At 42.1% G+C, this 288358-nt stretch overlaps 3 protein-coding genes, 1 long non-coding RNA gene and 1 pseudogene across 8 annotated transcripts; 1 reads left to right on the forward strand and 4 right to left on the reverse strand.

The window, feature by feature from the left end:
• Positions 1-23198: 23198 nt before the first annotated feature.
• Positions 23199-64358, reverse strand: LOC135514431 (MAP kinase-activated protein kinase 5). Of its 4 annotated transcripts, XM_064937931.1 has the most exons (15): positions 63575-64358; positions 63342-63386; positions 56629-56702; positions 52655-52730; positions 52057-52154; positions 51695-51803; positions 51324-51413; positions 51071-51166; positions 50892-50972; positions 50485-50672; positions 50149-50269; positions 49811-49941; positions 49487-49602; positions 49220-49324; positions 44092-45940 (listed from the first exon to the last, which is right to left on the reverse strand). In XM_064937931.1, the coding sequence occupies exons 1-15, from the start codon at positions 63689-63691 to the stop codon at positions 45846-45848; spliced, it is 1542 nt and encodes a 513-aa protein (XP_064794003.1). In that variant the 5' UTR covers positions 63692-64358; the 3' UTR covers positions 44092-45845. The 4 variants fall into 4 exon arrangements, with proteins under 4 accessions (XP_064794002.1, XP_064794003.1, XP_064794001.1 ...); XM_064937930.1 differs by lacking the exons at positions 44092-45940; positions 63575-64358 and adding an exon at positions 23199-26333 and having other exon boundaries at positions 63342-63532; XM_064937929.1 differs by lacking the exon at positions 63575-64358 and having other exon boundaries at positions 49487-49599; positions 63342-63532.
• Positions 64359-91842: 27484 nt separating this feature from the next.
• LOC135514432 (mothers against decapentaplegic homolog 4-like) lies at positions 91843-101744 on the forward strand (annotated as a pseudogene).
• Positions 101745-103607: 1863 nt separating this feature from the next.
• On the reverse strand, positions 103608-187220 carry LOC135513667 (HERV-H LTR-associating protein 1). Its single transcript, XM_064936522.1, has 16 exons — positions 187124-187220; positions 183205-183261; positions 182515-182595; positions 181157-181240; positions 177789-177872; positions 165261-165344; positions 160093-160149; positions 159733-159813; positions 153581-153603; positions 151632-151790; positions 143825-144060; positions 143502-143782; positions 143177-143359; positions 120959-121133; positions 119939-120021; positions 103608-103858 (listed from the first exon to the last, which is right to left on the reverse strand). The coding sequence occupies exons 1-16, from the start codon at positions 187218-187220 to the stop codon at positions 103776-103778; spliced, it is 1848 nt and encodes a 615-aa protein (XP_064792594.1). The 3' UTR covers positions 103608-103775.
• A 39745-nt stretch (positions 187221-226965) lies between these two features.
• On the reverse strand, positions 226966-228334 carry LOC135513584 (uncharacterized). Its single transcript, XR_010451565.1, has 3 exons — positions 227801-228334; positions 227458-227583; positions 226966-227283 (listed from the first exon to the last, which is right to left on the reverse strand). It is a non-coding gene; the product is annotated as an uncharacterized LOC135513584 (long non-coding RNA).
• Positions 228335-263186: 34852 nt separating this feature from the next.
• Positions 263187-268537, reverse strand: ppic (peptidylprolyl isomerase C). Of its 2 annotated transcripts, XM_064937933.1 has the most exons (6): positions 268211-268537; positions 268044-268093; positions 267147-267260; positions 266693-266786; positions 266202-266386; positions 263187-266006 (listed from the first exon to the last, which is right to left on the reverse strand). In XM_064937933.1, exons 1-6 carry the CDS (start codon positions 268215-268217, stop codon positions 265878-265880), a joined length of 579 nt encoding a protein of 192 aa, XP_064794005.1. In that variant the 5' UTR covers positions 268218-268537; the 3' UTR covers positions 263187-265877. The 2 variants fall into 2 exon arrangements, with proteins under 2 accessions (XP_064794005.1, XP_064794004.1); XM_064937932.1 differs by having other exon boundaries at positions 268044-268535.
• Positions 268538-288358: the final 19821 nt, after the last annotated feature.

The raw sequence follows: 288358 nt of genomic DNA on the forward strand, positions 1-288358 counted from the left end.
ATGCTTGCAAGCCAAAGAACACCATCCCATCCATGAAGCACAGGGGTAGCAGCAGCATGTTGTGGGGGTGCTTTGCTGCAGGAGGGACTAGTGCACTTCACAAAATATATTGCATCAAGACGGAAAGAAAATGTATGTGGATATATTGAAGCAACATCTCAAAACATTAGTCAGGAAGTTAAAGCTTGGTCGCAAATGGGTCTTCCAAATGGACAATGACCCCAAGCATACTTCCAAAGTTGTGGCAAAATGGCTTAAGGACAACAAAGTAAAGGTATTGGAGAGACCATCACAAAGCCCTGACCTCAATCCCTTAGAAAATTTGTGAGCAGAACTGAAAAAGCATGTGCAAGCAAGGAGATGTACAAACCTGACTCAGTTTCACCCAACCTTATTTTTTATTTTACCTTTATTTTACTAGGCAAGTCAGTTAAGAACAAATTCTTATTTTCAATGACGGCCTAGGAACAGTGGGTTAGCTGCCTGTTCAGGGGCAGAACGACAGACTTGTACCTTGTCAGCTCGGGGGTTTGAACTTGCAACCTTTAACCACTAGGCTACCCTGCCGCCCCGGACACCTGTCCACACCTGTCCACAACCTCAAACAGTCACACTCCAAACTCCACTATGGGCAAGACCAAAGAGCTGTGAAAGGACACCAGAAACAAAATTGTAGAACTGCACCAGGCTGGGAAGACTGAATCTGCAATAGGTAAGCAGCTTGGTTTGAAGAAATCAACTGTGGGAGCAATTATTAGGAAATGGAAGACATAGGTGACCACTGATAATCTCCCTCAATCTGGGGCTCCACGCAAGATCTCACCCCGTGGTGTCAAAATGATCACAAGAACAGTGAGCAAAAATCCCAGAACCACACTGGGGGACCTAGTGAATGACCTGCAGAGAGCTGGGACCAATGTAACAAAGCCTACCATCAGTAACACACTACGCCACTCGGGACTCAAATCCTGCAGTGTCAGACGTGTCCCCATGCTTAAGCCAGTACATGTCCAGGCCCATCTGAAGTTTGCTAGAGAGCATTTGGATGATCCAGAAGAAGATTGGGAGAATGTCATATGGTCAGATGAAACCAAAATATAACTTTTTGGTAAAAAACTCAAACTCGTCGTTTTTGGAGGACAAAGAATGCTGAGTTGCATCCAAAGAACACCATACCTACTGTGAAGCATGGGGGTGGAGACGACATGCTTTTGGGGCTGTTTTCCTGCAAAGGGACCAGGACAACTGATCCGTGTAAAGGAAAGAATGAATGGGGCCATGTATTGTGAGATTTTGAATGAAAACCTCCTTCCATCAGCAAGGGCATTGAATGTGAAACGTGGCTGGGTCTTTCAGCATGACAATGATCCCAAACACACCGCCCGGGCAACGAAGGAGTGGCTTCGTAAGAAGCATTTCAAGGTCCTGGAGTGGTCTAGCCAGTCTCCAGATCTCAACCCCGTAGAAAATATTTGGAGGGAGTTAAAAGTCCGTGTTGCCCAGCAACAGCCCCAAAACATCACTGCTCTAGAGGAGATCTGCATGGAGGAATGGGCCAAAATACCAGCAACAGTGTGTGAAAACCTTGTGAAGACTTACAGAAAACATTTGACTTCTGTCATTGCCAACAAAGGGTATATAACAAAGTATTGAGATAAACTTTTGTTATTAAGGAAATACTTATTTTCCACCATAATTTGCAAATACATTCATTAAAAATCCTACAATGTGATTTTCTGGATTTTTTTTCTCATTTTGTCTGTCAAAGTTGAAGTGTACCTATGATGAAAATTACAGGTCTCTCATCTTTTTAAGTGGGAGAACTTGCACAATTGCACAAAAACTTCAAACCTCAGATTTCCCACTTCCTGGTTGGAATTTTTTCTCAGGTTTTTGCATGCCATATGAGTTCTGTTATACTCACAGACATCATTCAAACAGTTTTAGAAACTTCAGAGTGTTTTCTATCCAATACTACTAATACTATGCATATATTAGCATCTGGGATTGAGTAGGAGGCAGTTTATTCTGGGCACGCTTTTCATCCAAACGTGAAAATGCTGCCCTCTATCCATAAGAAGTTAACACAATCACTTGAAGCTGGAAAGAAAGCAAACTAGCTACAGTTTGTTTTGTTTTACATGATTCTATTGATTGTTCTTTGGAAATGTCCAATAAAAATATGCTGATTCATGATTTCGACTGGCTGAGAAAAGCTACCTGCCTGTCGGTCTCGTCCCGACAAGTTAATTACTATGTTATAGCTGGAGCTCAATTTTGAATATTGAAACATTGTTGCAAATGTTGGAGAGAGACAAACGTTTATACAAATCTCTGCTTTTGAAAACTAAAAGGTAGTCGAAAGTAACTGTCAGATAATGTGTAGATGCTTTTTATAGTGGAGATCAAGTTTATAGATGTCGCGCCCTGACCTTAGAGATCCTTTTTAGGTCTCTATTTTGGTTTGGTCAGGGCGTGAGTTGGGGTGGGCATTCTATGTTTCTATTTCTGTGTGTTTGGCCGGGTGTGGTTCTCAATCAGAGGCAGCTGTCTATCGTTGTCTCTGATTGAGATCCATACTTAGGTAGCCTTTTCCCACCTGTGTTTTGTGGATAGTGATTTTCTGTTTTGTGTATCTACACCAGACAGAACTGTTTCGTTTGTTCCGCTTTGCTATTTTTTGTTCTAGTGTTCAGTTTTATTAAAAATCATGAACACGTACCACGCTGCACCTTGGTCTTCTTCTTCAAACAGCCGTTACAATAGATTGGCTGGTCTGATGAGACAGTGGATTGAGCAGTCAGATGGAACAGAGTAAATAGGCATTTTAACGTCATAGATTTAGCTGGTGGTAACTTGTGTAATAGACACCAGCTGGAATGAGGTTTTAACAGGTCAGCATTCAGGATTAGAACCACCTGTTGTATAATGTACTATATGTAGTAGAGTGGCAGTACCAGTAATATAGTGGGAGTATCTGTAGTTTAGTGATATTGTTGACTGTACTACAATGGCAGTATCTGTAGTATAGTGACAGTATAACTCTAGTTATAAACTGGGTGGCGGGCTTGAGCCCTGAATGCTGATTGGATGACAGCCGTGGTATATCAGACCATATACCACGGGTATGACAAAACATTTATTTTTACTGCTCTAATTACGTTGGTAATCAGTTTATAATAGTGGTTATAATCTTCTCGCAGGCTCCATTTCCCTACATGGGAGCATTGTGAACCGTATGTCGGTAGTTTTGACCTGGTTACTATACATTGAACCACACAGCAGCTTTTTGGCATGTTTTGTTATTTCTGTATAACATAAAATATACTATTTTTTTATTTTTTTACTAGGCAAGTCAGTTAAGAACAAATTCTTATTTTCAATGACGGCCTAGGAACAGTGGGTTAACTGCCTGTTCAGGGGCAGAACGACAGATTTTGTACCTTGTCAGCTCGGGGATTTGAACTTGCAACCTTTCGGTTACTAGTCCAATGCTCTAACCACTAGGCTACACTGCCTACAAAGTTGGCTCTTTTGCAATGGGGGTCAATAGCAAAGAATGTTTGTTTTCCCCAATTTTTGGGAATGGTTAAGGGGAATGCCTTATTATTACGTGAATATCAACTCAGAGTATTATCTGTAGTATAGTGGCAGCATCTATAGTATAGTGGCAGTGACAGTAGTACTATAGTGTCTATGGTGAGTTCTACAGTAATAAATAAAAGCTGTAACTGTGCATCTCTAATCATCCCAGAGTGGCAGAAACAAGGCCGTGACTCATCACTGAAAGAAGAGATAATTGCTGCCTCCTCCTTGTCTTTTCCCCCGCTTTTATTCCTCTTGCTCTCCAGCCGAGTGATTACCCCTCGTTAAAATCAGAATAAAAAGTGTTAGGGCCGATTGTTAGTGCTCTCCTGCTTCTAACACGCTCAGTCATTTGCACTCAGCCTTTCACTAAATGAATGGCCTTTGAGGAATGTTATTCTAATTCCAATTAGCTCTCAAAGCTTGGAGGGGAGCCAAGGTAGGAAAACACACACACAGACGCCTGCGCACACACACACTCATACTGAATTGCACACGTACACACACACAGCCAAGGCACAGACTCAGAACAGCAGCTAATGGCTCTGGCAAGTCTCTCAGGGAACTCGAGAGCAATTACGCTTTAAACTACACATTGCAAATCCCTCTCCGATTGGTGAATTCACACACTGCTCAATAACCAGTGTTTATCTGCCACCAATTACCCCTCATGATCACCAGAGACCTTCACTATACAAATTAGCTACACACGCATGCACACACGCACCCACACAAAAAGAGGTAGTCTTAACAGCAGATTGCTGGATGTCTTCTATGTCCATGTTTGTATGACGAGAGGATTTAGTCACATGAAGCAGTCAGGTGCCAAAACTAATTTCCACCTTCAGAGTCTTATCTCTTCGCAGACAGCACACCTTCTGTGTGTGCATGTGAGTGACAGTGTGCATGAGAGAAAGTAAGTTGAGATTTGATTCGGGTGCTGTTTATGTATATACTTCTGTTGAAAAGTCGTCAGTATATTTTTGTTCTGAGAAATGAAGGCTATTCCATGCGAGAAATTGCCAAGAAACTGAAGATCTGGTACAACGCTGTGTACTATTCCCTTCACAGAACAGTGCAAACAGTCTCTAACCATAATAGAAAGAGGAGTGTGAGGCCTCGGTGCACTACTGCGCAAGAGGACAAGTACATTAGAGTGTCTAGTTTGAGAAACAGACTCCTCACAAGTCCTCAACTGGCAGCTTCATTAAATAGCTCCCGCAAAACACCAGTCTCAACGTCAACAGTGAAGAGGTGACTCCGGGATGTTGGCAGAGTTCCTCTGTCCAGTGTCTGTGTTTTTTTGCCCATCCAAATATTTTCTTTTTATTGGCCAGTCTGAGATGTCTTTTTCTTTGCCACTCTGCCTAGAAGGCCAGCATCCCAGAGTCGCCTCTTCACAGTTGACGTTGAGAATGGTGTTTTGCGGGTACTATTGAAGCTGCCAGTTGAGGACTTGTGAGGCGTCTGTTTCTCAAACAGCACAACAGTTTGTACCCTCTCTCTCACTTTCACACACACAAGCCAAGGTCCCAGGATGTGCTGTCTCCCGCCACTTGGCTATGGTTGTCCGGGTGATGTATAATGGCTCCTACTGTCTGGTCATCTAGCTCAGCACCATCACCATAGCGACTCCAACCGCATTCGTCCCAGCCAATCAAACGGTTGTGCTGACCTATGTAGAGCAGTGGGCCAGCTTGTGTCCTGGCCTTTAACGCTACACTAATCAGAAACGTATTAGGATAATCCTACAGAGCTCAGCTATAGCATCACACTGACCAGACGGTAATAAACAGCATTATTGATAATAAAAACAGACACGCATAAGCAGCTTTATGATGTATGACAACATCCTATAGCTGAGCTCTGATTTAGTCATATTTTTTTTGCCAGCATATTGTTACAACAATCTTTGTCTGTGATGGGAGGTAGATCATCTACCTACCTTGCCCTGCTGTGTGTGTGTTTATGCGTGGGTTTATCTTGTGTGTGTGTGTGTGTGTCAGAGACAGAGCGTTAAGGTGACAGAGATGGCTTCAGTGTTTTGATCCAGCATGCCACAGAGCAGTAGGAAGTAGGAGGGGATTGTAAATGCTCTGGCATGTCTGTTAGCGAGGGCTGACCAAGCTCTCCATGTGAAAATGTAAGTTATGCTAATGGATATTAAATTAGGGCATTATGTGGTGAAGTTGATCACTTTAGGGATTACAGTCATTAATGGAGCATGGAGGCCTAATCCTGGAATAGTGTGCCATCAGTTGACTAAATTACTCCAGAGGATTTAGATCATTCAGTGTGGTTGTTTGATCTGTGGCGAGAATAGGATGCCACTTCATTTATAGATAAATACAGCTCTCTGGTGGACAGTGTTTCATTGTCTTGAGCCAAGCACAAATACACACAAAGCAATCTTGTTTTTCCATTTCACTTCATTAACCTGAATGAATGAATATGCTGATTAAAAACAAAAAAAGTACATTATTATTGAGTTTCCCAAAGCAGTTGGTTATTTTAGAAATTGCTTGATAACAATTTGTATGTTCTATTCTATATATCCCTGCTCCAGGTTCACATGTATTTCAATGGCTCCTCCAGAATGTTCCATTTTCTCGCAATAGTCAACAGAAAAAATAAGAAAAGGGGCAACAGTGCCCTCCAGTGGTTGACAGAGCACATTTGTATATATCACATGCCAGTTGTGCAGTACAATAAATCTCAATTTAACTTTATATGGAAAGATATGAAACATGTGATAGATAGGGTGTGATAGGGTTTAAAACACTTAATCTTACAATATGATTTCTTTCACTATTCAGCTTCCGCTAACCATCCTAAAATCTCATGAGAAATAGGTGTTTTTGGTGTAATGTTATAGACCTGCTATGCTATTCGGTTCTGTTATAACAATTAATTTGTATTTTATATGTGATCTTGCAAGACATTGATTCAGCTTTGATCTAAATTGACTAAATGAGCACCATTGAACAGTGTTTAATGACTTCAACTCTGAGTAATGGCACTCAAGCTGCTCAATTTGGATTATAGTAGCATTCCCAAAATCGGTCCTCTGGACCCCACGTTTTGGTTTTTGCCATAACACTACACAGCTGATCTCAAACCTAAACCTCCTGCACCCCTGCCTGTACTCATTTGGGCTGCTCAGTAATTGAAGTTGGATTACTGTCATCTACTGGATCATAAAAATACTGCTACTGTAATTAATTTCATTACCACTCTTACATTCGGTTTGTGTGAGCATTTGTTTATTTGCTTTCTGGAGCCGCACTCACCCATCCACACCCTTTCTCCCCCTCACCTGAGAGATCAGTATCTCCTCCAGCTCATGGCTTCAGCCAATCAGACAATAGCCATGCTTTCTATCCAGATCCTGATTGGCTAGCCAGCCTGACCCACGTTTTAGGGAGTAAATATTGCCTGCAACTCAACAGTGTTATTCCAGTCTGTAAATGTGGGTGGACATATGTGCATGGGATGTGTGACTACAAAGTAAGTTGTTGTGGCTGTTGTTATCTTTGCAGTATGTAGAGTAGCAGTATTCTATGTAATTCCCATTCCTGTTATTATGTTACTACTGATAGTAATGCCTTGAGGATTCCATTTAAAAATAGCTTAATACTCTTCTAGAGTCAGATTGTCTTAGCATGGTAGGGTACAGCAGGGATATGCAAACTTACCATGATGGAGTCCAGGCTTTTTGCATCTAATCAGCTTGTTGTAGCAGGAAGTAGTGTAGGACCTTGAGAGCTTCTGGATAGGGTTGAGTGACTGGACTGTGTAAATGGTCCTGTGAATGAGAGAGTGTGTGTGGGGGGAAATCAGTAATCAAGTAATATCAGACTTTCTCCGTATCATTGATCATCAGCTCCCCTGAAAGATGGTAGGTATACATTCAGAAAAGTAGGCTGGCCAATTGTCTTGTAGTATCCTCACCATTATGCCTTTTCTACATCTGCCTTTCAGTAAGCAGGAAAGGATGTTTGTGAATTATACCCACACCAATAAAAAGGCTGATTTTAACTTACTGTAAGTAACTGGATGAAGTTCATGATGATCTGCTCAGATGCCGTACTATGCCCTTCTCCTGCGGGCACATTCTGAACACACACACTATCAGCATTGACTGTAGCTTAACTAGATATTGTTGTATTGAATGTAACAAATAACTACGCAAAGGGCCAAACAGTTAACCATTTACAGTAACTGCAGTTCATTATTAGCCTACTTTGTCAATAAGCAACAGTCTCCTTTCTGCAGCAGGTACCTCTGGCTGGGCCACTGTATCTTGTAGCAGGTTGAGCCAGGTAGGGCCTGCTAGCTAGTCAGCAGGAACGTTAGCCAGCTAATGCTAGGTAGCCAGGTAGTTCAAGCCAACTTCAGTTGTGGTTGAGTTTGTTCTATTGGCATGCTAACTTCAAGATACATTAAGCATCCCGAGTGGCACAGCAGTCTAAGGCACTGCATCTCAGTGCAAGAGGCTTCACCTGGTTCAAATCCAGTCTGTATCACATCCGGCCGTGATTGCGAGTCCCATAGGGTGGCACACAATTGGCCCGGCGTCGTCCGGGGTAGGCTATCATTGTAAATAAGAATTAGTTCTAAACTGATTTGCCTAGTTAAATATATATATTGTTTTATTATCTAAATTCACTAAAGGCTAATATGTGATTGTGCATTAGCTTGCTAGCTATTTCAATTGAGTGTGTGTTGATCAATCAAAACCCTACCTAACTAGGTCATCTGATATGAAAATAGGTTTGCGAAAGAATTTGGAACCCCCCCTCACCAAAAAGGCCTACAAATATATACAGTTGAAGTCAGAAGTTTACATACACTTAGGTTGGAGTCATTAAAACTTGTTTTTCAACCACTCCACACATTTCAAAACTATAGTTTTGGCATGTCGGTTAGGACCTCTACTGTGTGCATGACACAAGTAATCTTTCCAACAATTGTTTTTACGGACAGATTATTTCACTGCATCACAATTCCAGTGGGTCAGAAGTTTATATACACTAAGTTGACTGGGCCTTTAAACAGCTTAGAAAATTCCAGAAAATGATGTCATGGCTTTAGAAGCTTCTGATGGGCCAATTAAAATAATTTGAGTCAATTTAAGGTGTACCTGTGGCTGTATTTCAAGGCCTACCTTCAAACTCAGTGCCTCTTTGCTTGACATCATGGGAAAATCAAAAGAAATCAGCCAAGACCTCAGAAGAAAAATTGTAGACCTTCACAAGTCTGGTTCATCCTTGGGAGCAATTTCCAAATGCATGAAGGTACCACGTTCATCTGTAAAAACAATGGTACGCAAGTATAAACACCATGGGACCACGCAGCCGTCATACCGCTCAGGAAGGAGACGCGTTCTGTCTCCTAGAGAGGAATGTACTTTGGAGCAAATAGTGAAAATCAATCCTAGATCAACAGCAAAGGACCTTGTGAAGATGCTGGAGGAAACGGGTACAAAAGTATTTATATCCACAGTAAAACGAGTCCTTTATCGACATAAAGGAAGAAGCCACTGCTCCAAAACCACCATAAAAAAGCCAGACTACGGTTTGCAAATGCACATGGGCACAAAGATCTTACTTTTTTGGAGAAATGTCCTCTGGTCTGATGAAACAAAAATAGAACTGTTTGGCAATAATGACCATTGCTATGTTTGGAGGAAAAGGGGGGAGGCTTGCAAGCCGAAGAACACCATCCCAACCATGACGCAGGAGGGACTGGTGCACTTCACAAAATAGTTGGCATCATGAGAAAGTCAAATTATGTGGATATATTTAAGCAACATCTCAAGACATCAGTCAGGAAGTTAAAACCTCTTGGTGTTAGACATTTACATTTACATTTAAGTCATTTAGCAGACGCTCTTATCCAGAGCGACTTACAAATTGGTGAATTCACCTTCTGACATCAGTGGAACAGCCACTTTACAATAGTGAATCTAAATCATTTAAGGGGGGGTGAGAAGGATTACTTTATCCTATCCTAGGTATTCCTTGAAGAGGTGGGGTTTCAGGTGTCTCCGGAAGGTGGTGATTGACTCCGCTGTCCTGGCGTCGTGAGGGAGTTTGTTCCACCATTGGGGGGCCAGAGCAGCGAACAGTTTTGACTGGGCTGAGCGGGAACTGTACTTCCTCAGTGGTAGGGAGGCGAGCAGGCCAGAAGTGGATGAACGCAGTGCCCTTGTTTGGGTGTAGGGCCTGATCAGAGCCTGGAGGTACAGCGGTGCCGTTCCCCTCACAGCTCCGTAGGCAAGCACCATGGTCTTGTAGCGGATGCGAGCTTCAACTGGAAGCCAGTGGAGAGAGCGGAGGAGCGGGGTGACGTGAGAGAACTTGGGAAGGTTGAACACCAGACGGGCTGCGGCGTTCTGGATGAGTTGTAGGGGTTTAATGGCACAGGCAGGGAGCCCAGCCAACAGCGAGTTGCAGTAATCCAGACGGGAGATGACAAGTGCCTGGATTAGGACCTGCGCCGCTTCCTGTGTGAGGCAGGGTCGTACTCTGCGGATGTTGTAGAGCATGAACCTACAGGAACGGGCCACCGCCTTGATGTTAGTTGAGAACGACAGGGTGTTGTCCAGGATCACGCCAAGGTTCTTAGCGCTCTGGGAGGAGGACACAATGGAGTTGTCAACCGTGATGGCGAGATCATGGAACGGGCAGTCCTTCCCCGGGAGGAAGAGCAGCTCCGTCTTGCCGAGGTTCAGCTTGAGGTGGTGATCCGTCATCCACACTGATATGTCTGCCAGACATGCAGAGATGTGATTCGCCACCTGGTCATCAGAAGGGGGAAAGGAGAAGATTAATTGTGTGTCGTCTGCATAGCAATGATAGGAGAGACCATGTGAGGTTATGACAGAGCCAAGTGACTTGGTGTATAGCGAGAATAGGAGAGGGCCTAGAACAGAGCCCTGGGGGACACCAGTGGTGAGAGCGCGTGGCGAGGAGACAGATTCTCGCCACGCCACTTGGTAGGAGCGACCTGTCAGGTAGGACGCAATCCAAGCGTGGGCCGCGCCGGAGATGCCCAACTCGGAGAGGGTGGAGAGGAGGATCTGATGGTTCACAGTATCGAAGGCAGCCGATAGGTCTAGAAGGATGAGAGCAGAGGAGAGAGAGTTAGCTTTAGCAGTGCGGAGCGCCTCCATGATACAGAGAAGAGCAGTCTCAGTTGAATGACTAGTCTTGAAACCTGACTGATTTGGATCAAGAAGGTCATTCTGAGAGAGATAGCGGGAGAGCTGGCCAAGGACGGCACGTTCAAGAGTGTTGGAGAGAAAAGAAAGAAGGGATACTGGTCTGTAGTTGTTGACATCGGAGGGATAGAGTGTAGGTTTTTTCAGAAGGGGTGCAACTCTCGCTCTCTTGAAGACGGAAGGGACGTAGCCAGCGGTCAGGGATGAGTTGATGAGCGAGGTGAGGTAAGGGAGAAGGTCTCCGGAAATGGTCTGGAGAAGAGAGGAGGATAGGGTCAAGCGGGCAGGTTGTTGGGCGGCCGGCCGTCACAAGAAGTGAGATTTCATCTGGAGAGAGAGGGAGAAAGAGGTCAGAGCACAGGGTAGGGCAGTGTGAGCAGAACCAGCGGTGTCGTTTGACTTAGCAAACGAGGATCGGATGTCGTCGACCTTCTTTTCAAAATGGTTGACGAAGTCATCTGCAGAGAGGGAGGAGGGGGGGGAGGGGGAGGAGGATTCAGGAGGGAGGAGAAGGTGGCAAAGAGCTTCCTAGGGTTAGAGGCAGATGCTTGGAATTTAGAGTGGAAGAAAGTGGCTTTAGCAGCAGAGACAGAGGAGGAAAATGTAGAGAGGAGGGAGTGAAAGGATGCCAGGTCCGCAGGGAGGCGAGTTTTCCTCCATTTCCGCTCGGCTGCCCGGAGCACTGTTCTGTGAGCTTGCAATGAGTCGTCGAGCCACGGAGCGGGAGGGGAGGACCGAGCCGGCCTGGAGGATAGGGGACATAGAGAGTCAAAGGATGCAGAAAGGGAAGAGAGGAGGGTTGAGGAGGCAGAATCAGGAGATAGGATGGAGAAGGTATGAGCAGAGGGAAGAGATGATAGGATGGAAGAGGAGAGAATAGCGGGGAGAGAGAGCGAAGGTTGGGACGGCGCGATACCATCCGAGTAGGGGCAGTGTGGGAAGTGTTGGATGAGAGCGAGAGGGAAAAGGATACAAGGTAGTGGTCGGAGACTTGGAGGGGAGTTGCAATGAGGTTAGTGGAAGAACAGCATCTAGTAAAGATGAGGTCGAGCGTATTGCCTGCCTTGTGAGTAGGGGGGAAGGTGAGAGGGTGAGGTCAAAAGAGGAGAGGAGTGGAAAGAAGGAGGCAGAGAGGAATGAGTCAAAGGTAGACGTGGGGAGGTTAAAGTCGCCCAGGACTGTGAGAGGTGAGCCGTCCTCAGGAAAGGAGCTTATCAAGGCATCAAGCTCATTGATGAACTCTCCGAGGGAACCTGGAGGGCGATAAATGATAAGGATGTTAAGCTTGAAAGGGCTGGTAACTGTGACAGCATGGAATTCAAAGGAGGCGATAGACAGATGGGTAAGGGGAGAAAGAGAGAATGACCACTTGGGAGAGATGAGGATCCCGGTGCCACCACCCCGCTCACCAGAAGCTCTCGGGGTGTGCGAGAACACGTGGGCGGACGAAGAGAGAGCAGTAGGAGTAGCAGTGTTGTCTGTGGTGATCCATGTTTCCGTCAGTGCCAAGAAGTCGAGGGACTGGAGGGAGGCATAGGCTGAGATGAACTCTGCCTTGTTGGCCGCAGAACGGCAGTTCCAGAGGCTACCGGAGACCTGGAACTCCACGTGGGTCGTGCGCGCTGGGACCACCAGATTAGGGTGGCCGCGGCCACGCGGTGTGGAGCGTTTGTATGGTCTGTGCAGAGAGGAGAGAACAGGGATAGATGGACACATAGTTGACAGGCTACAGAAGAGGCTACGCTAATGCAAAGGAGATTGGAATGACAAGTGGACTACACTTATCGAATGTTCAGAAAGTTAAGCTTACGTAGCAAGAATCTTATTGACTAAAATGATTGAAATGATACAGTACTGCTGGAGTAGGCTAGCTGGCAGTGGCTACGTTGTTGACTTTGTAGGCTAGCTGGCAGTGGCTGCGTTGTTGACACTACACTAATCAAGTCGTTCCGTCGAGTGTAATAGTTTCTACAGTGCTGCTATTCGGGGGCTAGCTGGCTAGCTAGCAGTGTTGATTACGTAACGTTACGTTAAAAGAACGACAATAGCTGGCTAGTTAACCTAGAAAATCGCTCCAGACTACACAATTGTCTTAGATACAAAGACGGCTATGTAGCTAGCTAGCTACGATCAAACAAATCAAACCGTTGTACTGTAATGAAGTGAAATGAAAATGTGATACTACCTGTGGAGCGAGGCGGAATGTTGACCGGGTTGTTGAAGTTCAATTCGGAAGACGTTGGCTAGCTGTTGGCTAGCTAGCAGTATCTCCTACGTTAAGGACGACAAATAGCTGGCTAGCTAACCTCGGTAAATTAAGATAATCACTTTAAGTCTACACACTCTAAACTACACAATTACCTTGGATACGAAGACAGCAAAGACAACTATGTAGCTAGCTAACACTACACTAATCGAGTCGTTGAGTGTAATAGTTTCTACAGTGCTAGTGGACGTTAGCTAGCTGCTGTGCTAGTGGACGTTAGCTAGCTGCTGGGCAGATAGCAGTGTAGACTACGTTAGGACGACGAAATACGATAATTACGCAATTAGCTTTGATACAAAGACGGCTATGTAGCTAGCTAAGAAGAAATTGCTAAGATTAGACAAATCAAACCGTTGTACTATAATGAAATGTAATGAAAAGTTATACTACCTGCGGACCGAAGTGTAGATGCGACCGCTCGCTCCAACCCGGAACCGGAAAATGAGGGGGCAGTATTTTCATTTTTTTTTTTTAAACGTTCCCGTTTTAAACGGGATATTTTGTCTGGAAAAGATTCTTGAATATGCATATAATTGACAGCTTTGGATAGAAAACACTAACGTTTCCAAAACTGTAAAGATATTGTCTGTGAGTATAACAGAACTGATGTTGCAGGCGAAAAGCCTGAGAAAAATCCAATCCGGAAGTGCCCCAGGTTTTGAAAGTGCTGCGTTCCAATGACTCCCTATTCAGCTGTGAATGTACCATCAACGAGCTTACACTTTCTACGTATTCCCCAAGGTGTCTACAGCATTGTCACGTAGTTTTACGCATTTCTGTTGAAGAATAGCCGTAGGCGGCCACATTGCATAAGTGGTCACATGGTGGCTCCGAGAGAGATTCTCGTGTAAAATACAGAGGTAGCCATTACTCCAATCGGTCCAAGTGAAAAACGAATTGTCCCGACGGATATATTATCGAATAGATATTAGAAAAACACCTTGAGGATGGATTCTAAACAACGTTTGCCATGTTTCTGTCGATATTATGGAGCTAATTTGGAAAATTTTTCGGCGTTGTGGTGATCGCAATTTCCAGGCAATTTCTCAGCCAAACGTGAAGAACAAACGGAGCTATTTCGCCTAAAAATTATATTTTGGGAAAAAATGAACTTTTGCTGTCGACCTGGGAGTCTCGTGAGTGAAAACATCCGAAGTTCATCAAAGGTAAACGATTTAATTTGATTGCTTTCCTGATTTCCGTGACAAGGTTGCCTGCTGCTAGCAAGGCATAATGCTATGCTAGGCTATGATAAACTTACACAAATGCTTGTCGAGCGTTGGCTGTAAAGCATATTTTGAAAATCTGAGATGACAGGGTGATTAACAAAAGGCTAAGCTGTGTTCCAATATATTTCACTTGTGATTTTCATGAATAGGAATATTTTCTAGGAAGATTAATGTCCGTTGCACTATGCTAATTAGTGTCAGATGATGACAACGGTCCCATTCATGGGAAGGGGTGTCACTACAGGTTAAAGCTTGGTCGCAAATGGCTCTTCCAAGTGGACAATGACTCCAAGCATACTTCCAAAGTTGTGGCAAAATGGCTTAAGGACAACAAAGTCAAGGTATTAGAGTGGCCATCACAAAGCCCTGACCTCAATCCTATAGAAATTTTGTGAGCAGAACTGAAAAAGAGTGTGTGAGCAAGGAGGCCTACAAACCTGACTCAGTTACACCAGCTCTGTCAGGAGGAATGGGCCAAAATTCACCCAACTTATTGTTGGAAGCTTGTGGAAAGCTACCCAAAATATTTGACAATTTAAAGGCAATGCTACCAAATACTAATTGAGTGTATGTAAACTTCTGACCCACTGGGAATGTGATAAAATAAATAAAAGTTTAAATAAATCATTCACTATTATTCTGACATTCACATTCTTAAAATAAAGTGGTGATCCTAACTGACCTAAGACAGGGAATTTATACTAGAATTAAATGTCAGGAATTGTGAAAAACTGAGTTTAAATGTATTTGGCTAAGGTGTATGTAAACTTCCGACTTCAACTCTATATGAAACTAATTATTACAGGTCTGATCAATTCATGCAAATGTCATCTTAGATCTCTACATGATCTCAAAGAGGTGCTAAAGTGTAAAATAATCACAAAAGTGGAACAGATTTATTTCCATTAATTCATCATTCAATATACATTCATAATGTTCCAACACAAGTAATTTTTTGAGTAAACCTAGTCCTTCTCAAGTGTGTTTGGGAAATGAGTTGCAAACACAATACCGGACATATCTGTCAAGGAAAACAACTTTGCCCAAAACATGCTCAAGTGCAATTACAACTGTGTTGACGGGGGTTTCCAATAGGGTCACAACAAGAAAGCAGGTACCATGTGTTACAGTATCTTGCAGCAAAGAAAAACATGCACTTTCAAATTCGCTAATAAGTGCCCATTTGTCACCTGAGTCCTCAGAGGTAAAGAATAATTAAAATCTGTCCATACTTTAGTTGTGCTACTGTACATTAGAAGAATAAAACAAAAATTGTTAGTTATTTTTCCTTTCCCATAATGCCTTGATGTGAGACGAGTTCTCTTAACTTGTGCCCTGTGAAATGCCTTCACTGAAGTGAATTAATGTGGCGACCAGCATGTTTTTTATTGCAGAGAGGTGCCTTGCCTCCAGTTGAAGTTCACTTGATGCTCCAATTATGTTTGTTCTCGACTTATGTGACTTTGTCACAAAAAACTATGGTCATTGGTCATCCGTGCGTAAAAGTCAGCTATGGCATTTTCTGGCTTTATGATTTGCGAAATAGCAGGGATAGACAGCACTAGTTTGACTGCATGGACCATTTGCATAGGTATGTTTTGAATACCATGTATGAGCCTTAACAAATATTCATGTTTCCATTTTGAAGACAAAAATGGCTGAGTCCATAATGGGCCAAGGGCTTTGACGCTGTCTGCTAGTTGCACACGAAGGTGAATATTTGCAGTTTGGTGACGCTCACCATAGAGATTACTAATTTGAGAGAAAAAGTTCCATAGCAGTTTCTCTGCATGATCAATCTGTTGTATTGATATGAAGTCCATCAGAAGAATGAAAATAGCTTCACTTAAAAGGAGGGAGTGATTGTAGTAAAGAGTTCCAAGAACACCACGGAAAACAACAAATGTCCAAAAAAGATTAAAAGAGCCCGATAATTCTGATGCCTTAAAAAACATCCTGTGAGATGCTACTGATCGAGGATATTGTGCCAAGGATGGTGGTCGGATATCTTGCAATCACTTGTCTATTTGTTTTGTTTCCTTTGACCTGCTGAATGGCTGATGAGAAACCTCAGTGGAAAACCATAGAAGGATCAGAAGGTGCATCACTCCAAACAAAGCTGAGTGCATGTAGTCTATTCCAGTGCTACGGATTAGGTCATAACTTTTAAATTGGCTAAGCCAACAGGGACCCTTCACACCTTTCACAGTGGTTTTTGTCTCATAGGCCATTTTAGCATCATCAGCAAACGTGTGATGCGTGTGAGATGGCCCTTTTGGATCCATTTCTTGGAATGGTGAGACTTCTGCATCATACATATCTTCTATGTCAGGATCTTTCTTCTTCCTACAAAATCTAAAGTTAAGCTTTTCCTGAAAACCAGGCTTGAGAAACAATGATCTCATTTGAGCATCAATTTGAACATCCATGGAGAATGATGCTGATCCTTCTTCTGTCATGCTGGTACCACAGGTCCGACATCACACAACTACTGACTCAAAACATTTGCTGCAATACTTATGCATCCTGAAAGGGGAAGATGCAGATTTGGGGGAAAAAGTCTCTGAACTTCTGTACACTGCTCAAGCAGTCTGTGTTGAGACTATCTGGACAAAGCAATGTTGTTAATTTAAGCTAATCACTAAGGGCATTGCCAGTTACTTTATGACAGTTTGCGTAAGCCATGATTACCAAAAGGCACTCTCCAACGGTTATGGATGTGTCGTTGGATGTTGACTCTGTTGACTGTGCACCCTACTCACTAGACACCTTTTCAAATCCCTTTCAAATCCCTCACTGAAGATAAATCATCATAGGGACAATTCATGAAATCAGGAATCACTTCCTCAAAAGATTCAGATAGATCATACTGATCAGTATTGTCACATACAGTTGTTAGGACATCAGGAGTATCTCGGCTGGCTGATCTGAGGTTCGCTCTTCGTTTTCAATGGTAAAGTCAATCGCTGAAACATGAAATAATAAAACAACAGTTTAATAGTATGTTTAGACAACATGTATTAATGGTAAACCATTGTGTTGCACCATCACCTTGAGTGTACACATGGGTCTCAAATAAACTTGGCAAGATAACATACACAAAGCAAATTAGATGTTTATGCAAATATGTTTCTAGTACAAGAGGGTACTACTATAAAACATAGGAAGTGGAATAAGAATGTATAATTTACCTAAATATTGTTAATCCTACATGCTGTCCTGACCGGGCGGGTGTGTTCTGTCCTGATCAAATCAAATCAAATTTTATTTGTCACATACACATGGTTAGCAGATGTTAATGTGAGTGTAGCGAAATGCTTGTGCTTCTAGTTCCGACAATGCAGTAATAACCAACAAGTAATCTAACTAACAATTCCTAAACTACTGTCTTATACACAGTGTAAGGGGATAAAGAATATGTACATAAGGATATATGAATGAGTGATGGTACAGAGCAGCATAGGCAAGATACAGTAGATGGTATCGAGTACAGTATATACATATGAGATGAGTATGTAAACAAAGTGGCATGGTTAAAGTGGCTAGTGATACATGTATTACATAAGGATGCAGTTGATGATATAGAGTACAGTATATACGTATGCATATGAGAAGAATAATGTAGGGTAAGTAACATTATATAAGGTAGCATTGTTTAAAGTGGCTAGTGATATATTTACATAATTTCCCATCAATTCCCATTATTAAAGTGGCTGGAGTTGAGTCAGTGTCAGTGTGTTGGCAGCAGCCACTCAATGTTAGTGGTGGCTGTTTAACAGTCTGATGGCCTTGAGATAGCTGTTTTTCAGTCTCTCGGTCCCAGCTTTGATGCACCTATTCTGACCTCGCCTTCTGGATGATAGCGGGGTGAACAGGCAGTGGCTCGGGTGGTTGATGTCCTTGATGATCTTTATGGCCTTCCTGTAACATCGGGTGGTAAAGGTGTCCTGGAGGGCAGGTAGTTTGCCCCCGGTGATGCGTTGTGCAGACCTCACTACCCTCTGGAGAGCCTTACGGTTGAGGGCGGAGCAGTTGCCGTACCAGGCGGTGATACAGCCCGCCAGGATGCTCTCGATTGTGCATCTGTAGAAGTTTGTGAGTGCTTTTGGTGACAAGCCGAATTTCTTCAGCCTCCTGAGGTTGAAGAGGCGCTGCTGCGCCTTCTTCACGATGCTGTCTGTGTGAGTGGACCAATTCAGTTTGTCTGTGATGTGTATGCCGAGGAACTTAAAACTTGCTACTCTCTCCACTACTGTTCCATCGATGTGGATAGGGGGGTGTTCCCTCTGCTGTTTCCTGAAGTCCACAATCATCTCCTTAGTTTTGTTGACGTTGAGTGTGAAGTTATTTTCCTGACACCACACTCCGAGGGCCCTCACCTCCTCCCTGTAGGCCGTCTCGTCGCTGTTGGTAATCAAGCCTACCACTGTTGTGTCACCCGCAAACTTGATGATTGAGTTGGAGGCGTGCGTGGCCACGCAGTCGTGGGTGAACAGGGAGTACAGGAGAGGGCTCAGAACGCACCCTTGTGGGGCCCCAGTGTTGAGGATCAGCGGGGAGGAGATGTTGTTACCTACCCTCACCACCTGGGGCCGGCCCATCAGGAAGTCCAGTACCCAGTTGCACAGGGCGGGGTCGAGACCCAGGGTCTCGAGCTTGATGACGAGCTTGGAGGGTACTATGGTGTTGAATGCCGAGCTGTAGTCGATGAACAGCATTCTCACATAGGTATTCCTCTTGTCCAGATGGGTTAGGGCAGTGTGCAGTGTGGTTGAGATTGCATCGTCTGTGGACCTATTTGGGCGGTAAGCAAATTGGAGTGGGTCTAGGGTGTCAGGTAGGGTGGAGGTGATATGGTCCTTGACTAGTCTCTCAAAGCACTTCATGATGACGGAAGTGAGTGCTACTGGGCGGTAGTCGTTTAGCTCAGTTACCTTAGCTTTCTTGGGAACAGGAACAATGGTGGCCCTCTTGAAGCATGTGGGAACAGCAGACTGGTATAGGGATTGATTGAATATGTCCGTAAACACACCAGCCAGCTGGTCTGCGCATGCTCTGAGGGCGCGGCTGGGGATGCCGTCTGGGCCTGCAGCCTTGCGAGGGTTAACACGTTTAAATGTTTTACTCACCTCGGCTGCAGTGAAGGAGAGACCGCATGTTTCCGTTGCAGGCCATGTCAGTGGCACTGTATTGTCCTCAAAGCGGGCAAAAAAGTTATTTAGTCTGCCTGGGAGCAAGACATCCTGGTCAGTGACTGGGCTGGATTTCTTCCTGTAGTCCGTGATTGACTGTAGACCCTGCCACATGCCTCTTGTGTCTGAGCCGTTGAATTGAGATTCTACTTTGTCTCTGTACTGACGCTTAGTTTGTTTGCACTGTTTGTATTCAGTCATGTTACCAGACACCTTGCCCTGATTGAAAGCAGTGGTTCGCGCTTTCAGTTTCACGCGAATGCTGCCATCAATCCACGGTTTCTGGTTAGGGAACGTTTTAATCGTTGCTATGGGAACGACATCTTCAACGCACGTTCTAATGAACTCGCACACCGAATCAGCGTATTCGTCAATGTTGTTATCTGACGCAATACGAAACATGTCCCAGTCCACGTGATGGAAGCAGTCTTGGAGTGTGGAGTCAGCTTGGTCGGACCAGCGTTGGACAGACCTCAGCGTGGGAGCTTCTTTTTTTAGTTTTTGTGTGTAGGCAGGTATCAGCAAAATGGAGTCGTGGTCAGCTTTTCCGAAAGGGGGGCGGGGCAGGGCCTTATATGCGTCGCGGAAGTTAGAGTAACAGTGATCCAAGGTTTTTCCACCCCTGGTTGCGCTATCGATATGCTGATAAAATTTAGGGAGTCTTGTTTTCAGATTAGCCTTGTTAAAATCCCCAGCAACAATGAATGCAGCCTCCGGATAAATGGTTTCCAGCTGTGATTATAATCGAAGAGAATTCTCTTGGTAGATAATGCGGTCTACATTTGATTGTGAGGAATTCTAAATCAGGTGAACAGAAGGATTTGAGTTCCTGTATGTTTCTTTCATCGCACCATGCCTCTTTAGCCATAAGGCATACACCCCCACCCCTCTTCTTACCAGAAAGGTGTTTGTTTCTGTCGACGCGATGCGTGGAGAAACCCGTTGGCTGCACCGCTTCGGATAACGTCTCTCCAGTGAGCCATGTTTCCGTGAAGCACAGAACGTTACAGTCTCTGATGTCCCTCTGGAGAATGCTACCCTTGCTCGGATTTCATCAACCTTGTTGTCAAGAGACTGGACATTGGCAAGAAGAATGCTAGGAAGTGGGGCACGATGTGCCCGTCTCCGTAGTCTGACCAGAAGACCGCCTCGTTTCCCTCTTTTTCGGAGTCGTTTTTTTGGGTCGCTGCATGCGATCCATTCCGTTGTCCTGTTTGTAAGGCAGAACACAGGATCCGCGTCGCGAAAAACATATTCTTGGTCGTACTGATGGTGAGTTGACGCTGATCTTATATACAGTAGTTCTTCTCGACTGTATGTAATGAAACCTAAGATGACCTGGGGTACTAATGTAAGAAATAACACGTAAAAAAAACAAAAAACTGCATAGTTTCCTAGGAACGCGAAGCGAGGCGGCCATCTCTGTCGGCGCCGGAAGTTAATGGGACGGGTGCGTCAATCCTTCCTGATGGGGTGGTTGGGTCCCATTGATTCGGGCAGGCTGCAGGGGGTAAAATATATATATATTTTTAATGGTGTCTGCTATGTTAAAATATGACAGAGCAATACCATGCCACTCACCAAATGTGCAGTCCTTCTTGGTCGTAAAATGGCCTTTATTCATTGTTCTTCTCCATCGGCTTCCAGGCTCTGGTCTTGTCATTTTCAGTCTCCAATATTATTCAATACAGATCGCTCACTCAATTATCATCAGGATAAAACATTTTTAATTTTATTTCACCTTTATTTAACCAGGTAGGCCAGTAGAGAACAAGTTCTCATTTACAACTGTGACCTGTCCAAGATAAAGCAAAGCAGTGCGACACAATCAACAAAACAAAGTTACACATGGAATAAACAAACGTGCAGTCAATAACACAATAGAAAAAAATCTATATACAGTGTGCGCAAATGAGGTAAGATAGGGAGGTAAGGCAATGAATAGGCCGTAGTGGTGAAGTAATTACAATTTAGCAAATTAAACACTGGAGTGATAGATGTGCAGAAGAAGAATGCGCAAGTAGACATACTGGGGTGCAAAGGAGAAAAAATAAATAAAATAACAATATGGGAAAAAGGTAGTTGGATGGGCTATTTACAGATGGGCTATGTACAGGTGTAATCATCTGTGAGCTGCTCTGACAGCTGATGCTTAAAGTTAGTGAGAGAGATATGAGTGTCCAGCTTCAGTGATTTTTGCAATTAGTTCCAGTCATTGGCAGCAGAGAACTGGAAGGAAAGGCAGCCAAAGGGGGAATAGGCTTCGGGGTGAACATGAAATATACCTGCTGAAGCACGTGCTATTGGTGGGTGCTGCTATGGTAACCAGTGTGCTGAGATAAGGCGGGGCTTTATCTAGCAAAGACTTATAGATGACCTGGAGCCAGTGGGTTTGGTGATGAATATGAAGCAAGGGCCAGCCAACGAGAGCATACAGCTTGCAGTGGTGGGTAGTATATGGAGCTTTGGTGACAAAACTGATGGCACTGTGATAGACTGCATCCAATTTGCTGAGTAGAGTGTTGGAGACTATTTGGTAAATGACATTGCCAAAGTCAAGGATAGGTAGGATAGTCAGTTTTATGCGGGTATGATTGGCAGCATGAGTGAAGGATGCTTGGTGCGAAATATGGAAGCCAATTCTAGATTTAAATTTGGATTGGGGATGTGATTAATGTGAGTCTGGAAGGAGAGTTTACAGTCTAGCCAGACACCTAGGTATTTGTAATTGTCCACATATTCTAAGTCAGAACCGCCCAGAGTAGTGATCAAGGAGGGACGGGCAGGTGCGGGATGCGACCGGTTGAAGAGTATTAATTTAGTTCTGGATTTGGGTGAAGGAGAAATGGGGGAGGTTTGGGCAAGTTGCTGTGGGGGGTGCCGGGCAGTTGACTGGGGTAGGGGTAGCCAGGTGGAAAGCATGGCCAGCTGTAGAAAAATGCTTATTGAAATTATCGTGGATTTATCGATGGTGACAGTGTGTCCTAACGTCAGTGCAGTGGGCAGCTGGGAGGAGATGCTCTTATTCTCCATGGACTTTACAGTGTCCCAGAGGTTTTGGAGTTTGTGCTACAGGATGCAAATTTCTCTGTGTATATTGGTTCCTAACTTCCCTGAAAAGTTGCATATTGCGAGGGCTATTCGATGCTAAAGCAGTACGCCATGGGATGTTTTTGTGCTGGTCAAGGGCAGCCAAGTCTGGAGTGAAACGAGGGCTATATCTGTTCCTTGTTCTAAATGTTTTGAATGAGGCTTGCTTATTTAAGATGGTGAGAAAAGCACTTTTAAAGAATAACCAGGCATCCTCTACTGACGGAATGAGGTCAATATCCTTCCAGGATACCCGGGACAGGTTGATTAAAAAGGACTGCTCGCTGAAGTGTTTTAGGGAGCGTTTGACAGTGATGAGGGGTGAGCGTTTGACCACATACCTATTACGGACGCAGGCAATGAGGCAGTGATTGCTGAGATCCTGGTTGATGACCTGGTCGGTCAGGATGATATCTATGAGGGTGCCCGTGTTTACGGATTTGTGGTTGTACCTAGTAGGTTCATTGATAATTTGTTTGAGATTGAGGGTATATAACTTAGATTGTAGGAAGGCCGGAGTGTTAAGCATGTCCCATGTTTAGGTCACCTAACAGTACGAGCTCTGAAGAAACATGGGGGGCAATCAATTTACATATAGTGTCCAGGGTACAGAAGGTTTAGTTTAGTTTATTAATTTGACCATTTTAAAAAACAAGCACACATAAAACTTAAAAGCCATACATGCACAAAAATAAAATCATTGAGGATAACACACAATAAAGTCTGGGACTTAATTTCCATTGTGGTCCTCGACACAAGATGGCTAGACAAGATCGAACACAGTATGGCAGTGAAATAATAAAACAAAAACATAGAAGAAGAACATTATCTCATCATTCCAGTTACATCATAGGGGTTATTCATATGGGCACAGAAGACATCAAACGTATTTTTACTTTGTTTTGGTCTATAACATGCGGCAACGGTGAGAGACTTGTTTCTGGAAAGGTGGATTTTTAGAAGTAAAAGCTTGAACTGTTTGGGCACATACCTGGAGAGTATGACAGAACTCTGCAGGCGCTCTCTGCAGTAGATTGCAACTATCTTGTCGGAAAATGTTATAGTTAGGGATGGACATTTCTGGATTTTTGGTGCCTTCCTAAGCCAGGATTCAGACACGGCTAGGACATCCGGGTTAGGCCTAACACATCTTATAAAGATTCAAGATTCAATACTAATATGCATTATCAAATAAGATTGTGAAGAATTTTTCCCTTATAAACAGTACACACATATGCTGAAATACTACTGGTGTTGTTGTGCATAAACACATTACTTTGTTTTTGATATGCATAAGGCTACCATCTAGGCGAATGTTATATTGGAATGGAATATGCATGGGGCTTCGACTGAAGTATATTATGTGATAAACTTGCATTACAAATACAAACAGATAAAGCTATATTACTTCGTTAGCTCATGCAAACACTGATGCAACTTTTACCCATGAGTTTGTAAGAAGAGCTCCCTGGCAAAACCATATAAAGTATATTTGCTCCATGGCAACTAACTAATCAACCCGGGCATATACTGTTTTGCGTTTATTTCAAAGAACATATAATTAATTTCCTAATGTAATTGGACGCCAGTCAAAGACAGGCGGGAATGAAAGTTGGAGATTGGATTGAGATCACTGCTTTGCTGATGCTGATGAGTGATCCACATGGGCCCACACCGGCAGATAGTTTGAATTTGATAAGTAAAGAAGGTAAGAATCATAATCAACTGAATACACTGAATGATCAAATTACCGTACCCAAGGTGAAATAATAATATATATCAGTTTCAGGGCTATATTTTCCAACATTAGCTACAGCTAGCTAGCTAGTAGGGGCCGGATTCAACAAAACCTTAAGAAATGTCTTCTTAACTGCCATTTTTTTCCTTAACTATAGACATATGAAGAAAGTTAAAAACAAAGTTGCCATTCTCAATAAAGTTATTGAAAATGTTCTTAATATTTTTCATATGTTTCTTCCTAATAAAAATGTTAACAAGAAATGGGATTCTTGAAGATAATGTTAGGATTTCTTCTTGGAAATATACTTAACTTTAGGACTATGGAACGCCGTTTGGGTCTTTGTGTGCCAAAAAAAGATACACATCAAATAACACTATTTGACACGTCAAATAAGCATTTATAGAATGTTTTGTGTTCTGAATTTGCACGTGCAAGCCAAGTGCCACCATTACGATCACTGTCAAAGCTTTTTGGTCTAAACTCCACTCGCAGTGTTTGGAGGAAGAAGAAGGAGTAGTAGAACCCCAAGAACACCATCCCAACCGTGAAGCATGGAGGTGGAAACATCATTCTTTCGGGATGCTTTTCTGCAAAGGGGACAGGACGACTGCACTGTATTTAGGGGAGGATGGATGGGGCCATGTATCGCGAGATCTTGGCCAACAACCTCCTTCCCTCTGTAAGAGCATTGAAGATGGGTCGTGGCTGGGTCTTCCAGCATGACAACGAACAGAAACACACAGCCAGGGCAACTAAGGAGTGGCTCCGTAAGAAGCATCTCAAGGTCCTGGAGTGGCCTAGCCAGTCTCCAGACCTGATCCCAATAGAAAGTCTTTGGAGGGAGCTGAAAGTCCATATTGCCCAGCGACAGCCCCGAAACCTGAAGGATCTGGAGAAGGTCTGTATGGAGGAGTGGGCCAAAATCCCTGCTGCAGTGTGTGCAAACCTAGTCAAGAACTACAGGAAACGTATGATCTCTGTCTTGCAAACACAGGTTTCTGTACCAAATATTAAGTTTTGCTTTTCTGATGTATCAAATACTTATGTCTTGCAATAAAATGCAAATTAATTACTTAAAAATCATACAATGTGATTTTCTGGATTTTTGTTTCAGATTCCGTCTCTCACAGTTGAAGTGTACCTATGATAAAAATTACAGACCTCTACATGCTTTGTATGTAGGAAAACCTGCAAAATCGGCAGTGTATCAAATACTTGTCCTCTCCACTGTATATCTCCAGAATTCAGCCGCTTCAGAGTGCAACTGGTCCTTGTTTGGGGACACACACACCAAAGCACGCAACAGGCTGACTAATACAAGGGTTGAAAAATGACCTTCTATGCTCCAAGGTCATTGATGACTGCCTACAGCTCATCTACAATGTAGAGACCGGTGTGTCTGTTGTTCCTTGTGACTGTGCGCTTGTAAAATACTGGTTGAGGGGTAGAGATTATGTAGTTAATTATTCCTTGCCCACGAACATTCGACCACCCATCAGAGATGATTGCAATACAGTCTGCTTTCTCTATGATTTGCTTGAACTCTGTTGAACTCTGCATCCAGCAATTGAGTAGATAAAGCATGTCTGGTTGGAGGGGTATATGCTGGGCAAAGAACATTCAGAAATCTCTTCCAATACACATTGCCTGTGAGCATCAGAGGTGAACCAGTTGCATACACAGCTCGAGGAAGACATTCATCAGCATTTCTCTGACCTCCATTGAGTCAAAAAAACTTCTGATTCCAGGAGGACCATGAGCTGTTGCTATCTATAATGTATCTGATTCATCATTTTCACCTCGATTAGAGGTAGAGGGACTTTTGTCAGAGGTTGCTTGTTGTGAGCGCTGAGGGAACTTTATGCACTTGGCTAGATGATTCTGCATCCTTGTTGCATTCTTTACATATGATTTGGCACAGTATTTGCAAATGTATACATCTTTTCCTTCTACATTAGCTGCAGTGAAATGTCTCCACACATCAGATAGTGCCATTGGCATTTTCCTGTAAAGATTAGAAAAAATATGTGTCAAGAAACAACAAATACAATTCCATATAGAGATAAATATTTAAGAAGTTAGATTAAACAACTAATTTGTAAGATACATGTTTTAAAATTAAACATGTACAGAAACAGGTCAATTAACACTCCCCAAGCAAGCTAAAACCAACATGGTAGCAAAAACTAACTAGCAGAAATTGTTAACAAGTTAGAAATTATTTAAACACACTTTGATGAAGGCTACTATTTACCAGTAAACAAAAAATCATGTGTGTCATATAAAATATATTCACCCCACCCACAGTACTGTAATCAAAACATCAGAAGGCATGTAGTCCTTGGCTCAGACAATGTAGTAGTGTGGGGCTCAATAGCATCTCATTAGTGTGCAAGATCTTGAGAATCAGCTGTACATGTGATGGAAGAGTGCACTACACATGTGATTGAAGAATTCACTGTGCAATCAGAGGGTTAGAATTCCATTGAATTGGGGATAGTTTAACCTAACTAACTAACTCTTTTTGATGAATTTAAATAAATAATAATAATGATTTGTGCCCTGGTCCTATAAGACCTCTTTGTCACTTCCCACTAGCCGGGTTGAGATGACAACTCACACTCATTCTTATGTTTAATAAATGTATAGTATGTTTCGTATAGTGTGCATTGTATAGTGTGTGTGTGGCAGGCTTACAATGATGGCAAAAAGCATTTGAGAGTGTGCTGACCCTGGTGCTAGACTGGGTACGCAGCTGGAGGTTGAATGTTTTAAGGGGTACGGGAATAGGGTGGCAAAGGGACGGAAACTTTCTGGTACATTTCTGGAAATTTTCCAGAAATTTTCCATGGGAAGTTAAGCCCAGGAATTTGGGGAATTTTGCTTAACTTTTTATGGCTGCAGGGGCAGTATTGAATAGCTTGGATGAAAGGTGCCCATGTCAAACAGCCTGCTTCTCAGTCATTGTTGCTAATATTTCCATATTAGTATTATTAGTATTGGATAGAAAACACTCTGATGTTTCTAAAACTGTTTGAATGATGTCTGTGAGTATAACAGAACTCATATTGGCAGGCTCATATTGGAAATAAAAACAGGGAGTCAGAAATGTGAGCTTGTATGTATTCACCAGAGTCCCCAATGAAATCGCCTTGAGAAATGAATGATGTTGCACTGCCTAGGGGTTCCACTAGATGTCAACCATCAATAGAAATTATAATGAGGCTTCTATGTTGTTGTGGGAGTGAATGAGAGCAGAATATATCAGATGTCCATCAGGAAGCCATTTTGTGATCTCGCTTTTTCCTCATGGTAGTCACTTGCGTTCCATTGCTCACGTAAACAAGAAGGAATACTCCGGTTGGAACTTTATTGAAACTGTATGTTAAAAACATCTTAATGATTGATTCTGTACTTAGTTTGAAATGTTTCTTCGACCGGTAATATCACTTTTTGAAGTTTTTGTCCGATATAACGCTGACCAGAATTAGCGTTTGGATATGTATACCAAACGTGCTAACAAAAGAAGGTATTTGGACATAAATAACGGATATTTTCGAACAAAACAAACATTTATTGTGGACCTGGGATTCCTGGAGTGCTTTCTGATGTAGATCATTAAAGGTAAGGGAATATTTATCATGTAATGACTTGTTTATATTGACGCCATCTTTGCGGCTGTGGTGTTTTTACTTTTGAGCGCCATCTCAGATTATTGCATGCATTTCTTTTTCCGTAAACTTTTTTTTTTTTTTAATCTGACACAGCGGTTGCATTAAGGAGAGGTATATCTATAATTCCATGTGTATAACTTGTATTATCATCAGCATTTATGATGAGTATTTCTGTTGAATCGATGTGGCTATGCAAAATCACTTGATGTTTTTGGAACTAGTGAATCTAACGCGCCAATGTAAACTCAGATTTTTTTCTATGAACTTTATCAAACAAAACATGCATGTATTGTGTATCATGAAGTCCTATGGGTGTCATCTGATGAAGATAATTCAAGGTTAATGATTAATTTTATCTTTATTTCTGGTTTTTGTGAATGCTACATTTTGCTGGAAAATGGCTGTGCTTATTGTGGTTTGGTGAAGACCTAACAATCGTTTGTAGTGCTTTCGCTGTTTGTAGTGCTTTCGCTGTTAATCCCACTTTGGTGGGATTAACAACGAGAATAGCTTTAAAATTATATAAGACACATGTTTTAGGAATTGTAATTATGAGATTTCTGTGGTTTGAATTTGGCGCCCTCTATTTTCACTGGTAGTTGTCATATCGATCCCGGCATCGGGATTGCAGCCAAAACAGGTTAACCATCTTAAACATAAAACCTTATTTGTTCATCGAAAATTGTGAATAACGCACCACAGGTTAATGAAAAGGGTGTGTTTTAAATGATGCTCATAAACATTGCAATGTTGGGTTGTATTGGAGAGTCTCAGTCTTAAATAATTTTCCACAGTCTGTGCCTGTATTTAGTTTTCATGCTAGTGAGGGCCAGAATCAACTCTCACATAGGTACATGGTTGCAAAGGGCATCAGTGTCTTAACAGTGCAATTTGCCCCAGCAGGCTACTCTGAGCACAGCCCAATCCAGAGTCTGGCAGTGGCTTCTGATTTAAATTCAATTTTCAGAGAACCGCTTGTTGCAATTTCGATGAGTAGTGTCCAAAACGTCTTTCAAGCGGTCAGGCATTCCTTCAGCAGCAAGAGCTTCTTGGGGATACTGCAGTGTACCCGCACATGCAAGCAGTTGCTGCAGTGTTACCACTCCACTATGTCTCCCTGTCATGGCTTTTGCGCCATCAGTACAGATACCAACACATCTTGACCACCAAAGTCCATTTTATGTCTCAAAGCTATCCAGTAGTTTAAAAATATCCTCTGCTGTTGTCCTGGTTTGCAGAAGAGGATGTCTTCCTTAATTGACCCCTCATAAACATTACGGACATATACCAGGAGCTGTGCCAGGCCCTCCACGTCTGTTGACTCATCCAGGTGGAACGCATAGAATTCACTGGTTGTATGCGAAGCAGTAATTGTTTTAAAACATCTCCTGCCATGTCACTGATGAGTCGTGAAACAATGTTGTTTGATGAAGTAATTGTCTGTATAGTCTTTTTGGGCCTTTCCCCTAGCCATATCTGCAGCAGCAGGAAGAATTAAGTCCTCCACAATAGTATGGGGCCTGCCTGTCCTAGCCACTCGGTCGCTCATCATATAAGACACTTCTAGCCCCTTCTTATTAATGGTATCTGTTGCTTTTATACATGTATTACTACTCAAAATTCATTTCAATTCTTGCTCAAAAAAACACCTGGGGCAAATTTTTCAAATTGGCATGTTTTGTTTCTCAATGTCTGTGCAAGAGTGAAGATTTCATCGAGTTGTGAGATAGTACCTTTGCATATAGAACACACTGTAACTGAGGAAAGGCACTACTCCCAATCTAAGTGCACGCACCAACCCTCACTGGATGGAACACACCAGTCACAGTTGGACAGCACGCACCAGCCCTCACTGGATGGAACGCACCAGCTCCAGTATGACGGCACGCTCCAGCCGCATGGCAGCCATGTGATGGTTGTAGGGACGAGGTCGAAAAAATCCTCCGTGACAAGGGAAGGATGGAGGAAGTAATTTTGAGAATAGGTAAGTAATTAATATCATGTCACCTATCAAACTTAAATTTTGTGAAGTTGAATTGTAAATTATTTTTAAAAACTTCTCCAACCCCATTTCTGTTTTGTTTACCTTTGGAAGAGTGATTGGGCCTTGAACACATAATAATGAATGTACTGTATGTGCTATTGTCTCCTCTCAGACCCAGTCCAGATCCGAGTGCTGCACGCTCTCATTGACATCATTGGAGAAACACTGTAAACTACAGGAGAGAAGGCCATCCGGCGAGCATGAGTTGTTTCCTGACAGTGGCATGTTCCTCTCATCGTTCTGCCATCCATCAGGCATCTAAGCAAGATTGCTTGCGTCTGTTCATTTTCTTTTTGACCATTTTGTCTCAGTGGAAGATTGTGTCAATTCAGTTGCCTTTGGACGCCATGGCAAGATCCCCGAAGGGAAGCTAGTCCTCGAACCGGAAAAAGGTCAGCGGAATTCTAAGTAAGTATTTTCTCAAAGCTAGGTTACTTAACTGCTTACAGCAAAATAGGTTTGATTCTCGATGAAAAGGATGTACGTATATTATTTGCTAATTCATCACTGCAATCAAGTCAAATCAAATGTATTTATATAGCCCTTTGTACATCAGCTGATATCTCAAAGTGCTGTACAGAAACCCAGCCTAAAACCCCAAACAGCAAGCAATGCAGGTGTTGAAAAACTCCCTAGAAAGGCCAAAACCTAGGAAGAAACCTAGAGAGGAACCAGGCTATGAGGGGTGGCCAGTCTTCTTCTGGTTGTGCCGTGTAGAGATAACAGAACAAATCAAGTTAAATACACCTAAAACAAACCAAATTCCCCAATGTCCTTTTAAGATGTGTCTGTTTTGCATACTGAGTCCTTCAGTAGAATTGTCACGTGTTATTTGTCAAAATATTTATGAAATGTTTTACATACTTTATTCCAGCCTACATTTTGCGTTGTGCTACCTTGGATGGTTGGACCGGAATCGATGAAGCAAAACTGAAGGCATTCATCAACAAGTGAAGGTCCAGAGCAGGACATACAGAGTAGTGACTACTAAAATATTTTTGTTTGTGTACAATGTGCAATGTTCATATTTGCAATAAGGTTAATTTAAGAACATACTGTTATGGGCTTACTGGTGTCACATGGAGGTTTGACTTTTTGTTCACTACATCTGGTGGGTGACAACTGGCTATTTTCATCTCTACAATATTATTTTTGGGTTTACCTAATGTTTTAAATCAGGTACAAGAGCATATGCTGTATATTAATTTTATTTACGTTCTTACAGTCAATGGTACCCAGTCTGTGTTGGGAATAAAAATTGAGATGCATTGTTTATATAATAAGCACTGTTGAATACAGTTCAACAAATGTATCAGTTTATTCTTATTTTTTAACAGGTAATCATAATTAATAATATGGCAAATTAATGCTAACAAATGAAATTCTCAATTGTGTCTCGTATCTCATTAATCAAGCTCATGTATAGCTACTGTAGTAATTATAAGAGAAATACATGAGACACGGAGGAGACGTTGCACATACAATGTAGAGCACTCCTTTATGGCTCATACCTAGATATTTCTGAAATGATCACCTCAGATTAAGATCATTAGTCTAATAAGTCTCAAACTTGTGTCAGGAGTTTATCATTATTTGTCCTTTAAAATAAGAGGCAAGAATGAGCTCAACGGTATACAATGATAAGATCTCCTCTGCTGATCATACTTCTCGAATACTGCTAAAACCATAATCTCAACTCAGCTTCATGTGTCCTATATACACTACCGTTCAAAAGTTTGGGGTCACTTAGAAATGTTTTTGAAAGCAGATGTTTTTTGTCCAAATGCAGTGTAGACATTGTTAATGTTGTAAATTACTATTGTAGCTGGAAACGGCTGATGTTTAATGGAATATCTACATAGGCGTACAGAGGCCCATTATCAGCAACCATCACTCCTGTGTTCCAATGGCACGTTGTGTTAGCTAATCCAAGTTTATCATTTTAAAAGGCTAATTGATCATTAGAAAACCCTTTTGCAATTATATTAGCACAGCTGAAAACTATTGTGCTCATTAAAGAAGCAATAAAACTAGCCTTCTTTAGACTAGTTGAGTATCTGGAGCATCAGCATTTATGGGTTCAATTACACGCTCAAAATGGCCAGAAACAAAGACCTTTCTTCCGGAACTCGTCAGTCTATTCTTGTTCTGAAAAATTAAGGCTATTCCATGTGAGAAATTGTCAAGAAACTGAAGATCTCATACAACGCTGTGTACTACTCCCTTCACAGAACAGCACAAACTGTCTCTAACCAGAATAGAAAGAGGAGTGGGAGGCCCCGGTGCACAACTGAGCAAGAGGACAAGTACATTAGTGTCTAGTTTGAGAAACAGACGCCTCACAAGTCCTCAACTGGCAGCTTCATTAAATAGGACCAGAAAAACACCCGTCTCAAAGTCAACAGTGAAGAGGCAACTCCGGGATGCTGGCCTTTTAGGCAGAGTTGCAAAGAAAAAGCCATATCGCAGACTGGCCAATAAAAATAAGATGGGCAAAATAACACTGACACTGGACAGAGGAACTCTGCCTCAAAGGCCAGCATACCGGAGTCGCCTCTTCACTGTTGACATTGAGACTGGTGTTTTGCGGGTACTATTTAATGAAGCTGCCAGTTGAGGAGTTGAAAGTGGCTAATATTGTGTTGATTCAATCACAATTCCCACAGTAAAGTGTTAACTAACGTGGAAATTAAATTTAAATCTCGTGCTTCTCTGCATGTGCTGATATTTCTTCGCGCCCACGCACTACCGCAGCTTAGCCTAGTGGTTTGAGCGTTGGACCAGTAACCGAAAGGTTGCTAGATTGAATCCCCAAGCTGACAAGGTAAAACAATCAGTCGTTCTGCCCCTGAACAAGGTAGTTAACCCACTGTTCCTAGGCCGTCGCTGTAAATAAGAATTTGTTCTTAACTGACTTGCCTAATTAAATAAGTTAAATAAAAATTAGAGGGAACATTGGTTGAGGTGTTTGGTGGATGTCCTTGTTACCTACAGGAAGTCCCCAGAGTGCTGTGCATTGAGGAGAGCCAATGTAACCTACTTGATACAGAATGGATTCCTGAGGGTCTTCCCTGTCTGTTCTCACCCTGCATTTCCCCCCTCTTCTGTCACACTGTCATGCTGGTCTTTCAAGTCATCCTCCACTACTAAACCCCTCCTCGACTTAAGTACAAAGCTCTTAATTAAACCAAAGACCGTATAGAAAACGAAACCACTTTGGCTTTGGTTAAACCAAATGGTTAAACATTTGCTAAATGTTAGTTAGTTAGCTAGCAAGCTGACATTAACCTAGCCTGCTTTAATAACAGAAGAAACAAATAACTACTTACTTCAATATTGACATATTTGATTAGCTTGCTAGTTGGTTAGTTTCTCTACTGAAAAACTATCGAACTTAACTTTTTATTATTATTCAGACATCGTTCACCATCTCCTTTCATCTCGCTGTTAAAAAAGAATCAGGTTAGAGAGCAGTCAAGCCGTGATTGGTCCAAAAATCTGACCAATTGCATTTCAGTAGACTGCTATAGGCTATGTTCATTGGCTAGAATGTCCCCGTTATACAATTATGGTAAGCGATTGCGAGAACAAAATTGATTTTGGAGAGCAAACTGGAAAATTGGTGTGAGAGAGAGAAAAGACTGTGTAGAGTCGGGATGCGTGCAGTCATTTGAGTCTTGACAGACGGTCGTCTGCTCGCTCGACCACATTTCTTCTCTCTCGACTCAAGTGTTGGCTCACTCTAGCCCGTTCAACTTTTGAATCGGAGTTGACACCATAGTATTCCCCATCGTTTATCAGTGCAATTTTGATAGCCAACTCGCTGAAAAGGTTTGAGAGGATTTATTTCATATTCCCTCGTTAGATTTTAGCTCATCTCGCTCTGGCTAGCATTAGTTGTTGATCTTGTTGATGTGCATAACTGAGCGAGAGACAGCTTACCTTTTCATGTTTGTTGAATACGTAAGCTTATTAAATATCAGTGATACTACCAAGAGCAGTGTGCGGTTTCCTTTTTCATGTTTGTTTGATCAATAGGTCTATAAAGTTCCCAAATGTAATAGAACTCAGATGGTATTGACACATTTCCAGAAATCAGGTATATTTTGTGGCTTTTGGAGAAATGCGTTCTAATGTTAAAAAAATTGTACTATTGCAAATGCCTGTAAACACAGTCCAGTTCAACGTGAATGATGGCAGGCCCCTGTGGCAAATGGCTTATTTGCATAAAGGCCTACTGTAGCCCTGATTGGCGATGGCACACCCATCTGTGTAGATGCCCTTACTTGATGAGATGATTTTTTTTAGGTTTTATTTACTGCAGTGTCTTAATTGTCAAAACGCACGGCCGCTTTCCCACTCTACTTTGCTATAGAATTTTCATAAATGCCTTGGGCTACTCTACATAATTCCCAAACATTCTACGAGTTTATGAAAATTACCATATACTTGTATAAGTGAGTCTTTCTGGGTAAGGCGCTAAGAGCTTTCCACACCTGGATTGTGCAACTTTTCCCATTATTCTTACCCAAAATAAATCTAATGAGCTATTGATCATTGCTAGACAACCATCTTCAGGCCATAGATTGTCAAGTAGATTTAAGTCAAAACTGTAACTTGGCCACTCAGGAACATTCATTGTCTTCTTGGTAAGCAACCCCTGGGTAGATATGGGTTTGTGTTTTGGGTTATTGTCCAGCTGAAAGGTGAATTAATCTCCCAGTTTTTGGTGGAAAGCAGACTGAACCACATTTTCCTCCTAGGATATTGGCTGTGCTTCGCTCCATTCCATTTTTTTAATCCTTAACGATTACAAGAATACCCATAACATGATGCTGCCACCATTATGCTTGAAAATATGGAGAGTGATACTCAGTAATGTGTTGTATTGGATTTGCCCCAAACAACTTTTTTCTCCTGAATACAAAGTGTTAATTGCTTTGCCACATTCTTTGCAGTATTACTTTAGTGCCTTGTTGGAAACATGATGCATGTTTTGTAATATTTGTAAATGCTATTATTGCATACGGAGTGAGTCCATGCTTAATTAATTAGTAAACATTTATAAACATAATTCCACTTTGACATTGAGTATTGTGTAGAGGCCAGTGAGGACAAATCTGAATATATATTTTTAAAAATTCAGGCTGTAACACATCTAAATGTGGAAAAAGTCAAGGGGTGTGAATATCTTTCTGAAGGCACTGTATATATGCACACTGAGACCTGAATATCACACACATATCTTATCGTTGCAAAGAATTAATTTAATACAAGTAGTCAGTCAGCATGTTCATGACATGCCCAAGAGGGCAGAGGACAAAGAAAGGAAAAGAAGAATACGAATTGATACAGGTCTTCCATAATGGATTCATGTAAGTGCCAAATAGTAGAAAACCAAAAAAATAAAACATGGTGTCAGGATTAATTATAAATAATACAGGCAAGGTATTGTTTTGGTAGAGCCATATCCCTTCTCTGCTGAATTCATTAGGGGAGAGATACTGTATATACAGTGTTTCTCACATAGCACCCTATTCCCTATCAAATGCACCATTTTTTTATAGGGCCATCGGCCTCTGGGGTCTCATTTATAACCGTTGCGTGAAATTTTACCCGAGATATCTGCGTGCGCTATTTCTGAAAGTACAAAAACATTGAGATTAATAGCATGATTAATAGCATGATGCTGCCCCCCCCGTGCTTCGCGGTTGCGACGGTGTTCTTCGCCTTGCAAACCTCCCCTTTTTCCTCCAAACATAATTGTCATTATGGCCAAACGTTTCTATTTTTGTTTCATCAGACCAGAGGACATTTCTCCAAAAAGTACAATCTTTGTCCCCATGTGCAGTTGCAAACCGTAGTCTAGCTTTTTTATGGCGGTTTCTTCCTTGCTGAGTGGCCATTCAGGTTATGTTGATATAGGACTCGTTTTACTGTGGATACATATACTTTTGTACTTGTTTCCTCCAGCATCTTCACAAGGTCCTTTGCTGTTGTTCTGGAATTGATTTGCACTTTTTGCACTAAAGTACATTCCTCTCTAGGAGACAGAACACGTCTCCTTCATGAGTGGTATGATGGCTGCGTGGTCCCATGGTGTTTATACTTGCGTACTATTGTTTGTACAGATAAACGTGGTACCTTCAGGCATTTGGAAATTGCCCCCAAGGATGAACCAGACTTGTGGAGGTCTACGCTGATTTCTTTTGATTTTCCCATGATGTCAAGCAAAGAGGCAATGAGTTTGAAGGTAGGCCTTGACATACATACACAGGTACATCTCCAATTGACTCAAATTATTTCAATTAGCCAATCAGAAGCTTCTAAAGCCATGACATCTTCTGGAATTTTCTAAGCTGTTTGAGGCATAGTCAACTTAGTGTATGTAAACTTCTGACCCACTGGAATTGTCAGAGTGAATTATAAATGAAATAATCTGTCTGTAAACAATTGCTGGAAAAAGTACTCGTGTCATGCACAAAATAGATGTCCTAACCGACCTGCCAAAACAATAGATTTTTTGTTGACAATGTGTGGAGTGGTTGAAAAACGAGTTTTAGTGATTCCAACCTAAGTGTATGTAAACTTCTGACTTCAACTGTAGGGAATAGGGTGCCATTTGAGACACAGATACAGCTAGGAGGTCAACATGTAGGCCTATAGGGGCTGCCTGCATCTGTGGATCTACAGCAGATATGTACAGTTGCAGACAAATATATTGGCACCCTTGCACTTTTAAATAATTCCCCATTTCTTCTCAAATAAGTTGAAAATGAAAAAAAAAAACGGTCTCCACACTATTGGATTTTCAGCATTGCAGAACCAAATATATTTTTGTGAACTTAAGTTTACAATTTTAACTGAGAAAATAAAGACATGGCATGGACAAAATTGGCACCCCGGAGCTTGTACTTGGTTGCACAGCCTTCGGCCAAGATAACTGCCAACAAATACTTATTGTAGCCATCAATGATCTTGCTGCATCTTTCTAATGACAATTTGGCCCACTCTGCTGCAGCAAACTCCTAATTCTTCAATGTTTGAAGGGTGCCCACCGCCAACTGCTGTTTTCAGCTTTCACCATAGGTTATGGATGTGATTTAGATCTGGACTCGTCACTGGCCACTCAAGAAAAGTCCAGTCTGCTGTTTGTGTGTGTTTGCGGTCGTTGTCCTGTTGGAAGACCCACAATCTTCAACCGTTTTTTTGGCACTGGGTTGAAGATTTACTGTCTTGCACACATTCAAGGCACCCAGTACCAGGGGCAGCAAAGCAACCCCACAGTATTATCTAACCTCACCCATAATTGATTGGAGGGTGTTGTTTTTTTCGTTGAATGCTTCATTTGGTTGTTGGTAGACATAGGAAGAACCCACTGATGAAGGAGACAAGAAAACGTGATTTTAACTCTTTTTTTTTTTAACCACCTAAACAAGCCAGAAATCCTGGGGAAAATGTTCTGTGGACAATACAGATCAGTGTGAACTGACACCTCTACAATCAAACATGGGGAGGTCTGGTAATTATTTTGTGTTGCATCTGGTACTGCTGGCCTTGAAAGTGCACAAGGCATCATGAAATCAGCCTGATTGTTAGGTGTTTTGTAGTCCAATGTTCAACCCAGTGTCCAAGAACTGGGTCTCCATTGAAGGTTGTGCATCTTCCAGCAGCACAACTCCAAAGATAGAAAAAAAAAGCACCCAGGAATTGTGAACTGGCCAGATCTGATTCACATCCAAAACCTATGGCAAGATTTGACAGCAGCATTTCACGCTGTGAGAAATTTTACAACGTGTCACAATCAGAATGATTGAGAATTAGTCACCTAATTTTCAAATACTTTTAAAACGAAGAAGCAAAAATATGGAAACTACGGATATAACTAACTCCGTGCTCACGCAATATCATGATTCATATGCGCGCCACTAGAAATCCCTGCTTCAGCATGTTTCTGTTCGCAGATACATCCGGAAAAAATACACCTTAATGGCCTGCTAATGTGCCTGGAGCTTGTAGGCTATACTGCAGAGAAAAAACCCATAACTGATCCAAATGGTTGCCCAGTTATGGGGCTGGATGCAGTTATTTTGAAATGAATATGCATTCAAAACACTAGGCTTTTGAGAGGTTATTCAAATGACAGGCTAGTCACTGCATTTAAAAATATATATACAGTGCCTTGAACTTTGCGACCTTTTGCCACATTTCAGGTTTCAAACATAAAGATATAAAACTGTATTTTTTTGTGAAGAATCAACAACAAGTGGGACACAATCATGAAATGGAACGACATTTATTGGATATTTCCAACTTTTTTAACAAATCAAAAACTGAAAAATTGGGCGTGCAAAATTATTCAGCCCCTTTACTTTCAGTGCAGCAAACGCTCTCCAGAAGTTCAGTGAGGATCTCTGAATGATCCAATGTTGACCTAAATGACTAATGATGATAAATCCACCTGTGTGTAATCAAGTCTCCGTATAAATGCACCTGCACTGTGATAGTCTCAGAGGTCCGTTAAAAGCGCAGAGAGCATCATGAAGAACAAGGAACACACCAGGCAGGTCCTAGATACTGTTGTGAAGAAGTTTAAAGCCGGATTTGGATACAAAAAGATTTCCCAAGCTTTAAACATCCCAAGGATCACTGTGCAAGCAATAATATTGAAATGGAAGGAGTATCAGACCACTGCAAATCTACCAAGACCTGGCCGTCCCTCTAAACTGTCAGCTCATACAAGGAGAAGACTGATCAGAGATGCAGCCAAGAGGCCCATGATCACTCTGGATGAACTGCAGAGATCTACAGCTGAGGTGGGAGACTCTGTCCATAGGACAACAATCAGTCGTATATTGCACAAATCTGGCCTTTATGGAAGAGTGGCAAGAAAGCCATTTCTTAAAGATATCCATAAAAAGTGTTGTTTAAAGTTTGCCACAAGCCACCTGGGAGACACACCAAACATGTGGAAGAAGGTGCTCTGGTCAGATGAAACCAAAATTGAACTTTTTGGCAACAATGCAAAACGTTATGTTTGGCGTAAAAGCAACACAGCTCATCACCCTGACCACACCATCCCCACTGTCAAACATGGTGGTGGCAGCATCATGGTTTGGGCCTGCTTTTTTTCAGCAGGGACAGGGAAGATGGTTAAAATTGATGGGAAGATGGATGGAGCCAAATACAGGACCATTCTGGAAGAAAACCTGATGGAGTCTGCAAAAGACCTGAGACTGGGACGGAGATTTGTCTTCCAACAAGACAATGATCCAAAACATAAAGCAAAATCTACAATGGAATGGTTCAAAAATAAACATATCCAGGTGTTAGAATGGCCAAGTCAAAGTCCAGACCTGAATCCAATCGAGAATCTGTGGAAAGAACTGAAAACTGCTGTTCACAAATGCTCTCCATCCAACCTCACTGAGCTCGAGCTGTTTTGCAAGGAGGAATGGGAAAAAATGTCAGTCTCTCGATGTGCAAAACTGATAGACATACCCCAAGCGACTTACAGCTGTAATCGCAGCAAAAGGTGGCGCTACAAAGTATTAACTTAAGGGGGCTGAATAATTTTGCATGCCCAATTTTTCAGTTTTTGATTTGTTAATTTAAAAAAAAAATCCTATAAATGTCATTCCACTTCATGATTGTGTCCCACTTGTTGTGAATTCTTCACAAAAAAAATACAGTTTTACATCTTTATGTTTGAAGCCTGAAATGTGGCAAAAGGTCGCAAAGTTCAAGGGGGCCGAATACTTTCGCAAGGCACACACACACACATATATATATATATATTACATATTACACACATATAGGCAAATCAGTTAAGAACAAATTCTTATTTACAATGACAGCCTACACTGGGCCAATTGTGTGCCGCCCTATGGGACTCCCAATCACGGCCGGTTGTTATACAGCCTGGACTCGAACCAGGGTGTCTGTAGTGACGCCTCTAGCACTGAGATGGTGCCTTAGACCTCTGCGCCACTCGGGAGCCCTCGACTAGAGATTTGTACCCACTTAACAATAATAACATTCTTCATTACATTGTGTTGTTGCAGCCTAGGTAGGATACGTTTCTTGTCCCTAAAAAACTAAAATAGGGTAGATTTTCGAGCTGGTACCTGTGGACTGGAAGGGAGCGTACATAGTGTAAGGCTACCTATGACTTCGTTATCTAATAAACTTTTTCTGCTGTGTAAATTGACTGGATATATCCACTGCAGTATTAAGCCTAACAATGAGCTTATGAATTATGGGCTAATATGCTTCTAACTTGAATAGGCTATCTAAAGCCGGTCTGTCTTTGTTCTGTTTCACAAGTACACACCTGGCCTCTCTGCTGCCACCGCTATTCCTCTTAAAATCTTTTGGAAAATTCTGGAGTTCCAGGAAAACCCAGACTACATAAGCTTGCTGGACACTTAATTCAACTGATTTTCTTTAGCTTTCTAATAACCTATTGAACAAGAAATGCACGCTTGCTCTTACTTGCTGAATGTAAAATAGGCTACAGCATTAAGAACGAGCGGGGAGTTGGGGAGAAGCCCATATTTTCCTCTCTAGGCTGATATTAACACTGGGCTACATGCATCCTGACAAAATACATACATTATGAGTGGCCTGCTAATGTACCTTTCTGGACCTTCTAACCTTTTGAGATTAGACCCAAACAGTTGCCTAGGCTGTAAGCCTAAGCAGTTATTTCGGCCTGAAACAAAAACTGGACGTTTGAGAGGTTTTTCAAATTAGCCTACATCACTACAGTTTACAGCCTATGGACAATTGTGTACTCACTTGATTTTCACTGTTGTAGCCCAGGTATAATAATTGTCTTGTCTAAAAACGTAGGCCTAATCAATAGCGGAGCTTTGCATGCCCGGCGACCACAGAGCACATGATGGATCTGCCATTTCATAATCTGTTAACTTTTTTTCTTGCACTTTGAATGGTAACTATTTAGCCTGAATGGCCTAATATCTAGCTTCTTACTTCGGCTAAACATCACTAGCCTCTCTCTTCCAGCTGTTCCCATGCACAACATGTTATTGCAGGGGTAGGCTGCAGTTTGGGGTACAACATCAGCATTGATTCATATGCCTCAAACACACAAATACACACACTTGCAGTCATTGCTTTGATCAAATATGAATTGAGGAAAACAGTCTGACAATATACATTTACATTGCAACCAACCCTTGCTCAATACACTTGAATGTAAGAGGACGTATTTACATGGCCAAACAGGGAGTCAACACATTCAGCACATCAATTAAGGAGAAAATCTAAATTATTTATTTCCTAATGTTATTCACCTCAGTGTAAGTTCCTGCAAGGGGCACAATGCGCAAATAAGGCTAAGACTTAAGTCCATAGGAAGGTTCAAATGTACTGTTGAAGTCGGGAAGTTTACGTACACTCAGGTTGGAGTCATTAAAACTCCTTTTTAAACCACTCCACAAATTTCTTCTTAAACTATAGTTTTGGCAATTCTGTTACGACATCTACTTTGTGCATGACAAGTCATTTTTCCAACAATAATTGTTTACAGACAGATTATTTCACTGTATCACAATTCCAGTGGGTCAGAAGTTTACATACACGAAGTTGATTGTACCTTTAAACAGCTTGGAAAATTACAGAAAAGGATGTCATGACTTTAGAAGCTAATTGACATCATTTGAGTCAATTGGAGGTGTACCTGTGGATGTATTTTAAGGCCTACCTTCAAACTCAGTGCCTCTTTGCTTGACATTAATGGGAAAACCTAAATAAATCAGCCAAGACAGAAAAATAATTGTAAACCTCCACAAGTCTGGTTCATCCTTGGGGGCAAATTCCAAACGCCTTTAGGTACAACGTTCATCTGTACAAACAATAGTACTCAAGTATAAACACCATGGGACCACGCAGCCGTCATACTGCTCAGGATGAAGACGCGTTCTGTCTCCGAGAGATGAACATACTTTGATGCAAAAAGTGAAAATCAATCCCAGAACAGCAGCAAAGGACTGTGTGAAGATGCTGGAGGAAATGGGTACAAAAGTATCTATATCCACAGTAAAACGAGTCCTATACCGACATAACGGGAAAGGCTGCCCGGCCAGGAAGAAGCCACTGCTCCAAAACCACCATAAAAAAGCCAGACTACGGTTTGCAACCGCACATGGGGACAAAGATCATACTTTTTGGAGAAATGTCCTCTGGTCTGATGAAACAAAAATAGAACTGTTTGACCATCTATATGTTATGAGGAAAAAGGGGGAGGCTTGCAAGTACACCATTCCAACAGTGAAGCACAGGGGTGGCAGCATCATGTTGTGGGGGTTATTTGCTGCAGGAGGGACTGGTGCATTTCACAAAATAGATGGCATCATGAGGTAGGAAAATTACGTGGATATATTGAAGCAACATCTCAAGACGTCAGCCAGGAAGTTAATAAAGCTTCGTCGCAAACGGTTCTTCCAAATGGACAATGACCCCAAGCATACTTCCAAAGTTGTCCTTAAGCCATTTTGCCACAACAAAGTCCAGGTATTGGAGTGGCCATCAGAAGGCCCTGACCTCAATCCTATAGAACATTTGTAGGCAGAACTGAAAAAGTGTGTGCGAGCAAGGAGGCCTACAAACCTGACTCAATTACACCAGCTCTGTCATGAGGAATGGGCCAAAATTCACCCAACTTATTGTGTGAAGTTTGTGGAAGGCTACCCAAAACGTTTGGCCCTAGTTAAACAATTTAAAGGTAATGCTACCAAATACTAATTTAGTGCATGTAATCTTCTGACCCAACGGGAATGTGATGAAGGAAATAAAAGCTGAAATAAATCTACTATTATTCTGACATTTCACATCCTTAAAATAAAGTGGTGATCCTAACTGAACTAAGACAGGGAATTTTTGCTAGGATTAAATACCAGGAATTGTGAAAAACTGAGTTTAAATGTATTTGGCTAAGTTGTATGTAAACTTCTGACTTCAACTGTATACAGTACCAGTCAAAAGTTTGGACACACTCATTCAAGGGTTTATCTTCATTTTTACCATTTTCTACATTGTAGAATCACAATGAAGACATCAAAACTATGAAATAACACATATAGTCATGTAGTAACCCCCCCCAAAAATGTGTTAAACAAATCAAAATATATTTTATATTTGAGATTCTTCAAAGTAGCCACCATTATCCTTGAGGACAGCTTTGCACAATCTTGGCATGCTCTCAACCAGCTTCATAGTAATCTGGAATGCATTTTAATTCACTAGTGTGCCTTGTTCAAAGTTAATTTGTGGTATTTCTTTCCATCTTAATGTGTTTGAGCCTATCAGCTGTGTTGTGACAAGGTAGGGGTGGTATACAGAAGCTAACCCTATTTGGTAAAAGATCCAAGTCCATATTATTGGCAAGAACAGCTCAAATAAGCAAAGAGAAATGACAGTCCATCAGTACTTTAAAACATGAAGATCAGTCATTCAGGAACATTTCAAGCACTTTGAAAGTTTCTTCAAGTGCAGTCGCAAAAACCATCAAGCGCTATGATGAAACTGGCTCTCATGAGGACAACCACAGGAAAGGAAGACCCAGAGTTAACTCTGCTGCAGAGGATAAGTTCATTGGAGTTACCAGCCTTAGAAATTGCAGCCCAAATAAATGCATCAGAGTTCAAGTAACAGACACATCAACTGTTCAGAGGAGACTGCGTGAAGCAGGCCTTCATGGTCAAATTGCTGCAAAGAAACCACTACTAAAAGGCTTGCTTGGGCCAAGAAACACTAGCAATGTACATTTAGACCGGTGGAATTCTGCAGTCTGAGCATTCTGCAACGATACGCCATCCCATCTGTTGTGCGCTTAGTGGGACTATCATTTGTTTTTCAAAAGGACAAAACTATCATTTGTTTTTTAAACACTTTTTTGGTTACTACATGATTCCATGTGTTATTTAATAGTTTTGAGGTCTTCACTATTATTCTATAATGTTGAAAATAGTAAAAAAGAAAAGAAAAACCCTTGAATGAGTAGGAGTCCAAACTTTTGATGGTACTGTACATTTGAAAATGTTTAAACATCTTAAGATATATACCATATATACAAGTAACAAATAATCAAGTACTGTAGTAAACCTACATTGCATCTTTTTACCAGTCTTGTTTAGTGTTCTCTAAGCTCTTGACCACAGCAGGGAGTCCATGTTAGCCATAAATAAGACTTTACATACAGAAATATACACTACTAGATCAAAAGTATGTGAACCTGCTTGTCAAACATCTCATTCCAAAATCATCAGCATTAAAATGGAGTTGGTCCCCCCTTTGCTGCTATAACAGCATCCACTCCTCTAGGAAGGCTTTCCACTAGATGTTGGAACATTGCTGTAGAGATTTGCTTCCCATTAAGCTACAAGAGCATTAGTGAGGTCCGGAACTGATGTCTGGCTCGCAGTCAGTGTTCCAATTCATCCCAGAAAGTGTTTGATGGGGTTGAGGTCAGGGCTCTGTGCAAGCCATTCAAGTTCTTTCACACTGATTTCGACAAACCATTTTGAAGCAAAGAATCCTCCAGAACGTCATTGCATGCTGTAGACTTCCCTTCACTGGAACTAAGGGGCCTAACCCGAACCGTGAAAAACAGCTCCAGACCATTATTCCGCCTCCAACAAACTTTACAGTTGGCACTATGCATTCTGGAAGTTACTGCTTTCCTGGCATCCGCCAAACCCAGATTCATCCATCAGATGGTGAAGCATGATTCATCACTCCAGAGAACACATCTCCACTGTCCAATGGTGGCGAGCTTTAGACCACTCCAGCCAATCGCTTGGCATCGCACATGGCGATCTTAGGCTTGTGTGCGGCTGCACGGCCATGGAAACCCATTTCATGAAGCTCCTGACAAACAGTTCTTGTGCTGACTTTGCTTCCAGGGGTAGTTTGGAACTCAGTATTGAGTGTTGCAACTGAGGACAGGCTATTTGGACCAACTCCATATTAATGCCCATGATTTTCTAATGAGATGTTCAACGAGCAGGCGTGCACATACTTTTGAGGATTTAGTGTATTTTACAACATGTATGTATATTGAACCTATGTACAAATTATGCACATGCTTTAAATTACCATTGCACATTACGTAATAAAGTTGACTGTTGCTGATATCTAGATTGAAGCAGAGTAGCTTCAAGGTACAACAGCAGTAATCTCAGCGAACTAATGGAGCTAAACAGGAAACCCTCACACTTCCACCGAGGTCCCTCTCCCTACCCCCTGGACCACTTACCACCCAATGGGTGAACAATCCAAGTTTAAGCCTAGTTCCTCCGTCTGCTTTAAAGACCCATATTGTTCAACTGACAGAATGATCAAACATCAGGCTTCATGGTCAAAAATAAGGGTTTCTTTGTGAAATAAATACAATTTGTAGCATTGTTAAAAAGGTAAAGGAATAAGAATCCAATTAAATAAAAACGAGTGAGATTAAAACATCACCGTGGACATCCAGGACAAGCAGCGTGTAAAAATTCCCTCCAGTGGGTTACAGAAAATAATATTTTTGTGATTTTCCTCTTTTTTACGAAAATATAAGGATTTGTTTATTCTTTGCAGTCGTTCATAAAAAAATATATATAGTGCCAACAAGGCCTCTTTTCAATATATCTACAGTACAATAGTCTTGCAAGTGAATTCTTTAAAAAAAATCCTATAGTTTTAGCTTGTTAATTTACATAATGCCTCTACAGTCATTGGCTTAAAAAAATGTTAGAATAAACGATACAAAAGGAGATAAATAAATCACTTGCTACTGAGAGTCTTGTAAATGTGTCTTTTCCTCTATGGCCTGTTTCACTATTTCAGCCAACTTCAAGCGGTCCACTTTGTCAGAGAAGGCCCGTCCTACAATGGAGACCAAAGAAAAATGTTGACTGGAACCAGATTAGGGAAATTCCACTCTTTTTCAACATAATTTTCATCTCCAGCACCATCCAACATCAACACATTTCAAAACTTTGTTTTTCTATATTTTGTTATCAAACAGATTGAAGATAAGTGTTTACCGATGACATCATCCGGAGACACTGATGCCATCATCTGCTGTACATCATGTGATTTTCATGTGAGCAGGTAAAGGTTACTAACTGAGGAATTAGAATTTTATGCTGAAAAAAGGTAGAACTTCCCTTTAATTATGGGATTTCCTCCACAGAAATTAGTGCACTGCCTTTGGAAAGGATTCAGGCCCCTAGACATTTTCCACTTTGTTACATTACAGGCCTATTCAAAAACTGTTTTTTTTAAAGAATTTTTTTAAATGTTTGCCCAGAAATACTTTATTTACTTAAGTATCAGACCCTTTGCTATGTGACTTGAAATTTAGCTCAGGTGCATCTTGTTTCCATTGCTCATCCTTAAGATGTTTCAACAACTTCATTGGAGTCCACCTGTGGTAAATTCAATTGATTGGACATGTTTTGGAAAGGCACACACCGGTCTATATAAAGGTCCCACAGTCCGTAGAGCTCCAAGACAGGATTGTGTCGAGGCACAGATCTGGGGACGGGTGCCAAAAAATATCTGCACCATTGAAGGTCCCCAAGAAAAGTGGCCTCCGTCATTCTTAAAAATGGAAGAAGTTTGGAACCACCAAGACTCTTCATAGAGCTGGCCACCCGGCCAAACTGAGCAATCGAGGGCGAAGGGCCTTGGTCAGGGAGGTGACCAAGAACCTGATGGTCACTGACAGAGCTCTAGAGTTCCTCTGTGGAGATTGGAGAACCTTGCAGAAGGACAACCATCTCTGCAGCAATCCACCAATCAGGCCTTTATGGTAGAGGGGCCAGACGGAAGCTACTCCTCAGTAAAAGGCACATGAGAGCCTGCTTGGAGTTTCCCAAAAGGAACTAAAGACCCTCAGACCATGATAAACAACAAAGATTGAACTCTTTGGCATGAATGCCAAGCGTCATGTCTGGAGGAAACCTGGCTCCATCCCTATGGTGAAGCATGGTGGTGGCAGCATCATCCTGTGGGGATGTTTTTCAACGGTAGTGACTAAGAGACTAGTCAGGATCGAGAGAAAGAAGAAATGGAGCAAAGTACAGAGACGTCCTTGATGAAAACCTGCTACAGAGCACCTCAGACTGGGGTAAAGGTTCACCTTCCAACAGGACAACGACCCTAAGCACACAGCCAAGACAACGCAGGAGTGCCTTCGGGACAAGTCTCTGAATGTCCTTGAGTGGCCCAGCCAGAGCCCAGATATGAACCCGATTGAACATCTCTGGAGAGACCTGAAAATAGCTGTGCAGCAACGTTCCCCATCCAACCGGACAGAGCTTGAGAGGATCGGCAGAGAAAAATGGGAGAAACTCCCGGAGTGCCAAGCTTGTAGCATCATACCCAAGAAGACTCAAGGCTGCAAACGCTGCCAAAGGTGCGTCAACAAAGTACTGAGTAAAGGGTCTGAATACTTAGGTAAACGTGATTTAAGTTTGTTGTATACATTTGCAAACATGGTGTATTGTGTGTAGATTAATGAGGCGGGAAAAAACTATTGAATCAATTTTAGAATAAGGCTGTAACAAACTGTGGAAAGTCAAGGGGTCTGAATACTGTATACACTTGAAGTTGGAAGTTTACATACACCTTAGCCAGATACATTTAAACTCTGTTTCTCACAATTCCTGATATTTAATACTAGCAAGAATGTCTTGTCTTAGGTCAATTAAGATCACCACTTTATTTTAAGAATGTGAAATGTCAGATTAATAGTAGAGAATTTAAAATCTGCTTTTATTTAATTCGTAACATTCCCAGTGGGTCAGAAGTTCACATACCAAATACTAATTGAGTGTAGCATTATCTATAAATTGTTTAACTTGGGTCAAACATTTCAGGTAGCCTTTCACAAGCTTCCCACAATAAATTGGGTGAATTTTGGCCCATTCCTCCTGACAGAGCTGGAGTCAGGTTTGTAGGCCTCCTTGCTTGCACACGCTTTTTCAGTTCTGCCCACAAATATTCTATAGGATTGAGGTCAGGGCTTTGTGATGGCCACTCCAATACCTTGACTTTGTTGTCCTTAAGCCATTTTGCCACAACTTTGGAAGTATGCTTGGGGTCATTGTCCAGTTGGAAGACCCATTTGCAACCAAGCTTTAACTTCCTGACTGATGTCTTGAGATGTTGCTTCAATATATACACATCATTTTCCTGCTTCATGATGCCATCTATTTTGTGAAGTGCACCAGTCCCTCCTGCAGCAAAGCACCCCCACATGATGCTGCCAACACCGTGCTTCACGGTTGGGATGGTGTTCTTCGGGCTTGCAAGTCTCCCCCTTTTTTCCTCCAAACATAGCGATGGTCATTATGGCCAAACAGTTCTATTTTTGTTTCATCAGACCAGTGGACATTCATCCAAAAAAAGTGTGATCTTTGTCCATGTGCAGTTGCAAACCGTAATCTGGCTTTTTTTATGGCGGTTTTAGAGCAGTGGCTTCTTCCTTGCTGTACAGCCTTTCGGGTTATGTCGATATATGACTCGTTTTACTGTGGATATAGATACGTTGTACCTGTTTCCTCCAGCATCTTCACAAGGTCCTTTGCTGTTGTTCTGGGATTGATTTGCACTTTTCGCACCAAAGTACGTTTATCTCTAGGAGACAGAATGCGTCTCCTTCCTGAGCGGTATGGTCTCATGGTCCCATGGTGTTTATACTTGCATACTATTGTTTGTACAGATGCACGTGGTACTTCAGGCATTTGGAAATTGCTCACAAGGATGAATGAGACTTCTGGAGGTCGACAATTGTTTTTTCTGAGGTCTTGCCTGATTTAGTTTGATTTTGCGAAGAGGCACTGAGTTTGAAGATAGGCCTTGAAATACATCCACAGGTACACCTCCAATTGACTCAAATAATGTAAAAAAGCTTCTAAAGCCATGACATCATTTTCTTGAATTTTCCAAGCTGTTTAAGGCACAGTCAACTTAGTGCATGTAAACTTCTGACCCACTGGAATTGTGATATAGTCTGTAAACAAATGTTTGAAAATTTGTAGAGTGGTTGAAAAACAAGTTAATGACTCCAGTCTAAGTGTATGTAAACTTCTGACTTCAACTGTATAAGCTGACATTGCACACTGTATGTCATATATAGTGCCGTGTTGTGCCTACCATCCCAGCTGAGGCCCTGCAGCCCGTCTCGCAGTAGTTTGCAGTCTCGGTTGAAACGCCACGCATCATGCATCACCTCATTCAGTTTCTCGTCCTCATTCTCCCCTGCCACATACACACAGTTAAGTGTCAATTGTCTGTGCTGTATACCAAGTAAATGTGTAAGTGCATACATGTTTGTTTGTCTGTGCTTGTCAATAGGAGATGCACACCTGTATTGGTTGACGTGAAGTGTTTGTGTGTGTGTGTTTGTGTGGCGAGACTGACCAGCCTGTGGGAGGATACACTGAGCGATGACGTCTCTGAGTTTCTCCAGGGCCACATTGGCGTCCTCGCCGCCGTTCTCTGGATCGTGGATGAAGAAGCCATCCCTCTGCTTGCTGCTGTACCACAAAACACACAAAAAAACACACAAAACACACACCAGACACCAACCACACACACACACATATTTGGTTTAGCAGTGCTGTTGAAAGTCACTCCTCACTATGGGCTCTACAGTCAGACAATGTGAAGCAGATCCTAACCAACTACAAAAGAGGCATAGAGGCATGTAACAAGACAGGCAGGCAGACAGAGAGACCAACGTACCCTAGGAGTTTCCTTTTCCTCAGGATGGGGTTATTGACGGAGTTGAGTGGCTTGAGGCTGATGTTGAGGTCCTGTATTCTCATGTTAGCCAGCTGTTCAGCATGGGCCTGCTGGATCCCTGCTACCATTGCCTGGCAGAGGGAGAGAGAGTTGGCGGGAGACAGGAAGGGTCACAAGGCAAAGTGTTACACCATGAACATTGAAGTTTTTAAGGCAGTCAGCAAACTTTTGGACCCCAGAGTCTCACAGCCCTGTATGAAGTATGACTGGGCCTAAGTAATGCTTTGAGACAGAGAGCATTTATATAGCTCTATCTCTGTCCATCCATCCAGGCCCACCTTGTCCATCATCATCTGTGCGGAGGGCAGCACGTTGTCCAGGGCCTCTGTGCAGTTGAGCCAGGGGTGTTCCAGTACACCCTCAATGGTCAGCCTCTCCTCAGGCTTCACCTTCAGCAGCCTACAGAGGGAGAGTAATATTAGTGAACTAGACTGTTCCTACTCAATCCAAACAATACAGCACTAAAACACTGGTTGCGGTCCAAATTGGTTTTGCCTAAAATATCACTGATGAACCATGCCATCTGTTTTGAGACACCCACAATCCATGTTGGGGAGGTATTTGAGGACAATATCCTTGGCGCACACACAGTAAGACCTGCTGTAGGGACGTACTTGCGGACAATGTCCTTAGCCATTTCAGAGATCTGGCTCCACTCGTCCTCGGGGAAGTCAAAGCTGGCCGTCATGATCTTTTTGCGCATATCCTTGGGGATGGTGCGGCTGTGGTGCTTGGAGTAGAAGGGAGGGTAGCCACACAGCATCACGTAGATGATCACCCCCATGGACCACAGGTCACAGCTCTGTACGCACAGCAAGGGAAAGTGAATGAGCCAGGCCATAGGGATAGAGAAAGAGAGCTCGACACAACCCTGCAAACAACACTGATGTCATATAGTGGAAATATGTTGCAGCATGCAAAGATGCTTGCGAGATGATGTTTTTGTAAATCCTTAAAAAAAACAGATGCTGCCATTTGTGGGATAATGGTTTGTCGTGGCTGAGGTAGGGTAGTTGCTCACCTTGTTATAGGTGTAAGGGGTGGGTGAGGTAGGTATTATTCCAGACTTTTCCTTCTGGTGTCGCCTTTGAGCCTCAAGTACCTAGGGTGAGAGGAGAAGACGACACTCATTGAAGCAGGACTTTTTTTTTAAATGCTCCCCAACCTGGTGTCAGAACTGAGCAGAGCACCCATCCTTACCTGAGGTGCAACGTAGTAAGGAGTGAACTGTGGGGTCATCAAGTCCCCCTGGTCAATCTTTGCAAATCCAAAATCGCACAACTTCACCGGTGCATCCTAGAACATGAAAGGGAGAACGTCAGAACATATTTCCTAAAAAGGTGAAAGGACTCTTGCAACGTGCTTGTTGTAGCCTATTACTAGACAGCTGTAGTAAGAGTTGTGTGTGTGTGTGTGCATGCACATTTCCCCGTAAGCCCATCTATCCCCTCACCAGGGAGTTATCCTTGAAGAGCAGGTTCTCTGGTTTCAGGTCTCGATGTGCAATATTCAGTGAGTGACAGTGTTCAAGGGCCTGGCCGATCTGATGGGGGACAGAGGAAACTCAGACATCGGCTCAGCTACACAACGTTCACAGGAAGTTATGTTATTAATACACGGGTGCATTAGAAGCCTGAGAGGAGGAATTTGTCACATTTGAATGTGCATAAATCTAATACACACCATTTAGCAAACGCTTTTATCCAAAGTGAGTTAGTCATGCGATCATACATTTTCCATATGGGTGGCCCCAATAGGAATCGACCCTTGGTGTTGCAAGCACTTTGGTCTACCAACTATACCGCAAAGGAATTTTAGGGTTACCTGTTTGGTGACCTGGCTAGCCATCTTCTCTGTAAAGTGTCTGTGCTGACTGATCCTGTGGAACAGCTCGCCTCCCTCCATCATCTCCATGACGATCAGTAACCTCGCTCTGCAGCCACATGGAAGTGGAAAATTAAGGCATTTTCCTTTACTCAAATCTGGGGTAAAGTTTTTGTTTTGTTGTTACATCTGAATGTCATGGTTACCTATTGTTACATTTAAACAGATACACAAACACTAGGTGCAGGAGCATAACACGTAAATACACTATGTAGCAATTCGATAAAAACATTCACGTGTTTCAAATGAGCCCGTCAATAACATGCTGTATGTACTGGTACATTGGACTTGCTCCTCCTCACCTTGGAATGGATTCGTGAGGAAACTGCACACTATTGGCGTACACCTCCATAATCTGCACAATGTTGGGGTGTGTAGCACACATCATGTGGAGCCGCACCTGAATCATGGACAGAACAGGGAGTTAAAGGTAGACTCAGTAAGATGCCTGACGCACAAAGTAAACAGTAGTAGTGGGTCAATTTGGGAGGGGGGGGGGGGGTGACATGTGACTGCATTGCTCATTTCGACTTCACCTCACACAGCTGATGAACTGGAGGTGCTTTATCAGGGAAGTATGTCATGGGCTGGTGATGACATTGGGTGGGTGAGTGACAGACACAGCCACCCTGAGTATTAGTTGAAGAGTGGAGATAAGACAAGAAGATACACAATGACGAAAGACAATACAAGGTGCATGCCCCCGAATGGAACACTATTCCCTATATAGTGCACTATTTTTAGCCCTAGAGCCCTGGTTAAAAGTAATGCACTACATAGGGAATAGGATGTCCTTTGGAACGTAGACACAGGAGACTCAACGCTGACCAAACAGACACAGACGACAAACAGACAAGGACGTACAAAAGACAATCAGAAAAGCAAAACAATGGTTCAAACCTCATTTCGGGCCTTGGGGCGATCAATTAGGATTTTCAGGGCCAATCGTTCCTGAGTCGACTTCTTCACACAAACTCTTTGGAGGGGAAAATAAACATTTCAAGGAAAACATTTGACAATATAAAAATACTGAGGCATTTTTTCATGGTGCACGGTAGTCCACTCTATTATTAAGTTAAATGTGCAATATGTACTTATGTAAATGTCATCGTTGATTTATTTTTTTATACATTTGCAAAAATGTCTAAACCCGTTTTTGCTTTGTCATTTATTTATTTATTTATTTAACCAGGAAGGGCTCATTGAGAATAAAATCTATTTTTCAAGAGGACCCTGGCCAAGATAGGCAGCACCAAGTCATTTCAAAAAAATTACAGACAGACAAACTACAAGTAATCTAGTAAAAACCATTGAATTCACAAAAGTATAAATCAGCAAATTAAAAACATTGACAGGTCAGGGAATCAGCCTCAAAATCCTTCATCAGTGATTTATAAACACCAATCGGGACAAGTTCTTCCAGTATAAAAGTATTTTGTAAGGTGTTCCAAGACAATGGCGCAGAGTACATAAAAGCCCTTTTTACCAAATTCAGTTCGGACATTTGGAACAGTTAGCAGGATAAAGTACAGCGAACGAAGAGAGTACCCACCACATTTCTGAACAATAAAAATGCACAAATAAAAAGGTAGTAAACCCAAAATGGCTACAAGTGACGAGAGAAGGCCAGCCAACCCTGGTATACAAAGTGCAGTGGTGCGTAAGGATTTTGCAGTTTAAAATACATCTCAAAGTGCCATGGTAAAGAGTGTCAATTGATCTCAAACACTGAGCGGAAGCATTCATATATAAAATATCCCCATAGTCTAGTAAAGGCATAAATGTAGCTGATTCTAGCCTCTTTCTGGCTTCAAACGAAAAACAGGCCTTATTCCTAAAATAAAATCCAAATTTCAGCTTCAAATTTTTTGTAAGTTGTTGAATATGCAATTTAAGAGTCCGTCATCAATTAAAATTCAAAATATATATATATATATATTTTTTTTTTTTTACTAGGCAAGTCAGTTAAGAACAAATTCTTATTTTCAATGACGGCCTAGGAACAGTGGGTTAACTGCCTGTTCAGGGGCAGAACGACAGATTTGTACCTTGTCAGCTCGGGGATTTGAACTTGCAACCTTCCGGTTACTAGTCCAACGCTCTAACCACTTGGCTACCCTGCCGCCCCAGGGTAGCCCAGGCTTACAACCTCAATCTCCTTGCCCTGACAGGTAGTAATAGGTGAAAGGTTCAGAGGTCTATTTCTTGCATTAGAAAACACCATTAGTTTTTAGGATAACTTCAATTGACACAAGGTATGTTTGAACAGTATAAAAAGCAGTTTGCATATTCTGGAAAGCTTTTGTAAGAGACGAGGTACAACAGTATCATCAGCATAAAAATGAAGTTGTGCATTTTGGACATTTTTGTCTAAATCATTTATATAAATAGTGAATAAGAGAGGACCAAGTACAGCGCCTTGGGGCACACCATTCAAGACTGACAATTTAACAGACAAAAGCCCATCAAATTGAGTGCATTGAGTTCTATCAGACAGATAGTTCTATCAGACAGTTTGCAAACTACGGCATGCCCCGAAAGACCTACACTCGACAATCTCTGCCTTAGTATAGCATGATCAACTGTATCAAAAGCCTTAGAGATCAATAAAAAGTGAGACACAGTGCTGTTTTTTGTCAAGGGCTTCAGTGATATCATTTAAAACCTTCATGGCTGCTGTAATTGTGATATGCTTCTTCCTGAAGCCCGATTGGTACATTGGTAAAATAGAGTTAGTAAATAAAAACTATTTTATTAACATTCATTCAACATTAACATTCATTCAACATTAACATTACTGTTACCAGACAGACTTAATATTATGTGGTATTTGTGCGTAGATTGATGAGGGGGAAAAAACAATTTAATCAATTTTAGAATAAGGCTGTAACGTAACAAAATGTAGAAAAAGTCAAGGGGTAAGAATACTTTCCGAATGCACTGTACATAATGCCGACATTTGATGTACTGTACAAGCTGCCAAAAGCACGCAAAAGCAGGCGCACCTGCGGGGTGGGGGGGGACTCCTGATTGACCATGAGCCTATTGCGGATGACAAACTTATCATCATCTGTGGAGAAACAGATGAGGCAATCCGAGACCATGATGCAAAAGTGATAGAAAGTCAGAGAGGTCCGCTTCCATTGCCACATCCTGTCTGCAGAGTGTCTCTTGGTCTGGTCTGAGGCCATCAGGGCAATCCAGGACATGCCCCACCCCAAAGACACCAAGGCAGTGCAGAGGTTCATAGGTGTTGTGAACTATCTCTCCAAGTTCATGCCGCGCCTCTCTGAAGTGTGTGAGCCACTGCGGAGACTTCTGAATAAGGAGGTGATGTGGCACTGGCTACCCAAGCATGATGCAGCTGTCGAAGTTTCTTGACAATTTCTCGCATGGAATAGCCTTCATTTCTCAGAACAAGAATAGACTGATGAGTTCTTTGTTTCTGGCCATTTTGAGCCTGTAATAGAACCCACAAATGATGATGCTCCAGATACTCAACTAGTCTAAAGAAGGCCAGTTTAATTGCTTCTTTAAATCAGCACAACGGTTTATCTGTGCCAACATAATTGCAAAAGGGATTTCTAATGATGAATTGGCCTTTTAAAATGATAAACTTGGATTAGGGGCGGCAGGGTAGCCTAGTGGTTAGAGCGTTGGACTAGTAACTGGAAGGTTGCAAGTTCAAATCCCCGAGCTGACAAGGTACAAATATGGTGTTCTGCTCCTGAACAGGCAGTTAACTCACTGTTCCTAGGCTGTCATTGAAAATAAGAATTTGTTCTTAACTGACTTGCCTAGTTAAATAAAGGTTAAAAAAATAATAGCTAACACAACGTGCCATTGGATGATTGCCGATAATGGGCCTCGGTACACCTCTAGATATTTCAAAAAAATTAAATAAATGTTTAAAAAAATTATAAAATCAGCCGTTTCCAGCTACAATAGTCATTAACAATGTCTACACTGTATTTCTGATCAATTTGATGTTATTTTAATGGACAAAAAAAAATCTGCTCATCTTCAAAAAAACAAGGACATTTCTAAGTGACCCCAAACTTTTGAACAGTAGTGTATATACATACACTTATTTCAGCTCATGAAAATGGTACCAAATTTACCTGTTGCATTTATAATTTTGTTCAGTATCCACATTAAGTGCGTATGTCAACATTGTAAAAATGACCAGTGTTATATCTCTTCATACATGGGGCAGCAGTCTAAGTTGCCAGGCAGAGTACCATGCGGTGGCTGGCTAGTAATGGCTGTTCAACAGACTGATGGCCTGGAGATCAAAGCTGTTTTCTAGTTTCTCGGTCACGGCGTTGATACACCTGTACTGTCTCTGTCTGCTAAATAGTAGCATGGTGAACAGGCCATGGCTCAGGTCCTTGATGATCTTCTTGGCCTTCCTATGACACCAGGTGCTGTAGATGTCCTGGAGGGCAGGCAGTTTACCCCCGGTGATCCATTGGGCAGACCGGAACACCCTCTGTAGAGTCATGCGCTTGTGGGCGGTGTAGTTTGCGTACCAGGTGGCAGCCCTACAGAATGCTATTGATGGTGCATCTGTAGAAGTTTGCAATATCGAATCGGAGTATATAGAATCGTGAGAATCACAATACATATCGTATTGGCACAATATTGTATCGTGAGGTCCCTAGCAATTCCCAGCCCTCGCACTGTAAACACACTGAGTGACACCACCTTTAACACCAGTCCCCATCCAGTCTAAGAGCACTGGACTCCTCTGGAGGACCACTCTTCAACCTCATCTACAGGCCTAATATGCAATAATTTATGCATCTCCTACAAATTAGTTAGTATCCCTGGGCAAACTAGGCAAAATAGGGCAAATTCAGAAGAATGCTCACCTAACAGGTCCACTGATCCCTGCTCCGAGCTTCTGTGTCCAATTAATGTTGTACTCTTCCAAGATGGAGGTTTCCTAAGAGAGGGAGAAGGACAAACACAAGAGATAGATATTGGAAAAATGTCACACACTAAACAAGTGTAGGCAGCAGCATCCCTGTTCAGTTAATATTGGCTAATCTCTCTTTTGCTAGGTCAAGCTCCTGTTGTGTTGACACTTGGAACGAATTGTAACGCATAACAATTACTCAAGGCTTTTCTTGGACCAGAGATGACCTATCCCTTACCTCTGGGCTCTGTTTCTACCATTTCTATCCTATGGCTAGCTAGGGCATATTTGACAAACAGCAAGGGAAGAGTTGTTTTTAAAAGCCTAAATGCTTAGGATAAACTCAATTGCCACTTGAAGCATTTCCTTTTCAGTCTAGTGGACCATTCTGGCCCTTGAAGCTTTTGGTGTGCAGTCTGGCTCAAGCTGTGTTCCAATTCTCGGTGAAAGGCTATTTCAAAAACCCACCCTCTCTCCCATCCTTAGCACATTCTAACCCAGCTGTGTGAGCAGGGGCCACTTGGATAAGATATTATGGCTGATATGGATGCCCAATGACACACTAAGTGTAGTGGAGAAGAGCAGGGGAGACTAGGCCAGGCAGCTGAGGGGTTGTCTGCAGATTATTAGAGGTCCACACTGGAAGGCTGGCTGGGTAACATTTAAGACAAACCTGGTGAGAGGAAAGGGGGGTTCACACTTCACAGGGCGGTACATAGCCTTAATACATTAAAGTCTTTCCAGCTAAAAGCATCTGGTAGGCTAATTAGTCTATAATACCCTAGCCCAAATTTAGGAACCTTTTTAAATTATTTAGAAAATGGATTCCAAGTAGAGGAAACATGTCTGTGCAAAGCCAGACCAAAACATAGCATCTAAAATCTGGATTTCATATTTTCTTGTTCACAGCTCGGCAATGCAAACCGCACCTCTCCAATCAGAACCTTCTTCCTTGTCAGCTAGGGGATTTTAACTTGCAACCTTTCGGTTACTAGTCCAACGCTCTAACCACTAGCCTACCCTGCCGCCCCGAGCTACACCAAACCCTGCCCCCAACAACACCAAACCCTGCCCCCAACACTCAAGGAGAGAGCAGTTGCTCGATCACTCTGCATGGTCAGATGGATGCATAATTGTTGGTGACATGCTGCTTTCCACAAGCATTCTATAATTACACTATTTCTTTGTGTATCTTACTGTCTGCAAACTACTGTTTGCTAGTTAGCTGCTAATGCTAATCGCTAGTTAGCTAGCTTGCTAAGTGTACTAAGAGTCAGAGCAAACTTAGTTTAATAATACCGCCTAGTACCAGTGCTGACGTAGGCCTAGATAAGCATGTTTGTGTAACAGTATCGAATCAGATAGGAATAAGGATGAATATCTTGGATAGCAGGCTACATGAAGTATGCAAACATGTAACGTAACACCTAATTAGGGTCACCTGGAAACACTGACGAAAACTTTGGTTCCTATTCTGTCATTTTTATCCAAGATGGCGTAGCAGTCAGACGCCTTTGTCCTCGTCTTGTCCCGTGTATATCTTTTTATATTTTTCTTAACCTCAACTTCAACATACTCTCCTGCAATTCGCCTCACCCAATGTGGTATGGATCTGCTATTTTCTTTACTTTTGAACCGGAACCCCCAACAGAAGCTAGCCAGCTAACTAGCTACTAGCTAGTAGTCAGCTAGCGGTCATCAGCTAACCTTTAGCCCAGACAACTCTTGCCAGTCTGCACAGCGCGACTCAAACCAGAGCAAATCGGACTTGTTTTTCTCCATATCACCGGATTCCTACCGCAAGCTCTGAACCTTTTCACCTGGATCATCGCAGCTAGCTAGATGCTATCCGAGTGGCCACTCCTGGCTAACGTCTCTGTCCCGAAGCAAGAACCAATTAGCCTGGAGCTAGCCTTTGCTAAGCCCATCTCCCGGAAAGCCGAAGAGGTCCATCAGCCACTCCTTGGGCTACAATACCTATTTTGCCAATTGGCCTGGACCCCCTTCACTGCCGACACTGAGCCCCGCCGATGCATCACGTCTGGACTACAGACGTAATCTGCCCGAGGGGGGTTTTCAACTGGCCCCTCCATCATGACGTCCCCTGAATGCCCATCTGCTAGCCGCGGCCCGCTAGCTGTCGAGAGCATATCGGACTGTTAGCTGAAGAGGCCCATCGGACAAATTCTTTGGCCACTATACCTATTTTATCAATTAGCCTGGACCATTTTATCACACAGAGCCCTACTGATCCGTCACGACTACTCTGCCGACGTAACAGCACGAGGGGGCTACAACAGACTTCTTCCGTCGCGACGTCCCTCTAAGGACCTTCTGCTAGCTTGCTAGCCCCGTCCCGCTAGCTGTCTGAATCGTCGTGTCACCAGCCCGCCGAGCTACTCACTGGACCCCTATGATCACTCGGCTACGCATGCCTCTCCCTAATGTCAATATGCCTTGACCATTACTGTTTTGGTTAGTGATTATTGCCTTATTTCACTGTAGAGCCTCTAGCCCTGCACAATACGCCTTAGCTAACCCTTTAGTTCCAAACGTGGTGACCTCACCTGGATTAAATTATGTTTCTAGAGACAATATCTCTCTCATCGTCACTCAATGCACAGGTTTACCTCCACTATATTCACCTCCTACCAAACCTTTGTCTGTACATTATGCCTTGAATATTCTACCACGCACAGAAACCTGCTCTGTTTACTCTCTGTTCCGAATGTACTAGACGACCAGTTCTTATATCCTTTAGCTGTACCCTTATCCTACTTCTCCTCTGGTGGTGTAGAGGTTAATCCAGGCCCTTCAGTGGCTAGCTCCACTCCCATTCCCCAGGAGCTCTCATTTGTTGACTTTTGTAACCATAAAAGCCTTGGTTTCATGCATGTTAACATTAGAAGCCTCCTCCCTAAGTTTGTTTCATTCACTGCGTTAGCACGCTCTGCCAACCCGGATGTCCTAGCCGCGTCTGAATCCTGGCTTAGGAAGACCAAAAACCCTGAAATTTCCATCCCTAACTATAACATTTTCCGACAAGATAGAACTGCCAAAGGGGGCGGAGTTGCAATCTACTGCAGAGATAACCTGCAGAGTTCTGTCTTACTATCCAGGTCTGTGCCCAAACAATTTGAGCTTCTTTAAAAATCCACCTTTCCAGAAACAAGTCTCTCACTGCTGCTGCTTGCTATAGGCCACCTTCTGCCCCCAGCTGTGCCCTAAACACCATATGTGAATTGATTGCCCCCCCCCCATCTATCTTCAGAGCTCGTGCTGTTATGTGACCTAAACTGGGACATGCTTAGCACCCCGGCCATCCTACAATCTAAGCTTGATGCCCTCAATCTTACAGAAATTATCAATGAACCTACCAGGTACAACCCCAAATCTATAAACACGGGCACCCTTATAGATATCATCCTAATCAACCTGCCCTCTAAATAGACCTCTGCTGTCTTCAACCAGGATCTCAGCGATCACTGCCTAATTGCCTGCGTCCGTAATGGTTATGCGGTCAAAAGACCACCCCTCATCACTGTCAAACGCTCCCTAAAACAATTCAGCGAGCAGGCCTTTCTAATCGACCTGGCCCGGGTATCCTGGAAGGATATTGACCTCATTCAATCAGTAGAGGTTGCCTGGTAATTCTTTAAAAGTGCTTTCCTTACCATCTTGAATAAGCATGCCCAGATCCAAAAATGTAGAACCAGGAATAGATATAGCCCTTAAAATAATAAAATAAACCGCTTTTACAGTTGACCTGGGCAACTCTAGCATGGTGGCAGAAATTTGACGAATTGACTTATTGGAAAGGTAGTCATCCTATGATAGTGAAGTGGGAATGTCTAGGAGCAACAACGGCTCAGCCGTGAAGTGATAGGCATCACAAGCTCACAAGCTCACAAGCATACCGTCCCAACAGATCCACAGATGACGCAATCTCAATCGCACTCCACGCTGCCTTTTCCCACATGGACAAAAGGAATATCTATGTGAGAATGCTGTTCAATGACTACAGCCCAACACCATATTGGCCACAAAGCTCATCACTAAGCTAAGGACACTGGGACTAAACACCTCACTCTGCAACTGAATCATGGACTTCCTGACGGGCCACTCTCAGATGGTAAGGGTAGGCAACAACATCTGCCACGCTCATTCTCAACACTGGAACCCCTCAGGGGTGCGTGCTTAGTCCCCTCCTGTACTCCCTGTTAACCCATGACTGTGTGGCCAAGCACGACTCCAACACCATCATTAAGAATCATTAACAATCATTTGCTGACAACACAACAGTAGTAGGCCTTATCACCAACAAGACAGCCTATAGGGAGGTGGTCAGAGACCTGGCAGCGTAGTTCCAGGACAACAACCTCTCCCTCAATGTTAGCAAGACAAAGGAGCCATCATGGACGACAAGAAAAGGAGGGCAGAACAGGGCCCCATTAACATCAACGGGTCTGTAGTGAAGCGGGTCAAGAGTTTTAAGTTCCTTGGTGTCCACATCACCAACAAACTATCATGGTCCAAACACACCAGTATAGTTGTGAACCGCGCACAAAACACCTTTTCCCCCTCAGGAGAATGAAAAGATTTGTCATGGGTTACCAGATCCTCAAAAATTCTACAGCTGCACCCTCAAGAGCATCCTGACCGGTTGCATCACCGCCTGGTATGGCAACTGCTCGGCATCTAACCGTAAGGTAGTGCGTACAGCCCAGTACATCACTGGAGCCAAGCTTCCTGCCATCCAGGACCGATATACCAAGTAGTGTCAGAGTTAGGCCCCAAAAAAATGGTCAGACGGCAAGCGGGACCGGAGCGCCATGTCTAGGTCCAAAAGGCTCCTTATCAGCTTCTACCCCCAAGCCATAAGACTGCTGATCAATTAATAAAATGGCCACCTGGACTATTTACATTGCCTGACACCTCCCCCTTGTTTTTACACTGCTGCTACTCGCGGTTTATTATCTATGCATAGTAACTTTACCCCAACCTTTATGTGCAAATTACCTTGACAAACCTGTACATTGACCAGGTACAGGTACCCCATGTATATAGCCTCGTTATTGTTATTTTATTGTGTAACTTATTTTTTACTTTAGCTTATTTAGTAAATATTTTCCTAACTCTATTTCTTGAACTGCAATGTTGGTGTAGGGCTTGTAAGTAAGCATTTCACTATAAGGTCTACACCTGTTGTATTAGGCGCATGTGACAAATACAATTTGATTTGATGATTTTGGAATGAGATGTTCAACGAGCAGGTTGATACATACACTACATTGATACATACACTACATGACCAAAAGTAACTTTCAAAATACAGAAATCATACCCTTATGATCAAATCAAATGTATTCATATATATTATTCATATTCATATATGTATTCATATTCTTACATCAGCTGATATCTCAAAGTGCTGTACAGAAACCCAGCCTAAAACCCCAAACAGCAAGCAATGCAGGCTTGGAAAAACTCCCTAGAAAGGCTATGAGGGGTGGCCAGTCCTCTTCTGGCTGTGCCGGGTGGAGATTATAACAGAACATGGCCAAGATGTTCAAATGTTCATAAATGACCAGCATGGTCAAATAATAATAATCACAGTAGTTGTCGAGGGTGCAACAGGTCAGAACCTCAGGAGTAAATGTCAGTTGGCTTTTCATAGCTGATCATTGAGAGTATCTCTACCGCTCCTGCTGTCTCTAGGGAGTTGAAAACAGCAGGTCTGGGACAAATAGCATGTCCGGTGAACAGGTCAGGGTTCCATTGCCGCAGAAAGAACAGTTGAAAATGGAGCAGCAGCACGGCCAGGTGGACTGGGGACAGCAAGAGTCATGACGCATTTTGCAGCATCTTACAAGGATGATCTCTGTATTTTTAAGTTACATATCTTCAAAACTTGATTGCAGATTTGATCCAAATATTTTGGGACTATGTCAACTATGGACTAATAAAATAAATACCAAAATATACTTTTGGGTGGAGTGTTCCTTTAAGTGGAAAACTAAACCAGGAAAGTTTCATGTGAGATGAAAGAAAAAATAAAACTTTCCAAAACATGTCAGATGTGTAATTTGAAAAGAGTATGTTATGCATGAAATATTTCTTCTAAACAACAATATCATACCATGAGGAACGAAATGTGTCTGCAATATAAATAAACAACTGACATTAGTCTTTGAAGTACAATCTGACTCTTATCAAGTGACATTCCAATGCATATTATGTAGTGACAGGAGGAATTGATAAGTTACATATCCGGATATTATTTCTGACGATAAATTGTATCATATCATTTTGACAATATCCTATTATTTTTGCGCGAGCTACCTGCACCAAAACTTCTGTATTTTTCATTAATAGCTGCTTCTAAATGTTCCTTTTAAATATGGAGCCAATTTGTTTTCAACACTTATTTCCATGTCTGATAAACTCGTTCTCTCATGCCTCTCGTGTCCTTCTGCAGCAATATGTTTGGAACCTCGAATCGCAATACATATAGCTATAATCGTGAGAATCGCAATACATATCTTATCGGCACCTAAATATCCTGAGGTCCCTGGCAATTCCCAGCCCTAGCCTTATGACAACATTAGCAGCACATCTAACATGCAAACAATTGTTCTGTATTCAAATTAATCAACATTACAGTACCTTGATGAATTTGTCTGCATTGTTATCCTCCGACATGATGTTCCACTGTGGTACAATAACTTTAAATGATTTCTTTCACAGTTTACAATCAGAACAAAGGGGGTGTCCTTTAACAGTATTGTTAATGTTAAACAGCTAATGTTTTCCCTGCCGGGAACAAGCTACTGGTGACAGGCCACCGCCATGGATTACGCTTGATGTTCGGTCAAAAAAAGCCAGTTGAATGCGTTTACTTTGGTAACCCGACTTGAAGACACCCAGTCGGAGAGAGATGCCTCATGCCAGTTCGTCTCACAAACTACAGTGCCTCCAACCTCTTCCGATCGTCCTGACTTGGCTGTATCGACCATGTAGAGCGACAAAGTCCCAACTGGTTGTATGTAAAGTCGTAAGGTGGACGGGCTCTAATAGGCGAGCTCACCACTTTTGGTGGGGTGCTGAATGGGGGACAAAGAGTTGGTTATTTTTAGCCAGCATCGAGTGCTATGCTTGAGCACTTAGCTACTGTACTTGCCTAGCTACAGCAGCAGCAAGATAGCCACAGGACACGCACCGGTCTAATGAGCTGCTAACGTTAATTAGCGTGACCCTTCGTCTCGGGGTTCGTTACTGTTAAATGCAAGCACACTGGCGAAGTGAAATGCGTTGTTGAGAGACCTCATGTGAACATGAAGCGGGGGGAGGTTCGCCGAGTACCAAAACTCGTCGACGCTAACTTAATTAGCTCGCTAAAAGAGCCTGACTTTCTAGCAAACCGTCCCAAACATTATTTGCCAGCGAGTGTAAAAGTGAATAGTCATCCAGGTTATATATCACTTAGCTAAACGATAATAAAGATGAATCGTATAGTGACTTAAACCCTAGCAAACTAGCTACGGTTCTTGTCAAAGGAAAAATTGTGTCTAACTAAACAAGAACGGCCTATAACGAAAGCCTGATGAAAATTATACATATTTGAAGACATTACAATTCAAAATATTTGAGGATTGACATCACGAAACCTTTCAATATCATAGTAAAATATATTAGCAGCATTGAGCCCGGTTCACTTATCACATTTGCGCCGTTTTTATGAAAACAGGCAGGAAAAAGACAGAAAAAGATTTGTTGGGCCTTGGGGTCCATCCTGTTCAATTCGAGAACAAAGAGGCCGTGCTCTATCTCTGGCGGTGTTTGAAAGGATCAGAACCGTAATGGATCAAGGGTAAATTGTGACTGTACCTGACCTACAAATAATAACGAGTAGTTATGATGCAGTGTTCTTTGTAGGTCAGTCAGTTGGCAGTCGCCTGTACTGTCGGCAGCAATGACGTCAAACAAGACCAGATGTTGGGTACATTCGTTGCCCAGGCGTTTCTGACGCATACCAGATCCTACAACGCCTGAATAGGTATTTTAGGCATCAAGAAGTTTAAGGAAAACATAAACTCAAATAGTTTATTTTGTGATGACCACCCAGAAACAGTGTTGCATCTTTTTTTGGCATTGTATTTATGTAAGAAAACTGTGGCAAGACATCAGTAGATTTATAATTGAACACATTTATGAAGATCTTACACTATTGTGGAGATATGTACTTCTTGGATTCTTTACCTACGATAGAAATAAGCTGAAACATTTTTATTTAATTATTTTGGACAAATTTCATATTCACAAATGTAAATGTACAAATACCTTACAAAAATAAATTGAACTGTATTTTAAGACAATTAAATACTCTACTAACAAAAAAAAGCTGTTGAAATAGTAAGTATGTATGTAACCCCTAGCCCTGTATATTATTAATATATACTTCTGTTCCCACATGTACTTCCTGTATTGATTTGTTGTTAATAAAAAAAGGTAAGGTTTTTTACGCATCAGCTAACCACATCACATTGTAATGAAACAGTCTCGAACCCTAGACCTTCTAGCCCGAAGTCCAGTGCGCTATCGACTGTGCCTCAAAAGCATGCTCAAGTGGCAGAGTCGATATCCGCGCTTATAAATCCAGGGTCAATAAAATATGTTACAGAATTCTGTCAGTAAATTACCCAGTTGATAATGTGCTATGCAACCTATGGGCGCATTCCTCTGCCCAGGCGTTGCTGATGCATGCAAGATCGTACGACGACTGGATAGGTATTTTACTTATCAGCTTATGTTACAGCAATCTGTCAGTCGATGACGTGGCACTCAACCATTGGTTGATACATGCAATGTCTTTATTTTATTTAACCTTTATTTAACTAGGCAAGTCAGTTAAGAACAAATATATTATTTACAATGACAGCCTACCAAATGGCAAAAGGCCTCCTGCGGGGATGGCCTCGGATTTAAAAAATAAATGCAATATAAATATAGGACAAAACACACATCACAACAAGAGAGACACAACACTACATAAAGAGGGACCTAAAGACATCAACATAAGGCAGCAACACAACATGACAACAACATGGCAGCAACACAACATGGTAGCAGCACCAAAACATTGCACAAACAAAGGTTAAGAAGGTAGAGACAACAATACATCATACAAAGCAGCCACAACTAAAGTAGAGTGTACATGATTGAGTCTTTGACCTAAGGCTGGGCAATATGGCCAAAATATCATATCAAATTTTTGACGGTTTGACAGTATTTTATGTTTTTGAATAATAAAAGTTCTAAATTACCCTCGGGTGGCAACAAATACATTATAAGTGATTTCAGTGGGGATTTATACATTCTGATTGAACAGAATAAAACAATATAACTTCAACTAAAAGTAATTTGCTGCATTTTCATCCATTTCTGCATTTACTACACTTTTGTTATCATCTAAACATTGTGCCATGTAGAGCTGACTGGTAAATATGGGCAAACAATCTAGGCCTAGTTTATTGGTGAACTGTTTGAATCATGGAAATAGAAAGATTATTATAATTCAATAGTTGGAATATAGTGGGCAGCACTTTGAATATATTGTTTGAAATTACAAATTAATAAGCCAGGGAGGAATTATGGGTTCAGTGGTTCAGCCTAATAGTTCGGTTCTAGGCAGTCTTGTATGTATTCCAATTCAAGCCAACCCATGGTAATTTCTAATAGCTACCTGCTGAGCATGGCATGTTCTTTAAAGAGACTGTCTGATCTGAAATCCCACAGCTGCAGCTTTGGGAAAAATCATTTGTATTGTATCTTTCTTCTGTACCAACATGGACATTCTGGTTATAACTGAATCTTGGTTAAAGGAGTCTATGCCGGACTCTGGTGTGTCTCTGACTGATTATAATGTTTTTAGTATGACAAAGTTGGCATAAAGAGCCATTTAAATGTTTCTGTACCCATTACCATCTCTGAGCTAAATCTAACTCAACTCGCTCCAACTTTAAACACTCTAACAAATCTACTCTTTTAGATATTATTCTAACAAATGCTCCTCATAATTGTACAGCCAATGGGATATTTGCTAATGAGTTCAGTGACCATTGTCCCATTTCCTGCATAAGAGGTGTTTAGATACCTAAATCTCACTCATGCAGTGTTACAAATATATATTTGTTTATTTTAATGAGCAATATTTTGTGTCTGAGCTGGGGTTAAGTGTCTGGTGGATTATGCCAACCATCACTGACTCTGATCAGGCCCTTAATTGTTTCCCAATTTAATTTGTTGCAGATAAACATGTTCTGTACAAAAAAAAACGATATAATCCTTGGTTTACGCATGAATTGTCTTAAATTAAAGGAAATAAATGTAGCGTGGGTTAAGACTGATTGATTCTACGTCTGATTGGCAGTCTTTCAGACAATGAGAAATAGATTTCTATCTCTGGTTAGAAAAGCAAAATCAACATATTTCTTGAATTGTGTATCTGAGAGTGGTGGTAATCCAGCTAACTTCTGCAAAGTGGTCAAATCTTTTAAACAAAACTCCACCCCCTCGTTGCTGCTTTTAATAACCATTTGGCTTCAGCTGGCCAAAAATGTGTGGTGCTTTTAATAACCAAATCCAATATCCAAACAATTGTTCTGTATTCAAATGAATCACCCTTAACTTGATTAATTTGTCTGTGTTGTTATGTTCTACTATGGTCAAAATTTGTGGTGCTTTTAATTACCATTTTGCTTCAGCTGGCCACAAATGTGTGGTGATTTACGATCAAAACCGCAATATATCATGGGTATATTGTGACTGACTGATCTACAAATAAAAATGATTAGTTATTTATGATGCAAGGTGATTTGTAGATCAGTCAGTCGGCAGTCATCTGCAGTCATTTTGATGGTATTGAACACGGCCACTCTTTTAACCTGCAATGTCAAGTCTCCTAACCTGCTGCTTAAGTTCTCCTAACCGCCCACAAAAAAGTAATTTCTGTATCGACGTAATTTCTGCATGAAAAGGGTTTCCCCCGTCTACCATAGTGCCCTTCGAATAGCTGCGGGAAGTAAGGCTGATGAGGGTGCTGTAGGAAATGCAACAACACATGTATTTTTTTCCTTCTTCACAAAAGTAGTGCAGAGAAATCCTTGTTGAATGCCTGCTCCAGCGTGCTCAGGACCTCAGACTGGGGCGAAGGTTGACGTTCTAACAGGACAACGACCCTAGCACACAGCCAAGACAACGCAAAAGTGGCTTCCGGACAAGTCTGAAATTCCTTGAGTGGCCCAGCCAGAGCCCGGACTTGAACCCGATCTAACATCTCCGGAGAGACCTGAAGAGCTGTGCAGCGACACTTCCCATCCAACCTGACACCTGAGAGGATCTGCAGAGGAGAATGGGAGAAACTCTCCAAATGTGACCCATTTCAGGAAACTAGGCATATGTTGCAAGTCACGACTTCACAGGAGAGCCATTTGAGCGTAAACAATTTTCTTAAAATCAAAATGCATTTTTTGGCAAAAATGCCTTCTCGAACATGTGAAGTTTCATGTGCCTTAATAACAAACTTTTATGCCGTCTGTAAATAAAGTTGTTAAATTACGAGCCTAGTTGGCATAGCATAAGAAAAAGGCTGAGATAATGAGTGGGGTGGACCTGCCGAGAGACTCTGACTCTGAAAATGTATCAGACGATGAGGAAACCCCTGATTTAGGTAAAAACATATTTGGTGAACTTTAGCTAATGTTAATGTGACGTGTTAGCAGTTGATGTTATTATTCAATAACACAGACCCCAAAGCAAATCGGGGAGGAAAATAGGTTTATTCAAAGAGGACAAATCATGCAGGGTGGTAGATGGTAGATGTTCATGCTCCCCTGTCCTTGGTGATTATCTCCTCAGTGATTCTCTCCACAGAACAAAGGGATAGGATGTAGTTTTATAACTCAGCCCTAGCCTGTGGTTGACAATTACAATTCCTTGCCTCTGACCCATTGATATTACAGAAAAACAACTATTTCCATTGACTTCTTGTCCTCTTGACCTCTCATACTCTGCTTTGTGTATTTATCTTGGAAATAGTCTTACACTCCCCCTAGACCATTTAAAATATATGTATACTTAAAATGTATTTTTTTAGAAAACAATAAAAAACATGAAAAAATAGACAGTATAAAAAACACTAGCAGTAAGCATAAAATCATTCACATTAAACACCTTGCATTTCTATAAAAAACTTGATGTTACATAAGAAATAGATTTCCAACAAAGTTAAAGAAAACAAGTATTAACAGGTGTACTGATGATGTCCCTTACGATTCCTACCACATTCTGTATTTGGTAGGAAACTCACACAAAAAAAATAATTGTCTACAAGACAATAATATTCAATAATCCTATTGGCAAGGTAATCATTCACCAAGTCCTTTAAAAGTGGCCAGCTCTTACAGACTGGTATCCGTCCCACATAGATAACTATTAGAAATTATGTTATGACAGTCTGCCGCTAGTGAGGAATTCTTCTTTCGTTCCAGTGATTGATAAGGACTTCGACTGAACACTTCATCGGTGATCTTGTATCATTTCAAGAACAGTCCTTGGATCAAGGGATATTGCTTCAGACAGTAGATTCTCATAACCTGTGATTAAGGAAACAAAAAAGTAAAAGTAACATGTCCTGCTTTCAAGAGAAATTGATATTTCACATATATTTCCCTAATTACACATGTCCCGATATTTCGGGAAAACGTTGGACATTTCACCGAGATATCCCTAATATGATGACAGTAGTGTACCACATAGAAGCTTATCAGGTTCTGATCATCTTACTATGCTTCTGCACCCGAGATTGATTATCAATCAGGGGCCAATCAGTTCTTTCCAACGTATGACTCTTAATAAACCCATCAGAGACCTCCAGCCTACACTTCTCTACTTTAAAAGGGTTCTTAATATCACTAGACAGGGAATTAAAATATTTTTCATGCTCACATCCGAAGGAGCTGTCCTGCCCTTTTCCAGAGTGGTTTTCTCACTTAACAATGGCATTATATTAACTTCACTATCTCTGTTTCTATATTTATTTAACCCCAATATATATATATATATATATATATATAAAATATATTAACTTAAGGGGGCTGAATAATTTTGCACGCCCAATTTTTCAGTTTTTGATTTGTTAAAAAAGTTTGAAATATCCAATAAATGTCGTTCCACTTCATGATTGTGGCCCACTTGTTGTTGATTCTTCACAAAAAAATACAGTTTTATATCTTTATGTTTGAAGCCTGAAATGTGGCAAAAGGTCGCAAAGTTCAAGGGGGCTGAATACTTTCACAAGGCACTCTACATAAGTACTCAGACCCTTTGCTCAGTAATTTGTTGAAGCATCTTTGGCAGCAATTACAGCCTTGAGTCTTCTTGGGTATGACGCTACAAGCTTGGCACACCGGTATTAGGGGAGTTTCTCTCCTTCTCTGCAGATCCTCTCAAGCGTTGTCAGGTTGGAAGGTGAGCGTTGCTGCACAGCTATTTTCAGGTCTCTCCAGAGATGTTCGATTCGGTTCATGTCCGGGCTCTGGCTGGGCCACTCAAGGACATTCAGAGACTTGTCCCGAAGCCACTCCTGCTTTGTCTTGGCTGTGTGCTTAGGGTCGTTGTCCTGTTGGAAGGTGAACCTTCGACCCAGTCTGAGGTCCTGAGCGCTCTGTAGCAGGTTTTTATTAAGGATCTTTCTGTACTTCGCTCAGTTCATGTTTGCCTCGATTCTGACTAGTCTCCCAAAATTCTTCCATTTAAGAATGTTGGAGACTGTGGGACCTTATATAGACAGGTGTGTGCCTTTCCAAATCATGTCCAATCAATTGAATTTACCACAGGTGGACTCTAATCAAGTTGTAGAAACATCTCAGGGATGATCAATGGAAACAGGATGCACCTGAGCTCAATTTCGAGTCTCATAGCAAAGAGTCTGAATACTTATGTAAATAAGTTTGTATTTTTTATTAATTTTCAAACATTTCTGAAAATCTGTTTTTGCTTTGTTATTATGGGGTATTGTGTGTAGATTGCTGAGGATTTGTATTTATATAATCAATTTTAGAGTAACGTACCAAAATGAGGAAAATGTCAAGGGGTCTGAATACTTTCCGAAGGCACTGTATATTAGTTAACACTCACCTCAGTCACTGTGAAGACAGCTGCTTGTTTCTTTTCCCCTGATTTGTTTGCGTGTCTTGAAAGTCCTGTAAATGACAATGTGTAAAAAAAAATCATAATAAACATTATACATATATTTATGAACATCATATCAACATTGCACAGCACTATAACAACTGTGTCAGTCCTATCAAAAGATGAGTACTCACATTTTGTGGCACAGTAAAGCCGATGTTTTATAATTAATTTACTGCATCCGAGGTCTGTCAAGGTTCTGGAAATTCTTCTAAAGAATAAATACATTTGGCAGATTAGGATTGGGAGCATGTCTGTTCCAGAGAAAGCCACAATTGGCGATCTGTGTTCTGGGCTAACTGGGAGACAGAAGCTAGCTAAGATTATCTACTAGATAGCTAAATCCTCAAGCCAGCTCGCCAGAAAATTAATTTGACTTAAACTAACGTTACCTCTAAATTACAAGATAATGTATATGGCTTGGGTGGTTGGGGTCTTTGCCGATTTCCTGGGCCTTCTTTTCACACCGCCTGATATAAAGGTCCTGGTTGGCAGGGAGCTCTGCCCCAGTGATGTACTGGGCTTTCTACACAACCCTCTGTAGCGCCATGCGATCAAGGGCAGTGCTGTTGCCATACCAAGCAGTGATGCAGCCAGTCAATATGCTCTCAATGGTACAGCTCTAGAACCTTTTCAGGATTTGAGGGCCCATGGCAAACTTTTTCAATCTCCTGATGGGGAAGAGGCATTGTCGCGCCTTCTTCACAACTGTGCGTGTGTGTTAGGACTATTTTAAGTCTTGATTTGGACACCAAGGAATTTGAAGCTGTCTACTTGCTCCACTGCCACCCCAACGATGTGGATGGGGGTGTGCTCACCCTCCTGTAGTCCATGATCAGCTCCTTGCTGACATTGAGGGAGAGGTTGTTGCTCCAACATCACACTGCCAGGTCACTGACCTCCTCCATGTAGGCTGAGTCATTGTCGCCCGTGGTCAGGCCTACCACCATGGTGTAGTCAGCAAACTTGATAATGGTCTTGGTCGTGCATGGCCACACAGTCGTGGGTGAACAGGGAGTACAGGAGGAGACTAAGCACACACCCCTAAGGGGCCCCTGTGTTAAGGGTCAGCTTGGTGGTGGTGATGTTGCCCACCCTAGAACCCCGAAATGGGTCTAGGGTGGCTGGAAAGGTGGAGATAATGTGTGTCATAACCAGCATCTCAAAGCACTTCATGATTACAAAAGTTAGTGCTACAGGATGGGAGTCATTGTAGCATGAAGCCTTAGAGTTCTTATAAACAGGAATGATTGTGGTTATCTTAAAACATGTGGGGATTACAGAATGGGACAAGGAGAGGTGAAAATTACAGTGAATATGTTGTTCTGCGCATGCTCCGAGAATGTGCCCTGGAATACCGTCGTGGCCCGCGGCCTTGCGGGTATTGACTTCATTAAAGACCCTTCTCACATCGGTCTCGGAGATCGAGATCACCCAAGTCCTCTGGGTCGGTGACAGCCCTCACGCCCGGCTCAATGTTGTTGTAGCCAAAGTGTGCATAAAATCCATTGAGTTCCTCTTGTAGAGAGGCATTGTTGGGCAGATCACAGTTGGGCCCTAATCTATGGATTTCGCATAGGCCCACCCACTTGGGAGTCAGGCCCAGCCAATCAGAATTAGTTTTTCCACACAAAATGGCATTATTACAGACATAAATACTCCTCTGCACCCCGCCCCGCCTCCCTTCAGACAATCCCGCAGGTGAAGAGGCCGTCTGTGGAGGTCCTGGGCAGGAGTGGTTCCAAGTGGGCTACGGTTGTGAGGCCGGTTGGATGTACTGCCAAATTCTCTAAAACGACGTTGGAGGTGGTTTATGGTAGAGAAATCCACATTGAATTCTCTGGCAATAGCTCTGGTGGACATTCCTGCAGTCATGACAATTGCACGATCCCTTCAAACTTGAGACATCTGTGGCATTGTGTTATGTGACAAAACTGAACATTTTAGAGTTGCATTTATATTGTTGGTTAGTGTAGTTGGCTAAAGTAATGAGACAGGATAAAAAAAGTCCACATGAACAGGAGATGTGTCAAATTGTTAGGTGTAAGATTGAACTTTTTCAAGTGTAGAATATTCAAATGGTAACAGGTTAGGTAATAGCATGCTGTGAACCACCCATACCCACATTTTATTTGGTATAGCACAAAAATAGGAGTTCCATTGCATGGATTTTGCATGGAGTTTTATTGGAATTTTTAAAACTGTTGTCAATAGAAGGGGCGGAAAGTAGCCTGGCAGGGTCAGAGTGTTGGGCCAGTAACCAAAAGATTGCTGGATCAAACCCCCGAGAGGTTGGGTTAAATGTGGAAGATACATTTCAGTTGAATGAATTCAGTTGTACAACTGACTAGTTATCCCTTATGGTCATCAATCCTACACACTACAGTTATGCCAGGTTAAATGCCATTTAGGCTTAAACCAATCTCTTTCCCAATCTAACTCTAGTAATGTCTTCTACCTTGTATTTGTTTCAGGCAACCGATTCCACCCAACAAGCAAGATTAAATCACTCGCCAGTGATAACGATGTCCAACCCCAGGCTCCCAAGCAGGGCAAGAGGGCGTCTGTTCCACCCCCCAAAATGAGAAAAGTCAGACTCCTCAACGGACATAGATAACCTAACCCCCTTGCATCCAAAAGTAAGGCTCATTTAGGTTTTATTACTGCTACAAAAATTGCCCCTCTTGTGTTCAATGAACAGTGATTGTCGGAATTTATTATTCACATGATATCCAGAAGTCAAAGGTGACAAAGAACACAGCTGAAGATTTCCTAAAACAGTACCGGTCATCAGACAGCATAAAGCTCACGAACAAGTGGATGAATTGGAGCAGGAGATCTCCAAATTTACACAGGATAATGTGAGCGGACCAAGTAATTGGACGTCACTCTAAAGCGGGAAGGTGGAATAAACGAGTCAGGAGTAGGTTCTCTTGATTGAACACAGTTCTCTATTGAGGGCATTTGGTAAACAAAAACATTCCAACATAATCAATGAAAAACATACATCTTCTCCAGATGAAACAGGAACACAATAGGATTATCTTTAAACTACAGCAAAAAGTCTCTCTCTCTCTCTCTCTCTCTCTCTCTCTCTCTCTCTCTCTCTCTCTCTCTCTCTCTCAGGAGAGGCAAGGGTCAGGACAGGCAAGGGTCAGAACCAGGAGGACAGGAAAAACAGAGACTGGGGAAAACTAGGCGCAAAAACCGCTGGTTCACTTGCCAAACAAGATGAACTGGCACAGACAGAAAGCACAGCTATAAATACACAGGGGATAATGGGGAAGATGGGCAATGTCCACATACTTTTGGTCATGTAGTGTACCTAATTACCATTTTGGGGGGGTAACTAAAACTATTTTGCTCATATTATAAATCTGGAAACACTGGGCAGTTACTTTAAACATGGCATCCATATAGTAGGCCTATTTCTCAATCTAACTGTGTTTTTGAAGGCACTACTATTCTACATTTGTGGAAATATTTCAGGTAAATATTTTACCAAGGGCCTATCATCCTTGTTTGGTATAGATTTGTTTTTGGAGATAAACTGTGTAGACACTGTATGAGCGACTGTTTGGCAACATCATCAGGGAATCATCAACTGTTCATAAAGATGTTATACTTAACAGGTTGCCTGACTCTTCATCAACTTTTCGTTTAAAGTTTTATTTGATTCTTACATTATGTCATGCAGAATTGAAATATGGATAAATTAACAGTCTTGTAAACTTTTTATCAAAATGTTTTCTAACCATGGAATATCATACACGAAAAAGAATGTTATACAAATCTGTATATCTTTTTGTATATAACGCTAGGTTCTAAATATCAGAGTAAGAACTCGACAGACACTATGAAATCTTAACCCAAGTTTATTCACCCCAAAGGATCAAACAGCTGAACAGACAAAAAACATATTTCCACCAGTGGTGTATATACCCCAATTTGGGTAGAGTCTCCTCCTCTCTAAACATGACATCTTTATTGGTAGGCAGGAAGTGAAGTGATACGGGCAATAAACTGTTCCTTCTTCGTTAATGTGACCTGACCTGACCTCAACCCCCTTCATCAATAATCTACAGCTCTCCACCCTTATCAGTGCCTGCCAACATGATCGTCTTCCCTGCACTCAGGACATTCCAAGCTTAATTGCATACACCATATACAGTCCTCCTACAGATAACCATTAACTTCTGGTGTATACCCTAGACTTGTGACATTCTGACCTTTATTTCCTTTGTTTTGTCATTATTTAGTATGGTCAGGGCGTGAGTTGGGGTGGGCAGTCTATGTTTGTTATCCTATGATTTTGGGATTTCTATGTTTCGGCCTAGTATGATTCTCAATCAGAGGCAGGTGTCATTAGTTGTCTCTGATTGAGAATCATACTTAGGTAGCCTGGGTTTCACTGCTTGTTTGTGGGTGATTGTCTATGTTTGTTGCTTGTGTCAGCACAGTTCTCATTATAGCTTCACGGTCGTGATTCGTTTATTGTTTTGTATAGTTTGTATTCAGTGTTCAGTGCTTTCTTTTATTTAAAAAATATCATAATGAACACATACCACGCTGCATTTTGGTCCACTTCATACGACGATCGTGACAGAATCACCCACCAACCAAGGACCAAGCGGCGTGGTAAATGGAAGCAGCAGCAAAAGCAGCAGCAGGAGAAGCAACAGGTGCAGCAGGAGAAGCAGCCAGCATCACAAGACTCATGGACATGGGAGGACGAGTTGGACGGAAAAGGACCCTGGGCAGAGCCAGGGGAATATCGCCACCCCAAAGCAGAGCTGGAGGCAGTGAAAGCAGAGAGGTGGCATTACGAGGAGCAGGAGAGGCAGCGATGTCAGGATTTTGGGACATGGGAGCAGAATCTGGACTATACAACTTGGGAAGAGATAGACAGGTGGGCGGTTGACCCAGGGAGAGTGCCGGAGCCCGCCTGGGATTCCATGGAGCAGTGCGAGGAAGGTTACAGGAGAATGAGGTTGACGAAACGAGCACGGCGGCGCGGTAGGAAGTCCGAGAGACAACCCCAAAAATGTATTCGGGGGGGCACAGGGAGAGTGAGGCAGAGTCAGGAGCCAGACCTGAGCCAACTCCCCCTGTTTACCGTAAGCAGCCATGGCTGTTATCGGAGCTGTCGGCGAAGCTGAGGGCTGAGTCTGGGAGGGTCGAGGAGTTATTGGACAGAATGGAGGAGAGTGAAAGGATGAGGAGACACCCGAGGAGGTGTTAATAGAATTGGGGGAGTGTGAAGAGCGAGAGCAGTTGATTTGGCGTAGTATGCAAGGTATTCGCCCTGAGGTGTGTGTCCCCAGCCTGGTACCACCACTGCCGGCACCCCGCACCAGGCTGTCTCTCCGTCCCATCAATACAGGTGCTCCCGCCTGTCCGGCGCTGCCAGAGCTTCCGCCCCTCAGTCCAGAGGCGCCAGAGCCCCTCAGTCCAGAGGTGCCAGAGCTTCTCTGTCCAGCGCTGCCAGAGCCTTCCTCCTCTCCAGCGCAGCCGGAGTCTCCCGCCTGTCCGGCGCTGCCAGAACTTCGCCCCTCAGTCCAGAGGCGCCAGAGCCCCTCAGGCCAGCGCTGCCGGAGCATTCCTCCTCTCCAGCGTTGCCGGAGTCTCCAGTCTGCCCAGCGCCGCCTGAGCTGGCCGTCTGCCCAGCGCCGCCTGAGCTGGCCGTCTGCCCTTCAGTCCAGTGGGGCCATTTAGCAGGGTCGCCGTGTTTAGGAGGCCACGGAGGCGGACAATGAGGCGGAGAAAGACTGTGTTGAAGTGGGGTCCACGTCCCGCACCAGAGCCGCCACTGCGGACAGACGCCCACCCAGACACTCCCCTTTGGGTTAAGGTTTTGCGGCCGGAGTCCGCAACTTTGGGGGGGTACTGTCATGTTCTGACCTTTATTTCCTTTGTTTTGTCATAATTTAGTATGGTCAGGGCGTGAGTTTGGGTGGGCAGTCTGTTTGTTTTTCTATGATTTGGGGATTTCTATGTTTCGGCCTAGTATGGTCCTCAATCAGAGGCAGGTGTCAGTAGTTGTCTCTGATTGAGAATCATACTTAGGTAGCCTGGGTTTCACTGTTTGTTTGTGGGTGATTGTCTATGTTAGTTGCTTGTGTCAGCACAGTTCTTATTATAGCTTCACGGTCATTATTAGTTTATTGTTTTGTATAGTTTGTGTTCAGTGCTTTCTTTTATTAAAAAATATCATCATGAACACATACCACGCTGCATTTTGGTCCACTTCATACGACGATCGTGACAAGACTATAGCACTCCTCATTTCACTAGCATAACTAATGACTAATAATAGTCAAGTTTATAATTGATACTATTTTTACTAAGTTCTACAATGTAGAATTATAGTGAAGACATCAAAACTATGAAATACACACATATGGCATCATGTAGTAACCAAAAAAGTGTTCAACAAATCAAAATACAGTATATTTTATATTTGAGATTCTTCAAATAGCCACCCTTTGCCTTGATGACAGCTTTGCACACTCTTGGCATTTTCTCAACCAGTTTCACCTGGAATGCTTTTCCAAATGTCTTGAAGGAGTTCCCACATACGTTGAGCACTTGATGGCTGCTTTTCCTTCGCTCTGCGGTCTGACTCATCCAAACCATCTCAATTTGGTTGAGGTCAGGGGGATTGTGGAGGCCAGGTCATCTAATGCAGCACTCCATCACTCTCCTTCTTGGTAAAATATCCCTTACACAGTCTGGAGGTGTCATTGTCCTGTTGAAAAAAAAATTATAGTCCCACGAAGCCAAAACCAGATGGGGATGGCGTATCGCTGCAGAATGTTGTGGTAGCCATGCTGGTTAAGTGTTGATGGTTTTTGCGAATGCACTTGAAAAAACTTTAAAAGTTCTTACAATTTTACGGAATAACTGACCTTCATGTCTTAAAGTAATGTCATTTCTTTTTGCATATTTGAGCTGTTCTTGCCATAATATGGACTTGGTCTTTTACCAAATAGGGCAATCTTCTGTATACCCCCCCCCCCCCTTGTCACAACACAACTGATTTGATCAAACGCATTAAGAAAGAAAGAAATTCCACAAATTAACTTTTAAGAAGGCACACTTGTTAATTGAAATGCATTCCATGTTATTACCTTATGAAGCTGGTTGAGAGAATGCCAAGAGTGTGCAAAGCTGTCATCAAGGCAGAGGGTGGTTATTTGTGGAATCTTAAATGTAAAATATATTTTGATTTGTTTAAAAGTTTTTTGGTTACTACGTGATTCCATATGTGCTATTTTATAGTTTTGATGTCTTCACTATTATTCTAAAATGTAGAAAATAGTACAAATAAAGAAAAACCCTTGAACGAGTAAGTGCTCTTTATGACGCACAGCTGTCACCATTGTTACACGCACCTGCGCGTCATCAGACTCACCTGGACTCCATCGCTTCCCTGATTACCTTCCTCATATATATCACTCCCTTTGAAAAAGGAAAATATATGTTGATAATGGGTGACAGTTACACCAAATAGATTGTGATATGCATATTGCTGTTATTCTTGTTTTTTTTGTCTTTGTTTCAAATCAAATGTCACCAGATTGGGTCTGCTGTATAAAAGGGATTTCTCCCGAAGGGTTAGCGTTTTAACTCCCGTACCTGATAACTCTGCAGTGAGGTCGCCAGTATGATAAGGGAGTATAAGCTAATTTTGACAATGGTTTCAACAGTGTGTTGTTATTTATGACATTGTCGCAGTGATTTCTTTAACAATTCCCAGCTGATTAAATGCATAGTAAGAAATTCAAGAACTTCTTTGAGGAAAAGATCATGATCATTAGAAAGCAAATTGCGTACTTCAAATATGCATATTCCTCCAAAGCTCAGATGTCCTGAGTCTGCACAACTCTACCAGGACCTACAATCAAGGGAGACACGCAAGTGTTTTAGTACTATATCTCTTGACACAATGATGAAAATAATCATGGCCTCTAAACCTTCAAGCTGCATACTGGACCCTATTCCAAATCAAATCAAATGTATTTATATAGCCCTTCTTACATCAGCTGATATCTCAAAGTGCTGTACAGAAACCCAGCCTAAAACCCCAAACAGCAAGCAATGCAGGTGTAGAAGCACGGTGGCTGGGAAAAACTCCCTAGCAAGACCAAAACCTAGGAAGAAACCTAGAGAGGAACCAGGCTATGAGGGATGGCCAGTCCTCTTCTGGCTGTGCCAGGTGGAGATTATAACAGAACATGGCCAAGATGTTCAAATGTTCATAAATGACCAGCATGGTCAAATAATAATAATCACAGTAGTTGTCGAGGGTGCAGCAAGTCAGCACCTCAGGAGTAAATGTCAGTTGGCTTTTCATAGCCAATCATTAAGAGTATCTCTACCGCTCCTGCTGTCTCTAGAGAGTTGAAAACAGCAGGTCTGGGACAGGTAGCACATCCGTTGAACAGGTCAGGGTTCCATTGCCGCAGGCAGAACAGTTGAAACTGGAGCAGCAGCACGGCCAGGTGGACTGGGAACAGCAAGGAGTCATCATGCCAGGTAGTCCTGAGCCCTTTGTATTGGACCAGACGGGACTCATTCCCCCCCAAACCAAAAGGAAAAATCTATATTTTCTCTGGTAGGCACAACCTACCCCTACAAACAATAACCTCAAGTCAAAACCGTTACCGTACTGCAAGTATAAACACCATGGGACCACGCAGCTGTCATACCGCTCAGGAAGGAGACGTGTTCTGTCTCCTAGAGATGAACATACTTGCAAAAAGCATTTGCAAAAAGTGCAAATCAATCCCAGAACAACAGCAAAGGACCTTGTGAAGATGCTGAAGGAAACAGATACAAAAGTATCTATATCTACAGTAAAACGAGTCCTATATCGACATAACCTGAAAAGCAGCTCTGCAATGAAGAAGCCACTGCTCCAAAACCACCATAAAAAAGCCAGACTATGATTTGCAACTGCACATGGGGACAAAGATTGTACTTTTCTGGTCTGGTGAAACAAAAATATAACTGTTTGGCCATAATGACCATCGTTGTGTTTGTAGGAAAAAGGGGGAGACTTGCAAGCCAAAGAACACCATCCCAACCGTGAAGCACGGCAGCATCATGTTGTGGGGGTGCTTTGCTGCTTGAGGGACTTGTGCACTTCACAAAATAGATGGCATCATGAGGTAGGAAAATTATGTGGATATATTGAAGCAGCATCTCAAGGCATCAGTCAGGAAGTTAAAGCTTGGTCACAAATGGGTCATCCAAATGGACAATGACCCCAAGCATACTTCCAAAGTTGTGGCAAAATGGCTTAAGGACAACAAAGTCAAGGTATTGGAGTGGACATTACAAAGCCCTGAACTCAATCCTATAGAAAATGTGGGCAGAACTGAAAAAACTTGTGTGAGAAAGGAGGCATACAAACCTGACTCAGTTACACCAGCTCTGTCAGGAGGAATGGGACAAAATTTACCCAACTTATTGTGTGAAGCTTGTGGAAGACTAGCCAAAATGTTTGACCCAAGTTAGAGGCAATGCTATCAAATACTAATTGAGTGTATGTAAACTTCTAACACACTGGGAATGTGCTGAAATAAATAAAAGTGGAAATAAATAATTATCTCTACTTTTATTCTGACATGTTCACATTCTTAAAATAAAGTGGTGATCCTAACTGACCTAAGACAGGAAATTTTCACTACGATTAAATGTCAGGAATTGTGAAAAACTGAGTTTAAATGTATGTAAACTTCCGACCTCAACTGTAGATGGTATATAACTCTTTATATTAAAGCAGATTACTTAACAGTTCTCAAATCATCTCAGCCCAAATAAAGTACAATCTGAGCCATTGTAGAAAGCATTCCATGTCAAATGAATGTTGCCAGTATCCCAGTGCATTGCTGGATAATCCTCATTGCTATAACCATCACCATAATTATATTAAAAAGACTGTTGAAAACATGGAAAGAAAACATAAGCCTGCCCTATCCCACTCTTGGTGATTTTGTTCTTAATGTGAGCAATGGGTCTGGTCACCTCTCTTGGAAAGGGCATCAATGTCTGTTGTCATTTCTGAAGTAGAGATCCTCAGAACAGCTGACAAGTGGTTTGTTAAATTTAACCTGTGATGGGATTTGTTGTCGTTCATGACTGAGAAAGTTTGTTCGCACACATATGCAGACCCGAATAAAACCAGCATCCTCTGGGCATGCTTTTTCATGTTTGGAAACTGTGTTTCATACAGTGAGCCATAAAACTGGTATTTTGTGGCTGTGTTGTACTTCTCCTTCAAAGCAATGTCACACTTGATGTCGATGAGCACCAGTTGTGTGTCTGGTGGTGCTTGCTGTCAAGACGGGGCATGATACAACCTCCAACTCAGTCTCAATCTTGACAAAGTCTACTGTATGTCTCAGTGCAGCACTGCGATGTGGGCGCATTCAGTGCAGCAGGTGTCAAAAAATGAGCGAGAGACCGGCTGCTCATTTGTCTGGAGAACAACCTAAGTTTGGCCTTGAATGCTTTCACATTGGAAAACCGTTCATAAATAAAAACCTAATATCCCTGCAGTTTCACATTTAGATTGTTCAGTATGTCCACAGCAAAAACAAAGTCACCCAGCCAGTATGTCTTTCAACTCAGAGAAGTCGTCAGCTTTACCAACCATATCAAGGAACATACCTATCTCCTCTCTCAGTTCCCACACACAGCAAAATACTTTTCCCGGAAATGTGCCAGCACACATTTGAATAGTTCAACAAGTCCTGGTGCTCTGCCTCTGTGTCATTGCGCAGCTGAGTGAACTTATGATGGTTAATAATACCCCTTACCCAATATAAAGTTGACACGGTTTTACAACCACTTTGACAACATTTTCCAGCTTTAACACAGGGGTTACTGATGAATAATACAGTGAAGAAATATCAATTACTCCAAGTTAGGTTGTTCTTCTTTTACTTTGTCTTGTAATCTTTTCAGTAGGCCAATGTTTTTTACCGGTTAGATTTGGTGATCTATCTTTTGTGAGGTTTGCTCCACTGTATGATTTTTTTTCCAAACAGACAGACACCCTGTTAGCAATCTTGCTTGAAAAATTACAATCAAGATTATAGCTCGAAATGGTAGGCCACACAAGGTCACAGAATGGGACCGCCGAGTGCAGAAGCGCGTAGTGCGTAAAAATGGTCTTTCCTTGGTTGCAAACCTCTCTACCGAGTTCCAAACTGCCTCTGGAAGCAACATCTGCATGAGAACTGTTCCTCGGGACTTTCATGAAATGGTTTTCTATGCCCGAGCAGTCGCACGCAAACCAAAGATCACCATGCGCAATGCCAAGCATCGGCTGCCACTGGACTCTGGAGCAGTGGAAACTGTTCTCTGGACGGATTAATCAAGCTTTATCTTCTGGTGCCAGGAGGATGCTACCTGCCCCAATGCATAGTGCCAAATGTAAGGTTTGGTGGAGGAGGAATAATGGTCTGAGCTCGTTTTTCGTGTTTGGGCTAGGCCCCTTAGTTCCGATGAAGGGAAATCTTAACACTACAGCATACAATAACATTCTAGACAATTCTGTGCTTCCAACATTGTGGCAACAGTTTTGGGAAGGCCCTTTCCTGTTTCAGAATGACAATGCCCCTGTGCACAAAGCGTGGTCCATACATAAATGGTTTGTTGAGATCGGTGTGGAAGAACTTTGCTGGCCTAACCAGAGCCCTGACCTCAACCCCATCGAATACTTTTGGGATGAATTGGAATGCCGACTGCGAGTCAGGCCTAATCACCCAACATCAGTGCCCGACCTCTCTAATGCTCTTGTGGCTATATACAAGCAAGTCAATGCAGCAATGATCCAACATCTAGTGGAAATCCTTCTTGGAAGAGTGGAGGCTGTTTATAGCAGCAGAGGGCGGAACTATTCCATATTAATGCCCATGATCTTGGAATGACATGTTTGACGAGCATGTAGGGTATATCCCAGCTCTACATGTAGTAGAGGGGAACAAAATGTTGGTACACAGAATCATAGCTCATACAATTATATTTTGTTCTAGTCAATAACAATACATGTTACAAAGTAAATACCTGCATCAAATATACTGTATCTCATTGCATTGCATGCTAGCAGTACCAGTGCATTGGTAAAAGTCACTGGGGAAACCAAGCTGTCCCCGTGCCTCCGCCTTGCAAATGTGATATATAGGCCAAAAGGCAGAGACAATAAGAAGACATAGTGGCAGAATAAATTCAACCACACCTTTGTTAAATAACAAAACCGGATAGCAACCTCTGTCCATTGAAGTCCATAAAGCATATTGCAAAGTAACAGACAGTTACATAACCTACAGCGTGGTCAAGCAAGTTCATGTTTCAGAAATTTTAGGACCTCTAAACATCTATCAATTTAGAACCACAGAGAGTTACTGCTAGTAGCAAAGAAAACAGGAACTGCCTCCACTATTCCAGCATAAGTGAAGAAAATAGAGTCGACAGCTTCTAGCTCCTAGGCAACTTTACACTATTTTATTACATACAGCCAGGAAAAACATTTGGATATCAGAGCGGCATTAACTCACCAGCATTACCAGCATTACAACCAGGAATATTACTTTCCAGAATTTGATTCTTCGTTCGTACCCCCCAGGGCAATTGAACTGATTTCAGAAGTTGATCCAAAACACAGCCAGTGGAGAAAAGTGTTCTCAGTTCATCGCACAGACAGAGGAATAAATATCTCTCTGGGAAGAAAAAAGGTGGGGGTGTATGTTTCGTGATTAACTACTCATGGTGGGATTGTGATAACATACAGGAACTCAAGTCATTTTATTCACCTGACCTAGAATACCTCACAATCAAATGCAGGCTGTATTACCTCCCAAGAGAATTCTCTTCGGTTATAGTCACAGCCGTGTAAATTCCCCCTCAAGCCGATACCACGACGGCCCCCGAAGACCTTCACTGGACTTTATGCAAACTGGAAACAACAATCCTGAGGCCGCATTTATTGTAGCTGAGCATTTTAACAAACCAAATTTGAGGAAAAAGCTACCGAAGTTCTATCAACACATTGACTGTACTACTCGCGCTGCTAAAACACTCGGCCACTGCTACTCCAACTTTCGGATGCCTACAAGGCCCTCCCCCGCCCTCCCTTCGGCAAATCTGATCGAGCCTCCATTTGGCTCCTCCCTTGCAGAAACTAGGCAGAAACTTAATTCAACACTGGTCTGACCACTCTGAATCCACGCTTCAAGATTGTTTTGATCACACAGACTGGGAAATGTTCCGGGTAGCCTCTATGAGTAACATTGACGAATACACTGATACGGTGATTGAGTTAATCAGGAAATGTATAGGAGATGTTGTACCCACTGTGACTATTAAAACCTACCCTAACCAGAAACCGTGGCAGCATTTGTGCAAAACTGAAAGCGCAAACCACCGCATTTAACCATGGCAAGGTGATTGGGAATATGGCCTAATACAAACAGTGTAGATATTCCCTCCGTAAGGCAATCAAACAGTCAAAACGTCAGTATAGAAACAAAGTGTAGTGGCAATTTAACGACTCAGACACGAGACGTATGTGGCAGGGCCTACACACAATCACAGACTACAAAGGGAAAACCAGCCACGTCACGGACACCACCGTCTTGCTTCCAGACAAGCTAAACGCCTTCTTTGCCCGCTTTGAGGATAACACAGTGCCACCGATGCGGCCCGCTACCAAACACTATGGGTTCTCCTTCTCCGTGGCTGACGTGAGTAAGACATTTTACGCGTGTTAACCCTCGTAAGGCTGCCGGCCCAGACGTCATCCCTAGCCGCGTCCACAGAGCATGCGCAGACCAGCTGGCTGGAGTGTTTACGGACATATTCAATCTCTCCCTATCCCAGTCTCCTGTCCCCACGTGCTTCAAGATGTCCACCATTGTTATTGTACCCAAGAAAGCAAAAGTAACTGAACTAAATGACTATCGCTCAAAGCACTCACTTCTGTCATCATGAAGTGCTTTGAGAGGCTAGTCAAGGATCATATCATCTCTACCTTACCTGACACCCTAGACCCACTTCAATTTGCTTACCGCCCCAATAGATCCATAGATGATGCAATCGCCATGGCATTGCACATTACCCTATCCCATCTGGACAAGAGGAATACCTATGTAAGAATGCTGTTCATTGAGTATAGCTCAGCATTCAACATCATAGTACCCTCCAAGCTCATGAATAAGCTCGGGGCCCTGGGTCTGAACCCCACCCTGTGCAACTAGGTACTGGACTTCCTGATGGGCCATTCCCAGGTGGTGATGGTAGGAAACTACACCTAGACTTTGCCGATTCTTTAACACAGGGGCCCCACAAGGGTGCCTGCTCAGCCCCCTCCTGTACTCCCTGTTCACCCACGACTGCGTGGCCATGCATGTCTCCAACTCAATCATCAAGTTTGCAGACGACACAACAGTATTAGGCCTGATTACCAACAATGACGAGACAGCCTACAGGGAGGAGGTGAGGGCCCTGGGACTGTGGTGCCAGGAAAATATCCTCTCACTCAATGGAAACAAAACAAAGGAGCTGATCATGGACTTCAGGAAACAGCAGAGGGAGCACCCCCCTATCTACCTCAACGGGACCCAAGTGGTAAAGGTGGAAAGCTTCAAGTTCCTCAGTGTACACATCACTGACAAACTGAAATGGTCCACCCACACAGTGTGGTGAAGAAGGCGCAACAGCTTCTCCAACCACAGGATGCTGAATAAATTTGCATTGGCACCTAAACCCCTCACAAACTTTTACAGATGCACAATTGAGAGCATCCTGTCGGGCTGTATCACCGCCTGGTACGGCAGCTGCACCGCCCGCAACCGCAGGGCTCTCCAGAGGGTGGTGCGGGTTGCCCAACAAATCAACGGGGACAAACTACCTGCCCTCCGTAACACCTACAACACCCGATGTCACAGGAAGGCCAAAAACATCATCAATGACAACAACCACCAGAGCCACTGTCTGTTCACCCCGCTATCATCCAGAAGGCGAGGTCAGTGCACGTGCGTCAAAGCTGAGACCGAGAGACAGCTTATATCTCAAGGCCATCAGACTGTTAAACAGCCATCAGTAGCACCTCAGAGGCTGCGCAGCGGTCTAAGGCACTGCATCACAGTGCAAGAGGTGTCACTACAGATCTTGGTTTGATCCTGGGCTGTATCACAACCGGCCGTGATCATGACTCCCATAGTGTGGCGCACAATTAGCCTAGCTTTGTCCGGGTTAGGGGAGGGTTTTGCCGGGGTAGGCCGTCAACGTAAGTAAGAATGTGGTCTTAACTGACTCGCCTAGTTAAATAAAGTTTAAACATTTAAAAAAAAGTTTAATAAAAAAAGTACACTTGAAATCAATAGCCACTTTTAATAATGTAACACGAATCACTTTAAAAATGTTTACATATTTTGCATTACTCATTTCATATGTACAGTATATACTATATTCTATTGTACTTGTATCTTATTCTATGCCACTCCAACATTGCTCGTCCAAATATTTATATATTCTTAATTCCATTCCTTTACTTTAGGTTTGTGTGTATTGTTGTGAAATTGTTAATTATTTGTTAGATATTAGTGCACTGTTGGAGCTAGAAACACAAGCATTTCAGTACACCCGCATTAACATCTGCTAAACACATTTATGTGACCAATAAAATTAGATTTTTATTTGATTTCAACTTCAACATTTTAACATAATCAAATCACCTCTGCTTAGTCTAATACAGTGACATGTAAAATATACCAAAAACAATATGATGTGGCTGTCAATGGTTCTGATTTCTGTGTGCGTGTGTGTGCGTGTTCGTGCAAGTAGAAAAACATATTGACTCACCCTACTTATAGAGAATCACTAATACCATCTTCCTTTCTTTCATGTTGACGAAATGGTCAATCACTCTATCATACAGTATGCATTTTTATTTTTTTGTTGTCCGAGGCTAATCGGCTTAAATGCTTGCTCGCTAGCCTAACTTACATTCATGGGCAATGTTAGATAGTTAACATTAGCCTTCTACATCTAGCTACATATTGAACTTCCCTCCTCTCAGGTCAGAGGCACAACCATGTATGAACTAATGGTTGGATCATTAATGCTGTTAAAATCATTGGCCAGTAGGGAGAATTAAGTAAAAAAGTCCCAATTCTTATCTTCATCCATGGCTAATTTAAGAAAGGGACAATTTTAGCTAGCTAGCTAGCCACCAGAGGATCACAACACAATGAGATGCAACAATTCAATTTTTTCTGTCAATGACGTATGGTCTCAATGGGATTTGATAGGAGTGACACTAAATCCAAACTGGCTTCTGTTGACACTTTTCTTTTGGTCCGCCAGGACCATTCACAGTAGAGCTCACTCAGTTTAGCTCCACGCTGATTGGCCCGACGCTCGCTGGCTTCACTTGCCTTCAATGCTGCGAGTGGCAACAATGTCATACTCGTTTGGACCAGACAGTATGAGATAGGTTGTCTACACTTAGAGAGGCAGAGGGGCGCTGTTTTGCTTGCTTGAATGCTTTACAGTGAGATACATTAAGCCTCTTGTGAATTGAAGGACAATTATGAAACACAGAGAGACAAAATAATTGTATTTATTTTGTATTTATTTTTATTATTGGTCAATTTATTGGGGAAGCCTGGCTTCCCTTGGCATCCATGAATACATTCCACTGCATGCTCGTGCATGAAATCTCTAGTTGTGTTTTTTTACATAGGAAAGGGAACTCACCCAACATCAAGGTTGTGAAGGGGGATTCACATGTATGATAGCTAGTGACCAAGGATGATAAACCCGGTGACCACTAGATTTACTCGTATACCCTTATTTAGATCGAATGCACTTGATTTTTTATTTGTCTTCATTATTGGTTTCATGTGAGATTGATTACATCCCCATCTTAAAGCATAAGATGGCATTTGATATCACAAAGTATGCTGTATTTCCATTTCTCCTGGATTGCCATTTCTCATTTAGTTAGCCCCAACCCACGCCACGCACCCCAGAAATGCAAGTCAGTTGTCAAATCAGTTTACAGAGAAAATGCATTAAATCAAATTAAATTGTATTAGTCACATGCGCCGATGACAACAGATGTAGGTAGACCTTACAGTGAAATGCTTACTTACGAGCCCGAACCAGCAATGCAGTAAAAAAAATAAAAAAGAATAGGAATAAGAAATAAAAGTAACAAGTAATTAAAGAGCAGCAGTAAAATAACAATAGCGAGACGATATACAGGGGGGTACCGGTACAGAGTCAATGTGCGAGGGCACCGGTTAGTCGAGGTCATTTTATTTTTTATTTCACCTTTATTTAACCAGGTAGGCAAGTTGAGAACAAGTTCTCATTTACAATTGCGACCTGGCCAAGATAAAGCAAAGCAGTTCGACACATACAACAACACAGAGTTACACATGGAGTAAAACAAACATATTCAATAATACAGTAGAAAAATAAGCCTATGTACAATGTGAGCAAATGAGGTGAGATAAGGGAGGTAAAGGCAAAAAAAAAAGGCCATGGTGACGAAGTAAATACAATATAGCAAGTAAAACACTGGAATAGCAGATTTGCAGTGGAAGAAAGTGCAAAGTGTAATCTTTTTGTTGACTTGGCTTTCGGCTGATTTGTAGGGGTCCAGATTTTGCAGCTCTTTCAGAACATCAACTGACTGGATTTGGGAGAAGGAGAAATGGGGAAGGCTTGGGCGAGTTGCTGTTGGGGGTGCAGTGCTATTGACCGGGGTAGGGGTAGCCAGGTGGAAAGCCAGCCGTAGAAAAATGCATGTTGAAATTCTCAATTATAGTGGATTTATCTGTGGTGACAGTGTTTCCTATCCTCAGTGCAGTGGGCAGCTGGGAGGTGGTGTTCTTATTCTCCATGGACTTTACAGTGTCTTTTTTTAGGTAATAAGTACAGTTTAAGTCGGGAAGCTTACATATAACATAAGCCAACTACATTTAAAGTCAGTTTTCACAATTCCTGACATTTAATCCTAGTAACAATTCCCTGTCTTAGGTCAGTTAGGATCACCACTTTATTTTAAGAAGGTGAAATGTTAGAATAATAGTAGAGAGAATGATTTATTTCAGCTTTTATTTCTTTCATCACATTCCCAGTGGGTCAGACGTTTACAGACACTCAATTAGTATTTGGTAGCATTGCCTTTATATTCTTTAACTTGGGTAAAAATGTTTGGGTAGCCTTCCACAATAAGTTGGGTGAATTTTGGCCCATTCCTCCTGACAGAGCTGGTGTAACTGAGTCAGGTTTTGTAGGCCTTCTTGCTTGCACACACCTTTTCACACATTTTCTATAGGATTGAGGTCAGGGCTTTGTGATGGCCACTCCAATACCTTGACTTTGTTGTCCTTAAGCCATTTTGCCACAACTTCGGAAGTATGCTTGGGGTCATTGTCCATTTGGAAGACCCATTTGCGACCAAGCTTTAACCTCTTGAAACTCCCCATCCCGGATCCGGGATTGTGACTAAGCCTCAGGCTCATTAGCATAACGCAACGTTAACGATTTCTGAAAATCGCAAATAAAATTAAAATAATGCGTTTGCTCTCAAGCTTAGCCTTTTCTTAACAACACTGTCATCTCAGATTTTCAAAATATGCTTTTGAACCATAGAAATTGACTAATTTGTGTAAGAGTATGCAAAGCTAGCATAGCATTTTGTGTAGCATGTAGCACGCAACATTTTCACAAAAGCCAGATAACCAAATAAATAAAATCATTTACCTTTGAAGAGCTTCTGATGTTTTCAATGAGGAGACTCCCAGCCACATACCAAATGCGCAGTGTTTCCTGAAAGCGTCTGTGTGTAGGAGAAATCGTTCCGTTTTTTACATTGCGCCTGGCTACCGAAACGAACCGAAAATGCAGTCACCTACAACGTGAAACTTTTTCCGGATTAACTACATAATTTCGACCGAAACATGGCAAACGTTGTTTGGAATCAATCCTCAAGGTGTTTTTTCACATATCTCTTCATTGACATGCAGTTCGTGGAAGCTTGCTTCTCTCTCTGTGCCCCATGGAAAAATACTGGCAGGTGACTTTTGCGCACCAATTTCGGCGCAGGACACCGGCGGACACGTGGTAAATGTGGTCTCTTATGGTCAATCTTCCAACGATCTGCCTACAAATACGTCACAATGCTGCAGACACCTTGGGGAAACGACAGAAAGGGCAGACTCATTCCTCTTGCGTTCACAGCCATATAAGGAGATCATGAAAGACAGAGCCTCAAAAATCCTTGTCATTTCCTGGATGCCAAGTCATCTTGGTTTTGCCTGAAGCTCACGTTAAAGGGCACGCACAGAGAAGATATTTGTATTTCTGGACACGTCAGAGTGTTTTCTTTCGAACAGTAGCAATTATATGCATAGTCGAGCATCTTTTTGTGACAAAATATCTTGTTTAAAACGGGAACGTTTTTCTTCCAAAAATGAAATAGCGCCACCATAAGTGTAAGAGGTTAACTTCCTGACTGATGTCTTGAGATGTTGCTTCAATATATCCACATAATTTTCCTACCTCATGATGCCATCTATTTTGTGAAGTTCACCAGTCCCTCCTGCAGCAAAGCAATCCCACAACATGATAATGACACTCCCGTGCTTCACGACTGGAATGGTGTTCTTTGGCTTGCAAGCCTCCCCTTTTTCCTCCAAACATTACGATGGTGATTATGGCCAAACAGTTATATTTTTGTTTCATCAGACCAGAGGACATTTCTCCAAAAAGTATGATCTTGTGTACAGTTGCAAACCGTAGTCTGGCTTTTTTTATGGCGGTTTTGGAACAATGGCTTCTTCCTTGCTGAGCTGCTTTTCAGGTTATGTCGATATAGGACTCGTTTTACTGTGGCTATAGATACTTTTGTACCTGTTTCCTCCAGCATCTTCACAAGGTTCTTTGCTGTTGTTCTGGGATTGATTTGCACTTTTCGCACCAAAGTATGTTCATCTCTCGGAGACAGAACACGTCTCCTTCCTGAGCAGTATGACGTCTGCGTGGTCCAATGGTGTTTATACTTGTGTACTATTGTTTGTACAGATGAAGGTGGTACCTTCAGGCGTTTGGAAATTGCTACCAAGGATGAACCAGACCAATTTTTTTTCTGAGGTCTTGGCGGATTTCTTTTGATTTTCCCTGATGTCAAGCAAAGAGGCAATGAGTTTGAAGGTAGGTCTTGAAATACATCCACAGGTACACCTCCAATTGATTCAAATTATGTCAATTAATCAGAAGCTTCCAAAGCCATGACATAATTTTCTGGAATTTTCCAAGCTGTAAAAGCACAGTCAACTTAGTATATGTGAACTTCTGACCCACTGCAATTGTGATACAGTGAATTAATTATAAGTGAAATAATCTGTCTGTAAACAATTATTGCAACATTGCTTGTGTCTTGCACAAAGTAGATATCCTAACCAACTTTCCAAAACTACATTTTGTCAATAAGACATTTGTGGAGTGGTTGAAAAACGAGTTTTAATGTATTTCAAGTGTATGAAAACGTATCACTTCAACTGTAGATGTAGGTAGAGTTATAAAATTGACTATGCATAGATGATAACAACAGAGAGTAGCAGCGGTGTAAAAGAGGAGAGGGGGGGCATAGATGTATGTATGTGTCTAAAAGATCCAAAATGTCCCAGATAATATACAAATCATGTTAAATAGTTATATTTTCCATCAGTGCAGCAAACTATCAAGTACTGTTGAAAGTCTATTTGATCTGTGGGTATATGACGACACCTAGTGTTCGTAAGGTTGATTTCTCCCTAACCATCATTTTTATCTTCCCCTGGCTGTTCACTGTTTGTTGTGAGTGCTATATTACATAATGTTGCTCATGCGCAAAAGCGCCATGTTGGAGGAAATTGCTGGGAACGAGAAGCGCTGATACAAATCCGTGTTTTGTTATCCAATTTATCTTATGTTTATTTTGAAATTCAAATGATTTCCTTATGTTATTTTAAATGATCGAACAAAGAAGCACGGACGATCAGCACAATTCGAGCGCAAATGCAAGAGCAGAAATACCGCGTTTGCAGGGTATGTGGGTGAGGCCGAGACGGGTGGCTAGCGTAGTTTTGGGAAGCTGGTGCAGTCTGCCTGCCAGCTAGCCAGCGAAATAGCTTAATCGACGGGCTTGAACTGCTTTTGATTAATATCAGGCAAAATAACAGTGGATAGTTAGCTATGTTATCAAGACCATGTGAACTTTTGGACTGAGAATAACAGCTAATTTCTGTTGACTTCTTCGTTTTGAGAAGCCAAAGCCAGCACGTTAGCTAACTGGTTGTAGCAACAATATCATCTTGTGACCGACTACCAGATAATGTTTTATTATTGTGCATTGGGTTACTTTAGTTACCGTAACTAGCTACTGTTGAAATAGCTGACTAAACTCCACTCCGTGGCAGTTGATCAGAAGCATCCTTCACCGTGGAGTTTAGTCCGCTAATTTAGCTGTAATGTTAGACGTGATTTGACCCAAGTCGGCCACAATAGTAGTTTTGACCTATGTGATGCTAGACACAATAAGGATTTGTCACTGGAATTTGTGGTTGCCTTCAAAATACGTTCCCTCCATTTGAAGGTGATGCAAGTGGATACAAATAGTGGAATCGTTACACATTTGATCTAGATAATGTTAAATAAGTTTGGAATGTTGCCATATAAATTGAACAAAAGATAATTACATAATTTGACTTAGAAAAACGAATGTTGAAATCACACTGTGGCTATATTAGACATTAGAATTCCATAACAAAAAAGATTACACTTAGAGTATGAGTATACTCTGAGTATGTTGCAAATACTGCATCATAAATATTTTAAAAATAATTCTGCAGTAATTTTGATGTGTAACTGCAGTTACAGTTCAGTATAACTGCAATTACTGTGTCCAAAATACCACTGTCGACTGCTGTTACTGCACTTTTACTGCAGTTTCAAAACTGCCATTTTTTTGTAAGGGTTGAATTGGGGGCATACTTATAATTCACTGTACAGTACATTTTAATGACCAAAGACATGGCATTTCTACCTTTTTAGATTTTGTGGCATAGAGAAAGTAGACATATCAGACAAGAGGAGGTGATATAAATAATAATCTGAGCAAAGGATAATGTTTTGGGATTTGCACCCTCCAAACATCATTTCCTAAAGATCTTAGTGATGAAATGCCTATGTGTGTTAAGTTGTAAATGTGAACATGAATTAATGCCCCCATTTCTGATTACTCTGATGTGTTTCTTGAGATGTCCTCATTGTGGTTTTACAGACGTGTTTAATACGTTTTATGTACACACCTTTTATTAGAATATTTATGAAATTCACATTGTTATATTTGGTAGCACTTTTTTCCCCCTCGACTCAAACCTCATTCGATGCATTGGAACAGATGTGTGTGGAGCTATGTCTACATAAGGGTGCACATTTTAACAAAAGCTCTGAGGAACAAAAGCTCTGAGGAAGGCCCTCGAGTCCAATAGTATCACTGCTCTTTAATAAGCTTTATCTATCGAGAGCGGTGTGTGGGGTTCTTCTTTTTTCTTATGCGATATTGGTCAAATACACTGAACAAAAATCTAAATGCAACATGCAAGAATTTAAAAGATGTTACTGAGTTACAGTTCATATAAGGAAATCAGTCAATTGAAATAAATTCATTAGGCCCTGGGAATACAGATCTGTTGGTCACAAATACCTTTAAAAAAAATTTTACGGTAGGGAATACACTTTTTTTTAAAGTCAGTATCTGGTGTGACCACTCCTCTTTAATGGCAGCTCGAAGTTGCTGGATATTGGCGGGAACTGGAACACGCTGTTGTACACGTCAGTCCAGACCATCCCAAACATGCTCAATGAGTTATATGTCTGGTGAGTATGCAGGCAACGGAAGAACTGGGACATTTTCAGCTTCTAGGAATTGTGTACAGATCCTTGTGACATGGGGCCATGCATTATCATGCCGAAACATGAGGTGATGGCCGCGGATGAATGGCATGACAATGGGCCTCAGGATCTCGTCACTATCTCTGTGCATTCAAATTGCAATCAATTAATATGCAATTGTATTTGTTGTCCTTAGCTTATGCCTGACAATACCATAACCCCACCACCATGGGCCACTCTTATTCACAATGTTGGCATCAGCAAACCGCTCGCCCACATGACTCGATACATGCTGCCTGCCATTTGCTCGGTACAGTTGAAGCCGGGATTAATCTGTCAAGAACACACTTCACCAGGGTGCCAGTGGCCATCTAAAGTGTTTGCCCACTGAAGTAAGTTACGACGCCAAACTGCAGTTAGGTCAAGCCCCTGGTGAGGACACTGAGCACACAGATGAGCTTCCCTGAGATGGTTTCTGACAGTTTGTGCAGAAATTCTTCAGTTGTGCAAACCCACAGTTTCATCAGCTGTCCGGGTGGCTGGTCTCAGACAATCCCGCATGTGAAGAAGCCGGACTTGGGGGTCATGGGCTGGCGAGGTTACACGTGGTCTGCGGTTGTGAGGCATATTGGATGTACTGCCAAATTCTCTAAAAAGATGTTGTAGGTGGCATATGGTAGAGAAATTAACATAAAATTCTCTGGCAACAGCTCTGGTGGACATTCCTGAATTCAGTATGCCAATTGCACACTCCCTCAATTGGAGAGATCTGTGGCATTGTGTTGTCACAAAACTCCACATTTTAGACTGGCCTTTTATTGTCCCCAGCACTTGATATGCCACACCTGTTAGGTGGCTGGATTATCTTGGCAAAGGAGAAAAGCTCACTAACAGGGATGTAACCAAATTTGTGTTAAAAATTTGAGAGAAATAAGCTTTTTGTGCATATGGAACATTTCTGGGATCTTTTATTTCAGCTCATGTAAAGGGTTGGTTTCATGTTGCGTTTATATTTTTTGTTCAGTGTATGTACAGTGCCATAATAACCCACTCTTGTCCTCTTTTTCCCTTAATCCTAGCCCTTGAAGCGGTGGGTTTTGGGGGCACAGCAAGTGTGAATATCCATTTAATTTTGTTCTGGGATGACTTGGACAACTAGACAACCAGAGTGACAGTGACTGGAGAGGAAACAAACACCCTCTCATATCGAAATCTTTCTTATGCTTTGCTCCACACTATAAACAAGACAAAACAGCAACATTTATAGTTTGGACAAATTTATTTATTGCCTATACGGAGTAGTATACTCTAGTGGTCCTCAGGATGTCTATCACCAACATGCCTACGAGTAACGATGCTTGCCTGAGCATTGTACACAGCTTGATGTGTCATAGGCAAGGGGCAGAGAGTGAGACCTTTGCCAAGCGAGCAATAGAAAGTCTAGTGAAAAAGCTGAAGGAGAAGAAGGATGAACTGGACTCCCTTATCACAGCCATCACCACCAATGGAGCTCACCCCAGCAAGTGTGTCACCATCCAGCGGACTCTGGATGGCCGCCTGCAGGTAGGGAGTACACCACTATCTGGGGATCAAGGGTGTATTTACTAGGGCACACCGAAGCAAAACATGTAGTAACAGAAAATGTTTTGCAACCAAAACAATCCTTTGTCATTGTTCAAGTTAGTCCCGTTTGCTTCTTTGGTTCTTAGTGAACCTAGTGAATATACCCCTGGGATAAGCGGCAAAGGTTAAAATGGCGAGATGAGATGGCATTATGAGTGGGAATCTTGTAAAAGTGGAAAGTATAGGGTATGAGACCTGTTAGCACTTTTGGGTGAAGAAGAAAGTATTTATTTAGTTAAATCAATGGGTTTAATCTTATGTTCTCAGGTAGCAGGGCGTAAAGGGTTCCCCCACGTGATCTACACTCGGTTGTGGAGATGGCCCGATCTGCATAAAAATGAACTGAAGCATGTCAAATACTGCCAGTTTGCGTTTGACCTGAAGTGTGACAACGTCTGCGTGAACCCCTACCACTATGACCGGGTGGTGTCTCCGGGTATTGGTGAGTGCACTGATGCCTCTGGGGTTAGTTTATTTTTTTACTGTTTAACTCTTTTGAGTGATCTTTTTCATTTTATTTCACAGACCTATCAAGCTTGACTCTTACCAGCACAGGTAAGTTACCTCTGTTTTGATAATTCCGTTAAAAAAGTATACAACTATCTTCTGTTAATGTATGTTTTGTTTGTTGTTGACTTGTATCATGACTGCTGCTCTCTATGTGCTCTCAGCTACCAGCCTGGGACTGATGGTTAAAGATGAGTATGACTTTGATGGCCAGCCCCAGCTGCCCCCCATGGACGGGGGTCACTCCCTCCAAACCATCCAGCATCCTCCCTCCAGCCGAGTTGGGCCCCCCTCGGAGCCCTTCAGCACCGCTGGCCTGCTGCCCCTCGCTGATGCCCGCACCACCTCCGCCTTCCCCAGCATCTCTGTTGGATCTGGAAGTGAGGGCCTACTCCACCACCCTATCCACTTTATCTCCCCTAATTTTATGGCTCTTTGTATCCTCCTCACCCAAATCATTAGAGGTCATAGGCAAGGTTTGGGTGGTATATTTGGCTACAGCTTATCTACTTGTGGCTTGTTGACAGAAGAGGACAACACCCCTAAATTAGTCATCTCACAGTAATGTCAAACTCATTCTGCAATGTAATGGCTTAGGAAAAGGAACCTATTATGTTGCCCACCTGTGGTCACGTTCTCTTTTCCCGCTCATTGGCTATTATTTACACCCAACTTTCCCAGACCCTCTTTGAAATGTATCGCAGCTCATTTACTAGCTGTATGGACAGTGTCGAAGTGTGGCTCTCCCTACAATTCTCATCTGGAAGAATCCACCTGTGCCCTTACAGATGCCACCTCCACCTGGACGAGAAACAGCAGCTTCATGCCCAACATGCCTCAACATCAGAATGGGCACCTGCAACACCACCCACCCATGCCTCATCCAGGGCACTACTGTGAGTCCATGCCACCATCAAGATTACTCTCTGTAGTAGTAGAACATGCATTTCACTTTTAGAACATATAATGCCCGCAACTCAGAACTGGGTTGAAGGAGTTACGTTCCAAGATTTAACATTGCTGCTTTCATGTCACCTTCGTAGGGCCTGTGCACAACGAGCATGGCTTCCAGCCCCCCATATCCAACCATCCAGGTAAGTGAAGCACAACACCTATATTCACCCGACAAGATGTTCAGAGTGCCATAAGTGGGTCTGGAGAGGACTGAGTTTGGGGTGTTGTTGCTGCGGTCTGTTGCAGCGCCCGATTACTGGTGCTCCACCGCTTACTTTGAGATGGACGTGCAGGTGGGCGAGACCTTCAAGGTGCCCTCCACTTGCCCTGTCGTGACCGTGGACGGCTACGTGGACCCTTCAGGTGGAGACCGCTTCTGTCTGGGCCAGCTGAGCAACGTCCACCGGACAGAGGCCATTGAAAGAGCCAGGTACTGCGTCCCAGCCTCCTACCCCCCCTTACCGTTTAACTATGATGAGCTTCTAGCTCTGAATGGAGGTGAATTCATGACATTGCCAGAAGAGTATGGTCACCCCACTGATAATAACTGCTTTTTTTTTCACTTCAAGGCTCCACATCGGGAAGGGGATCCAGCTGGAGTGCAAAGGTGAAGGGGACGTGTGGGTTCGTTGCCATAGCGACCATGCAGTGTTTGTGCAGAGCTACTACCTGGACAGGGAAGCTGGCCGTGCCCCCGGCGACGCCGTGCACAAGATCTACCCCAGCGCCTACATCAAGGGAGGTTCCAACTCCTCTGTTTGCTTAGCTTTACCAATGTGTTCATTGTGTTGTTATCCACCCCCTGGTGTCCAAGCTATGAATTGCATGTAGCTGGTAGTAAATGTACACTACATGACCAAAAGTATGTGGACACCTACTCGATTATCTCATTCCAAAATCATTGGTATTAATATGGAGTTGGTCCCCCTTTGCTGCTATAACAGCCTCCACTTTTCTGGGAAGGCTTTCCACTAATGTTGGAACATTGCTGCGCTTCCTTCAATTCAGTCACAAGAGCATTAGTGAGGTCAGGCACTGATGTTGGGTGATTATGCCTGGCTTGCAGTCGGCGTTCCAATTCATCCCAAAGGTGTTAGATGGGGTTGAGGTCAGGGCTCTGCAGGCCAGTCAAGTTCTTCTACATCGATCTCAACAAACCATTTCTGTATGGACCTCGCTTTGTGCAAGGGGGCATTGTCATGCTGAAACAGGAAAGGCCTTCCCCAAACTTGAAGCACAGAATATTCTAGAATGCTATTGCTGTAGCGTTAAGATTTCCCTTCACTGGAACTAAGGGGCCTAGGTCGAATCATGAAAACCAGCCCCATACCATTATTCATCCTCCACCAAACTTTACAGTTGGCACTATGCATTGGGGCAGGTAGCGTTCTCCTGGCATCCACCAAACCCATATTCATCCGTCGGACTTTCAGGTGGTGAAGCATGATTCATCACTCCAGAGAAAGCGTTTTCACTGCTGCTGAGTCCAATGCCAGCGAGCTTTACACCACTGCATCGCGCATGGTGATCCTAGGCTTGTGTGCAACTTCTCAGCCATGGAAACTAATTTCATGAAGCTCCCGACTAACAGTTATTGTGCTGATATTGCTTCCAGAGGCAGTTTGAAACTCGGGCCGTGAGTGTTGCAACCGAGGACAGACGATTTTTACACGCTATGCGCTTCAGCACTCAGCGGCCACATTCATTGAGCTTGTGTGGCCTACCACTTCTACGGCTGAGCAGTTGTGGTTCCGAGATGTTTCCACTTCACAATAACAGTGCTCCCAGTTAATGGGGCAGCTCTACCATGGCAGAAATTTGACGTACTGACTTGTTGGATAGGTGGCAATGTTTGTCTATGGAGATTGTATGGCTGTGTTCTCGATTTTATACACCTGTCAGCAACGGGTGTGGCTGAAGTAGTCTAATTCACTAATTTGAAGGGGTGTCCACATACACTATATATATGTTGGTTTTTGTTTGTTCCCCTTCCCAGGTGTTTGACCTGCATCAGTGCCACAGGCAAATGCAGCAGCAGGCTGCGACGGCGCAGGCGGCAGCCGCAGCTCAGGCTGCCTCTATTGCTGGGAACATCTCTGGGCCAGGCTCCGTGGGAGGCATCGCTCCCGCCATCAGTAAGCAGCACAACACTTCCCTCCCTTGAGCAACACGCACATACTCCCACAGACAGAACACTTGGCTGCTATTGACTCGCACACAACTTCAAACCTGTTACATCACTCATTCCACTTTTCTAATAGATATATACAATGCTCACATAGCCCATTCTAAAGTAATTTACGAATTATCACATCAAAATGCAACATCGGTCAGTCATTGACGATCCGTAGGAATCCATACCAGTTCTGTAGTTCAGATACCTCATCAGTGTGGATGTATACTGTTGAGACGGAGGGAGGAGGGGAGGTATATCAATGTAATGGAACCCAACTCGGGCTCACTCTCTCCTCACCCAGGCCTTTCGGCAGCAGCCGGCATCGGTGTGGACGACCTGAGGAGACTGTGCATCCTGCGCATGAGCTTTGTCAAGGGCTGGGGTCCCGATTACCCCCGGACGAGTATCAAGGAGACCCCCTGCTGGATTGAGATCCACCTACACCGCGCCCTCCAGCTACTGGACGAGGTGCTGCACACCATGCCCATCGCTGACCCCCAACCCTTGGACTGAACCACCAGACTGACCCCTCCCCTGTGACACTTCAGTATGAGAGAACTTGGAATAAGGCGGGGTAGGGGACAGGAGAGACGCCCTGTTTAGCTATACAAGTAAACAAAGACTTGTTTCTCTCTATAGGTCGTTCCTCTTCTTTTGCCTTCATATTGTCAAGTACGTCCAGGTCAGGACAGAGTCTCTGATGAAGAAAGGGGGCTACTCTTCTCAATCGCCCTGGTGCCCTTCACCAGTGATCCCATCTGGGTAACCTATGCAGTGTTTTCCACAAGCACATGGAGTATTCAGCCAAATAGAAAAAGTAGCCAGCCAGGCTCCCCTGGATTTGTTTTCTGCAGAACAAGCTCTATTTTGGTGGTCTCTGATACATTCTAATGCCTTGATTTCATACAAAATACACAGCAAAATGATTGCATACTTTGAGGTTACCTCCCAGATTGGAAGAGTGTTTATAATTTAAATGACTGAATTTAAGTATTGTTAGCTGTTTAGGATATCGATCATATGATCAGGACTATTTTCTAAGTAAGAACATAAAACCTCTCAACATTTAACCTGCCTTCTCTTGAGCTTAAAGTATTTTACTGCAAGATATGAATTGCCACAATTGTTTGTTCTTCAGATTATATTTTATTAAAACAGAAAAATGAAGTAAATAGCCCATTTTTTAAATAAATTTAAGGTTAAATGCCAAATTAAACATGTGTTGAGCACTTTTGTCAAATTACAAAATAGGTCTCTAAAATGAACAATAGGCTCAATTAAGTTCTGGGTCCATAGGTGTTAAGAGAAGAGAGAGACAAGATAAGTTACTGAAAGAATTTCAACAAGTGTTCAACTATCTTTCTGAATTGCAGTATGTAATTTATAGTAAAACTCATAGTTAACCTAATGTCAGTTTGTGACAAGATAAGCTAGTATAGTTTAGACAATTATTGTACCATCTAAACCGCTGTGAAATCTAATTTCCATGACCATAAATATTATTTCAGCTGTTCGAAAACTAATCTTAATGGGAACCATCTTCCACTTCTGAGACCTTTTTTAAATGTATTTTTTTATAACCCCCCCCCTCCCCGGAGACGACATCTTTTTTTGTTTTTACAGGTTTTCTTCTACATTTATACAGTGCTTTCATAAAGTATTCAGACCCCTTGACTTTTCCCACATTTTGTTACATTACAGCCTTATTCTAAAATGGATCAAATAAAAAAAATCAGCAATCTGCACACAACACCCCAATATGACAAAGCAAAAACAGGTTTAGACATTATACTATACTATTGTATCAAAAAAACAAAATACATTCACATAAGTATTCAGACCCTTTGCTATGAGACTAGAAATTGAGCTCAGATGCATCTTATTTCCATTGATCATCCTTGAAGTTTGAAAGGCACACACCTGTCTATATAAGGTCCCACAGTTGACAGTGCATGTCAGTGCAAAAACCAAGCCATGAGGTCAAAGGAATTGTAGAGCTCAGAGAGGATTGTGTAGGGCGGCAAGCTGAGATCTACTGCTCAGATTTTCTTTTCACATTAACCTCACACAAACAGTTTTGTAGGAATGAGGTTTGGGCAGTAAGCCTAATATATTATCACAGCATACTGGCTATATGATTGGCCTGCCAATATTGTTAATCAGACCATACTATATTTCAAAACTCGAGCTTTGTTAACAAAATAGATCAGTTGGTTTAGCACTTGTGAGGCACCGTGGAGCATGAATTGAAATAATTCGCTTTTTTATTTTACTGGACTGATGGAACCTGCATCTGATGGTCGAGGTCAAATCACAATGTCAGTGATCTTCAGGTCGAAAAGTCGGAGCTCTAGAAAGATGCCCAAGTTTCCGACTTGGAATTCGGAGTTGGATGACCGTACTGAACGATTTTTCCCAACTGCCTCTCGCTCCCTCCCTTTCCTCTGGTGAGACTGACCAGAGAGGGGACACAGTCTTCCACCTGATGGCGAAACTCGAGTCGCATTGCATCTGCCTCATTCACAAATTCATGTTGTTCCTATAACCAGAGAAAGTAAAATTCCTTCAAATTAAAATCGACACAAGCTGCAGGGCTATCGATGCTTGGCTACTCATTCATTGCAGATGCAGCACGAGCGAAATACGGAGAAGTGCATTTTGTAGGTGTTGAATAAAAACAGTGACAGTGATGAATATAAACTTAAACATGAACTCACTCATAAAAACAGCAGCTCTTTGCTGTATTCGTTGACAGTCTCTCTGTGTTCATGGTTTTAAAAGTGATTAAATCTTACGTAGGCTAGTAGCCTATTAAACTTGGCTGTGGCCAGGGTCATGGAAGCTCTGTAGCCACCGTGATTTGAGCTAACTGAATGGGCAGTGCAGTAGGTGCACTCGATTTAGTCACAGATTCGTCAGTCTGCAGAGTAGGCAGTGTTTGTCTCATGGGAACACTTTGCTTACCTGGTGCGCAGGACTTTTGAATCAAGTGCACCTATCTGTGAGCTGCTCTGACAGCTGGTGCTTAAAGTTAGAGAGGGAGACATGAGTCACCAGCTTCAGTGATTTTTGCAATTCGTTCCAATCATTGGCAGCAGAGAACTGGAAGGAAAGGCGGCCAAAAGAGGAATTGGCTTTGGGTGTGACCAGTGAAATATACCTGCTGGAGTGGGTGCTACGGTTGGGTGCTGCTCTAGTGACCAGTGAGCTGAGATAACGCTGGGCTTTATAGATGACATGGAGCCAGTGGGTTTGGCGATGAATATGAAGCAAGGGCCAGCAAACAGGTCGCAGTGGTGGGTAGTATATGGGGCTTTGGTGATCTTTTTTAAAATGTTTATCCCTTTTTCTCCCCAATTTCGCGGTATCCAATTGTTGTAGTAGCTACTATCGTGTCTCATCGCTACAACTCCCGTACGGGCTCGGGAGAGACGAAGGTTGAAAGTCATGCGTCCTCCGATACACAACCCAACCAGCCGCACTGCTTCTTAACACAGCGCACAACCACGTTGTTGGTTAGGGCTTGTAAGTAAGAATTTCACTGTAAGGCATACACCTGTTGATTTCGACGCACGTGACAAATAAACTTTGATTTGAACCACCTATGAAGAAATTGCCTGTAATATCCAAGGGTTACCGTTAGACTGAAAAGTGGTCCTCTGTAGCTCAGTTGGTAGAACATTGCACTTGCAATGCCAGAATATTGGGTTTGATCTCCAGGACCACCCATATGTAAAATTTATGCATGCATTACTGTAAGTTGCTTTGGAAAAAAAGTGTCTGCTACATGGCACTTATTATTATTATATGCAGTCAAGACATTTGAGAGCATCTCAACATGTCTATTATCTGCCAAGTTTCCATGCCAAATGTTCTTTGTCATCAAACTGATTTATCTGATTATTAGTTGAAAGGTTGCCCAATAGCCCAAATGTTTTTCAAAATGTTTTGTTAAGTAATGGGCCATAGAGCCAAGATGTGCCACACCTATTGAAACTGAGGGCGCTCGTTCCCCTACAATTTGATCAATATTTATTATAAAACTATACAATACAAATACAGAATTGATACCATTAGTGACCTCTTAAAACAATTGGTGCATAATGCCACTGCCGTAGATGGGAAAGAGTAGAACGTCTTGAAATGCCTGCAGTATCTATGGTGTTGTTATTAATTATACCCAGCGGGCAAAACTGGTTGCAACAACATCATTATGACGTCTTTTATGAAATCATGGTCAAGTTGAATACTAGTTGTATTAGAAAGTTTTTGTATCGCTTTTAGCAACCAGAAACATGTATCTTTACCTTGTTGTAACCTGGTTATCTGACCAAATGAAAATATGATGGAATCCCCACAAAGTCTTGATCTCATCATGAGAAAGACATCTTTACCTGCTTGTAACAGTGATCAGTTGGTTGTAAAGTGTGCCCACTGGGTATTTTGCTTCAGGTGGGATGTACAAGTGACAACAGGAAGAACTGACAAATCCACTGACTCCCAAACAGATGTGGTTCGAAAGAAAATATTTTCAATTTATTGGATTCAGGAAAAAACACTGTGCTCTTAAAGTTACATCAGAATGTGCATACTTCAATGGTTCTTCCTGTGTAATCTCCTCTCCAACTTCAGTATATCCCGCTCTCTCTGTCTCTTTTCCACTCTGGCCAGAGTTTGTTGCACATTCTTGCAAGGCACCTCTGTTTTAGATCTATGCAAAAGGGAGAGAGAAACAAAAGACAGCTGTACATGGTATGAACATGTTGCTAACTAATAGCTCATTTTGAAAGAAGAAAAAAAGAAAATCAACTCAGAATAGTTTGCTCTAAAATATGAACACTTGTACTGTAAATCAGTTCTGGCACCTTTTTTATTCCTCTTCAAGCATTACTGAACGTGTCAGAATTAGAGGCTTAGAAATAAATTCAATTTCAGTATTGGGTCAGTATTTCAGTCACATTGATGTTCGGGCCTTTCTTTTATTGAAATGGTATAAAATGTTATATTCAGAAAATACACTGCTCAAAAAAAAAAGGGAACACTAAAATAACACATCCTAGATCTGAATGAATGAAATATTCTTATTAAATACTTTTTTAATTACATAGTTGAATGTGCTGACAAAATCACATAAAAATTATCAATGGAAATCAAATGTATCAACCCATGGAGGTCTGGATTTGGAGCCACACTCAAATTAAAGTGGAAAACCACACTACAGGATGATTCAACTTTGATGTAATGTCCTTAAAACAAGTCAAAATGAGGCTCAGTAGTGTGTGTGGCCTCCACGTGCCTGTATGACCTCCCTACAATGCCTGGGCATGCTCATGACTCCGTCTCATGCTACCACTAGAGTGAAAGCACGGCCAGCATTCAAAAGTGACCAAAACATCAGCCAGGAAGCATAGGAACTGAGAAGTGGTCTTTGGTCACCACCTGCAGAATCACTCCTTTTTTGGGGGTGTCTTGCTATAATTGCCTATAATTTCCACCTGTTGTCTATTCCATTTGCACAACAGCATGTGGAATTTATTGTCACAGTGTTGCTTCCTAAGTGGACAGTTTGATTTCACAGAAGTGTGATTGACTTGGAGTTACATTGTGTTGTTTAAGTGTTCCCTTTATTTTTTTGAGCAGTGTATATTGATCATGAAGGAAGGGGTTTTAATCCTCTTAAGGATCCGCCCCTTTTTTACATTTTTGCCTAAAATGACATTCCCAAATCTAACTGCCTGTAGCTCGGCAAGGATATGCATAGTCTTAATACCATTTGAAAGGAAACACTTTGAAGTTTGTGGAAATGTGAAAGGAATGTAGGAGAATATAACACAAGACATCTGGAAAAAGATAATACAATTTTTGTATTTTTTTGTACCCTCATCTTTGAAATGCAAGAGAAAGGCCATAATGTATTAGTCCAACCCAGGTGCAATTTAGATTTTGGTGACAAATGGCAGCAGTGTATAACATTTTAGACTGATCCAATGAAACATTGTATTTATGTTCAAGATATTGTACCAAGACTGCCCAAATGTGCCTAATTTGTTTATTAATAACTTTTCATGTTCAAAATTGTGCACTCTCCTCAAACAATCGCATGGTATTCTTTCACTGTACTAGCTACTGTAAATTGGACAGTGCAGTTAGCTTAAATTCTTGTTAATCTTTCTGCCAATATCAGATATATCTATGTCCTGGCCAAGCATGACTCCAATATTAAGTTTGCTGGCGACACAGTAGTGGTAGGCCTGATCACTGACAATGATGAGACAGCCAATTGCAGGCCTGGGCAAATATTTTCCATGGAGAGCCACATTAGAATATATTTTTGCCTTCGCGGGCCAGAATCATATTACAGGATTATACCACATGTGTATGATTGTGTTGACAGATATATCTACTGTAAATCACATATAGATATGCTAATTATTTTACTTTAACATGCACAGAAAGAAACCACATCCATGTTCTCTATTTGGTAGGTATTTTCATTATTAAACATGCAATGTATTACACATAGAGAAAAGTACACTGTGAATTCAGCACCACAGACAGAACTCTTGTTAATGGGTATGAACAAAAACACAAGAAAGAGAGAGCTCAACATTACAATTAAACTACACAATCAGTGTGAGGAGTGAAGTCTCTGATGGGCATTGACTAGAGCAGTGAAGTCAGGTATATTATCTGACGTCACTATGCGCAGAATTGCTGAGAGGTGAGAGTCAGTAAGAGATGATCTGTGCCTTGACTTGTTATATTTCTTTACTGAAAATGTCTGTTCACATACCTAGGTTGACCCAAACAGAACAAACATCTTATGAGCATGACTCCTAATCTTTGGAAAGTTTTGTTCATCGAGAGATGCATAGAACCTTGTCAGTGACGTTGTTTTGAATAGTTCTCCAATCACTGCGTCAGACTGAAGAACGATAAGCTCAAGTTGCGGGTCAGTGGGAGCATTATCCACATTGAAGGTGAAAGGAGAGGAAACCAACAGTATGTCATTTTCCAACACTTTGAAATCCTCAAAACGACGAGAAAACTCACCGTTCAAAGCACGCAGCAGCGATGTATACTTCTCCCACTGGTCATCTGATAGGGAACAGACTAGTAGCGTCGGAAGGTGGGTGAGATTGTTGGCTTCTACTTGACAGGTCAGGAGGAGTAATTTTCAATTGAAGGCTTTGACATGGCTGTACATTTGATGTGCAAAAAGGCCCTTCCCTTGAAGTTTGGAATTTAGGGCCATGATGTCCACGGTGAAGCCAAAATCAGTCATCCATTCTTTATCTTGCAGTTGAGGGAATTCCACATTTTCCTTTCATTTGCAAAAACTCAGCAATTTCCAACTTCAAGTCTCACTCCATTTTAAGCACCTTACCCAAACTCAGCCATCTCACGTTTGTGTGGTAGGGGAGATCTGCATGACCCGACTCTCTTCCAACAGTGAGACAAACTGCCTGTAGTTTAAAAATTTTGCTCTTATGAAGTGTACGACTTTGACTGTATCCACAACATGGCTTATTTTCAGAACACATTTACAGAGCACCTCCTGATGAATAATGCAATGCAGGAAAATTATTTTCTGATCTGAGTTCAGCTCAGCTACTTGGTCTTGTAGCCTTTTCAAAAGGACAATGTTCTCTCCTGACAAGTTTGGGCACCTATCAGTGGTCACACTGGATAACAGGCCCACATTAACATCGACGGGGCTGTAGTGGAGCGGGTCGAGAGTTTCAAGTTCCTTGGTGTCCACATCACCAACAAACTATCATGGTCCAAACACACCAAGACAGTCGTGAAAAGTGCACGACAACACCTTTTCCCCCTTAGGAGACTGAAAAGATTTGGCATGGGTCGCCAGATCCTCAAAAAGTTATACGGCTGCACCATCAAGAACATCTTGACCTGTTGCATCACCTTCTGGTATGGCAACTGCTCGGCATCTGACAGTAAGGGTAGTGCGCACAGCCTAGTACATCACTGGGACCAAGCTTACTGCTGTGATGGAAATTTTATGCATGTGCTTTTTCTTATAACTCATTTCTGTCTTCCATTCATGTGATGTTCTATAAACCAATTTCTGTGTTCACGGAAGTGACTGATTGAACGAATCCTCACTTATCAGTAGCTGCAATTTGGCAGTACGCCCAAACCTTGTTTTGAACGAAAGATCTGTTTCAAGGTCTATAGAGAGAAGAAGCGTCGTGAGGTATTGGTCTGTCACATCTTATGAACCAGTATTGGTCGGTGACATGAATGAAAAAAAAACCGGTAAGGATTCATTAATTATGCTAAATCATGCAAATATCTGTGTATAGCTGTATTTAAGCAAGCAGAGCTTCTGACAGACAGAAGTTCACATATGGTGCATTAAGTTTGTTGGAACCTCTCCAGTGAGCTGACAAATAAACAATGATTCATTTAAGATAGTATTTGAGTGTCCCTGTGTAAGAATTTCCACAACACTGCCATCCAGGAATTATAAACTAGACGGTGTCAGGGGAAGGCTCCAAAAATGGTCAAAGACTCCAGTTATAGACCGTTCTCTCTGCTACCGCACAGCAAGCGGTACCGTAGCACCAAGTCTAGGTCCAAAAGGCCCCTTAACAGCTTCTACCCCCAAGCTATAAGACTGATGAAGAATTAACCAAATGAACTATTTACATTGACCCCCCCTTTCCTTTTTTTTTTACACTGCTGCTACTCGCTGTTCATTATCTATGCATAGTCACTTTTGAAACATAGGCGTCTATGATTGGTTCAGATTTGGTCTGGTACACTAATTATTAAAAAGTGTGACAACCAACCCGTCTCCCCTATGCATCTACAAATGGTATTAAAATATGTGTCTTATCCTTCTACTGTGTCCACATTATGGCTAGATCTCCCACATGACACCTTGACTTTGAAAAAAATCTATTTTGGTTGCTGAACTACAGTAATTGAAGTGGATTTACAATCGGTTACAGTTACGGCAAAATAATTTGTTCATGTGTCCCTGATTTGTACTACATAGAAATGCATAATTATGGATACATATGTAATTATTTTCATGGTGATGTATACTAAATTAGGTACACACAAAACTATGAAATAATAATATGGAAATGTAGTAACCAAAAAAAGTGTTTAAACAATTCAAAATATATTTTCACACTCATAAGCTATTTTATATAATTAGCTTGTAAATAATTGTCTAGTTGTAAGTTTATTTTCCTGTAATAATGAATGCTATTTCCCCCCCCCTTTATTTAACTAGGCAAGTCAGATAAGAACAAATTCTTATTTTCAATGACGGCCTAGGAACAGGGGCAGAACGATAGATTTGTACTTTATCAGTTTGGGGATTTGAACTTGCAACCTTTTGGTTACTAGTCCAACGCTCTAACCACTAGGCTACCCTGCCACCCCAGGATAGCCTATTGACTTATTGATGTGCAACATGGCAGGATGTTTACGTGAACACAGTTTCCAGATAAGTCTTTGTGTGCATCCTTTGCTCATGTGTCCAGGGGTCTGACAAGCAAAGCAGACTCCTTTGGTCTTCAAAAAGGCCAACTTCTCTTGGTGTGGCATCTTGTTCAGTTCTGTGCATATGCCTAGACTGTGATCTCTTTGACAGAAAGGACACTGCCTGAGGGGCACACAAGACGGATTGCCAACGCAGCTCTTCACTGTTTTCACAGCTGGTGTGATGCTGGTGGTAAAACCAAAACCACTTTTCCTCTCTTTCAGAACACTTGGCCATTGCTGAGGTGGGGTTTCCAAACACAGGGTGTGATGCTATCCTGGCTTGGTTATCAACAAAGATAACCAGATCAGCAAAACTGGCTGTTCTTCCATTTCTTTCTTCTAGGTCATAAGCCTACCCTCTCCATTTTTCTTTTATCCTTATATACAGCAACTGTGACACCATGGCTCTCAAATTTTATGGGCTGTCCATTTTCCTCCATATATATTGAACATTATCCATAGTGTTACAGCATCCATTGAGAAAAACTGCAAAAGCTTGTAGGGATTTGGAATCTTCAACCCTGATTGGCGGCCAGCTTAGAGCCTTCTCAATGTAAGCTGTGGCGATTCTATACTCTCTAAAGTGTTTTTTCTTCAATAGCATGTTGGCAACTGCTGACTAGATCTCTGGGTTGCCCCATGGTGAATTGCTCCAAAAAGTACAGCCTGTCTTTACTGTTCTTGGTACTGTCTTCAATAGCATGTTCAAAGGCACATACAAAGTACCTGTAGTCTAGTGGGTCACCATTAAACACTGGAAGGTGGTAATGAGCACAACCTTTGCTGCTTTACCAGCATTTCAGTGATAGCATTTTGGTGTAGTGTAATGTTGATCTGGGTTGATAGGCCTTCCTCCCCTAGTTGGAAGTTGCAGCTGTCTATCTTTTGGTCTTACAGCAGGATCTGCCTGTGTGTTGGTTGACCTACGATGAACAGAGCGGTATGTGGAGGTAGCACTTGGTTGCAGCATACTACTTTGACCCGGGCCCTGTGAAGTATGCACAGATGTGGTGAACAATGGGGAATCCCACATCAGCCATGGTGTATGATTGTTTGCTATGGAGACCTGTGACAACCTGAGTGGTGGGCACCTCTTTTCATAGAGAAACCTTCCATGAGGTGTCCTCAGGCATTCCCATTGCATTCAGGTAATCGTTCATTCCATCATCTGATTTGTTTCCCATTCCTTGGGTAGCTTCATACTCATGGAATACATCCAACTTAGTACTGTTAGACAATATTTCAGCTTCAAACCTTAATTATTCCTTTTGTGCTTTGGGTTGAGCCTCTTGTTCTTCCAATGCTTGTTTCCTTTTCAGTGCTTCAACTTGAACAAGTAAGGCTGCCTTTTCAGCTTTCAAATTGAGCCTGATAGAAGATGTGGTGGATTGTCCTGAGCGCCTGTTGTGTTGTGATCCATTTCCATATTTTGATGAAATATTTGAGATGCTGACCCTTGGCTGGACCTCCTCATCAGTTTTGTTAGCCGCTGAGCATTGATGTGCTTCTTCCATGTGTCTACTGTGGCTGCAAAATTATCCAGTGTTGCTGCATTTCAGCCATACCATTGATCCTTTTCTGCCTATGTCGGCAGATAACAAAGCCTTTATGAACCATTGAGAAACCAATTTCAGAAATCAGTTTACATTTTTGTGTCAACTAATTCAACATTTCCATTATCCCCCATAAACTGTGTGATATCATTTCTCGTTTTAGTAAGTGCACCGAACTTCGCACTTCTAGATCTTTTTTTATTTTTGTTTCCATTGTATCCACTGTAAAGGCACTTACAGTTGAAGTCAGAAGTTTACATTTAAAAGTCATTAAAACTTGTTTTTCAACCACTCCACACATTTTTTGTTAACAAACTATAGGTTAAGACATCTACTTTGTACATGACACAAGGAATTCTTCCAACAATTGTTTGCAGACAGATTATTTCACTTAATCACAATTCCAGTGGGACAGAAGTTTACATATACTAAGTTGGCTGTGCTTTTAAACAGCTTGGAAAATTCCAGAAAATTATGCCATGGTTTTGCTTGACATCATTTCAGTCAATTGGATTGTACTTTTTGGAGAAATGTACTCTGGTCTGTCCTCTGGTCTGATGAAACAAAAATAGAACTGTTTGGCCATAATGACCATCGTTATGTTTGGAGATAAAAGGGGGAGGCTTGCAAGCCGAAGAATTACCATCCCAACCGTGAAGCACGGGGATGGCAGCATCATGTTGTGGGGGTGGTTTGCTGCAGGAGGGACTGGTGCACTACACAAAATTGATGGCATCATGAGAATGAAACGTTTGTGGATATATTGAAGCAACATCTCAAGACCTCAGTCACAACTTATTGTGGGAAGCTTGTGGAAGGCTACCGGAAACGTTTGACCCAAGTTAAACAATTTAAAGTTAGTGCTACCAAATACTAATTGAGTGTATGTAAACTTCTGACCCACTGGGAATGGGATAAATAAAAGCTGACATAAATTATTCTCTCAACTATTATTCTGACATTTCACATTCTTAAAATAAAGTTGTGATCTAACTGACAGGGAATTTTGTCAGGAATTGTGAAAAACAGAGTTTAAATGTATTTGGCTAAGGTGTATGTAAACTTGTGACTTCAAATGTAACCCTAAACATCAAATCCCATTCAATTCCATTGATTTGCAACACCAGCACAGTACGAACACATTTTAGCACGGCACAGCTTAATGAATGAGCATTATCCAACAGACACAACAGCCAATGTGCAAAGCGTTCACTTTTATATCCGGAGCTCTTAACACAGACTTCAAATCCAACAAGACACACACAATTCAAACTCCACAATTCATCCAACACCTCAAGCAGATTGAACAATTGAAAGAGAAACCGCACTTCATTCCACTCTCTCTACAGTGAGTAGCGCAAAGAGCAAATCAAACAGTCAGAGCTACAATAGCGTCAGTCGCTTTGTCACTTGGAATATACAGGGGCTCCCAATAGGCGCAGTGGTCTAAGTCACTGCATCTCAGCGCTAGAGGCGTCACCTCAGACCCTGGTTTGATTCCAGGCTGTATCACAACCGGCTGTGATTGGGAGTCCCATAGGGTGCCACACAATTGGCCCAGTGTCGTTAGGGTTTGGCCCAGGGTAGGCCGTCATTGTAAATAAGAATTTGTTCTTGACTGACTTGCCTAGTTAAATACAGATTAAATAAAATAAAAAAAGTAGAGTAGCAGCGCTTGTTTATCCTTGTTTGGATGAAGTCTTTACTTTTGATGTTTGATCTCGCTGAAACCATTCATCGGCGTTCCATCCAGCTGAAGTTTTTTTTACAAATAAAGGCAATTCGTAATCCAATTCCAAACTAGCCTTGAGGCCACAGATATGTGATGCCTCCATCAGACATGCTTCCAAAACAACCACAAAACAGGGAATCCAAAGCACCAATCGTGCAAAAACAAACATACTTTTATTTTCCAAACAAAGGTCTTTTGGATGCTATAATCCGTCAATGATGATCAAAGTCAAAGCGATCAGATTTAAACGGTAAACAAAAAGTGTAGACTAATAGCAGCTTTCTTAATTCCAAGTATTTTTTATTTTAGGGGTGGATCAGCTTAATATTGTGGAAAGATTGTTGCTTCCATCAATGTAATTGTCTGCATCATTTCCAATTCCCCATATATTTTTGGGGTAAATATATATCCATAAACATACACGCATGCATACATATACGCATATATACATACATACCTATATAGATATATACTTTTTTAAGAATATACCTTTATTATTCCCACAAACCCTACCCCCAATTGGAGTAAACTAATAAACACTTAGGCTTCTACCTTCAGTTTATACATCTTATATACATTTTACAGACAATCTATTTTACAATAGTTATATTTTGTTTATCTTTAGTCCTTCCTATTTCTGATGTCCATCCAGTTTGATTTCTGTTTGTAACTGTGCTATTTCACAACATTTCTGAACCTATATACATTTTACAGACCCCGTATGTTTTACATTGGTTCTCTTGTTATTAGTCCCACCCTTCAGCTCCATTCAACCCCTCCCATCTATCTCTCAACATCATCCATTTTGGATTTCTATTTGCCATATATTTTTCAACTGTGCTGTGATGCTTCACAAAAGTACTGAACCTTTCTATTCTCACACAGCTTCTACAGATTGTAACATTTTTGCTAAAATAATTATTATATTATTCATTGATTGACTATGGCTTTTCAAATCACCCAGTATTGCTATCTGCAGCGTTAGTTCTAGGCTAATGTTGCAATTCTTCAGCCATTCCTGGACCTGTGACCAAAAACGAGCCACATATGGACAATACCAAAATAAATTATCTAATGACTGCCTCCTCACAGCAGAATCTGCAGAGCTGGGAAGATTGTATCCCCCATATATATATATATATAACATTCTATTGGTTGCAAGAATTTTGTACAGTAATTTAAATTGAAAAATTTGATGTTTTGAATCCGGCGTCGTTTTGCGTAACAATTCATAAACCATGTGCCATGGAATGGGTACATCGAAAATCTCTTCCCAACTATTTAGCAATTTATACGGCACAGCTGTCAGTTTTTTGGTCCTTATATATATGATTTTATTTATCACACCTTTAACCATTTAAGTTCTTTAATACAGGGCCAACATACAAGTTCCTTCCCCTTCTACTTGTCTCTTCCATTTTTGTGTAATACTGCAATTAATTAGTTGTAATTTTGGGTAGAGCAGACATTTCCATATGTCTGTGTTAGCTGCATGTGTCACAACTCCACCAGTCCTATTTATGATATCATTCACAAAAATTATACCTTTTTTAAACATTTCTTCAAAAAATACATTTTCTTTCTATTATTTTTTTATTTTACCTTTATTTAACCAGGTAGGCAAGTTGAGAATAAGTTCTCATTTACAATTGCGACCTGGCCAGGATAAAGCAAAGCAGTTCGACACATACAACGACAGAGTTACACATGGAGTAAAACAAACATACAGTCAATAATACAGTATAAACAAGTCTATATACGATGTGAGCAAATGAGGTGAAATAAGGGAGGTAAAGGCAAAAAAAAGGCAATGGTGGCAAAGTAAATACAATATAGCAAGTAAAACACTGGAATGGTAGATTTGCAATGGAAGAATGTGCAAAGTAGAAATAAAAATAATGGGGTGCAAAGGAGCAAAATAAATTAATTAATTAAATACAGTAGGGAAAGAGGTAGTTGTTTGGGCTAAATTATAGGTGGGCTATGTACAGGTGCAGTAATCTGTGAGCTGCTCTGACAGTTGGTGCTTAAAGCTAGTGAGGGAGATAAGTGTTTCCAGTTTCAGAGATTTTTGTAGTTCGTTCCAGTCATTGGCAGCAGAGAACTGGAAGGAGAGGCGTCCAAAGAAAGAATTGGTTTTGGGGGTGACTATAGAGATATACCTGCTGGAGCGTGTGCTACAGGTGGGAGATGCTATGGTGACCAGCGAGCTGAGATAAGGGGGGACTTTACCTAGCAGGGTCTTGTAGATCACCTGGAGCCAGTGGGTTTGGCGACGAGTATGAAGCGAGGGCCAGCCAACGAGAGCGTACAGGTCGCAATGGTGGGTAGTATATGGGGCTTTGGTGACAAAACGGATTGCACTGTGATAGACTGCATCCAATTTGTTGAGTAGGGTATTGGAGGCTATTTTGTAAATGACATCGCCAAAGTCAAGGATTGGTAGGATGGTCAGTTTTACAAGGGTATGTTTGGCAGCATGAGTGAAGGATGCTTTGTTGCGAAATAGGAAGCCAATTCTAGATTTAACTTTGGATTGGAGATATTTTATATGGGTCTGGAAGGAGAGTTTACAGTCTAACCAGACACCTAAGTATTTGTAGTTGTCCACGTGTTCTAAGTCAGAGCCGTCCAGAGTAGTGATGTTGGACAGGCGGGCAGGTGCGGGTAGCGATCGGTTGAAGAGCATGCATTTAGTTTTACTTGTATTTAAGAGCAATTGGAGGCCACGGAAGGAGAGTTGTATGGCATTGAAGCTTGCCTGGAGGGTTGTTAACACAGTGTCCAAAGAAGGGCCAGAAGTATACAGAATGGTGTCGTCTGTGTAGAGGTGGATCAGAGACTCACCAGCAGCAAGAGCGAGCTCATTGATGTACACAGAGAAGAGAGTCGGTCCAAGAATTGAACCCTGTGGTACCCCCATAGAGACTGCCAGAGGTCCGGACAGCAGACCCTCCGATTTGACACACTGAACTCTATCAGAGAAGTAGTTGGTGAACCAGGCAAGGCAATCATTTGAGAAACCAAGGCTGTCGAGTCTGCCGATGAGGATGTGGTGATTGACAGAGTCGAAAGCCTTGGCCAGATCAATGAACACGGCTGCACAGTAATGTTTCTGATCGATGGCGGTTAAGATATCATTTAGGACCTTGAGCATGGCTGAGGTGCACCCATGACCAGCTCTGAAACCAGATTGCATAGCAGAGAAGGTATGGTGAGATTCGAAATGGTCAGTAATCTGTTTGTTGACTTGGCTTTCGAAGACCTTAGAAAGGCATGGTAGGATAGATATAGGTCTGTAGCAGTTTGGGTCAAGAGTGTCCCCCCCTTTGAAGAGGGGGATGACCGCAGCTGCTTTCCATTCTTTGGGAATCTCAGACGACACGAAAGAGAGGTTGAACAGGCTAGTAATAGGGGTGGCAACAATTTCGGCAGATCATTTTAGAAAGAAAGGGTCCAGATTGTCTATCCCGGCTGATTTGTAGGGGTCCAGATTTTGCAGCTCTTTCAGAACATCAGCTGAACGGATTTGGGAGAAGGAGAAATGGGGAAGGCTTGGGCGAGTTGCTGTGGGGGGTGCAGTGCTGTTGACCGGGGTAGGAGTAGCCAGGTGGAAAGCATGGCCAGCCGTAGAAAACTGCTTATTGAAATTCTCAATTATGGTGGATTTATCAGTGGTGACAGTGTTTCCTATCTTCAGTGCAGTGGGCAGCTGGGAGGAGGTGTTCTTATTCTCCATGGACTTTACAGTGTCCCAGAACTTTTTTGAGTTAGTGTTGCAGGAAGCAAATTTCTGCTTGAAAAAGCTAGCCTTGGCTTTTCTAACTGCCTGTGTATAATGGTTTCTAGCTTCCCTGAACAGCTGCATATCACGGGGGCTGTTCGATGCTAATGCAGAACGCCATAGGATGTTTTTGTGTTGGTTAAGGGCAGTCAGGTCTGGGGAGAACCATGAGAACCATGGGTTCCTGGTTCTAAATTTCTTGAATGGGGCATGTTTATTTAAGATGGTTAGGAAGGCATTTTTAAAAGAATATCCAGGCATCCTCTACTGATGGGATGAGATCAATATCCTTCCAGGATACCCTGGCCAGGTCGATAAGAAAGGCCTGCTCGCTGAAGTGTTTCAGGGAGCGTTTTACAGTGATAAGTGGAGGTCGTTTGACCGCTGACCCATTACGGATGCAGGCAATGAGGCAGTGATCACTGAAGGTTGAAGACAGCAGAGGTGTATTTAGAGGGCAAGTTGGTTAGAATTGTTATGTACTTGAGTGAAGACCCAAAAGCGGTTTTAACAGAAAACAGAGTTCTTTAATGAAAAACAGGAATGGCATAAATCCTCTTCCAACGTAGTCAATGGAACAAAAAGAACGTTAGTATAATGCAGGATGCACCTGCCAGGCGGACTCCGACAGGATAGGACAAGGTGGAAGCAAACGGGACGACAGCTTGCTTCTGGCATCAAAAACACAAACAAGAATCAGACACTGAAAGTAGCAGGAACAGAGAGAGAAATAGAGACCTAATCAGAGGGGGAAGAGAGAACAGGTGGGAAAGAGTGAATGAGCTAGTTAGGGGAGATGTAGAACAGCTGAAGAATGAGAGACAGAGAAGGTAACCTAAAAAGACCAGTAGAGAGAGACAGAGTGAAGAGAAAGGACAGGAACAGACATAACAAGACATGACAAGAATGATATCTATGAGGGTGCCCGTGTTTAAGGCTTTGGGGAGGTATCTGGTAGGTTCATTGATAATTTGTGTGAGATTGAGGGCATCAAATTTAGATTGTAGGATTGCTGGGGTGTTAAGCATGTTCCAGTTTAGGTCGCCTAGCAGCATGAGCTCTGAAGATAGATGGGGGGCAATCAGTTCACATATGGTGTCCAGAGCACAGCTGGGGGCAGAGGGTGGTCTATAGCAGGCTGCAACGGTGAGAGACGTTTTTAGAGAGGTGGATTTTTAAAAGTAGAAGTTCAAATTGTTTGGGTACAGACCTGGATAGTAGGACAGAACTCTGCAGGCTATATTTGCAGTAGATTGCAACACCGCCCCCTTTGGCAATTCTATCTTGTCTGAAAATGTTGTAGTTTGGAATTAAATTTCAGAATTTTTGGTAGTCTTCCTAAGCCAGGATTCAGACACAGCTAGAACATCCGGGTTGGCAGAGTGTGCTAAAGCAGTGAATAGAACAAACTTAGGGGAGAGGCTTCTAATGTTAACATGCATCAAACCAAGGCTATTACGGTTACAGAAGTCGTCAAAAGAGAGCGCCTGGGGAATAGGAGTGGAGCTAGGCACTGCAGGGCCTGGATTCACCTCTACATCGCCAGAGAAACAGAGGAGGAGTAGAATAAGGGTGCGGCTAAAAGCAATAAGAATTGGTCGTCTAGAACGTCTGGAACAGAGAGTAAAAGGAGGTTTCTGGGGGCGATAAAATAGCATCAAGGTATAATGTACAGACAAAGGTATGGTAGGATGTGAATACAGTGGAAGTAAACCTAGGTATTGAGTGATGAAGATTAGTATATTTCAGTTGAACCACAATATTTGTTGTATTATTTGTTCTGTCTTTTCAGGTGGATTAAACTGAAATTGCAACCAACTTTCTAAGACTTGTTTAAAAAAAAGAATGATATTTTGGAGATTATTTCCTTATTCAAACAACCAAAAGTTAGCAGGTGTAATCTGAATAAAGGGGAAAAGACCATTATTGAGCATAGGATGATGAGACATTCCTACCAATTTACTAGAGAACCAGTTTGGATATAAGTATAACTTTTGAATGACTTATGCCTTTAATGAGAGGTCTAATGCTTTAAAATGTAATAATTTCTGCCCTCTAGTTCCAAGTATTAGCGTAGCGGTCAAAAAACTGTAAGGTATCACCATACCCGAGGCCTAGTTGACCTATTCTGCCAAAAACCTAAGTAGGTGAAGGGAAGGGGAAAATGGGAAAAAAGGCTTCCAGGAAAGGCTCCCTAATGGTTTTAAATACCCATGGTAACCATAATAGAAAACCAAATAACTAAAATTCAACCATACTTAGTTCATAATGCAATATTTATACTTATGTTCAATAATAGTTTTCTTTAAAAAAAACACACACACAACCAAAAGTATTTGGACATTCGTCGAACATCTCATTCCAAAATCATGGGCATTAGTATGGAGTTGGTCCCCCCTTTGCACCTATAACAGCCTCCCACTCTTCTGGGAAGGCTTTCCACATGATGAAACATTATTGCGGGGACTTGCTTCCATTCAGCCACAAGGGCATTAGTGTCGTGGGGCCTAATTCAGGCCTCTCTCAAAGGTTCTTCCACACCGATCTCAACAAACAATTTCTGCATGGACTGCGCTTTGTGCACAAGGGCATTGTCATGCTGAAACAGGAAAGCACCTTCCCCAAACTGTGGCAACAAAGTTGGAAGCACGTCTAGAATGTCATTGTATGATGTACCATTAAGATGTCCCTTCATTTGAACTAAGGGGCAAATCCCGAACCATAAAAAACAGCCCCAGACCATTATTCCTCCAACACCAAACTTTACAGTTGGCACTATGCATTGGGGCATACCTGCGTTCTCCTGGCATCCGTCAAATCGAAATTCGTCCTTCGGATTTTCAGATGGTGAAGCGTGATTCATCACTCCAGGGAATGCATTTCCACTGCTCCAGAGTCCAATGGCTGCGAGCTTTACACCACTCCAGCCGACGCTTATCATTGCACATGGTGATCTAAGGCTTATGTGCGGTTGCTCAGACATGGAACCCCATTTCATGAAGCCCCAACGAACAGTTATTGTGCTGAAGTTGCTTCCGGAGGCAGTTTGGAACTTGGTAGTGAATGTTGCCACGGGGGACAGACAATTTTTACGCGCTACGCGCTTCAGCACTCTGCTGTCCCGTTTTGTGAGCTGGTATGGCCTAACACTTCGCAGCTGAGCCTTTGTTGCTCCTAGACATTTCCACTTCACAATAACAGCACTTATAGTTGACTGGGACAGCTCTAGCAGCGCAGAAATAGTTGGAAATGTGGCATCCTATGACAGTGCCACATTAAAAGTCACTTAGCTCTTCAGTAAAGCCAGTCTACTGCCAATGTTTGTCTACGGATATTGCATGGCTGTGTGCTAGATTTTATACACCTATCAGCAACAGGTTTGGCTGAAATAGCTGAATCCACTAATTTGAAGGGGTGTCCACATACTTTTGTATATACAGTGGGGCAAAAAAGTAGTCAGAAACCAATTTTGCAAGTTCTCCCACTTCAAAAGATGATAGGCTTGTAATTTTCATCATGGGTACACTTCAACTATGACAGACAAAATGAGAAAAGAAAATCCAGAAAATCACATTATAGGATTTTTTTTATATATATTTTTTTAATTTTACCCCTTTTTCTCCCCAATTTCGTGGTATCCAATTGTTTTTAGTAGCTACTATCTTGTCTCATCGCTACAACTCCTGTACAGGCTCAGGAGAGACGAAGGTTGAAAGTCATGCGTCCTCCGATACACAACCCAACCAAGCCGCACTGCTTCTTAACACAGCGCGCATCCAACCCGGAAGCCAGCCGCACCAATGTGTTGGAGGAAACACTGTGCACCTAGCAACCTTGGTTAGCGCGCACTGCGCCCGGCCCACCACAGGAGTCGCTGGTACGCGATGAGACAAGGACATCCCTACCGGCCAAGCCAGAAATCTTGCTTGTTTGTAGGTGACCAAATACTTATTTTTCACCATAATTTGCAAATAAATTCATAAAAAATCCTACAATGTGATTTTCTGGATTTTCTTTTCTCATTTTGTCTGTCATAGTTGAAGTGTACCTGTGATGAAAATTACAGGCCTCTCACCTTTTTAGGTGGGAGAACTTGCACAACTGACTAAATACTTTTTTGGCCCCTGTGATTGATTGCACAACTGACTAAATACTTTTTTGCTGTGATTGATTATGTACCCTAGGCTAATGAACACTTACTTCTGGAGAAAGAGACTCTTCTGACCCGTCTACACACCTCAAAGGTATGTTTCTCATACCACAGGTGACTATCAGCACAATACCTGTAGGACACCAAAGAGCAAGTCAATTATACTTGACACAGTCAATGAAACAACCATTTTCAAATAGTTTGGGGTAGGGTTGCAAAACTCCTGGTAATTTACCAAAGTTACAAGAATTTTCAGAACTGTTGGTAAATGAACAGGTCATTTTGGTAGTCTATGGAAACTTTAGATATTTAAATTAGAGAAATAAAAAATATAAAAGTTTATTCTTCATCTCTATACTGTACAGTATCTGTGTGCATGTTGTCCATGAGTTTCTAATAGATTGACCATATGTTTCATGCAGTGGAAGCTGCTGAGGGGAGGACGGCTCATAATAATGGCTGAAACGGAGTTAATGGAATGGCAAAAAACACATGGAAACCATATGTTTGATGTATTTGATACCATTCCACCGGTTTTGCTCCAGCCATTACCACGTCCCCCCCAATTAAGGTGTCACCAACCTCCTGTGGTTTCATGAGACAATTGCCTAATTAATGAAAGAAAACATCTAATCAACAATGACGTAATTTGCAATTAACTGCAACTCTTCAAACTATTCACTTATTTCACAACTGCCACCAGTTCAGCCCCAAAACTCTTACAAAGACATATTGACCAACTAAAACAAACAAAAAACTTGTCAAAAAGAGCAGAAACCCTCAAAGTGATTCTATTTTTATGTTATAAAATTACCTAAAATCTTCAAAAGTAAGAAAATACTAGTAGTTTACTGGTAAATATATTAAGTTACCTGTAATATTCCACTTTGCAACCCTTATTTTGGGGCACTCAAATTGAAGGGCATAACATAATGATTCTCACCATCGGTGACAAAAGACAACAAATAATCTATATCTAACTGTGATTGTTAGAATATATTGGGTGCACCTTGTTCAATCAGCGTGTGAAAGTACATTGTAGTGTGGCTAAAGGGATCACTATACGATACCTCTTCATGTGAGTCTTGTAGCTGTAGGAGTGGCAGAGGCACTGGGAGAAGAACTTGCAGAGCTCGAGTACGCAGGGCTGTAGCTTGTGAGCACTCACAGTGGTGGTGCTGCTAGTAATGGAGTTGTCACGCCAGTCTTCTATGTTGGTCAAGACAGGCCTTCTCCATGGGCAGCCTGCCAAAAAGAGACATGGTTTCTAAAAGCAGTGAAGAAACACCTAGGAATGTAATAAAATAAAAATGTAATCTACCAACTTCTTACTTTTTTACCACAACATAAAGGAGATCAATTACTTTGTCGATTTGTGAGTCAAGAAATTAATGGAAATGGCAGTAGTGCAACACAGGACTTGCTGCAATTCATAATAATAAATTGAATAATAATATTAATGTAAGGGATTTCCTCCTCTTCTTCCGAAGAGGAGAGGAGAGAAGGATCGGAGGACCAATATGGGCGTGGTAAGTGTCCATGGTTCTTTTAATAAGAAATACTACACATGAACACGACTGAAATACAAAAACAATAAATGTGTAAAGAACAAAACCCAAAACAGTACCGTGTGGCACAAACACTGACACAGGAAACAAACTCCCACAAACAAACAGTGAAACCCAGGCTACCTAAGTATGATTCTCAATCAGAGACAACTAATGACACCTGCCTCTGATTGAGAACCATACTAGGCTGAAACATAGAAATCCCCAAATCATAGAAAAACAAACATAGACTGCCCACCCCAACTCACGCCCTGACCATACTAAATAATGACAAAACAAAGGAAATAAAGGTCAGAACGTGACAATTAATCACAACTGAATGATTACAAGATGATTTTGATAAGGTGCTCTAGACTTTTTACCCCTAGGCCTACAGTAGAAACATGAATTGCAAATCTGACTTAATTTTCCTACGATCTCTTCATAAAAGTAAATAGTTGAGATCTCTGTCCCGCTTAAAATTACATTCAGCTTATAAAGGGTTCATAAATGTGGCATAACTCTGTGACAAAATCACCTATGGCGAATGTGATATAAACATGTGCTTTATAAAGGGTGACATGTGCTGAAGGATGGCATACGTTTTAAAGTGATATGTTGTGGAAAATTACATAATTAGCCATGCTATCCCATGTTTTACTGTTTAAAGAATTGTCTCTTGTTATATGCTAGTGTTTTTTCTAACCTGATACAAACTTGTCTTTGTGGGACTTAGTCATAAGACTGGGCCTATAGCTAAGGGTGCTGCTTGGGTGCGGCCGCAGTATGTGACATCCCTTGGGTTTACTATCTACAGAAAGGCTCATGTATGAAAACTTGCAGAAAGGAACACATTATAGTGTTTTGCTGTTGTGAATGTGCTAACTAATTACCTTTTACACACTATCTGCTGACTGCCACCTATACAGAAAGGGGTTGTATGTATTTTCTCTATAAAAGCTGAGACCCGGCTATATTTGTTAAGCTTTCAACTCATTGCAACCAAGCAACCAACCATTTTTGCAAATCTTATGATAAAGTGTTGTTTGAAAGACTCTGCAGTCTCTCTTCCCTTTGATTAGATATTCCACGACAAATTGGTGACAGCGGTGGGATGCTAACACCATTTGTTGAAAAGTTAACTTTGTTGTAGATACCAGGACAGAGTCCTAAAGTAATATACTATGAGTTACAATCATAATGCATGAGCTATGTTAAGAGATACCAGGACAGAGTCCTGATGAAAGTGTTCCAGGATATTATCCTGAAGAAATAAGAAAATAATCCTGCAGGTTACAAGAAAAAAAATAAGAAAACTATACAAAATGAAAGAAACATTGTAAAAGAAAATGTATTAGTCAGTGTACTGGTAAAACAGTTGGTTATGTTTGGAAAACCAGCTATAAATGTAAACCCTACACGGAAATGTGCAAATACAACATTTAAAATTACACAGAAAAAAATAAAAAAATAAAAAAAAAAAATAATAATAAATATTTTGGAGGGTAAATTACTCTTTTCCAATTATAAGAAAGACGTTCCAAATAATATCCAAACAATATTATAAAGTTATGACTTTTCAAATCAAGTTATACGCTATGTTGGCTGACAAATTTGTTGCTTACGCTATCCTTATGAACCTCATAGCATATAATTGCATCAAACTTGCTAGTATATTAACTATACGTTATCCAACTACCCAACGTTTATTGACTTGATTATTCACGTCATTCTTAGCTTAGCTACATGGTATAGTCGTTGTGCATTCTCAATGGACATTTTTAGAGAGGGTGCTTTGTAAATTCGCTCTGGCTATTTGTTTCTGATTTCAGAGCACTCTTGTCTGAATGTACCAGAGCACAGAATAACTGATGAATTTACGAATGGTCAACACCTGTTGAATATGGCCGGTGTCAGTAAATGTTAGGGAAAGAACGTAATTAAATAGTTACCAGCAGCACAGTTAGTCACCAACGCTTTGGATAACATGAAAAAAGCCTGACAAGCTCTGTTAGGGTGAGGAAATGGTCAACGTGAGGATGTGTTCTCTTATTTGTGAATGGAAGTAGCAAGCAAGCTAGCCAACTTTAGCCTGTTGGCTTGGGTGCTTGACTGCCTTTGTGAGGTCAGAGAGCTTGGATCAACCCTGCCCCTTCGAGCAGTGTGTGCTCTAAACAGTCCAAATTGTTTTGTAAAATGTCTAAATAGTAATTTGTTAAGCTAACAAGTTAGCAAGAGGCTGCATAGTAACAGCATCAACCTCCAGGAGACATACAAAGCTCAACTGAAAGGTTACCATTTGTTTACAATTATGAGGTTTCTGTGTTATGCACTACAGCCCGTTACCATATATGTGATTGAATATTACCTGCTGTTGGCTTGTGTGGATGTATGTATGTGTTATGCAACATAGCTGACTTGAAACATTGTTAACAGTTTCAGGACCATGGGACTTTCTCATGATGGAAAAATACAGAATAACATAAAAACGGACACATACAGAACGTAGTGTAGCAAACCACAGACTGTTTTTGTTAGAACTCAAACTTAACAATAACAGAAACCAGATATGTGATAACAGTATCTAGGGAATGAGCGCATAGATACTCGACACAGCAAGTTACATCTATCAACTGGTGCGCCCGGAGGCTAGTACCAGCTCGTACGACAACAATCAACGATAGGCTGGGTGAGTTTAAACCACGCCCAGTCTCTACTCTGACAGGCCGCTCGGAAGCAGGAACTACTACTGTCATCTGGGTATATTATAATATCTTTGTCAGGAACAAGTCAGTTCTCTGTTTTTGCCCTGCGAGGTGGGACAGAGAGCTTATTCCACTTATTGCTTAGCTAATAAAAAATACATAGTATACAATCGGTGACTCAGTTATATTTATCCTGATACCAGATTCGAATTGACGCAATTCCAACACAATACACTAAAATTAACTAATAGTATATAGTATGAATTTGTCATGACTCTCCTGTGAAGATCTGAAGGATCAGGTTACAGTGGGTCCGCTCACTCTCAGCACACTCTCTCTTTTAGAGCGGTGAAGTCGTAAATACCGAAACTTCTTTCCCCACTCTGCTGAAATTAAAGTTGAGAATCACTTTGTTACCACAGAGGAAGACTTTGTGGTACGGTAACCTCAAAAGGTTGAATAATGTAACAATATTTCTGTATTCCAATCAGTTGGAATGGTCCGTGGTTATTTAAACAATAATCATGTCCAACATTTACTGTGTGGTGATATAATTTAAGACTTTATAATGGAAACATTGTAACTTTAAGAGCTTTCACAATGTATTTATCAGATTTACATCTAAATGTTGTGGAACTTATATGAATAAATATAAAACTATTTGTGAGAAGATGAAATGTGACTTCTCAATGAGAAAATGTTTTTTTTAATGTAAAGTTTATCCAGTCAGTGGCCACGCCCTCGTGAGCACAGACATTATACCCAAACGTCATGGAACACCTGTGATATTGTGACAAAATGTACATACAGTCAAGAGAATGCAGTGACGAGGTCCCCACGTTGGAATGGCTACCACACTATAGACCGGAAAACATGGAAGCTGTTGCTCCATGTTGAAATGGTTGGTAGCTCTACTAAAGGACAAGACCAGAGAACATGGAGATCATTCCTATGTTGAAATGGCTAAGAAATCAAAAAACGAAATAACAATTAGTCAGGCTGCAGCTCTTTAAGTGCTTTAGTCTGGTAAATGCAACCGGTTGAACAACCAAATAGTACGTCTGACAACATACACTATCCAGAGCCAGCTGACAAAACTACAACCACAAAAGACCTTGGGACTTCTGGGGAATTCAATCAGAAACTCTCTCCAGCAGATGACCGGCGACCACAGAGAGAGAAAACAATGGCATACACTCGGAAATATGTACATTTTAATTTATTTTCTCATGAGTGGCTGTTCATGTTCAAAGTATTAGCATTTCAATGAGTGTAGCCACCTGTATGTATCTGGGTCCACTCTGAGTTTCCCGCTATTGAACTGTCCCCACGTCTTTCCTTTGTCTACCAAGCCGTCGTATTGTTTTTGTCCACTAAGGACTTTTTCTTTGTTTCATGTTAGTGTATGACTTATTGTGTGTGTTTATGTGTTTCTGTGATTGATTAGTTAGTTCATAAATAAATAAGTAAGCCATTTTGTATATCACTGATTCATGATTTATGATGCTAGGGTTCGTGCAGATATAAGGGTTTGCGATATTCAGGAATGAGATTGATGAGGTAATAATGCATTAATTGTTTGACTGTAATAGATCTGAAAATAATCTGAAGAGTTGATTAGGGAAATAGAGACTATAAACATTTTCCCGTGGTGCCCCTGACTTCCTAGATGATTAAGGTTACATGTTTAGTTTAATCACGTAAGGAATAATTACCCTTAGAGAATTGATTTGAAAAAAAAGAGTCTTCAAATTTAATAACAGCAAACACTATGACAAAGTATATACTCATTAAGCATGTGGTATATAGTATATTAGTATGGGAATTAACACAGTTTGGGCATGTGAGAATATTGATAGAATGTGTACGTCTGCTTTGATGTTAGGTTAGAAACCTCTTATCAGCATGGATATTGCGGGGTTAGCAGAAAAATATTGAAGAATAGTGTGTGGGGCCATTGGTCCATCGAAACGTGAGTGTAGGGGCATTGTTAATTTCATGACAGGAAAGTATGGGGAATTCACTTACCCCAACCAGTGAAACAATAAACACTTATGGGATTTTCTCGGTCCAGTTAATACATTTAAATAAAATAGCCCATACAGCTTGAAAGTTCGTTTTTTTTGTGACGTAATGAAGAAATGTCATTATGTTGCAAGGGAAAATGTAATCTGCTTTTATTGACCTTGCCAGATCTGTTTCCAAATCAATGAATGTCGATTCAACTTTTTGACTGCTAAATCCCCTTTGCGTATGTGAAATCTTTGCAAGAAACACTTGGATGAACTTTAAGTCTGTTTTCTGGAAATTGTGTCGTTATTATGTGCCAGATGTTAAGACTACAAAACCTTATAATTGTGTAAAAAAATCTATTTACTGGTCATTTCAATAGCATTGGGTCTATGTTACTGACTGAATTGTTGTGTTCAAAAGTACTATTTTAACCCATCGAAATGTATATTGTATATTTTCCCTTATGTAATTTTGTGGATTTGGCGCATTACATGTTATTCTTATAATATAGGTTTAATAAGTGTGAAGCAGAAAGGGAATATCCAGCAGTTGGTATTAAAAAAAGAGTAATGTTGTTTGGGTAGACTACAATGAAAACATTGTCTTCTAGTAAGGACATAATAATCATGGTTTGGTTTCTTTTATTTTCTTAACCTTATGATGGGTGACAGTGACAAAGACATTGATAAGAAGGTTTGATGTAAACTTAATGAGTGGTTGACATTTTTGTTAGTTTTTTCCATGTGGTTTACCATACACACACACACACCAGCACGCACACAATTGACTGGTTATGAATATGAGTTAGTTCCAAGGTATCTTAAAGGGGCACACACATGGAAGTCTTTATTTTCTGAGTTTTAATTAAACATGTGAATTCTTTTGATAAGAAATGTACTGGAAACATGGGATACCAAATATATGAAATGTTTGACTGTTTTTCATTAATTGGTCTAATATAGTAAGAAACACTTCTTTGAAGGGTTTGAATTACCTCTGTCCTGTCGTTTACCTCTGTCCTGTCGTTTGATTTATATTTCATAGCCAAATTTATGATTCGGACCAACCGGAAGAAGAGGGCATTGCCTTTGACTAAATGTAAACTGTTTAAGTCTATTTTCCTATGACTGTATGGATACCATTTTTTAATTTATTGAGTTATTATGCGTGGTGATTCTTATTCAATTAGTTTTTTTAAAATCAGTAGTAGTGTTTTTTCTCACATTACTCACATTTTGAGTCATGTATCAAAATGGGGGAGTTACCAGTCCTCTAAGGTTTTGGATTTAAGTTTAGACACCTTGAGTGATATGTAGGCTTGTATCGAGTGCTTTATGAAGGACGGTAATTGTTGTGTTGTTTGTTTGTTTTGTTTCGATACAAATCTCATCAGATTGGGTCTGCTGGATGGATGGGGTGTCTGCACACAGTAAAATGCATCGTTATTTAGACTAAGAATGCATTGAGATCCCGATCTTTCATTAACATGCCACTCATGACAGTTTAAGGCATGTGTGTGCTAAGTTGAGGGTCTTGAATTTGAGTGATATACTGAACATGGAGCATTCAATTTGGGTCGTATAACATTGATAGTAGGGTAACTTTACAATTGTATTGGAACATCTGAAAGTGCTCAGTGGTGATTGGAATCTTGTATCATATGACACTGTGTGTACTATAAAGTCAGGCTGAACGTCATTTAAAGGGGAATGAGATGACTGAATCATATTTCATTGCATCTGGGAAACTAAGCCAGGGTGGGGTTAAGACAACAACCCTTTGCAGATAACGACCGAATGAAGCCAGAGTGGCTTATGATGTCCCAATCTGTATGGGATGGTTGAAACCAACCATGACTAAGCATTTTTAGTGTCAGCTAAATATAGTACTCTGCATTTGTGTAAAGGTTAGGTTACTCGGTCCAACACTCAAGCGTGTGGGGTCGACCAGACTCATAATTGCAATAATTCATCTATATTGAATAAAGATGATTGTTTGAAGAAATGACAAAGTCTCTCTCACTTGATTAGAATATTCCACGACAATATTTGGCGACCCAGACGGGACACCAAACTCCATCTGCTGACGGCTCCTGAAGACCTGGGTTTAACCGTGCACGGGGCCTGCCTAAGATCTGAAGGAGGATGTCAAGCGGGTGGTTACGTTGTTCTGAACAGAGACTGACATTTCTTGGAAACTATAAACAAATATTTAAAAAATGACAATGGAGTTCTGAGTGTAACATCCGGTGTGTAGTGGGTGAGAAGTCAGGCGCATGAAGCAGAGAGTTAAGGGTAGTGCTATAGTTTTTAACTTGTTATGGCTGCAATCCCGATAACGGGATCGATATGACAACTACCAGTGAAAATAGAGGGCGCCAAATTCAAACCACAGAATTCTCATAATTACAATTCCTAAAACATACATGTATGTGTCTTATATCATTTTAAAGGTAATCTTGTTGTTAATTCCACCAAAGTGACCAATTTCAAATATGCTTTTCAGCAAAAGCACTACAGACGATTATGTTAGGTCTCCACCAAACCACAATAAGCACAGCAATTTTCCAGTGAAATATAGCATTCACAAAAAGCAGAAATAGAGATAAAAGGTATCACTAACCTTGAATTATCTTCATTAGATGACACTCATAGGACTTCATGTTACACAATACATGCATGTTTTGTTTGATAAAGTTCATATTTATGTAAAAAAATTGGAGTTTACATTAGCGTATTAGATTCACTAGTTCCAAATACATCAAGTGATTTTGCATAGCCACATTGTTTCAACATAAATACTCATTATAAATGTAGATGATAATACAAGTTATACACATGGAATTATAGATATACCTCTTCTTAATGCAACTGCTGTGTCAGATTTCAAAAAAAGTTTACGGAAAAGCAACCCATGCAATAATCTGAGACGGAGCTCAGAACAGTAGCCAAATTAGCCGCCATGTTGGAGTCAACAGAAACCAGAAAATACATGATAAATGTTTCCTTACCTTTGATGAACTTCATCAGAATGCAGTCCTAGGAATCCAGGTCCATGATAAATGCTTGATTTGTTCGAAAATGTCCGTTATTTATGTCCACTTAGCTACTTTGGTTAGTGCGTTTGGTAAACAATTCCAAAGTCACAAAGCACGTCCACTATAACGTGACGAAATGTCCAAATGTTCTGTCACAGTCAGTAGAAACATGTCAAACGATGTACTGAATCAATCTTTAGATTGTTGCTTACATATATCTTGAATAGCATTCCAACTGGAGAATTAGAATGACTTCAGATGACCGGTGGAACGCAGGTCCTTCCCCTGTGAATGCGCATAGTGAAAACATGGTCAACTCGTGGCAGTGGTGACTATTTCCTGTCTCAATCGGCCCCCTTCACATTAGTGTCATCAGACAAAGTTCTATTGACTGTTGACATCTAGTAGAAGGCATAGGAAGTGAAAACTCATCCATATCTCGCTGTAATTTCAATGAGAGCTTGGTTGAAAATCTGCCACCCCAGAAGACATCCAAACAGGATGTGGAATTTCTCAGGTTTTTGCCTGCAATATGAGTTCTGTTATACTCACAGACATAATTCAAACAGTTTTAGAAACTTCAGAGTGGTTTCTATCCAAAACTAATAATAATATGCATATATTAGCAACTGAGACTGAGGAGCTGGCCGTTTACAATGGGCACCTTTTCATACAAGCTACTCAATACTGCCCCTGCAGCCATAAAAAGTTCATGCACAAAAACGGTGAGCATACGCCAACCCCACAAAAACACGGAGCGCACACCAAAACAAATGCCCCAAACACGGGGGACTTAAACAGTCCAGCAAAACCCAAGAAAATGGGAAAACCGTGACACACAGACGTGTACACACGTACACCAAACAATCCCGCACAACCAGCAGGCGGGCCTGCTAGGTAAATAAAGCCCGACCAATCAGCCTACAACGAACACAGGTGAAACCGATAAGCAGAAAAGGGGAAAAGGGATCAGTGGCAGCTAGTAGGCAAGTGACGACAACCACCTAGCGCCACCCGAACAGGAATGGGAGCTACCTTCGGTAGGAGTCGTGACACCGAGGGAACTGCCATCTGACGTTAACATCCAAATCTGTGTATATCGGATAACGACTAGAAACAGTATGAATGAGTTAAGACCAATTAACGTGTGCATCCAATTAACTGTGGGAACTAGTTATAATGAAAAGAACATGAGCATCCAAATCTGTGTGTACCAGATGTAAAGCTAGAACCTTGGGGTGGTGGATGACATCCAAATCTGTGTGTACAGGATGTATAACTAGACCTTGTGGACTAGTTAAGGCCTCGAAGAGAAAGTCAAAAGCACTATAGAAATATAGAAAATATTTCTGCATGTTAGAAAATAAAATTTAAATAAATAAAAATAAACACGTAAAAGCTGGCCTTAAGAGGGCCACAGCTGAGGTAACTAGCAGGATTGAGTTGAGTTGATAAGAGTGTTCTTAGTGAGGTAAACAGGTATTCCCTGGGTTACTATTGTTATGTGTTATTGTTAGGTGGTATTGAGTGTGGGATGTTATTTTAGAACAATAGCGGCAAGTCTATAATTTCTGGAAGTCTAAGGAACTGTTGAGGATACGTGTGGAGCATTTTTCCCATAGGGCAGCGTCCAGGAAACAAACGTTTTTGGGTTCTGCTGGGAGTGTATGGATGGAGTCGTTGGAAACACACATGGAGTAGTTAATTAATGTGAGTACCTAAGTTTTCCTAAGTTACATAATGATTATTTGAAGATGTATGGGAAATATTTGCAATTGTATGTGTGTGTTACTAGAGATTTGCTAAATATAATAATTTGACTGATATTCATATTCTAACTTGTGAACCCATATGTAGGTTCAGAGTGGTCTTTGTGGATCATTTGATAATGTTAAGGTTAAGCATTATATGACTGGGTAATAGTCTCAGAAAAATATTGGCAATATTAAAACTGCAAGGAGAAAGACGCAGAAATAAATTCATATAAGCAAACTATATCAAAGCCATAGAGGCACTAAAAAGAAGCGCATGAGCATTCTACCAATTCGGCTCAAATATGGGAAAAATCTAATCATGGATAACATTCGGCAGCATTTCCCTTGCTGACAGGAAAATTACAATTTAATAAATAATTCAGGGATACAATTGTGACTTAGCACAATGACATAAAATAAGAATCATTAGCTCAATACACCAGTGTATCGATGTTAGTGTTGTATCAGGGTAATCACACTAACTATTAAGTCATTTGAGTATGTCGTATGCTTATTGGTCTTAAGATACAAATTCTTTGTTTTAACTAATTATGACAAATTTGTTGGTTGAGTTATCCTTATTAACCGCATAGTATATCATTGTATCGAACTTGCTACTATATTAACTATTCACATCATTCTTAGCTTAGCTAAATTGTATAGTCGTTGTGCAACGGAAATTGTTATATTAGGTACTTGGTGAATTTGCTCAGGCTATTGTTCGCATTTCAGAGCAGTTGTCTGAATGTACTAGAGTGCAGAATAACAGATGAATTTACGAATGCCCATGCCCGTTGAATATGGTCGGTGTATAATTGCCAGTATATATGGGTGAGAGCATGAATGATGTTGACAAATTGTCAAACTTTCTATCACGCCAGATTTAAAAAAATAAACAATCGCTAAATGGTGTAGATTTGAGGGTTCTGTGTTGATACAAATGTAGTGAATTTGTTATTGCTGTAAAAAGACAAAGAAATGCCAAATGCCAAACATCACCACATTAGTAAACTATGTGGTAGAGCAGGGTCACAAGGCATCATATGGGAAAGTACAACCAGCGAAACAAGAGATATCATATTTGGGGGTGTTGAGAACAATGTGAATCAGGAAAGCCCTAGAGGTTTTAATCTTGTGAGACAATATTTTTCAAAACTTCTAAAATAGATTCATAGAATTGACGAAAGGGAGGATTGGTCATGAGTAATTAAAGTGGCCTCCCTGTGAACAGAAGTTGTTTTTGTTTTGACTATAATTTTAAAAAATTGTTCACCTGGTATAGTAACGTTAGATGGAAAGACAGAGGTAGCAGAAAGATATAATTTGATTTTTATAGAGATTTTAGAGGGCTTTCTGAGTTTAAGGACACATAAATGTAGACGAGTGAAGGCAGCAATGGAAAGTAAGTAAATTGGAAAGTAAGAATTTCGAATTTGAATTGTTTGGATAGATTGAGAATTGGCTGATGTATTTTAGACATTTGGCGCATTACAGGTTAATCTTAAAATAATAGACATTTAATGAGTGTCCAGCTGAGGTTGGTATTAAAGATATAGAGTAAAATTGTTAGGGTAGACTACATGTAAACATTGCTTTCTAGTAAGGAGAGAATAATCATGGTTTGGTTTATTTTATTTTATAAACCTTATGATGGGTGACAGTATGTGAATGGTAATATGCACTGGGAACACTAAAATAACACATCCTAGATCTGAATGAATGAAATATTCTTATTAAATACTTTTTTCTTTACATAGTTGAATGTGCTGACAACAAAATCACACAAAAATTATCAATGGAAATGAAATGTATCAACCCATGGAGGTCTGGATTTGGAGTCACACTCAAAATTAAAGTGGAAAACCACACTACAGACTGATCCAACTTTGATGTAATGTCCTTAAAACAAGTCAAAATGAGGCTCAGTAGTGTGTGTGGCCTCCACGTGCCTGTATGACCTCCCTAAAATGCCTGGGCATGCTCCTGATGAGGTGGCGGATGGTCTCCTGAGGGATCTCCTCCCAGACCTGGACAAAAGCATTCGCCAACTCCTGGACAGTCTGTGGTGTAACGTGGCGTTGGTGGATGGAGCGAGACATGATAACCCAGATGTGCTCAATTGGATTCAGGTCTGGGGAACGTGCGGGCCAGTCCATAGCATCAATGCCTTCCTCTTGCAGGAACTGCTGACACACTCCAGCCACATGAGGTCTAGCATTGTCTTGCATTAGGGGGAACCCAGGGCCAACCGCACCAGCATATGGTCTCACAAGGGGTGTGAGGATCTCATCTCAGTACCTAATGGCAGTCAGGCTACCTCTGGCGAGCACATGGAGGGCTGTGCGGCCCACCAAAGAAATGCCACCCCATACAATGACTGACCCACCGCCAAACCGGTCATGCTGGAGGATGTTGCAGGCAGCAGAATGTTCTCCACAGCGTCTCCAGACTCTGTCACGTCTGTCAAATGTGCTCAGTGTGAACCTGCTTTCATCTGTGAAGAGCACAGGGCGCCAGTGGCGAATTTGCCAATCTTGGTGTTTTCTGGGAAATGCCAAACGTCCTGCACGGTGTTGGGCTGTAAGCACAACCCCCACCAGTGGACGTCGGGCCCTCATACCACACTCATGGAGTCTATTTCTGACCGTTTGAGCAGACACATGCAAATTTGCACAAAGGCGGAGGTAGCGGTCCTGCTGCTGGGTTGTTGCCCTCCTACGGCCTCCTCCAGATCTCCTGATGTACTGGCCTGTCTCCTGGTAGCGCCTCCACGCTCTGGACACTATGCAGACAGACACAGCAAACCTTCTTGCCACAGCTCGCAGTGATGTTCCATCCTGGATGAGCTGCACTACCTGAGCCACTTGTGTGGGTTGTAGACTCTGTCTCATGCTACCACTGGAGTGAAAGCACTGCCAGCATTCAAAAGTGACCAAAACATCAGCCAGGAAGCATAGGAACTGAGAAGTGGTCTGTGGTCACCACCTGCAGAACCACTCCTTTATTGGAGATGTCTTGCTAATTGCCTATAATTTCCACCTGTTGTCTATTCCATTTGCACAACAGCATGTGAAATTTATTGTCAATCAGCTTTGCTTCCTAAGTTGACAGTTTGATTTCACAGAAGTGTGATTGACTTGGAGTTACATTGTGTTGTTTAAGTGTTCCCTTTATTTTTTTAACAGTGTATTATTCGTGAGTATTTTTGATTGCACTCCATTTGACTAAATTAATGCAAACAGGTTGAAATTATTAGATTACCGGAATGGGGTTATGGGTTTGTTTATTTAAGACGGTGTTGATTCCACTTAATGGAACACTATTATCTGATGTGATTTAAGTAGGATTCTTTTTTCCAGGACTGCTGAAAGTCCACTAAAGGAGATATAGAAGATCACGTGTCAAACTATTTTTTAATAGAGATGCCTGTAATCAAAAAACACTGATTCCTATGCTAAAGAAATTGTAACTTTCTCATCAAGGAGAATGGGGGTAGTCATTTTCTTTCTCTTTGAAATGTTTCCTGAGGTCTTGGGAGATCAGTCAGTGAAATTCAGCAGTTTTCTAGGTATAAAGGTATTCGGATTCGGTGGAAAAGAGGAGCAACCAAATGAAATAAGGCCTGGCCAGTTTTGTTTGTTTTTACCATATGGTTTACCACATACACACACACCAGCACGCACAAACACCACTTACTGGTTATGAATATGGGTTAGTGCCAGTATCTTAAAGGGGCACACACACGCACATGCACGAGGTTCATTGAACACGTGAATTCTTTTGATAAGAAATGTACTGGAAACTTACTGGAAACTTGGGATATGAAATGTCCTGTGTGGCTCAGTCGGTAGAGCATGGCGCTTGCAACGCCAAGCGTCGTGGGTTCGATTCCCGCTGGGGCCACCCATATGTAAAAGTAGTGGCCCCAGCCGACTTGTAAGTCGCTTTGGACAAAAGCGTCTGCTAAATGGGATATATTATATTATTATTATTAACTTCTTATGGGGAGGTGGGATGGTAGCGTCCCACCTGGCCAACATCCGGTGAAATTGCAGAGCGTGACATACAAACTACAGAATTATAAATATTTAACTTTCATAAAATCACAAGTGTAATACATCAAAATAAATCTTAACTTCTTGTTAATCCAGCCACTGTGTAAGTTTTTTTTAAATGTATTTTTATTTCACCTTTATTTAACCAGGTAGGCTAGTTGAAATAATTTATACAATTTAAGATGGAGAATCATTGTTGTCTTTACGTAAGAAAAATACCAAAGAACGTGCTTTCTTCCACGCGCTTGGAAACCCTACAGCCAAAATGGGAGCCACCTAGAAAAACTACAATTTCTGGCACATTTTTCCAAAAACCAGCCTGAAACTCTTTCTAAAGACTGTTGATATCTAGTGGAAGCCCAAGGAACTGCAATCCAAGGAACTGCAATAAAAGTGATGGCCATTGAAAATAGTGGTAGGCTGAATTATTTTTTGGGGGGATGGTTTGTCCTCAGGGTTTGGCCTGCCATATCAGTTCTGTTATACTCCCAGACAGTTTTAGAAGTTTTAGAAACTTTAGTCAATTAAAGTAGGGATTTTTTTTGTAATAGTCTGTCAATGTGCCTTTGAGCAAGGCACTTAATCCTAATTTTCTCCAGGGGCAACGTACTACTATGACTAACCCTGTTAAACACCACATTTCACTGCACCTATCTGGTGTATGTGACAGTAAGTAAAAGCTACTTTTATTCATTTTATTAATGGTTGAGTATTAATAGGAATCTGTTTTTAAAAGGAAAGTGTTTTTAATTGTATTAATATTAAATAATCAGGATGAAAATAAGATATTTATGGGGTGGCAGGTAGTCTAGCAGTTAAGTGTTGGGACAGTAACTGAAAGGTCGCTGGTTCGAATCCCAGAGCTGACTAGGTGAAACATCTGTCAATGTGCCCTTGAGCAAGGCACTTAACCCTATATGCTCCTGTAAGTCGCTCTGGATAAGAGCGTCTGTGAAATGACATAAATGTCAAATGTAACTTAGGAGTTTTTAGATCAAATGTCAAACAACAGCACTGTAGAAAACTGTAGTCAGTGCATGTTTATTATTTTGAAGTGCAAGGCCTGCTGGTGGTGTATGCACTAATGACATTTTAGGGCATGTCCCCCAATGTGACCTTTCATTGCACCTCTTGATCTGTCCATCACCTCCTTTGATCCAGTCCACCTGGGCCCAGGCCAATGGGCCTGTGGAGTGGGACAACTATAAAAGCATAGCTCTACCCTTATCGGTCTTTAGTGGCGATGGGCATTCCAGCTCTTTTCAGTGAGCTGGCTCGTTCAGCTCAGCTCACCAAAAAGACCTGGCTTTTAAAAAAAAATGATGTTTTGTATTTTTTCAAGTCAAACAGTTTGCGATGTTTTGACTATGATTGGTGTTAAAACAATTCTAATTAAATTATGAAATGAAATCATACTCTACCTTAACCACAATGTATTTAAAAATGCATTGGTTTGTTATGAAAAAGAATGCTATTAAACATTTGCATTTAAACTATAACTTTTTAATGTATAGAAACAAAGTACATATAAATGTAACAATTCAAAATGAATACAATCTGAACAACATAATAATAGAATATTGCACCATATCAAAGAAAAATAAGTAACAACGTGCAAAACTGCAGCATTCCACTTAAAACATTAAACTGGTCCCTCTTTTCTCTCTCTTCTTCATTGCCATGTTTTAACCAGCAGCACACAGCAATGCTTATCATATTTTGCTTTTATGAGAGATTTGCTTTCAGAAATGCAAGCTGCCTCACTTTCGAGAGGCTGATGCGGTTTCTTCTCTCACTAATTATTTGTCCCGTTTTTGAAAAGACCCTCTCTGAGAGAACGGACTTTAGTAAGCCGTGGGTAGACAGAGGCCTTGTTCTTCCACCAGCTCAGAGGATCTGCAGATCAGAGGGGCTCCTCCAAATAGGATCGGACCTCCATTAAGGGATTCCTGAGGGATTCCTTAGTGCTGCATCCCCAGGTGCTCTCTCGTCAAACAGCATCCAAACAGCAGACGTTTGTGGCACTACTGCTGGTGCTTCTGCTCCATCTGATCCCTCTTCTTCCTTTTGCTCTGGTGCCTGAGCCAGTTGACTGCTGGGACTGTCCCTCCCTGCTGCTGAGGTTATTCTTTAAAGAGCCTCATCAATCGCTCTGGCATCCCTGAAGGCTAACTTCTTAAACCTGAGGTCAAGTGCAGCAGTTTCTGATAGCACATGAGTATATTCCATTCGAAGGAACTTTCTGTCCATTGATAAACATAGGGTGTCCATCAACTCTGTCACATGTCCTGTGGTTACATTTGCTTCTCTCTGTCTCTGGTGGCTGGCTGTGATTTGCTGCAGACCCTTACACAGGAGTGTCTCACATAGCTGAAAAGAGAGAACAGTAACTTATTAGTTCAGGTTCATGTTTTGTCTACTGATACTACATACTCATCTACTGCTCATATACATTTATAATACTGGATTAAATAATTATGTAGTAATAACTGCTTACTGTACCTCTGTCGAACTGATCTCCACAGTGACCAGGATTCTGAACACCTCCTCCACCACCTCCCATTTCTCTTAGGTCAGAGCATCAACATGATCATTGACAATAGCCAGGATAGAGATGATGGCATCCTTTGACTCAAGAATCCGCTTCAACATATAACATGTTGAATTCCACTTTGTAGTGCAGTCTTGTTTAAGCCTTAGCTCAGGCATCCCCATCTGGCGTTGTGTAGACTTCAGTTTTTCAGCACCTACTGTACTCCTGTGGAAGTATTCCACAGCTGCTTTCACTTTGTCCACAGTGGGCTTCATCACCTTCAGAGTATCTCTTACAATCAGGTTTATTGTGTGGGCAAGACATGGATGATGGGTCCATTAAAACATTTTCATGGCTTTGTTTATGTTAGCTGCATTGTCGCTAACACAACAGACCACTTTTCTATCTACTTGCCATTCTCTGGCCACTCTCAAATGTTCCTCTGCCAAGTTCTCTGAGGTGTGTCTGTTGCTGAACTCAAAGCAGTCCAGAAGACAGCTGAACATTGAAAAAAATCTTCAATGAAGTTACATGTAACCAACATGTAATAAGTGGTTACCCTTGATGTCCAGCAGTCAGTGATAAGGCAAACTGCAGTAGCTTTTTGGGCTCTTTCCCGCACTGAAGCCTGTGTGCTCTCGTACTGTTGATTTCAAAAGGGTTTTCCGGCTTGGAATTGTGTACATTGGGTTTAGACTATTGCTATAATTTCAAAAACCTCAAACCTCCGTGATCGAGAATGGCTGGAAATGGGTGGCAATCATTTTAGCAATGCAATATCAATTTGGTCTTATTTTGCTACAGACATAGACTTTGGTATAAACTGATCCATAGAAGACTGTGTTGCTGTGGGTCGCAGAATAGGCCTACATGACTGAGTGGATACATCTCGACGTGTGGAGGTTCTGGCTCCACCACTATCAATAGCAGGCCCGCTAGATTCTCGAAGCTTCGCTACAGCAAGCTTCACAGTTGGGTGCACAGTTCGCATATGCCGGTGTAGGTTGTGCATAGAACCGGCGTTATATGAGATTTTGTTTTGGCAAATTCCACACTGTGCTCTAACATTGTCTACATTATTAAAATGCATCCAAATGCTACTGTGCTTCCGACTCATTTTCCGGCTGTTGTTTTCACAAATGTCCTTCCTCTCTCGGCCCTCCCCCACGTATCTGTGCCTCATTGGTTGACACTGCTTGTCTGACTGACAGGAACAACAGGTGAGGCTGTTAGTCTGAGCAGACAGTCAGAACGAATGTGTGTGCGCTTAAGCATTTAGGCCTATATTATTTTATTTATTTTTTCGCGGGACAAAGATTGTCCTTTTTGGAGAAATGTCCTCTGTTCTGATGAAACAAAAATAGAACTGTTTGGTCACAACGACCATTGTTATGTTTGGAGGAAAAAGGGGGAGGCTTGCAAGCCAAAGAACACCATCCAACTGTGAAGCACGGGGGAGGTAACATCATGTTGTGGGGGTGCTTTGCTGCAGAAGGGACTGGTGCACTTCACAAAATAGATGGCATCATGAGGAAGGAAAATGACGTGGATATTTTGAAGCAACATCTCAAGACATCAGTCAGGAAGTTAATGCTTGGTCCCAAATGGACAATGACCCCAAGCATACTTCCAAAGTTGTGGAAAATGGCGAAAGGACAACAAAGTCAAGGTATTGGAGTGGCCATCACAACGCCCTGACCCCATCCCATAGGAAATTTGTGGGTAGAACTGAAAAAGAGTGTGCGAGCAAGGAGGCCTACAAACCTGACTCAATTACACCAGCTCTGCCAAAATGTACCCAACTTATTGTGGGAAGCTTGTGGAAGGCAACCCTGAAACGTTTGACCCAAGTTAAACAATTTAAAGTTAATGCTATAAAATAATAATTTAGTGTGTGTAAACTTCTGACCCACTGGGAATGTAATGAAATAAATAAAAGCTGAAATAAATCATTCTCTCTTCTATTATTCTGACATTTCACATTCTTAAAATAAAGTGGTGATCCTAACTGACCTATGACAGGGAATTTTTGCTATGATTAAATGTTAGAAATTGCGAAAAACTGAGTTTAAATGTATTTGGCTAAGGTGTATATAAATTTCCGAAGTCAACTGTATATTCGGCTCTCTGATATGCGAGCTGGCTCCCAACAATCACCTACAAGAGCCGGCTCTTAGAGCTGATTTGTTCGCGAACAAATCATCACTAAAGGAGATGTGGATACCTTTAATGAAGAATATTACACTGTAGCTGAAGAGTGCATACTAGACTGCAAACTCTGGACACTTTTCCTAACATGGTGTGGTTCTAGTGTGTCAATACAAAGTAAGTGGCCTGTTCTAGCTTACCATTGTCATGCTTGAAGTGTGCATGTGTGTGTAATTAGCCAATATATTCGCTATTTTACTGTCTTACAGTGTTGTAACAATGTTTTCATTGTGTTACAAATGCTTGTACTTTAAAAACGGAAACCGCTACCACAGGCCCTCTTGTGTGCTGTGCATATTGTTAGTGTGGTTCTGTTAGTTTCCCATTACTTTTCATGCTTTTAGAGTGTGAGTCATTCCATGTGGTACCCCCATAACATAGGATACTATGTGACCTAAGATGGCGGTTGTGTTTGTAGTCCCAAACAGCTAAAAGTCAACAAATATTCGGCATGGTTTCCAGCATTACTTATGGTTTCCGTTTTATGTCCTTTTTAACATGCTAGTGTCGTTAGCATGCTAGAGTTGTTAGCATGGTTAGTATGCTAACTCCCCATGGTAAATAGAGTGTTTAGTTTGCCTAATTAAACTGTTAGCATTGCAGCGCCGTTAACATAATTACTCCACATTGTGTGTATTGGTTGTTTATTTACTGTAGCCTTTGTGTGCCTCTGCTATTAGCCTAATGCTATGCCGTTTACAGTACTTTATGTGCTATTTAATGTTATTTATCTACTGGTTACTGCTAATGTAGCCATCTGTATCCACTGATTATGCTATGCTAAGTAGCTTATTAGCCATTTACCATTGCTTCGATGCTCGATTGCACTGCTCCTGCTGGCACCTTATGTACATCTATTAGCATAGTAGCATACATTTCTATTGTGTAGCAAGAACTGTAATTACAGCCCGTGTTTCTTTCTTTTTCTTACCCATAGAAACCGACTTCACTATCACTTGCACTTTCACCATTATCAACCCTACTACTACTATTCAATGCCGTGTGTGTATTTGAGGCAACCAAATAGTGACTTCATTATGTCTTCTGCTGCATCATTGTCCCTCTGAAAGGGGACCCGGGCAGCACATCTCTAGTTTAAACCGCCACTTCTCAGAGTTCACTGACCATCAAATGGCGCTCCTTCAGTACCTAGTACAATGGCTGAAGATGGAAGCAGGGGCAACAAAGTCTCCTCCACAGGAACGAACACCTGCACAGCCCACAGCAGGGGCCAAGGCCAAGTCAAAGGCTTACTGCCCACTGTACGAAAACAGGGACCACTACTTCAGCAGGTGGAAGAGATTCACCTCAATGGCTGTCGAGCAAAATCTCAAGTGGCTGTAGGACAAAGGATACTGTTGGCTGTGCCGCTGATCTCACCTGGTGTGACCGCAGGAGACCTTGCGACATATAGTATGTATTGGTTGTTTATTTACATTTACATTTAAGTCATTTAGCAGACGCTCTTATCCAGAGCGACTTGCTGTAGCCTTTCTGTGCTTCTTCTATTAGCCTGTTAGCCTAATACTATGCAATTTACGGGACTTTGTATGCCAGTTACATGCCATTTACTGTTATTTATCTACTGGTTACTGCTAATATTGCACTGCTAATTCCATTGCTAATGTAGCCATCTTTAGCCACTAATCATGCTATGTTTAGCTTATTAGCTGCTTACCATCAATGCAATGTTCTATGCCCTGCTCCTGCTAGCAGCTTATGTACCTATATTCAACTCTACTGATGGTCTTCTCACAAATAAAATTGTGTTATATAGTGAGAGTGCCCACTCCAGTATTGGCACATGCGTTCTAGCATGTGGGCTATAGCGCACGTATAGCCTACATGATGAGATTCTTATGGACAAAAGAGCAAGATTATTTGATCAAACGGCAGGCAAGCATCAGTAATCATGCCATCAGATTAAGACCCTCAATATTTATTGGAAAGAAGGATCAAGCTCATCACCTTGCACCAACCTGTGATGATCATCATCATTTATTTCATCTATAGTCTAATATCTACAACCCTACTCAAATATCTAGGTGTCTGGTTAGACTGTAAACTCTCCTTCCAGACTCACATTAAGCATCTCCAATCCAAAATTAAATCTAGAATTGTCTTCCTATTTCACAACAAAGCCTCCTTCACTCATGCTGCCAAACATACCCTCGTAAAACTGACTATCCTACTGATCCTTGACTTCGGCGATGTAATTTACAAAATAGCCTCCAGCACTCTACTCAGCAAACTGGATGCAGTCTATCACAGTGCCATCCGTTTTGTCACCAAAGCCCAATATTCTACCCACCACTGCGACCTGTATGCTCTCGTTGGCTGGCCCACGCTACAAAGTCGTCGCCAAACCCACTGCCTCCAGGTCATCTATAAGTCTTTGCTAGGTAAAGCCCCGCCTTATCTCAGCTCACTGGTCACCATAGCAACACCCACCCGTAGCACGCACTCCAGCAGGTATATTTCACTGGTCACCCCCAAAGCCAACACCTCGTTTTGCCGCCTTTCCTTCCAGTTCTCTGCTGCCAATGACTGGAACAAATTGCAAAAATCACTGAAGCTGGAGTCTTATATCTCCCTCTAACTTTAAGCATCAGCTGTCAGAGCAGCTTACCGATCATTGTACCTGTACACAGCAAATCTGTAAATAGCACACCCAACTACGTACCTCATCCCATATTGTTATTTATCTTTTTGCATCCCAGTATCTCTACTTGCACATCATCATCTGCACATCTATCACTCCAGTGTTAATACTAAATTGTTATTATTTCGCCTCTATGGCCTATTTATTGCCTTACCTCCCTAATCTTCGACATTTGCACACAATTTACATAGATTTTTCTATTGTTTTATTGACTATAGGTTTGTTTATGTGTAACTCTGTGTTGTTGTTTTTGTCGCACTGCTTTGCTTATCTTGGCCAGGTCGCAGTTGTAAATGAGAACTTGTTCTCAACTGGCCTACCAGGTTAAATAAAGGTGAAATAAATAAATAATAATAAACTGCATGCTTTCCCGATGAGTCGTAGTGGGAGGACCACACAAAATGTCATCACGTGACTCCACGTTTACGTCGATATGATGCTTATTATATAAATATTGACACATATAAAAGGGTTTCCACCGACATTCTCAACAAATTATTTTTACAGACACAAAAAGATCCCACCTTTAGCGTATTTTGTATTATCGACATTTTTAACGTTTTCCCGAAAAATGTTATGTTCCCATCTGGCCTGTCATGACATTTTTATCCGACATGTACTTTGCCCGCATAAAAAGATTGGATGGATACCAGATTTCTGTCAAGCCAAAAAATGTTAGCATAACAATTGCGTAAGGAGTTCGCAGCAAAGCAGAAACAGAATGGAACCCAGACTAAGTATTCATGCCTTGCATTAGTAAACTTGATGACTTACCTGGTTTCTCTGTGATGGGTGCTTTGGTGATCACTCTGGTTGCGGTCGTGGTTATATTGGTAATGGTCCATGGGGCTGTGGTTGTAGTTAGTTGTGTTGTGGTTGTAGTTTGTTGGGCTGTGTGCAATTGTGGTGTGGTTGTAATAGCTTGGCCTGTGGCTGGTGGGCCTGTGGTTGGTTGTGCTTTGGTTGCGGTTATCAGGATTGCGGTTATGGTCATATTAAGTCGAACTGGGGTTGTCGTCATTCGGAATCTGATTATGGGTGGCAAGGCTGTGGTTGGTTGATCTGTGGTTGTGGTCAGTTTGGTTGTGGTTGCCGTCACTTGGACTGTGGTCAGTTGTGGTGTGGTTGTAGTCGGTTGAGCTGTTGTGGTCAGTTGGTCTGTGGTTGTGGATGATGGGACTTTGGTCAGTTGCACTGAGGTTGGAATTGGTTGAGCTGCAGTTGGCGTGGCTGTGGTCATGATTCGTAGGGCTGTAGTTGTGGTTGGTTGGGCTGTGGTTGTGGTGGGTAGGACTGTAGTTGTAGGCAGTAGGGCTGGGATTGGTAAAGCTGTAGTTGGTTGGGCTGTGGTTGGTAGGGCTGTAGATGTGGTTGGTCGGTCTGTGGTTGATTGGGTTGTGGTTGGTAGGGCTGTAGATCTACTTTGTTGGGCTGTGGTTGTGGACGGTGGGGCTTTGGTTATGGTTGGTTGGGCTGTGATTGTGATCGGAAGGGCTGTAGTTGGGGTCATTAGGACTGTAGTTCTGCTTGTAGTGGTATGAGGAACTGATATTGAGGTCGGTCGACCTGTAGTTCTGGTCCTGGTCTTTGTAGTCGGTGAGGGTGTGATTGTGGTGGGTTGAGTTCTTGTTGAGGTCAAGACGGATGTGGTTCTGGTTCTACTGGTTGTGGTCGGTGGAGCTGTAGAGGTAATTTCTGAGGCTGTGGAAGATACTAGTCAAACATGGACAGATTTAAGGTCATTCATTGCTGCTGTACATTGCTTTTACAGAGCTTATGACTGAAAATGTTACTCATCAGGAGGAGGCCAATAATACATACAGTTGAAGTCAGAAGTTTACATACACTTAGATTGTCATTAAACTCATTTTCCACCCACTCCCCAAATTACTTGTAAACAAACTATAGTTTTTGCAAGTCGGTTAGGACATCTACTTTGTGCATGACACAAGTCATTTTTCCAACAATTGTTTACTGACAGATTATTTAACTTGTAATTCACTGTATCACAATTCCAGTGGGTCAGAAGTTTACATATACTAAGTTGACTGTGCCTTTAAAGTTAAGGCTATGCACAATACTGCCCCCTTTGGAGGAATTTCGTGCCCATAGTAAACAGAAGAAAAATCTGTCCAAAATTGCTAATATATGCATATAATAATTATTGAATAGAAAACACTCTAAAGCTTCTAAAACTGTTCGAATTATGTCTGTATGTAAAGCAGAACTCACAGGGCAGCCATTCTCCCATTCTCTCTTTCTCATCAGGAAAGTTACCCCAACTTTGACGTCATCGCCCCCACCCTTCCCAACCATCTACGGATCTGGGATCAGTTTCTGTGTCTTCAGCGTGCTGTGTTCTTTCAATGGGGCGCGTAATGAAGAAAATCCCTCGAGCTTTGACCGGTTGGCGGGCAAAATACTGAAGTGTCACGAGAATTTAGCTGCGAGTCAGGGCGCAATTGAAGACATGGCAGTCTTTTTTCCACATCGTCTGAGGAGAGTTGCGTTCTTTTGTTTGAATCGCCAATTGTTTTGTACGTTAATTAATAACATCCTAAAGCTTGATTCTGCACTTAGTTTGACCAGTTTAGTCAACATATAATATGTAATTTTTAAGTTTTGATGCGCAACTGTTCGTGATCAGAAGTCCTTTTTGGTGCATTTCACCTGAAGCTGTTAGCATATGCTAATACAAGGACACACGAACTGAAACCAAACGTTATATTAGGTAAGTATGACTCCTTCCACTACATTCTGATCGAAGACCATCAAAGGTAAGGGAATATTTATGTTGTAATTTTGTATTTATGTTGACTCCAACATAGCAGAGAAATATTGAAATGTCTGAGCGCCGCCTCATAATATTGCCTAGTGAACGAATTCTGTAACGTTAAAAATAAATGTAACACAGCGGTTGCATTAAGAAGCAGTGTATCTTTCTAACTATATGTAGAACATGTATATTTAGTCAAAGTTTATGATGTGTATTGCTGTTATCTGGCGTTATCTGGCGGAGCTATTTATAATTTCTCCGGACATTTCTGTAGCATTTTTTGAACATGGCTCAATGTAAACGGAGATTTATGGATATAAATTGCATATTATTGAAAAAAACATAAATGTACTGTGTAACATGTCCTATTACTGTCATCTGATGAAGATTTTCAAAAGGTTAGTGAATTATTTTTATTTTAATCCTGCATTTGTGATTGTGCTTTTTGCTTGACAATGTGGCTACATATTGTATGTGTCCTAGTGGTGGTTTGATATACATATGTGCTATGTTTTCACCGTAAAACATTTTAGAAATCTGACTCGCTGGGTAGATGAACAAGGTGTTTATCTTTCATTTGAGCTATTGGACCTCTTGAGCTATTGGACCTCTTGAAACTCTGGGGGCGCTATTTCATTTTTGGATGAAAAACGTTCCCGTTTTAAACAAGATATTTTGTCACAAAAAGAAAAACACTCTGACGTTTCCAGAACTGCAAAGATATTCTCTGTGGGTTCCCTAGAACGGGAGCTACAGGCAAAACCAAGATGAAACGGCATCCAGGAAACCAGCAGGATTTTTGAGGCTCCGTTTTCCATTGTCTCCTTATATGGCTGTGAATGCGCGAGGAATAAGCCTGCCCTTTCTGTCGTTTCCCCAAGGTGTCTGCAGCATTGTGACGTATTTGTAGGCATATCATTGGAAGATTGACCATAAGAGACCACATTTACCAGGTGTCCGCCCGGTGTCCTGCGCCGAAATTGGTGCGCAAACCTCAGCTGCAAGTATTTTTCCACAGAATTCAGAGAAGAATGCAGGCTTCCACGAACGATATATCAATGAAGAGATATGTGAAAAAACACCTTGAGGATTGATTCCAAACAACGTTTGCCATGTTTCGGTCGATATTATGGAGTTAATTCGGAAAAAGTTTGACGTTGTTGATGACTGAATTTTCGGTTCGTTTCGGTAGCCAAATGTGATGTACAAAACGGAGCGATTTCTCCTACACAAAGACTCTTTCAGGAAAAACTGAACATTTGCTATGTAACTGAGAGTCTCCTCATTGAAAACATCCGAAGCTCTCCAAAGGTAAATGATTTTATTTATTTGGTTATCTGGTTTTTGTGAAAATGTTGCGTGCTAAATGCTACTCAAAATGCTAAGCTAGCTTAGCATACTCTTACACAAATTAGTCAATTGCTATGGTTCAAAAGCATATTTTGAAAATCTGAGATGACAGTGTTGTTAAGAAAAGGCTAAGCTTGAGAGCAGGCGCATTATTTTCATTTTATTTGCGATTTTCAGAAATCGTTAACGTTGCGTTATGCTAATGAGCCTGAGGCTTTAGTCACGATCCCGGATCCGGGATGGGGAGTATCAAGAGGTTTAATGTGTGGAGGTTAAATATTTCTAAGAATATTTTTGCATTCTGTGCGCCATCTTTTGAGTTGAGCTTGGGGGGGTGCCCTTGGGGGACGTTTACCGTGAAGGCGTTAAACAGCTTGGAAAATTCCAGAAAATTATGTCATGTCATTAGAAGCTTCTGATAGGCTAATTGACATCATTTGAGTCAATTGGAGATGTACCTGTGGATGTATTTTAAGGCCTACCTTCAAACTCGGTGCCTCTTTTCTTGACATCATGGGAAAATCAAAAGAAATCAGCCAAGACCTCAGAATTTTTTTTTGACCTCCACAAGTCTGGTTCATCCTTGGAAGCAATTTCCAAATGCCTGAAGATACCACGTTCATCTGCACAAACAATAGTTGTCACGACTTCCGCCGAGGTTGGCTCTCCTGCCCGTTCAGGCGGTGCTCGGCGGTCGTCGTCACCGTCCTACTAGCCACTACCGATCCCTTTTCGTGTATCTGTTGTTTTTGTCTGATTGGCTTCACCTGTGTGTTGTTTAGTTAATTAGTGTCTGTATATAATGTAGGTTGTCCCGCCCTTGTTTTGTGCGGGATTGTTTATTTTGTCATCTATTGTCTGTCGGTGTATTTTGTGTTCTTATTCTCCAGTTCGTCTTTTATCCCGTGTTGGATTATTCACCCTGTGTGTACTGGGTTGACCGTGTTTCTTGTTCACCGGAGAATAAAACTTTCATATTGCTATCTGCTCTCTGCGCCTGATTCCACCCACCTTGATTAGACGTGACAGAATCCCGCACCACCATGGAATCAGCAGGAGCAGCAGCGTCTCCTCTCCCATCGATGGAAGAGAGGGTCCTCCATCATACCAGCGTGCTTCACCGGATTGGTTCTGCTATGGACCAAATGATGGAGAGAATGGATCGATGGAAGAGGAGTGGCCTCCCCACCTCATCTCTAGCAACCCCTTCTCCAGCACCTCCTGTTTCTGCGACCACATCTGGCTCCGGGGCTCTTCGGCTGACACTCCCACGGGAGTTTGACGGATCGGCGGCTGGGTGCCAGGGTTTCCTCCTTCAACTGGAACTATACCTGGCTACCGTGCGTCCTGCTCCCTCTGGAGAGGAGAGCGTGTGCGCCCTCGTCTCCTGCTTGACTGGGCGAGCCCTCGAGTGGGCCAACGCAGTGTGGAATGGTCCGGACTAGGCTAAGGATAATTACCCAGAGTTCACCCGCCGATTCTGAGCTGTTTTTGACCATCCACCCGAGGGTTGGGCGGCGGGTGAACGGCTGTTCCACCTGCGTCAGGAGACGAGGAGCGTACAGGATTTTGCCCTAGAGTTTAGGACTTTGGCAGCAGGAGCAGGATGGAACGACAGGGCCTTGATTGATCATTTTAGATGTAGTCTCAGGGAGGAAGTCCGCAGGGAGCTGGCATGTCGGGACACCACATTCACACTGGATGGACTTATCGATCTGGCTATCCGTCTCGACAACCTGCTGGCTGCTCGCGGGCGTTCGGATCAGGTCCTGTTGTTTCCAATCCCCAGCCCCCCTGTTCCTATCCCTATGGAATTAGGAGGTACGGCTTCGAGGGGGACCGGAGTAGGAGTGTCCTCCTGCACCAGTTGTGGTTGATGAGGGCACACGTCCGACCGGTGCTGGAGGAACTCGTCTAGGAGTCAGGAGGACAGGCGGAACACAGCTCGATCACCCCAGGTGAGTAAGCACCAAACTCATTCAGAGCTTCCTGTCGGTCATGTGTTTGTATTGATTTCTTTTACTGGGTTTTCCCCTCTCTACAGCATAAGGCGCTAGTCGATTCAGGCACAGCTGGGAATTTTATGGATCGTGGGCTTGCGTTAAGGCTAGGATTCCCCTGGTGTCGTTAGATCGACCTTTCCCCGTGCACTCCTTAGATAGCCGACCAATAGGGTCAGGTGTAATTAGGGAGGCTACGGTGCCGCTGGACATGGTAACGCAGGGTGATCATAAGGAGCAGATTAACCTGTTCCTTATAGATTCACCTGCGTTTCCAGTGGTGTTGGGGGTTCCCTGGTTAGCTCAACACAACCCGGTGATTTCCTGGCGACAGGGGGCTCTTAAGGGGTGGTCAGAGGAGTGTTCAGGTAGGTGTATAGGAGTTGCTGTTGGTGCGACTACGGTGGAGAGTCCAGACCAAGTTTCCACCGTGCGCATTCCCTCTTCAGTAAAGGGAAGGCGACCCAATTACCACCTCATCGTCGAGAGGACTGCGCGATAAACCTTCTGGAAAACGCTGCACTTCCCAGGAGTCACGTGTATCCATTGTCCCAGGAGGAGACAGTTGCGATGGAAACATATGTTTCTGAATCGCTGGGACAGGGGTACATTCAGCCCTCCATATCACCCGACTCCTCGAGCTTCTTTTTTGTGAAGAAGAAGGATGGAGGTCTGCGTCCGTGTATTGATTATAGAGGTCTAAATTCCATCACAGTGGGGTTTAGTTACCCACTACCTCTCATCGCTACGGCAATGGAATCATTTCACGGGGCGCGCTTCTTCACAAAACTGGACCTGAGGAGCACGTATAATCTGGTACATATCCAGGGAGGAGATGAGTGGAAAACCGCATTTAGTACTACTTCTGGTCATTATGAGTACTGCGTCATGCCATACAGGTTGAAGAATGCTCCAGCCATTTTCCAATCCTTCATAGGTGAGATTCTCCGAGACCTGCTCGGGCAGGGAGTGGTAGTGTACATTGATGACTTCTTGATCTATTCTGTCACACGCGCGGAGCCTGTGTCTCTGGTGCGTAAGGTACTTGGGCAACTACTGGAGCATGACCTGTATTGCAAGGCGGAGAAATGTGAGTTTTTCAAACAGTCTGTTTCCTTCCTGGGGTATCGTATTTCCACCTCCGGGGTGGTGATGGAGGATGATCTCGTTACAGCAGTGCGTAATTGGCCGACTCCGACACGGTGAAAGAAGTGCAGCGGTTTTTAGGGTTTGCCAATTACTACCAGAGGTTTATCCGGGGTTTTGGTCAGGTGGCTGCTCCCATCACCTCACTGCTGAAGGGAGGACCGGTGCGCTTGCGCTGGTCAGCAGAGGCGGGCAGAGCTTTCAGTCGTCTGAAGGAGCTGTTCACCAATGCGCCCGTGTTGGCGCATCCGGACCCCTCTTTAGCGTTCATAGTGGAGGTGGATGCGTCCGAGGCTGGGTTTGGAGACATGCTGTCCCAACGCTCGGGCGTGCCATCCAAGCTCCGCCCGTGTGCTTTCTTTTCGAGCAAGCTCAGCCCAGCGGAGCGAAACTATGATGTGGGGGACCGGGAGTTGTTAGCTGTAGTCAAGGCTCTGAAGGTGTGGAGACATTGGCTTGAGGGGGCTAAATACCCTTTTCTCATCTGGACTGACCATCGTAACCTAGGGTACATCCGAGCAGCTAAGAGACTAAATCCACGTCAGGCTAGATGGGCCATGTTTTTTACCAGGTTCCAGTTTACCCTCACATACCGGCCAGGCTCCCAAAACACCAAAGCTGACGCACTGTCTCGCCTCTATGATACCGAGGAACGGTCATTTGAGCCAACTCCCATCATTCCACCATCATGTCTCGTGGCACCGGTGGTATGGGAGGTGGACGCTGAGATAGAGAGGGCCTCACGGTCAGAGCCGGCTCTTCCTAACTGTCCAGTAGGGACCAAGTACGTGCCGAGGGTGGTCCGGGACAAGCTGATTCGGTGGGCTCATACTCTTCCTTCCTCGGGTCATCCTGGTATCAAGAGGACAGTGCAGAGTCTGAGAGGGAGATACTGGTGGCCCACACTGGCTAAAGACGTGAGATTTTATGTCTCCTCCTGCTCAGTGTGTGCTCAGAGCAAGGCTCCTCGGCACCTGCCTAGAGGGAAATTACAACCCCTCCCCGTTCCACAACGGCCGTGGACACACTTATCGGTGGACTTTCTTACCGACCTTCCCCCGTCCCAGTACTACGATCCTGGTCGTTGTGGATTGGTTTTCTAAGTCCTGTCGTCTTATTCCATTGCCCGGTCTCCCTACGGCCCTGCAGACTGCTGAGGCTTTGTTTACCCATGTCTTCCGGCACTATAGGGTGCCTGAGGACATCGTCTCTGATCGGGGTCCCCAATTCACGTCCAGAGTGTGGAGGGCGTTTATGGAGAGACTGGGGGTCTCGGTTAGCTTAACCTCAGGTTTTCACCACAAGATTAATGGGCAGGTGGAGCGCGTAAACCAGGATGTGGGCAGGTTTCTGCGGTCCTATTGTCGGGACCGGCCTGGTGAGTGGGCAAGGTATGTTCCATGGGCCGAACTAGCCCAGAACTCCTTACGCCACTCCTCTACTAACTTGTCTCCTTTTGAGTGTGTGTTAGGTTACCAGCCGGTCTTGGCTCCATGGCATCAGAGTCAGACTGAGGCTCCTGCAGTGGAGGAATGGGTACAGCGCTCCAAGGACACCTGGAAAGCCGTTCAGGACTCATTACGGTTAGCGGGAGAACGGCAGAAGAAGAGCGCTGACCAGCACCGCAGTGAGACCCCCGTGTTTGCACCAGGGGACAGTGTCTGGCTCTCGACCCGAAAACTGTCCCTCCGCCTGCCCTGTCGGAAGCTGGGGCCGCAGTGTGTGGGGCCGTTCAAAGTCCTGAGGAGAATAAACGAGGTGTGTTATAGGTTACAACTTCCTAGGTATTACCGTATTAACCCCTCGTTTCATGTGTCTCTCCTCAGGCCGGTGGTGGCTGGTCCCCTGCAAGAAGGTGAGGTGCCTGAGGTCCCTCCGCTCCCTCTGGACATCGAGGGGTCCCCAGCGTATACAGTTCAAGGCATTCTGGATTCGAGACGCCGGGTGGGGGGCCTACAGTACCTCGTGGACTGGAAGGGGTACGGTCCGGAGGAAAGATGCTGGGTTCCGGTGAGGGACATTTTGGACCCTTCTCTTCTGATAGAATTCCACCGCCTCCACACGGATCGCCCAGCACCTCGTCCTCCGGGTCGTCCTTGAGGACGGTGGCGGCGCGCTGCGGGAGCCGCGCGTCAGGGGGGGGTACTGTCACGACTTCCGCCGAGGTTGGCTCTCCTGCCCGTTCAGGCGGTGTTCGTGGTCGTCGTCACCGTCCTACTAGCCACTACCGATCCCTTTTCGTGTATCTGTTGTTTTTGTCTGATTGGTTTCACCTGTGTGTTGTTTAGTTAATTAGTGTCTGTATATAATGTAGGTTGTCCCGCCCTTGTTTTGTGCGGGCTTGTTTATTTTGTCATCTATTGTCTGTCGGTGTATTTTGTGTTCTTATTCTCCGGTTCGTCTTTTATCCTGTGTTGGATTATTCACCCTGTGTGTATTGGGTTGACCGTGTTTCTTGTTCACCGGATAATAAAACTTTCATATCGCTATCTGCTCTCTGCGCCTGATTCCACCCACCTTGATTAGACGTGACAATAGTACGCAAGTATAAACACCATGGGACCACGCAGACGTCAAAACGCGTCTCCTTCCTTAGTGGTATGTCTCCTAGAGATGAACGTACTTTGGAGCGAAAAGTGCAAATCAATCTCAGAACAACAGCAAAGGACCTTGTGAAGATGCTTGAGGAAACAAGTACATAAGTATCTACAGCCACAGTAAAACGTGACCTATATCGACATAACATGAAAGCAATCTCAGCAAGGAAGAAGCCACTGCTCCATAACCGCCATGAAAAAGCTAGAATACGGTTTGCAATTGCACATGGGGACAAAGATTGTACTTTTTGGAGAAATGTCCTCTGGTCTGATGAAACAAAAATAGAAATGTTTGGCCATAAATGACCATTGTTATGTTTGAAGGAAAAAGGGGGAGGCTTGCAAGCCAAAGAACACCATCACAAATGTGAAGCACGGGGGTGGCAGCCTCATGTTGTGGGGGTGCTTTGCTGCAAGAGGGACTGATGCACTTCACAAAATAGATGGCATCACGAGGCAGGAATATTATGTGTATATATTGAAGCAACATCTCATGACTTCAGTCAGGAAGTTAAAGCTTGTTGGCAAATGGGTCTTCCAAATGAACAATGACCCCAAGCATACTTCCAAAGTTGTCGCAAAATGGCGTAAGGACAACAAAGTCAAGGTATTGGAGTGGCCATCACAACACCCTGACCTCAATCCCATGGAATATTTGTGGGCAGAACTGAAAAGGAATGTGTGAGCAAGGAGGCAAACAAGCCTGACTCAGTTACACCAGCTCTGTCAGGAGAAATGGGCCAAAATTCACCCAACTTATTGTGGGAAGCTTGTGGAAGGCTACCCGAAACGTTTGACCTAAGTTAAACCATTTAAAGGCAATGCTACCAAATAATAATTGAGTGTATGTAAACTTCTGACCCACTGGGAATGTGATGAAATAAATCAAATCTGAAATAAATCGTTATCTCTAATATTTTCACATTCTTAAAATAAAGTGGTGATCCTAATTGACCACATTCCCTTCGAATATGTACTAGGATTAAATGTCAGGAATTGTGAAAAACTGAGTAAATGTATTTGGCTTAGGTGTATGTAAACTTGTGACTTCAACTGTATGTTTTTAGTTCAGTAGCTGCAAGATCACGTTAAAGTTCTGTTTACGATTGTCAGCAATTTGCATGATTTACCATAATTGATTATAAAAAATGCATTCTGTATTCACTATCTATACAGAATTCACTTTGAGCACGAAGAGAATGTTTATTGTCAATGATCTGCATTCAAATGGAACAAACAGTGACCATTACCAGTACTATCATGATACAAAGCATTGGTAAATAAAAAGTTAATGGCATGTACAACTTACCATGTGCAGTGGAGTGGACTCTACTGGTTAGGGACGGATCAAAATTGACAGAATGGTTACCTGGAGGAAAATGGGGGAGGGTAATGTTTTTTCAATTTCAGTCAAGGGGAGGGTTTAGTATTTTTTTAATCTAATATAGGGGACTGTCATGGAATTTGTAATTGATAAAATGTCAATATTTCTCAGTGTTTTAAAATGAGTTGCTTATCAGGCTATACACCGAGCGTACAAAACTTTAGAAACACATGCTTTTTACATGACATAGACTGTTCAGGTGAATCAAGGTGAAAGTTATGATGCCAGGTGCACCAGTTTGAGTGTGTCAAGAACTTCAATGCTGTTGGGTTTTTCATGCTCAAAAGTTTCCAGTGTCTATCAAGAATGGTCCACCACCCAAAGGACATCCAGCCAACTTGACAACTGTGAGAAGTATTGGAGTCAACATGCATGGGCCAGCATCCCTTTGGAACGCTTTTGACACCTTGTAGTGTCCATCCCTGACGAATTGAGGCTGTTCTGAGGACAAATGGGGGTGCAACTCAATATTAGGAAACTCCTAATGTTTTGTACATTCAGTGTATAACGATGTGTGCCCGATGCCACCCTTCCTCTCTGATTCTTCGCTGTACGCACAATATGAATTGTGGATGTAGGCTATTTAATGTGGTCTCAATCAAAAAATCCATAGACTATAGGCTACAAAGTGCATGCTCAGAGAAGCACAGATAAAAGTTATATTTCTAAGATAGCTTATGGGATGGTGTAAATAAAACTAGACTGCATTACATACTGCAATAGATATTCCAAACCTGAGCCCCGGCTGTGCTGTGTAGGTCTAGGGTGGCCGTTCAGGAGGAGAGTCAAAGTATTCTTCTGAAAATTGTTTTTGATTAGGCTTTGTTAAAAAAAATGCATATTAGTGTTACGCGTGGACTAGCCTACAGACTATATATTCAGTTTGAGAAGGAGAGCGCGAAGATGAGAATGAGGATGGGAGTTCAACTTTGATAGCTTGTTACTATTATAATTGATTTGATTAAAAACTATATGTTTCTTGCCCACAATGTATTTATCAGAGTTACTGACCTCAAAATAAGCCAGATTTGAGTAACTGACATTGTGGTGATGAAACTTTAAGCAGCAGCCGTGGCACAATCAATTGGACATGGACAGTTCATGTTCATGGTGTTAAAAGTAGGCAAATTTGCCTCCCGAGTGGTGCAGTGGTCTAAGGCACTGCATTATAGTTGCTAGCTGTGCCACTAGAGATCCTGGTTCGAGTCCAGGCTCTGTTGCAGCCGGCATCGACTGGGAGACCCATGTGGTGGTGCACAATTGGCCCAGCATGGTCCGGTTTAGGGGAAGGTTTGGCCGTCAGTGATGTCCTTGTCCCATTGCTCTCTAGCGACTCCTGTGGTGGGCCGTGCGCATGCATGCTGACACAGTCGCCAGGTGTACGGTGTTTCTTCCGACACATTGATATGGCTGCCTTCTGGGTTAAGTGGGCATTGAGTAAAGAAGCAGGGCGGCTTGGTTGGGTAGTGTTTCGGGGAACGTATGACTCTCGGCCTTCACCTCTCCCGAGTCCATAAGGGAGTTGCAGCGATGAGACAAGACCGAAACTACCAATTGGATACCACTAAATTTGGGAGAAAAAGGAGTGTAATTAATTTAAGCCGTCTTCATTTTAATTAGACTTAACTAACAACAAGTAGGCTTTATGTTGGAGCCAATTTAAAAAATAACAGGTAGGTGTCACACCCTGATCTGTTTTACCTGTCTTGTGTTTGTCTCCACCCCCTTCCAGGTGTCACCCATTTTCCCCATTATCCTCTGTACATTTATACCTGTGTTTTCTGGTTGTCCGTTGCTAGTCTATCCTATCTCGTCAAGCCTACCAGCGTGATATTCCGTACTCGTCAGTCCGTTTTCTAGTTCTTCCGGTTTTGACCATTCTGCCTGCCCTGACCATTCTGCCTGCCCTGAGCCTGCTTGCTGTTCAGTACCTTTTGACACTGCCCTGGATTACTGACCTTTTCCTGCCCTTGACCTGTTGATTGCCTGACCCCTGTTTTGTTAAGAAACTTCTGTGATTCAAACTGTCTGCATCTGGGTCTTATCCTGAGGCCTGATAGTAGGCCTACCTGTTTGACAGATGAAATTAAGCTATAGGCTGCAATATCCATAGATTTGTCAGTCAATTCCTCCACCCACTATGCATTCATTAAATAGCCAACCTCCATGTCAGTGAAGGACTGTTAAAACCAAGACTCAAGTTGAGGGGATATGAGAGGTTATGACTTAGGCCTACCTTTTCAATTTTGGGGCGACCTGACCAAATTCACTTAGAAATGTGAGTTACAGATATGTTATTCTTATTGAAAGCAAGTGAAGAGGTAGGTATGTTCTATGTGAGCTATTTATATGCTTACCTAAGTGTGTTTGTGTCTTTTACTCTCGGTTTTGTACACCAGTTTCAAACAGCTGACAATACAATATTTCTTTGTTATGGAAAATACATTTCACAGCGGTTTAGATGGTACAATGATTTGCTACATTATACTTGCTTGTTTTGTCACATAAATTAGGCAAACTTTTTGAATTTCAGATACGTAGTGCATCTTTACAGAAAATGGCAAAAAGATTTTGATGAAAATAAAACGGATCCAATTATATAAAGTGATCTATAACAATGCTTTGTTCCGCAATGCTTTATGCTAGAAACAAGCTGTAAAATACCCGGGAAAGATGTGACTCCGATGCATATGGGGATAACAGTGTTTTGTTTTTTTGACATAACCTTTGAAAGTACCATGGTCAGATTCCTAATGATATATCAGATTGTATTGTTTGCAAACAGGGACAGTTTTGTTGCAAACAAGACACACTGATTTGGCATTGGAGAAATATGATAAGATGAACACATAGGCCTATCTCACTGTAATTTTGGTAATTTGTGTGGTTTTGAAAATATACAGTGCCTTGCGAAAGTATTCGGCCCCCTTGAACTTTGCGACCTTTTGCCACATTTCAGGCTTCAAACATAAAGATATAAAACTGTATTTTTTGTGAAGAATCAACAACAAGTGGGACACAATTATGAAGTGGAACGACATTTATTGGATATTTCAAACTTTTTTAACAAATCAAAAACTGAAAAATTGGGCGTGCAAATTATTCAGCCCCTTTACTTTCAGTGCAGCAAACTCTCTCCAGAAGTTCAGTGAGGATCTCTGAATGATCCAATGTTGACCTAAATGACTAATGATGATAAATACAATCCACCTGCGTGTAATCAAGTCTCCGTATAAATGCACCTGCACTGTGATAGTCTCAGAGGTCCGTTAAAAGCGCAGAGAGCATCATGAAGAACAAGGAACACACCAGGCAGGTCCGAGATACTGTTGTGAATAAGTTTAAAGCCGGATTTGGATATAAAAAGATTTCCCAAGCTTTAAACATCCCAAGGAGCACTGTGCAAGCGATAATATTGAAATGGAAGGAGTATCAGACCACTGCAAATCTACCAAAACCTGGCCGTCCCTCTAAACTTTCAGCTCATACAAGGAGAAGACTGATCAGAGATGCAGCCAAGAGGCCCATGATCACTCTGGATGAACTGCAGAGATCTACAGCTGAGGTGGGAGACTCTGTCCATAGGACAACAATCAGTCGTATATTGCACAAATCTGGCCTTTATGGAAGAGTGGCAAGAAGAAAGCCATTTCTTAAAGATATCCATAAAAAGTGTTGTTTAAAGTTTGCCACAAGCCACCTGGGAGACACACCAAACATGTGGAAGAAGGTGCTCTGGTCAGATGAAACCAAAATTGAACTTTTTGGCAACAATGCAAAACGTTATGTTTGGCGTAAAAGCAACACAGCTCATCACCCTGACCACACCATCCCCACTGTCAAACATGGTGGTGGCAGAATCATGGTTTGGGCCTGCTTTTCTTCAGCATGGACAGGGAAGATGGTTAAAATTGATGGGAAGATGGATTGAGCCAAATACAGGACCATTCTGGAAGAAAACCTGATGGAGTCTGCAAAAGACCTGAGACTGGGACGGAGATTTGTCTTCCAACAAGACAATGATCCAAAACATAAAGCAAAATCTACAATGGAATGGTTCAAAAATAAACATATCCAGGTGTTAGAATGGCCAAGTCAAAGTCCAGACCTGAATCCAATCGAGAATCTGTGGAAAGAACTGAAAACTGCTGTTCACAAATGCTCTCCATCCAACCTCACTGAGCTCGAGCTGTTTTGCAAGGAGGAATGGGGAAAAAATTCAGTCTCTCGATGTGCAAAACTGATAGAGACATACCCCAAGCGACTTACAGCTGTAATCGCAGCAAAAGGTGGCGCGACAAAGTATTAACTTAAGGGGGCTGAATAATTTTGCACGCCCAATTTTTCAGTTTTTGATTTGTTAACTCTTGAAACTCCCCATCCCGGATCCGGGATCGTGACTAAAGCCTCAGGCTCATTAGCATAACGCAACGTTAACGATTTCTGAAAATTGCAAATAAAATGAAAATAATGCGCCTACTCTCAAGCTTAGCCTTTTCTTAACAACACTGTCATCTCAGATTTTCAAAATATGCTTTTGAACCATAGCAATTCACTAATTTGTGTAAGAGTATGCTAAGCTAGCTTAGCATTTTGAGTAGCATTTAGCACGCAACATTTTCACAAAAACCAGATAACCAAATAAATAAAATCATTTACCTTTGAAGAGCTTCGGATGTTTTCAATGAGGAGACTCTCAGTTACATAGCAAATATGCAGTTTTTCCTGAAAGCGTCTTTGTGTAGGAGAAATCGCTCCGTTTTGTACATCACATTTGGCTACCGAAACGAACCGAAAATTCAGTCACCTACAACGTCAAACTTTTTCCGAATTAACTCCATAATATCGACCGAAACATGGCAAACGTTGTTTGGAATCAATCCTCAAGGTGTTTTTTCACATATCTCTTCATTGATATATCGTTCGTGGAAGCCTGCATTCTTCTCTGAATTCTGTGGAAAAATACTTGCAGCTGACTTTTGCGCACCAATTTCGGCGCAGGACACCGGGCGGACACCTGGTAAATGTGGTCTCTTATGGTCAATCTTCCAATGATATGCCTACAAATACGTCTCAATGCTGCAGACACCTTGGGGAAACGACAGAAAGGGCTGACTCACTCCTCTCGCATTCACAGCCATATAAGGAGACAATGGAAAACGGAGCCTCAAAAATCCTGCTCATTTCCTGGATGCCGTTTCATCTTGGTTTTGCCTGTAGCTCACGTTCTAGGGCACACACAGAAAATATCTTTGCAGTTCTGGAAACGTCAGAGTGTTTTCTTTCCAAAGCTACCAATTATATGCATAGTCGAGCATCTTTTTGTGACAAAATATTGCGCTTAAAACGGGCACGTCTTTTTATCCAAAAATGATATAGCGCCCCCAGAGTTTCAACAGGTTAAAAAAGTTTTAAATATCCAATAAATGTTGTTCCACTTCATGATTATGTCCACTTGTTGTTGATTCTTCACAAAAAAATACAGTTTTATATCTTTATGTTTGAAGCCTGAAATGTGGCAAAAGGTCGCAAAGTTCAAGGGGGCCGCATACTTTCGCAAGGCACTGTAACTCTTATTGTAAATAACGTTCACTCCCTTGGTATCACACTAAGGCCAGACAGAGATATCTGTCTGGCATTGGGCAGCATTTATATTCATTTTTATAAGAAATGGTAGTTTCTTAGAAATTGAAATAATTGAAATAAGCTGACTCACCGATGGGTATCTTATGAGTTGAGAGAGAGATTTTCTCTCTTTAGGAGCTGTCATCTTGAACTTAATTGTTGCTTTGGCGTTTAACTGCCTCGCACATTTACACAATATAATTATTTAGCATAACTTCAAATTGGCTGCTGTGATGTCAGTGTAGTTTTGCTGCTCCACTTTACGTAGAATGTAGTCTTGTGTTGTGAGATATGTCACCCCACATAGAGATAACATGCCGTTCATTAAGTGTGTGTGTGCACTCTTGTATGTGTGCGTGCTTGTCTGTTTCTGTGTGCTTGCTTGTGTGTGTTTGTGCACATTTGGGTCTATGCCTGTGTCTGCCTGTGTGTGTATTAAGAGGGAAAAATACCTTTATGTGCGCTTTCTGTAATGGTCTGATTGAACAGAGGCATGATGGAGTCAACTTCCCAGAGTTGAGACAGGTATTTATCTGAAATAGTTAGACAAAAACGTATACTCATGTATAAATGTCATCAATGAACAAAAGCTATTCAAAATTATACAAAATACATAGCCAATATGAATCATCCAAACTTTAGATTTTACACACAGACTTTAAATATGGAACATTTGCAATACATTTCCATGTCAGTTTGGAAATCTGAATATTACAATAACTGGTTTAGAAAAGCCCCCACAACAATGACAGAAGACAATCACCATTTACCACAGAACATCTAACCAATATGCTAAAAACTATAAACTTTACCTGATTTACCTGCCATTACACAGATGTATATGCAGTCAGAAATATTATTTTGGCTCACTGAAAGAAAGAAACAGTATGACATTCAAACTTTAGTCATGATCTCACTGATGACTAACAGTCATATACTGTACAGTATATTAAGGTGGCGCATGCAAGAGTCAAACCTACAGCCTGAACCACACATTCACAGTAGTCAACTGTGTGTATTGGTTCTCTTTCAAATACTCCTTTAGATGTCTAACAACGGGATTCACTGAAGGCAGATCACTAATAGGAAGTACCGATCACACAACATCTTTCCGAGACAGACAGGTCAAGTGGCGAATTAAGTAAGCCCCTCCCTCTTTACAAGCCACACATCCCGTCCTCTGGTCATCCTTGCTCTCTTCTTTGCGAAGATCACTACGCTCCTGAAGCTCTCTGATCCCTCTCTTAACTGTTCACATGCAAACCTTTTATGTTAATGATGCCAAACGTAGGACCTCAGCTCCTGTCGATAGTGTTGAGTACTGACCGAAAGGAACGTAGTATTCGTTTTCAACTTTTCAATCACCGGTGGTAGCTAGCATCACATGGCTAGCTATCGAGACCTGGTTAGCCCACGCTGCTAAACATAAGCTAACTTGGCTTGCTCACTACACTAGCATTCTACCTGCACAGAGGCTGACGATTCAGCTCCTCGCAAGCCGCTATGTTTCCCTGCTCCCAGTACAAGGGGGGCTGCTCTCACCCTCTTGGAGTTTTGGCTCTCTGCGGCCAAGCTCGGCATCAAGTGGCCGGCTCCCTTGGGGGGATAAGGATCCCATTAGGGACTTGTTCGATGGTTAAAGACTCCTGTCCCATATGGCTCCAGTTAATCAACTGCTTCCCAAACTTTCAGCTTGCCTCAGGGAGGTGAAGGGCTCATGGCAAAAGCCACTTACCAGCAAGAACTAAGGGCCCCCCCTAGCCTGGACATGCACAATATGGAGGCATCCAGGTTTTGCAATGCACCCCCATGGTGGCGCCATCACTGGCTGACCACCTCAACCCCACGCACGTGTTACTCCCCCTGGAGATATGGAAAGCTTTTCTGCCTCCATTTTTCAGAATACTCAGCCCAGTAAATCAGAGCATTCAACGCGACCTCTTAATTGATGGCTTATCAGGCGTTACTGGAGTAGGTGTGGAAACGGCTGGAGTCGGACACCCTAAATCCAGATGCTTGGGATTAGATTTGTATGATTACACACCTAAATCTCTGCACCTTCCATAATGCCATTCTAGGCTGTGGTCATACTATGAGCCTAGCGGTGGTGGGATAGAGTTCACTTTGGTTAAGCTTGTATAGGTTGACAGACAAAGAAAAAGTGGACCTCCTGGATGTCCATGTCACACCCAAGGAGTTGTTTGGGTCCGCTGTTACCGCCATGTTGCAAAAGTGTGACATGCATATGAAAGAAGGCAAAGCCTTTAACTCCTTCCTGCCCCACAGTCACAGGCCCCGTGACAGCCCGTTGTTTCCTGCAACTATCTGATCCAGCCCCACAGCTGGGAGGGTGCATCAAGCTGGCTTTTGTTGGACCAAAACCCCTGAACACGCATCAGGCTGCCAATACCCTCCAGGTTAGACCCTCAAACCAAAGAAAACCTTGAGGTAAACAGTTCTTTACTGCAGCTCCCCTAAGTGGAGCAAGAGGGTTCGGCAACCTAGGGTGCAGTCCTGGCGGTAGAGGAGGAGAGCGTGCAAAGCCTACATCTCACTACTACTCTCCCTCTCTCGGGTTTAACATAAGCAAACCCTCTCTGTGTCACGGGGTTGTAGGGAGGCACATCTGAGGGAAAAAAATATTCCCTGTGCAGCAGCTCACTTTTGTGTACTTGCTTACACAGGAAAATGGAGGAGCTACACTTTACCCCCAAGTGCCCTCCTCCTCTAGACTCCCCCCTTGCGCCTTTTCAGGTTCCAGCCAAGGGTGGAAGTCAACATGTCCGCTTTCCCTCCGGTCTCATCGGACAAACAGAGTAGGATGGCAGATTGCCAGTTGCCATTTATCATGGTCCTCTTCCTATGCCTTGCAGCATTTGCTTCAAAACTGTCTATCACGCTAACACAGTAGAACACCACCCGACGGTGCAATCACTCTAGGGAAATAAACGTGAAAATATTTCCCATTGCTCTCATGGAGTGCATCCCCGCAGCCTCCTGTTCTTGGTTTCCCAGGGGAACAGGCTTTCTTGGCTCACTATGAAACTTCCTTAGCCCACTTGTTTTTTTCCAGCAGGCCAATGGCAACTCAGTTTAATTGTCAGAGAACCCTCTCTATTGAGCTAGAGATCAGTCAGTATTCATACTTTCCTGTTCAAAGTAAAAAAGGGGGTGGGGAATCAAATCAATTTTTTTTTGTCACATGCACTAGGTGTAGACCTTACAGTGAAATGCTTACTTACAAGCATACTTGACATGCTTATTTACAAGCCCTTACAAGCCCTTAACCAACTGTTTTAAGAAAATAAAAAAAGTAAGATATAAGAATGACACATAATTATAGAGCAGCAGTAAATAACAATTGCGGGGCTATATACAGGGGGTACCGGTACAGAGTCAATGTCAATGTGTCGAGGTAATTGAGGTAATTATGCATATGTAGGTAGAGTTATTAAAGTGGCTAATAAGAGTGTAGCAGCAGATGGGTAGTGCCTTGTTACCTTTATTTAACTAGGCAAGTCAGTTAAGAACAAATTCTTATTTTCAATGACGGCCTAGGAACAGTGGGTTAACTGCCTGTTCAGGGGCAGAATGGCAGATTTGTACCTTGTCAGCTTGGGGGTTTGAGCTTGCAACCTTCCGGTTACTAGTCCAACGCTCTAACCACTAGGCTACCCTGCCGCCTCCGGCCTTATGGTCGGAGGCCAAGCAGTTTCCATATCAGGCAGTGATGCAACCCATCAGGATGCTCTCAATGGTGCAGCTGTAAAACCATTTGAGGATCTGAGGACCATGCCAAATCTTTTTACTGAGGGGAAATTGGTTTTGTCATTCCCTCTTCACAACTGTCTTGGTGTGCTTGGACAATCTCAGTTTGTTGGTGATGTGGACGCAAAGGAACTTGAAGCTCTCAACTTTCTCCCCTAGTGCCCAGTTGTTGAGAATGGGGGTGTTCTCGGTCATCCTTTTCCTGTAGTCCACAATCATCTCCGTTGTCTTGATCACGTTGAGGGAGAGGTTGTTGTCCTTGCACCACACGGTCAGGTCTCTGACCTCCTCCCTATAGGCTGTCTCATTGTTGTCAGTGATCAGGCCTACCACAATTGTGTCATCAGCAAACTAAATGATGGTGTTGGAGTCATGCCTGGCTGTGCAGTCTGAGTGGACTGGGAGTACAGGAGGGGACTGAGCATGCACCCCTGAGGAGGCCCCTTGTTGAGGATCAGAGTGGCATAATTCAGTGGCATAATTCAGAACATGGGCCGTTCTTACAGTATTACAACATTTATGCAGCAGCATACAAGACATTTTTGGACTCACCTTGTTGTGCTCACTTGAACAGGAAGGTGGTGCAATGGGCCTTGTGGGCACATTATGTCATCAAAATTTGTTGTCCAAGTCTGGATGTATGGTGCTTTCAAGACAACTGGGAATAACAAGGTTGAATCTTTGTCTTGTTATCACTGATGTCTAAGATTTCCCAGTTCCGAGTTTCCAGTTGTTTTAAAAGTGGCAGAAGTCATGCTGGATTAACATGGCCAAAGTATTCAAACTTTTCTGGCCCATTGTGTTGAATGTTTATCCTGTTAAGCTTGGAAAAGAGACCCTGAAAACCAGACTTGGACCACAAACCCACTTCACTGAATAGCAGGCTAGTGATTGCTTTGCAATGCTTGTAGTTAGCCACTGATTCCTTCCAAACAACTCATTGTTGAATTTTTGCGATTTCCAACTTGTTATGTAATGTTTATATCCAATGGCCAATGAGCACCGATAGCTTTTATCTACAATTTCTCTTCATATTACAAGGATTGAAAAGTATTTGCCAGTAGAATGTTGACGTGTTTCACTGCTTGTCCAGCTTGCTAGCTAAGATTTTGAAAGAATGATGATGACATGATCAATCCAATCAAAGCTAAAATGATTTTACTTCATTTTATCTCTGGCCAATGATCATGAGCCTTCTTGGATGGGCACGTCTAACATAACTCTTATTGCAGCACCCAAGGGGCTTGAATTTTCAAGCACTCCCCATAGATTTTGCTGTGACATAGTGTGTCCATTAGTGAAAGAACACTGAGCCAATCAAGGCGCAACTAGAGAAGATTTACCAACCCCTACGCTTGTATTTTCCTCTGGCTGCCCCACCACCACAGAAAGCAATGAGCTAGAAAGCTGCATTTTGGAGCTGACAAAAAAGAGACCATGTTTCTATGCAGCTTTATTAACTTAAAAAAATGTAATTGTTTGCAAACTGATATGTGACACGTATTAATGCCAAAATAACATTCAAAACAGGCAACAGCAAAAAATAAGCAGGTGAAGCTTGCCTAGATGGAGGGTAGGGGGAAATGTATACATCGTCCATTGTATTTCTTAGTTAGGTTGGCTATATCACAACCGGCCGTGACTGATTGCAATTTCAGATTAATCCACCAGAAAAGAGAGAATAAATAATCCAACAAATGTTTTGGTTGAACTCAAATGGATAAGAAAACAAAATCCTTAATAAATTCAAATAGAAAACAACAAGAATTACCAGAGGGTGGGACGACTGGCTCTTGTAAAGAGGAAGTGGGTCACTTCATTTGCCACTCTACCTGTCTGTCTCAGGCAGACCTTGCTTGATTGGTCCTTCCTGTTAGTGATCAACTTCCAGCTCCCCAGTGGCGCAGCAGTCTAAGGCACTGGATCTCAGTGCAAGAGGAATCACTACAGATCCTGGTTCAATTCCAGGCTGTATCACAACTGTATCAAGAACAATTGGGCCAGTGTCGTCTGGGTTTGGCCGGGGTAGGCCGTCATTGTAAATAAGAATTTGTTCTTAACTGGCTGGCCTAGTTAAATTAAGGTTATATAAAAAATACCATTGTTATACATCTCACTCATTATTAGAGAACCGGGGTTACGAAAGTAACCTTGAGTTTTTATATAGCATTTTTTTTATCCAAAGACAGTAAAATCTTCTCTCAATCCTTACCTGATAATATGGAGCTAGATTTGAATAGCTCTTGTAGATAGCTTGTGGAATTTCCCATAACATCCAACAATATGGCAGTGAAGTCTGATGGGAGACAAAAAGAAAACACAAAGATAATCTTGACATGTTTTATTTGTTTGTTTATCTACTGGTATTATTGCCTCAACAATGATGGTATTAAAGCAAATCAAAGAACATCTTTAGAAACTGTTCATACTTAATATTGCCATTCCACTGGAACCTCTAGTGCCAAAACTGTAAAAGCTACCAACACTAAAACAACTTTAAAACATGCAAGCGGACTGTTTTCGGGTTGCAAAAAAAATAAATATATACTACTAAACAACCACACTTGCATACTGTGAATTCCAAATGCATTTCAATGGCCATAGACTTGAATGGTAAAAGTTTGGACTGTAACTAGGCTGTCATTTTATATAAGAATTTGTTTTTAATTGACTTGCCTAGTTAAATGAAGGTTAAATAAAAATTTAAAAAGTCTCCAACATTTTCAAAATAATGGCACATTTTGAAACTGTGTCTATGTTCCTAAACCCCTCTGACTTGTTGTTGGACTGTCCGTCAAAGTGTTCACCTCTCTAACTCAGGGAGAATGAGGTAGAATTAGAGCTACATCACAGGGTTATACAGCCCCCCACTCACTGCAGCACTAGATAGAAGTTTGTGCAAATCTACAACAAAAAAATATAGACGTTATATAGAAGTCAAATTGATTGAGAGATATTTTCTGTGATTTGGGTCGCGGGTTCACAGTTTGTACTTTTTCTGAGATATCTGCCAAGCAAGGAGGAAACATACAACAATACATGCTAGAGGGGGCTCCTCATAAACACACCAGCAGTTTTCAAAATATCATACATCACACTTTAGCACATCACCAACACAACACGCCTTTTACTACTAGACCTCAGTAGTAGCTTATTTAATTTCTCTCTTTCAATGCTCTGGAAAACAAACAGAAAATGCTGTGCTCTTAAGATGGCATCGTAGCCACACAAATAAATAGAAGGCAATTGTCGATCTGATCAGAAACACTGTGCTCAGAACCTTTATCACCTAAATGATGTCGCTGGTGTATTTTGTTTGAACGTTGGAATATATTGCGCAATAGGCTATACGTTTTTTACGAGGCACGAGTCCATCCAGATTCGAGTCCCGTGTGCGAAACAACACACATAACGAGCTCGAGAAATGTATACTAAAGCAAAGGTTCACCCACATTTTAGATACAAAAATATCCTTCTCCCTTTCTTACAACCAAATAGATATCCATTTTTTTGTGGATGGATATCCAAATAAAATAATAAAATAATAATAATAATAATAAAATAATATAATTCCAATCTCTCTTTTTGTCTTTATAACTTTCACATAGCCTATTCCATGATATGGGGTAATCCAATGAGCAACACTGCATCTGTTGATTTCAGGGATCACCATTCATCACGCATGCTATATATAATCAATACACGACTTTCAAGGAGTCGGGTATTTGATGCAAACAGTGTCTTCGAACAGTATTCAGACCAGTTGACTTTTACCCAATTGTTTTAGGTTACAACCTTATTCTAAAATTGGTTAAATTGTTTTTTCCCCTCATCAATCTATACACAATACCCCATAATGACAAGGCAAAAACAGGGTTTTAGAAATGTTTGAGAATGTATTAAAAAGAACTGATATCACATTTACATAAGTATTCAGTCTCTTTACTCAGTATTTTGTTGAAGCACCTTTGGCAGTATTTGCAGACTTGAGTCTGGGTATGATGGGACAAGCTTTGCACACCTTTATTTGGGAAGTTTATCCCATTCTTCTCTGCAGATCTTCTCAAGCTCTGTCAGGTTGGATGGGGAGCGTTGCTGCACAGCTATTTTCAGGTCTCTCCAGAGATGTTCGATCAGGTTTTTGTCCGGGCTCTGGCTGGGCCACTCAAGGATATTCAGAGACTTGTCCCGAAGCCACTCCTGCGTTGTCTTGGTTGTGTGCTTAGGGTCATTGTCCTGTAGGAAGGTGAACCTTTGACCCAGTCTAAGATGCTGAGCACTCTGCAGCATGTTTTCATCAAGGATCTCTCTATAGTTTGCTTCATTCATCTTTGCCCTGATCCTGATTGGTCACCCAGTCCCTGCTGCTAAAAAACACCCCCACAGCACGATGCTGCCAACACCATGCTTCACCATAGGGATGGTGCCAGATTTCCTCCAGGCGTGACGGTTGGCATTCAGGCCTAAGAGTTTAATCTTGGTTTTGTCATGACTCTCTCTCTCTCCTTGGTGAGGATCAAAGGCGCCAGATCAGCTCAGCACAGGGCTGACAGATAGCCAGACCTGACAGATAGCCAGAGTTGGGCTGGTTTTATGACTTAACACCGGTCATAAACTTTGTCTCTCTTGCCCTGCAGTATTAAACAAAGGAATGTGCTGTGTGTAGAGAGAGTCTCTTGCCTAAGAACTCTAAGATTGGATAAAGGAACATTTTGAAATCCAAACATTTGGAATGGTTGGTGGGGATCCAAACAGTAATCATGCCATATCATTGATTATTTTGTGATGTCATTAAGGATGGTGTACACTTTCAGAGTTAGTTATCAGGATTGCATCTAAATGTTAAAATAAAATAAAATAAATAAAATAAATTATTAAGTATAAAAATACTTTTGTGAATATAGAAATGTGATTTTAACCTAAATGAGATAATGGCTGTTCATATAAACCTAGGCCCAGTCAGTAACCACGCCCACGTGAGTACAGACATTGTGTCAACACGGCGGAACGCCCTCTAATGCCAGAATGCTTAGAAGGACTCGCTGAAAATTTAAATGCAAACCAGAGAACGTGAGAACGTGGTCCACACGTTGAAGATCAGAAAATGGTAAGTCCCTCTGAAACTCTCGACAAGTGTAGAAGGTGAAGACTAGACCAAAACATGCACCGTCTGCAGCTCTGTGGGTAAAGTAGTCTAGAACAATTGACCAAAGATGGGAGGGAAGAACAGATCCCACTCACCACCATGTGGTACACCTCTGATGTATTCATTCTAATGAACACTCCAAAACAAAGAAGCATACAACTAAGGACATTGTGACCTCTGGTGGACAACCAGAGACTCACATCGAACTACTCGCCATAGACGGATCGAGTGGTTTCAACAGAGCAATGACAGAGTGAGACATCGACACGTAAATATGTTAATTTCTCATCTGAATGAGCAATTGTTAGGGTGCTAAATATTCGGACTATGGTGAGCGTAGTTTCCAAATGTATGTAGAAGAAGTTGACTCTTGACTCTCCCTCTCCTTACATATCCCTCCCCTTTCCATTGTGTAAGAAACTGTCATATCGGGTTAGTCCACTAGGGACTGTTTTCATTACATTATGTTAGTAATCAATAACCTTTACCGTGTCTGTGTGTGTGTTTGTGTTTGTTTATGTTTTTCTGTGTGATTATTTAGTTATTTAGTTTACGGCAAAAGTCAGAAATAGCATTAGAATTAATCACTTAACTTTGATGATCTTCATCTGGTGGCATTCCCAGGTCTCCATGTTAGACAACAAATGTTTATTTTGTTCGATAAAGTTCATCTTTATGTCCAAATACCTCCGTTTTGTTGGTACGTTCAGTTCAGAAATCCAAAGGCACAATGCGTGCTCTCAACACCAAGACGAAAAGTTTAAAAAAGTACAATAAAAGATAGTAGAAACTGTCAAACGATGTTTAAAATCAATCCTCAGTTTGTTTTTGTCATAAATAATAAATAATATTTCAACCGGACAAAAGCGTCGTCAATGGAAAAGGTAAACAAGAAATGCGCACTCCCGATTGCGTGCTTGGTTCATGTCTGGAAATGTCCACTGTCCTCTCATTGAAAACGGTGTATCTCCCTCATTTTTCAGAGTAAAAGCCTGAAATAATGCCTAAAGACTGGTCACATGTTGAGAAAGCCATAGAGATTGTGAACTGGGTCCTAAGTCTTTGTATGGTGGATAGGCTTTCAATGGAAAAACAGCCTTTCAAAATAATAGTACTTCCTGGTTGGATTTTCCTCTGATTTTTGCCTGCCATATCAGTTCTGTTATTCTCACAGATATTATTTTAACAGTTTTGGAAACTTTAGAGTGTTTTCTATCCAAATCTAATACATTATTATATGCATATCCTAGCTTATGGGCCTGAGTAGCAGACAGTTTAATTTGGGCACACTTTTCATCCGGAGGTGAAAATACCTCCCCCTGCCCAAGAGAGGTTAATCAATTAAATTAGCTTTTGCAAATTCATTCACATCAAATCCCACATTACTTATCCAGTATTGATGTTTCATTAATGTATTTAAATAGATTCAAATCGTTTTTGCAGCTCCACACCAACTCAAACCCCACATTTTGAAAAAGTAATATTTATATACAGCATATTTAATCATGTGCTGTATCAGAGTGTATCAGAGTGGGTTGAAAACATTCTGCTAGTCGAGGAACTGCGTTTGAAAACTGAACAATTAAGGTAATTGCAAATACTGATGATGTTGAACGAGCACAAACTCTTCAACTAAATCTTTTTTCTACAGGAACAACTCTATTTAGCCAAAACTAAATACAATGAAGTCCAAGCAAAACTAGATAAATCTTTTGAGTTATCTACAAACAGGAGCGCGCAAGTTGATAACATGCATGCAGTTTTGATGAATATTACTCAAAGCAATAATGTTCTAGTCGTAATGCTGCAGACCAAAGCGATCAGTTAATGAACACAATGACTAAGTTGGATGACAAATCAGCAGAACCCATTGAAGTCGCTGACTAAATGAGTGATGAGAGAACTGTGATGAAGATGGAAATATTGATTTCTCAGCAGGAGGAAATCTCATCACTGAATCTCTCGCTCCGGTATGAAGCAAGCGCAACACTCACGTGTCTAAAATCAGTATTCTAAGCACCCATGCAGCAGAATACCACCCTTAGGTACCATCTGGAGGAATTTGAGAACAGTCACCTGCTACAGAGTGACTACCCAACCAAGCAACCGGAGCTCGGTACACAAAGGAGTGAAGAAGGTTTCAGACTTTGCCTCTCTCTGGTGTCCCTCAGTCTTCTCCTCTTGGCCATTTGGCACAGAGTAATACGACACCTCCTTGCCAACAAAGCTAAACCTTGGCTTCTCCTCTTGGCCTTTCGGACCCAATTTCCCCACAGGATGTAGCCAACCCTTTCCACCTGCTGGGAACGGGACGCCTTGACAAACTTGTCAAAACCTTCCGCCCCTTTGATCCCATTCCAGGTAAGCCAACAACACTGAGACGTTCCTAGCAGACATAGAGGACGCCTTGGATGGCTACCCAAATGCTACGGGTTCTGACAGGCTTTATCTGTTGAAGCGAATAAATAGACACGTGACGAGGTTCATTCGTCTACAACAGCAACATGTGCAAAACGACTACGCTAAACTTGCCACAGCTTTGAAAATAGAATGTGAGTCGCAGAACCACTGAAAACACGACAGCTCACTGGTTAACACTGTCAAACAAGCTCAGAATGAACACCCACAAGCTTACTATCATAGGCTTCGTTCAGCTTACTTTGGCCAACTCACTGAAACAGCAATGAAAGAGCCATTCAAAATAATTATTCTGTCGAACATGTAACCCAACTTCATTGCCTTCTTGGTCCCTACAGCCCATGTTGGCTTGCCAATCTTACATCTCAGAGAGCTTGCAAGCACAGCTTTTGAAGCATCAAAAGTACGCGAAGCTAAGAGCCCTGACATCTCGGTTTTGATGTTTTACCAGGAGCACTCACTCCAATTAGAGGGGGCATTATCAGGTATTAGAGTGTTGGCAACAATGGTTTCTACCACGAAACCACGAGACCGATACCCACTGCGGTCAAAATAACTGTAAAGTATGTCACTATCGAAACAACTACCGCTACAATCGACCTAATCGCTTGACACAGAGTGTCAGAGCACAAGGCTAACAAAGGGTTTAAGGACGATCATAACATAGCCATATGTTCTCGAGATGTTCTATTACGTGATGCACTAAAGCTAGCAAAATGTGAAAAAGATAAGTCAGTAGGGAAAAGATAAGTCAGTAGGACTAGATGTGGAATTGCAAGACAACAGGTCCGCCGGAATTAACACCCATAGCAAGGACGTTAACTTCTTGGTGACAGAGGGCAGTATTTTCATGTCCGGATTAAATGCATGCCCAGATTTAACTGCCTGCTACTCATCCCCAGAGGATAAGATATGCATATTATTAGTAGATTTGGATAGAAAACACTCTGAAGTTTCTAAAACTGTTTGAATCATGTCTGTGAGTATAACATAACTTATTTAGCAGGTGAAACCCTGAGGACAAACCAGATCACTCTCTTTTCAATGGGATTTCATTGGGAATCCAGATTTTTAAGGGACCTTCTTGCAGTTCCAATCGCTTCCACTGGATGTCAACAGTCTTTAGAAATTGGTTGAGGTTATTCCTTTGTGTAATGAAGAAGTACGGCCATCTTGAACGAGGGTCATTTGAAGTGTACTGTTAGATTGAGGCGCATGATCAGAAAGCATGCTACAGTTTGTTTCTTCCTGTATTGAACACAGATCATCTCGTCTTCAATTTTATCGATTATTTACGTTAAAAAATACCTAAAGTTTTATTACAAAAGTAGTTTGAAATGTTTTGGCAAAGTTTACAGGTCACTTTTGAGATATTTTGTAGTCACACTGCACAAGTTGGAACCGGTGTTTTCCTGGATCTAAATGGATATTTTGGATATATATCGACGGAATTAATCGAACAAAAGGACCATTTGAGATGTTTATGGGACATATTGGAGTGCCAATACAAGAAGCTCATCAAAGGTAAGGCCTGAATTATATTTGGAAATTTCTCTCTTTGTTTACGGAGGTGCTATCCTCAGATAGTAGCATTGTTTGCTTTCGGCGAAAAGCCTTTTTGAAATCTGACATGTTGGCTGGATCCACAACAAGTGTACCTTTCATTAAATCACACATGCAAGATAGTAAATTAAAGTTTGATTTTTATAGTAATTTATTTGAATTTGGCGCTCTGCATTTTCCCTGGCTTTTGCGCAGGTGGCACGTCCCACATATCCCAGAGAGGTTCACTATCAAATAACTCCTGCCCTCACTCAAGACCCTATCCAGGGCCCGCTCAATCAAGAAACAAATCCACGGGATTTGTCTATAGACTCTGATAAAAAGGTTGCAAGAAAAATATCAAAAACTTCATAAGAGCCAATTCCACTCAAAACCCGATAAGTCGATCTGTTTTCAACATGAACAGAAATTGCGAACATCCACTCCACTTTGTCGGGAATATGATCACTAAACACAACTCAGAGGCCATACCTGGAAACAGTCCTGGAGGACTGCTTAACCTGTCATGCACTAATTGATTCGAGCTCAACAATATCGCTCATCTCTCAAACGTTGTTTAATGATCTCAAAAGGGCTTTGAAGCCGGCTAAACGTTGGTTAAAAACGGAACGATGCTACACCACACTTCGAGGTTTAACTCAGACTGCCTCGCCTCTCACATTGAGACTCATGCTGAAACTACACATCCAGGACGTATCGCTTGTTCACCATATGTATGTTACCAGCCTCGAATCTGAACAGTTGCTACTCGGAGCAGACTTGATGGATCGTTTACTCCCACTGATTGATTGGAAAACCAACCAAGTATGGTCACTGTGCCATCTCCAATGACCGTATTGTCTTCTCCTAACGCTAGCTAAAACACAGTCATCCACGAGGGGTATCTGTCGAAAGCACCCCTTGGGAAAAAGATGTTTCAAAACCTCTTGGTGCAGAATCTGACCCAAGGATATATTACAATATCTCGACACATTCAATCAGCAAACCTGATTGACCATTCTTTTCATGATTTTGAGGCAGCAGTCTCTGTGAATGAGCAAGCACTGCGGGCCGTCTCTATACAAAAATAGCACCGACGGGCAGAGTGTACTCTGCTTCCGATAACACATTTTCAGCTTTGTGGGGGACTGGTACCCTTTACAATGACACTAACAGGCGTCAGTTCCGCTTCTGACCTGTTGACTCCCACTGGTGAAACGCTGTGCGATATCGCAGACAGATATCCTTCACTCAGTTTGCAGGTACTGGAGAGGTTGCCACACGTGGACGCTGTGGTGACTGACAGGCCTCGACAACCACTGAGCGTTTTGAAGCACAAACACCATGATATTTAGTTGAAAGGTTACAGCCAATCTAATAACAACGCAGCTGTTGACAACTCGTACCAATGGTTGAGCATAGCCTCCACTTCCTGGTTCACGGCCTTCCTTCGGGCCTCCGAAATCCGATATCGCCTCTTTCGTACCGTTTCCCCGGCCGGGTACCGATGTGGTCATGCGGCCCGGCTTCTCTGAGAACACCGTCATGTTCCGATTGACGAGATCCCAGAGCTCTTGCTTCTGGACCGGGTCTAGGTCCTCATTGCTCGGGACCACCACTGGTACCGTTGACATCCTGGGTCCCGACCATAACACGGCCAAGGCCGTCCTCTTGTGCCACATCTGAAACAGGTTCACGTGGTAAATCTGTTGGGGTTTCCGTCTCCCCGGTTGCCGTATGCGGTAATTAACAGGTACCCAACTTCTTGATCACCTCGTATGGCCCGTGCCATGTTGCCAGGAACTTACTTTCGGCCGTAGGGATTAAGAACAACACCCTGTCTCCCACCTGGAATTCTCAGGGCTGGGCTCCCCGATTGTAGACCTGGCTTGGGCGTGTTGGGGCTTCTCCATGTTTCCTCACGACTGGCCATATGGCTGTCATCTTCTCCCTCATCGTCTCCACGTGCCCTACCACGCTGCGAAATGGGGTCAGTTGGGCTTGCCACACCTCCTTGGCGAGGTCCAGTAGGCCGCGTGGCCTCCTCCCGTAGAGGAGTTTGAAAGGGGAAAACCAAGTGGAAGACTGGGGTACTCGGATTGAGAACATTAGGTGGGGATGTAGCTGGTCCCAGTTCTTCCTGTCTTGCTCGATTACCTTCCACAGCATTTGTTTTAGCATTTTATTGAAGCGCTCGATGAGCCCATCCATCTGCGGGTAAAAGATGGAGGTCCGGATCTGCTTGAGCTGCAGTGGAGCAGAAAACTCTTTCATTAGGTGGGACATAAACTCAGCACCTTGGTCTGTCAGGATCTCGTTCGGGATGTCCACCCGGCTAAAAAGGTGGAAATTCCCCCGGGCGATTCCCTTGGATACCGCCGCTCGTAGGGGAGTGGCCTCGGGATACCGGGTGGCATAATCTACTATGCACCGGTGTCCTCGTGCTGTTTTTACCAGGGGTCCCACTATATCAATGGCGATGCGATCAAAGGGCACCCCGATGATTGGTAGGGGAACCAGTGGGTTCCGGAAGTGTACTTTCGGGGCAGTTAGTTGACACTCCGGGCAGCTGCGACAGTAGTCTTCCAGAGCCCTCCTCATCCCGGCCAGTGGAACCGGGCGGAGATTCGTCCTTCTCCATTCCCAGGTGTCCCCACAACAGGTGGGTGTTGGCCAGCTGAAGAACGGTTCCCACGTACCATTGGGGCAGCAACAATACCTCTCGAAGTTCCCCCTGTTGGCGCGACACCTGATACAAAAGGTTATTCTTGATATCGCCAGTCATTCACACCCAGAAGTAGTTGTCCATCCACCGCTATCACTTGGGCTGTGGCGGCTTTCAAGTTCGGATCCTCCCACTGGGCCGTCCCAAATTGTCCCCTCAGTTGGCCTCCAGCAGGTGTCTCGACTGGCCCCTCGAAAGAGAGGAGGGGGAAGCTGGGCTCCTCTTCCAGTGGTTCTCCAGGGGGGTTGGGTTCTGGCGCCCCTTCTGACTCTGGACCCGTAGATAAAGGTTGGTTGACTGGTTGCTTCTGGGCTGCACAGGCGATGGGTCGTCCCTGCTATCTTCTTTCAGCCGGCTCGTATCTTTTTCTTCAACTCGTGCCACCATAGGGCCGCAGACAATTTCATCCCACTAGGAGAGGTACCGGCAACTCTGGTACTGCACCCATCTGGCAGCTCCCTTGTAGCATCATGATGTTGGTCCATACGGTTGGATACCGCTTTGTGTCACCTTGAACACAGGAAATGGACATCTCCCTACCCCTTTCGGTCTACTGGTTCAGCAGGCTCGTGGTTACGAGCGTAACCATACTTCCGGAGTCTAATATCGCTTCCGTGTTGTGTCTGTCAACCTTCAAAGGGACCATGGGTGCAGTTGATTCGTGGTGCGCCCAACAGGAGGTGACATAGTTCACGGCGTGACCCACCTCGCCTCCGGGGCTAGCTGATGGCATTTACTCCTCTCGAGCCGGGCAATTCTAGGCAATGTGCCCCCGGGCGCCTCACTCGGTTCGAGGTACACAGCGGTGGGGCAGTCCTTCCATTCCCTCGAACGGGTCGCCGACTCATCCCGACTCCCACTCAGCAGGGCCCGATGCGTCTCCACTGCTTCCAGGAGGCCCTCCAAGGTCTAGGGCATGCATAGACTCTCTGCCGTCTTCATGTCGTGGGGTAGCGCCCGTAAGAAGCAATCCAGGACCACTTTGTCGAGGATGGAGAGGGTGGACACGTCGGTTAGGAGCCATGCCCTGGTGACGCGCAGTAGGTCGCTCATCTGGGCTCGGGGGGATGCGACGGGTACGAACCTCCAGTCGTGGAACAGTTGAGCCCGATGGGCCGTAGAGCCTGAGTATCACCCATTTTAGTCCGTCGTAGTTAGCCGCATGTTCGTCGTTCAGGTCCCAATACGCCTTTTGGGCAATACAAAAGAGGAACGGGGCCAGCAGACTTGCCCACTTCAGTGCTGTCCGTTCAAACGTACAGTGATATGTTTCGATGTCATTGTCTTCCGTTAGCTTGATTAAAAACTGGTTCGAATGTGATTCAGGAAACGCTCCTCCTTGCAACTTCCTGATTTCCCTAACGAGGCGGACGTTTCGTTCGTTCCTGAACCGCCTGTTGTGCTTGTTAGGCCCGGACGAACTGAGCTATCAAGTCGTCCATGCTGGTGCTGTGTAAACGTCTCACCCTGATCTGGCCACGTTATCAGACTTACCCGCATTCTCTACCAATTGTGGCAGACCAGGGGGTCACAGATCAGACACAGACAAAGTAGGATTAGCTCGGTTTCAACGGTGTTTATTTGAATAATAAATCAAAAAGAAAAGGATAGGTCTCCCCCATGAGACCCTCTCCGGGATACCGTCTTCTGGGCTCCGGGTCTTGCTGTATCCTGTCAGGGACAAAAACTCAATTCCCTCCTGTTACCTCTGCAACCGTCCCCAACTATACGGGAGTCCTTTCTTCCCCCACTCTCCCTTCTGGCAGCTTAATGGGACTCGCACAGCTGGTGAGCAATCAGTCCTTGATTACTCACCAACTACCTATCAGCCCCAATTAGTCCTGGCCGGAGAGCCCGTCAATACCCGGCAAGTCCAGCAGATGGAGCTATCTGTGATGTATACTCCGTCTGTCACCAGGCCTCGAGGAGTCTCCCCCTGGTGGCTGACCTGCTATGCGCCACACAGGATACTTGATTTTCTTTTCTTTGGCATGTGAGCCCGTGTAAGCATAAACACACATGTACAACGGAACATTTACCAAGTATTTATCCTAGGATCACTTAAAGTTTAAAATGTACTTTGAGGCCTTTGACTCTACAGCTACCGTACTCACCAGTTTCTCCCCAGAGGTCCATAGGTCATCCCTGTAGACTGTCCGAAGCTGGTACCTTACAACTGTAGACTTATCATATAGTCATCAAATTAGGATAGTGCCCTAAGCAACACACCACTATGTAGGAATGCCCTAGATATGACATGAGACACAATGCCATGATAGAGTCACTTAGCCAAGACCTTGGACACATATACTGTAGAATACAGTCCAATTAGATGATTAAGATGTGGTAACTATATCTTTTGTTTATCTTCTGTTTACGCATGTCAGTGTCTAGGGTTTACCGAGAATGGTGTGAAAAACAAAAAACAGTCCTGTGGACGAAAACAGCTTATTGATGAGAGTCACAAACAGGGTCACAAACAGATAGCAGTAGTGTGCAGAACAGCATCTTGGAATGCACAACTCGTTGGTCCTTGTCACAGATGGGCTATCAACTAAAATCAAGAAGAAGTGGCTCCAGTGGGCACGCGATCATCAACACTGGACATTTGAGGAGTGGAAAAACATTGCCTGGTCCGACGAATCCCAATTGCTGTTGTGTCATGATGGCATAGTCAGGATTTGGCGTAAGAAGCATGAGTCTATGGCTCCATCTTGCCTTGTGTCAACAGTACAGGCTGGTGGGGGTGGCGTAATGGTGCGGGGAATGTTTTTCTGGCGCACGTTAGGTCCCTTGGAACTAATTGAGCAACATTTTCATGCCCCTAAAAATTAATTAGGGGTTAAGGCAGGTTTTAGACATGGCAATATAAGACATTTCATAACGAAAAAACAGATCCTGTGTCTCACCTGTTAAGTCGTTTGTCTCGTTTGTTACACAATAGCAATACCTTCTTGGAAACATGTTGTCCGCGATACTTCTGAAATTAGAAACTACAAAACAAACTAATAAGAAATTAAAAAGGAACCCTTTGAGAAACAGTTCAGTGTCCATTAAATTTGATTTTACTGATTAAATACTGTACCAACATGCTATCTTTAGCAGACAGTACTTACAGATGTAGGATCTTAATTATATCACCCTGTTGCAGGAGAACATTTGAGGTTTAAAACGGCTTCTGAAGTTTATAATCTCCACTTTGAAATTTCAGACTTGATTTCCCCTTATAAAAAATGTATCAACCACAACAAAAATGTCCATTAATTATAATTGAAAACAGAAAGAAATATGCTGCACTCTGCTGCTCATGCTCCCAGGTGATATTTATTTACAACGTTTGGACTGTTAGATCTTCCTCAGGGATCCATATCCCAGGTGGGGGTGGAAGGTCCTATATATATAGGGGCAGTACTCAGTGATATCATCTCCTGAAACAGGAGGTAAAACATGTATAACATAAGTTTCACAATATTAACATTCAATGTATCAAAATATATGATCATACACAGGGAATATGATCCAGAAAGATTCCCTTTGAAGGGGGGTAAAATGCAAGTAATTTACCCACCCTCGCACAATACAAAGATTTAAGATCAAGGGCCTGATTACTTGCATGTCCACCAATGTTATTTGCATGTTGAAATATCCTTGATGTCTGTCTTACATAGGGACATAGGGTCTTACATAGAAGCTTTAAGACACAAATCAGTGAGCACCGCAGCAATATACAGACAAAAATCCAGTTGCTGCTCATTTTGTACAAGCTGGACATTCTATTAGTTCTCTGAGAGACATTGGAATAGAAATGGTCAAGATTTTTTTATTTAACAATTGGACGACGCTGGGCCAATTGTGCACCACAATGGTGGATGTGAAACAGTCAGATGTGATGCAGCCTGGATTTGAACCAAGGACTTTAGTCCCTCAGTGCCTTAGACCGCTGCACCACCCGGGAGCCCAAAGATGCCCCGCTTGGGAGGGGATATTGAGAGGACACTTCTTCAAAGGGAATATTTGTGGATCCACAGGCTCAACACACTGTCTCCTTTTGGCCTTAACAAGGAGTTTGAGATGAAACCGTTTTTATAGTTTCAATATGTCTAAATTGTGTATTTTTTTTATCCTAATTTAATATTGTATGTGTATGTATATTACTGTAAATATTGATCACATTTCCTGTGTATGATCATATATTTTGATACATTGATTGTTAATATTGTGAAACTACGTTATAAATGTTTTACCTCCTGTTTCAGGAAGTGATGTCACTGAGTACTGCCCCTATATATAGGACCTTCCACCCCCACCTGGGATATGGATGCGTGATGAAGACCTAAGGGTCGAAACGTTATTGTAAATAAATATCACCTGTGAGCATGAGCAGCAGTGTGCGGCATTTTACTTTCTGTTTTTCATGAGCTTTCCTACAACTCCAGCACCTGTGGAAAGTACCTGAATGTGCATATGTTCTTCAGCTTTTGTACATTAATTATAATCCAGATAATAATTCACATTTTCCTGCTGTTGCAAACTGGCTAAAATTAAGATCCTACACCTATGTATGTGTTAGTAATAAGTTTGTGCTACAGAATGAATTTATCCCCCTTTTAAATATGTTTTATATCATCAGCTTAATCCGAGGCGATGGGGTTCAAATACTTAAAAAATCGATTCAAATACTTTATCTCTGTCTGGTTGAGCTTGCCTGGCTTAAAAACATATAGAAAAGTGGAAAAACTACAAACGCTTTGACTTGATTTTTTGTATTTGAAACCCAGGTCTGCGTTCTACTACAGCTATCATTTAGCATTACTTACCATATTTTATTAAATTAAAGATGAATATTGTGTTATTCAATAGACTATGGTTGACATGATGTGCTAAGTGAATTAGGCAAACATGATACTGATCGACAGTATGTCGAATCATGACAAGGTCTTAATGAAATTGACAGTGATGATACAGAGCAGTGTTTTCCAAACTATGGGTCAGAACCCACTAGCAGGTTGTGGCAAGGTGTCTAGATGGGTCATGGGATGACATATCTTGTCCATTTGACTAATAATGTGATTATTATACAGTCAATTCCATACAAATTGGCCAGAAGTTCGTACGCAAATCTTCATAAGGTTAGTTAGGGGGAAATTATTATTATTATTTTTTTAAATATTTTTTTTACAATCGCTTACAGACTGAAAGTGGTACTTGAGGCACACTCAGTGAACTCATTAATTCATGTACCTAATCTTCAGACCAAGTCTGCAAAACTGTAAGCACATTATCTGCTTTACACTCAGTTTGCAATTGTAAAACACACTTTTTGCAAAACACAGTTCTCTACATTGGACACATCATTTAAAACTAACAGGTCTTGTGTTTGGAAAACACTGCCATTCAAAATGCCACACTCATTTACCGTTTACCTACACCCAGTGTGAAAACACTTATAGCTAATTTCTTCACTTAGAAATCAGAGCTTGAACACCCTAAATAGAAACTGTTCAGAGGAGAATCTGGTCAAATTGCTGCAAAGAAACCACTAGTAAAAGGACCAATAAGAAGAAGAGACTTGCTTGGGCCAAGAAACACGAGCAATGGACATATATTTTTCCCCCCTTGCATTTCTGTTTATAGTGTAAATATATACTGAATATGCATACATACATACTGTATATATTTCTGCACATACATGTACATGTGAGTGTTATGACAAACTGCCGTGGACTCCACTGAACATTCAAAAGACACAAGATAGTAGTGTATTACGTTTGTCACATCTGTGTGTAGTTGGTGTGTATAAGAGCTAATCATTTGATGGTTTGTGTGTAGTGTTTTGATGCAAAAACAATTTTGAGAAGAGTTAAAATAGTTTTGAATTACGTGTTTGGTTTTGAGATGTGTGACGTTTTGCATGTTGTGTGTGATGTTGATAACGCCTGTTGTAGAGTACAACAGTAAGTTCATTTTTCAGGCAATTACTATTAAGAACTACAAGAGTGAACTTTGACCATAAGAGCTGGCCATTAAGAAGAGCTATGTACAGTCAGTGTAACAAATCAGATTTAGAATCCATCACCTTAGCACGCGGGCGCACACACACAGCTGTTCTACCTATCTAAGGGCAAGCCATTCACAACATGCCTGGCAAGGAGACTGCAGCAACCAACATGCACTTGCAATATAAAACCCTAACAGACACATCAGAGCTACAGGTGGGGGAGATGGATAATGGTTACTGGTTGTCATAAATTATGTCATAAATTATGTGGTTGTTTACTGTTATAGACCAGTAGAGTGAGCTTGTGAAGAGCCAGGGAGCTGTGTGAGGTCACACTCAACAAAGAGAAGAGCTGACTTGAGCCTAGAGTGGGAAAGACAAATCGATAAAGATTAAAGGGGAAGTTCCGTATTTTACAACTTCATGTTAGATGCTTCATCACCCTGAAAGTAGTCTTTAAGGGCAGCTGAACTCAAAAAAACAACTTCTCTGCTTGAAAATGGCCTATGTTGCATCAATATTAGTCAGAAACATTGATTGTATTGTAAAAAAATATATACATTTCTATTGGGGACAAAATAATCTGAAATACAACCAAAACAAACTACAAATGCATCCAACAAAGCTTGATGTAGCCATGCTAGAAATATGGGACCAAAAACTTTTGAATACTTTATTTATAATAATCTTTAGGTGTAATAATTTGGACCCCTACCTTTTTGAGAAAAAAAGTGTTTGAATTATTTATTTTGATAAAGTCAATATTGCTCATCTTTATCAAGGGTGTCAATAATTTTGGACTCCACTATAACAAACATAACACACCCACAAGACACATATTTCATTTTTCTTAATGAGCAGCAGAAAAGCCCAGGAAAAATCAGTGAGTTCAGCTGCCCTTAAAAAACATTGCATGGTTTCCCTCATCACTTCCATTGATCAGCTCCTGTGGCTAAAGTTATTTGAAGTTTATCATATATGCATAGTCACTATAACTATGCACTCATGTACATACTACCTCAATTGGGCCGACCAACCACTGCTCCCACCCACACATTGGCTAACCGGGCTATCTGCATTGTGTCCCACCACCCGCCAACCCCTCTTTTATGCTACTGCTACTCTCTGTTCATCATATATGCATAGTCACTTTAACCATATCTACATGTACATACTACCTCAATCAGCCCGACTATATAGCCTGTCTTTTTATTTGTTTGTTTTTATTTCTTTACCTACCTATTGTTCACCTAATGCCTTTTTTGCACTATTGGTTAGAGCCTGTAAGTAAGCATTTCACCATAAGGTCTACACCTGTTGTATTCGGCGCAAGTGACAAATACACTTTGATTTGAAGTTGCTGTTTAAAGAAAAACAAAACATTGATTACAGTTTCTCTTGGCCCATAGACTACTTTCAGTGTGAGGAATGTTGTAACTTCTTGTAAAAGAAACACTAATGAAACGCTGCTCTTTATAAACTCATCTTGGGTTTATTTAAGTTAACCGGAGCCGTAAAAATCTTTGAGGTGGAATCTTCCAGACTCCTACTGAGGTGAGTAGGCTGCGTGTTCACAGTTGAAATTACATCATGATGAGACAACTGCTTTAAAAATGAATTGCATTTTGGTGACTTACCTAATTGTGTTGAATGAATTAACGTATTGACCAAGGGAGTGAGATCTATGGAAGTTGGATCAATATACTCTGCCGGGATTTCTGGGAAGGAAGGAAGAACAACATTGTTAATGTGAGTAGATACAGTTTTATTATGAAACTTCAATATGGCAATGCCCAAAATGTATCACAGATTAAACTTTATTGCATGTTCATTGCTTTTCTGAAGCATAACAATACCAAATGTCTTTAAAGTAAACCACTTGTAATAGTATGTAATAGTAGTGAAAAATCAACCAATATGTGAACTCTAAAAAAAAAGTCTGACCAATAATTTTAACTTTACTGTTTTAAAATTGTTCCAGAGATCAACTATTTCGGTGATGCTTTTTTTAAATTGTACATCATTATGGTTTCATATTATTGTCATAATGTCCCTGACTTTCCTAGTTAAATAAAGGTTAAATAAAAACATTTAAGAAAATAAATGTGGGTGTGTAACAAATGTCATGTCATAACAACTACCATTGCTGTTTCTGATGCATAGCAAATAAGCCATGTCACTTGACATTCAGTGATACAAGATGTCATGACATCTTATGGCATTTGTTTTGTCATGTTTATAACAACATTAAGATGAACAGTTCAAATAATTTGTGTTTTATTTAGTGTACACACAATGGAGGTTTGTTTTTTGGAAGTGCACGGTACCTGTCGATGCTAGAAGATCCCTCTTATATATTTCCTCCTGGTTGCCATGTCTTTGAGCTGCATGTACATGATATGCAAAGTAAAATCTGATCATTACATCACCGAGCTGTCTGTTTAAACTAATAGCACACACTTCGGACACCCATGCATACACCACAAGATATGCCACTAGAGGTCTCTTCACAGTCCCCAAGTCCAGAACAGGCTATGGGAGATGCACAGTACTACGTAGAGCCATGGCTACATATCAACATTATAGTTTTAGCCACGTTTTGAAGCTATACACTGTTTGTTTACATTTACTTTGTTTACAACATTGGAGTAAAATTGGAGTAAAACAAGCTTATATTTTGGGTTCTGATGGGGTACGACAGTTGCGATAAGCTCATGAGGCATTTCTAAGTTATATTCTTTAAGAATCAATTTGAACATATAATTAATTTATATAAGTCAAAAATGTATGTCGTTACTACAGATTGCCCCTTTTCATTTTCTCGCAAGAAAAGTCTCATGTCAAAGTGAAATATAATCTTGAAATAATATTATAATCTTCATTTTCCATTCATAATTTACATGATTGACAATGACAACAGCAATGTTACAATATCTAACATGAAAAAATGACCTTACTGCTAAGAATACTGTAAACATGTTCAGTGGCAAGAATAACAAAACAACAAGGCCATCTAGATGGAATTCAAGGTATAGGATTAGAGTTCAGTTATACTTCTCTTCTATCACCTACCTATATGAAAGAAGACTAGGAGGAGCAGAATAGCTACACATGTCCTGAGACACAGCTTTGAGTGATTCCTTGAAGCCCAAAAGCCTGCCATCATATGTGAACACCCCACTACAAAAACACAAAACAAGACATGCTAGAGCTGCTTACAGGGCATCTCAACCTAAAGTTAAATGGCTTACCTCATTAAGGGTATATTGTTATGCAAAACCAACATTTTTCCATGTATCACAACATTATGATGTCACGGGCAGATTTTTTCCCCCTCCTCCCCATTGCAGTCAGTGATATTCAACTCTCATAAGAATGAGATAAAGCTCCATTTTGGGAAACAAAACAGATTATATAGCGATACAAAAAAGTAGTCAATGGTTATTTTTTAAAACTGCTACAGATACTAAATAAACTAATCTCGTCCCCAGGCTCAATTCAACAGAGAGAGAGAGACAGCTGGTAGACATTATACATAAACCCCCAAAATATTTTTTCTCGCTTTAATAGTGTCAGTGACATTGGCTTAAGTGATGTAATGTGTTAGAGGTTAATTTCCCAAAGACGTTGTAGTTATGTTATTTCTCTGTCCATAATCCTGAGGCACAGTTATAAATTTGTCGGACAGTTTTCTGTGGGTAAACAAACAAATGTGTCAAATGAAGCCCTTTGCTGCTTTGTAAGTGACATCAGTCATGGTTCTTATTATAAATTATGACTGTATGTTTGTTTTGCTCCATGTGTAACTCTGTGTCGTTGTATGTGTCGAACTGCTTTGCTTTATCTTGGCCAGGTCGCAATTGAAAATGAGAACTTGTTCTCAACTTGCCTACCTGGTTAAATAAAGGTGAAATAAATAAATAAATAAAAATAAACCACTGGAGAGAATGCCAATGTCCTGTCATCTTTGTAATCACCGATTTTCAAGGCGGTAACAGCAATGACACAAAACTGAGGGACACACGTTATACTAGTAAAACATTTGTATTTTAATAGCCTTCTTAGTTTTTATTGATACATACAATATATTAAATACTTTTAATATTCAAAATAATAGATAGGTGTTTCTAAATCCCCAAAACATGTCACTACAACTCTACATATCACCACCGGGACAAGACAATTTGCTTAAACTAAGCACTTTAAATAATGCATAAACATAATGTTTTGTAGTTTAACAGACTTGCGTTATGTTTTATCATTGATAAAAAGCTCAATATAAACAAAAACATGTAATGATGTGTAACTATTTGTCATTTTAAAAAAATTATCCATGTTTGCAAAGACAAGGGACGCAAATGCCACCGCAATTCAAGAACGACCCACACCCCATGTCTCAGCCAGGGGCATAAAGAAAAATACAAGATGAAAACATGATTCATGATTTTTTCATGATTTTTCCTAGTATCATAATTTTTTTAACATGTCCCATCATTTCTAGTCTCTCTTAACAACATAAAGATCTTACCTCTGAATCCTGAGCCTGAATTCAGCCACACAAGTCACCCAACAACATCCAACTCCAATGGACATGTAAATAGCTGTAATAAACTGCTGGCATGTCATATGAGACCCGGTGGTGGCGGTGGGAAGAGGAGTTTGAATAGGAGTCTTTAATGATGGTGGAACCGTGGGCACTCCGGTTACGGTAGCACTCACCGGTAATTAACAGATGGTCGAAATAAACCTTGGGTGCTATGGGACACGGGTGAGGGCCTGGGAAAGACTTCTCATGGGAGAAACCCGGGTAGCTTACTGCCTTGTAAAAGTTTCTGTCATGCAGTACTCAAACTATTTACCGCAAAGAGCAGTGCAAATTGATAACACCTCAGTTAAACCTGATGTTGAACCTTTGCTTAATTAACAAGTCATATACACAGAACAAAAATATAAACACAACATAACAACATGAGCTGAAATAAAAATCCCAGACATTTTCCATATGCACAAAAACCTTTTGTGCACAAATTTGTTTTACATCCCTGTTTTTGAGCATTTTTCCTTTGCCAATATAATTAATCCACCTGACAGTTGTGGTATATCAAAATTAAATTACCATTACAGAGGTGCACCTTCCCAGATAGCCAAAAATATGCCCCTGTTTGCTATTTTCTGCTAGTGCTATGCCCAAGGCTATACATCTGTACCGCCAATGGGCGAGTGGTTTGCAGTTCAAGACACGATTTGCATCTCTGGCAGGTAACCCCCATTCAGAGAACTGCTATTAGCCCTCGGCAGACCGATTTTGCATTTCTGGCGGACAGCTATAATAAGCCCTAGGCAAGCCATTGAGACATTATTTAGAATTTCTCTAATCTCAAATCGGCCTGCCAGCTTCCAGCTAGCCACAGCCAGCCAGAGGCTGTAAACTTTTTGTTTTTTTATAAATACTTTACATTTGTTGTGATTTTAATTCAATGTAATTTTTTGGGCCAATTTAAAAACACAATACAACCACACCTGGACATAATCCGTTTACAATCACTGCTGATGACACAAAAATAGTTTCATTTCTAGTTTTAGTGGATCAGTGCTATATTGCTTATTCCCCAAAAAAGCCAACATTTTTACCATTCATTTAATAGAAGCTACTATATATTTCAGGTTCCTTCTAGCAATAAATGACACTCACTAAACCGCCTCACCCACTTGAAGAAAAGTGTTGATCACAATGGCCATTAGGTGGCAGCACCTCTTAAATCAGCACCTCTTAAATCCCGTAGAAGAAGCGGAAAAGTCTCAACAGGTTCTTTGTAGCTACCATCCTCCATTGTCGTCAGTAGTTACTATAGCCACAACGTCATAAAACCTGCCATTTCAAAAAATGTTCTACTTAAAATGTGAGTCTAAACCAGGGACGTCGCTAGGCCTATTTTAATAAATCAATATCAGTCAATCTTTTTTTTCAGTGATAATTTTTTCCGTCAACCATTCCATCGCATCTTGAACTTCTTACCGGCCCGGCACTAGGACCGGGGGAGGCTGCTGTGGCTGTAGAGGCAGAGGCTTTGGCGGCTGCACGTGCAGTGTTGCCAACTTAGCGACTTTGTCGCTATATTTAGCGATTATTCAGACCACTCTAGCGACATATTTTCAAAAAAGTGACGAGCGACAAATCTAGCGACTTCTTCTGGTGTTATTGGAGACTTTTGGAGACTCTGACATGAAAGCACATATTGTTCTTACTCTTCTCAATGAGCAGCGGGTGCTCTGTTCCAAAGCACTCACAGGCGGCCCCGCGCAGCAGTCCCTCCCAGCTGCAGTCAGAGCAGGAGATGCTCATCCGTCCGTGTCCAGACTGCAAATGAATCACGCATGCGGGAAGCCGCCGCTGGCTGATCCCGCCCTGGCTTACATTAAAAAAAAAATTAACCTGAATTAGGGCCAGACTAGTTACCATAATTTTCTCACATTGCCATTGACAGTTTTTTCTATTGTCTCTTTTTGGTCCATTTAGATTGTTAATGTAGATTGTATGCAAAAAAAAATGTAAAAAATGTTATGGTTAAAAATGTTAATGTTTTACTGTAACTTGTTGTAGGCTCCTAAGTGGACCATAAGGTTAAAAACCAAACCAAATTAAGAAAAAAAAAAAAAGTAAAAAAAACAAAAAACGAAGTAACATTTACATTTACATTTAAGTCATTTAGCAGACGCTCTTATCCAGAGCGACTTACAAATTGGTGAATTCACCTTCTGACATCAGTGGAACAGCCACTTTACAATAGTGCATCTAAATCATTTAAGGGGGGGTGAGAAGGATTGCTTTATCCTATCCTAGGTATTCCTTGAAGAGGTGGGGTTTCAGGTGTCTCCGGAAGGTGGTGATTGAGTCCGCTGTCCTGGCGTCGTGAGGGAGGTTGTTCCACCATTGGGGGGCCAGAGCAGCGAACAGTTTTGACTGGGCTGAGCGGGAACTGTACTTCCTCAGTGGTAGGGAGGCGAGCAGGCCAGAGGTGGATGAACGCAGTGCCCTTGTTTGGGTGTAGGGCCTGATCAGAGCCTGGAGGTACTGCGGTGCCGTTCCCCTCACAGCTCCGAAGGCAAGCACCATGGTCTTGTAGCGGATGCGAGCTTCAACTGGAAGCCAGTGGAGAGAGCGGAGGAGCGGGGTGACGTGAGAGAACTTGGGAAGGTTGAACACCAGACGGGCTGCGGCGTTCTGGATGAGTTGTAGGGGTTTAATGGCACAGGCAGGGAGCCCAGCCAACAGCGAGTTGCAGTAATCCAGACGGGAGATGACAAGTGCCTGGATTAGGACCTGCGCCGCTTCCTGTGTGAGGCAGGGGCGTTGTAGAGCATGAACCTACAGGAACGGGCCACCGCCTTGGATGTTGTAGAGCATGAACCTACAGGAACGGGCCACCGCCTTGATGTTAGTTGAGAACGACAGGGTGTTGTCCAGGATCACGCCAAGGTTCTTAGCGCTCTGGGAGGAGGAAACAATGGAGTTGTCAACCGTGATGGCGAGATCATGGAACGGGCAGTCCTTCCCCGGGAGGAAGAGCAGCTCCGTCTTGCCGAGGTTCAGCTTGAGGTGGTGATCCGTCATCCACACTGATATGTCTGCCAGACATGCAGAGATGCGATTCGCCACCTGGTCATCAGAAGGGGGAAAGGAGAAGATTAATTGTGTGTCGTCTGCATAGCAATGATAGGAGAGACCATGTGAGGTTATGACAGAGCCAAGTGACTTGGTGTATAGCGAGAATAGGAGAGGGCCTAGAACAGAGCCCTGGGGGACACCAGTGGTGAGAGCGCGTGGCGAGGAGACAGATTCTCGCCACGCCACCTGGTAGGAGCGACCTGTCAGGTAGGACGCAATCCAAGCGTGGGCCGCACCGGAGATGCCCAACTCGGAGAGGGTGGAGAGGAGGATCTGATGGTTCACAGTGTCGAAGGCAGCCGATAGGTCTAGAAGGATGAGAGCAGAGGAGAGAGAGTTAGCTTTAGCAGTGCGGAGCGCCTCCGTGATATAGAGAAGAGCAGTCTCAGTTGAATGACTAGTCTTGAGACCTGACTGATTTGGATCAAGAAGGTCATTCTGAGAGAGATAGCGGGAGAGCTGGCCAAGGACGGCACGTTCAAGAGTTTTGGAGAGAAAAGAAAGAAGGGATACTGGTCTGTAGTTGTTGACATCGGAGGGATCGAGTGTAGGTATTTCAGAAGGGGTGCAACTCTCGCTCTCTTGAAGACGGAAGTAACCCCGCCAGAGTGTCTCTTTTGGGTCACTTTTGCCAGTCCCAAGCCCGGATAAAGGAGGAGGGTTGGAATTGTGACATTAAAAAAAACAAGAATCAACAGAAGAAAGTCAATTTCTAGTTCTAAACATATTTAGGGTGTTTTTTACTCACTTTCTGTCTCTCCCACGACATTATTCCTCTCTCCTACAGCGTCCATCACAATTACATGTATGGCCACTTATGCAAATAATGTGATGACGTCATTTAGCGCCTTCTAGCGACATTTAGGACAGCCAATAGCTACTTTCCTTACTGAGGAGTTGGCAACACTGTGCATGCACTAGTGACTATTAGACTTACTAGGATGGAAGCAAATACTAGGATGGAAGTAAATATAAGTGATTATATCGTCATAATGAGTCATGCAAAAACATGTACAGTTGACGGGAATATGTTAGTTAATGTAAGACAAACGATTATGCATTTTTTTAAATCATTTAGTTAATTTACCAAAATCGCAATTTAGCAAGCTAGCTGACTAGCTAACATTAGCCAGCTATGTGAGCTGGCTAGCTTTTTGGGTGTTGTGACATGAGAATTAAATTGTAATTCTGTTTTTTTTATGTTTTAGGGACTCCGGAAACAAACAGCAAACCAGGCTGTCATCTTGTGAAACAGTGGATGTAAAGAATCTAGCTAGCTAAAGCATTTACTGCAAATTGAATGTACAATTTTGTAAGCTTGCCTTGCTTATAATTACTATGCAATGCAGATAGATGAAATAACGGAGCTAGCTATGTTCTTGCTTATTGTGCAGTGGAGGATAAAAATACCTGTATGCCTATGGATGTGCAGCTAGCTATCTAGCCAATCTGTGTATGGACCCAAACGTTTGGTATACATGTTAGTTCAGAACCTAGCTATGAACCTCAGCTATCATTGCCAGTTGAATCAACTTCAAAACAGTCAATGACATTAATGAAGCCTATGGATTGAGTAGAATATAATATAACTTTGCGCCAAGGATGCAAGTCGTATATAAATGTAGTTATTACCTGCATGAAATCCCCACATTGTGGCCTGAACATTTAATATATTCACTGATCATGTACTCAACCTTGGCAAATAAAGGTGCAGTTCAGATATGAATGTCTTTGAGATTATTTTTCACTCCTGGCATTGGATATGACTATCAAATTCCAGACTTTGAATGATGTGTCTGCATGTATGTATTGCAATTATGCACTTCAACAGTGTTTACCAATCTTGGTCCTGGGACATCAATGGTTACACATTGTAACTAATAGACTAGAAACAGGATTTAACTAGTTTATATATATTTTTTTTACCTTTATTTTACTAGGCAAGTCAGTTAAGAACAAATTCTTATCTTCAATGATGGCCTAGGAACAGTGGGTTAACTGCCTGTTCAGGGGCAGAATGACAGATTTGTACCTTTTCAGCTCGGGGATTTGAACTTGCAACCTTTCGGTTACTAGTCCAACGCTCTAACCACTAGGCTACCCTGCCGCCATAGGGGCTGGCAGGGTTAAAAGTGCACTAAAATAAGGCCTGTTTTTCGCAATTACTTAAAAACGATGGCAAGCAGCTGGGAAATATGGTCATATTATGAAACTGGGCTCCACGGAGGATGCAATGAACAAGTTTTTTCAGAAAAGGATGTTGTTAAAGATTTAATGTGTCCAGCTTACTATCTACACGGATTTCAGTGTAGATGATCATCCAAATGATGTCAAAAATCAATTGAATTTACCACAGGTGGACTCCAATCAAGTTGTAGAAACATCTCAAGGATGATCAATGGAAACAGGATGCACCTGAGCTTAATTTCAAGTCTTATTGCAAAGGGTCTGAATATTTATGTTAAGTTATTTCTGTTTTTCATTTTGAATACATTTTCAAAAATTTCTAAAAACCTGCTTTCACTTTGTCTTTATGGGGTAGTGTGTCAATTGATGAGGAAATGTGGAAAAATAGGTCTGAATACACTGTACATTGCACGTCAACCCCTTTTGACATCATCCTCCTCGCAGACACCCACTGGAGTCATAGCGACAATGTAACTGGTGTATTTCAAACATGCATCTCCTGTGTGCCAGAAGAGAGCCTTAGCCCTCTCAGCCAAATCACATGCATTGCCTCAGGGAGAAACTCAGGTCTCAGGTAAAGTTACTCATAACACAACCATAGTCACTGATCGATTCACCCTCTTTACACATTACGTTTCAGAATGTTTACATATTTACACTGTGATTCAACAATGGTTTTGGTAGATTGCCTTGATTTACATTGCTTAAGAGTGATCAAGATTACTTCCCAAGCAAAGTACATTTTTGGTCTCTTCAGCTGTAGAAGGTTGAAGCTCAGCCTCTGAATGTCAAAAAAACAAATCAATAATATCCCCAAATGCATCGGAGTCACGTCTTTCCAGGGTATTTTACAGGTTGTTTCTAGCATAAAGCATCACGGACCGAAGCGTTATGGATAGGTTTTTAACTTAACAGCCCTTCAGTGTGGTAAGCTATTAAAGAGTGCATAGTGGGTGGAGGAATTGACCATGTATACCAGTCTACAGCCTAATTTTATCTGTCAAACAGATAGGCCTACCTCTTATTTCTTAAATAGGAAGAAACAGGCTCCAAAACAAAGCCCTCTTGTTGTTAGTAAAGTGTAATTAAAATGAAGATGTTGAATTATGCCTACTCTAATTTGCCTACTTCCAGCACCGTCAGGCTGTCAATTTCTGATTGATTGTGCCAAGGCTGCTGCTTCAAGTTTCAATGGATCTGCTTCATTGTGAGGTCAACTCTGATAAATAGGACTACATCATGGACAAGGAACATATTGTTTTTAATAAAATCAATAATAGTAGTAGCAAGCTATCAAAGTTGACCTCTGGTCCTCCTTCTCATCTTCAAGCTCTCCTTCTGAAACAGAACATAGGCTATAGGTTAGTCCTTGTGCAAGGTGGGCTAATAAAAACCTTAGAGGCAGCCTTTGACTCTCCTCCTGAACTGCAGCCATAGGCCTACACAGCACAGCTACTGGTTAGGCAGCACACAAAACAGTTTTTGATCAGTAAGAGCAGAGAAGGCTGGGGCTCACGGTTGAAATTTGCATTGCAGTGTGTAATGCAGCCTAGTTTTATTTACACCATTTCAGCAGCTATCTTAGAAATATGACATTGCTCTGTGCTTCTAGCGACCATGCACTTTGTAGCCTATAGCCTATACGCTGCGGATCATTTGATTGAGACCACACAAAATAGCCTAAAGGAGAAACTTGATATTGAGCACCCAGCGGAGAATCAGAGTTGAGGGGCACAAATCGATATATAGCCTAATAGGCAACTACAGGTCTTTCAGAAAGTATTCATACCCCTTGAAAAGGTGAAAAATCTGTCAATGTCCCCTTGAGCAAGGCACTTGACTTAACTTTACTTGCTCGAGGGTTGCTGTTAACAATGGCTGATCCTGGATGTGACCTCAAGGGGAGCTGGGATATGCAAAATACACATTTCCAATTCAAACAAGCTTATACAGTACCTTCAGAAAGTACTCATACCCCTTGACTTATTCCACATTTTGTTCTGTTACACCCTGAATTCAAAATGGATTACATTTTTTTTATCTCACCCATCTACACACAATACCCCATAATGTCAAACTGAAAACATGTTTTTAGACATTTTTACACATGTATTGAAAATAAAATACAGAAATGAAATTAAAATTTGTCTCCCATTGTCTGTTGGAAAGCAGATTCAGCTAGGTTTTCCTCTAAGATTTTGCTTGTGCTTAGCTCTATTACGTTTATTTTTATCCTAAAAAAACTCCTTAGTCCTTGCCGATGACAAGCATACCGATAACATGATGCAGCCAACCACCATGCTTGAAAATATGAAGAGTGGTACATAGGGATGTGTTGTATTGGATTTGCACCAAACATAACACTTTGTTTTCAGGACATAGTTAATCTCTTTGCCACATTTCTTTAAGTTTTACTTTAGTGCCTTGTTGCACACAGGACGCATGTTTGGGAATATTTGCTATTCTGTAAAGGCTTCCTTCTTTTCATTTAGGTCACTATTGTGGAGTAACTACAATGTTGTTGATCCATCTTTAGTTTTATCCTATCACAGCCATTAAACTCTGTTTTAAAGTCACCATGTCCTACCTCTCTGGCAACTGAGTTGGAAGGCCGCCTGTATCTTTGTAGTGACTGGGTGTTTTGATACACCACGCAAAGTGTAATGAATGACTTCACCATGCTCAAAGGGATATTCAATGTCTGCTTTTAGGTAGGTGAACTTCTTTGTGAGACATTGGAAAACCTCCCTGGTCTTTGTGGTTGAATCTGTGTTTGAAATTCACTGCTCGACTGAGGGACTGTACTAATAATTGTGTGGGGTACAGAGATGTGGTAGTCATTCAAAAATCATGTTAAACACCATTATTGCACACATAGTCCATGCAACTTATTATACTGAACAAAACATAAATGCCTTAATCGACATCCACATCTTCGGCAACCGGGGAACAGAGGGTTAACTGCCTTACTCAGCGGCAGAAAGACAGATTTTTACCTTGTCAGCTCAGGGATTAGATCCAACAAACTTGGTAGAGAAATGAAGGCAACATCTCTGATGGACATTCCTGCAGTAAGCATGCCAATTGTGTGCTCCGTCAAAACTTGAGACATATGTGGCATTGTGTTATGTGACAAAACTGCATATTTTAGTGTCCTTTTATTGTCCACAGCACAACCCAGTTAGCAATGAGCAATTGGGAGGTCGGCGTCCCTCCAGAGTGGTTGCGCGCTGTGTTACAGTTTTTTTGCCCATCGCCTCATTCATGGGGTGCCTGCGATATGCCTCTTTGTCAAGCGGGAGTCATGCTCCTGCCATTCACATGCTGTTTTCTTTACGCCACCCAACCGCCCGTGACCCGCCCGGTGACACTACAGCTGCTAGTGAGAGGCATGACACGTTTTCAGCATCATGCCAGTAGCATGCCTACGCCCTATCGCCACTTATTTTCAAAGTACCGTACTAATGTTAATTTGGAATAGTACTGTAAAATATTGTATGCAAAGAAAATACACTATATATCACGCTTCACCATGTGGACATGACTATTTCAGCCACACCCGTTGCTGACAGGTGTATATAATCGAGCACACAGACATGCAATCTCCATAGACAAACATTGACAGTAGAATGGCCTTACTGAAAAGTTCAGTGACTTTCAACGTGGCACTGTCATAGGATGCAATCTTTCCAAGAAGTAAACTAGTCAAATTTTGGTCCTGCTCGAGCTGCCTCGGTCAACTGTAAGGGTTATTATTGTGAAATAGAAATATCTAGGAACAACAACGGCTCAGCCGCAAAGTGGTAGGCAACACAAGCTCAAAGAACGGTACCGACGAGTGCTGAAGCACGCACCGTGTAAAAATCGTCTGTCCTCGAGTTCCAAACTGCCTCTGGAAGCAATTTCAGCACAATAACTCTTCTTTGGGAGCTTCATGAAATGGGTTACCATGGCAGAGCAGCCGCACATAAACCTAAGATCACCATGCACAATGCCAAGCGTTGTCTGGAGTGATGTAAAGCTCGCTGCCATTTGACTCTGGAGCAGTGGAAACGCATTCTCTGGAGTGATGAATCACGCTTCACCATCTGGCAGTCCGACAGACGACTGTGGGTTTGACGGTGCCAGGAGAACGCTACCTGCCCAAATGCTAAGTGCCAACGGTAAAGTTGGAGGAGGAATAATGGTCTGGGCTTGTTTTTCATGGTTCGGGTTAGGTCCCTTAGTTCCAATAAAGGGAAATCTTAATGCTACAGCATATAATGGCATTCTGGACGATTCTGTACTTCCAACTTTCTTGCAACAGTTTGGGAAAGGTCCTTTCCTGTTTCAGCATGACAATGCCCCTGTGCACAAAGCGAGGTCCATACAGAAATGGTTTGTAACCACTTGACTGGCCTGCACAGAACCCTAACCTCAACCCCATCGAACACCTTTGGGATGAATTGGAACATCGACAGAATGGAAGCAAGTTCCTGCAGCAATGTTCCAACATATAATAATAATAATATATCCCATTTAGCAGACGCTTTTGTCCAAAGCGACTTACAAGTCGGCTGGGGCCACTACTTTTACATATGGGTGGCCCCAGCGGGAATCGAACCCACGACGCTTGGCGTTGCAAGCGCCATGCTCTACCGACTGAGCCACACAGGACAACATCTAGTGGAACGCCTTCCCAGAAGAGGGGATGCTGTTATAACAGCAAAGGGGGGACTAAGACCATAATTATGGAATGAGATGTTCGACGAGCAGGTGTTCACATACTTTTGGTCATACAGTGTATATCAGATACCGAGGGCAGTCCTGGTGTTGTCTGTTCACACTGCTATGCTTTATCTTGGCCAGGTCGCAGTTGCAAATGAGAACTTGTTCTCAACTAGCCTACCTGGTTAAATAAAGGTGAAAAAAAAATAAAAAATACTAGTGACTACAAATAAAATCATGTACTTGCAGGCTTCTCACACAGTGCAACAGTGTCATAGTAATAAAATAAGTAACAGTGTAAATATAACATACTAATAAAAAGCCTAAATCAAGGACAAGAAGCATGCAGATAAAATATAAGATACATGAAAATAAGATATATATTTTTAAATCCTATAGGGATATAGTAGGCTATGGAAATTGTTTGTCCATGTGTACAGTGCGTGAAATAAGTAAAGTGCACGTACAGCATATAATTTATATGAAAGAGTGTACAATACTGTGCAAGAGTACATGGAGAGTACAAAACATTAAGAACACCTTCCTAACATTGAGTTGCAGCTTCAATTCGCCGGGGCGTGGACTCTACAAGGTGTCGAAAATGTTCCACAGGGATACCAGCCCATGTTGAGGCCAATGCTTCCCACAGTTCTGTCAAGTTGGCTGGATGTCTTTTGGGTGGTGGACCTATCTTGAAATAAAACAGGAAACAAAACCGATTATAGTGTGTACAGAATACACATAAATGTGTGGGGTGCAGTAGTCAGTTCAGATTTTGGAATAGTCTTGTGGCTTGGGGGTAGAGTCTGGCTTTGAGACAGGTTGTCTGAAATTTGATGTTGACTACATGGAACTCCATTCCACATCAAGTAACTCATGTAAGCAGTAAAATTGGACTTAAAAATAATAATAAAAATACACCGTATGGAGCAGCGGGACTGTGAAGCAACATAAACATAGGCACAAACACCTGCATACAAACAGACGATAACATACGCACTATACACACACGTACACATGGATTTTGTGTTGTAGATATGTAGTAGTAGAGTAGGGGCCTTAGGGCACGCACTTCATGTGTTTTAGATAATAATAAGAAAAACAAATACAAACGTTGACCCTCACTGCAGCGGATCCCTCACCCCTTTGCACTACCAACTTCCGCATTCACAATCTGGACCCCTTCATCCGTGGCATCCAGGGTTGCTGTGTCACGCCCTGGTCAAAGTATATTGTGTTTGTCTTCATTTATTTGGTCAGGCCAGGGTGTGACATGTGGTGTGTTTGTATTGGGATTGTAGCTTAGTGGGGTGTGCTAGTTAAGTCTATGGCTGTCTGAAGTGGTTCTCAATCAGAGGCAGGTGTTTATCGTTGTCTCTGATTGGGAACCATATTTAGGCAGCCATATTCTTTGAGTGTTTCGTGGGTGATTGTTCCTGTCTCTGTGTTTGTTGTCACCAGATAGGCTGTTTAGGTTTTCACGTTACGTTTGTTGTTTTGTATTGTTCGTGTTTATTCGTTCATTAAACATGTATGAACATTACCACGCCGCATTTTGGTCCAATCCTTGCTATACCTCTTCGTCAGAGGAGGAGTTAGAAGAAAACCGTAACAGAATCACCCACCACAACAAAACCAAGCGGCGTGTCAACAGGCAGGAGCAACAGGAGAAACAACAGCGGCAGCAGGAGCAACAAAATGAAGAATGGACATGGGAGGATGTTTTGGATGGCAAGGGTTGCTACACATGGGAGGAGATACTGGCTGGAAGAGATCGCCTCCCATGGGAACAGGTGGAGGCACTTAGGAGAGCAGAGGCAGCCGGAGAGAGGAGCCGGCGTTATGAGGGAACACGGTTGGCAAGGAAGCCCGGGAGTCAGCCCCCAAAATTTCTTGGGCGGGGGCTCACAGGTGAGTATGGCAACGCTAGGTAGGAGACCTACGCCAACTTCCTGTGGTTACCGGGGGGCTAGAGAGACCGGGCAGGCACTGTGTTATGCTGTGGTGTGCACGGTGTCCCCAGTGCGGGTGCATAGCCCGGTGCGGTATATTCCAACTCCGGGTATCGGCCGGGCTAGATTGAGCGTCGAGTCAAATGCCATGAAGCCGGCTCTATGCATCTGGTCCCCAGTGCGTCTCCTTGGGCCGGCTTACATGGCACCAGCCTTGCGCACGGTGTCCCCGGTTCACCTGCATAGCCCAGTGCAGGCTATTCCACCTCGCCGCACTGGCAGAGCGACCGGAAGTATTCAACCAGGTAAGGTTGGGCAGGCTCGGTGCTCAAGAGCTCCAGTGCCCCTGCACCGTTCGGTCTACCTTGTACCACCTCCACACACCAGCCCTCCGGGGGCAGTTCCCCGCACCAGGCTTCCTGTGCGTGTCCTCGGCCCAGTACCACCAGTGCCAGCACCACGCATCAGGCCTACAGTGCGCCTCGCCTCTCCAGCGCTGCCCGAGCCTTCCTCCTCTCTTGCGCTGCCGGAGTCTCCCGCCTGTTCAGTGCAGCCAGAGCCTTACTCCTCTACAGCGCTGCTGGAGTCTCCTGCCTGTTCAGCACAGCCAGAGCTGCCAGCCTGCATGGAGCAGCCAGAGCTGTCAGTCTGCATGGAGCAGCCATGGCTGCCAGTCTGCATGGAGCAGCCAGAGCTGTCATTCTGCATGGAGCAGCAAGAGCTGCCAGTCTGCATGGAGCAGCCAGAGATGTCAGTCTGCATGGAGCAGCCAGAGCTGTCGGCCTGCATGGAGCAGCTAGAGCTGTCAGTCTGCAAGGAGCTGCCAGTCTGCAAGGAGCTGCCAGAGCTGCCAGTCTGCATGGAGCTGCCACCAGAGCTGCCAGTCTGCAAGAAGCCGCCAGAGCTGCCAGTCTGCAAGAAGCCACCAGAGCTGCCAGTCTGCATGGAGCAGCCAGAGCCGTCAGTCTGCATGGAGCAGCCAGAGCTGCCAGTCAGCATGGAGCAGCCAGAGCCGCCAGTCAGCATGGAGCAGCCAGAGCCGCCAGTCAGCATGGAGCAGCCAGAGCCGCCAGTCAGCATGGAGCAGCCAGATCCGCCAGTCGGCCAGGATCCGCCAGTCGGCCAGACTCTTCCAGATCCGCCAGTCGGCCAGACTCTTCCAGATCCGCCAGTCAGCCAGACTCTTCCAGATCCGCCAGTCAGCCAGACTCTTCCAGATCCGCCAGTCAGCCAGGATCCGCCAGTCAGCCAGACTCTTCCAGATCTGCCAGTCAGCCAGACTCTTCCAGGTCTGCCAGTCAGCCAGACTCTTCCAGATCCGCATGTCAGCCAGATTCTTCCAGATCCGCCAGTCAGCCGGGATCTGCCAGAACCACCAGCCAGCCAGGATCTGCCAGAGCCAACTACCTGCCTCAGCTTCCTCTCAGTGCTGAGCTTCCTCTCAGTGCTGAGCTTCCTCTCAGTGCTTAGCCTCCTCTCAGTGCTGAGCTTCCTCTCAGTGCCGAGCTTCCCCTCAGTTCCGAGCTACCCCTCAGTCCCGAGCTACCCCTCAGTCCCGAGCTACCCCTCAGTCCCGAGCTGCCTCAGTCCCGAGCTGCCCCTCAATCCCGAGCTGCCCCTCAGTCCAGTGGGGTTCTGGGTGAGGACTACTAGGCCATGGTCGGCGGTGAGGGTGGACTATCCAAGGGCGCGAGGAAGAGGGACTAAGACTTTGATAGAGTGGGGTCCACGTCCCACGCCGGAGCCGCCACCATGGACAGACGCCCACCCGGACCCTCCCCTATGGTTTTTGGTACCGGGAGTCCGCACCTTAGGGGGGAGGGGGGGTTCTGTCTTCCCTGGTCGAAGTATATTGTGTTTGTCTTCATTTATTTGGTCAGGCCAGGGTGTGACATGGGTTTTTTGTATGTGGTGTGTTTGTATTGGGATTGTAGCTTAGTGGGGTGTGCTAGTTAAGTCTATGGCTGTCTGAAGTGGGTCCCAATCAGAGGCAGGTGTTTATCGTTGTCTCTGATTGGGAACCATATTTAGGCAGCCATATTCTTTGAGTGTTTCGTGGGTGATTGTTCCTGTCTCTGTGTTTGTTGTCACCAGATAGGCTGTTTAGGTTTTCATGTTACGTTTGTTGTTTTGTATTGTTCGTGTTTATTCGTTCATTAAACATGTATGAAAATTACCACGCCGCATTTTGGTCCGATCCTTGCTACACCTCTTTGTCAGAGGAGGAGTTAGAAGAAAACCGTAACATGCTGGGTTCTTCCAAACGGCTTCTATACACAAAGAAAAAACTTTTGAATCCCAGATGGTCTTAAACGGATTTAAGAATTTACTTAAAAGTACACACAACAAGTGTAACACATTAAATATAAAAACTTACTGTGAAGAATGGTCATTAGAAACAAGTTCCTGAAACAGACCTCATCCCCTGCCCAGGGGTGGTGATGGCAAGACTGTTTGACAGAATGCACGGTAGCATCCGCCACACTGTTTACTCCTCTGAATGTTGCTAGCTAACTACATACTGTACATTAGCTGTAATGTTTGTTGATTTTGTTAGCCAGGTAGCAAACCATCTAGCTTAACATTAGCAATCTCGCTAAGTAACTCGGCTAGCAAGGACACAAGCAGATAGAAAACTAGCTAGCCAACTTAACCACATTTACCAAAATTTAGCTAGCAACGGTCAAATTCTTGTTTCTACCTAGCTAACGTTAGTGATCTAACCACGTAAAGTTAGCTAGCTTGTGTTATTGTCCTTGTGGTGTGTTTTGTCTCTGAGTTTTTTTGTAGGTTATGGGATTGTGGTTAGTGGAGTTGTCTAGAAAAGTCTATGGTTGCCTAGAGTGGTTCTCAATCAGAGGCAGGTGTTTATTGTTGTCTCTGATTGGATACCATATTTAGGCGGCCATATTCTTTGAGTGTTTCATGGGTGGTTGTTCCTGTCTCTGTGCTTGTTTGCACCAGATAGGGCTGTTTCGGTTTTTCATGTTACGTTTATTGTTTTGTATTGTTTGTTATCATCTTTATTAAAGATGTTTAATAATAACCACGCTGCATTTTGGTCCTCCTCTCTTTCGACGGAAGAAAACCTTAACATACTCACAAATGAAGGAAAGCAGTAACGTTATTTACTTGACCAAACAAACGCTGCATTCCAATCTGGTGCATGAACAGATGAGAACAAAAAAACAGAAAAACAATTCAAACGTGTTGGTATGAAAACAAAACAAAAACTAGTTAGCGAAGCTAACAAGATCTATTATCTCCCTCAAAGGATCCACTGCTTGCCTGCAAGCAAGATTCCAAATCTAGCAAATTGTTGTGCTATCTCGGAGACTGAATGCGTGCTGCTAGTGTATTGTTTAGTATTTCCAAGCGTTCAGTGGTATAAATGAAACAAACGATTCTTTAGTTCAAAAAGCTTGGAATTTTCTTTCCCAAAAGCTAGTCAGTATCAAAGAGGTTTGAAAACTTGGACGATGGTTTCCACTAACATTAGTTGCCACAAAGTCAAAATTGGCTATCTTAATGTTAGGGTTAGCGGTGTCATTATGGTTTGGTTTAGAGACTAGCTATCTTGATGTATTTATCACTGTAAAAAACAAACTACAATTGCATTTGTAGGTAGCTCGCTAACAGCCATGGAGGAGGGTGAAATGATAGCAGCCCAAACTGTCAGTGAGAGAGTAGGCTATTCTGGATAGGGAAGGTACTTGTGTAGTTTCTGTCCCTGGAAGTGAGGACTGAGATAATAGTAACATAACATTCAGTGCGGTGTAATTTGACTATAATGAAGTTTGCTTCTTGTGAGGTTTTATGTCCTCAAATAAAGAGAGCTATGAAAGCCTATCTACATATGAGGAGAGAGCAATGGTCCTCAGTCCTGGTCCCGGGGACTCAAAGGGGTGCACGTTTTTGCCTTAGCACTGCACAGCTGATACAAATCATCAACTCATTATCAAGCTTCGAGTGGTATTTATGTATTCATTTGTGATGCTATCCTTGATATTGTCACATGCTACACATGCACATATGTGTGCCCATGCATCTATCAATACATTTTTTATCATGATTTGTTATCAAGGATATTATACTTTAGTAATCCACAATGACCTGGTGATGTAAAAGTCTAATAATTACATTGTCTTCCAAATTCCTACAGATACCTTGTAACTGGAGATTCCTTCAAAACGATTGCCTACATTTAACGTGTAGGGTACTGCAAGGTTGGGTGACCAGGGCCATCTGGGACTGCCTCCTGGGGGAATTCAGGTGTGTGAAGGCTACCTGTGTCCTGCATAACTTCATGAGGATGGACATGAGGAAAGGAAGGGATCTGCAGCTCGCCGCCACGTGCCAGAGGAGAAGTCTGCTGCTCTGCAGGATGTTTTAAGGATGGGGTCCAACAACGCAGCAATCCGTGTGCGGGAGATCTTCACCACGTCCTTTTTCGAAGAGGGTGCTGTTCCCTGGCAACACCATAGACTACACTATGCACAACCAAAGGCTCTTTTAAGAGCCATTCACATTACAACAAGAGTATTCTTCCATTTACTTACTGTAGCTATGTCAACTGCAGTTATTCAAATCCCAGTTTCTCTCCCTTTAATTTCTACTTCTCAGGTGAGGGTGCTGTTTAGGTAAGGATGTGATGTCTGTACAAAAACAAACTGGGCTCTTACGAGTCACCCATATTGAAAAAATGTAGAACAATTAGACACCCTTATAACCTACACACTCCTGTATCAATCTGATTGATGGATTGTGTTGTGCAGTAAGCAGGCTCAAGTGTATAACCGTGGCTCCTTCCACCTTTAACGAATAGGTAAGAGGGCCAACCTTGGAGAATAGTAAGGCACTTCATTATTTCTATGTCTACGCTATATTGTTTGTCCTCGTGTGCCCATTTATGTTTTTCAGCATTAAGTACCCTGCAGACACTTAGTGTGGTGTGGACACCAGGTGAGGCCACGCTGTCTCTTTAACTACCTTATTTCCTCAATAACAATTTCTCCTTCACTTCATCCCTCTCTCCTCTTCTCCCTAAATCCTCTAGGTTATATCAGCTGTGTTCAGTGAACCCCTCCCGCATCTGAACTGGCTTCATAGGGAGCACTTGGTCAGGTCAACAGGGAAGTATTATTAAAGAGATGCAGATAGAAATGCAGTAGTCCCAGAGTTAATGATCCAAGGTCAGTTTTGCATTTCACCTGATTATTATGATGACTAACAATGTTAGAATAAAAAATATAAACAAGGCTTAAACATGCTCTCTCTCTCACTCTCCATCTGTCTCTCATCTGCAGATATGTTTTGATGTGAGAGAGGATGCTAACCCCCAGTCCCATCATCGCCACCTCACCCGCTCTTAAGATAACCTTCGGGCCGACTAGAGACACTATTATGTAATTGTGATGAACTAAGATAATTTTGGGGTAGGAAAATATATTTATTAATCATATGCTGCCTTCCCTGCTCCTATGTTCTTACCTCTTTCCCACCTCCTCTTTCTTCCTGTTTTTATAATGAACAACAGACGTGCATTGAAGTACAGATTGAACTTGCATTTATAATATTACAATTATATTTATAATGCATGTATTTAAACACTTGGATAATGTGTTTTCACATTCTCTACTGGTTGAAATGAAGTCTCTCTGTCATGTTCTGACCTTTATTTTCCTTTGTTTTGTCTTTATTTAGCATGGTCAGGGTGTGAGTTGGGGTGGGCAGTCTATGTTTTGTTTTTCTATGTTTAGGTTTCTGTTTCGACCTAGTATGGTTCTCAATCAGAGGCAGGTGTTGTTAGTTGTCTCTGATTGAGAATCATACTTAGGTAGCCTGGGTTTCAGTGTTGGTTGGTGGATGTTTGTTTCCGTGTCTGTGTTTGTCACACACCACAATACAAAACAATAAATATGAACTTGAACGAAAACCAAACCGAAACAGTCCCGTGTTTCGGTTTGGTTTTCGTGTTCAGTTTATGTTTTATAATAAACGATATGGACACTTACTACGCTGCGTTTTGGTCCGATCACTGCAACACCTCCTCTTCAGACGAAGAGGAGGAAATCTGCCGTTACACTCTCATTTGATAAAATACTACACCTATCCTGTGTTCATCAGATCAATGCAGATGAAGGGCATTAGATATTGAGATAAACCGGTATAGACTATTTACAAGATGCATAGGAAGTGGAGTGTACTTTTTAATTTTTTTAAATTATATTTCTGTATATATGAATTACAAATCAGCTTTTAATCCCATTGAGAATTTGTGGTCAATCCTCAAACTGGTAGACAAACAAAAACCCACAAATTCTGACAAACTCCAAGCATTGATTATGCAAGAATGGGCTGCCATCAGTCAGGATGTGGCCCAGAAGTTAATTGACAGTATGCCAGGGCGGATTGCAGAGGTCTTGAAAAAGTAGGGTCAACACTGCAAATATTGACTCAGCATCAATTTCATGTAATTGTCAATAAAAGTCTTTGACACTTATGAAATGCTTGTAATTATACTTCAGTATTCCATAGTAACATCTGAAAAAAATATCTAAAGACACTGAAGCGGCAAACTTTGAAAATTAATATTTGTGTCATTCTCAACTTTTGGCCACGACTGTATATAGACTTGCATCTTTGGCACAATAAGGTTATTAGTTCTACTCTATCCATAGGTACACACATGACATTTTTAACGATGCTTTTTTTCTAATAAAAACTAGTTCATTGCATCTGCGGTGGAGCTCAATTTCATAATATTACCATATGTTCCAGCTGCCTGCCGTAGTTTTGAAGTAATCACGAAAAAACAGGGCTTATTTTAGGGCACTTTTCACCCTGCCAGTTTCTATTTGTTCTATTAAGCACTGTGGCACCAACTTGCCTTCCGAACATTCTAATCCCAGTTTATTGTACTATGGCAGCTTCACTATTGTTGGCAATGGAGACTTGCTCACGTTGTTTATAGTTAAAAAGTAAACAACAAAAAATGACTCATGGAATTCTGAGGTCGTCCCATTGTTTACTATAGGGAAATATAGGTACAGTTGAAGTCGGAAGTTCACATACACTTAGGTTGGAGTCATTAAAACTTGTTTTTCAACCACTCCACAAATTTCTTGTTAACAAACTATAGTTTTGGCAAGTTGGTTAGGACATTTACTTTGTGCATGACACAAGTAATTTTTCCAAACAATTGTTTACAGACAGATTATTTCACTTATAACTCAGTGGGTCAGAAGTTTAAATGCACAAAGTTGACTGTGCCTTTAAAAAGCTTGGAATATTCCAGAAAATTATGGCATGGCTTTAGAAGCTTTGATAGGCTAATTGACATAATTTGAGTCAATTGGAGATGTACCTGTGGATGTATTTCAAGGCCTACCTTCAAACTCTTTGCTTGACATCATGGGAAATTCTAAAGAAATCAGCCAAGTCCTCAGAAAAAAAATGGTAGACCTCCACAAGTCTGGTTCATCCTTGGGAGCAATTTTCAAACGCCTGAAGGTACCACGTTCATCAGTACAAACAATAGTACGCAAGTATAAACACCATGGGACGACGCAGCCGTCATACCGCTCAGGAAGGAGACGCGTTCTGTCTCCTAGAGATGAACGTAATTTGGTGTGAAAAGTGCAAATCAATCCCAGAACAACAGCAAAGTACCTTGTAAAGATGCTGGAGGAAACAGGTACAGGTACATCTACACTTTGGTTGAAGTCATTACAACTTGTTTTTAACCACTCTTAAACCACCAGGTTATGTCAATATAGGACTCGTTTTACTGTGGATATAGATAATTTTGTACCTGTTCCCTTATACAAGTGGGTAAGTGTCATCTAATATTTATAAAATATTATCTGGACACTTTCTGTTTCCCTGGAATTTTTCACTTTTAGTCTTAATCTTTACTACACTACTCACTTTTTAGCAAATTACCTCACATGTGAATCCTTAAAGAGATGGGTGGGACTGGCTTAAGATGGTGTGAACAATGCTGAATGGGTGTAGACAAAGGAGAGCTCTCCAGTAGTTACCAAAGCATTCAAAGGCCATTTTCTCAAAAGTGAGATTACAAGTTCATCAACTTTCAAAGCAGAATGACTTTCTCATTGTTCCTCCAAAATGCTGTTTATAATATACCATTCTGTAGCTCTGTGTCTGCTTTTATCCAATTTTGCTACTTAAGACTGAATCAAGGTGGTCGGTCATAGTTAAATCACCCTTATCCTACGTACTAAAATCATTGACATGTGGCAGCATTGATTTATGCGATCAATATGTCTTAAAATAAATAAATAATAAATCAATTATATTGAAAGAATGATTGATGAGGAATTTGTTTCATTTAATCCTTTTTAGAATAAGGCTGTAATGTAAGAAAGTGATGCACTGTACATATGAAATGTGTGAAACCAGTGTTATATTATGAAAGTGACCAGTGATTCCATGTCTATGTACATAGGTCAGCAGTTTTTGAGGGTCTTTGGGGCCAAGTCAAATTCCTTCAGACTCCTGAGGTTGACGAGACGTTGTTGTGCCTTCTTCACTACATTGTCTGTGTGGTTGGACCATTTCATATTGTCATTGTTAGTCATATACGTTGAGGACTTTGAATCTTTTCACCTTCTCTACTGCGGTCCTGTGGATGGGGCGTCCTCCCTCTGCGGTCTCCTGAAGTCCACGATCAGCTCCTTCGCTTTGTTGACATTGAGGGAGAGGTTAATTTCCTGGCACCATTCCGCCAGGGACCTCACGTCCATGTAGGCTGTCTCGTCATTGTTGGTAATCAAGCCTGCTATTGTTGTGTCGTCTGAAAACTTGATGTTTGAGTTTGAGGCATGTGTGACCACGCAGTCATGGGTGAACAGGGAGTACAGGAGGGGGCTGAGCACACACCCTTGTGGGGCCCCTGTATTGAGGATCATCATAGTGGAGGTAGTAGTGGAGGTGTTGATTCTTACATAGCTATTCCTCTTGTCCAGATGCGATAGGCCAGTGTGCAGTGAGATAGCGGTTATAAGTTGGACCTTGTGTGCAATTGATCAATAAAGTGATCTTAATTCTAATTGAGGAGATTTGAGCAGTGTTTATACCTGGTTGTAATGTGCATCCTTTGTCCTGATCTTGTCCACATTCTGATTGTTCCCACATTTTCAGACTGGTATAGACAATTGAAATACTCACTGTGATCTGATTGTGAGCAGATATTCCTGACCACCTTTGGAGGTAATCAGACACGTATTGTGTCTGGATATCTTACAAATGTAGATGGATCTGGACAGTGAAACCCTTTAAAACATCCTTATCCCGCCTACTAAAATCATTGACAGGTGGCACCATTGATTTATGCAATCAATGTGTCTTAATAAATCAATACCTATTAAGTTGAAAGATTAGCTATAATTTAATAAATCTAGTCACAATGTGTTCACGGTGAATGGATACGAGACCATGTGTAGACAAATTTCTGAAAATGTGGGCACAATCTATATGTGGATAAGATAAGGACAAAGGGACGCATGTTAGAACCAGGTATAAACAGGGCTTTGGATTGGGATTGGATGAACAGAAATGGTATTCATCTCAACCCTGATTGGCAGTGTTGTTATACCTTCAGAGTTCTGATGCATGGCATAGGTCTTCATTCAGAAGGCTGTGTGGAATCCGCCGGGTTTAGGTCTCCTTGGAAGGACTCTTCAATGGAGTCCAGGTTCCACGGCATCAGCACCCTCCCCCCTTGAATTAGGCATGCGACAAAGTTCCAGCAAACTCAGCTTTTGACTGAGACGAGAGAGAAAGGGAGGGGAAAAATCAGAAATACTTTTTACTATAAGTGCCTTGAATTACGTTACATAGATGATAATAGCAGTGATGACAATATGGTAATACACTTAATCAAGGCAGGCAATCAGCTGCTGTGAAGCAATTTCTCCATAATGGAGGTCAATTTGAGATCTACTCTGTGGACACATTTGATAATATCAGTGCCTCGACAGAAAATCCAATAACTTGGTTACCCTTTTGTTTTTACTGTCTGGTACTGGAGATGTATTCACAGTCTGCTGCCTAAACCTAACAACCCACTGGGCACAGACTTCATTTCAAAATCAAGCTTTTAATTTTAATTTTATTTTTTACATTTGGTTGAGTCAGTTTGGTCCAATCAGTTTTCCACATGCATTCAATGTCATCACATTGAATGTTTTATTGAAATGACATGGAAACAACATTGATTCAACCATTTTTTTACCCAGTGGGAACCCTTCAGTGCAAAGGCTTTAACGAAAGCTCAAAGACCGCAATAAGAAGTCCGCAATAAGAGATTGGACTTCGTTATTGTTGAATTTGCGGACAATCTTTGGCAGCGCGGAAAGCTCCCTCAGTAAAATAAGACTCCTGTGCCTTGAAAGGTAACCGGAGCCGACAACAGAAACTAGACCCAGAAACACAGAGGCATTCTCCCGACTTTGCTCCCACAGTGGAGACACAATATGCTTCTCTATCTCGCCTTGGACAGAAAGGACGGCAGATTACGGCGCTGAGAGGCCGGAGAATAGGACGCTTTTGAGGGAAGAAAGGCCTCCTTTCTGACTGCTCCTCCCAACAGGATAAATTAGAGAAAATTGGTTGTGATTATGGTGCGGTGGCAATAAACGACGCAACCCACAAAAAGTGCTACAACTCCCAACCACCCTCCCACAATCACCCAAGATTTGACAAGTCAGCCTTAAAAGCTACACTCACAATACATCCCTCAGATATGATGTAATTTATTTCACTATGCTGCATCAAATGGACTGAGTGTGTAACACGAGCAATGAGATAATGCCCCCAAAATGATGTTAAGAAACATGGTGATCAGGCCGATAAGAAACAAGATATAACCTTTCCTTTTTGCATATCGCCCATTAGTTGTATATTGAGGCTACTTTTGTTTCTCGCATGGACGAAAACCCCTCTGGTTTGATATCCATCTGATCTTTCAAAGCCGGGAGCGATAATGTCAGACCACTAGTTTCCCACCCAAAGATCATATCGATGCACTTGGGAACATTCTCTCTTTCTCCTCCATCTCTCTCCCTCTCTCTCCCCTCTCTCTCACTCTCTCCCCCTCCTCTCCCTCCTCTCTCTCTCAATCTCACCCTGTCTCAGACTTGGCTGAGGTGCCTAGACTGGCCAAGTAGCATTTAGGGGCAGTAATTCAATCCTGAGTGGTGAACATGGATTAGCAGAGGGGGACTCTTCAAGTCTTGTAATGAGGGACTATCAGGACTCCAGAGTGTGACTTGGCCAGGACAATGGGTGCGCTGGACAATGGGTGTGTCCAAATAATATCTCCTTTCTCCTGGTGTACACTCATTTACTACTTCCCACAAAATAAAATTAAATTTGGATTGGTGGAGGCATGGGCTAGAATGAATTTCCACCATATTCTTTATAGCAGTCATTTCCTTTCAAATCAGTGAAGGGCAGTGAACAAGTGCAGAGTTTGGAAGGGAGGACAGATAATTGGGCCGTAGCCAATGTTTAAAAAGGTGGTTGTTGTCAAAATAACATCTCATGAAATGTAGGCAAATTAATATACCTTCTTGTCATGAATGTACCCAACGGAAATAAGTCCCAGAATTTGTGTGCTATCCTTGTTGATTTTACTCATCTACATGTATGTAGTTAAAGTTGTATGTGTGCTTGTTTTTTTAAATGGTTGAATTAATAAACTAACCAAAAATGAAAAGGACTCTTTAAAAGTGGTAGTAGGAGCATAACCGTGGGCCTTCTTGTCTTACCCAGGACAATTTATTTCAACTCTTCTCTCCATGCACAGCACAAAAAACCTGATTTGACTTGTCAACTAATCATCCAGGCCTTGACTGATGGAGTTGAGAAACACTGGCCAAGGACAACAACGGCAACATCTGGGATGATTAATAGATCTGCATAAGACAACAGAAAACATTGTGTGAACTACAGTATCGTTGTGCTAAGTGACAGAGGTGAAGGTGATTGAGACAATATTAAAGCAGAATAGAAAAGGAGATGTACAGTAGGCAACAGGATCTCTTTCATCTCCATTTTAAGAGGGAGGGGGAAAACGAAACTGAGGATAAGATAAGAGGAAAAGATGAGTACCCAAAGGGTAGTGAACAAAGAGAAGGGACAGGTCCGGATACAATCTTAGAAACAAATGGTTCCAAATGGGTTCTTTGACTGAACCCTTTTTGATTCAAGGTAGAACTCTTTTGGGTTCCATGTAGAACCCTCTGTGGAAAGGGTTTTACATGGGATCTACCTGGATACAAAAATGGTTCTTCAAAGTGGGACATCAGAATAACCATTTTTGCCATAGCACTACACTGTAAAACTTTTCCCTGTAAATGTACAGCATTATACTGGAAACACAGTGGCCATTTTAATAAATAAATACATTTGCTTTACAGCAGTGATGCTGTAATATAGTTTACTGCACTATTTTCCTTACTTTATAACATATTACAACATCCCTGTTGAAGACGGCTTCCTGAAATGTAATATTGTAATGAAAAACAATACTTGTACAAATATATATATATATTATATATATATATTCAAATTCATTACATGAATTTCAAATGAATGGCACTTTAAACACAAAGGACAATATTTGAAAAGAGCAACATTACAACTCCAGATAGTTGGAGAGAGTGATAAGAACATTGATAAATAGTGGCCAATAATGTACTTCAATGTACTTCAACACAAACCAAGACATCAGAATAAGTCCAGTGTTTTCAAGAATGACCATGTAAGAAAAAAAACTATCAAAACAGATCAATGAAAAATAGGAAAACAACAGACGAACAGGGAGAAATGTTTACAAAAAACTATAAGAAGAACTGCTTGTCTATCTGTCTTTAAGAGAGATACAAGAGAGATATCAAGAGTGAGGGGCTGGGAGCGAGGGATGTATAGAGAGGAGCGAGCAGGGCTAGACTGTAGCCAGACAGGCACGCTATCGCAACCCAACACGGCTCCGGGATGGTGCTAGCAGAGCATCTGTTGACCCAACCCGCATGGCAGGATTTCTGAGAGAATGAGAGATGCAAGCAAGTCTTGAATAAGTCTGATTATTGTGCAGATTATCACCCCAATCTTTGAAACTGTAATCCTCCTTAGCTCTGATTTGTCAACTGGGACAAACATGGAAATATAAAGAATAGAAAGAGAGAGATTGCTATTACTCACGTGTAAAAAGGCAGATGACAACTGACAAAGTTTGTGTTCATCAGGTGTGTGTGTTTGTGTACTTACATGTTGGAGTTTTTCCACTCAAACTCCTTCAGGTCTGCGAGGAAGCGTGTAACATGTGGGTTAATTGGCAATGGCTTCCTCTGAATGACCTTTCCGGCCTTGCGGCTCACTCCTTCTTTCGCTGTGCATTTGGTTCCTTCAGGGTTTATTCAAATCAGGATCCTGAACAACCCAACATAGAATATATCAAATCAATTGAGACATTGAAAAAAGAGCAATAAGAAATACCATTGCAATGTAACTAATAGATGCTATATGTAAGTGTTGGATCAATAAATGTTCAACGCTTACAAAGTTGGACTCACTATCCAAAACATATACCATCCTCCCATCAATCGACATCAATCGACACCATCCATTTTGAAGAACCCAATAGCGTATTTCCTGAAATAAACAAAAGTAAGGGTGTTAAAGCATACTTAACAAAATATCTCTAGATAAGTACCATAATACTATGTATTTCTGTTCCACCTTAAATCCAATAAATGTATTACAAAGCATGATCAGCCATGTTGTGTCTGGCAAAGGAATTTGCACCTCGACATCAACCCGAGTTGCAATTACCTAAAATCACAAAACATACATAAAAATCAAATCATGTACAAATCATGTACAGTATAAACACCATTAATCATATATAAACTTTTAAAAAACACTATTCCTTACATCTGCCAAGAGGAACAGAGATTTGTCCTTCAACAAAAGAATGGCAGCAGTGGCTGTTAGATCATCATTGCCTTTGATGTAACCTTTGTGAATTCTCTAACCTGTGTTCAGGAGAGCTTGAGTCAGGCGACTTCAATCTCAATGCCAGTGAGGGTGTTGACGTGGTCGCAGAGCCATAACTTGATTAAAATGAAAGGCCACTGTTCCTGGAGGTCACTGATGCTTGGAGGAGGACAAGTGTTGATCATGTGGCATTGATAATCTTCATCAGGTAATCCACTTCCCTCTTGTCTGCACCTCTGGGGCCCACACTGCTGAAAATGGTCGCCATTGCCTGTCTCTTGTTTTCCAGGGAGTCTGGGGTTTCTTTCTCTGGAAGGTCCTGTGGTTTCCAGTTGATGCAGCCTTAACTGTCGACTTTGGTTCTTGCTATTTTTGCCTGTCCGCTGACACCCCTTTCCTCTTCTTTGCTCCTCTTGGGTCTACAGATTATATCTAAAGTTCAGTTACGATTTCTATGCTCCACTCTGTTCATCATCTTAGATACCAGGAAGTGGTACCCACTGCCAAGTTGTTCTCCTTCCTCGGTGAGGTCTCAAAGTCTCGGGGTACTGCTTCTCCCTCGCCATCTACCGCCTCTACCCACTTTCCTTGGGCAATGGCCTGCTTGAGGCTGGAGGGAATCTTCTGCCAAGGTACTTGGAAGTTGCTGTGTGCTCATGTTAATCATTGTTGTTGTAGGAAAAGAAGAGGTCGGACTTGGAGGGGACAGCAGTTCACTCACACCACTGACTGACTCACAAGGCATAGGGGATGATGAGCAAACACCAGTATCTTTAAAGAAGAAATTAAAACAATCTAGGCTAAAATTTCAAGGTGTAAGGAATACAGTCCTTACTAATGTTCCTTCTAATTTCTTTCGGCACTGAGCACATTTCAGGTCTGCTGAGCTCAAAATTGAATGTTGTGAACACTTTGAACACTGAGTCTGTACCCGTTTTAAGTTACAGTTTTAACAGTTGCCAAGTTAGCCTTAATGTGGCTTTTTGAACATAATGTAGGCCCACCAGATTGGCCTACCATCAAAAACAATGGAGAAAACGCATCACATAACATTTTAAGATGGAAATAGCTGTTCTATCATTCAGCCTACAGTAGCAGACAATGTGTGGTGTTTAATGTACAGTAGGCCTACATTCCATGAGACTTTTGACGCCGTAGCACTCTGTAGGACTTTGACAAGTGCTGACGCCGCTTCGGTGTGGGGCAGATGCTGCCTTCTTTGAATCAGCGGCTTCACAAGTGCCTTTCCCTGCTGCTCGAGGAACACCCTGCGCTTGTTCTGCTTGCGAGGCATCCAGTCAGGCTTGATCTCTCGCCATATGACAAAGGCGTTGTAGGAGGACACGTCGAGGATGTTGTGGAAGACGACCAGGTACCAGCGGGCAGTCATCCGTCTGCAACTGTAGGTGCCGACCACCTTGTCTAGGTTGTCCACGCCGCCCTTGTTGCAGTTGTAGTCTAGGATGATGGCCGGCTTCCTGTCGCGGCGATCGCTAATGTTGCCCTATGTGTGCAGCATGCTCAAAAGTAGCACGTTCTTGTTTTTCTTTGCCAGGTAGGACACCAGAGTGGCGGTGGGCGTGAAGGCGAACCTGGAGGACAGGACCTGTCTGCCCCTGGACTCGAGCAGTGCGGGCGGGAGCTCTGCCTTCTCATTTTGTTTCGGGTATGTTGCATTGAAAGTGGCTAATATTGTGTTGACTTGATCAAAATTGCCACAGTAAAGGAAAATGTTGACAGTGTTAACTAACAGGTAAAACTTTACAAAGTTGAGTGAAGTTCAATTCCATGCTTCTCTGTGCAGCTTAAAGGGAACATTGGTCCTAACCACATGTATTTGAACAATGAAGAGTAGAGCACTGGCCCTAAACTCCAGCATTTTGGTTTTGAGATCAGATGATGAATATGATGCGAAAGTATATGTAACCTTTTATTTGAGGGGAAATATTAGGGTGATATGTTCCTACTCACTCACACATTGTTCCAAGGTTAGAAATGTTCGCAACAGCTGAAAATTCGGATGATTTACTTAGTCCTATTCAATTATCAATGAAATAGACTAAATAATAATGCATGGCAGGGCTCTACAGTGTGACCATTTTACTCGCATATGCGCCTAAATATTTTTCTGTGTGACCTGGAATTTTAAGGAGCACCAGAGTGCATAGAAAAATGTAAAGGATTCTAGATTTAACACCAAATTTTTAATTGTGCTCCTAAATTTGTGTGTGCGCTTACATTTTTCAATGTAGGCCCACACATAATCCCTGTAACAAAAAAGTCAGCGTAGAGCCCTGGATGGCTGCCTGCATTATTTCCAGACACAGAAAGGTATTTGATTGCCCCATATATTGTTCCAATTCCGAGAGGAGTAAAACTTTCCTTCTCCTGACACTTATGCCCCAGCATTGTACAATCAAAATGAACTAATCTTTCTTCATGTTTTTGCCGTATAGGCATGTTTGTCGAGGGACAGATCATTAGAAAATACACCGACAAACTATTTACAGATCAAAACAATTCAGCCAATTCATTCTTAATTTTTCTTTTTAAAAAAAATACAAAGAAAAAACTGTTAGTGTCACGCCCTGGTCGTGATATTGTGTTTGTCTTTATTTATTGGGTCAGGCCAGGGTGTGACATGGGTTTATTGTGGTGTGTTTTGTCTTGGGGTTTTGTTAGGTATTGGGTGTGTGGTTTAGTGGGGGTATCTAGCATAGTCTATGGCTGTCTGGAGTGGTTCTCAATCAGAGGCAGGTGTTATCGTTGTCTCTGATTGGGAACCATATTTAGGCAGTCATATTCTTTGAGTATTTCGTGGGTGATTGTTCCTGTCTCTGTGTTTGTTGTTCACCAGATAGGCTGTATAGGTTTCCACGGTCCGTTTGTCGTTTTGTATTGTTAGTTATTTCATGTCGAGTTCCCTTTCATTAAAGAACATGAATAACCACCACGCTGCATTTTTGTCCGCTTCTCCTTTGACAGACGAGAACCGTTACAGTTAGGCTATGCGCTGCACTCCATACCAGCACAAGAGGACAAACAGACAATTTACAGAAACATTTGTGTGCTGCCATCCTATTAGAAGGTAACAGATTTTTTTATTACAATGGTTAAATTGGATTTTCATTGTGTTCAATGGTGTTATTTGCCCCCTAGTGGCGCTTTCTGGTACTTAGAAAGACTACGCAAACAGGAAGTACAGAATTTGTTCTGCACGCATAGAAGCAGCTACAAACAACGCTACGGTGCAGGTCTTTCAATGTAGTTATTTCTTGTCACGCTTCAGCCTTGGAAAAATATTTGTTTTTAAGTTCGATTCAAGCATTTAGCTAATGATGATAATCTTGTTATTGATAGAGTTGCTTACATATCAATGTTGGTTGCATTTACTCACAAATTGCAATGCCTTTAATGTATGTCGTTAGCTGTATTACTTTGCTCATGCGTCTTGCAAACGAATTGTAAAATATACAATGCTGTAGTTTTGTTACTGTTTCTAGTGTAATATGTTTTGTTATTCTACATAGATGGTTTTTCTTTTTTTGTTTCACGAAGATTAAACATTTGTGGAACTATACTCACTCATGACTGCGCCTTGGTCCGCTCATTACGACGATCGTGACAACTATTTACAGAACCTTTTTAACCTTGTGTGTACACTCAGACAAAAGGGTTCCGAAAGGGTTCTTTGGCTGTCACCATAGGAGAACCCTTTTGGGTTCCATGTAGTACCCTCTGTGGAAAGTAATCTAAATGGATCCCAAATTAGTTCTACCTGGAATCAAAAAGGGTTCTTCAAAGGCCACAGAATGGATGTTACAGGCAAAACCCAGATAAAAATCCAATCAGGAAGTGCCGCATTTTTTGAAACCGCCTCATACCAATGACTCCTTATATGGCTGTGAAGGAGCTAGGAGTCAGCTTACGTTTTCCACGTTTTCCCCAAGGTGTCTACAGCATTGTGTCTACAGCATTTGTAGGCATATCATAGGAAGATTGACCATAAGAGACTACATCTACCAGGTGGTCGCTTGGTGTCCTCCGTTGCAATTATTGCGTAATCTCCAGCTGCAGTATTTTTCTGTTTGCTTCTGATGAGAAGCCAACTGCCACCACTAATAGATTATTGAATAGATATGTGAAAAAACACCTTGAGGATTGATTCTAAACAACGTTTGCCATGTTTCTGGCGATATTATGGAGCTAATTTGGAAAAAAGTTTGGTGTGTGACTGCATTTTCCTGTCTTTTTCTTAGCGAAACGTGATGAACAAAACGGAGCTATTTCGTCTACACAAATAATCTTTTTGGAAAACATGAACATTTGCTATCTAACTAAGAGTCTTGTCATTGAAAACATCTGAAGTTCTTCAAAGGTAAATAATTTTATTTGAATGCTTTTCTTGTTTTTGTGAAAATGTTGCCTGCTGAATACTAGGCTTAATGCTATGCTAGGCTATCAATACTCTTATACAAATGCTTGTGTAGCTTTGGTTGAAAAGCATATTTTGAAAATCTGAGATGACAGTGTTGTTAACAAATGGCTAAGCTTGTGTTTGAATATATTTATTTCATTTCATTTGCGATTTTCATGAATAGGAAACGTTGAGTTATGATAATGAGCTTGAGGCTATGATTACGCTCCCGGATACGGGATTGCTCGTCGCTAGAGGTTAAGAAGAACACACTTGCAGGGAAACCGAGAAACCTGACACTTATAAACTGGTAGTGGGAAATAATCACTCAGACTATCTGCAATAACACACACATAATTAATCACATAATCTGGTATAAAATTAACCCAGAGATCGACCAGTGACACAGACTGATACACCCCAACAATTAAATGGACCTGTGATTCTGTGGCCATAATAAGTGAGATTTTTCCAAATGTGTATCCCTCATCATTTTCTCCTATTACAACAAGGCCTTTAGTGGATGTTGTTCCTTTGTATACAACTTTAGACACATCTGCAGTGTTTTAATTTATGAACCCTTTTGACTGAATGGCTCCTCAAATTCATTCATGACACCAACAAATTCAATGCTATGTGGAAACCATTGGCTGCTGCATAGGTAAGATTGGAGGAACTGGTGCCTCAGACAATGTTTTGCACAGGTTTCTGAAGTTGTGAAGTTTTCTGCCACCCTCCTTGAAAAAGGAGTGCTTGCTCTCAAACAAATGAGTGGCCCAAATTGCAGGATGAGGTTGAGGTAGTGTAACAAGTAGTTATGCTTTGGTGCAAGGGCACTCCCCTACCCCACAAGCAAAACTGTAGTTTTTTTTGCATGAGTAATGAATGCTTTAATATTTAGACAACAGAAATTGCCAGATTTACCCCTGTACATTCCCAATAAAGCTACTTCCAGCTACCAGCCAGCTAGCAATATGACAATTACACTATCCCCAGCCAGCAAATTGCATGCACACACCTGAAGAGCTATCAAGCTATACCATGCAACTCATACCAACCACACAATCTCAATAAAAAACATGTGTAATAGACTACAAGGCCAAATAAAATTTCAGTATGTGCCTGATGTTTCAGATATAATGAATTTAACGTTGCCTAATTAATAGCTGGATAAGGATGACGTCTGAAAGATGCAAAAGCGCAAAGAAAATTTAACTCATGTGGGAAAATGTCATGAACATTGCCCTGAATAATGCTAGCGAGCTAACCGCACAATCTGAAGAAAATTTAAGTAAAAATTAAATTTAAATAAAATAACTTTAATATCCTGCAGGGGGAAAATATCAGTCTCTGCCTGTTGCTTAATAATATTCCACTACACTTTTGCTAAATCACACGCACTCCTAGACTGAATAGAGCTAACCAGAGATATTTAGAGAAAGGTGTCCAATGATAGGCTGGACAATAGAATGAGTCAAAATTCACCCAAGGCTGAAAAATGGCAAAAACTGGCAATAGCAAATGAATTTAATCGAAATTTCGCAGAACCCATGTTGACAGGAATTATGCTTAGAATTCCATTTAGCCTAAATGGCACCAAAAAATGAATCCCTTTTCATATTACCACTACAATTTGTTCTTAAGACGAAACTGTAGAAAGTCAACATACGCACCTCGATTGTGTCAACTGCGCTTGTCTGCATAACGAGGAATTAGGAAACAAATTGCAACCAATGACTAATTTTGGTCTAGCGATCGATGACAACGAGACACTGCCCAGCCTTACATAATTAGAAAGAAGAAATGATGCTGAATAAAATGGTGTCCTACTTGAAAAAGATCTAAATAAACACATTGAGAGATATTTGGCGAAATATACATACATACCCCTATTTCCCCAAAACAATGGCAGTCTGAAAGTTCTAAGAACAGTCTTTTATTTAACCAGTTTACCATTTATCTATTAACATTTGCCTTTTTGTGTTTAAGGTTTGTAATCATTTTGAGGTTTGGAATCTAGCGGTTAAAAGCATTGGGCAGTAACCGAAAGGGGGCTAGTTTGAATCCCCGAAGGACTAGGTGAAAAATCTGCCGATGTACCCTTGAGCAAGACACTTAACATTAGTTGCTCTGGATAAGAGCGTCTGCTAAATGACTAAAATGTAAACGAGGCCTCTATGTGAAAGCAAAGCAATCATTTATTAACTTTTCATTATTTACAGATCTACTCCTCTGATGGCAGGCAGGCAGCACACTCACGAAAACGAACTGCTCAGCAAAGCAAAGGCTCTTTTGAGAGCTACCAGATTTATAATTTAAAAAAGCTACTTTTTAGTGTCTGTGTCCAGTGTCTGTGTTTATATGTTGAGGGGGTGTTACTTTCACAGATAATGTCACCCATCTAAATAAATAGTTTTTTAAATTTAAAATCATTAACTAAATGTATGGTGTTTATGTCAGTTTCATTGTTTGTTACAGTTTAAAATGTTATTTTATGGTTGTAAGTCATCAAATGAACAAATAAAATGCATATTTTGCAATTCTGAGAAATTACTACTTTAGTAAGGATATACAATTTATTCAGTACTACTGCAGTTGCAAAATAATTCCAATAGATGGGAGCATAAGGTCACAAATGAATTTCAGAAGATTAGTTTTCTCCCTGGGTACAGCACTCCCCTCACAGGAAAACTCCTGCGTGCACTTTTTTTCTGTCCCTTTCCACGCTGATAACGCAAGAAGAAGGGCTGAAAAGACATTTAACAGATTACTGTGAATTAATATAGGGTTTGATTCATGTTTATTATTACCAGTTTTTATGCTCATGTTTTGAAATTATACTTCATCATACTTAATTTATAATGAATGTCTACTAGAGTGAGGTTAGCGCACATGTCTAGTGAATATTTGGCCGAGGTTCAGTAGCTGCTGTAGTCACTATTTTTTTGCTCTCCAACCAACACAGGCCTAATACGAGATAAATAGCTACTTGTAAAAGTAATGAGTGACCATTTTCAAAAATCATGGGACATATCGTCTTTGGTTGCATGTCATTTTATGTCAATCATATTGCTGCTGTAGCCAATACTTGATGCTTTGTGGTCTTATGCTATTGGAAATATCTAGCAATTAAAAGTTATTAATCCACATAAAGACATTGGTGAAGCATTTTTCTTATTAAAACCTGCCCCACCTATCCCAGCCAATTGCTGGACTTCACATATAGGTTACTAGGTCACACCCAGTTCAAACCAAAATTGCAAAATACAATGTGGCTTGTTAATCAAGTGTTCTGCCTTGCAATAATACATATCACAAAATAACTTGTAACAACAAAAAAATTGCAAAATGCTTGCATACAGTAGGGTTTGATTTAAAAAAGAACAATCAAAATGCTATTTAGTACTATAATAGTATTTACTGACGTAATATTATTAGAAAAATAGTTTTTAAAAGTGTTCTAGGCTACCCTACCCAAGAATTAGGTTTAGGGTTAAGGCTAAAATAGGTTATAACTATGAGCTTATATAGGAAAAGTTATGCTAAAGTAAAGACATTTCCCAAAATGAACATTGTTTCTGAAAGCAACTTTCTAAACAATGTTTTGGTTAACTTCTAGCTTGTTAGCTAGCTAGCTAATGTTAAGTTAGCTGGCTAGCCAGTTCAAATAATGACCATATCATACAGCTAATTTGTCTTCATTTTTACAGGAAAATAAACTCGCAACAAGATCATTATTTACAAGTTAATGGCGAGCCAATTAGAGAAAATAGCTTATGGTTGTGAGTGTGATGAAAAGCAGGGCATTCTACCAGATTATTTTAGAACTTGTACACTGTCTCATTGGCCTAACGTTATATCCTAATTTGACTTTGGTGCAGGTCATGTTCTTCACAATACCATCTCTGGTCAACACATACTATATCAAATAAAATCAATGGTTATTTATCACATGCACAGGATACAGAAGGTGTAGTGAAATGGTTACTTGCATAGTGGACGTGTAGCTAGCTAGCTAAACAATTACCAATAATCCCAAATCATAACATTAGTACCCTGCATGAATCTGCATTTAGCTAACCAACCAGGGTCAATGTTAGCTAGCTAGTTAACATTAGGCTATAACTAACAATGCAAATGGATCTGAGATACGAATAATATACATGTAACGGTAGCTAGCTAAAGAGCCAGCCAGCCAATGTTACCAAGCTAGCTAACAGTACACTTTAACTTGAAATGTAAACAACTTTCTGAAAATGTAGCTAGCTGGACTCTCTTACCCATATACATGGATGGATGCTTCTCCCTCTCTGTCTTAGTTTGAAGATGTAATCCGGAGACAGGTGTTTTATACAACAATCTTCTGTGTGTTCTCTTTTCATCTCCCTCTGCATATTTGGAATCAAATGCCAGAATTTTCTCCATCTCCTTTGCTATCATACTCTGATTCCACCTGGCGTTCCACTGATTTCAAAACTCGATCCTCTGGAAAGTGGAGAGCAACACTTTTTTTCAGTTCTACAATGTGATATCTTTATCAAAAAACATGTTGGAAAGGATTACCTACACAAACATGTATGCCATCTATAAATACGATGACCAGTTCATGTTATAGACAGAAGCGTGCTACATGGCAGACCAATCCATATTCATCTCTCGCAATGTCCAGCCCATCCATTATCTCAGCCAATCATGGCTAGCAGGAAGGTTCTTAGCTTTTTCCGTGGCTAAACCAACTAGGCTTGTAATTTAATAGTTGTATTCGTATTTACAGATGGCATACATGTTTGTTATTAAGGCACATGTAGGTTCACATGTTCCAGAAAATATTTTTGCCAAAAACGCATTTAGATTTTTTGTAAAAAGTTTATGTTCAAATGCCTCTCCTCTGAAGTAGTTTCCTGGAACAAGTCACATTTGAGAGCATTTGCAATGTCACAACATTTCGAGATTGTTCCTAGAATATTACTAAAAATTACATTGAAATGGAAATGTTCTGTTAAAGTAATGACATACAAAGACAATGTTTTTTTTATAAAGTTCCTTATTAAATGTGCTGAGAATTACGTTTGAAATTCAGAAAGGATATTTGTAGAAAAACATACATTATAGAAGGGGAAAGTAATTCAGTAATCAGATTACATTACTGAGTTTGGGTGATCCAAAGGTTACGTTACTGATTTAAATTTTGGACAGGTAACTAGCAAGTGTAACGGATTACACTTAGAAAGTAACCTACCCAACCCCTGGTTCTTAGAATGTTTTTTTGCTAGCTGAGAATGTACCAGGTCAGTTGGCTGAGATTCTCTTTTACAGCAAAGACCTTGACAGGTACCAACTAAGGGTGTGTCTACAAATACATACCAGGCCCCACCACAGAGCATTGGTGTGTGTCAATGTCCTAGGATTCGGGCTTAACAGTAAGGCCCAAACCCCAGAGTCCAACATTTCCACAGTGACATAATCCTTCTCAGCTAGGTACATCAGGAAGGAGGCCAGGATGAGGGACAGAAAGCCAATGTACCAGGCAGTGATCAGCTCCTACAGGCCGACACACAAAAAGAGTTCTGAGATTTTTTCAGGGTCATGAAACGTTCTGAACTTTGCAGATAGAAATATGTATATTGAATGGAGTCGACACGATTTCCTGTTCTATATAACAGACAATTTTTGTTCTACACAATACAGTTGAAGTCGGAAGCTTTTATTTCTTTCATCACATTTCCAGTGGGTCATAAGTTTACATACACTCAATAGGTATTTGGTAGCATTGCCTTTCAATTGTTTAACTTGGGCCAAACATTTCTGGTAGCCTTCCACAAGCTTCCCACAATAAGTTGGGTAAATTTTGTCCCATCCTTAACTGAGTCAGGTTTGTAGCCCTCCTTGCATGCACACGCTTTTTCAGTTCTGCCCACAAATTTTCTATAGGATTGAGGTCAGGGCTTTGTGATGGCCACTCCAATACCTTGACTTTTTTGTCCTTAAGCCATTTTGCCATAACTTTGGAAGTATGCTTGGGGTCATTGTCCATTTGGAATAGCCTAGGGTAGCCTAGTGGTTAGAGCATTGGGCTAGTAACCGGAAGGTTGCGAGTTCAAACCCCCGAGCTGACAAGGTACAAATCTGTCGTTCTGCCCCTGAACAGGCAGTTAACCCACTGTTCCCAGGCCGTCATTGAAAATAAGAATTTGTTCTTAACTGACTTGCCTGGTTAAATAAAGGTAAAATAAAAAAATAAAAATTGCGACCAAACTTTAACTTCCTGACTGATGTCCTGAGATGTTGCTTCAATATATCTACATCATTTATTTTGTGAAGTGCACCAGTCTCTCCTGCAGCAAACCACCCCCACAAATGATGCTGCCACCCCCGTGCTTTACAGTTTCGATGGTGTCATTCGGCTTGCAAGCCTCCCCTATTTCCTCCAAATATAACGATGGTCATTATGGCCAAACAGTTCTATTTTTGTTTCATCAGACCAAAGGACATTTCTCCAAAAAGTACAATCTTTGTCCCCATGTGCATTTACAAATCGTAGTCTGGCTTTTTTGTGGCAGTTTTGGAGCAGTGGCTTCTTCCTTGCTGAGCGACTTTTCAGGTTATGTCAACATAGGACTCGTTTTACTGTGGATATAGATACTTTTGTACCTGTTTCCTCCAGCATCTACACAAGGTCCTTTGCTGTTGTTCTGGGATTCATTTGCACTTTTCCCAACAAAGGAGACAGAACGCGTCTCCTTCCTGAGCAGTATGACAGCTGCATGGTCCCATGGTGTTTATACTTGCGTACTTTAGTAGATGTCAAAACCGACTTGCCAAAAGAAATTTGTGGAGTGGTTGAAAAACAAGTTTTAATGACTCCAACCTAAGAGTATATAAACTTCAACTGTAGGTAAACATCCAACCAATGCATTGAGGACAGCACTGAAGCACTTGGAGCCACTTGCCCCTAGCCACTATACCCCTATATCCTGTAACCACTTATGGCGCCGACAGAGATGGTCGCCTCGCTTCTAATCGTTAGGAAATTATGCAGCATTTTGTTTTTCGGGGTATTATTTCTTACATTGTTAGCCCAGAAAATCTTAAGTGTTATTACATACAGCCAGGAAGAACTATTGGATATCAGAGCGACGTCAATTTACCAACAAGCAGGAATATGACTTTCCCGGAACGGATCCTTTGTTCGCACCACCACCCAGGACATTGGATCTGATTCCAGAGGCCGGCCCAAAAACATTTTTAGTTGAGTTGAAACAACATCACCGCAGAAGAGGTAGGTGTGCATACCATACACCGCTGCTGAGTATATTACTCGCTAATGTCCAGTCTCTAGATAAAAGATGGTGTTGACAGAGATGGTCGCCTCACTTCGAGTCCTTAGGAAACTATGCAGTATATTTTTTTAATGTTTTATTTCTTACATTGTTACCTCAGGAAATCCTAATTCTTATTACATACAGCCGGGAAGAACTATTGGACATCAATTACCAACATTAAGACCAGGAATACTACTCTCCCGAAACGGAACCTCTGTTTGGACCACCACCCAGGACAATGGATCTAATCCCAGAAGCCGAGCCAAAACAATGGCGCCGCAGAAGGGGCCGTCTGGTCAGGCTCCATATCGCCCTGAATGCTGATTGGCAGACTGTCACGACTTCTGCCGAAAATGGTTCCTCTCCTGGTTTAGGCGACGTTCGGTGTCGCCAGTCATCGTCGATCCATCTTTCATTTTCCATTTGTTTTGTCTTGTCTTCTCACACACCTGGTTTCAATACCATCATTACATGTTGTGTATTTAACCCTCTGTTCCCATCATGTCGTTGTCCGGAATTGTTTATTGTATGTGCTTGCCACGTTATTCTGGTGTGCAATTTTGTATTGATTGTTCTGTTTATGGTGATTTTTATAAAACTGTGCCGTAGTAACACAGTTTTTGCTCTCCTGCGCCTGACTTCTCTGCCGCCAGTACGCACCCCTTACAGAATTCCGGACCAAACTTATGGATTCAGCAGGAGGAGGTACCCCGGGTATAGGGGTGGAGGAGCACGTCTGGGAGCACGCAGCAATGCTCCACCATCTTGGCACCGCCAAGGACCGCGTTGTCCAGACAATGGACCGCTCGGAGAGGCAGGGAGTTCTACCAGCACCTCCACCAGCACAACCGGGGTCTCCACTACGGACTCCTCCTTCACCTGGTCCCAGGGGGATTTGTCTCTCCCTTCCCCAGCGATGGGACGGATGTGAACTGCCAGGGGTTCCTGTGTGAACTGCCAGGTGTTCGCACTCGTCTCATGCCTCACTGGGAAAGCCCTGGAGTGGGCCAACGCCGTGTGGAGAGAGGGATATGTGGCATTGGACCAGTTTGAGGAGTTCACCCGCCGTTTCTGGGCAGTCTTCGACGACCCGCCCGACGGGAAGAGCGGCAGGTGAGCGGCAGGTGAACGCCTCTTCCTGAGGCAGGGGACGAGGAGCGCCCAGGAGTTCACCCTTGCGTTTCGGAACCTGGCTGCCGGCGCGGGATGGAACGACAGGGCCCTGATTGACCATTATTGCTGCAAGGACGTCCATCGGGAGTTGGCCTGCAGAGACAACACCCTCACATTCGACCAGCTGGTGGACCTGTCCATCCGGCTGGATAACCTGCTGGCTACCCACGGACGTTCAGATTGGGGTCTGTTGGTTCCATCCCCCCCGCACCTCCTCTCCGATACCCATGGAGCTGGGAGGGGCGGTGCGCAGGGAGACCGGAGGGGGTTCCAGCTCGTGCACCATATGTGGCCGCAGAGGTCACACTGAAGATCGGTGCCGGGTTGGCTCCTCTGGGTATCGAGGCAGCAGGCAGGGTGCTCTGGCGTCACCCCAGGTGAGTTGGCACCATTCTCACCCAGAGCACATATGTTTTTTTATGTCACTTTTCCCGGCATTCCCAGCATAAAGCGCTCGTCGATTCAGGCATGGCTGGGAATTTTATAGATAAATCGTTTGCCCATAGTTTAGGGACCCCCATTGTTCCATTGGCTGTGCCTTTCTCTGTTCACGCCTTAGATAGTCAACCATTAGGGTTGATTGGGGAGGCCACCGCTCCTCTGGGCATGGTTACGCAGTGAGGTCACAAGGAGAGAATTAGTCTCTTCCTTATTGACTCTCCTGTGTGTCCCGTGGTGCTAGGCCTACTCTGGTTAGTTTGTCATGACCCCACTGTTTCTTGGCAACAGAGGACTCTCACGGGGTGGTCGCGAGAGTGCTCGGGGAGGTGTTTAGGGGTTTCCGTTGGTGCTACTACGGTGGAAAGTCCAGACTAGGTCTCCACTGTGCGTATTCCCACTGAATATGCAGATTTTGCTCTCGCCATCTCCAAAAAGAAGGCGACTCAATTACCACCTCATCGACGGGGCGATTGTGCGATAGATCTCCTGGTAGACCCTGCACTTCACAGGAGTCATGTGTATCCCCTCACACAGGCGGAGACAGCTGCTATGGAAACATATGTCTCCGAATTCCTGCGTCAGGGGTACATTCGGTCCTCCACGTCACCCGCCTCTTCGAGTTTCTTTTTTGTGAAGAAGAAGGAGGGAGGTCTGCGCCCGTGTATTGATTATCGAGGTCTGCACCAGATCACTGTGAGGTATAGTTATCCACTACCGCTCATAGCCAAAGCGATTGAGTCAATGCACGGGGTGCGCTTCTTCACCAAACTAGATCTCAGGAGTGCTTACAACCTGGTGCGTATCTGTGAGGGAGACGAGTGGAAGACGGCTTTCAGTACCACCTAAGGGCACTATGAGTACCTCGTCATGCTGTACGGGTTGATGAATGCACCATCAGTCTTCCAAGCCTTTGTAGATGAGATTTTCCGGGACCTGCACGGGCAGGGTGTAGGAGTGTATATTGATGACATTCTGATGAACTCCGCTACACTCGCCGAGCATGTGTCCCTGGTGCGCATGGTGCTTGGTCGCCTGTTGGAGCATGACCATAACGTCAAGGCTGAGAAATGCCCATTAGGGTACCGCAGTTCCACCTCAGGAAATGGAGAGTGACCGCATTTCAGCCGTGCGTAATTGGCCGACTCCAACCACGATGGAGGTGCATCGGTTCTTAGGGTTTGCCAACTACTACCGGTGGTTAATCCGGGGTTTTGGTTAGGTAGCGGCTCTCATTACCTCACTGCTGAATGGGGGCCCGGTACGTTTGCAGTGGTCGGCTGAGGCGGACAGGGCTTTTGGTCACCTGAGGGCTCTGTTAACCTCGGCTCCCGTGCTGGCCATCCGGATCCCTCTTTGTCCTTCATATTGGAGGTTGATGCGTCCGAGGCTGGAATAGGAGCTGTGCTTTCTCAGCTCTCGGGTACGCCACCTTCTTCTCGAAGAAGCTCAGCCCGGCGGAGCGAAACTATGTGGGGGACCGAGACCTGTTGGCTGTCGTCAAGGCTTGAAGGCGTGGAGACATTGGTTTGAGGGGGTTAAACACCCTTTTCTCATCTAGACTGACCACCACAATCTGGAGTACATCCGGGTAGCGAGGAGACTGAACCCTCACCAGGCAAGGTGGGCCATGTTTTTCACATGTTTTGTGTTGACCCTTTCCTACAGACCAGGCTCCCAGAACGTGAAGGCAGACGCATTGTCCCGGATGTATGACTCCCACTTAGCAAAAACCCTGTAAAAACCCATGGGCACAAACAGGAAGTCCATCAGGTCAGAAGTCAAGAACAGTCTCAGGCCCAGTCTCCTCAGCCGGGTGACCACTTTGTTGTTGTTTGGCCTCATGATGATGCAGTTTCCTTCTTCTCCAGTAAAAGACTGATCAATAGTGTCTGGCTCTGGTGCATATTAATGAACTTTGTTCTAACCATCTCACAATTTATTTTGTTGGAAAACCTGTTGTTCGTGAATGTGTCCATAATCCAGGCTGTAAGTAAACAAAATGTGAACATTGCGCAAGAGGGTGTACACTTTTTGGCACTGCACTGTACATATGGTTTCAGGAAACCATGTTGCACATTATTGTGTTATGTTTCCCCAGCAATGGTTAATTGAGGTTATGTGCTTATTGCTTGATAGACCGACAATCAGGGAGGAATGCTCAATAACAATATGTACACGTAGGGTCAAATTAATTCCAATATGAGTGATTTATTCAAATTCTTCAACGATCATAGATAATCAATAATCAATTACATGTAATTGTAACTGAATTTAAAACATTTGAGAATGTATTGGCAATTAATAAGATATATTTTATTGAGGGAACAGTAACCTTATTTCAAAAGGATGGTGTCATGGAAGGTTCAAAAGGATGGTGTCATGTACATGTGTTTAAGAACTGATATAGTGTCCTCTAGGAGAAGACTGAAAATCTCCTCAGACAGTTTCATCTTCACAGTAATCTGGTCAGCGCTGTAGTCCACCCACTGAAGTTCTTCTTTGTGAAGCTCTTGGATCTGAGGATTCAATGTGATCATGAACTTGAACATTGTTGCTGGAAGTTCTGCATGCTTTCACCCACTACAACCTAGCTAGGCTTATTGATGCTCATATATTTTAAATATCTTTCATGTAGGCCTACCAATAAACTGTTCCCACCAAGACATTTGAACAAAATTATTATCACATACCAGAATGTAGTCTACTCTGTCTCGCTTTGTACTCCTGTATTTGCACAACGTCAGGAGAATCTCTTTCATCTGAAGGTCCGTCCGTTCCAAGTTGAGCTCTTTCTGCACCTCAGATTTAACAGCAGCCTGCAAAATATGACATTACATTTCAAATTATGACATTTTTGCAGGGGATGATTACTGCACTAAGTCAACACCAAGTGGGTTATTGTTATTTTTCTATATAATTCCAAAATATACATATATAATGACAAAAAATGGTAATTTCATAGGTTCCATGTTCATTTTCATATTTATTTAGACAGGAGATTGTGTATATAGCAGACATAAGTCTACTTGTTACCTTCAGGTCGGTGAGAAAGATTCTACTTGATAGGAGACTTGAGAGTATATTTTTTGTCTGCCACATAGATCTTGTAATCCCAAAGTGATTGGTTAACACCCCATGAAGAATCTCAGAGGTGAGTTGGTGCATGATCTAGAGTAAGATATAGTTGGCTAATGACCTCAAACATACATAATATTAGCATCCTGATCTGTGAATTCATCCAGGTTTACAATCATCCAATAATGGCACATAAACTCTCACCCGTCCGTAAACTCTGACACTCTCTTCGTCAATGATATAACCTGGTGCTTCTGGGTTGTAAATCATGGTACTCTTTGCTTGGCCTAAGAGGGTTTCCAAGGCAGTATCAACCAGTCTGTACACTATGTCACAGTCATGGGGCTGGATTTGAACCTTCTCAGGAGCTGCAGAGCAGAGAGTATCGTGCCACTGTTCTATGAAACACAGCTTATTTGCTGTGCTGTCATCTTTCTTCTTTACTGTCTGAAAATCATAGAAAACTATCACATAAACAATAATTCAAAAGGAAAAGACAAGTAATAGGCCTACACATTGCATATTCATGTACAGTATACAAACTCTTTCTATTTATTTCATTTTTATTTAACCTTTATTTAACTAGGCAAGTCAGTTAAGAACAAATTCTTAATTACAATGATGGACCACCAAAAGGCCTCCTGCGGGGACGGGGTCCTGGGAATAAAAATAATAAATAAATAAAATATAAATATAGTACAAAACACACGTCACAACAAGAGTGACGACTATTACTGCATTACTAAAGAAAAAATGTCCTTTGATAGGCGCTAAAACAGAAAATGGAAGGTTTTAAATAGACATAGGATACACCTATCTTTGCCATGATCATTTCTGACAGTCTGCAATTGAGTGCCGCCCATGCTACTGTATCTCAATTTAAAATTAGGGCACCCTCATTTTACAAGCGGGGGATGCCAGGTTTGTGTTAGCAATCTGCCTGCTTCACTGAGCTCATTGGCAGTTCTTAATAAACAGAGAAGGTGCATACCAGCTACTATGATGGAGTCTGAATGGCCATAAAGCCAAGGGTGGGGATTAACTGCCACCTGCAGTGCTGGAATGTTAGATCATGAGTTTTATGGTGAAAGCCCTCAATGACACTCCCCATTATAAAACAAGCTTTGTGGCAAGTGAACCTTCTATGCATCTCTATGGTTTGAAATCATCATTGTGGTGGTTCCCTGCTGGAAAAAAAACAGCATGGACCAGCCTTTGTTGTGTTTTCACTGGTGACTGGTGGCCTTCGCTGTATGTTTGCTAGTGACCAGCAGAATATGCTGGTCACCCACAAGACATTATGCTGGTTTGCAATAGTGATGGGTTGTTCGCGAACGAGTCGGCTCTAAGAGCCGGCTCTTGTAGGTGAACGTTGGGAGCCGGCTCGCATATCAGAAGAGCCAAATCTATTTATAAAAAATAAGATATGAATAATCAAAAGATTTAAATGAATAGAATTAACAAATTCAATGAACGAAAAAAATAATAAAATAATATAGGCCTAAATGTTCAATCGCACACACATTCGTTCTGACTGTCTGCTCAGACTAACAGCCTCACCTGTTGTTCCTGTCAATCAGACATGCAGTGTCAACCAATGAACCAAAGATGCATGAGGGAGGGCCGAGCCAACTCACTCACAGTCACACACTTAGCAGCCGAGGAGAGAGGAAGGACAGCTGTGAAAATTACAGCTGGAAAATGAGTTGGAAGCACAGTAGAATTTGGTTGCATTTTAATAATGTAGACAATGTTAGAGCACAGTGTAGAATTTCCCAAAACAAAATCTCATATGAAGCCGGTTCTATGCACAACCTACTCCGGCATAAGCGAACTGTGCACCCAACTATGAAGCTAGCTGTAGCGGCGCCTCGAGAAACTAGCGAGCCTGCTAGTGATAGTGGTGGAGGTGCTGGCTCCACCACTATCAAATGGAATATAATCACGTGCTATCAGAAACCGCTGCATTTCACCCCAGGTTTAAGAAGTTAGCCTTCAGTTCGCCTTCAGTGGAGCCAGAGCGATTGATGAGGCTCTTCAAGGAATAAACTCAGCAGCAGGGAGGGACAGCCCCAGTAGTCAACTGGCTCAGGCACCAGGACAACAGGAAGAAGAGGGATCCGATGGAGCAGAAGCACCAGCAGTAGTGCCACAAACATCTGCTGTTTGACGAGAGAGCAACTGGGGATGCAGCACGAAGGAATCCCTCAGCAGATGCCATAATGGAGGTCTGATCCTATTTGGAGGAGCCCCCACGATCTGCAGATCCTCTGAGCTGGTGGAAGAACTAGGCCTCGGTCTACCCACGGCTTACTAAAGTCATCCGTTCCCTCTGAGAGGGACAAATAATTACTGAGAGAGGAAACCGCATCAGCCCCTCGAAAGTGAGGCAGCTTGCATTTCTGAATGCAAATCTCTCATAAAAGAAAAATATGGTCAGCATTGCTGTGTGCTGCTGGTTATAACATAGCAATAAAGAGAGAAAAGAGGATCCAGTTTAATGTTTTAAGTGGAATGCTGCAGTTTTGCAAATTGTTATTTATTTTTCTTTGATATGGTGCAATATTCTATTATTAGGTTGTTCAGATTGTATTTGTTTCAAATTGTTACATTTATATGCACTTTGTTTATATACATTAAATAAGTTATACTTTAATGCACATGTGTAATAGCATCCTACTTTTTTACATTTATTTCACTTTGTGGGATGCTGCAGTTTTGCAAATTGTTACTTAATTTTTCTTTGATTATGGTGCAATATTCTATTATGCTGTTCAGATTGTATTAGTTTTGAATGGTTAGATTTCTATGCACTTTGTTTATATACATTAAAAAGTTATACTTTAAAACCTCTCTTGGATAGGGGACGCAAGCACCCCACTTGGCCAAAAGCTAGGGAAAACAAGTGCCTAAGAAATATTGTTTCCCAATGAGTACTCACAAACAGACAGAGACCTAAAAAAAGAATTCAGAATGGTTAGACCTCTGGGTTTTGCCTGATACATAAGTTCTGTTATACTCACAGGCATTATTCAAACAGTTTTAGAAACTTCATAGTGTTTTCTATCCGAATCTACTAATAATATGCATATCTTATTTTCTTGGCAAGAGCAGCAGGAAGTTGGAATTGGGCACGCTATTTATCCAAAAGTGAAAGTGCTGCTTCCCTGTACCTTAAGAAGTTAAATGCAAATGTTTAATAGCATTCTTTTTCATAACAAACCAATGCATTTTTAAATACACTGTGGTTAAAACCTCTTGAAGCTAGGGGGCACTATTTTTATCGTTTGAAAATAAGGTTCCCAAAGTAAACGGCCTATTTCTCATGACTAGATGCTAGAATATGCATATAATTGACAGATTAGGATAGAAAACACTCTAAAGTTTCCAAAACTGTAAAACTATTGTCTGTGCGTATAACAGAACTGATATTGCAGGCGAAAGCCTGAGGATAATCGAATCAGGAAGAGCCTCTTATTTTGAAACCTCTGTGTTCCGATGCATGCCTGTCCTCCATTTAAGGTAGAGTATGATTTCATTTAATTATTTAATTAGAATTGTTTTAACACCAATCATAGTCAAGCTATCGCAAACTGTTTGACTTAAAAAAATATGTTTTGTATTTTTTCAAAGAGCCGTTTGGGAGCCAAAAGAGCCAGCTCTTTTTGGTGAGCTGAGCCGAATGAGCCAGCTCACTGAAAAGAGCTGGAATGCCCATCAATAGTTTGCAAAGTGATGTCTAATTCCTATTGGAATCCAGCCTTAGTCGGGATATCCAATCATTTGAATTTTTATTCACCTAAAATCTGCATTCAGTATGACTGCCAAGTAGAAAAAAATATGTAAACAAGTCTCCCTAAAGCATTTAAACTGGAACAATAATTTCATTAACAGATGCAATAAACCCACCTTTTAAATTGGATTAGTTTAGAAAAAATATGTTATTTATCTGTAGCATAAGATAAATTAATTGATTAATTAATAAAATCAATGTACATGCAAAAACACCAGATTTTGAAACAATCTGCAATAGAGCATGCTGGGAAGTATGATAATGATGGGTGTGGTTTTGCAGACCAGCTAGACCAGTGGTCCCCAGATCACTGTCTGAGTCAAAATGATTTTTTGTTTTTTACTTTTTACATGATATATAAGCCTATATATAAGCCTATGCAACACTAACCTAATAAACAGTACTGTGCTGTAGCAATGAAGTTTGCTGTAACCTATAGACCTTTTTTATTATACATGTTTTTGCTGAGGTAAGCTATATGATCACACAGTAATAGATCAAGTGAGTGAGCATACATTTCAATAATTTCCTTTTGATTTTACTGGAATGATGGTGCCTGAATCTGATGGTCATTCTCAGTGAAGAGAGAGAGCAGCAGACAGGGTCCACCTCTCAATTTCCCTCTGCTCTTCCCTTTCCTCCTCTGACACTGACCAAAAAAGGACACCGTATTCCAGCTGATAGCAAAACTCGAGTCACATCGCATTATTTCTGCCTCATGCACAAATCCATGTTGTTAATAAAATGAAATTGTATTATATAATCTAAAACAAATACCCAAGTTGCTAATAATAACAATGCAATACTCATTCATTATAGCTGCAGTGATCGTTGTACCGCGAGTGGGAGTAAGAGCATGCATTTTATGGCTTACAGAAGTGTTGACACTGCTGAGTAAAAACTTAAACATAAACTCACTGATAAAAACAGCAGCTTTTTGCTGTATTTGTTGATAGTCTCTCTAGTCATGGTTTTAAAAGTTTTTAAATCTCACAGTATCAACTTGGCTTTAGCTTTCTTTTACACCTGCTACATTACAGCAGACATGTTAATCTGAGCCATCCGATTGACCAGTGGTAGGCCTATAGTGCATGTGATTTGCTTTCTGGCCCACCGGGAGGGCATAATTTGTATCTTCAACTGCATGAAATGGTTCAAAATGGAAACACTTTGCCAACCTGGTGCGCAGGACAGCTGAATCAGGTGCACCTATTTACTGAAATGTTTTGCGATCAACCGGTTGGTGACCACTGAGCTGGACTGGACCACTGGACCAGAATACACAACAACGACCAAAATGTTATATGTCAGGGGTGAGGGTGATATGTGTTTTTGCATTTCAGAAAGGGTTCTTTACTGCTGAGAACCATCTGTCTGTTAAGAATCATCCTGTTCTTTCCCTCTCCACCATGTTTTCCTTTTTATGCCATGAATTGATACACTGTTACAGTTTTTCTCAATTGCTAAAACACTAAAACCCATTGGCTGAACAAAGTTCTCAGTTGCCTGGACTCATTTAGCTAATTATGCAGTCTGTTGTCCATACCTTAAACCATTTCACATGGTAAAACACAATTTGCAGATCTCACTTAGACTTTTCAGCAAAACTCTAAACACATTCTCATTCTCAAAACACATTCTGCACTCTAATGCACATGTCATCCATACTGGTAAACACAAGTGGCAACAATCAAATACAAATAGAGAACACATGTCATTGCTTGAACACAACCACTTAAAATGGATTTAACCTGTTTCAAATGATGCGACACAACCAATATAAGCCAGTTCAGAGAGCGAACAGGTTGTTGAAGGTGGGAAGGAGAAAGTCTGAGAATGGATAGAAGAAACAATGTGAGAGGACAAGGACGTATGTGAGGTGGGCGACGAGGAGGAAGGCAAGAAAGAGGAAGACGAAGAGGAAGACAAAGAGTGGAAATATCTGATGAAATTCGAGCAACAGTTATAGACCATGTTCTTGTCCATGGACTGACAATGAGGGAAGCAGGACTTAGAGTACAACCCAATTTGAGCCGATTTTCTGTGTCCACCATAGTAAGGACATTCAGAGAAGAGAACAGGTACAGTATACTACTGTATTTTTGTAATTGCAAATGTACTGTACTACAGTATATGCAGCTGTTTCAATAGACATTTGTAAAGTTAATCACTGTATGTATTGTACTGCATGAATATGTTTTGTAACTGCACAACTACTTTTTGTAGAATTGCAAGGCTGCCACATGCAGGTGGAAGGACAGCTATATTCACTCGGGAACAAGAGGCCGTTATAGTTGGCATGGTCCTTCAAGATAATACAATACGACTCAGAGAAATCAAGGAACGAGTGATACAAGACAACACACACTTCCAGGGAATCGACAGTGTGAGCATTTCCACAATTGACCGTGTCCTCCATCGTAACAGGATGCGAATGAAACAAGTAAACAGAGTACCTTTTGAGCGCAACTCACCAAGGGTGAAAGAACTGCAAGCTCAGTGTGTGCAAGTAAGTGTACATTCAGAAACATTTACTGTAATCCAGATTGTCTACAGTACTAACACATACTATGTGAATGACATTACTCTTCAGTACATACAATGTATGTGAATCAGAAGCCTAATTGTACTCTACAGTACAGCACTGTCTCTGTATGACTTACAAATATATTGTATTTCTACACAGACAATATTTGACTTGGAATCCTTGGACAGACCCAATGAGTTCATCTTTGTCGATGAAGTCAGAAGAGGACTGGCCACCCCACATAGCCTGGTTCCTCTCTAGGTTTCTTCCTAGGTTTTGGCCTTTCTAGGGAGTATTTCCTAGCCACTGTGCTTCTACACCTGCATTGCTTGCTGTTTGGGGTTTTAGGCTGGGTTTCTGTACAGCACTTTGGGATGTCAGCTGATGTACGGAGGGCGATATAAATACATTTGATTTGAAGCAGGCTTCAATCTAACAAAGAGGAGAAGGAGATGCCGAAACATGATTGGACAGCGGGCCATTGTTGAAGTCCCTGGTCAACGAGGTGGCAATGTCACAATCTGTGCTGCTATCAGCAACCGTGGTGTTCTACATCACCATGTTACACTCGGGCCATATAACACCCAGCACCTTCTAAGATTTGTTGCCAATCTAAGTGATATTTTTTCTGAGCAGCAGGTTCAAGAGCAGCAGGGTCAAGAGCTAAATGAGAATCCCATTCCCACCTATGTGATAATGTGGGACAATGTCAGTTTCCACCGAGCTGCTCATGTAAGGGAATGGTTTAACATCAATGGGCAGTTTATGAACTTGTACCTCCCTCCATACTCGCCTTTCCTGATTGAGGAATTTTTCTCCTCTTGGAGATGGAAAGTGTATGATAGACAACCCTACACCAGAGTAAATCTGCTGCAAGCCATGGATTTAGCCTGTGGTGATATAGGTGAGGAATCATGTCAGGGCTGGATACGGCACACAAGAGGCTTCTTCCTCCGTTGCCTCAGGAGGGACAATATTGCTTGTGATGTCGACGAAGTGCTCTGGCCTGACCCAGCCAAATGACAAGAAGAAGCACATTGATCACATGTTTACTCCTTTGATTTTTGTCCCTTTTAGTATTGTATACTGTAGTACACTGCATTTTAGGCCTTATACTGTACAATGGACAAATTGTATGGCCCTGAACATTGTGCTTTCCATTTATTAACAGTACTGACTACTCAATAGATTTTGACTGGTTACAGGCTCATATCAACAAAGAACAAGAATTACAGTATCACAGAGACAAAGGATACGTTTGGGAGATGCAGGGTACAGTACTGTAAAAATAGGGGTACAAGGAGGAGGAAGAACAAAAAACTAAATTGCAAAGCGCAAAACAGAGTAGTAATTTCTGATCAATTTTGAGCTACTATGATAGAACATGTTTTTGTTCATCAAAAGACAATGACGGAAAAATATGAATATTTTTTTAGATTAAAAATGTACTTCTCCCTGAGAATTGTATGTTTTGAACAATGTGTTTTCAATTTTTTTTGGTGTATTGTTTACTGACTGCTTGAGAGTGTACATCATTTTGATCACTTTGCTTATGCTTTGAGAGCAGTGTTTGATTTTGAACACAGGTAAAATTGTTTTGAGGCGAATGTTTCATTTTGCGAGAGGAGTCAGAGGTTATGGAAATAGTGCTTGAAGATGAGGTTTTGTGTTTAATATTTTCAGGAAATGGAGCAAGGTTTCAGAAATTGTGTTTTAGCAATTGAGAAAAACTTTAAGAAGTTCCTGTCCTTTTTACGGTACACTAAAATAGTACTAGTTGCATTGAAAGTAAATTAAACACCAACACATTACTGAATTTTTACAGCTGAATAAAAGTGTTATTGCTGTAGAAGGACAATATACTGCTGAAAACAGGTTACTTGAGACTATTCCTCACTTGAGATTTAAACTCACAACCTCTTGGTTGCTTCTGACCAGAATTTCCTGAAACATCATCAGGTCTGTCGGCATGACAGAGATTGGTCATAGATTTAATGAAGAATACATTTATGCACTTTGATAAACATTGCTCAGAATCAAGTCAATAATTTTCAGATTATCTGACAACACCAACTTTAAAATAGCAGTGCTCAAGGACACTTGAAGTAAAGTGTGCATAAAGGCTTTGAGGATTTGAATTTGCAAGCTATGGGGTCGAAGTGCGTTAACTTTCTATGGCTGCAGGGGCAGTACTGAGTAGCTTGGATGAAAAGGTGCCCATTGTAAACGGCCAACTCCTCCGTGTCAGTTGCTAATATATGCATATTATTATTAATATTGGATAGAACACACTCTGACGTTTCTAAAACTGTTTGAATTATGTCTGTGAGTATAACATAACTCATATTGCAGGCAAAAACCTGAGAAATTCCACTTCCTGTATGTATTTGTTCTGGGGGTGGCAGATTTCAAACAAGCTCTCATTGAAATTACAGCGAGATATGGATGAGTTTTCACTTCCTACGCCTTTCACTAGATGTCAACAGTCAATAGAACTTTGTCTGATGACTCTAATGTGAAGGGGGATTGAATGAGACAGGAAATAGTCACCACTGCCATGAGTTGACCATGCTTTCACTATGCGCATTCACAGGGGAAGGACCTGCGTTCCACCGGTCATCTGAAGTCATTCTAATTTTCCAGTTGGAATGTTATTCAAGATATATGTAAACACCATTCTAAAGATTGATTCAGTACATCGTTTGACATGTTTCTACTGACTGTTACGGAACTTTTGGACATTTCGTCACGTTATAGCTTCGTGACTTTGGAATTGTTGACCAAACGTGCTAACCAAAGTAGCTAATTGGACATAAATAACGGACATTTCCGAACAAATCAAGCATTTATTGTGGACCTGGGATTCCTAGGACTGCATTCTGATGAAGTTCATCAAAGGTAAGGAAACATTTATCATGTATTTTCTGGTTTCTGTTGACTCCAACATGGTGGCTAATTTGGCTACTGTTCTGAGCTCCGTCTCAGATTATTGCATGGGATGCTTTGACCATAAACCTTTTTTGAAAACTGACACAGCGGTTCCATTAAGGAATAGGTATATCTATAATGCCATGTGTATAACTTGTATAATCATCTACATTTATGATGAGTATTTCTGTTGAAACGATGTGGCTATTAAAAATCATGTTTTTGGAACTAGTGAATCTAATACGCCAATGTAAACTCAGATTTTTTGTATAAATATGAACTTTATCAAACAAAACATGCATGTATTGTGTAACATGAAGTCCTATGAGTGTCATCTGATGAAGATAATTCAAGGTTAGTGATTAATTTATCTCAATTTCTGCTTTTTGTGAATGCTATATTTTGCTGGAAAATGGCTGTGCTTATTGTGGTTTGGTGGAGACCTAACATAATCGTTTGTAGTGCTTTTGCTGAAAAGCATATTTGAAATCGAACACTTTGGTGGGATTAACAACAAGATTAACTTTAAAATGATATAAAACACGTATGTTTTAGGAATTGTAATTATGAGATTTCTGTGGTTTGAATTTGGCGCCCTCTATTTTCACTGGTAGTTGTCATACGATCCCATTAGCGGGATTGCAGCCATAACAAGTTAATGTTTCAGAAGTGCCACCATGTACATCTTTATTACCAAGAATGTACAGTGCAGGTACAGTACAGTGTTGTTCCCTGGGGTACAAAAAGGTCAAAGGCACACATAGGAACTTTTTTAGGGTACATGTGCAGATAATCTACTACAACGGTAAATTTTTCTACACAGTATCGTGAATATAAAGCACAAAAATCTCTGCGCTTCGAAATATAGGTGAGGGCAATGTACCTGTGGGGGTCACTAAATTTTTTGGGGTGTGGTCTAATATTTGTCCATTTGTGCCAACCGTAGGTGGAACCGATGTTTAAAACCTCTTAGGGATAGGGGGCAGTATTTTCACATCTGGATGAAAAATGTGCCCAAAGAAAACTGCCTGTCACTCAGGCCCAGCAGCTAGGATATGCATATAATTGGTAGAATTGGATAGAAAACACTCTAACGTTTGTAAAACTGTTAAAATAATGTCTGTCAGTATAACAGAGGTGATTTGGCAGGCGAAACCCGAGGACAAACCATCCAGGGAAAAAATAATTGAGGTCATAGTATTTCCCATTATTTTCTATGGGAAGCCCTATTTAATAGGAACCTGGTTGCAGTTCCTATGGCTTCCACTAGATGTCAACAGTCTTAGAAATTGGTTGATGTTTTTTTCTTTTGAGAAATGAAGTGTAACTCCATGTGGACTCTACTGTTTGGTGCGAGTGAACTGGAACGAGTTTCACATTCTTTTTTAAATCCGGTATTGGAAACAGTTTTAAATTGTATTGATTATTTACATTTTAGGATACCTGAGGTTGGATTAGGAACATTGTTTGAAATGTTTGGACCAAGTTTACAGGTAACTTATTAGATACTTTGTTGTCATGTTGGGCGAGTTGGAACCGCTGTATTTCTGAATCAAACGTGCCAAATAAATGGACATTTTGAGGATATAAAGTGGGACATTATCGACAAAAAGGGCCATTTGTGATGTTTCTGGGACATTTTGGAGTGCCAACAGAAGATGATCTTCAAAAGTATCGTTATTTCTGACTTTTGTGTCGCCACCTGCCTCTGAAAAATATTTTTGTATGTGTTTATATGCGGGGTGCTGTCCTCAGATAATCGCATGGTCCGCTTTCACGGGAAAGCCTTTTTGAAATCTGACACTGCGGCTGGATTAAAGAGCGTGTGAATTTTTTCAGCTTTTTGTTAAAAATCGCGCAAAATTTCAACGTCCTGCTACTCATGCCAGGAATATAGTATATGCATAAAAAACACTCTGAAGTTTCTAAAACTGGTTAAATCATGTCTGTGACTATAACAGAACGTGTGTAGCAGGCAAAACCCCAAGGAAAACTGTTCACAAAAAAACAAAAACAAATATCCCTCTGCCAGTTCTATGGCAAGGGAAAATAGATAGCGCCCAGTTTACAGTTCCTACAGCTTCCACGCGATGTCTCCAGAGTTGGGAATTGGGTTGAAGTTAATCCTTGGTGAAATGAGGAATAGGCACTTCCTGTCATCGGGTACACCAGGGGAAGATATGAAAGAGAGAATATCAACCATGATTTCAAGACTTGCTGCTATTGAATACAGATCGCCCGTGATCAATTTGATAGATTATTAACGTTTACTAATACCTAAAGTTGCATTACAAAAGTAGTTTGAAGTGTTTTGTCAAAGTTTATAGGCAACTTTTTTAATTTTAAAAAATGACGTTGGGTTTTGAAAAGCTGTTTTTTCCTGGATCAGACGGGCTTCATAAATGGACATTTTGGGTATACATGGACAGATTTAATCGAAAAAAAGACCCAATTGTGATGTTTATGGGACATATTGGAGTGCCAACAAAGAAGCTCGTCAAAGGTAATGAATGTTTTATGTTTTATTTCTGCGTTTTGTGTAGCGCCGGCTACGCTAATTATTTTGTTTACGTCCCCTTCAGGTTTTTCGGGGGTTGCATGCTATCAGATAATAGCTTCTCATGCTTTCGCCGAAAAGCATTTTAAAAATCTGACATGTTGGCTAGATTCACAACGAGTGTAGCTTTAATTGAGTACCCTGCATGTGTATTTTAATGAAAGTTAGATTTTTATCGAGTACTATTAGTTGTCACTCTGAAATTTCCCCTGATGTTGATCCCTGTACAGGGACAGCAGCCATAATCTCAGATTTTCAATATATGCGTTACAGCCAACACTAGACAAGCATTTGTGTACGTTTATCATGGCATAATGCTATGCTAGGCTGGGGACATGGGGACAAAGATCATACTTTTTGGAGAAATGTCCTCTGGTCTGATGAAAAAAATAGAACTGCTACGCCATAATGACCATCGTTATGTTTGGAAGAAAAAGGGGGAGGCTTGCAAGCCGAAGAACATCATCCCAACCGTGAAGCACGGGGGTGGCAGCATCATGTTGTGGGAGTGCTTTGCTGCAGGAGGGACTGGTGCACTTCTCAAAATAGATGGCATCATGAGGTAGGAAAATTATGTGGATATATTGAAGCAACATCTCAAGACATCAGTTGAAGCTTGGTCGCAAATGGGTCTTCCAAATGGACAATGACTCCAAGCATACTTTCAAAGTTGTAGCAAAATGGCGTTAGGACAACAAAGTCAAGCTATTGGAGTGGCCATCACAAAGCCCTGACCTCAATCCTATAGAACATTTGTGGAGAGAACTGAAAAAGCTTGTGTGAGCATGGAGGCCTCCAAACCTGACTCAGATATTCCAGCTCTGTCAGGAGGAATGGGCCAAAATTCACCCACCTGATTGTGGGAAGCTTGTGGAAGGCTACCTGAAACGTTTGACACAAGTTAAACAGTTTAAAGGCAATGCTACCAAATTCTAATTGAGTCTATGTTGTCTTCTGACCCACTGGGAATGTGATGAAAGAAATAAAAGCTGAAATAAATCTCTGCTATTATTCTGAAATGTCATATTCTTAAAATGAAGTGGTAAACAGGGATTTTTTACAAGGATTAAATGTCAGGAATCGTGAAAAACTGAGTTTAAATGTATTTGTCTTAGGTGCATGTAATCTTCTGACTTCAACTGTACCTACACGTATATTTATTTGTAAGTACTGTGTCCAGTAGTGGTCATTGATTGAAAGCAGCTTGGAATTGAAGAAAGCACCGGAACCATGGCGAAATCATTGGGATCTCGCATTGTGCAACATATGGTTTGAAAAAGTATGTGATCTAAAGGAGCTTCAGAAGTCATTGAGGATGTTCTTCAAAGTTAACTGCTTAGCAATTACAACGCATGCCTCGGAGCTCCAGTATCAAACGTAACATCACTAACTGCCTATGGTGAAGTGCGGTGGTGGCAGCATCAAGCTGTGGGAATGTTTTTCAGGTGCAGGGACTGGTAAACCCGTCAGGATCGAGGGAAAGATAAACAGAGCAGAGTACAGAGAGATCCTTGATAAAAACCTGATGCTGAGTGATCAGGACCTCAGACTGGGGCAAAGGTTTACCTTCCAACAGGACAGCGACCCTAAGCACACAGCCAAGACATTGCAGGAGTGGCTTCAGTGACAAGTCTCCGAATGTCCTTGAGTGATCTGCAGAGAAGAATGGGAGAAACTCCCCAAATACAGGTGTGCCAAGCTTGTAACGTCATACCCAAGAAGACTTAAGGCTATAATCGTTGCCAAAGGTGCTTCAAGAAAGTACTGACTAAAGCGTCTGAATACTTATGTAAATGTAACATTTCAGGGTTTTATTTTTAATAAATTAGCAAAAACATCTTAACTGTTTTTGCGTTGTCATTATGGGGTATTGTGTGTAGATTGATGAATATTTTTTTTAAATCAATTTTAGAATAAGGCTGTAACGTTACAAAATGTGGAAAAAGTCAAGTGGTCGGTGTCACGCCCTGGTCAAAATATATTATGTTTATCTTCATTTATTTGGTCAGGCCAGGGTGTGACATGGGTTATTGTGGTGTGTTTTTGTCTTGGGGTTTTGTGGGGTGTCTAGCATAGTCTATGGCTGCCTGAGGCGGTTCTCAATCAGAGTCAGGTGATTATCATTGTCTCTGATTGGGAACCATATTTAGGCAGCCATATTCTTTGAGTGTTTTGTGGGTGATTGTTCCTGTCTCTGTGTTTATGTTCACCAGATAGGCTGTATAGTTTTTCACGTTCCGTCTGTTGTTTAGTACATTCAGTTATTTCATGTCTAGTCGTATTTTCATTAATAAACATGAGTAACCACCACGCTGCATTTTGGTCCGCTCCTCCTTCAACAGAAGAACGTTGTTACAGTCGGAAAACTTTCCGAAAACACTTAAACTGTGGAACCTGTCATTAGCTCTACATGGAGCCAGAGGGTTCTTCATGAGTTGGTTTAAATGGAACTCTAAATGGTTCCCCTACAGCAGGGTTGGGAAACTTTGACAAAAAGTCTGATCTCATCATGAGTGGTGGCAGTGACTCATTGGTCTGTTTACCCACATACAGACCCACACATGCAGTCAAAGCCCTGACTTTTGCCATGTTAATATGATGTCTGAGTGAGGATGAACACAAAATAAGTGAGGGCCCCCAAATCGGTAATTCGGCCATGATTACTACAAGCCTAGATAGCTGCATAGAATAATTTATGCCTAATTGAGTAATGCCTAATTGAGTAACGGTCAGTGAGTGACATAAGGTAGAAAGGTAGACACTGTTGATGCACATGGGGGGGGGGTCTAAACTAATCCAATCTGTTAGTTGGCCTTATTATACCCATTAGTGAAATGGTTGTTCCAGTTTAGATGGTTTGGTAGTCTTTCTAAACTTGGCAGTCATTCTGAATGCAGATTGTGGGAATAACCTCTGGCTGGTTTCCAATAGGAATGAAACATCCCTTTGCAAGCCAGTATAAAACATTACTTGATTCTGGTTTTGCTTTAGTTTATGTTGGCCCCAATTTCCAAATCACAGTGTAGGCTGGTCACCAGCGAAAACACAGTGGAGGCTGACCACCAGCGAAAACACAGTGGAGGCTGGCCACCAGCAAAAACACAGTGGAGTCTGGCCACCAGTGGAAGCACAATACAGGCTTTTCACCAGTGAAAACACAACAAAAGCTGGTCTCTAAGCATAACCCGCCTGACCATGCTGGTCTCCCAACATAACCTGCTAGACCGTGCTGGTCAGCCAGAAAAAACAGCTAAATTATGCTGGTTAGACCAGCTTGACCAGAATCCGACCAGCATGAAACCGAATAGACAAGTATGGAAAAGCTTAACATTTATGCTGGTCTATGCTGTTTGTTTTGGGAAGGTGATGTAAAAAAACTAAACATTTAAAACTTTACTCACATCAATTTGTTTGTTGTCCTCTTTGAGCAAGCTTTTCTCTTTGTTTCTCATCCTTATCTCTAGAGCATCCATTATAAGGTCTTGGATCAGCTCCTCAGTCAAACTTTCCACCCAATAGTTTATGTCAAAACTAGAGCTCATGTTGTGTCCTGCTGTTTGGGGGCATGAATCAAAACCAATCTGCAAAATAGGACCAATAAATAGTTTGACGAGCAAGCATTTTTAAGGAATTTAAAGTAGGTCTGGCACTCTAAAGACACATCAAATACCCCCAAGGTAAAAGTCTGTGATGACTTTGGTTTGCCTCAATTGTGCTATTACACGGTCTGATTAAGACAAAACTCACTTGAAATAATGATGATACAGGCATAGGGGTGGATGAACTTGATGCCTCAGGTGTCTCGTTACAACAATCAAGTTGAGGGTTTTGGCACCATTTCTCTTGTAATTGTCCCTCTTTATAAGTAATTTTAGTAGTTAAAGGATCATTGATTGGTTTATTTTGTCCCCCATCTATGTTGCCTTCCAATGGTCCACCTGAGGCTTCATCTTCTTTCAATCCATCCTCTTGTGATTTCAAGCAGTTTGGTGGTTCTTCATCTGAGAAGGGATCTTCCTCAGCCTCAGTATCCAGATCACTGTCTTGTGTCCCTCGTAAAGGAGAGATGTCCTCCGCTCTGACCAGAACACCACAGTTCCTATCACATCTGAAATATGTCACCCCTCTAAAGGTCCCGTTGTGGTTTCCTTCTGGCCTGTCCAGCACCACACCTGCCCAAAGACCACCAGCAAATGCTGCCGGCCCCTTGTATTTCAGCACACCAGGTCTGGAAAGGCAGACAAGAACCCTGTCGCCAATGTGAAAGTAGAAGAGTGAATCTGTGACATCCTCTTCCGCTGGAACCAAGCTGGAGTTCTCAGTTCTGTCAAAAACATTCTGACCTTCAGCAAGGTCTTTGTTAGTTTCACCAGAGTTTTTTGTGTTGTTTATATGTGCTGTCTTATCATCAGGGAGAGGAGGAACAAGCTCACTGTTAATGGATGGATCTTCTTTGAGACACAGATAATTTCCTTCGGAAGAAGGCGGGAATTCCTCTTCACTTGTGATCACCTCAAAAGCAGGTTGGGGAGGTAGCAGAGTGGAGCTAACACTCCCATATCCTGCACAGTGCACAACAGGTGGAGGGAGCTCGTAGCTTCCATAGGACAGAACCTCATCCACTGGGGAAAGGATTTCTGACAGACCCTCCTCAGAAACAGTTGTTTTTGACCACCCTCTAGTAACTGGTTTGGACATCTGTAAAACCAGTGGAATGCACGACTGAGTGAATGGCTTACTCAAAGAAGAGTGGTATATCCTTGCTGGATTTAGACATAAAGGCTGAGTTTGTGATCCATTTTTTGACCTTTTGGTGAAGTGTGGAATGCGTGTGTTTCCTCCGCCTCTCGTTCCATCTATAACAGCCTTCTCCTCGTCCTCAATGTAGGTCAGACAGTCACTGCTGGAAGAAAAGGCATCTAATTCATCCCCTGTTTCAGAGACACTGTCATCACACAAGGGGCTTTCACGACTCATCTTTGTGTCACTATTGCCTGTGCTGTGGACAAAGGTTGCACTGAACAGACTTCCTCTGTTGGATACAAATATGTTGGTCTTCATTGTTTGTTCAGCTTCTTTAGGTTCTATTATGGTGCTGCCAGGGTGGGATACCAAACACTCCTCAGTCCCTGTACTGGTTAACTGGTGATTGGTCTCGCCATGATTGCTTAACGGCAATAGACCTTGTGATCTTTGGTCGTTCTGTACATTGAGAATTACTGGGTCGCACATCGCCTCTATAGCGAAGTCCGTGTCCACATCATCGCGATTAGCACAGGATGTCATTGGTAATTCCTGATCCTGTGCATTCCTCTGTCCCTCATACCTCTTCTGGCAGTCTTCAAAGAGCTCCTTGCTATTGGACAGGAAAAAAGATCCTGTCATGGAACTTACAGTGACTGTTTTTGCTTTCGGAGTGTTTGAGAATGATGGACATATGGAAACATTCTCAAGAGACGAGGCCACATTGAGTAAAGGGGGAAGTGTTTCTTTATTGCCATTCTTTTCAGGCGATCTCTTTTCCTCAGGGTAAGCAGGATGAGACTTGGGTGTCTGAATCTTCAGACATCCTGTAAAAAATTAAATAATAAAAATACATTGTTCCATAGCATACACAACACAGCTTAATTTAAAAAGTCTGACAGGGAGATTAATTTTACAGATAAATATTCATGTTCACAATTGAATAATATTCTCATCAGATGCAATTGAATCAGTCAATCCAAAAACAGTAGCGCGAATTGAAAACGGTCTCTGCCTCCCACCCTGTTTTGCCTTGGACTAAATATGCTGAGTCAGCCTGAGAGCATGAATATATATGCAGGGCTGGAAAATCTTCTAGATATAGATTGTCATCTTTATGTAGCAGTATATTGTTAAAAATCAGGAAAATAAGAATCAATAGCTCCAATCAATACATTTAACAGGCTGCATTTATCAGTTTCTGAAAAAAGGTATATCGTGAGACAGTGTAGTGTTACTGACACACATTCCTCCTCGGCAGTCTGTATAGCAATAATAATATTATTCTTTAGAAATGGCAGCAGGGAATGAATCTACAGCATATGTCAAAGATGCACTCCAATCAATCGTGGAAGTTGAGATTTTGAAAGCATCATCAATTATTCTGACCTTTTTTAACCACTTTGTAAGAAGATTATTGCAGTGTCTGCAAAGCCTGTTCCCATTCCACCTACCTGTTAGAATATCTTCCCGGATTTGCACACCTTGCTCCACTATCTCACACCGAGGCGATTTTCCTGCACAGAGCTCAACTCTGACACTTTGAGACCGAGGAAAGCCTTTGAGAGTATGACTATGAGAGGAGCTTGGCTCCTTAGCTATACGTAGGTCTTGCTTGGACAAACGCTGTTCCTTAGAATTCCCGTCATAGTTCCATAGTTCCCCAGATGAAAAGAGTCTGCTCAACCCTGAGCCTGTCCAAAATCTGACAAGACAAAACACAGATAAATATTCTCTCTTCAGAGCAGAGCAGCCATGCTGAAATCCTTTGGACACTGATCCAGCCTGGGTCTGGTTAAAAAATCTCATATAGACATATAGTCATATTAAGTATCAATATGGCTCAGACATGTGGGACACTGCAACCCAGGATGCTCTTTGTCCTCAACCAGTCCCTATTACATAGATTGTCCTATTAAAAAGATTGTCCTTTGAAATCTACCAAGCAGTGCATGCATATATAATACTGAGAAAAAATGTCCTCCACCTACCCTGGCCTGTTCATGACTGGCATACTGGCACAACTGTTATGTCAGAGATGCTGCAGCTCAAGGCAAGACTGAGTTTCCCTGAGAGAGACTGCAGCCACACCCCTGGCTGCATCTCTTTCATTTCAGCCGTCTGACCCATCTTACTATCCTAACACCAGAAATGATCACATAGCACGAGGAGGATGCATCTTTCTCTGAAGCTTTTCCTTGCTCCTCTCTAGCTTGTTTCACTCCCACTTTCTCTCTCGCTTTCTCTGGCCAATCAGTTTCTCTCTGTATACACCCTCCCCTCTCCTATCCTCTCCACTCCTTCCTGTTCTCTCTCCCTCTCCCCTCTCTCTCACTCTCTCTCTCTCTCTCTGAGTTTATACCCTGTCTGACGCACTGTAACAAAGCTTTTAACATCCTCTCTCAGTATACACACTGCTGACAATGTAAATCCACAAAGAAGCACTTCAGGCTCAAAATCATCCTTGTTTTCCCCCTGAAATAATATACTGCAGTGGCTGTTGTACATACCTAGCAGACATGTCCAAATTGGCAAGATGAGGGCCCAATACAGGCTAAACTTTTGACCCCACTTAGGCTGGCAAAATTGGGCTGATGCGCTTCTGCTTATCGGCTCCACATTGGACTCCAAGACGTTGGCCCAGTTTGGGCAGCCCATTTCTGTTGATGGCAGCCCTCACATCGCCTGAAATAAGCCACATCTTTTCCCGGAAAACATGCCCACATTGGCACGATGTGGGCCCAATGCATATTAAAACATTGAACCCAAGTAGGCTGCCCACACTGGACCAATGCGCCTTTGCCAATCAGCTCCACATCGGCCCTAAGGCATGTGGCCTGATAATTGATAGTCACGTCTATATTAGGTTAAGAGTCAGCAAAGCATGTTAATAAATTATTGAAAGCAGTAGTCTTCCTCAAATGAAGGGGATGATGACATAATCTTTGTGAGAGGGAGGGTATCTGATTTCATTGGTTAGCCTTGAGTTAGCCTGCCCCCGAGCAGGTTAGTTCTGAACGATTCGTTGCCTTAGAAATTTGCCCTGGCTAAAAGGTGAGCCATTTTCATGTTACCGGTTACAAACAAAGTTACCTCTAACGGATCAAACATGATTCATAGTATAGGGCTCAGAACGAAGCCCTCTATGTTGCCGTCTCCTCTGTCCCACCGCTAAAGCACTGTGCTCCTAGTTCATCCTCATCAAGCTGATTGTTGTGTCTGTGAATGCATCCATCCACACACAGAGAGACAGAGGAAACAAATGTAAATCAATCATACACTAACAGTATCTAGAAACAATTAACAAACCAATCAATAATTAAGAATTGATGATTCATCATAATGAGATGGTAAGAACTGAATTATAGTTGTACTGTAGCATGAGATCATATGGACAGATGGAGACATGCTCACCTGTATTGTGCCTTACTGTGCCTCTACCTCTTTTATTCCCTTTTTTGTTTTTATTTTCCGGTGCCCACTCCTGAGAGGTTTCATCAGACTCCATTGAACAACAAGGCAGGCCGGTCGAGTAAATTACAGTCCAGCTGTCTCTAATAATGGTCACATTGTTGGACCATACACTACTATACAGTCTGCTACATTAGCAACACTGTTCACTACATTAGACTGTAACTGACAATAACAAAGGGTTTGAAGTCTACATCATACCATAGTACAGTACACTCAACTCCATTGGGCCGCATTAGCCCGCTGTGTTTGTGTGTGTGTGTGTGTTGTGGGGGTTCTTCCACCAATACAGCTTTGCCCTGCTCATTGATGGCCATGAAAGTGTTGTGTAGCTCATTATACACAGCCTTCACACTGGGAGAGAAAAGGAGAAAAGGGGAAGTGCGAAAGGGGAGGGAGGGAGAGAGAGGCAAAATGAGAGATCAGGGCATGACAGAAATGATCATTGAGATATGAGATGAAGAAAGACAACCCACATCCACACAGACCATCCTAGTAACAGTTTGACTACAGTTGTAGCCTACCTCTCATTGTCTCAACTAGCAAGCTAGTTTTTCTATTCATCAAGGCCTGTTAAAATAGGAAGTCAACTTGGCTGTTTACAGATAGCGTTAGACCAGTGTTTCCCAAACTCGGTCCTGGTGCCCCTTGGGTGCACATTTTCGTTTTTGCCCTAGCACTACACAGCAGATTTAAATAATCAAAGCTTGATTATGAGTTGGTTATTTGAATCAGCTGTGTAGTGCTAGGGCAAAAACCAAAACGGAGGGCCCCAGGACCGAAGTTGGGAAACCCTGCGTTAGACAACTAGCTAGGAATTGGAACTAAGACCTGAATGTCTCTCTGGTTGAAAACGTTAATGAGCTAGGTCAAAGCAATGTATACCCAGATATTGGTATTTCTGACATAGTCATAAATAACTAGCTAGCAGGCTAAATAACTGGCTAGTTAACTAACGTCATAACTTTTAGGACCTAGATGTGTTTGCTGACAGGAAAAAATATTATTGACTACTAGCAGGAGGAATATAAAGCTAACTAGCCAAAGCAGAGATCCAAGGTCGCCATTCTGTAAGCTAGCCAGGGCCCGGTTTCCCGATAGCGATGGAACGTAGGCTTACAAATGATTTGACACTGCATCTTTTCCACAACGGGTGCATATGTAACATGCATTTCCCAAAACACAACGCAGAGAGAACACTTGTTAAGTGTTTCGTTGAGGCCTGTGTCCACACTGATAGGATCAAAAGAAAGGAAGCACTGCTCTGGGATCTCCCTCTTACATTAAAGTGGCAATCAGCAGTTGCTACATCCATTTATGGACTTATAAATTAATTATATGTACCCATTGATTCTTGAAGAATATGACCTATAGATGCCTCATGAGCTTAGTTCAACTGCCATACCCAATCTGTCACAGATAACCCCGATACTGCTGCACATTCAGCTTCGGAGGTATAAGTCACCGGCTTTCTAGGCTTCACTGAACTGGATTCAGTACCACCAACCCCAGAATGTCTCATTACGCACACCTGGTTCCCATTCTCCCTGATTAGTATGTTATATATGTGCCCTCTGTTCCCCATTGTCTTTGTCGTGTTTGTTTTGGGCTTCTTCCCCGTGCCCATATTCATGACATGTTGTATTTTGGGTGGAGTAATAAATCCCGCTATTACGTATTCCTGCGCCTGTCTCCCATCCTTATATAACGTGACACCATCAGAAACCAAAATAATTTTTTTTACTCAAATGTTTGTAAACAAATATTATAAACTCAGCAAAAAAAGAAACATCCTCTCACTGTCAACTGCATTTATTTTCAGCAAACTTAACATGTGTAAATATTTGTATGAATATAACAAGATTCAACAACTGAGACATGAACAGAACAAGTTCCACAGACATGTACTAACAGAAATGGAATAACGTGTCCCTGAACAAAGGGGTGGGGGTCAAAAGTAAAAGTCAGTATCTCCTCCTCATGGACTGCACCAGATTTGCCAGTTCTTGCTGTGAGATGTTACCCCACTCTTCCACCAAGGCACCTGCAAGTTCCTGGACATTTCTGGGAGGAATGACCCTAGCCCTCACCCTCCGATCCAACAGGTCCCAGACGTGCTCAATGTGATTGAGGTACGGGCTCTTCGCTGGCCATGGCAGAACACTGATATTCCTGTCTTGCAGGAAATCATGCACAGAACGAGCAGTATGGCTGATGGCATTGTCATGCTGTAGGGTCATGTCAAGATGAACCTGTAGGAAGCGTACCACATGAGGGAGGAGGATGTCTTCCCTGTAACGCACAGCATTGAGATTGCCTGCAATGGCAACAAGCTCAGTCCGATGATGCTGTGACACACTGCCCCAGACCACGACGGACCCTCCACATCCAAACGCGAATCCAACCATCCCCCCTGGTGAGACAAAACTGCATCTCGTCAGTTAAGAGAACCTTTTTCCAGTCCTGTCTGGTCCAGTGACGGGTTTGATGGGTTTGTGCCCATAGGCGACGTTGTTGCCGGTGATGTCTGGTGAGGACCTGCCTTACAACAGGCCTACAAGCCCTCAGTTCAGCCTCTATCAGCCTATTGCGGACAGTCTGAGCACTGATGGAGGGATTGTGCATTCCTGGTGTAACTCGGGGAGTTGTTGTTGCCATTTCCCGCAGGTGTGATCTTAGGATGTACCGATCCTGTGCTGGTGTTGTTACACGTGGTCTGCCACTGCGGGGATGATCAGCTGTCCGTCTTGTCTCCCTGTCTCACTGTCTTAAGCATCTCACAGTACGGACATTGCAGTTTATTGCCCTGGCCGCATCTGCAGTCCTCATGCCTCCTTGCAGCATGCCTAAGGCACATTCATGCAGATGAGCAGGGACCCTGGGCTTCTTTCTTTAGGTGTTTTTCAGAGTCAGTTGAAAGGCCTCTTTAGTGTCCAAATTTTCACATCTGTGACCTTAATTGCCTACCGTCTGTAAGCTGGTAATGTCTTAAGGGTAGGGGGCACTATTTTCACCTCCGGATGAAAAGCGTGCCCAAAGTAAACTCAGGCCCAGAAGTTAGAATATGCCTATAATTGGTAGATTTAGATAGAAAACACTCTAAAGTTTCAAAACTGTTAATATAATGTCTGTGAGTATAACAGGGCGGATATGGCAGGTGAGAACCTGAGAAAAATCCATCCAGGAAGTGGGATTGTTTTTATGTTTGTAGTTTTCCATTGACTGCCTATACAGATTCCATTGACTTAGGACTCAAATTGCACTTCCAATGGCTTCCACTAGATGCGCAACAGTCTTTAGTAATTGTTTCAGGCTTGTGTTCTGAAGAAAAAGGGAGTAAGACCACTCTAAATGAGTGGACGCTGCAGTGTCCAAGAGCTTTTTTATGCGCATGACCAAGAGCGTGCCTTTCTTGTTTTCCTTTTATATTGACAAAGCTTTTGTCCGGTTATTATTGATTATTATGACTAAAAACAACCTGAGGATGGATTATAAACATCGTTTGACATGTTTCTACAAACTTTACTGGTACTTTTCGGATGTTTCGTTTGCCTGTTGTTACTGCCTTTGAGCCTGTGGATTACTGAACAAAACAGAGGTTTTTGGACATAAAGAGGGACTTTATCAAACAAAATGAGTCTTGTGATTGCAACCTTATGAAGATCATCAAAGGTAAGTGATTAATTTTATCGCTATTTCTGACATGTGTAACTCCTCTACTTGGCTGGTAACTGTTTGTAATGATTTGTCTGCTGGGCGCTGTTCTCAGATAATCGCATGGTATGCTTTCGCTGTAAAGCCTTTTTGAAACTGACACTGTGGTTGGATTAACAAAAGTTCATCTTTAAACCGATGAATAACACTTCCATGTTTTATGAATTTTTATGAGTATTTCGGTTTTTTAATTTGGCGCTCTGCAATTTCACTGGATGTTGGCAAGGTGGGACGTTACCATCCCACACCCCCTAGAGAGGTTTTAATGACCATTCCACAGGAACATGTTCATTAATTGTTTATGGGTCATTGAACAAGCATGGGAAACAGTGGATAACAGTGCTGAGTTTAGCATCAAAACATGGTTAAAACTATAATTTTGATATCATGGATGATCAGTCCTTTTCATCCATAGCGAGGTTACATTTTCTCCAGCCCTCATATTTATTCAAATATGGGTGGGGCAACCGCTTTGTTATTGTTTCTACTGCTGATTGTTACTTTAACATTAGAATTATTCCACAATACTGACGAGAGCTCCTGGAGAGATATTATCACCTATGGCTACAAATATTGAGGTGGCTAATTCTAATGCTTACCCTGTAATAATGTACTAATCAAGACATCCTTTCACACTTTACACATCATGAAATTTGCTCAGTGGACAGTTTATTGGGTACACCCATCTAGTACTGGGTCAGACCCACTTTACTTCCAGAACAGCCTGAATTATTCTGGGAATTAATTCTGCAAAGTGTGATGTTCAAACGTTGCTCATTTGGTATCATGGGACCTAACGTGTGCCAGGAAAACATTCCCCATACCATGACATCACCGCCACCCGCCTGTACCGTTGACACCAGGCAAGATGGGGCCATGGGCTTGTGCTGCTTACACCAAATACTGACTGCCATGGGGCATGATGCAAAGGAAACAGGATTTTAGATCTGTGGCAATTTAGCTAGATCTGTGGCGATACATTGGCACATATGAGAATTATTAGAATATGGCAAATATTAGTCAATTATTGATTTCTATCCATGCTGGCTTTCATGGGCTACCTGAGACATGAAACAGATAGGTGGGAAGGCATACTGCATGTCGTCAATTTATTTATGCGTAAATTTGACTAAATGGGTATTGGGAACACTTCAACAACTACATTTTTATTCAATACTAGGTCTTTCTGAGAACCTTTGCGTTGTTGTTGATGTGACATCATTACGTCACATTAACAACATTACGTCGACACGCACCCTGTGAGTTAGTGTTAATGTCGATTCCGCCAACTACTGTACAGTAAACACAATACAATGTAATTTTTTTGTACAAAACAACATATGAATTAAAAAAACATCCCACTCCTTCGGTCACAGTCCAATCCAAATCAAATCCCTACAAAGGTTCAGGGAGGGGTGGTGGAACATATTCATTCAGTATTCCATGCAATGCTTCAGCTGCTAAAACAACACATTTCACTGCACCTATCCAGTGTATTGGCAATTAAAAAAGCTAATTTCTCCAGACTCAAAAACCTTTCAGCCGCACCTACAATTCCACAGCTGTACTTTCCCTTTCAACCATTTCCTGCACCACTCTGTAAGAGACCTGTTGTACATCTCGAATCCTTGCAACTTCAAACTCATTTAGTCTACTAGGGCACTCCAGGAACTCGCCTATGTGATTTACACTACAATTGCTACACCGGACATCATCAGATTCTTCAACTACATGTTGATTCCGTTGACACACAACTTGATATATGGCCCTACTTTTTGAAATTTTGGCACTGTAATGGTTTATTTATGAAAGCTCTTACTGTATATCTTACTTACCCAATCTTGTAGGCAGATACTCTTCATCAAACATCAGGAAAACGAACTGACCATCCAATGTGCTTCCACCACTCCTGGAATCTTTTTCTCAAGACATGAAGCCTCATTGTCCAGCGATACTGCTGATATCACACCTTTAATCAGTACCCTGCTCCAAAAGTCATGGCTTTCCTCTTTAGATGTCACAACCTATGGTTCTTCCGATACTCATGAAATCAGAACAAATCCACTACTAGTAACTGACTGATTTGTACCTTTCCTAACACCTCTTTTTATCATATTTGTGACCTCAGACCAGCTAAACAACTTCTTTACTCGCTTTTGAAGACAATACAGTGCCACCAACACGGACCACTACCAAAACCTGCGGGCTCTTCTTCACCGCAGCCAATGTGAGTAAAATATTTAAACATGTTAACCCTCGCAAGGCTGCCGGCCCAGACGGTATCCCTTGCCGCGTCCTCAGAGCATGCACAGACCAGCTGGCTGGTGTGTTTACGGAAATATTCAATCAATCCCTATGCAAGTCTGTTCCCACATGCTTCAATCTTGAACCATTGTTCCTGTTCCCAAGAAAGCTAAGGTTCCCAAGAAAGCTAAGGTAACTGAGCTAAAAGACTATCGCCCCGTAGCACTCACTTCCGTCATCATGAAGTGCTTTGAGAGACTAGTCAAGAATCATATCACCTCCACCCTACCTGACACCCTAGACCCATTCCAATTTGCTTTCCGCCCCAATAGGTCCACAGAAGACTTAATCGCAATCACACTGCACACTGACATAACCCATCTGGACAAGAGGAATACCTATGTAAGAATGATGTTCATCGAGACCCTGGGTCTAGACCCCGCCCTGTGCAACTGGACTTTGACATGCCTACCCAGGTGGTGAGGGTAGGAAACAACATCTCCACCCTGCTGATCCTCAATACTCAGCCCTCTCCTGTACTCCCTGCTCACCCATGACTGTGTGGCCATACACGCCTCCAACTCAATCATCAAGTTTGTAGACGACACTACAGTGGTTGGCTTGATTACCAACAACGATGAGACGGCCTACAGGGAGGAGGTGAAGGCCCTCAGAGTGTGGTGTCAGGAAAATAACCTCACACTCAACGACAACAAAACAAAGGAGATGATTGTAGACTTCAGAGGGAGCACCCCCCTGGCCATATCAACGGGACAGTATTTTTTATTTTACCTTAATTTTACTAGGCAAGTCAGTTAAGAACAAATTCTTATTTTCAATGATGGCCTAGGAACAGTGGGTTAACTGCCTGTTCAGGGGCAGAACGACAGATTTTGTACCTTTTCGGCTCGGGGATTTGAACTTGCAACCTTACGGTTACTAGTCCAACGCTTTAACCACTAGGCTACCCTGCTGCCCCTAAATAACTGGCGGCAGTAAATCAAATGAAACTATTTTTGTTTTTAACAGTGACACACTCAATCACCATGATGAAGGCTTTACCAGATATGTTCCCATCACCTGTGGCTCCACCGAAGAAGTTAGGACATTGTCAGAACTCCCACCGAAGGTGGCTCCCCTGCCTGTTCTGGTGGCGCTCGGCGGTCGTCGTCGCTGGTCTACTAGCTGCCACCGATCCCCTTTTCCTTTTCTGTTTGTTTGGTCTTATTGGTTGCACCTGTCTCTTATTTTGTTTTTTGATTCAGTCTATTTAAGCCTGTTAGGCCTGCCTGTTTTTGTGCAGGCTTGTTTTTCTGTTAATCAGGTTGTGCGTGTTGTGTTCCTATCTGTTTGTGCCCTGTGTTGGGTTGGACCATTTTGTGTCGATTTTCGCCTGTTGTCTTGGGCGTTCGCTTTGGAAACCTAATAAAGTCGGTTTCCCCAGTATCATCTGCTCTCTGCATTTGACTCCGCATCCACCACTCCAGGCCTGGTGACAGACATGCAAGTGAGGCTATGCTTCACATTCTTGAAGTAGGAAATGTGTGCATGTATTAGACATTTCATTACTTAACCATAACATACAAAGAGTGTGAATTGTCTTTGTGGTCATATTTGTTTTTCTCTTTGTGTTTGTGTCAGTCTGCAGAAGACCCCAACACCTTCAGGCGAGATCACTCTTCAGCCCTGTCGTGATTGTCTGCGAAACAAACTGCGTACTGGCCATTGAAACCATGCCTGTGGTGACCTTCCCAAAAGAGGACATCTATGCCAGAGTGACGTATCTCATGGCATGTTATTACGCCTTTCACCTCACATATCCCAAGTGTATGGCGACACTCCTCTCTGTGCTGCAGACATAAGTCCTCTCGGACGCCATTCGCGACCGGGACAAGACTTCATATAAAAAGACTATGGCCAAGTGGAAAAAGTTCATTACTGACTACGGTTGCAACATTTCTTTATTTCCGGTCCCGATAACAGAACTGTGTGTATTGGCCCACACGAGAACCGATCCGATAACCTTTAATAAATAGGCAGGGCATTTGTTGCTTATTATAAGAAGGTTTAAAGCACTGTTATGTTTGTTATCTTCCCGTTGGTCTTACATTTTTACCTTGACCACCAATAGCCTTTGTTGTAGTTTTTGCACACTTTGTTCTGCCCATATCAGCCTCTTGAGTCCTCAATAAAGAAGGGAAAAGAAATTAGATTAATTCTTTCTTTAAAAAAGCCAATCTCATTTCTAGTAGTAGTACAAGTACATTTATCTTAGTCAAGATGACTTATTTTCAGCACAATATGCTATTTTTCTGTAAATTCCTGGGAATATTGCCTTATTTCAAGACGATTGCAATAGCATTGGATTCTTAATTTAAGCACATTTTTCTACATATTTAGAAAATAATTCTTAAATCTTTCTTTTTATCCAGACAAATGTACTTGTTTTTAGTGTAGCTGTACTGGTTTTAAGATATATTTACTAAACATATAGCCTTATTTCAAGATGATGGCACTAGCATTTGCTAAATTTAAGCACATTTTCCTACGTAGAGAAAATTATTCTTAAATCTTTTCTTTCTATGCAGACAAATTACTTCTTTTTAGTCTGAACGCACTAGGTTTAAGATATCTGTGCATTCTTTGAGACTAGATATTTGTACTTTAAAATATTCTTAAATGTTAAAATATTCGTAAAATGTTCCTGTTCTGATGGCAGATAACTTTTCTTATTTTAAGTCATATTTCCCTCATTTTATAGCTTTTTTCTTGTTTTTGAGAGCTGACTTTTTGCAGTGCAGTTCAAAGTCGGGAGTACAGAGTCTCTCTCTTACCAGGATAATAATCTAGACATAATTTAATGTTGTAGCGTTAAGATTTCCCTTCACTGGTATTAAGGGGCCTAGCCCGAACAATGCAAACAACCCCAGACCATTATTCCTCCTCCACCAAACTTTACAGTTGGCACTATGCATTGGGGCAGGTAACACTCTCCTGGCATCATGGCAGTCCGCCAAACCCAGATTTGTCGTACTGCCAGATGGTGAAGCGTGATTCATCACTCTAGAGAACGCATTTCCACTGCTCCAGAGTCCAGAGCTCCTGACAAACTCATAAAGCTCCCGACGTTGCTTCCAGAGGCAGTTTGAAACTCGGTAGTGAGTGTTGCAACCGAGGGCAGATGATTTTTACGCGCTTCAGCACTTGGCGGTCCCATTCTGTGAGCTTGTGTGGCCTACTACTTCACGGCTGAGCCGTTGTTGCTCCGAGACGAATCCACTTGAGTGAGTGTGACTGAAATAATCATATCCACTAATTTGAAGGGGTGTCCACATAATTTTGTATATATACTGTAAGTATTCAGACAATTTGCTATGAGACTCGAAATTGAGCTTAGGTGCGTCTTGTTTCCATTGATCATTATTGAGATGGTTCTACAACTTCATTGGAGTCCACCTGTGGTAAATTCTATTGATTGGACATGATTTGGAAAGGCACACACAGTTGACAGTGCATGTCAGAGCAAAAACCAAACCATGAGCTCGAAGCAATTGTCCGTAGAGCTCTAAGACAGGATTTTGTTGAGGCACAGATTTGGGAAAGGTTACCAAAACATTTCTGCAGCATCGAAGGTCCCCAACAACACATTTTTTAATGGAAGAAGTTTGGAAGCACCAAGACTTCATAGAGTTGGCTGCCTGACCAAACTGAGCAATCGGGGGAGAAGGGCCTTGGTCAGAGTGAAGAAGAACCCAATGGTCACTCTCACAGAGCTCCAGAGTTCCTCTGTGGAGATGGGAGAACCTTCTAGAAGGACAACCATCTATGCAGCACTCCACCAATAAGGCCTTCATGGTAGAGTGGCCAGATGGAAGCCACCTCTCAGTAAAAGGCACATAACAGCCCTCTTGGAGTTTGCCAAAACGTATCTAAAGGACTCTCAGACCATGAAAAACAAGATTCTCTGGTCTGATGAAACCAAGATTGAACTATTTGGCCTGAATGCCAAGTGTCATGTCTGGAAGAAGGCTGGCACCATCCCTACAGTGAAGCATGGTTGTGGCAGCCTCATGCTGTGGGAATGTTTTTCAGCAGCAAGGACTGGGAGTCTAGTTAGCATTGAGGAAAAAATGAACGGAGCAAAGTACAGAGAGATCCCTGTTGAAAACCTCTCCAGAGCACTCGACCTTAGACTGGGGCAAGGCTCACCATCCAACAGGACAACAACCCAACGCACACAGATGACTTAGGAGTGGCTTCGGGATGACTCTCTGAATGTCCTTGTGTGGCCCAGCCAGAGCCCGGACTTGTTCCCGATCTAACATCTTTGGAGAGTCCTGGAAATAGCTGTGCAGCAACACTCCCCGTCCAACATGAGATCTTGAGAGGATCTGCAGAGAAGAATGGGAGAATTCCCCAAATACGGGGTGTGCCAAGCTTGTAGGATCATACCCAAGATGATTCGAGGCTGTAATTGCTGCCAGGTGCATCAACAACTTACTGAGTAAAGGGTCTGAATACTTATGTACATTTTATATTTCAGTCTTTTATTTTTAATAAATAAGTAAACAATTCTAACCGTTTTTGCTTTGTGGGCCGAAGCTCTAACCACTAGGCTAACTGCCTCCCCAAATGTCAAGCGGTCGGAATACTTCAGAACAAACTTCCTTTAGATTTATTTGGGGTCTATCTGTTGTTCCATGTTGTGAATCTGTTATTCAATGCATTTGTATGAGATAATAGCAGTAAGGCCAAAACTATTATTATTTGATACTTCAAGGGGTCTTAAAATGTCAAATCAAATAGCTAAAAGATCCCCCCCCCCATCCCCTGCCTTAGACTCTTATGGGTAAATTAAATATTTTCTGATGTATTTTTAGGGGGAAGGGATTGGAAAACTTGGAAGACTACGAAACTCAAGGAAGTCAAGATATTTTGAATGTACGACACTGTTTTACCATTATTATAAAGCACCGCTTGTCCCAATGATGAACCGTTATATTTTTGTAAGTGTAATTTTAGTTTTTCCCCAAATAAAAGCTCCATGAGATATTATACAACAGTCCTGTAATTGAACTTGAAAGGATGTGTGGATAGGTCTGGAGGAGGCAACGGTAAGATTATACATTCATTTATCCCAAATGGAACCCTATTTCCTACAAAATGCACTTCTTTTGATCCCTACGGACCCTGGTCAAAAATGGGGCCACTGCAGAGGGAATAGGGTGCTATTTGGTACACAAACTCAGTGAGCTGAGAGGAGCACCGTTTTTTCTTCATTCGTCTCTGTGAGAAGAGTGCTAAATAATATTCATGACAGGGTTAGTCATTACTTACCTCCGTTTGTACTGGCTCAAGTGATTTTATCAATCAATAGGGTATGCAAAACAGTACAGAAGATGATTCTGCCTGACATAATCACAGGCTTAAATAAATTGATTAGCACACCCGCTATCTTTAAAAATATCTAGATGATGATGTTGATTGGAAGAAGCAGAGCTCTATCCATCTTTTTGATCTGCTGATAACTGAAATCCATCTGTGTTTCTATCAGGCCCTGGCTCTCTCCCGAGACCACAGGTTTTGGGGATGGGGCCCAGGAATGTAAGACAACTCAGACTGAACTATTATTGGTCAATGGGCTGTGAAAATATACTGAACAAAAATATAAAACGCAACACAACAATTTCAATGATTTTACTGAGTTACAGTTTATATAAGGAAATCAGTCAGTTGAAATCAATTAATTAGGCCCTTATCTATGCATTTCACATTCCTGGGCATGGCCGTCACCACGGGTGGGCCTGGGAGAGCATAGGCCCACCCACTTGGGCTCTAGGCCCAACCAGTGGGGAACAGGGCCCAGCCAATCAAAATGAGTTTTTCCCCACAAAAAGGCATTATTACAGACACAAATTCTCCTCAGTTTTATCAGCTGTCCGGGTGGATGGTCTCATATGGTCCCTCAGCTGAAGAAGGTGGAGGTTCTGGCCTGGCGTGGTTACACGTGGTCTGCGGTTGTGAGGTCGGTTGGACGTACTGCCAAATTCTTTAAAACAGCGTTGGAGGCGACTTATGGTAGAGAAATAACATACAATTATCAACAGCTATGGTGGACACTCCTGCAGTCACCATGCCAATCGCATGCTCCCTCAAAACTTGAGACATCTGTGGCATTGTGTTGTGTGACAAAATGGCACATTTGATTAGTATTGCCCAACACATGTATTAATATTTTGTGTCACTGAACCACAGGATTCTTTGTTCTGAACCAGAGGTTTTTGCTGCTAAGACAACTGAGTACAGTAGACCTTGCTTTAATCTGATTAACACTTTGTTACTTGTAGCATTGCATGTAATGTTCTCCAGCTATGTTTTTCACAGTTTGCTGCATCTAATATGGCCAACCCTGCTTGATTATGCACTTGTTAATTGGTCATGTTCATTGATGGTTGTTAATTGGTCATTTTCACTGGTGGTTGTTATTAGAAGGGTAATTTCACTCTGGACTTAAAATCTTTGCAGAGCATGGCCACTCACTAAAGTCCATTTATTCCCGGGCCAAGTCTAATTACTCTGCCTGGTGTGCTGCAGGTATGGGCCGCCTTGATCCAAGTCACAGCCGCCCCAGCACAGCACTGATAAGAAAATATTCATTGTTTGCTTTGTCTCCCAAGGGACCCGAGTCACTTAATAAAGAAAAATGATTCCTTATTCTTGATTCGCCTACTATTCTGAAAATATTTGAGTTGTGCAGGCAAGGCGGAAGGAAATCTTTGCTCCTGTTACCGGCTGGGCCATTAACTTGAAACTGGCCAAATACCCTGAAAACAAATCTAGTAAATAAAGGGGGAAATAGATGATGGTTGCAGGACAATGTTCACTAAGAGTTGTATTTGTATTTGAAATGGATCCCAGTGGAGGCTGGTGACTTGAAAAAATGAGGAAGATGGAAGACCCACAGTACAGGCGCGTAAACGCACGGAGACGACAAAGTGTGTTTCATAAATCGTCAAAGAATAATTATTTTAACCTAAATCATTTAATAAAGACATTTATAGTATATTATGGGGAATGGGAATGAGAGGGATACTTACACCGTGTTGGAAAGGGATCACAGCAGTGATTGAATGAGGGTATGAGGCATGAGTTGAGGTGTTCAGAGGCTTGACCAGTGCAGGACAGGATTTGACATGGCTTCAGTTCATGTCAGGAGAAAGTTGACAAAGGTAGTGGAGTGGAGTAGTCATCACCTCTTAATAATCAGGGAACAGGAGAGGACTTAGCTGTAAATACAAATAGCAGATACATTCCATTACAGCTGCGCCATCGTAGGGTTTGAAAAACGAGTTTCTCTATGAACTTAAACTCAGACATCACAAAATTCATAAGGTCAAACAAACTGCGCATCTCGTCCATTTGACACATCAAAGTATCCCAAGAAACATTCATGAATAAAGCCCTGATCATCCACATACCTGATGATAACTGACAACTGCAAGGTCCCAGAGTAGTGGGGCGATTTTTACCCCCTGGGGCGTGGAGTTTTTCCTTATATGTTAACCTAACTAGGAAAACTATGGAACCTATACGGTTTGACAGTGATTAATCAGTTGTAAAAAGGTTTTATATGGGCTATGATGGGACCCTGGGGGAGTGAAAACCCTGTCAAACTGCGGCTACCTTATATTTGGGAGATTTCCTCTACCCAGACACAGACAACAACTGATAGACAATAGAGCTCACAGAGCTGAGCTTGCTTTATGCATGTTTGCATCATGCAGGCCTATGCAACTGTAGGCCTTACAAAACATTTACTCACATCGTCATCACTATTATGTTGATTCATTCATTCCAGTTAATCATTATGGAATAGGCAGCCTAGCCAACCCAATTTTGAATATAAACCAAATTTGATCACATTCACATTTTCTCCTGACACACAAATGGACTATAAATACATAACATTACCAATTAGTTTACCCTGAACAGATGGACAGGGCGCATAGGCTGTATTTCTGCTGGTCTTATTAGTAGCCTACAGTTGATCAGACTGAAAAATAGTCTCGTTTTCATCCCATACAGCATGTCAGATTTCCAATGTTTAGGTGTAGCCTAGGCTGCTGCAACATTTATATCATGAGTTTTTGCTTGTGTCTGTCCAGAGTGATTATGTGTTATCATCTTTGCTAAATAAATACCAGAGGAAAGTGGAAAGTCTACTTGAGCGCACGTGGAAAAATGCTCTGCATCAAACTCTCTTTAATATTTTAATGGATGATGCAATGGAAGCTATCAAATCATTCGGAATTGTTTTCGACATCCCAGAAAAGACAGTTGAAAGTTTGACAAGTTCAGCAAGTAAAGCATCGTAACGTGCAATTACCCCTGCAAGCGCCTTGTAGTTGCCCTTGTCTGCAGAACTTAGCATCTCGCTGTGTCCTCTAAAAGCAAATTCTTGCCTGTCCAAAAACACAGTCAAGTCCAGCAATACAGGTGGCTTGATGAAAGGCTCCCTGTTAATTAACCAGCTATACTTTTGATTCCAGGTGGTATTGAACACCCTCACCTTTTCATCCCTCTTCATGAAACTGATCTTAGGCAGAGATCGACGCTCGCTTTTAATTCATAACTTTTCCGTGTACCCCAGAGAATGAAAGGGGTTCTTCAACAAAAAGTCCACAACATTTTTGGCAGCATTGGCCAATCTACCATTCTGGCACAGAAAACTGCACACTCACGCTGGTACAGTAGCTAGCTAGCTACTAAAGTTTGCAATGCAAATTGATATAATTTGCACTACCTGGACACAAAAATAAAGTTATAAAATCAAGAAAACTATTTATAATATACCTCCTCAGTCTCCTGTAATTTGAAAAAAAAATAATTAAGAGTTGAATAATATCCCAAAAATGCTATATTATCACTTTTCACTCTAAATCTCTAACCAACAATGTCACCAAGCTTCTCAACACATAAAACCCCCATAATGCCCTGTGGCACAATCACAATACATCTCAATGGGAACATTCTCTGATCCTAATTCTATGATTGGACGTCCTCCGGAAGTGGTCATAATTACCATGTATGTCTATGGAAGGGGGAGAGGCCTATGAGCCTCCTAGGTTCTGAATTAAAGTCAATGTAGCCAGAGGAGGAGGATGGAAGCTAGCTTTTCCTCCAGCTACACCATGGTGCTACCCCAGACAGTGCTGTTGAAGTTACTGTAGACTTTCATTGCAAAACATTTTTATTTAATCAATTATTTCGTAACATATGAATATATTTAATATAGTTAATCTAAAAAAGATATCTTTTTAAATGTTTCACAATTTTTATTTTTATGAAATTTCACTGAGGAGGATGGTCCTCCCCTTCCTCTGAGGAGCCTCCCCTGATGGATCCTCATTCGCTGCTGACTCTTCCTTGTATCATCATTAGCAGAGCCTATTTCCTCTAGGTGACTCATTAGAGACTAAATTAACACCACCCTCCCAATTGTTCTTAAAGGGGAATTTCCCCCTGGTGGAATCTGGTCTTGTTTTCATCATTTCTGAGGCATTTCTAGGACAGTGAGATGTAATTGCCCAGGAGGAAGGCAGGTCAGTGACCCAAAAAGGAATGTAGTCCTGCTTCGTGGCATTTCACAAAGGCTCTTTTTTATACTGATCGCACTATATGTTTTTGTGGGTGTTAATATGGTTGTCCTTGTTCGATAGATCTATTGGACGTATTTCAGAGGTGTTCCTATCGGCGGATTCATTGATAAATATACAAGCAGACACAATTTTTCCAGTCTCTGAAAGACTACAACTTGTGTTGGGCTGTGCTTTATGCTCTGGCCCCCGTCTCTCCCCCAAGGCGAACATTAAAACCTCTTAGATGTAATGGCAAAATATAGATTTCCGTCTAAATAGACATATCCAAAGGTAACTTGCTATTCATGTGTAATTACATGATTCTGACATGCCAAAACTTGGTGTATTTGGAAAGAATACATCTGGAAGATTATGAGGAAATGATCAGAAGATAGGAGTTACATAGTTCAGAATACACAGGATCAAGCACATACAAAATAACATTGTTTTTTATATTTTATGTAATCTTTAATTGACAAGCTATAAGTGAGTGGTTAAAAAACAAGTTTTAATGACTCCAACCTAAGTGTATGTATACTTCAGAGTTCAACTGTATATGATATGCTTGTGGATATCTCTGAAAGACGAGCTAATGTTTCTGATAAGATTGATGAATTGCTAGATATTTCAAACAACTATCTATGGATGAAAATTTTAAAATAAAATGATTCCTATTTAACAAAGGGCCTTTCCATTTAAAAGGATCCAAAAGCACCAACATGTGAAGTTCATAGGAGCATGTCAAATTGGGTGTCAAATTAAAGCTAAGAGTCTATATTTTTGAGAAATCATGGCATATATATATAAAAAACATTATTCCATCCAAAAATGTTGGACTTTGATTTCTGGTCAAACATATGGGAAATTGGTCTTGGATAACATCTACCAGAAAAAGTACATCAAAAACACAATAATGTTGAAGAGTGCTGAACATATCTACTATACTGTATTCTACTCTACTGTGCTATACTGTACTGCACTCTGGTCTGTACCAACCAAATGCTCATTACAATAATAGCCCGTGTGTAGAATAAAACTCAAATTAGCAAAATGAGGATATTGCATATTTTACCTTTGTGTACCTATTCAGGATACATCACCATGATGAGCATGATATTCATATCCTTCATTATGCATTTCTGTATAGTACAGATCAAGGATCCATGATGCAATTTCATTACCGTAATTCTGTTACCAGATGTAAATCCACTTCACCTACTGTAGTTCAATAACCAAAATAAATTTCAAACTCAAGGTGTCATGTCATAACTGACACCCCATTCTTTTTGCATACTTGAATCTATTTGAATCTTAATTATTGGAAAATGTGTTTGCATAAGAAACTGAGGGAGATTTTACCGTAATTCTATTACCAAACTGCACAGTTCTTTTAGTAAATGTAAATTGTTCAAAGTAGTCATTGTGCATGGAGTTATATTTTAATTTTTTTTAAATTTTACCTTTATTTAACTAGGCAAGTCAGTTAAGAACAAATTCTTATTTTCAATGACGGCCTAGGAACAGTGGGTTAACTGCCTGTTCAGGGGCAGAACGACAGATTTGTACCTTGTCAGCTCGGGGATTTGAACTTGCAACCTTTTGGTTACTAGTCCAATGCTCTAGCCCCTAGGCTACCCTGCCGCCCCTAGGCTACCCTGCCGCCCCTAGGCTACCCTGCCGCCCCTAGGCTACCCTGCCGCCCCTAGGCTACCCTGCCGCCCCTAGGCTACCCTGCCGCCCCTAGGCTACCCTGCCGCCCCTAGGCTACCCTGCCGCCCCTAGGCTACCCTGCCGCCCCCGTTTGTTAAACTTAGAAATCAATGTTTTTGTTTGGCATACATTTTAAAGTGATATATCTGAGTCAAAGTGGAATTCGGTTAAAGTGGAATTGCCCTGAAGTTATCACTAGCAATTTTCTATGCAATTGTGCAATAGTTTTTTAAATATTAACAACTTTGCAGCTTGCTACTACATCTTCCAGATTAATCCCCACAATTTAATTTCTCATAAATAATAAAACTTACTCACCATAACAATGCAACATGTTCACAAATGGGAACCTCATCAACATTTCACAACACATAGCTGCTGTGATTACATTTGATATGTCAAAATAAGTGAAGTATTATATACTTTGTGTAATCTTTCAACATTGTAAAAAACTAAAAGTTGTTTCAGCTTAGCATGACAAAGTGCTGAGTGTATAGTGCAAATGACATACTGATCATTTTGGCAGTTAATGAGTGTAGGTTAAGAAACTAAATTACAATGGTTTTAAGATATTAATTGTAAATGACATCTTCTCATAATGACTGAATTCATCATATTCATTTTGTTAAAAGTTAGTATACACATTAGAGAGCCATAAACAACATCTGCATAATACTTCTCTGAATACAGTAACACACATAGTGATAACCCTACCAACCCTCCACATCCACAATAAATGGCTCTTTGACTTCTATCTTCCCACTGTTGACAATGACACACTCTGTGTAGGGCAGGTTCCGGTCATTTGTGTCTTGGAGCTCGATGGTATGAACCACAGACTGAAAAAATAACATTAGAATATGTATTAGTGTTGAATTGGACCACTATGTATCACCTGTGTGCGTATATGTGTGTGTGTGTGTGTGTGTGCGCGTGCGTGTGAGTGACAGATGATTTTCCAATGTCTGTGGCCACAAAAACATTCCAAACTCTAACAGCAAATTGTGAGCCTCCAGTAGTGTGCGTCTACTTACCATGCCCTCCAAGATTTTCCCAAACACCACGTGCTTCCCGTCCAGCCAAGGAGCCCTGGACGCAGTAATGAAGAACTGAGAGCCGTTGGTGTCTGGGCCCGCGTTGGCCATGCTGACCCAACCTGCTCCCATGTGCTTCAGCTTGAAGTTCTCATCAGCAAATTGGTTCCCGTAAATGCTTCTACCTGTGCCAGCAAATGAGTAAACAGCATTTAGGGACTGTGTGACAGATGGAGATACTGGGACTGGAGACTATGGGCCCATGTCAAAAGTAGTGCAATCTATAGGGAATAGGGTGCCCTCTAGGATAGACCCACAGAGAACTTTAAGGGAGTGCACATAACCACCTTTCTGCTCTGTTGATGCTCTATGCGAAAAACGCTTTACAAATTAAATGAATTATTATTATTGTTACTATTCCCAACATTCAACATGAGATCAAATGTCTAAGACAGGTCAACTCTACGTGATCATACTTAAATCTTTCTTACCTCCATTTCCATCTCCAGCTGTGAAGTCACCTCCTTGGATCATGAAGTCCTTGATCACCCGGTGAAATGTACTTCCTTTGTAGCCGTATCCTTTCTGCAAAAACAACGATTTTGGAAATTGAAATGAGTATCGCTTATCCATTTGCAATTGTGCAAGAAATATGCTGGTGATCTATTAGCTAGCAACCGTGTGTTAGAATCAAATACTGTAAATTGCACCATATTCCCAACATAGTGGACTACTTTTGACAAGAGCCCCTATGGGCCCTGGTAAAAAGTACACCATTTAGGGAATAGGGTGCCATTTGAGATGAAGACGGCGTGTTCAGTTTACTCTGCCAAAGCAAGATCATGTCAGCTCTTAAGACCTATGATCTATGGATGGATATTGGTATTCAGATGCTTTCCTTTGTGTTGTTTACTCACACAACAATAACAGGTTTCACAGGCTTACCTCCCCTGTGGCAAGAGCCACAAAGTTATTCACAGTCAGGGGAACAACATCTCCAAACAGGCCAATCACAATCCGGCCAACTTCATGACCTGCCACAGTGATGTCAAAGAACACCTGTGATAGGGAGACAAACACAAAACATGCCAGCTTCAATTATGTATTCATATACTGTAGACTGTAGAGTGATACAGTACAGTTTATAGATTAGAGTTTGTTGAGATGTAAAACAGAAGTGAACATATTTGTGTCCTATGATATTTGATATATTGCTGAACTGGAGAAAATGTGCACAGGCTTAAAGTCACTTTATCTTAATGGTGGTGGGCACTGGTGGCATTTGAGAGTAGAAAAATCTGAACCTTTGACGTTTTCCTAAATAGTCCCAATTTTTATTTATACACTTACAGATTGTAATTACTTATTGTACAAATTTGAATAGCTAAAATATCCCATACACATAGGCCTACAAGCTGCATTTCTAAAGGATATTTTACTAAATGGCGCAATGGGGAATGAGTGTAGCATATTATGTGGAATAGCTTTGCTATTATAGTCCGACTCATTCCATTCAATGCCTCGCCCATTTAGCAGTAGTCAGGCCACTTGTATATATAAAAAAAATAGGCTGAGTTTAATCTCCGGTTAACTATTCCTAGCTCCTGAGGCTCCTATGTCGATACGTGTAGGCTACCAAGCCGTTTAACGTAAGAATGTGATAAATACCGTGTGCTGTTATTGCGCTATACCTGTTATGAACATGTAGGTTTCTCGTGCTATGTATTCAACAATGCAGCTGTTCTTTGAAGGCTTCCATCGAATTCCCCCGTGAGGCAAGCCTGTGTTTGTGTATTCTCCGACGTCACATAAAATAACATGATAGCACGATGCTCTACTAACCTTTTCGGTCACTTTAGGTCCAACCCTTCCTCTAATACATCCGACGTTTTCTGAAAACGCAAAAGCCAAGAAAACGAAGCAGGACATCATTTGCGGCTCCATCTTGCAGAAACAAAACAAATAATAATCTCAGTGTATCAAAGATGTCAGAAAAAAAATATTTGTACCATCCATTCTTCCTGCATGATACAACCCCACTCCAAATTGGGCCGTGTTTTAGCGGAGAGGTTGGCTTTAGAATGGAGCCCAACCTTTGCTTCAACTCAGTGAGAAATGCGATAGATGCACCGAGCGCTCCTCAAATAGCCTCCCTTCCGACAATGCATTCTATATAATTTCGTGTTAAAACAGGTTTACCAATCCAACAAAACCGTAGAGGGTTTTGTGTCCCGATCAGAAACTGCGCCCTCTGGCAATTTTGGAGACGTAACACATCCAGCATCTGAAGCCGACTCCGCTATATACTCTTGTTGTCGTTGGCTATTGTTTTATTTCCCCGTATACAAACAAATGTGAATAGGTTACAGCATTCAGGACATGGGTAGGCAATGATTATACTTTTTTAAGTAACCTTTATTTAACTATGCAAATCAGTTATGAACAAATTCTTATTTACAATGATGGCCTACCCTGTACAACGATGCAGAGTCTGAGATCACTACGCCACTCGGGAGCCCTTCAATTGATTGAGCCAAAAAATATTTTATTCCAGTGGCCAAGATTTCTGAATGACTATTTAATGTATTTAATGTATAGTTGAAGTCGGAAGTTTATATAACTTAAGTTGTGGTCATTAAAACTCGTTTTTCAACCACTCCACATATTTCTTGTGAACAAACCATAGTTTTGGCTAGTCGGTTAAGACATTACTTTGTGCATGACAGAAGTAATTTTTCCAACAATTCTTTACAGACAGATTATTTGTCACGTTCTGACCATCGTTCGTGTGTGTTTTCCTTGTTTTAGTGTTGGTCAGGACGTGAGCTGGGTGGGCATTCTATGTTGTGTGTCTGGTTTGTCCATTTCTATGTTAGGCCTGATATGGTTATCAATCAGAGGCAGGTGTTATTCATTGTCTCTGATTGGGAACCATATTTAGGTAGCCTGTTTTGTGTTGAGTTTTGTGGGTGATTGTTCCTGTCTTTGTGGCACCAGATAGGACTGTTTTGGTTTTTCACGGTTCTTGTTTTGTAGATTGTAGTATCTTTCATCTTTATTAAAGATGCACAAAACTAACCACGCTGCATTTTGGTCCGCCTCTCTTTCCCCACAAGAAAACCATTACAGAATCACCCACCAACCAAGGACCAAGCGGCGTGGTAAACAGAGGCAGAGGCAGCAGCAGAAGCAGCAGGAGAAGCAGCAGCAGCAGTGGGAGAGGCTGCACTATTTGGAGGAATGGACTTGGGAGGAGATCCTTGATGGGAAAGGACCCTGGGCAGAGCCAGGGGAATATTGCCGCCCCAAAGACGAGCTGGAGGCAGCGAAAGCAGAGAGGCGGTATTATGAGGAGCTAGCACAGCAGAGCGGCTGGAAGCCCGAGAGGCACCCCCAAACATTTCTTGGGGGGTGGCACAGGGAGAGTGTGGCAGAGGCAGGAGCCAGACCTGAGCCAACTCCCCCTGTTAACCGTAAGGAGCCATGGACGTTATCGGAGCTATCGGCGAAGCTGAGGGCTGAGTCTGAGAGGGTCGAGGAGTTATTGGACAGAATGGAGGAGAGTGAACGGATGGGAGATGAGGAGACACTCGAGGAGGTGTTAATAGAATTGGGGGAGTGTGAAGAGCGAGAGGAGTTGATTTGGCGTAGTATGCAAGGCATTCGCCCTCAGGTGTGTGTCCCCAGCCCGGTACCACCAGTGCCGAACCATCCACCAGGCTGTCTCCATTCCATCAACACAGGTTCTCCCGCCTGTCCGGCGCTACCAGAGTTTCCGCCCCTCAGTCCAGAGGCGCCAGGGCCCCTCAGTCCAGAGGCGCCAGGGCCCCTCAGTCCAGAGGCGCCAGGGCCCCTCAGTCCAGAGGCGCCAGGGCCCCTCAGTCCAGAGGCGCCAGGGCCCCTCAGTCCAGAGGCGCCAGGGCCCCTCAGTCCAGAGGCGCCAGGGCCCCTCAGTCCAGAGGCCCCAGCGCCACCAGTCTGCCCAGCGCCACCAGTCTGCCCAGCGCCTGTTTTGTGTTGGGTTTTGTGGGTGATTGTTCCTGTGTTTGTGGCACAAGATAGGACTGTTTTGGTTTTTTTCACGTTTCTTGTTTTGTAGATTGTTGTACTTTCATCTTTATTAAAGATGCACAAAACTAACCACGCTGCATTTTGGTCCGCCTCTCTTTCCCCAGAAAACCATTACATTATTTCACTTATAATTCACTGTATCACAATTCCAGTGGGTCAGAAGATTACATACACTAAGTTGAGTATGCCTTTAAACAGTTGGAAAAATCCAGAAAAATGACGTTATGGCTTTAGAAACTTCTGATAGGCTAATTGACACCATTTGAGTCAATTGGAGGTGTACCTGTGGATGTATTTCAAGGCCTACCTTCAAGCTCAGGGCCTCTTTGCTTGACATCATGCGAAAATCAAAAGAAATCAGAACAGGCAGTTATCCCACTGTTCCTAGGCCGTCATTGAAAATAAGAATTTGTTCTTAACTGACTTGCCTAGTAAAATAAGGAACATTTTAAATTAAAAATCCTATAGATTTTTGGGCAGAACTGGAAAAAGTGTGTGCGAGCAAGGAGGCCTACACACCTGACTCAGTTACACCAGCTCTGTCAGGAGTAATGGGCCAAAATTTACCCAACTTATTGTGGGAAGCTTGAGGAAGGCTACCAGAAATGTTTGACCCAAGTTAAGCAATGCTAGCAAATACCAATTGAGTGTATGTAAAGTTCTGACCCACTGGGAATGTTATGTAAGAATTAAAAGCTGAAACAAACCATTCTGTCTACAAGTATTCTGACATTTCACATTCTTAAAATGAAGTGATGATCCCAACTGACCTAAGACCAGGAATTTTTACTAGGATTAAACTTCAGGAATTGTGAAAAACTGAGCTTAAATGTGTTTGGCTAAGGTGTATGTAAACTTCTGACTTCAACTTACAGAGCAGCAGTAAGATAACAGCGAGGTTTATACAGGGGGTACCGGTACAGAGTCAATGTGCAGGGGCACCGGTTAGTCGAGGTAATTGAGGTAATATGTACATGCAGGTCGGTAGTCATTACGGATCGGTAGTCATTTAGGCATGTTACCTTGATGTTCTTGGGCACATGGACTATGGTGGTCTGCTTGAAACATGTTGGTGTTACAGACTCAAACAGGTAGAGGTTGAAAATATCAGTGAAGACACTTGCCAGTTGGTCAGCGCATGCTCGGAGTACACGTCCTGGTAATCCGTCTGGCCCTGCGGCATTGTGAATGTTGACCCGTTTAAAGGTCTTACTCCCACCGGCTGCAAAGAGCGTGATCACACAGTCGTCAGGAACAGCTGATGCTTTCATGCATGTTTCAGTGTTACTTGCCTCAAAGGAAGCATAGAAGTTATTTAGCTCATCTTGTAGGCTTGCTCTCGGCTTTGCTTCCCTTTGTACTCTTTAATAGTTTGCAAGCCCTGCCACATCCTACGAGGGTCAGAGCCGTTGTATTACAATTCGTTCTTAGTCCTGTATTGACACTTTTCCTGTTTGGTGGCTCGTCGGATGGCATAGCGGGATTTCTTATAGTCCCATTCCTTGAAAGTGGCAGCTCTACCCTTTAACTCAGTGTAGATGTTTCCTGTAATCCATGGCTTCTGGTTAGGGTATGTACATACATAAACTGTGGGGATGATGCCAATGACTGATGTGGTGTAGTCCTCAAGAATCTTGGAACATGTTCCAGTCCGTGCTAGCAAAACAGTCCTGTAGTTTAGCATCTGCTTCATCTGACCATTTTTTTTAATTGACCGAGTCACTGGCGCTTCCTGCTTTCATTTTTGCTTGTAAGCAGGAATCAGGAGGATAGAATTATGGTCAGATTTGCCAAGTGGAGGGCAAGGGGAGAGCTTTGTATGCGTATCTGTGTGTGAAGTAAAGGTGGTCTAGAGTTTTTTTCCCTCTGGCTGCACATAACATGCTGATATAAATTTGTTAAAACTAATGTAAGTTTCCCTGCATTAAAGTCCCCGGCCACTAGGAGCACCGCCTCTGGATTAGCGTTTTCCTATTTGCTTATGGCGGCATACAGCTCATTGAGTGCGATCTTAGTGCCGGTCTATGGTGGCATATAGACAGCTAGAAAAAATACAGATGAAAACTCTCTTGGTAGATAGTGTGGTCTACCGCTTATCATGAGATACTATACCTCAGGCAAGCAAAACCTCGAGACTTCCTTAGACATCGTGCACCAGCTGTTGTTTACAAATATACATAGACCGCCACCCTTTGTCTTACCAGAGACAGCTGTTCTAGTGTATAACCCGCCAGCTGTATGTTATCCATGTCGTCGTTCAGCTACGACTCGGTGAAACACAAGATATTACAGTTTTTAATGACAGTCCAATTCAAGGTGAGTAATTGCTGCTTTGATGTCCAGAAGCTCTTTTCGGTCTTTTCGGTCATAAGAGACGGTAGCAGCAACATTATGTACAAAATAAGTTACAAACAATGCAAAAAAACTAACATAATAGCACTATGGGTTAAGAGCCAATAAAACAGCAGCCTTCCTCTCTGGCACCATCCTGTAATGGTTTTCTTGTGGGGAAAGAGAGGCGGACCAAAATGCAGCGTGGTTAGTTTTGTGCATCTTTAATAAAGATGAAAGATACTACAATCTACAAAACAAGAAACGTGAAAAAACCAAAACAGTCCTATCTGGTGCCACAAACACAAAGACAGGAACAATCACCCACAAATCCCAACACAAAACAGGTTACCTAAATATGGTTCCCAATCAGAGACAATGACTAACACCTGCCTCTGATTGAGATCCATATCAGGCCTAACATAGAAATGGACAAACCAGACACACAACATAGAATGCCCACCCAGCTCACTTCCTGACCAACACTAAAACAAGGAAAACACACACGAACGATGGTCAGAACGTGACACATCCACATGCATTTATGATGTTGAAGTTCAATAATGTAATGCAAAACTCAAAATATAATTCTGTAAATATTGAAAATATTGGTGATTTAAGATAGATTTGGAGAGTTGGTGAAGTATTTAAGTATTTTATGATCTTGTTGTTTTCCCACCATTTATTTCACCTGAAGGTACTAATGAGCTACTATGGTGCATTCCATCTGGGGCTAAAGATGGTGAGTTCATAGTGGCCCCTTCCACCAGCGTCTGGTTTGGCTATAGGGGGTGGTGGGCTGAGGCTCTGAAGAGCACAAGTTGTTGTTCATCATGGACTGAAATACCCTGTGAGTATTTATCTTTTAAGCTTGAAATTATTTGGACATGGGTTGTACACGACTCACTAGGGTTTACAATCTTTATTTCTTTTTGATGTAGTGCTATGAAAATGTAATAATACACATATCGAACCTTATGTATGTTGCCTTGGTGGAGTCATTTACTGTTTCAATTTAATTGAATGCATGGGATAGCCTATCCTGATACAATAACAGAAACCTATAATCATTTGATCTGAAGTTAATACCCTACTGTCATCACCCTAGACAGTTTACAATAGGAATTCCTATTGGAGATGTCCTTCTCACCTAACATCCCATGCTGTTGAAATACTCTACATAAGTTAATATTGTGAGAGTCATATTCGAGCCTGGTGAGAGGGGTACATACAGTATAGCCCAGGGGTTCCTAACCAGGAGTACTAGGACCCCTGAGGCTTCTTGGCCTAACCACAGGGGGTACTTGAAAAGACTCATGAGACCATAGGCCTACTGGTAAACTGCACGAGAGGGTACTTCAGGGGTGTTCCGGGCAGAGAAAATTTCAGTTGGTGGTACAGTAACCAAAAAAGTTGGGAACCACTGGTATAGCCTATGCGCACGGTTGGCTGTCTTTCTGCCTGCCCCAATCCTCACTCTCCCTCGCCTGCTCCCTTTATGAAAAACACTAGTGTGCGTTTCTCTTCGGTCTGTTGCGTGTTAAATAGCTCAGCATACTCATTGATTGCCCTTACTTTAGTGAACTTGCACGAGACATTGCATGACAAGAAATTGCAAAATACATAATTTCAATACCCTATTGTCTTGTTTTGCACACTTTGTACAAAATAATACAATGCAGTACTACAGGATATTTCTTAACATAGCTCTTTATTAGCTAGCTATAACTGGCATGTTCACAAATCTTTAAAACATATATATATATATATATATATTATAAATGTATTTTATTGATAATACAAAAATCAACTTACATTGCTACATCAAACATGACTAGCAAACCAAACACAGGTATTAAACATACAAAAAATATAAATAAAAATACAATACAAAAAATTAACAATTTAAGTGCAATTATATTCACTCTGAAAATATCTTATTACAATGATTCATGAAGATGTTATTCTTGTTGTTGTTCACAAGGGTTAGTATTTCAATAAGATAATTAAATTCAATCAGAAAAAAATCTGTAATTTTGGTATAGAATTTTGGAATTTTTGTTTGTGTATAAAGTATTTGGCAACAAGAATAAAAAAAATGAACAATAATTTCAGTGGTTTTGTTATCATTGCAATAGTAACATATTATATATTTTATGTTGAAATTATAGGCAGTGTTCATAATGGTAAATAAGTACTTTGCAAGGTTTTCCCAAAATTCTGACACAAATTTACATTCAAAGAACAAGTGAGACAGATTCACACCTCCTTTTTCACAAAAAATGTAGATATCATCAAGAGCCACAAATTTGTAAATCATAGAATTACATGGATATACAGTGGGGCAAAAAAGTATTTAGTCAGCCACCAATTGTGCAAGTTCTCCCACTTAAAAAGATGAGAGGTCTGTAATTTTCATCATAGGTACACTTCAACTATGACAGACAAAATGAGAAAAAAATCCAGAAAATCACATTGTAGGATTTTTTATGAATTTATTTGCAAATTATGGTGGAAAATAAGTATTTGGCCACCTACAAACAAGCAAGATTCCTGGCTCTCACAGTCCTGTAACTTCTTCTTTAAGAGGCTCCTCTGTCCTCCACTCGTTACCTGTATTAATGGCACCTGTTTGAACTTGTTATCAGTATAAAATACACCTGTCCACAACCTCAAACAGTCACACTCCAAACTCCACTATGGCCAAGACCAAAGAGCTGTCAAAGGACACCAGGAACAAAATTGTAGACCTGCACCAGACTGGGAAGACTGAATCTGCAATAGGTAAGCAGCTTGGTTTGAAGAAATCAACTGTGGAAGCAATTATTAGGAAATGGAAGACATAGAAGACCACTGATAATCTCCCTCGATCAAAATGATCACAAGAATGGTGAGCAAAAATCCCAGAACCACACGGGGGGGACCTAGTGAATGACCTGCAGAGAGCTGGGACCAAAGTAACAAAGCCTACCATCAGTAACACACTACGCCACCAGGGACTCAAATCAGTGCCAGACGTGTCCCCCTGCTTAAGCCAGTACATGTCCAGGCCCGTCTGAAGTTTGCTAGAGAGCATTTGGATGAACCAGAAGAAGATTGGAAGAATGTCATATGGTCAGATGCAACAAAAATATAACTTTTTGGTAAAAACTCAACTCGTCATGTTTGGGGGACAAAGAATGCTGAGGTGCATCCAAAGAACACCATACCTACTGTGAAGCATGGGGGTGGAAACATCATGCTTTGGGGCTGTTTTTCTGCAAAGGGACCAAGATGACTGATCCGTGTAAAGGAAAGAATGCATGGGGCCATGTATCATGAGATTTTGAGTGAAAACCTCCTTCCATCAGCAAGGGCATTGAAGATGAAACGTGGCTGGGTCTTTCAACATGACAATGATCCTAGCCAGTCTCCAGATCTCAACCCCATAGAAAATCTTTGGAGGGAGTTGAAAGTCCGTGTTGCCCAGCAGCAACCCCAAAACATCACTGCTCTAGAGGAGATCTGCATGGAGGAATGGGCCAAAATACCAGCAAAAGTGTGTGAAAACTTACAGAAAACATTTGACCTGTAACCGTTTTCTTAATGCGAAACAGAGTCGGACCAAAATGCGGCGTTGCTATTGAGATTCATGTTTATTGAAAAAACAAAGGAAACACAAATCAATACAAAACAATAAACGTGAAAACCGAAACAGCCTAAACTGGTGCAAACTAACACAAGACAGGAACAATCACCCACACCACACTCAAAGAATATGGCTGCCTAAATATGGTTCCCAATCAGAGACAATGATAAACACCTGCCTCTGATTGAGAACCACTTCAGACAGCCATAGACTTTGCTAGAAAATGCCACAATCCCAATACCTATGAAAAAACCCCAAGACAAAACACACCACATACCAAAACCCATGTCATACCCTACCCTGGCCTGACCAAAATAAAGAAAGAAAACACAAAATACTAAGACCAGGGCGTGACATGACTGTCATTCCCAACAAAGGGTATATAACAAAGTTTTGACCAAATGCTTATTTTCCACCATAATTTGCAAATAAATTCATTAAAAATCCTACAATGTGATTTTCTGTTGTTTTTTTTCATTTTGTCTGTCATAGTTGAAGTGTACCTATGATGAAAATTACAGGCCTCTCTCATCTTTTTAAGTGGGAGAACGTGCACAATTGGTGGCTGACTAAATACTTTTTTGCCCCACTGTATATATATCAAACACTTGAGTGGAATCCGTAATATTTTGAAAAGGAAATCTTTATTTTTTTATTGTAAGGGTAAGAGTCATAAATTGAGTCATGAAGCAGATAATACAGGGAGATGGGTTAATTTATAGGTTGATGCCAACCATGTTCAATTCATTGTTGTAAATACTTATGCTTCCAATAACAAGTTAAGTAACTGTATTTTATTTAGAGACATTGAGAAGAAAATTTGTGAAGTTGTCTAAATTTACTTTGGCCAAAGTAATATGGGGTGGAGATTTTAATACAGTATTACATGATTATCTAGATAGATGGCCTCCTAAGGATAGCAATTCTGTTTGTGAGATAAGGAATATATTTCTACGGTTATGTGTTCTAGATATTTGGAGACATAAGAACCCAGATAATATTGTTTACATGGGAGTACCAAAGATTTATCTATACAATCCCGTATTGATTTCTGGCTGATATCTGAAGATATGGCTGACAAGGTTGATACAGTCTCGATTGAACCATCGATTTTAACAGACCACAAAGGGATCTCAATACAAAGAAATACGCATGGTTTGTCAAGAAAAAAAAGTTAGTAAAGGTTACTGGAAAATGAACAAGACTTTACTAGAGAATTAAGTATTTAAGAAGGAAGTAGCAGGAATTAATGATAAATACTGGAATTGTGCCTGTGTTATGAATACATTTGGAAGTTACTGGGATCTAATGAAATTTGATTAAGGCTTGGCTATTTCAATGGGGAAAGAAATTGCTCGTGCCATGAGAAAGAATATGACATCATAACGGCAATAATGGATTATACATAAAAAAGTGAACAAACTAATCAGGAATTACTGGAGCTATCATCATTGCAATTGCAGTTAGAATGTATCTATGAGGAAAAGGCCCGGGGAGCGTTTGTAAGATCAAGACGAAAATGGATGGAAGAGGGAGAGAAAAAAACAAAATATTTCTTTAATTTAGAAAAAAGGGCAGGCGAAAAGACTTCCATATGTAAATTAATGATCAATAATACTCCCAATGAAAATCTAAAATAAATCTCACAGCACGTTGCCCAGTTTTATCAGAATCTGTATACATCAGCCCAGCCAACTTCCAATATGGATATTTTCTTAGACAATTTAGCAAACATTGCTAAGATAGATAATGATTTCAGGGATTTTTGTGATGAGTTATCTGAAATTGAGTTAAAAAACTGTATTAAAAGCCTTAAGGACAATAGGTCCCCTGGAAATTATGGTTTAATAAGCGAGTTTTATAAAGCATTCAATGATAAATTGATTCCTTTCATTCTTGCTATGTTTCAAGAATCAATAGAAAAAGGGGAGTTACCGGCTTCCTTAAAGCAAGGTGTAATTACTTTGATTCCCAAACCTAATATGGATACTCTTTATATAGACAACTGGAGACCCATTAGCCTGTTGAATAATGATGGGAAATTATTTGCCCTTGTATTTGCTAAGAGGTTGAAACAAGGCTTGCATCATATAATTGATGAAGAACAACCTGGTTTTATGCATGGTCGGCAAGTAATAACATCCGGCTGATCTTAGATATGATTGACTATAATGACCTCATCCTTAATGATAGTTTTCTTATGTTTGTTGATCTTTATAAATCTTTTGACACTGTAGAACATGAGTTTATGTTCAAAGCAATACGTTTTTTGGGGTTTGGTGATTTTTTTTTAAACAGTCCAAACTTTATATAGTGGTTGTACAAGCTCTGTAAAATTAGCTCACGGGACATCCCAAAGATTTGATATTGGCCGTGGCATTAGGCAGGGCTGCCCAATTAGTCCATTTGTATTTTTATTTGTTACTCAAATGATGTCTCTTCATATCAAGAAAGGGTATTTTCAAGGTGTTTCAGCACTTGGCAAGGAATTTAAACTATGTCAACTGGCTGATGATACCACCATATTTTTAAGAGACAGGAATGACGTTTCTAAAGCAGTTTCCTGTATTGAAGACTTTTCCTTAGTTTCGGGTTTGAAAATGAATATAAATAAGTCAGTCTTATTTCCACTCAAGGATTGTGTTTTACATGAAGTATATGGTATCCCAATTAAAGATAATGTTACTTATCTTGAAATTGTTATATGCAAGGACGAAAAACAAAGACGTGAATTGAACTTTAACCCCATTGAGAAAACAAAGAAGAAATTGAACCTCTGGTTGATCAGAGATATATTGGTCGGGTTTTATTATCCAAAGCTGAAGGGTTATCCAGATCGCTTTATGACTCGTTATCTTACCCCCTAAAATTGTAAAGGACTTAGATAAGATTCTTTACAATTTTATTTGGAGGAACAAGCCTCACTATCTACGAAAATATATTCTCACTAATACCCAAGAACAAGGAGGTCTTGAGGTTTTAGATTTCAAAACTCTAAATAATACTTTTAAAATAAGTTGGATTCTGAAGTGTGTTTTAAGAACCAGACACGTATTTGGAATGTCTTCCCTAAGTATTTACTTGACTCTGTTGGTTGTTTAGAATTGTTGCATCAATGTAATTTTGATATTGATAAAATCCCAGTAAAGTTGGCAAAAATTCCATAAGCAGGAAATTTTAGCTTGGATGTTAGCATGTAAACACAATTTTACCCCTCATAGATACTTTTAATGGAACAACAAAGATATACGATTTAAAAATATGTCTCTTTTCGTAACTGGTTTGAGAATAAAATTATTTTGGTTGGTCAGTCACTGAATAAGGATAGATATCTACTCTCATATGAGGAATTTCTTGATAAGTTTATAATTCCAATAACCCCGACAAATATGCAATTGTTTTTGATGCGATTCCAAGGGGATGGATATCTTTTAAATTCCTCTGTGGTTGATGTAAGTAACATAGATTTACATGAAAATATATTCATTGGCAATATTAACATCAAAAGATAAATGTAGTAATAAAAGATTAGGAATATTGTTTGTGATACTACAATTCCCTCAGCAAGATTATTTTGGTCAGATATCTATGGTGATATACAATGGGGGAAAGCATGGAAAATTGCTAACAAATATTGTATCAGTAACAAAGTAAAGGAAGTTTCATTTAAAATGTTACATAGAATTTATCCTGTGAAACATGTTTTGGAAATATTCAAGCTGAATATAACTGATTTCTGTGGAATGGAGAAGGAGACCATTTTCCATTTTAGTTTTTTTCCTGTATTTATAGCAGAATGTTTGGGATTGACATACAGAATTTTGTTTTTAAAAAATAGAACCGTACATACTATAATGGTTTTGATATAATGATTTATTTCATAAATTCTGACGTGAATAAAAAAATGTAGTATATTTAATTCACCTGCTAATAACAACAGGTAAGTTTCATATTCAAAACCTATGTCACGCCCTGGTCTATATTTATTATGTTTATCTTCATTTATTGGGTCAGGCCAGGGTGTGACATGGGTTTATTTGTGGTGTGTTTCGTCTAGGGGTGGTGTGGGGTGTATAGCATAGTCATTGGCTGCCTGAGGCGGTTCTCAATCAGAGTCAGGTAATTTTCGTTGTCTCTGATTGGGAACCATATTTAGGTAGCCATATTCTTTGTGTGTTTCGTGGGTGATTGTCCTTAGTGTCCTTGTTCCTGTCTCTATGTTAGTTGACGCTAGTATAGGCTGTTTCGGTTTTCGTTACATTCTTTTTGTTTTGTAGTATTTGTATTGATTCGTGTTTTACGTTTTTTGATTAAACATGGATTGCAATCTACACGCTGCATTTTGGTCCGACTCTCCTTCGCCTACAGAAAACCGTTACAGAATCACCCACCGCAAACGGACCAAGCAGCGTGTTAACAGGCAGGTGCAGTGAAAGGAGGAATCGACATGGGAGGACGAATTATTCGGAGAAGGACCTTGGGATCAGCCTGGAGAATATCGCCACCCCAAAGAAGAACTGGAGGCGGAGAGAGCTGAGAGGCGCTGGTATGAGGAGGCAGCGCGGAGACGCGGATGGAAGCCTGAGAGTCAGCCCCAAAAATCTCTTGGGGGGGGGGGGCTCAGGGAGAGTGTGGCAGAGTCAGGAGTCAGACCTGAGCCCACTCTCCCTGTTTATCGTGAGGAGCCAAGGAGGAGACCAGAACCGGTGTTGGAGGTGAGCGAAGCAGAGACTGTGAAGGAGTTAATGGGGAAATTGGAGGAGAGAGAAATGAGGGAGTTGCTGTGTTGGTGCTTTTTGCATGGAATTCGTCCGACGGAACGTGTCAGGGATTTTATGGCACCTGGGTCAGCACTCCATACTCGTCCTGAGGTGCGTGTTAGTCGGCTGGTGAAGTTGGTGCCAGCCTCACGCACCAGGCCTCCTGTGCACATCCCTTGCCTTGCACGTCCTGTGCCAACACTGCTCTCAAGATCTCCAGTACGCCTTCAGGGTCTAGCCCATCCTGTGCCACCTCCACACACCAGACCTCCGGTGGCAACTCCCCGCACCAGGCTTCCTGTGCGTGTCCTCGGCCCAGTACCACCAGTGCCAGCACCACGCATCAGGCCTACAGTGCGCCTCGCCTCTCCGGAGCCTTCCTCCTCTACAGCGCTGCTGGAGTCTCCCGCCTGTTTAGCGCAGCCAGAGCCTTCCTCCTCTCCTGCACTGTTGGAGTCTCCCGCCTGTTTAGCGCAGCCAGAGCATTCCTCCTCTACGGCGCTGCTGGAGTCTCCCGCCTGTTTAGCGCAGCCCAAGCTGTCAGTCTGCATGGAGCAGCCAGAGCTGTCAGTCTACATGGAGCAGCCAGAGTTGTCAGTCTACATGGAGCAGCCAGAGCTGTCAGTCTACATGGAGCAGCCAGAGCTGTCAGTCTACCTGGAGCAGCCAGGGCTGTCAGTCTTCATGGAACAGCCGGAGCTGACAGTCTGCATGGAGCTGTCAGTCTGCATGGAGCAGCCGGAGCTGCCAGTCTGCATGGAGCTGTCAGTCTGCAAGGAACTGCCAGTCTGCAAGGAGCTGTCAGTCTGCAAGGAGCTGTCAGTCTGCATGGAGCTGTCAGTCTGCATGGAGCAGCCAGAGCTGTCAGTCTGCAAGAAGCCGCCAGAGCAGTCAGTCTACATGGAGCAGCCAGAGCCGCCAGTCAGCATGGAGCAGCCAGATCCGTCAGTCAGCCAGACTCTTCCAGATCTGCCAGCCAGACTCCAGATCCGCCAGTCAGCCAGACTCTTCCAGATCCGCCAGTTAGCCAGACTCTTCCAGATTCCAGATCCAGATCCGCCAGTCAGACAGACTCTTCCAGATCCGACAGTCAGCCAGACTCTTCCAGATCTGCCAGAGACTCTTCCAGATCTGCAAGTCAGACAGACTCTTCCAGATCTCCCAGTCAGACAGACTCTTCCAGATCTGCCAGTCAGCCAGACTCTTCCAGATCTGCCAGTCAGCCAGACTCTTCCAGATCTGCCAGTCAGCCAGACTCTTCCAGATCTGCCAGTCAGCCAGACTCTTCCAGATCTGCCAGTCAGCCAGACTCTTCCAGATCTGCCAGTCAGCCAAACTCTTCCAGATCTGCCAGTCAGCCAGACTCTTCCAGATCTGCCAGTCAGCCAGACTCTTCCGGATCTGCCAGTCAGCCAGACTCTTCCGGATCTGCCAGTCAGCCAGACTCTTCCGGAGCTGCCAGTCAACCAGACTCTTCCAGATCTGCCAGTCAGCCAGGATCTGCCAGAACTGTCAACCAGCCAGGATCTGCCGGATCCAAATACCTGGCTGAGCTTCCTCTCAGTACTGGGCTTCCTCTCAATGCTTGGCTTCCCCTCAGTGCCGGGCTTCCTCTCAGTCCCGAGTTTCATCTGAGTGCTGAGCTGCCCCTCTGTCCCCGAGCTGCCCCTCAGTCCCGAGCTGCCCCTCAGTCCAGTGGGGTTCCGGGTGAGGACTACTAGGCCATGGTCGGCGGCGAGGGTGGACTATCCTAGGACGCGAGGAAGGGGGACTAAGACATTAATAGAGTGGGGTCCCGCGCCGGTGCCGGAGCCTCCACCATGGACAGACGCCCACCCGGACCCTCCCTATTGTTTTGATGTGCGTCCGGGAGTCCGCACCTTAGGGGGGGGGGGGGTTCTGTCACACCCTGGTCGAAATATATTATATTTATCTTCGTTTATTTGGTCAGGCCAGGGTGTGACATGGGTTATTGTGGTGTGTTTTTGTCTTGGGGTTGTTGTGGGGCGTTTAGTATAGTCTATGGCTGTCTGAGGCGGTTCTCAATCAGAGTCAGGTGATTATCGTTGTCTCTGATTGGGAACCATATTTAGGCAGCCATATTCTGTGAGTGTTTTCGTGGGTGATTGTTCCTGTCTCTGTGTCTTCACCAGATAGGACTGTTTAGGTTTTCACGTTTCCGTTTGTTGTTTTTGTATTGTTCGTGTTTTTTGTCATTCAATAAATATGTCTCAAAAGTACCACGCTGCATTTTGGTCCGCTCCTCCTTCAACAGAAGAAAGCCGTTACAACCATATTTTTCCCATACATCAAAATAATGCTTTATTGTCAATCAGCAATTACTTCCCTGAATAAGGCCTCAACAAGGCCCCAATTAATGGTTGAAAATAACTTATTTCAGTGTCAATGAGTTACACTGAGTGTATAAAATATTAAGAACACCTGCTCTTTCCATGACATATGGTGACCAGGTGATTCCAGCTTAAAGCTATAATCCCTTATGGATGTCACTAGTGAAATCCACTTAAATCAGTGTAGATAAAGAGGAGGAGAAAGGTTTAAAACAAAATTGTAAGCCTTGAGACAATTGAGACATGGATTGTGTATGTATTCCATTCAGAGGGTGAATGGGCAAGACAAAATATTTACGTGCCTTTCAACGGGGCATGCCAGGGGTACCAGTTTGTGTCAAGAACTGCAACTCTGCTGTTTTTTTACGCTCAACAGTTTCCTGTGTGTATCACGAATGGTCCACCACTCAAAAGATACACGGCCAACTTGACACAACTGTGGGAAGCATTGGAGTCAACATGGGCCAGCATTCCTGTGAATGTGTTGTACACTCAGTACATTAATAGTATTGGTACCATGTTCTTGCAGTAACCTGTAAAGCTGGAGCAGCCTGCAAGGCAGGGGGAGGTGTAGGTGATGCCGTTGTCTGAACACACAGGGTCCCATTCCCCAGCCAAGCAGGAGCAGTCTCTGTTACTCTCTGACAACAGGCTGCCATCGTACACCAGTGGACCTGGGGAACAGAGTAAATGGCTGGCAATAATGATGTTTAAATAATTTCCGCTGAACTATCATTGACATAGGCACAGTGACAAAACTGCCAGGAATCCTGGCTCAGTAACATCAATACTGTATATTCCCACAAGAGGGAGCCCCGGCACAAGCCCATGTGTGTTTTGGTCTAACTCCCTCATATTCCACTGATCAAAACTTTTGTTTTCATCCACCCACCCACCCACCAACCAACCAATCAGATGTCATATTTACCCGTTGTAGGACACGGTCAGACCAGCCACCTAAACGTTGTCACACTTAGTGCCAGACAGCGGAAGGAGGAGGATGTAGGCCATGAAGGGGGTGATGAAAGACAACTGGGCTCCAGACACAACGCCAAGCTTATCCCTCTTCATCAGTAGACCTCCCAGGAATATCCCCACCGCACCCACAGGCAGGTTCAACTCACCTGGAAAAGTTATACTCAGACGTCTTTAGTGCTAAAAGTGTGCTGGAGTTTCATTTCCACTCATGTTCAACAAAACTACAGGGGATGGGAGAGAACAAAAAAAGTGTATTTAATGCCATTCAACATCAGTACTGACAGGAGGGAACATTTCAGCTGGAGCATGTCCAGGTTTCTATGGTTTCGTTGAGACAAGCAGCCCAATTCAGTAATTTTTTTGAGTAATTTATATTTTGAGCAATCAGATATGCTCTGAAAAACAGCTGATGCGAAAATATCTAATGCGATTGTTCAAAAGACCTATTAGTGGAAAAAATATCATAATTGGGCTGCCTGTCTAAACGCATCCCTTGTCTCTCTGTCCCTGACCCAAACTTCAGTCCTTGCATCGATTACAGAGGGCTAAAGAGGATTACGATCAAGAATCGTTCCCCCGTACCCGATGTCCGCTGCCTTGTAGTTAGCCCTAGGAGCCCAATTCTTCACCAAACTGGATCTCCGCAACGCTTAAAATCTGGTGAGAATCAGGGAGGGAGATGAGTGGAAAACTGCCTTTAACACCCCTAGTGGTGACTGAGTATTTAGTCCTTCAGAATATCGAACTCAATGGCAGTCTTTCACACATTGATCAATGACACTCTTAGGGATATGTTGAACCGGTTCGCCTTTGTTTACCTCGACGACATCCTGATCTTCTCCAAAAACCCTTCCGGAACACATACGGCCCTATCCCACCTCACTCAAGCAGGTTTTTGCAGGAATCCCGAGGCTGACAGGGCATTCATAGAGCTTAAGGGACGTTTCACCTTCGGACCCATCCTCGTTCATCCTGATCCTACTCGTCCCTTTGTGGTAGAGGTGGACGCCTCGGACACCGGATCTGGTGCGGTCCTTTCACAGCGGAATGAGGTCAAGGAACTGCACCCATGCGCCTTTCTCTCCAAGCGGTTCTCGCCAGCGGAAGGGAACTACGATGTAGGCAACCGGGAGCTCTTGGCAGTTAAGTGGGCCCTTGAGGGGTGGACACTGGTTGGAACCACTGCTTCATCTTCTGGTCTCTTCTCTGCATCTCTTAATCCCTTCTCTTAACATGTATGGCCCCAAAACATAATCAAGCAGCTGACCAATTACACAAGACTTTAGTTGTAAATTAACTGAGATTAATCAACAACTGGAATCATTTCTTTTTTTCTAAAGTGAAACTATCCTCCGCATTGGAGCATCTCTACAAGTACAAATTTAATCAGTATGTCAGTAGTTTTACCGTCCCATGAAGAAGTGTGGCAGGCCTGTGAGGAAGGATCCTACAGCCGTTAGGAAACAGCCCATAGCAATCAGCCTGGGTCGGTGCAGCTTCGCCCCAAAATGGCTGACCACAGCCAGGAACAGCAGGTTGCCTGCAAGAAACCACAACACTACAGTAGCCAGGAATCGCAAATTATAAACACTGTTAAAAAAAATGGCATATCAGTTTGGATACTAGGATGCAACAACATAGCATCACATAAAACAATGTTAGGGGTTTGACAGTAGAGTCGTGGACAAACGCCAGTCAATCAATTAATAGGAAAAACTATAAAACTGGACAGTATTGAGAGCAGACTGATTGAACCACAAAAAAATTGATTATACTGGAGTCTGTATCTGGTTTTTACTACATTAATTACTACATGAATTACATGAATTACCCATCTCAAAGCTGCCGTCTATGAGTCCGATGAGAGAGCTGGACAGGTCAAAGTGTTATGAACTTGAGTGAAGACCCAAAAGCGGTTTTAACAGAAAACAGAGTTCTTTAATGAAAAAACAGGAATGGCATAAATCCTCTTCCAACGTTGTCAGCGGAACAAAAAGAACGTTAGTATAGTGCAGGATGCACCTGCCAGGCAGACTTCGACAGGACAGGACAAGGTGGAAGCAAACGAGACGACAGCTTGCTTCTGGCATCAAAAAACACAAACAAGAATCAGACACTGAAAGTAGCAGGAACAGAGAAAGAAATAGAGACCTAATCAGAGGGGGAAGAGAGAACAGGTGTGAAAGAGTGAATGAGCTAGTTAGAGGAGATGTAGAACAGCTGAAGAATGAGAGACAGAGAAGGTAACCTAAAAAGACCAGCAGAGAGAGAGAGTGAAGAGAAAGGACAGGAACAGACATAACAAGACATGACAGTACCCCCCCACTCACCGAGCGCCTCCTGGCGCACTCGAGGAGGAAACCTGGCGGCAACGGAGGAAATCATCGATCAGCGAACGGTCCAGCACGTCCCGAGAGGGAACCCAACTCCTCTCCTCAGGACCGTACCCTCCCAATCCACTAGGTACTGATGACCACGGCCCCGAGGGCGCATGTCCAAAATCTTACGAACCCTGTAGATGGGTGCGCCCTCGACAAGGATGGGGGGAGGGACGAGCGGGGGCGCGAAGAACGGGCTTAACACAGGAGACATGGAAGACCGGGTGAACGCGACGAAGATAGCGCGGGAGAAGAAGTCGCACTGCGACAGGATTAATGACCTGGGAAATACGGAACGGACCAATGAACCGCGGGGCCAACTTGCGAGAAGCTGTCTTAAGGGGAAGGTTCTGAGTGGAGAGCCATACTCTCTGACCGCAACAATATCTAGGACTCTTGGTCCTACGCTATTAGCGGCCCTCACAGTCTGCGCCCTATTACGGCAAAGTGCCGACCTGACCCCTTCCAGGTGCGCTCGCAACGCTGGACAAAAGCCTGAGCGGAGGGGACGCAGGACTCGCGAGCTGGAGAAGAGAACAGCGGAGGCTGGTACCCGAGGCTACACTGAAAAAGGGGATAGACCGGTAGCAGACGAGGGAAGCGAGTTGTGGCGTACTCTGCCCAGGGAGCTGTTCTGACCAAGACGCAGGGTTACGAAAAGAAAGACTGCGTAAAATGCGACCAACAGTCTGATTGGCCCGTTCGGCTTGACCGTTAGACTGGGGATGAAAGCCGGACGAGAGACTGACGGAAGCCCCAATCAAACGGCAAAACTCCCTCCAAAATTGAGACGTGAACTGCGGGCCTCTGTCGGAAACGACGTCAGACGGAAGGCCATGAATTCGGAAAACATTCTCGATAATGATCTGAGCCGTCTCCTTAGCAGAAGGGAGCTTATCGAGAGGAATGAAATGAGCCGCCTTAGAGAATCTATCGACAACCGTAAGAATAACTGTCTTCCCGCTGATGAAGGCAGTCCGGTGATAAAATCTAAAGCGATGTGAGACCACGGTCGAGAGGGAATGGGAAGCGGTCTGAGACGGCCGGTAGGAGGAGAGTTCCCAGATTTAGTCTGCGCGCAGACCGAACAAGCGGCGACAAATCGACGCGCGTCACGTTCCCGAGTGGGCCACCAGAAACGCTGGCGAATGGAAGCGGCGTACCCCGAACGCCGGGGTGGCCGGCTAACTTGGCAGAGTGGGCCCACTGAAGAACGGCCGGACGAGTAGGAACGGGAACGAACAGAAGGTTCCTAGGACAAGCTCGCGGCGACGGAGTGTGAGCGAGTGCTTGCTTTACCTGCCTCTCAATTCCCCAGACAGTCAACCCGACAACACGCCCGTCAGGGAGAATCCCCTCGGGGTCGGTGGAGACCTCAGAAGAACTGAAGAGACGAGATAAAGCATCAGGCTTGGTGTTTTTTGAGCCCGGACGATAAGAAATAACAAACTCGAAACGAGCGAAAAACAGAGCCCAACGAGCCTGACGCGCATTAAGTCGTTTGGCTGAACGGATGTACTCAAGGTTCCTATGGTCAGTCCAAACGACAAAAAGGAACGGTCGCCCCCTCCAACCACTGTCGCCATTCGCCTAGGGCTAAGCGGATGGCGAGCAGTTCAATTACCAACATCATAGTTACGTTCTGACGGCGATAAGCGAT

This window comes from Oncorhynchus masou, chromosome 25, assembly GCF_036934945.1.
Source record: "Oncorhynchus masou masou isolate Uvic2021 chromosome 25, UVic_Omas_1.1, whole genome shotgun sequence".
In the NCBI taxonomy this organism is placed as follows: domain Eukaryota; kingdom Metazoa; phylum Chordata; class Actinopteri; order Salmoniformes; family Salmonidae; genus Oncorhynchus; species Oncorhynchus masou.

Bases quoted from the DNA above. Each gene is read 5' to 3' on its own strand.
- LOC135514431 (XM_064937931.1), bottom strand. From the start codon at position 63,691: ATGGTCGATACAGCCAAGTCAGGACGATCGGAAGAGGTTGGAGGCACT. The intron at 56,703-63,341 runs GTACTGTAATGT...TCCCTCTCTTAG, and splicing joins ATGCAGACAAATTCATCAAG to GAAACCTCCATCTTGGAAGA. The intron at 51,167-51,323 runs GTGAGGGGATAG...TTCATGTTCTAG, and splicing joins TCTTCAAGGATAACTCCCTG to GATGCACCGGTGAAGTTGTG.
- LOC135513667 (XM_064936522.1), bottom strand. From the start codon at position 187,220: ATGAGCATCTCCTGCTCTGACTGCAGCTGGGAGGGACTGCTGCGCGGG. The intron at 182,596-183,204 runs GTACCGTGCACT...CTTCCTTCCCAG, and splicing joins GGATCTTCTAGCATCGACAG to AAATCCCGGCAGAGTATATT. The intron at 177,873-181,156 runs GTAAACAACCAC...TTTGTTTTGTAG, and splicing joins CACTCTACTGGTCTATAACA to TTTCTAATTTCAGAAGTATC.
- ppic (XM_064937932.1), bottom strand. From the start codon at position 268,145: ATGGAGCCGCAAATGATGTCCTGCTTCGTTTTCTTGGCTTTTGCGTTT. The intron at 267,261-268,043 runs GTTAGTAGAGCA...TCCCTATCACAG, and splicing joins GACCTAAAGTGACCGAAAAG to GTGTTCTTTGACATCACTGT. The intron at 266,387-266,692 runs GTAAGAAAGATT...TTGCTGGCACAG, and splicing joins AGCTGGAGATGGAAATGGAG to GTAGAAGCATTTACGGGAAC.